At 40.2% G+C, this 215,045-nt stretch overlaps 3 protein-coding genes and 1 long non-coding RNA gene across 17 annotated transcripts; 2 read left to right on the forward strand and 2 right to left on the reverse strand.

The window, feature by feature from the left end:
• Window positions 1-7,991: 7,991 nt before the first annotated feature.
• NR1H4 (nuclear receptor subfamily 1 group H member 4) lies at window positions 7,992-118,977 on the forward strand. 8 transcript variants are annotated; one of them, XM_072773282.1, is made up of 15 exons: window positions 7,992-8,381; window positions 17,438-17,549; window positions 41,914-42,033; window positions 45,270-45,503; window positions 47,185-47,420; window positions 62,858-62,992; window positions 63,646-63,778; window positions 79,887-80,252; window positions 94,567-94,719; window positions 96,614-96,747; window positions 98,420-98,518; window positions 98,851-98,950; window positions 102,235-102,381; window positions 116,663-116,776; window positions 118,371-118,977. In XM_072773282.1, the coding sequence occupies exons 7-15, from the start codon at window positions 63,700-63,702 to the stop codon at window positions 118,607-118,609; spliced, it is 1,431 nt and encodes a 476-aa protein (XP_072629383.1). In that variant the 5' UTR covers window positions 7,992-8,381; window positions 17,438-17,549; window positions 41,914-42,033; window positions 45,270-45,503; window positions 47,185-47,420; window positions 62,858-62,992; window positions 63,646-63,699; the 3' UTR covers window positions 118,610-118,977. The 8 variants fall into 8 exon arrangements, with proteins under 8 accessions (XP_072629383.1, XP_072629385.1, XP_072629382.1 ...); XM_072773284.1 differs by having other exon boundaries at window positions 94,567-94,707; XM_072773281.1 differs by having other exon boundaries at window positions 7,994-8,381; window positions 47,179-47,420.
• LOC140602215 (uncharacterized) lies at window positions 18,593-28,223 on the reverse strand. The gene is made up of 4 exons (XR_012005189.1): window positions 27,977-28,223; window positions 23,494-24,030; window positions 20,384-20,442; window positions 18,593-18,726 (listed from the first exon to the last, which is right to left on the reverse strand). It is a non-coding gene; the product is annotated as an uncharacterized lncRNA (long non-coding RNA).
• LOC140602959 (uncharacterized) lies at window positions 101,815-125,941 on the reverse strand. Its single transcript, XM_072773285.1, has 4 exons — window positions 125,341-125,941; window positions 124,971-125,152; window positions 113,424-113,571; window positions 101,815-102,353 (listed from the first exon to the last, which is right to left on the reverse strand). The coding sequence occupies exons 1-4, from the start codon at window positions 125,659-125,661 to the stop codon at window positions 102,309-102,311; spliced, it is 696 nt and encodes a 231-aa protein (XP_072629386.1). The 5' UTR covers window positions 125,662-125,941; the 3' UTR covers window positions 101,815-102,308.
• Window positions 125,517-165,646, forward strand: GAS2L3 (growth arrest specific 2 like 3). 7 transcript variants are annotated; one of them, XR_012005973.1, is made up of 11 exons: window positions 126,365-127,070; window positions 140,402-140,448; window positions 145,925-146,093; window positions 147,401-147,516; window positions 149,540-149,681; window positions 153,513-153,576; window positions 154,371-154,509; window positions 159,390-159,497; window positions 161,084-162,419; window positions 164,046-164,107; window positions 165,529-165,646. XR_012005973.1 is itself a non-coding variant. In XM_072773274.1 (10 exons), exons 4-10 carry the CDS (start codon window positions 146,054-146,056, stop codon window positions 162,305-162,307), a joined length of 1,833 nt encoding a protein of 610 aa, XP_072629375.1. In that variant the 5' UTR covers window positions 126,043-126,122; window positions 140,402-140,448; window positions 142,324-142,409; window positions 145,925-146,053; the 3' UTR covers window positions 162,308-162,513. The 7 variants fall into 7 exon arrangements, 6 of the variants coding, with proteins under 6 accessions (XP_072629373.1, XP_072629371.1, XP_072629376.1 ...); XM_072773274.1 differs by lacking the exons at window positions 126,365-127,070; window positions 164,046-164,107; window positions 165,529-165,646 and adding exons at window positions 126,043-126,122; window positions 142,324-142,409 and having other exon boundaries at window positions 161,084-162,513; XM_072773272.1 differs by lacking the exons at window positions 126,365-127,070; window positions 164,046-164,107; window positions 165,529-165,646 and adding an exon at window positions 125,517-125,569 and having other exon boundaries at window positions 161,084-162,510.
• The last annotated feature ends 49,399 nt before the right edge of the window (window positions 165,647-215,045 follow it).

Genomic DNA, 215,045 nt, shown 5'->3' on the forward strand with positions numbered 1-215,045 from the left:
ACTGTTTCTTTTTCAGCCTCCTCCTGCCCTCCAATGCACCTGTTCTTCCTTCTCTGTTTCTTAGCTCTGCTAAACCCAGCGCTCTGCTGCTGGAGCGGGAAATCTCGGAGTCGTGTTTGACTTTTTAAAAAAGTAATCCTTTCTTTCTCTCTTCCCTGCCAAATCTATTTAATTTTATTCTCGATCTGTGGATCAATGTCTTACATTGGTTTTGGAAAAATTTCAGCTGTTATCTCTTCTGATACTGCTTTTGCTCCACTTTTGTGCAATTTCAGAGTCCACTTAAATCGATGCCAGACACTGTGTGGAACAGTCTCTGCTATATCTCTTCTACAGTGTTTATATTTTCCAGCCTTTTCCCTCTTTCTGCAATTCTGGAATTCTTCTTCTGATTTATTTTTAAGTTCTTTATTTCTTTCTTCAGCAAGGTCTAATCTGGTAAAAAAGAGAATCCATCCACTGTGTTGTTAATTTCAGTCATTGTATTTTCAGTTTGAGGACTTTTATTGATTCTTTTAAAATTCTGCTATCTCTTGTAAGAAATAGTTTTAGTTCCCTACTGAAATCTTCAATCCTGTATTTTATTTCCTGGAACACAGTAAGCTAATTATTTCAGAATCCGATCAGTGCCAATATCTGGAGACCATGTAATTCTGTTTCTATTTTCTGTGGGTTTTGCTGATTCTTGTTTACATTATCATATCTCGGTCTGTACTTGGTTTTCTCTGTATCCAAAATTGTATTTGAAAAATTGTTTGTAGAGGGATATCTGGGTGGCTCGGTTGGTTAGGGGGCTGACTCTTGGTTTCAGCTCAGGTCATGATCTCAGGGTCATGATGTCTCCCTCTGCCTGGTGGGCTCTGCACTCAGGGGGGAGTCTGGTTGAGATTCTCTCTCTCCCTCTCCCTCTGCCCTTCCCCCTGCTCATGCTCATGCTCTCTCTCTAAAATAAATAAATTAATCAATAAATAAATCTTAAAAAAAAGAAAAATTGTAGAAATGATTTTAGGTTTAAAATAATGCTCTCTCTCTCTCTCCAGAAAGGGTTTCTGTTTGCTTTTTCCAAGTGCCTACTTTCCAGTTGCAAAGTCTGAGATCTTCCGTGCCACCCAGATGACTCAAAGCTGGGCTACAGGAAGCAGGAAGGCTCTTTTTTTTTTTTTTTTTTTTTTTTTTTTAGAATTTATTTACTTATTCATGAGAGACGGAGAGAGAGAGAAGGAGAGAGAGAGGCAGAGACACAGAAGAGAAGCAGGCTCCATGCAGGGAGCCTGACTTGGGACTCGATCCCGGGTCTCCAGGATCACGCCCTGGGCTGAAGGCAGCACTAAACTGCTGAGCCGCCCAGGCTGCCCAGGAAGTCTGTTTTGCTTTCAATTCAACTTTATTCCTGGAGTCCAGCACTTCAGGGTCCCAACCCCCACTACTGTGCTTTACCAGCATCCAACTTTTGTTTTCCACCCAGCCATCAAACTGCTCAGCTATCAAACACTGCTTTGTTATAATTAACAAATGCTCCCAGGAGAAAAGTAGCCTCAAATGTCAGGCTCATGTCTCTGGATTTTTATGTTCACCCAGATGGCCAGATGGTAGCCAGGTAACTTTTCACTTCCAATGCTGTTGAGTAGACATAAAAAAATTTTTTTTATTGTTGTTCAGCTTTTCTAGTGTGAAGGTTCACCCGAATTATGTAGCCTGCCATTAATGGACAATGAAGTCCCTTTTAATTTTATCTTCACAAGTTCCCGTGAACGGATTTATATCCCTAGAGATAATGTGATAATAAACCTCAAATCTCAGTAGCTCAATACAACAAATGTTGATCTTTCTCTTATGTTACTGATCAAGTGTGGGTTTGGTTAGGTGGCCTGGAAGCTTGTTTCAGATGTCACCCAGTTATCTAGGATTTCTTTTTTTCTCTACTCACCATCTTGTAGTTCATTATTCAGAACATATGACCACTGATGTCACCATGCAAAGGGGAAGGAGGCACACTGGCCTTTCACTGCCTCACTTGGAAATGACGCTGTCATTTCTGCTTCTAGTCTACCAACCTACACTAGCCATATAATCCCAACCTGACTTCATAGGTGCCCAAGGAATGAAGGGGATGGATCCCTAGAATGAACACTAATTACATTTGCTACTCGGCTAGAGTCTAGATTCAGGGTCTCTTGAACTCTCACGTGGCATGTTGAATGAGTCCCCTAACCCCAAGTTGCCATAAGTGATGTGACTCTGCAATGTGGCATTCTGGAAGATCTGAACTAGGTTATAGGGAGCAAATTATGTCTGGGAGGGAGCTTTGAGCCCCCTCCAAGGAGAGACCACAAAAATATCCATTCATTAGAGTAGAATAGATTCTGGCCTGATTCAAACTTGAGTTAATAACCACATGAACCTCTTTCAAGGACCAGGAGAATTGAGCTTTTCTTAAGATTTCATGTATTACTATGTCCCAGACCTTATGAGAAGGTCTTTCCATACACGATTGTTTCATTTTTATGGCGACCCCATAAAGAAGGTTCAACTATTTATTCCCAAGCATTTATTAATAAATAAATGGTGTTTCTGAGCAGAAATTAAATGCAAGACTCTAGTGGCCATATATAATATATAATCTTAATTCTTAATTTTTAATCCGTTCTCCCCTGCTGCTTCTGGCTGTAGTAATTCTAGACAATGGTGATTCTCAAAGTCAGGAGAGTGTCCCAGTTATTGCAGCGAGGCATGAGCCAGCTGATGGAACGAGCCCTGGTAGATTAGTCTAGACCCATCCACAGGGATAGGTGAAACAGCAGATGAACAGGTGAGATTCCTCTTCTCACCAACTGCCAGACTAAAGGGAGATTAAGAACCAGAGGCCCTGGGCAGCCTGGGTGGCTCAGCGGTTTAGCACTGCCTTCAGTGTGATCCTGGAGACCTGGGATAGAGTCCCACGTCGGGCTCCCCGCATGGAGCCTGCTTCTCCCTCTGCCTGTGTCTTTGCCTCTCTCTCTCTCATGAATAAATAAAATCTTAAAAAAAAAAAAAAAAAAAAGAACCAGAGGCCCTTATCTTTCCCCTATTTCTCTGGCTACACAGAGTAACATGGAAAGGCTGAACCCATGCTGACTGGGCATATGTATCTTGGGGAGTGGGATGGGAGCAGGTTCCAGAAGACTGAATTTCTCCCAGGTACCCCAGGGATGGAAACAGAAACACAAAAGGAAGGAGGTGAAAATTGCATTTAGGAAGTTGAATGGGGTCATGTCTGTCTTTACTGACTTCAGCAGAAATGAGTGAAGAAAGGAGGAAGAAGCTGTTTTGAGTTATGGCACCCATGGAAGCTGATGAATTGAAGGCACCAGCTCCAGGTACCTCAGGAGGACAGAAGGAGGAGGGACAGTGACGTCAGAGGAGGGGAGCTGAACACACAAGGATCGGTGGAAAGTGAGAGTTGCCAGGTTTTCAACCCTGTTGGAAGTGCACATCAGGAGTCTGGCCCTGACCAGCTCAACCAAGAAACTGCATCCTCCCACACCTAGTGGGGAACAGGTTTATCTCCTGGACAGGGAATCTCTGGACTCAGGAACACCTGTCATAGCTCAGCATCAGCTCCAAACGGTAGAGGTTTTAGTCTCTTGTGGTCCCCTAAATATCTGAAGTACCTAGAACAGTGCCTGGCTTTAATAGTCACTTGGTTAATATTTATGGAATGGATGAATGAACCTTACTAAACAAACACAGGGAATTTTTTTTAATAGAAATGTTTTCATTTTTTTAAAAAAGATTTTACTCATGAGAGACAGAGAGAGACCCAGGCAGAGGGAGAAGTAGGCTCCATGCAGGGAGCAGGACTTGAGACTCGATCCGGGACTCCAGGATCATTCTCTGGGCCAAAGGCAGGTGCTAAACCGCTGAGCCACCCAGGGATCCTCCAAACGCAGGGAAATTACCAGCTGGCATACTGAATGCTGAAAACTTTCAGCTGCCTTCATGAGCTGGACTTCCAAAACACTGGGGGTCAGGTTTCTATCCCTGGGTAGGAGATTGGTGGGATCCCAGGGGAGGGGGTGGGACCCCATGAAGAGAAAGGCTTACAGCTGTTGACATTTGGGCATTTGTTTCCCCATCAAAACAGCGGCCCAATCACTCCCTGTGGAGGCCACCCACCAAGCCCTGGCGTGGGAATACAAATTCCACCATTCATTCATTCATTCATCCTGTAATTATTTAGCACTGATGATAAGCACCTCAATTATTGAGTACCTACAGTGGTCTAGGCACTAGGGATAGAAGAGAAGTTAACAAAACAAATCTCTGTTCCTATGGAGCTTACACTCTGGGGAGCAGACACGAAAAATAAGCAGGTAGATGAGTAAATTCAGTACCTAGAGTGTCAGAGGGTGATAAATGCTAAGAACAAACATAAAACAGGGTAAGGGGAATAGGGAGTGTGGGGGTTGGTGTGTTATACTGAGTGTTCAGGGAGAAAGTGAACTTTGAGCAGAGAAAGGAAGGCAGTGAGTGTGTAAGGCAGATGCCTATTTGGGCAAAGAGTTTGAGGACTAGGAAAAAGCAAGTACAAAGGCCCTGGTATGGGAACACCCTTGGCATATTCGAAGAACCCCAGTTCCTTGGAGTTCTGGACATATTTTGAAGGAAGATGGGACGTTTACTGAGAGGCAGAAGACTAGGGAGGATCAGGATTGGTGAGGAAGGGATCAGGAAGTTGGACATGTTTGATTTTGGAATTTCACTCGCCTGTTGCTATCTATGTGGCAGTATCAGGTGGACAGTGGAAATAGCCTGGGATTCAGGGCATAGGTCAGATCTGAAGCCGTGTCCTTGTGAGTCATCAGCATGTCACACAGTGGTAGTTAAAGCCACGACACCAGGTGAAATCATCAAGATTTGAACATGACTGAGCCCTGGGGATGCTCCAACATAGGAAAAGGAACAGGAACCAGCAGAAGACATGAGAAAGTGGGGGATGGAGGGGAGTTGAGGGGTGGCCTGGGGAACCTAGTGGCCAAGGGAAGAAAGCATGGCTCAAAGGGGGACGTAAGGTTAGGACACGATCTATGGTGTCAAGTGAGGGTCAGGAAGATGAGGACTGAGAATGGATGATTGAATTTAGCGACAGGAAAACCGTTCATGACCTTGACAAGAGCAGTTTCGATGTCGTGGTAAGGACAAAGTCCTGGATGGATGGGTTTGATAAAGGGTGGGCTTTTTATTGTCTACCCAGGGATGAGCATAAATCTTAATCTGAAAGGGAAGAAAAAAATGTTCTAAATGTACTAAAATAGAATTCTATTTTTTAAAAAGGAAGAAATATCCAGAGGAGCAGATTGGGCTAGATAAACTCTTGAGTCTGGGACATCAGTTAGGAGTCTGTTATAATAATTTAGGAAAGAGGGCAGAGCCAGGACTGTAGCAATGGAAACAGGGAGGAGAGGGCAGTTACGGAGCACTTAAAAAATGTTTATTTTTCTCCTAAGAAATGTAACACATGCTCCTTATAGAAAAAAAATTCAAAATTTAGAAAAATTAATTGAAAGGAATAAAAATTACCCTAATATTATAGCAGATTTAATTATTCTTGCCATCCAGCATGTGTGTCTCCAGTCTTTCCCCTCCACATATGTATTTTTGAAGAATTTGAGATATTGCAATACGCAGCTTTATGTCTTGCTCTTTGACTTAACCTTACATAATAAATTCCTGTGTCTTTAAATATGCTTTGCAAATATGATTTAAAATAATCACTAACTGGAGGGTATTATGCTGAATGAAATGAGTCAATCGGAGAAGGACAGGCATTATAGGTTCTCATTCACTTGGGGAATATAGGTAATAGTGAAAGGGAATAGAAGGGAAGGGAGAAGAAATGGGTAGCAAATATCAGAAAGGGAGACAGAACATGGGGACTCCTAACTCTGGGAAACAAACTAGGGGTGGTGGAAGGGGAGGAGGGCGGGGGGTGGGGGTGAATGGGTGACGGGCACTGAGGGGGGCACTTGACAGGATGAACACTGGGTGTTATTCTGTATGTTGGCAAATTGAACACCAATAAAAAATAAATTTATTATAAAAAAATAATCACTGAGATACAATTTACATGGCGTAAAATGTACAAATCTTAGATTTGCACATCGACAGATTTTTACTTACGTATACACACACCTGCATACCACCCCTACTGGTAATCACTGTTCTGATTTCTATTATTGTGAATTGATTTTGCCTGTTTTTTGAGCTCTGTATAAATGGAATCTTGAAGAATCAACTCTAGTAATCCTACTTCTTTCCCTAAGTATTGAAGTATGTTACTAAGCTCATCAGTAGTTCCTGTTTTAAAAAAAATGGTGTATAATATTATCTTGTGTGAATATAACAAAACTTATGGATCCATTCTCCTAGTGATGGCCATTCGGATTGTTTCCAATCTTGGGGGGAGGGGAGTACTGTGAATAAAGCTGCTATAAACATTTGTGTCTTTTTGTGAACATGTTTTTATCTCTCCAGAAGTGGGACTGCTGGGTCATAGGGCAGGTGTATAACTTTGCAAGAAGCTGCTAAATACTTTTCCACAGTGGCTGTTTCATTTTACTTTCCCATCATTATGAATATAAATTCCACTGCTCCACATCCTTGCAGATGAGAATATGAGTTTTTTTAAATGGTTGATTGGCATTATTTCATCTTATGTGCCTAGACCAGTTGTTAGACGTTTTATGCAATTTCTGAGTTTTCACTTTTTAAATAATAATTCTTGATTACAAATTGTCAACTTCATCTGTAAGAGATATTTTCAAGGGAAAATGAACCTGACTTTCTATTTCTATTTATCACTCAATACAACGAGTTAAGCTTATTGGCAGCAACAGAACGGATGCAAACATGTGGCTGTTTGGAAAGCAATTTCAAGGTGGCTTTGAAATGCATTTCTTTACTAGGTATATTGGAAGAGACTTGCTACCTAAAGACCTGAAAGTACTTCAAACACAGGAATAATTGGGAGCAATAGTGTTTTTCTCTTCTCTCTCTCTTCCCTTCCCTTCTCCACCCCTCCTCTCCCTTCCCCTTTTTGTTTCTCCCATCAAATGACCAAACTAAACTATTTATTCACTTTTATTTTTAATTTTTAAAAAACTAAAACAGGGGCACCTGGGTGGCTCGGGTTGAGCATCTGCCTTTGGCACAGGTCATGGGTGTCCTGGGATCCAGTCCCACTATGGTCTCCCTGCAGGAGGCCTGCTTTTCCCTCTGCCTATGTCTCTGCCTCTCTGTGTCTCTCATGAATAAATAAATCAAGCAGGGGAACTGAGTGGGAAAAATTAGAGAGGGAGACAAACCATGAGAGACTCCTAACTCTGGGAAACAAAGGGTTGTGGAAGGGGAGGTGGGCGGGGGGATGGGGTGACTGGGTGACGGGCACTGAGGGGGGCACCTGAGGGGATGAGCACTGGGTGTCAGTCACACTGTATGTTGGCAAATGGAATTTAAATAAAAAGTAAAGAAATTAAAAAAAACCCCCCTGAAACTATATAGTGATGAGTTTAGTATCCTGCATTCCAGGGAAGACAAGCCCAGGATGGGTGAGTGGGGTGCCTCCCAAGCGGCGGGCCGCGTTCCCCAGGCGTTGGGGCACGCGGAGTTCGAGCGCTGCGGGGCCCAGCCAAGCAGGGCACGGTGGGCGGAGGCGGGGGATTTTCTTCCAAGGTGAGCAAGTCTCACTTCCTAGGGTCGGGCAAGGGCCCCACGCCGAGCGGCAGGCCTGTGACGGTGTCTCAGGTTTCCCGGCCGACGCTGTGTGTGCGCGAGCAGCCCGGCTGCGGCCCGGCCCGCGGGCGCACGCGGCGCCTCCTGGGAGCTGCCTCACGGGCCTCGCGGGCCTCGCGGGCCTCGCGGGCCTCACGGGCCTCACGGGCCTCGCGGGCCTCGCGGGCCTCACGGGCCTCACGGGCCTCACGGGCCTCACGGGCCTCACCGCCGTCCCGCGCGCGCACGGCCGCCCGCCGGCGCCCGGAGCGGGCCGAGTCACCCCCGTCAGCCCCCCAACCCTTCCGGCCACCTGCGTGGGAACATCTGCAGACTGGCTTGAGGGCTGCTGCCAGGCGACTCCACTTCCTTCCGCGCACGTCTCCGTCCAGGGTGGAGGGCACTGCCCTCAGCCCCCGCAAACGAGGGCGGGCGGCCCAGTGCGTCCGCGAGCGCCCCTTGCTCGCCGCCATCCCCGCGGAGGGCGAGCCCCACCGGGGAAGGGCGAGGCCGCCGCTGGGCCGCGAAGCCGGTGACGCCCCCGCGGCTCTTGCTGGGAGACCTCGAGACTTCCCAGTTTGCGGTGGGACCCCCCACTTCACAGAACACCCCCATAAAATAGGAAGGAGACGGTAAGTTCGCTTCGGCCAGAAGGAGGGTCTCCGCCATTCCCAGCTACCGTCGTGCTCGCCAGCTTGCGCACGAGGAGCTGCAGGTGCGGAGCTGCAGGCGCCCAGGAGTCCGCCACACCCACACCCACACCCACACCCACACCCACACCCACACCCACACCCACACCCACACGGCGGCTCTAGCTCACGGGCCGCTCCTGAAGCCTCACGCTCCGGCTCACCCGCCTGGCCTCGTCTCTTCTTCTTTCTCCTCATCTAGCCTCCTTTGTCTACCCTCTATCATATTTTCCCTAGTTCTTGCCTTCATTTGGATGCCCTTTCCTTCCTTCTTTGTTTCTACACTCCCTTTCTCCTCTCTCTGCTGTCTCGGACTCAGCCGGAGGAGCTTGGCTTGGGGTGGTGGGTGGTCAGGTGGGTGAGAACTTCTCTAATTTATTTCTCTCCCATCCTTTCTTTCCTTTTAAAGATTTTATTTATTTATTCATGAGAGAGGCAGAGACACAGGCAGAGGGAGAAGTAGGCTCCCTGCGGGGAGCCTCATGTGGAACTCAATCACAAGACCCTGGGGTCATGACCTGAGCGGAAGGCAGAAGACCCCTGAGCCACCCAGGTGCCCCTCTCTCCCCCCCTTCCCCACTCTTCCTATATAAGCTATGATTATAAGACATCGGGATTAAATAGAGAAACTCATTTTGAAGGACTCTACATAGTTTTCTCTTAAGCCATCTACCACCTGACCGTAATATGTGATCAAACATAATGATGAACACCCCAGGAAGATAATGTTGGCATCCTTGAGAAATTAATGGAAAATACTATGAGGTACTGTGAATAAATAGCCACGAAGCTTGGTTAAATAGTATCACTTAAAGAACCATTTACAAAATAATGCTATTTATATAACAAAAGTGAATCCCATTTCTCTGCAGATCAAATAATTATGCACAGCAAGAGCAAGCACCTTGGCTTTTACTAATTACAGAATTTTTCCACAAAATAGCTTTTTGTATTTTAAGAGTGCTCATTGTTTTAAAGTTGTTTCCAAGATTGTATGTTTAAGATCATCTTTTAATCTTTCACATTTTTAAGTATGATGTAATGCTTCCTTGATTATTTCAGCATAGGATAGAATCAAAACTCCAGTTTAGGGTTCACAGATACTTCGTTTTTAATTTTCTTTAGAAACACATTTCATAATGAATTCTGGTCTAAAATGCTATCCTGATCTGCATCAGGATTTTTCTCATACTATTCTTAGCTGAAATAGGGTAAAGAGTCAAATGACTTTTGCGTCCTTTTTGTCTACTGTTTGTGGTTTCACATGGTTTTATTAATATGCTTGAGGATAAGATTTTATTTTCAAGAGAAGGGTTTAAGGCCACTGTGGTCCCTAAACCTGTAAGCTGCACTCTCTCTACTGAAGGCCATAATATTTTTTATTTTTAAGAAAGATTGAAGAGCATGGTTTATTTTTTAAATTTGTTTTTATTTTTATTTATTTTTAGAGAGAGAGGAAGAAAAGAGTGTATGTGTATGAGCGAGGTGGGGAGGAGCAGAAGGAGAGGGAGAAAATCTTAAGCAGACTTCATGCGGAGCACAGAGCCCATGCAGGGCTTGATGCAGGGCTCCATCCCACATTCCTAAGATCATGACCTGAGTCAAAATAAAAGAATGGGACTCTTAACTGACTGAGCCATGCGGGGGCCCCAAAGACCTTGGTTTTTATGGATGGATTTATCAGTATACTTGGGATAAAATTGGTTTTTAAACCATAAAAAGTTGATTTTACTCCTTATTTAAAACTCCAGAAATTTCTTTAGTGCTTGTCTATCACTGCAGAACAAATCACCACTAAATTTTTATTTAGTGTTTTTGAAACACAAAACTACGTAATGGCCCCAGTTCTGTGGGTCGGCAATTTGGGTTGAGCTTAAGCATGTGGCTCTTCTAGTCTCTGCTGGGGTCACTCGTGTGGCTTCAGCCCTCTTGTGTCTGATGCTGTTTGGATGGTCTAGGGGGCCTCGGTGGCAGTTGGTGCCAGCTGTTTACCGTGGGTGCCCTAGTTCGCCTCCACATGGCCTCTCATTTTCCAGCTGGCTGGTCTGGACTTCTTTACATGGTGGACTCAAGGCGGTGTTCTAAGGAGGAGAGTATGGAAGCTGCAACACCGCTTGAGGTCATGTCTCGGATGTCCCACAATGTCACTTTTGTCACATTGGTTCCAGGGCTAGCCCCCTCAGTTCAAGGAGAGGGAGAATGGACTATACCTCTTGATGAAAGGCGTCTCAAAATCATTTTGCAAGGGAGCGTCCACATAGGATGCAAGAATTATAGTGGTAATCTTTGCACATAATCTACCACAGCTGCTTATCACATTTAAAATAAGAACCAAAATTTTACCATGACCTACAAGTTTCTTCATCTTCTGCCTTCCTTTTCAATCTTATATTTTTCCATGCTTCCCTTTGTTCATTGCCTTCTTTTCTGTCACTCAAACCATCCCACCTTGTTCTTCTCTCTTTTCTGAATTTCTTCTTCATCCTATTTGGGCTCCTCTCATCATTCAGGTCTCAGTCAAATGTCACTGAAAATCATCTTTTCTGTTTAAAACTGCTTTATTGAGGTATGTAAAAAGCTGTATATATTTAATGTGGGAATAGGTATACATCTGTGAAAATAGCACCTCGGTAGGAGCAAAGACACGTCCATCATCTCCAAAAATTTCCTCACACCCCTTATTGTTATTAATATTAGTGCATGGAACACTTAACATAAGACATACTTAAAACATAAATTTTAAGTATACAATATAGTAATGTTAGCTGTAGGCACTGTGCTGTAATCTTCAGAACTTATTCATGCTACATAACTAAAACTTTGTACCCTTTGATCATCACCTGCTAGTGTTCCCTGCCCTCACCCCCAGCCCCAGTAACCACCATCCTACTCTTTGCTTCTGTGAGTCTGATTATTTTAGACTTCACTTGTGAGAATTCTCATATATTTAAAGTTACTCTGTCTAAATTTGCCCCTTCCACTTTCGTAGCTACTTTTTTAAATTATATTACCTGTATACTTCTGTCTGTTTTTAAAATGACTCTTTGAAATTGCCTTACTTAAAATATGCTTGTTTTGCTCCTCCAGTGTGAGTTCTATGGGAGTTAAAGCTTTGTCTGTCTTTCTTATTCCTACATGTACCAGGATAAAAACATGCCTGGTGTAATGGTTTTCAACCCTGACCACACTTGAAATCCATCCAGAGGGTGTGGATTAATGCCCAGACTACACTCCAGGTAACTAGTAAGGCCAGCAGATCCCAAAAAACAGCCAAAGTAAAGAACCACTGGCCTAGCCTTCACAGAGGAGCAGGACCCCAGGGTTGGGTCTTAAAAAGAAGGCAAGATTTGGAGCAGGGGAGGAAGAAGTCCTCCGTATTAGAGCAGACACAGGAGGAGCAAGGGAGAAAGGAAATGGATATTGCAGTGTGAATAATGCCAGGCTGGCAAACTTGATTCAATAAGCATTTGATACATCAACCATTCTTCTGAATTTTCCAAGCTAGATCTGATTTGAAGTATTTCAAATACAATATTGTATTCCATTTTCCATGTAAAGCAGCAAAACATCTTTTAACATTTTAGCATCCAAACTCCATTTCTGAGGCATAAGCAATATAAGAATCATAGTTAAATGATGTATTTTTTTCATTTTCTTTAGGAAATACATTCTCTGGCATGAGATATGCCTTGAGTAAGCAACTTTAGACTCTTAAGTGGGGCACAGGAGTGATAAAAGTGGGATGTTATGATTGTTCTGTTAGAACAGATTGGAGATTAGAGATAGGAAGAGAAAAGAGGTGAGTACACCAGCCAGGCTAATGCCTTCATCCCTGTGAAGGGGGTAAGAGTCATGGCGATGGGGACATATAGTCAAGGGTAGATGTGAGAGGCACTTGGAAGAAAGAAGCAAGTCACAGTCCATGATGAGAGATCAGTAGTATCACAGCTAGAAGAGAAGGGTATCTTTACTGTCTTGGATTAACTTATTCTTGCTGAGCATTGACCAGTTTCGCAGAATTGACTTCGCTTAGTGCTGTGTGTTACCCGAGGTGAGAAGAGTGACTGCTCAGAGAGCAGAGAGAAGAAGTAATTTTCTTGGCATTGCTTTCCGAGAGATAAAATCTTTTCTTTAAAAAATTGAGATTAATTTACATATCATAAGACTCACTCTCTTAAAATGCAAAAATCAGTAGCTTTTAGTATAGTCACAAAATTATACAACCAGCATCATTATCTAATCTGGAACATTTCTTGTTACCCAAAAAGAACCCCATGCCCATAAGCAGGTACCCCTTATTTCTTCTTTCTCCATCTCTTGGCAAATACTAATCTACTTTTTATCTCTGCTGATTTGCCTGTTATGAACACTTCATACACATGGCCTTATGTATCATATATGGCTTTATGTGCCGGACTTTCATTGAGCATAATGTTTTTAAGTTTCATCTGTGTGGTGGCATGTTTTAGTGCTTCATTCCTTTTTATGGCTGAATAATATTCCATTATATGATGGATAGACCACATTTGTTGATCTTTATCAATCGATGGACGTTTGAGTTGTTTCCACTTTTTGGCTATTCTTAATAATGCGTAAGCTCTGCATTTTTGAGATAGCCTTTCCTACTTCCATGAGCCCTTTTAATTTTTTTAACAAAGCAATTTTAGAAAAATTTTTTTGAGAGATTTTATTTTTAAGTAATCTCTACTACAAACATGGAGCATGGACTCACAACCCTGAAATCACAAGTCACATGCTCAACTGCCTGAACCAGCCGAGTGCTCCTCATGAGCCCTTTTTAATATTTCAAGGGTACTATGAAAACATCCCATTGTCTCATATAGCTATTAGAATGATGCCATTAAAATGGAAGATCAAGGCATTGCTTTTCTCAAAACCCCTCAGTGGCTCCCATCTCACTAATAGTGAACACTGATTCTGAGCACAAATTCCAAGGCTTTTTTGATCTATTCTCCTAACTGTGTCTCAAGGGATCACTCTGTAACCTCCTACAGCCCTTCTCAGTCAGAGCTTTTCTAACCTCATCATTAAAAAGAAAAATCCTGCACCCCTACCATGTTTTGAGCATCCAATTTTGCTTCCTGCTTTATGTTTCCCTTTGAACTTGTGCTATCTATATATTTTGTTTTTCTTCTTTATTGTCTATCTTCATTAGAATGTAAATTCCATGGGGATAGGAATTTTTGTGCATTTTGTTCACTGCTTTATTGCAGCACCTGGAATAGTGTCTGGCAGATAATAGATGTTCATTAAATATATGTTGAATGAATGACTATACTTGCAGTTAGGTTGCTCAGGCTGTGTAAAATATCACATTCTCTGTTTGTGGCTCAAAGGATAACCATGCAATAAGAAAGTTTATCTCCCTTACTTTGATTGGAAGGCCCAATGAGCATAAGTCTTTGACTATACTCATTAGTTTAACTAATGTAGAATCCAGGAATATCACTTGATACATCAATTTATTTAGTAGAAAGAACTTTGGAGACCTGGGCTTATGTGAGGGAGGCTGTGGGGAAAATAAAAGGGATGTCTAGTGGTAAGAAGTTTGGGAATGACTACCGTAAACAGCTGTCTTAGGAGGGTTTTGGTGATTGAAGTTGGTTAATTTTAGAAATTGAGTGGGAAAAAAACTGCATTCTAAACAAGTTTATCAGCATGTGCCATTTGACTGGTCTCCTGTTCAAAGGTTCCTGTTGCAACTCCTTTTGCATCACTTGCATAAAACTGAGGCAGCAGTAAGTGACAAAGGTTTTATTTATCTCCTGTTATTATCTGTTGACTTTTAAAGGGCTGGGTAATGAACAGACGCAGATTAGCTAACCCACTGGAAAGGATGAAGCAATGTCTTGTGAGGCCCAAGGTTCCCACCAGTCCCCTTGGAACCCTCTAAGCCCTGGTCATGGGCTCCTACTGAGAGTACATCACAAGGAACTCTTTCATTACATAGCTTTGTGGACTGAGGCTCTAAAAGGGGAAGAAATGTGTTCAGAGCCATGTGTTAAGTAAGAATCTGGCCAAAGTAAAACAAAACTGCTAATTGAGTACTAGTTTGAGAGAGTCAATATTGATTGTGCTCAGGTTGTACCACCAGGCACTTGCTCCGTATCATATCACTGAATCAGTACTGCAACCTTGTGAGCTAAGTGTTAGTTTTCCCATTTTATATTCAAGGAGACTTGAAACTCATAGACGCCAAGCAACTGGCCAAAGGCCCCAAGTAAATGGCAGAGCTAGGATCCAAATCTAATTATCTTTGACTATGAAAAATTTTCATCTCCTTTTCTGAAGCCTAGTGTCTCCAAGTGAGAAAATCTCTTTCTTTAAAGGTCTTATAGCTCCTGCTCCTTGCCATTCACAAATAATAGTAATAATAATAATTATTATAATGATTATGCATGCTGGGTGCCTATAATATGCCAGGCCTTGTTCTAGGTTCTGGGAATACACAAGTAAATGAAAGGAAGAGATATTCCTGACTTTGTGGAAGGAGAAAGACAATGAACACATATAGAAACAGTTTATATAATTTTTTGGAAGGTAGTGAGACATGGAAAATAAAGAGAGCACGGTAAGGGGGATTGGAATATCTGAGTGTGGCAGGTTCAAATACAGCACTCAGGGTGGCCTTCACTAAGATCATACAAATCATACTTGAGCAAAGACTCGAAGAGGCAATTATCTGGGGGGGAAACTTTGAGGCAGAGAGAAGAGCTGATGCAAAGGCCCTGAGGCAGACACATGCCCTGTGGGTTTGAGAAACAGTGAGAAGGTCCGTGTGATGAGACACCAAAAGTCAAAGAGGAGAACAAAGGAGATGAGTTCAGGTGAAATGGGGGCCAGGTTGTGCAGAGCCTTGTTGGCTACTGTAAGGATGCTGGCTGGCTTTTACTCTCCGTGAAATGGGGGAGTCTTTGTAGGGTTTTGGGCAGAGAAGTGACAAGATCCAACTTATATGTTGAAAGGATCCCTCTGGCTGTTGTGGAGGGGAATGAAGAGGAAGAAGGACGGTAGACACCTCAGGGCTTATGTCAGAGGGTAGCAATGTACACAGAGGGAGGGGACTGGGTTCTGGGCAAGATTTGCTGAGGGATTTGAGAGAGAAAGAGCAGAATCAAGGGTGCCTACAGTTTTCCCACTGGGAGTCTCCCCATTGAGTCCTCTAAGCCACATGGCTCCAAGGAAATGGAGGGTTCAACCTTCACACTGTGTATGTGACACATGGCAAAAGAGTCTACAGTCTGAGGGGAAACCAAACCACTATAAACTACTTCATTTCTCTATATAAGTTGGCATGTTTTAAATTCCAAGTAGCAAGACTTAGGACCTAGTGCCATTATCTCTAACATAATCAGAGTCTCTTAAGCTCTCTGAGCCTCAACTCCTTTTTCTGTGAAGTGGGGATTACTGGCCTGCCATCTTGGTTGTGAGGTGAAGTGAACTCCATGGAGCCGTGACGGTGTTTGGTGGTGCCCAGTGCACAATAAGTGCTCAAGACATACTTGTTGAGCCACTAAACGAGAGAGAATGTACTCAAAAGACCTTTAGGAAAAATGTACAAATCTCCGTTAGGTTTGTTGTTAGTGAACAAAGACAACTGCCGAGGCCAGCAGCTTTGGGGGAGACCTGAAATAACAGCTTAATTACTTTGCTTTGACTTAGCCTGTCAATTCTACTTGTTCATATAATGAAATAATGAGGACACCCCCTCAGCATTTCTAGCCTCTGGTGCTTGTAGGCATCTTCATAAGCCAACAGCACCTGGCCAACTTACATAAGAACAGCTCTGATGAGCAGCCTCTTTAATTAAGGACATCTACTTTTTAAAATCAGTCTCATTAGAGAGTTCTCTGTACCATGATCTGATCATTGGTGAAGCTGGTAATGAAGATATACAAAGTACATGAAGCCAGGAGGAGTTGAATTCTAATCTTGAGCCAATGAGTTAATACATGGAAGTGCTTTGTAAATGCTCCAGAAGCACTAGCTGTTCTTATCATCTGTAAATCCACTTGTTCTTTTTTCCTCCTTCCCCCTGCTTGCTATCATCTTCTCTCCTTCCTCTCATCTTCCCTTCTTCCCTCCCTTCCTTCTTCCTTCCTAATCCACTAATCCACTCATTTTATGACTGTTTTCTGACACCTGTTTTGCGGCAGGCCCTGTGGTAGATGCCAGGCATATGAAGATGAATGAGGCTCATGAGATATTCACGTGAAGCCAATTAGGAAGCAATGTGGAAATAACATCTGTGCAACCCCTTTTTCCCACTGATACTATGTTAAAGTAACATAATTGCCTGAGTGCATATACTTAAGTTCTCCAGACTTTTTTTTTTTTTTTTTTTTTTTAAGATTTATTTGTCTTAGAATCTTAGACTGCACTGAGCACAGAGCCCAGCTTGAGGCTTGATCTCACATCCCTGAGATCATGACCTGAGCCAAAACTAACTCAGACGCTTAACTGACTGAGCCTCCCAGGTGCACTACATTCTCCAGACTTTTGAGGTCCCTTTTCTCTTCATGTGGGAATAAATTAGCTCCAACCTCCATCACATGCACCGTGGGACATTCAGTGCCCTACTTCAGTGCTTTCTGAAGATTCCTAGCAGTCACTTCTTACTCTGGTTTCTTTCCTGCTCTTCATTTGTCATCTTATCTCCTACTTTCTCTCTGCTAGATCTGAATGGATTTATCACAAGCAACCCAAACCACCACTAACTCAAGGTTACTACGGATAAGAGATTTTCACTGTGTGTTTTGAGTGGCTAATGGGGGATAGGGTGTGTAATTTAAGCACAGAGTAGGAGCATAACTTAATATGGAATGTCAGGCTCTAGTACTCCTTGAAATGTATCAGGCTTTCCTAAAATTCCCCCACTACAAATGCTCCTCTTTCGACTCTGGCCTGTTGCTCTGTAAATGGGGCCCCATTTTGCTCCCCATAATTTTCTCTCAAAACCCCTCCTCTGGTCTTTCTAGACATGGACGTGGAAGGGAGCAGCAAGTGTGGAAACCAAAAGACCAGAAAGAAGGCTGTGGCGGAAATCTAGGTGCCAGATGACTGTGATTTGGACCATCATAAGGGGAGGCAGTAAGTGGGCAAATAGATTTACAGCTCTTTTGAAGGTAGAGTTGACAGGTTTGCTGATGAAGTGGAGTCGGGATCTTAGAGAAAAAAAGTTGGGATAGCTCCAAGATTCTTGGCTTGAGCAACTGGAAAAATAAAATTATCAAAAGTAACTCGTGTTTAATGCAGAATACCTGGAAAACATCTAAAATATAATAAGAAAACAATCATTACCCAAAGTTTCTATTACCTAAATATAAACATTGTTAACATTTTGATGTTCCCATCTAGTCATTTTTCCTGTTCCTTGTTAATTGTTCTAGGCTTTTTCCTGTATGTATGTAATATTTATACTAACATAATATATAAAGCAGTATATATATATACACACATATATACATATATATACATATATACATATATATACACACACACACATTTATCCTGCTTTTTAAAGAAAACATAATGAAAATACCTCTGAGCTGTTGATACCCAACATTTTTCTGCCAGCAGGTAGCATTATGCAGGCAAACTTCCCTGTAGCATTATTTTATTTATAATATTGTATTTCCCCATGTCATTAGATGGTTTTGGAAAACACTTCATTTTTCTTATTTTTTGGAAAACATTTTAAATATATATATAATATACCACAGTATAAATGTAACATAATGTCCTGAGCCATTTCTCTATTGTTGGATATCTAGGTACCTTCCATTATTGTCCTATGAAAAATAATACTGCAATCTTTGAAACACTTGGGTGTGTCTCTGATGATTTCCTCATGAGAAATCATTGTGAAATTAGCAGGTCAATATTTTTAAAGACAAGAAAAAGACTTCTGGATTATTTATTATTTCTCAGCATTATACCTAACGCATCATGATAAGGTCCCCAACAGTGAGTCATTTAAGCACTCACTTACTCAGCATCTCACCAGGCTTTTAAAATCTGTGCCTACTTCTCTTCCAGTTTTGATTAAACTAAAAAGGCTAACTATAATTAATCTTTGTTAATGAGCATGAAGAACATTCTAAAGTCATGAAGAAAGTGATGATTATGAAATCTTTTCATCCAACATCATGCCCTTTATTTTATAAAAGAAGAATTTCCTTTTCCACCAACCCCATGCCAATCAATGGCTTTCATTCTCAGCCGCCTATCTGGCAGGGCATGGTCCAGATCTCAATAGCAGGTATTTCTGGAAAAAAAAAAAAAAAAAAAAAGAGATGAATCTAAAAATAATAAATGTTTTCTTAAACAACGATGGCTTCTTCAGATGCTAAGGTTGTCGCTATGACAAATAACTGAAACCCAATAAAACAGAGGACTCCATATGTGCAGGCATGGAAAAGAATAACAAAGTTAGGTCTCTGGCTATGAGGCAGTTTCAGGCTTGCATAGTGGGTCCTTGCTGTATGGTTTGGACTCTGATACGACTTTGCAGAGGTGCAGCAAGTGTGGCTGTGTTATTCACATGTAAAACAGGTTCACATGAACATCCCAATTTTGGGTCCTCCTCTTGCCGTCCTCTCCTCTCTGCACACACTCATCCTAGTTCATATTAATTGATTATTTCTCTTTTGGCATATGAAATCCGACCATGATTCTAAGAGTCAAGGCTATCCAAAAGGTATATTCAGTGAAGTGTCATTACCCTTCTCATCCCTACCAAGCCATTCCCCTTCTCCCATTCTTTCCATATCATTATCACCCTCTCTTCAAAGGTAGTAATATTATTTGTTTCTAGTTAGTCCTTCCTGCATTTCTTTTGTACAGATGAGCAGAAACATGTATTTTCTTATATACTTTTCTTTTTTAAAAAATATTTTTACTTATGAGAGAGAGAGACAGAGATGCAGGTAGAGGGAGAAGCAGGCTCCATGCAGGGAGCCCAACATGGGACTCGATTCCGGGTCTCTAGGATTGCACCCTGGGCTGAAGGCGGTGCTGAACTGCTGAGCCACCCGGGCTGCCCTACTTTTTTTTCTTATGGGAAAGATAGCATACTTTACACATCTTTGTATTTTCCTTTTTTCCCCCCTTGGCAATATCCTGGAGATTATTCTCGATCAGCTCATAGAAATCTTCCTCATTGTTATTTATAGTGGCATTATACTGTTGTGTGGTTGTATCATAGTTTATCCAACTAGTCCCCTATATATTTAAGTCATTCCATATATTTGCAATTGTAAACAATGATGCAATGAACATATATATGTGTGTGTGTGTGTGTGTGTGTGTGTATATGATTGAAAATGTATCTTCAAGAAGTGAGATTGCTGGTTCCAAAGGTAAATGCGTATGTAGTTTTACAACATATAGTCAAATTTCCTTCCTGAAGAGTTTTGCCAGTTTATATTCCCACCAGCATGTATGAGGGTGTCTGTGCCTGTTTCCCCACAGTCTTGTCATACTTCTTAATTTTCATCCATCTGATAGCTGAGCAATCTCTAAAATCTGATTTCTATATCTTCAACTCAGCAAGATTGCCAAGTGATTTCTTTTGGCAGCATTTTCCCTGCATTATGGCCTGGAAACTGCTTCCCAACAGTAAGCTGAACCAATCCTAAGTCTCATCTCATTTCTTTCACTTTTTTCAGGGATGATAGTCCTAAATTCTATTATCTAATGTCTAATACCCATCATTTCCAACATTTTGTCCACTTTTTTAGTCGTTTAAGGCAAAAGCATAAATTTGGTCCCTGTTACCCTATCATGGGCAGGAGTAGAAGCTGGTCCAACATTCATCTGATAAGGTTACCAGATGGAGAAAGGAGATAATCAAGTATTACCAAAACAATAAAAAAAAATTATAAAACTGAATAGACATGTTACATTGAAATAGGCATTCTTACAGAGAATTACAAGCAGAAAAATTTTGGAAACAAAATCCATCTGATGAAAATTCTTCACTCTAAAAAAAAAAGAAAAAATTATTTTACAGGGGAAGAGAGAATAAAATAGGAAGGGAATCTTTCTCTGCAAAAGGGAGAATAGCTGAGTAGTAACAGACTTCTCATTGGCAGAATGCTAAAAGACAACATACCAAATTTTTGAAGGCCTGAAAGGACTTGATTTTGAATCTAAGTTTCTCTACCAAGACAAAATATAATAGGAGTGATAACTGAATTTTAAGAGGATACTGTGAACAGCTTAATGAAACGAATTTGAAAAGAAATGGTTGCTTTTCTTGGAAAATATAGATTATCAAAATTGACTCAAGAAGAAATAGAAAAATGGAATAGAATTGTATTTACAAAAGAAATTAAAAATTAGTTTCAATATATACCTTTTAAAATGCACCAGGCCTAGAGATATCTATAGGAGAGTTTTATTAACTTCAAGGAACAGATGAATAAAGGAAAACTTTCTGAATCATTCAAAGAGGCTATCAGACCCTTTTACCAAAGCCAGACAGGTTAGTGGACCAGTGAAGGTCCAGTCAGGAGAGAGAAAACTTGCCAGTTGTTGAAAAATGATAAAATAATGGAAAGAATTGATAACTAGATGTAAAATTATTACCCAGGTAACTGAAATGATAGAAAGAGAACTCTAAGGTTATCAGCATTGTAGCAACTGTAGAAAGCAGGTTCCACCCCAGGGCATGAAGAAATAAAGGGAAGAACTTAAATTCATTCAACTATATAGGTTAGAGGAGGGTCTCCATGTCTCCATGAACTGAAATTCAGATCTCTCAAGAGAGGCTGCTGTCCCACCTTGTGCTAGTGTCTGGAATGTGGTGAAGTGGGGATGTGGAACATGCTGAGGCTGGTTCTGGAAGTATCAGGGAAAAAAACCCACCAACTAGATTCAGCTGTTGCTATGGAAGGACCTGCTGCTGCCTGGGTGAATGAAGAAGCGTTGCTGGGATACTACACACAGGAAAAGGAGCAAACAGAAAGATCATAGCAAGCTGTCAGGAAGGAGTAAATCCCCTCTTCCTCTTCTAGCTTTGCAGTCTTTGTTAGAGCCTAATAAAAAGCCAGCTGGCAGAGCAGAAACATGGTTTGCAGAGTTCTAGCATCATGAATCAAAGTGCAGAAGGGTGGGTGGGCTTTGACCTGGGAGACAGTAACTCAACAAATATCACAGAGAACATACATACAAAGGAAAATTTACCCCCACCCATTGATAAGTGGATGAAAAAATTCTTAAATAAGCCATCAGCATATTAAATCCAGCCACATAGAAAAAATAATATTCCACAAAAAATAGGGTTTATCCCAGGAATACGAGGATGCTTCAACCTTTGAGAAGCTATTTACTAACAGGTGGAAGTAGATAGGTACTGAAAAGGTGTTTGATGAAACTCAGTGCATGTACCTAATCAAATTGCTCGGCAAAAGTTAGGTTGGGAGAAAATCGTTATACCTAATGGGGAAAATCAGAAAAATTCCTGCTACTGTCAGAAACAAGGCAGGGAAGCCCATTATCACTGCTACTATTCAACATTGTCTTGGAAGGCTGAAAATATACAATATAAGGAGAAAAAGAAGAAAGTATAAATATTCGATTGGCAGAGATAAAATTGTCACTTCTTGTAAAAATCTGGTGTTCTTTTTTAAAGAGTCAAGGAAACCAATGGAAAAACTAATCAGACTAATATGGAGACTCAAGATCACACATGTTCACACAAGAAGCTGGAGACCATAGCTTTCCCATGTATCCCAGTGAGGACCAATTAGAAAGTATAAAATAAAATTCCTGCTCATCTTAGTGCTAAAACTGTAAAATGGGCATCATAAAACCTAAGAAGAATTGTACTTATAACTCAAAAACTATACAATATAGATATGAATAAACCTAACAAGAAATGTGCAGACAGCTCTTTTAAAGAACACAAAAGACATTTTGAATAGATCTGGATGGGAAGACTGAATTTCATAAACATATCAATTCAATCCAATCTCAGTATATTTACAGCTGGATTTTTTTTTGAAAGAAAACTAATAAACTGATTCCAAAGTTCATCTGATTGAAAAAAATGGTCTAGAATAAAATATGTTTTGAGAAAAAAGAATAACAAGGATCTTGCCCTACCAGATATTAAGCCATACTATACGGCAATATTAATGAAAACAATGCTTATGTGGACTTATATGGAAATAGATAAATTGATCAATGAAACAGAAGGCAAAGTTTAGAAAGGGAGGCATACATTTACAGACTTTAATCTATGGTAAGTTGTCATTTCAATAGAGAAAAGAGCATACTGGATATTGACTTGGTAAAAAAATATAAAGTTAGATCCTAATCTAACACAAAAACTCAAATGATTGCATTTATGTAACTAAGAAAGTATTAGGATAAAATAAAGGGCAACATATTTAAGTCTTAAAAATGAAAATGGCTTTCCTAAGCAACACATAAACACGGAGGCCATAAAGAGAAAACAGTGGACAGACAGGATGACATACAAATGGAGATTTTGTTTGCCCAAAGTAAAATACTATATACAAAGTTAAGAAATTGAAGGCTGCTTGGGGGAATGTTTTTGCAATGATGTTTAATAGATTATTAGCGTCTGGGGCACCTAGACGGCTGAGTCACTTAAGCTTCTGCTTTAGGCTCAAGTCATGATCTTGGGGTCCTGGGATTGAGCCTGGCCTAGGGCTCCCTGCTCAGCGGGGAGTCTGCTTCTCTCTGTTTCTGTCTCTGTCTCTGTCTGTGTGTCTCTTTCTGCCCCTCCCACCCCCCACTCATGCTCTTTTTCCCCCGAATAAATTTTAAAAATCTTTGAAAAAAATAGCCTTAATAATCTTTTCCAACATTAAAAACCAGCTGTAAATGTTTTGATTTAGGATTTTTTAGTTATTAAAATGGACTATAAGCCAGGCACTGTGCTAGCTCTTTCCAGACGTGCTTTAGTCCTCAGAACAACCCTAGGGAGTTGATATTATTATCTCTATCTGGCAGAGCAAAAACTGAGATTCAGAGAGTCTAAGCAACTTGCTTAGTTACTCACAGTTTCTGAGTGACGGGGCCGAAATTCAACAGCAGCTTTTGACTCCAGAACCTTTCCCAGGCCCTTTCTTCTTTCTAGTGCTAAATTAGTTTACCTTCAACATTTCTAAAATTGCACTATTATCTCCCACAAAGTATTCCCTGACCTCATCTTTCATAAAAATGCTATGGTCTAGCAGAGTATATTATCCCTTTAAGCCACCAATAACACGATGACAGAATAAATGCATTATATGGAGAGGGTAATGTCAGTGAGTGTACAAATATTTATTCTAAGTGAAGGGAGAGGGATAACCTTATCATGTCCATTCACAATTAAAAACTTGGCAAAAATAGTAGCTGGTCGAGAAATCTGAAGTTGGCCAGTTTGCTAATTTGGTGTGTGATGTTGTCAGAATTATTCATCAGCTTGGCTTCATGCTGACAAGCGATTTCTCCAGGGCCAAATGAATTTCATGAGCCAAACCCATAGGAAGCTCTTAAGCAAGGAATTTGAAGATGTTCTCTTTATCTGCCAATGAACGACTCCATGCTAATTCTTGATTGGGATAATGGGGTGGAAAAAAAAAGAATAAAGTTAACAGAATTAAAAAAAAAACCATGATGTTTATTTAGATAAAAACCTGTGGTTCCTGTTTTCCACCTTATCTTGGTCAAATATTTGAGCAGATTTGCAATTAAAGAGCTAAATCGACAGTTTCCAGTTATATTTCTTACTTGTGGTGCTGCTAGAGTGTAAGTACTGTTACCTTTGTTATTTGAGATTGTTAAGAACTGAGCTAGTCCTTCTAACACTCCTTGGTAGATTCCTTCCCTCCTGTCTGTCCTTTTAACAATGGCATTTTTCAGAATCCTACCCAAGGCCTTCTCTACTGGTTTCATATCCGCTCCAATGGCTCCAATTACTACGGGTGTGCAGATAATTAGCTGTGTTATTTAGGGAAACGTTGGCTGCAAATATCAGAATGCCCAATAATGGCTTAACAATGATGATATTTAAGTATTATCTCATAGAACAGGAAGACTGGAGATAGTATGTTCCCGGGTTGGTTCAGGGGCTCAGAGGTGTCATCAGGTACCAAGGCTCTTTCCACCACTCAGCTCTGCCATTTGCGAGGCCATCTCAGAATTTCAGGATGGCAGCTGCAGCTCCAAACCTCAGGTTCCCATGTAACACATTCCGAGTGAGAAGGAAGGGAGTTTTGAAAGCAAAAGAGAATTTTCTTCTTCTGCCACTCTGTTTTATCAGAGAGAAAGATCCCTCCTAGAAGTTTCCCAGTAGACGTCTCTGGCCTTCGAAATGGGTCATATATGCAAATTCAAAACTGTGTACTGGTTCTGATAAAAATTGTAAATTTTAGTTGCTGTTGGATAATACATGTTTGAAAAATTTAAGCAAGCTCTCTTAGTGTAGGATCCCTAGAAAAGAGAGTGTGAAGCAAAACTTTCATGCCAGTGTTTACTGGAGAAAAGGATGTAATCCTAAGAATGCAAGAGGGAGGGGGAAAAGGCAGAGAAGGAGGAAAGCAAGACAAGTCAGTAAGTTGCTAAGCTTAGGCACACCTTCTCTAGAAAACATTGCTGGCTGATGTGGGACATCTCCTGAGTGGCCACATGGATTCACTATTCACTGCTTCTTAGAACAGTTCACTGTGGAAGAAAAATAAAGGCATGACATTTATTTGCAAGCCTGTTTCCATCATCGCTTCGTTGGGGGAAAGCCTGCCCGAAGGGCACACTGAGTTTTCCTTGCTTCCCTGATGTTGCCCTTTTGGGCAACCAATGGCTAGGAAAATCAGATTGGGGCTGCACCCTGGACCTGCTGCAGTTCCCACACAGCTGGTGCAGAGAGGAATCCGTGGCCAAGCCAGTCTTCATCCCTGGGGAGGCTGAGAAAATTGGAGATGTTAGGATATGAGGTGATGGTGGCAGCAGCTGGGATGTGAGCCATATCTGGGATTGCTCCAGCCTGGGAAGAAAGGCAAGTGGCCAAGGCTGTAGGGTACATGAGGATGAGTAGATCCGGAGTGGGGCATAGACTTAGCTCAATACATTTGCTGAGGATCATATGTTGCATGAAAAATGGGTGAAAGAATCTGAAGAGTACTTTAAAAGTGACATTAAAAGAAAAAATACATATGGCAGAGTTCTTTTGGCTATTCTGATCTTTTTTCTGGATACTTTTGGATGTCATTACTATTTCACAAATCCTTTTCTTCCTTTTACCAGTCCTTCAATTTGTCATAAAAGCTATTATTTGGTTTTCTTAGACTTAAAAAATTTAAGTTTAAATTTTGATTTACTTCTCCATAGATTAAAGACCTCTATTTGAAAAGAAAAACTTTAAAATTATTAGAATAAAATATTGAAGAATATCTTTATATTTTCAGGTAGGAAGATATTTCTTAATCAGGACAAAAGTACAATTTATAGAGAAAAAGAATTGACATTACAATGTTCAAATTCTGTGTATCAGAGTTAAAAGCCCATAGGGAAAGAGAACATATTTGTAATGCATATAACTAGAACAATTCAAGATTCCAAATAATGTAAAGATTTAGCTACAAATCAATGAAAAATCCAAACAATCCAATAGTAATATGGGCAAAGAATATAAAGAGGCAAGTCACAGAATAGGAAAACTGATTGGCAAATAAACCTAACCAGTAATCAAGGAAATGCAAATTAAAATGAGATACCATTTTAATCCCATGATTTTGGCAAAAAAGTAAGAAAGCTGACAAGATATAGTAGTGAAACATAGAGAAATGAGATTATTGGTAGAGCGAGTTTGGAGAGCAATTTAGTAAAGTCTGTTAAAGTTGAAAATGTGCATACACTACAGTGTTACCAGTTTAATTCCAGGGATATACCCTAGAAACCACTTGAACCTGTGCCCCAGAGTTAGATGTGAGAATGTTCATTTCAGCATTGATTGGAATAGTGAAAAATTGAAAACAACCTTGCCATTCATCAATGGGAGGGCAGATACCTTGCAGAATAATTACAAAAGAATCCAAATGAATGAACTAGTGTGCATTTTTCATGAATGAAAAAGCAAACTTCAGAATAATATGCATAAAGTTTAAGTGAAGCAAGTATGACAAAACCTTAAAAGATTTCTTGAACACGATTCATTAGTAATTTCTCGAGGTTCTTAAAAAGATATTTTGTTTCTCTGTAGAGTGGAAAATTTCATACCAAAACATTCGTAGGAAAAAACCCTGAAGGAAATAAAAATTTCAGTTTACTGAAATTTAAATATTTAAATTTAATCTAAGTGTCAACTAAAGCTGAATTCAGAAGCAGGTCGTGTCAATTGGAAATGTTTGAAAAAAAATCTTGTTGCATACAAAATGCTAAACTTTTTATTTATAGCCCCAAACAATAGAGATCTGTTGACTTGATAAAAGTTGGCAGAATGATTCTACATGAACGAGGAAAACAAAACAAAAAAAGCGATAGAAAGGAAATGAGCAGGGCTTATTTTAATGGATAATCTGATTAGAATGCCTGTCACAGTATTTACTGATGCTGCTTACTTTTGCCAATATCTGTGTAAAGAGGTGTGTTAAGCAGGATATAGTTTTTTTTTTTTTTTTTTTCAGGATATAGTTTTAATGGCTGTCACAAAGAACCAAAATAAGAGTAGCTTAACCAAGGGAAGAGTCCATTTGTCCCTCCCGTAATAGTCTGTGGGTATGTGGCTCAGGACTGAAGTAGCAGCTGTGTGGTGGCAGGACACCAACTCCTTCAATCCTGTTGCTTTGTCATCCTCAACACACAATTTACTCGCATGATCTGAGAGGGTGCTCCAGCAGTCACCACCATGTTCACGTTTCATCCTGTCGAAGCAGATACAGAGGCCGTGGAGGATATGCTCTCTCCTTGTAAGGAGGCACATGCTCAGTTGCCCATGTTAGTTCCTCTCACATCTCATGACTATACCTGGCAGCCAGGGAGACTGGGAAAGTTTGCTCTGGGTGTCCATGTACCCAACTAAAATTCAGGAGTTCTGATTTTAAGCTTGTCAGAGGAGATTGGATATTGGGGAAACAATTGAGCGACTGTGCTCCCCGTGGGGGAAGTCGTTCTTTAACAGCTATTCCCAGATTCTTCTTATGGAGGGAAGTGCCCCGTCTAGGAGGAAATGTCTTCTTGAGCCGTTTGTGTGTGAAAATATAAGAATTAGGGCAAAGACGAGGAGAAGCAGGTGAAGTGAAAGGAGCTTGGATATTTCTTTGTGTTGGTCAGTGGAGGTATTGGGAAGAGGAGAAAGGGGAGGGGTACCAAGTAACTTGGTAATGAAGTTGAGGCTCCTCAGACTTTTGTCAGGCCTGCCACCCAAAGAAAGGCTCTGCGAGGTTGGGCTTTAGGTGTGAGTGGGAATCCAGGAAGGGGATGCATGTCATGTGCAGGTTGATATTGCACATGACGGGAAAGTGAACAGTTCCTGAGTGGAAGTACTTAGAAGCACCCCCTACCTTTCTATGGGCTTGGTGTCCTTGAGCCTGATTTTGGGAGAGTTATTTTCCAAGAATCTCTTGGGTGGTGAGTGAACCACTGGCAGGCCTCTTTCACGTCTTTTAGACATGAAGTGGACCTGTGTTCTAGGAGGAACACAAGTCAGGCCCTATCTGTGGGCCTTGCTAAACTCAGTCTGATTTAGGGGCAGGCCACTCACTCCTCTGTGTCTACGTTTCCCCTATCACTAAGGGATATGGTACAACACCAAGGCTCCACACCAGAACACTGTGAGAACTTCACAAGGTTTGTTTGAGAATTTTGATGAGAATAGTCACCAAGACATCCAAACTTGAGTGTTGATCATGGTTTCAAAAGTTCTCTAAACATTGACACTCTGGGATTCTAAGAAGTTATTATTTTGTGGCTTACTAAAAAAAGATCATACTTGAATCATCATTATTGAAAAAGTTCTTTGTATCTCAAGTGGACTCAGCTAAATGGTCATTCATTCATTCACTATGATAGGTACTATGGGAAGATGACACAATGCATTAGATATGGTCCTTGGCCTCACGTAGCTTTTCATTAATTGGTTAGTTTATTCATTGAGTCAGCAACTATTTAATTAGCACCTACTATGTGCCTGCCACTAGGCTAGGAAGTAAGATGAATAGGAATGAGAAATATGGCCAGCCTTTGAGAAGTTTCCTATGGGTGAGGCAGGCATGGAAATACACGGTAAGACAGCATGATTCATGTCATCAAAGAGGAAAGCATCAGGTGCTGTGCTTGTGGATAGAAAATATACAATGTGTAAAGCTAGAGTCTTTGGTGGGGTCTTTAAGATGAAAAAAGTTCAGACTGGGAGGGCCCTCCCAGTTTTCAAAGCATCTGCAATTTCTCTGGCATTGTTTATAGAACAGAGCCTGAGAAAATCTTTTCTGCTAACAAGCCAGAATTTAGTTTATAATTAGACAAGAGGGCTCAACAACCAGGGGTGATGGAACATTGCCGAGAATCTTGGAGAGGACCAAAGGGAAGCAGTTTAAAATTAATTTAAATTTTGAGGTTTTGAAAATGTCCATTTATTTTCCATGGAAACCAAGCTCACCCACCTCAGAAACTGGATATTTATAGGTGGAATTGTTTGTTGCATATTTACCTGCTTTATTCCCAAGGAGTGACTATAAAATACTGATGTGCCAGGCAGTGCCAGCTGCTTTATGTATATTATCTTATTTAATCTTTGTAAACATCTTGTATGGGAATTCTTGATCGCATTTTATGAAACAGAGGCTCAGAATGTGTCATTTGTCTTAGTTCATGCCATGAGTCAGGTAGGATCAAGATTTTAACCCAGAGTTTATAAGACTATAAGCCCTGTTATTACAGTGTATCCTGGATCCTATCATTTTTACAGTAAAACTGTTTTAGCTGTTTACATTTTATGCTCTCCTATCTCCAAAAATCCATGTAATAAAACACATTGTAATAAGCATATAAAAGTAAAGCAACTACAATAAAGATAAAAAAGAAATCAAAGCCCTTTAAGGCAGGGATAAAATAATCACACTCATAAGTAACCATTTTCCATAAATGTTTGTTGAATGAGCAAATGAATGGATTAAAGTAAGATTTGCGATTTTAAGCCTAGAAGTTCCTAGAAGCTAGAACAAAAAGAGAAGTGTGATGAATTATATACCTAACATAAGAAAGTCTGTAGACTTGGCAAAATAAGTGATTGTGTGGACTTTAATAACAGGGGTAAATATGAATGATGATATTTTCAACTACAGTATTTTAGAAGAAATAGAAGTGATCTCTATATAAGAGTTATTTTTAATTTTTTTTAAAGAGATGATAAATCCTTATGAAGCATTTCTACTAAGGCACTAAGCTAATAGGGTCTAGGTAGGTCTCTTTCTGTTATTCTAATACAATTCTGGCTCCTGGAGGAAAAGCCCTCTGCCCAGAGAAGATGTACCCGTACAGGGGAAGAGTGGAGTATTGAAAACTGACGGGTCTGGGGTCAAACCCCACCACTTGGACTTCCTAGCTGTTGGCTTTAAGCAAGCCCCAACTTTAGCTTCCTTAGCTGTAAAGAAGGTACTTGGAAAGTCTTTTTAGTATTAGGGTCATTATCTGCAGAAAATCAGGTCATGGCATAACAAGGATGATGATTATTATTTAGTTTTTTTTTAAATTATTTGCAGCTATGAATGTCTAAATTTGTTTCAGTTAGCTTTTATGTTTGTACTTTTTTTCCATGTTGTTTGTTTATATAAAGTAAATTTGGATTTTACTAGATAATATGCCTCATGAAGATAGGAAATGCATCATTCTTATGCATTGTGTGCCCAGTGACTGGCCCAGAGCAGAGGCTTGATAAATATGTATTGAATGAATGAATGAAGCAATGAACCAACGAATTAGGGGGAAGTGGGGAGTACTCGTGCTCATGACCACACTCCTCCTCATTACACCATGCATCAAGGATTCTGATTTGGAAAACATCCTTCTGACATCACATTGTGCCTGAGGAAGAAGGGTCTGAGCCTTCCCTGTGACCTCATGGGTCTGAGTGATATTCTTTTTTTTTTGGCTCCATGCAGGGAGCCTGATGTGGGACTTGATCCTGGGTCTCCTGGATCACACCCTGGGCCAAAGGCGGAGCCAAACCACTGAGCAACCCAGGGATCCCCCTGAGTGATATTCTTATGCTCTCTTTCCCACTACTGCTGATTGACTTTGTAATCACCTTCCCTGTCATACTTCCTTTTACATTTTAGGAGGGAGAAGAGGAACTACAGCTCTGATGATAACTTTAGATTTCATATGTGGTTGTTATAGACACATTTTGCTCATTTTTATCATATAGAGAGTAGCCTTGTTTTTTCAATATAGTGTACTCAGCAATTAAGCCCAGGGAAGCCCATATTTGTGGATAGATGGTTTAATATTATGCTATGAGAGCAATACCCTAACAAACCAACCCATTATCTTCGCTGAGGAGATGTTACCAAAGTGATTCATAGAGACTGAGGCTTAGAACTGGATTTTAAAAGTCAATTAAGAAAAAAATGTTAATAAACCCAGTACTTAATACTTTTAGATGGGGATTCATAAAATCAGAAAGGATAGAAGAAAAATCCAAGGATGTGTTTTAGAGGAAAAAAACTGAAAGAAGGTGGCATCTACAAAATTAAACCCAGTAATTAAATTCCAAAGAGCAATGATCTACTTTTCTTTATAAAATTATCCTGGGCCTTGTTCTGATGATAATCTGATTCTCTTTGATAAGTACAGTAGCAGAGAGGGACAACGCTTTGAAAATGGGCTTTGTTAAAATGACAAAGCGTTCACTCTTTTCGGCTACATCGGTGATATCTGATCCTGAAATCCGATAAGGGTACGCTCCCTTCCTCTCCCTACACACTAGAAAGAGGGGGATGGGTGACAACATCTGCTGTCTGAAACAGTTCATCATTTTGTAGTGGGATGTGTCTCCCCAGAGTGTCACCTTGTCTTATATCCTCTCAATATAATGAATGATGATGTATCATCGTAGTAGGATTATGGGTTTTTTTCTGGAATACAAAAACCCAGAGAGGGATCCCTGGGTGGCGCAGTGGTTTGACGCCTGCCTTTGGCCCAGGGCGCGATCCTGGAGACCTGGGATCGAATCCCACATCGGGCTCCCGGTGCATGGAGCCTGCTTCTCCCTCTGCCTGTGTCTCTGCCTCTCTCTCTCTCTCTCTCTCTGTGTGTGTGTGACTATCATAAATTAAAAAAAAAAAAAAACCAGAGATGGGTAATGGTATTCAATGCATCTTTTGCCTCTTGCTCCAGTCCTGCCTGTAAGACCCCAACCCAACCACGGATACCTAAGGTGTAAGGTCTGATTGGCTGAGTTAGACCAGGGAAGAAAATTGCCTGATGTGCTAGATGAAGTGTTCTCACAGGCCATGGGCTCCACTGTCCAGGAAGGGAGATTTTAGCCATATCTGCAGAGGCACCACCAGGGTGACAGGTCCAGGAGAGAGCAAGTTCAAATTTCTGGCCAGAAACTCAAGTGTATGAAAATAACCCTATTTTCCTAGTTCTGCCAAGCCGGAAGGAGGTACAATCGTGGTTATTACTGGGACGCTACCCCAATGTTGTGTCAAGCTCTTACATATAGTAAGACTTCATCAATCATGGGACACCATCCACAGGGTTCACCACTGGGCTGGCCATTGTCCCAGCTTGCAGGGGCCCTTGCTACGGCTCTCTGGCTTCTCATCATACTCAGGGTGCCTCAGTCTTTGGCAGGGCTTGGAACCCCTGGGCCTAGAGCCCAAACTTTCTAGAAACCCATTGAAGCCATTCTCTTGGAAGTCCCCCTACTAGCCAAGGCAGAGTGGGGGGTGGGGGGGTTCTTACTAACCTTCTACTTTCCAATCTTGGGAATATCTTTCCTTTCAAGCATTAAGGGTTAGATAAACCCAATGGAAGAATAAATAGTCAATTAGGGTACCAACAACATAGGGGATTAGGCACACACACACACAGAAACTTTTAAAATAGTTATTATTACAAAACATCATTTTATTGATCAAAAGAAATCTAAATGTAGCTGGATTTCTTTTTATAGATATTATAGGTTAGTATTGTTTTTGTTTTGATTTATGTTTGGAGAATGGTAATGTTGGCACCATATTCCTCTCAGGGTCTCTACAATTCTTAATCTTGCCCCCCAAAGCACTTCCCTTTCTTCTCTACTCTCACGTCATCATTTAAATCTCTTTGAAGAGGGCTTTCAGGAGTTTTCTGCTTTCTTCTCAGTTGGATGTGTGGGGGCTTGGGAGTGGGTAGGCAAAGAGAAGGAAGTGTGTGAGATCTGTCTCCCTGAGTAGAATGGTGGCTTTTCTGGAAGCACTGGAGAACAGAATGACAACACACAAATGATTATCCCATTAATATCTTGCTTCATTGGTCATGATAAGCTATAATCATGATAGGAGCAAAATTTGAGAACTGTGTGTATTTAGTTCTCTTGAGATCAAGGCAAGGAATTATAACCAGGTTAAAGGGGGCTGTGTTTACAGGTGAAATGCCCATCTGTTCTTTCTGCTAATTTATTTCAAATGATACTGATATTTAGTTTCATTTGTCTTAGTTGAAGTAAGAGCTCTTTCCATTAAATTTTTTCAGCACCCAAGATGTATTCTTTAAGAAACAAAATATTTATTTTTTTTGTATTTTTGCCACTTGAAACAGTTTTTTTTTTCCTAAAATATATTGTGCTCCACCCCACCCTACCTTTTAAATGGAAGAAAAGGACATAACTTACCCCTCTCTGTAGCTCTTGAACTCGTTCTCATCTGGGCTTTACTATTAAGCACAATTCTTTCACATTTTGGAGAACACATTAGTTTCTTGCATTGTAGCCACCTCTCACCTTGCTCTTATGTTCTTTTCAGGTTTGTTGATGAACATTTGTTATCAGAGGGTGAAACCAAGCACCTGGACTGGGGAGGATATCTACCAATAAAATGTGCTAAGACCTACGCCCAGCTTTAATTCAGAGCTTTAATTCATGGCAGCCATTTCATTTCATTTCATTTCATTTCATTTCATTTCATTTCATTTCATTTCATTTTTAAAAGAGTTTATTTATTTATTCATGAGAGACACACAGAGGCAGAGACACAGGCAGAGGGAGAAGCAGGCTCCCTGTGGGGAGCCCGATGTGGGACTCGATCCCTGGACCCTAGGATCACGACCTGAGCTGAAGGCAGATGCTCAACCACTGAGCCACCCAGGTGCTCCCATGACAGCATTTTAATGGCCATTTAATCAAATTTAATTGAGGAGGGTATATTAAATAAATGTTAGGCCCAGTGTTACTTGGTTACTTGATAATTTAATCTCCTTTTTACAGTTGTGCTAGTAGACTCCTGAGCAGTTCAGGAACCTGCCTAATGCTCTTAGACTTGACACAAGTTTTTTAAACCATGTGTCACAATCCATGGGTGGTCCTGAAATCAATCCCTAATGGGTCAAGATCAATGTTTTAAAAATTAGAATAAAAAATTATTGGAATAGAAAATATCAGAACAGATGACACATAGAGGCCTAAGCTTTTTTTTTTTTTTTTGCAAACTCTTATTTCAGTTACACATGTGTGAATGTGTGTGTACATTTGTATTGTGGTATGAAATGTATTTATTATCGTGGGTCCCAATCCAAAATATTTGAAAAACTCTCATCTATACTCCCCCAGAGAGTACGGTTGTTAGAAATGTGACTTCTGGGAACATCGTTGATATCAGAACTCCTTACAACCAGAGCAGATGAGATGAATGGTCTCCTATGTATTCCAGAAAAATGTAGGCTTTCCTTATAAATCTGTGGACATAAAACTATTGATGAAGCACTTGGGATATTTGCTTGAATTAAAAAGACCACCACTGACCATCCCAAGTAACCATGGAAATCACTGAAGACCCCCACAGTTAGCAGGCCCCGTCTACTTACCCTAAATGACACTAGCTGCTATTTTTTGGAATTTATTGTATAGTGAGCCCTGTTTTAAATGCTTTACACAAGGCTCTCTCTCTCTCTCTCTCTCTCTCTCTCTCTCTCTCTCTCTCTTTTTAAAGATTTTAAAAATTTATTCATGAAAGACATAGAGAGAGAGAGGCAGAGAGGGGCAGGCTCCCCATGGAGCAGGGACCCCAACGTGGGACTCCATCCCAAGACCCTGGGATCACAACCTGAGCCAAAGGCAGACGCTCAACCTCTGAGCCCCGCAGGCACCCCCACAGGCTCTCTTTTAACCATTATAACAACTTTATGAGGTTGGCGTTGTGGCTCACAGATGAGGTGAAGACCCCGGGGGCCACAAAGATGACTGCGTGCAGTGCAGCTTGGTGCCTCCGCCATCAGGCCCACCTCAGAGGTGGGGGTAGTGAGACCATATCTTCCTTCAGTGTCTGTTTCCTCAGTAATGAACAACTTCATTTTCTTGTGACGGAAAGACTTTCTCTGAGTGGAGTTGAGCTTGCTCGAAGCCCTCCCCAGCTTTATCTCCTGTGTGGTGACATAGAACAGCTGGTCACCGTCCTACTGACAACAATGTGCCATCAAGCAGGGGACAGTAATTGTCTCCTTTCAGAACTGACAATATCAGCTCCTTGAACCATTTCACTCGGCCCTATCTCCCACCAAGCCTTCAATTATCTCCTTGTTTCTTGGTTGCTCCTTGGAGAATGGCTGCGCAGCTGGACTCCTTCCCGTCCTGGGTGGACAGGGTGAGGCCTGGGCGCTTCGAGTTTATGTTCCTCCACACCCCCTAGGGTGGGCACCACGAGGCCTAACTGGGCTGCAACCCTGGGGGCCCCTCTCACAGCCTCCACACCCACAGCTGGGCTTCCCACCACGGATGCGCAGTCACTGGGGCCTACCTCTGGTGACCTTGACCTCACGGCGTGCTGACCCTTATCATGGTCTCCCTACCTCTGCCTCAGCCTGGGGTGCCCTCCCTGCCCTCCGGGTAGCCTCATAACCTCTCCCTTCTTTAAGGGCTCTCTCCTGCCTGAGGACCCCAAGGGCGGCCTCTCACCACCTCTGACCAGCCACACACCTTCTCTCTCAGGAGGCGCTTCTGACTTCCCACCTCAAGATCTGTGTGTAGACATCGTGCACTTAAAACGCTAATTTGCACTGAGGAGGGCACTCGATGGGATGAGCACTGGGTGTTATAGTACATACGGGCAAATTGAATTTAAATTTTAAAAAATGTAAAAAAATAAAAAATAAAACACTAATTTGTAGTTTGACAGAACATAGGTGCACATGATATGTAATTCAAGTGGTGCACAAGGTACAGACCGAAGACATTTTTTCCTAATACCTTGTCCCCCAGAAGTAGGCAACCAGCATTATCAGTTTCTTATATATCATTCCAGACACAGTCTACATATCCAATTTGTGATTTTATGAATGTGTGTGCATATACGCATACACGCATATGTACACAAACACACATGTGTATGTCTATAAATACATATGCACACGCGTGTGTGTGTCCACAGATTAGATAGCCACTACACACCTTTTTCAAAGGGTGCTTGAGCTCGGTTGCTATTCCATTCTGAGTTTGTAAAGAGCTTCCCTTCTTGGTGGCCCCTGGGGCTCCGGTCCATGGATATACCCTCATTAATGTCACCTGTCTCCATCCAAGCACATGTTGTTCTACGAGCACAGACTTTGACATCAGACTCCCTCGACAGAGGCTGAGCTCGTCGTTGATTAGCTACATGCTGTTGGGTAACTTATTTAACCTCTTTGTGCCTCAATTTTCCTGTCTGTGAAGTGGGGAATCACAATCGCATCTCCGTCCTGGGGCTGTGCCAAGGATTAAATATGAGAATCAGGTGTAAAGTGCTCAGAATGCGTGTGGCACGTCGTAAGCTCTCGATAACTGTTAGCTGTTGATTGCTCTGTGGCCCATGGTTTGCCATTGGATTCGGTGCCGCGGTGCACAGCCTTGAACGAGGAAGTGACCTCCAGATACCTAACAGCCCTTTCAGCACGAGCACCTATCGATGAGGACGAGGCTGGCCTCCACGTGGTGCCGTCCTGGCGGCCCTGTAGTACCAGGCGTGACCTCTTGAGGTGCCCCGGTGCCGCAAGGTCTGGGGGTTCGGGGGAATGGGCTGGATGACAGAGCAGCAGCAGGGTGTTGTGTGGGCTCGGTACACCTTATTGTTTACCAATAAATAAGGAAGCATTTCAGCATTTTCACAATCACTACAGAGCATGTGGAGCATACTGGAATTTCACTCTGTGTTCAAGGATCATTTCACACCCGTGCAAGTGTCTTTTAGGATCGATTCCTGGAAATGGAATTACTAGGTAAGGGTCATGCATACTTGCAATCTGTCCTCTTAGACATTGTACCAATTTACATCTCCACCAGCAGTATATGGAAGTGCTTGTGTCATTCATTCTATTTTTTTAAAGATGTATTTATTTATTTATTTATTCATGAGAGACATACAGGCAGAGGGGTAAGCAGGCTCCCTGTGGGGAGCCCAGTGTGGGACTCCATCCCGAAACTCCAGGATCATGACCTGAACTGAAGGCAGACGCTCAACCGCTGAGCCACCCAGGTGCCCCAGGAAGTGCTTGTTTCTTCATCCTCACTGGTACAATATATTAGCAGACTTCTTTGTATCTCTGCCCATCATAGGTGAAAAGTGGTGTTCCAATGTAGCTTGCATTTCTTTCATTATGACTGAGTGTGGATGTCTTTTTATGTGTTATTGGCCATTTATAGGTCTTTTTTTTTTTTTTGTCTTTTATTATGGTTCCTATTATGATTGAGTTTATGTGTCTTTTTATATGTTCAGGGGTCATATGTACATCTTTTCCTGTATATTATCTTTGCATGTGGTTTTACTCCTTTTTCTTTCGTGTTGATCATCTTCTTATTGATTTGCAGGAGCTCTTCATACATCACATGTAATTAATTCTTTTACTTAATTAACTATAGAGATTTTTTTAACTTGGTGCTGTGCTAGGACTGGAGATAGATTTAAAAAAAACATCACTACAGCACTTGCCTTCAAGAAGCTTACAAATTGGTGAAGGGCACAAATGAGGAAATAAACAGTTGCAATAATGAATAAAAAGTATGTTGAGAGGGGTGAACACGGCGTGCTTTGAGGGTATGGAGAAGAGATAACATTCATATGGACCATGCTGATTAGGGAATTCTGCAAAGGGTAAAGAAAGACTTTGAGTAGCAGATGTTTAATAAGTGATTGTTCTACGGTATAAAGACTGATGTTTTAAGTACTTGGTTGGCTCCCATGTTTCAGAATTTTCAGAATCATTTCTAAGGATACTGCATCACGATTTTCATCATATCTGATTCTGCTCCATTGTCACGGCCTATATTCAGCCCCTGAAACACAAGAGGACAGTATCATCACCACCGTAAAGCTCTGAAAATATGCCTTCTGGATGATAAGTAGCCCTGTCCCCACTGAAGACAGATAGCTTACCATTAAGCTATCAGCTGAATTTCCCAAACAGATGGGGGCCTTTTCAAATATAAAATGGGCCATGTCCCAAATGTGTTCTTTGTTCTATGTATTAATAATCTTTTTAGCAAGCTTTGCATTTAAAATGCAGGTTGGGCATAATGTAACACTCAGGCCCAACACCGACCCTCATCGTTCTATTATATCTTTTATTGAGAACCTGCTGTGAATGTTTCACATCCAATTAACCTGTATAGTAGCACATGGCATTAAATGGGTCATCCTATTTTAAGACTTTTTTTTTTTTTTTTTTTTTTTACAAGAGTTGAATGCAGTTTGGACAATCCACTCCAGCTGGGGCTGGAACAATTGAATGCAAGCCTTGAGCATAACAAAAGTTCTAAACAGCTTCTCTTATATGTTGTTCCTATTGCACAGTGGACTTTTGAAATGGTGTAGGTCATAAACCCTCGAAGCAGCTTGTCCTTTATTTACCAAGGTTGAGAGCCACTGCTTCAGCTCTCAGCAGTGCTGAGGAAAGAATGCCATGTTCATATCAGGAAGACTTTATGTTATTAAGTTAATAGACTGAACCGGCTACACAATTTGTGGGGCTCTGTGAAATGAAAATATGAGACCTTTTTTAAAAAGTTACCAAGAATTTTCAAAACCATAACAATAGAGCATCCATCCAAACATAGAGCCTTCTAAGTGAGAGACCCCTTGTGACCACAAATGTTGCATGCTCACAAACAGCCCTGTTGATGGACTCTAAGAATCTGCAGTGGATCAGCACAGCACGGACCCCTGGGACCACAGATATAGAAGGGGCTTGGCTGTCATGTGGTTGGACATCCTCATTTTGTAGGTGGTGAAACTGGGGCTTAGAGAAATAGATGAGTAGCCCCCAGATACCGGTAGGGAGAAGCAGAGGCAGATCTATAACTGTAGACATAATGTGCTGAAAATATGTGGAGAAGAGAGGTACAGATTACTTGTCACATCCTGAAATTTATAATTTAACCTACTATAAAACCATGACTTATGTTATATATTTTTAAGTAGCTAATTTTGTATACCACTGAGAGTTCCATCACATTTCCATCAAAAGCATTTTCCTACCAGGGAATATAAATAAGATGTGCGTCCTTTCTCTGTTCCTCTGGCTTCCTTCCCCACCAGATTAAGCCCTGAATCCAAGCCACAGCAGCCCAGATTCTATGATCTTTTGGCTAAGCAATCTTTTTTTTTTTTTTTAAATTTTTTTTATTTATTTATGATAGTCACAGAGAGAGAGAGAGAGGCAGAGACACAGGCAGAGGGAGAAGCAGGCTCCATGCACTGGGAGCCTGATGTGGGATTCGATCCCGGGTCTCCAGGATCACGCCCTGGGCCAAAGGCAGGCGCCGAACCGCTGCGCCACCCAGGGATCCCTTGGCTAAGCAATCTTGCCTAGATCTTACCATTGCTCAGTTAGATATCCGCTGTGATCTTACAACTGTGTTATATTGAACTCTAGGCCTCGTCAACACACACGTATGTCAATAAAACAAAAGCTCCACTAATTGGTATGTATCTTTCTACTTACAATGGAAATGTTAACTCTGCTATTTTAAAAAATACACTATTACACTGAAAATAAACAAAGGCTGTTTATGACCCACTAACTTGATTTTATGAACCACTAATGGGTCATGTCATGCAGTTCCAAAGACACTGCTTGGATGTCCATGTTGCTTCTGTACTGGGAGGGCTAATTGAAAACAGAAGGCATCTCATAGGACATTTCCTCTGGAAAAGAAAAGTACCAGCAAGGCCCTCACATGCTGGTGGAGGGCAAGAAATAGACACATTTAGATCCTATTGGGAAAATATAAAATGGCCCCATCTGTCTGAAAGCAGCCTGCTAAGTTTACTATAGAATCTTTTTTTAAAAAATTATTTATTTATTCATGAGAGACAGAGAGAGAGAAAGAAGCAGATATACAAGCAGAGAGAATAGCAGGCTCCATGCAGGGAGCCCGATGTGGGACTCGATCCGGGGACTCCAGGATCACACCCTGGGCCGAAGGCAGATGTTCAACCTCTGAGCCACCCCGGCGTCCCTTACTGTAGAATCTTAAAAATATGGTTGCCCCAACCCATTAATTCCACTCTAGAAAAACAGGCCAAGGAAATAATCTTAGATGTAGCCAAGGGTTTAGCTACAAAGAATGATCATTGTAGTATTATTTACAGTGGAGGAAAATTGGAAATAAGTCAAAGTTTCAGCAGTGGGCCATTGATCAATGAGGGCTTTATACCTATGAACTGAATATTATATAGCTATTAAATTATGTTATATATATAATGACATATATAGTCATTAGTGATGACTGTAAAGATTTAGTGTTATTAAAATTTTTATGATATAGTAAAAGAAGAAAGCAGAGTCAGAACAATATATTCTACATGACATTTTTTTTAAAGAAAAGAGATGTGATATATCTCTTTGTATTAAAAGTTAAGAAAATATATCAGTGTTAATATTCTATGGTAAGAATATGAGTACATTTTATTTCCTTATTTATGATTATCTGTATTTTCTATTTTTCTACACTGACCATTACTACTTAGGAATTAGAAGCAACAATAATAAAGGAATCCTCCAAAAAAAAAAGGGAGGGTCAGGGAAGATACAGGAAGCGAAGTACATTTGATCTAGGATAAGTGGAGAAACTAGCTTCCTAAGTGCAAATAGTAATGTCCTGTCTCATGAGTTACATGTTAAAACAGGTTGTAAATATACATATATTTTTTTATTTGAAGAACCAATATTTTTTCTCTTAGCTTTTCATTTAAATTCAATTCAGTTAATATATAGTGTATTATTAGTTTCAGAGGTAGAATTTCATAATTCACCAGTCCGTATAACACCCAGTGCTCATCACATCACTTGCCCTCCTTAATGCCCATCACCCAGTTACCCCATCTCCCCTCCCACTTCCCCTCCAGCAACCCTCAGTTTGTTTCCTAGAGTTAAGAGTCTCTTATGGTTTGCCACCCTCTGTCTTTTTCCCCCCTCTGTCTTTATTTTATTTTCCATCCCTTCCTCTGTATTCATCTGTTTTGTTTCATTTTTTTTCATAATTGAGTTTTTATTGTTTGTCCTGAGAATCAGTACCGACATTTCGATTTGTACACAATTCTTAATGTACATACCGAAAATCTAAAAAATCACATGGTTGTGATCCTTTTCTAAAAGTTATTCCAGTGATCTTCCAGCTTAAAATTTGGAAGCCAATTTTCCTTAATAGTATATCAAGTATCAATATCTTTGAATGTTGATAGGCTGTTACATGGTTAAGTCCCATTAATTCACAATTTAATACCATGATACACTACATTCTCAAATTTCCAATCCTACACAGCACATTACCATTCCTAGGAAAACTGGACTACCATGACCAAGATGTAACAGAGTACATGGGAATTCTGGTGGGGAAAGCCAAGATCTAGGAGTGGTTTTCTTGAAGAAACAATTGTACCAAAAACAACATGGGAATAGAAGTAATTTAAAATGTTCAAGTCCTATTAAATGCATGACTGACTCCAACTTGCCATTTAGTATGCTTGGTATTATAGGATATGGAAACTACCCCATCTATAGAATGTTGAACTGATACCCAAGACAATCAGAGCCTCCCACACTCAGTATCCTACTATTTTCTGGTTTGTACCAAAAAACAACCAGCAAATGATTTTGCTGCAAAAAAAAAAAAAAAAAAAAAAAGATTTTGCTGCAAAAAAAAAAAAACAACATTTACAGTTTAAAAATGGGTTGAGGTGGGATTCCCTCTTTCTTCAAAATGTTTCTGCAGCTACTAAAAAATCTTGCCTTTACAAAATAGTTGATGACAATATTCCTCTGGATTGTACAGGAAGGAGACAGGGACCACTGACAGGACATGGTATCTGATATGAGTCAGACTTGGCTTCTCTCTCTCCTGCTTTGGAGGAGGCTGGATTCTCCTCATTTTTAGTTTCTCCGTTTTCTGCAGGTAGGTCTTCTTTTGTTTCTTGGTTCTACTTCAACTTGTTTTCCCCTTTGTTTGCACTTTTTTTGTCTAAAGATTTATCCCTTCCTGCTGCCTTTTTGGGCTTCCTATCCACTTTTGCAGGAGCAGGTTTGGCTGACAACCTCCCCGACCTCCTATTGGGCTCCTCCTTCACTGCCCCTCAGCAGAGATGCTGACTTCACTCTTGGGCATCTCGGCAATGGGTCGGTGCCTGCCTGGGGCCTGCAGGCCTGGCCACTGCCCCTCCTCCCAATGCCCCCCTTTTGTTTCTTAAATTCCACATTTGAGTGAAATCATATGGCATTTATCTCTCTCTGATTGACTTCTTTTAGTTAATAGCTTAATACCCTCTAACTCCATCCACATCATTATAAATGGCAAGATTTCATTCTTTCTGATGGCGGAGTAATATTGTGAACATTTCATTTTTAAAAGGTTCTGATCATTAAGACTGGCTATCCAGGCTTAAATGAATGTCCAGCTATGTCCTTCACCATCTCTGGTACAGATATCTCTGCAATGCAGGCCCCGTGACTTTAATGAGTCACTTTCAGGTTGATTGTAAAGAGATGGGTCAGAATCTCATGATTTCTAGCTTCTAGGAGATCTCACATCTTATGGGGCTGCCAGTGCTTCTGTTTGCTCTTTTTACACCATGCATTTTCGTGTGATATTTCATGTTAATTTTCACAATAACCCTGTAAGGTGGGCACTGTTTTCCATTATCCTATTAGTTTGGGGAGAAAGAACTAAGACCCAGAGATTGACTTGCTCAAGGTCATAAGATAATACCAGAGTCAAGACTCAAGCCCAGGTCCCTGGCTCTAATACTCACCCTACCATGCTGTCCTAGGTCTTACAAATTTTCTCTGATTTTGAGAGTACAACTTCTTCAGGGTTGTGGTGCCTAACCAGAGAAAATAAGTTATTTAAGGCAGTAGAATAAAGACCACTGCAGACAAACTTCTGATGAGACTGATTCAGTGTTGGGAACAAGATTCACACTCATAGCCAGCACTGAGCCAACGGGGAGAGGCCAACTCAACTACCCATACTTTCTTTCCTGCCCTCCCTCTCTGCATTTTAGTGTTCTCATAGTCACTGCCCTGCGACGCTGAGTGTCCTGTCTCTGTTCTCTTACCATGGTGGTCACCCGCGCCTCCTGCTCTTAGGTTAGGTCACATCTTTGCTATACTAACATTCAAGGTTTACCTATTCTGCTTCCCATTTGCTTTGGGATCTTTTATTTAGTCTTTGACCTATGATGAACTCATTCATTAGGGTTGAGGGGAGGATTTTCAATTAAAAAAAAAGGAGGAATCCTGGAGAAGATAAAGAAGCCAAAGTATTAACCAAAAAATACCAATTTCTGTGAAAAGAGATCTTTGTTTTTGGCAGAGTGACTTTCATGCAACACATCTAATGCTAAAGCAGAGTTGATCACTAACAATATGTTCATAACTTCCTTCATCTCTATCCTAATTCAACAATTAATTAAAATATCCTAGTATTGATAAGCGTTTCATAAATATTTTGACCTCCTGTTTCCCGGCTTAATAGTGGAATAAAATATAGGAGAAACTATGTTAGCTTTGGGGAAAACAAACCTGAGTTTAAAGCCCTGCTTGATGGCTCTTGACAAGTTGCTGATCTCTAAATCTTGGTTTCCTCATTTGTAAAATGGAGATAATACTTCCTAGCTTCTAACTTATAAGGACTAAATATAAGAGGCCCTCATGCCCTCAGTAGGGTGCTGAGTTGGCTTGTTCTGGCTCACAAGAGCCATTTGTGAAGTTTTCAGGAATTTCTGAGCTGGTTGTTAAACATAGCCACATCAAAAATTAAAGTATATAAACTTCCAATTAAATACATTAAAAAAAGATGTAATAGATACTCAAAACTCATCACATCCTAGTTATTTTGCTATATTTTACAATTATCTATAGTCCTCTGGTTATTTATATCTATTGTATGTGTAAGGTGGAAATACTCAGGAATGGTACACCATCTCATGTTAGATACCATCCTGTTGATAGTTTGCTATGATGATGAGAATATTTACACTACAGAAATGGGCAAAACTATAAATCAGGATTGAATTATTGCTTGGTCAATTGTCTAAGGAAGGCAGGGCTAGCAGACAGAATTTGGCCCATGGATATCTTTGTACAGCCTGCAAACTAAGAAGAAATTTTGTATTATGAAAAGGCTGCAAGATATGACAGAGACCAGATGTGGCTGCAAAACCTAAAATATTTATTTTTTGGCCCTTTAAAGAAATGTCTGCTGTCTCTTGTGTAGGTGGAGAAAAATGTTAATCAGAAAGATTAAACTTCAAAGTGTGTCATGCTTGTAGCCTTACATTGTGAGGAGCACACACACACACAAATGAAGAAATGTTTTCCGCTGTTTGAAAACTACCGATTCAGCAAAGAAGCCGCTTGTGTTACTGATTAGTGAATGAATTTCCAATATACGTGTTGGGACTGAAAGAGGGTACAATTTAATAAATATAATTTGTGTGAGGGTAGTGGCTCAGTAGTATATCACGGATGTGATTTCATGACAACAAATGCATTGGGAAAAGCATTCATGGGCCAGAATGCAGTTCCATTGATCAAATCATAATTGGAAATCGGCTCAATATAAGAGTTTGGCGAAGCCCAGTGGAAGTCAATTGGCTACGTGGAATTTACAACACACAAAAACTTTGTGTTCTGTTATTATTTGTGAAAATGTTCTATATCTCTAAGATCTAAAAAGTTGAAACATGTGAGAGGGCTTCCGTGCACGTGTGTGCATGCGTGTGTGTATACACCCCTCTCTGAAAGCCAGTTGTCAAATGTTACCCAGAACACCACTGCACATACCCCCACAACCCTTATTTCTTCATACCTCCTCCAGGTTCTTAGTTGAAAAACATGGGCCCTCTTTACTTCATAGGATTATCCAAGCTACCTCCTGGCTCAGAGCCTTTGCTGTTGCCTTTTCTTTACCCTCCTCAATACCTTTCACTCCCCCTACCCGAGATCCTTCAGATCCAGTCTAGTTGGCCAGATATGATAGTGTGAAGTGCTCAGGGAAAACCAGTAGTAGCTAATGCTGACATAGTGTGTCTCTATATTACTCTAGTTGGACCAGCACTTTGCACATATTAACTGATTTAATCTTCATCGTAACACTGTGGAACAGGCAGTCATTATATGTCAATCTTACAGCTGAGGACACATAGAGATGTTAAGCTAAACCCTGAGGTCTACCATCATCCAGTTGATTTGTGGCAGAGCTGAGATTTGAACCCAAGTAAGAGATTTCAGAGTCTATGTCCTCAACCCTCACCTTCCACTGCTGCTGGGGAGAATGAAATCACAACACAGGCTCTCACCATCCAAGAAGAACTGGTCTAGGAGTCATGCAGGAGTCCTTTGGACAGCTCAGAGCTGCAGAGCAAGGTGAGTGTCATCATGGACCCTTCAAGTGGGAGGGGAGAACTTACGGGGCTGGGTTCCCCCTCTTCCTTGTGATGAGGGGTGTGTCTGGGTCATGCTTCCATATTTGGGAGCCCGTAGGCCTGTTGGACCTATGGATGCTAGTCAATTAGAGAAGTAGAATATAGCACTCCTGAGAGGTTTGAATGTACACCTTCCACTAACTTTACAATGGGAAACATGGGTATGTGCCTATATATGGGCAACACCCACAAACCCATGTGTGCTCACGCTATTTTGGAAAGTTGTCCTTTTCTCAGTTCACTCATTGATTTAGCTAACAAAGAGTTACACAATACTTTCTCCATGGGAGGCACTCTGCTAAAACCAGGGATGGATACAAAGACAAGTTGGCCACCATGCTTTCTTTCCAGAATTTTTTCTTGTATAAGCGGTAAGTAGGTCACTATAATATACAAGGTCAGAGGATTTGAGGGACAGTGAGAGAAGTACGAATAAAGGATGGGGGGGGGGTTGGTGGGCAGAGTAGGGGCAGAGGAGGAATGGGGTTGGCTTCAGGGAGAACTTAGCACTTGAGATGGCCTGGCAGACATGAGGATGTGAAAGGAAGGTGCTTTAGGTAAAAGAAGGAACTTGTGCAAATGCACAGAGCCAGGGCAGCTTGGCCAAGGTGGGCAAGATGTTAAAGTCTCTGAAGAGACAGGAGGTAAGAAAATACTAGAAAGATAGATTAGGGTGAGATTGTCAGAGGGTGGGAGGACTTCTAAATGTCAGACCAAAGCATTTTAAATGTATTTTTTTCAACAGTGGTAACCCCTCAGGGGATTTTGATTAGGAGAGCATCCAGCAAGGTGCTCACTAGGTATGTAGTATGCAGATGACCAGTCAATATTAATTCAATTGATAAAGCAGAGAAATAGTAATGGATGAAATTTATGGGGTGCTTGCTATAGGTCAGGCACTTTTCACACATTTCAAACCATGCATGTAATTCTCACCACAGCTCATGAGAAGCTCTACCTCTACCTCATAGAGGGGGAAAGTAAGACTCAGAGATGCTATGTGTCTTGTCCAGGGTTGTGACAAACAAGTAGGCATGTGACCAAGGCCTACACTTTACGTGGCTATGCCACTTGGAAAACAGAGACAAGAGAAGAAAAAGAAAGAAACAGAAAAGGAATATGAGGCCAATGTTGTTCTTCAGAAAGGAGGCTGTGGTAGGCCCAAATTAGCCAAGGAACAGAGTGGGTTGGAAATAAGAGGAATTCCAAAGATAGAATCCACATGGATCTGTTATTACTTGCTCTAGGAGGCCCAGGAGAGAAAAGGGTCAAAAAGGCTCAGTTGCAAAAAAAAAAAAAAAAAAAAAGGAAGGCTCAGTTGCTAACTTCAGCCCCCAGGAGGTGGGAGAGCTATTAAAAGAAATTGGGGGGTGGGGAGGGGGAGGATGGTTCAGTTCAGACCATGCCTGTGGAACCTGGGGACTCAGAACCCTCCAGGGGAGTCTGAGAAGAAGTGTTTTACAAGGCGAGCCTCAGGGCCCCTCATCCAGGTCCCATTCCCTACTCTGAGCTCTGGGAGTTTGTTCTGGGAATCTTGAGGCCCTCCCAAGTTTCCTTTCTATGTTTATATCATTTATCAGAGAAAGGATTGTTAATGACTAATCTGTGTTCATGAGGCACAGAGCCAAAGAAGAGATGTTGCTGCTGAGCTGGAAGGCTGCCTGTGATCATCCACAGCTTTTACTAGAGCTCCCTCCTCTTCCTCCTCCTGCTGCTCACCCCACTGTCTCCTGGACTCACCCCAATGCAAACCCAGGATCTGAGCGCTAGTAGCAAAATCGCTGTGGTTCGGAGAGGAGGCCTGGACTCAGAATCCTCCCAGGCCTTGAAGGTTCATCTCCAGCCTGAGACAACCCAAGTAAGTAACCTCATTCCTCAGGGGCCAGGTGTCTGTCTCAAGGTGACAGAGGGGAAGCTGTCATTCAGGATTTCTCTTTCACATTGAGAAGTTTGGTTGATGAATGAATTCTAAGTCAGTAGAGTTTGAGGTAAAGTCCTGAAAACAAGAAGGGGAAGAAAAAGATAGAAACTCTAAAAACAAACAAGAGGAAGCAGGAGTTCATGGGGTCTAACAGCTGCTTACCTTATTAACAATTTAGGACTATCGTTTAAACATTGTGGTCATCCGGGAAAATTACTGGAGACGGTGAATTTCAGGAATGTCTCTGTTGTGAGTCCATAGACAATCTGACCTGAACAGTGTGCTCGATTTGGGTGATTTGTCAAACCTTGCTGTGACTTTGGAAATCTTGCTAATGTCAAATGACTTGGGATCTGGGGACAGGATGACATTTAAGCCATGCTTAACCGAAGTAAAAGTTTTTCCTAGGAGAAGAGTGGCTCTGAAAAGCTTTCTCTTTTGATTTTGGTTGTAAACATGCTTTCCACTTATCATGTTACTACTGGATAGAAAAATTTTTAAAAGACAGAAAATGTTAGGAAGAACTTTGATATTAAAATTATCCAAGGTCCAGATCTACAGATAAGGCACCTGTCCGCTTACCGCCGCAGGGAGTTAGGCAACTAACTATAAGGGGAGCCTGAATCCTTTCTCTTAACCGAGTTTTTACTCAGAAGGGGGAGGTGATACACATGACTCACTTTGGATTCTTCCTCTGGGAAACTCACCTGAGTTTGTTTGATTGATTGATTGATTGATTGATTTAATTTTAATTTTAATTTTTTTTTAAAGATTTTATTTCTTTATTGAGACACACACACACACACAGAGAGAGAGAGAGAGAGAGAGAGAGAGAGAGACAGGCAGAGGGAGAAGCAGGCTCCATGCAGGGAACCTGACGTGGGACTCGATCCTGGATCTCCAGGATCACACCCCGGGCTGCAGGCAGTGCTAAACCACTGCGTCATGGGGGCTGCCCTCACCTGAGTTTTAAAGACGGCCGGGTTTGAAGGACCTCGGCAGTATCGACAAGAAATGCAGAGAAATAATCGTTTTGAAATAATGAGCCATCACTGGGTTTCTAGCTGTGATTTTCTGAAATACTGGACACTTTCATCTTTGAGCCACCCCCTCTTCCAAATTATGGACCTGTGCCATTTGCACTGTGGACCTTTCTGTTTTTCTCGGGGTGTTGCAATGTGGCTGATGCAACCTGCTGGGAGCTGATAGGTACCAGCCAGGGATGACACACTCTTGTCCTGGGACCCTCTCTCAGGCTGTGGTTTCCTGCAGGCTCCTCTGGTTTCTCCCCACAGCTGGAGAGGGCGAGGACTGTGGCCTGGCCTTCCCATACCTCCCCCACCTGGCCAGGCTCTAACAGAACCACCCAGCCCTTGGGAGGCCCCGGGGAGTTTGTAAGCAAAGGAAGGGAAGTTTGCGTAGCCGTGGATGTGTGAAGGAGCTAGCTGCCTGAGAGCGCCCACTGATGAGCTGGCTTCACCCCACCGCCTGTTTCCTTCTCACTATAAGCCTACTTGGAAGTTTTTTCTTACATTCATTGGATAGGTGAGCAAACAGGCTCAAAGAAGACAACTCATTTTTTTTCTTACTTTTTTTTGACTAACACGCTATCCCCCCAGCGTGGGGTTAGGCCTCACACCCTGAGATCAAGAGTCACATGTTCTACTGGCTGAGCCAGCCCACGTGCCCTCTGAGGGGACCCAGAGCCCATCCAGGGTTGCAGTTAGGAAGGAGCAGGTCCTGAGCACGAGGCAGGCCTTTGTGACCCTGTGGCCCTCTCCTTGCCACCCCCACATTGTGGGAAGCTGGCAAAACCTGAGACCTGGATGACGGGAGGCTGCGCAAAGCAGCTGGCGGATTTCAGGGGTGATGGGCGCAGGTGTGAAGAGTCCTAAAGCCCCGTGGGGTGTTTTGTAGGGGCCCTGCCATGAGCAGGGGCAAGAGGAGGCGCTCAACGCCAGCTTCAGCCTCGAGATTGGTCTGGGAGTACCGGTCGGGCCGTGAACCCCCAGTCGGGGTGTCCCAGAGCCACTAGGCACTGCTGTGGCTCAGAGCTGCAGGCTGGGAAAGCGGAGGTGGGGGGGACCCGCGTCCCCATCCCCGTGTGACCCACGAGAAAGGGCTGGCTGGTCCTTGGGTGGTGGGGTGGCCACAGGAAGGCAAAGGCACGAGGTTACGGTTCTTCGATGGGAGAAGTTCCCCTTGGTTGGGCTGCGAGCCTCCTCTCCCCTTTCATCCTAGTAACAGGAAGGGCTAAGAGAAACAGAAACAGTGTCCTTGTGTCCCTCCTCGGAGCCCCTCTTCCTTCAGGGGGACCGGTCCCCGCGGCGCAGGTGTCCTCCTTGCCGGACATGCCCACCGCCTCGCTCCCCTCCCTCCCACCCTCCTGCCCTGGCCCCTGTGCCCTCCCCCGGCAACTCTGTTCTTTCAGCTCGTCCCTTCCACATTTGGTGACAAGCGACTGTCAGCTATTCGTACTCCTTTTCCTTTATAAGTTTGTGTCAAAATGCTCCTGACATAACGCGACTTGATGGTGAAGGGAAATACCGCGCGGAAGTCACGCAGCTTTTTTCTTGCTTAGGTCTGAGCATTATAGCAGAGTTCCAGTGTCTACATTTGATATGTGTGAATATAACATCGTTTTGAATCATTGTTATTTTTCGAGATAAAATCCTAATAAAACTTGGAGATTTTACTTTCTGCTCTGAATACAATCAATGCTGCAGTCAACATCCTGTGCGCCTGTGCAAAGGACGATATTTAAGAGTCAGAATTGCATTTTATTTTAATATACACTGCTTGGGGGCCCGCCAGAAAGACTAAAATCGATGACACCACCAGCAGACTCTGAGAATACACATTGTCATGCAAGAAACTTTTTTTTTAATTTTATTTATTTATTTATTTTTTTTGCAAGAAACTTTTGATAGGTAGAAATGGTATCTCCTTATATTAATTTGTATTTTTCTGATTATTAATTAATTTCAGACGTTTTATAAAGTTTATTGGCCACTTTTATTTTCCTTTCAGTGAATTTTCCTCTTTATATCCTTTGCTAGTTTCTTTCATGGATTGTTTATCCTTTCTGTTTTTATTTATAGCAGTTGTTTTTATATTGTTTGTACTGATTTTTGGCTACTACTTATGCTGTAAACATTTCCTCCTGGTTTGTTCATGTATTTAGCTGTTCATGGTGTCTTGATCTGTCTTTTTGATTTTAATATAGTCGAATTTATTTTTTTCCATTTATTTCTTGTTTAAGAAATTCTTCACCCTTTCACTCACACAGGTCATGGATGTGTTTTCTTATATTTTCTTCCAATAATTTTATGATTTTAAAAATCTTTGATCCACCTGAGAATTATTTCAAGAATGACACAAGATAAAAATCTTTAATTTTTTTTCCCTCAAAGGAATAGTTCATTTTCTGGACGCTATTTCTTGAGTAGGTCATCTCCACTGTATGCCCTCTGCCTCATGTAATGCCTGCTCATGATTAAATTCAAAAGGCAGCCCACCACCCTCAGGAAGATTTCCTAGTCACATACATGCTTGACGCCCACCAATGATTCCTATTTAGGATAGAAAATTGAAACTCCTTACCATAGTCAACAAGGCCAAATGAAAGCTATCTTCTCTCAGACTTCATCTCTTATACTGTCCCTTTGCTCACCTGTCTCCAGCCTCATCAGGCTTTTGCTGTTCTTCCTGAATTCCAGGCCCACGCTCTTAGCACTTGCTGACCACTCTGCCTTTGGGCTTATTTCCCTCTTGCATGGCTTACTTCTTATCCTCCACTTCTCAGCTCACACGTCCACTCTTCAGGGAGCTCTTTCAGGTTCATTCTATCCAAAATAGTGTCTGATGGCATCGCTCTATACCTCATCCCCTTTATTTTCTTATTAACACCAGTGGAAATCTCACTTTTTATTTGCAAATTATCCATCTCTTCTGCTAGAATGTAAGCCTCTGAAGACAGGTGATTTTTTTTTTCTGTCTCATCTATCTTTCCAAAATCTAGATCAAACCCTGATACCTAGTGGGGAAATTAATGAATGTTGAATGAATGAATGTCTTTACTTGTGCTCCTGAAGGGACTTGTGCTTACCTTTGTCATAACAATCCCCAGACTATTTAATTGGGTTTTCCTTGCCTGATGTTTCCACTAAGCTTCTTGAAGGATCATGATTTTTTTTTTTTTTTTGGTCCTTATATGTCTGGTGCCTGACACAGAGTCAATAAATGTATACTGACTGAATAAATAAGTGAGCAAATGAATTCCTTCTGCATTGACACTGGAAACTGACATTGAGATGTCATTTGTAAAGAGTAAATACATTACTTAAATACTCACTTTCTTCAGATGCCAATAAGACAATGGCCAACATGCCATATTGTTTATTTAGGGGATTATAATCAATATCTAATACTATGTAACAAGCTACCCTAAAACTTAGTGGCTTAGAAAAATAATGATTATTTCTTATAATTCTATGGGTTGGCCAGGTGGTTTTCCCTGGGCTCGATCATGCTACTGATTTCAACTGGAGGATCAAGTAGATCTTATTCCCATGGCTAGGTCCTTGATGTTGGCTGTTGATTGGTATGCTTCGAATGGCTAAGTCTCTCCTGGAGTATTTCATTCTTGGTCTCTTTATGGAATCATGGTCTTAGGACATCATTCCAAGATGGTGAAGACAGAAGCCACAGGTCTGTTGAAGCTTAGCTTCAGAAGTAGAACAGTTCTATTGGTCACAGCAGGTCATAATAATAATAACTCATTAAAGGGGTGATGAAATAGACTTCACTGAATAATGGGAAAAATTGCCAAGTCAGTTTTTTGTTCAAGATGGCACTGGTCTCATTAAAGCAATTTGCATGACTCTTTATGGATTTATTATGAGCCTTTTTAGGACTCACTCTGTGCCAGAAAATGTATATCCATTATTTTTTGAGACAGACTCCTTTCTATTTTGAGCATATCAAACTACTATGGAATAATGCTATGAACTAATGCCTCTGACAATCTGAGAAGTCCTTTAACCCAGATGCGAATGTCTATTAGACACTTCCTTAAGTTTTTTTGAGCTCTTAGTAATGGATCTTATACCCATGATGTGATACCTGGGGCCATTTCTTATTTGAGAATTTTCTGCCCAATGGAAAGACCAAAAAATGCAAAACAGCCTTACGTTTTGACTTAGCATGTCTTGAACCTTTTGTAATTTGCTTTAAATTCTGCTTGCAAAATGAACAGCACCTTCCTCAATTCATCTCTTTCTTTATGAATCTTATCATGTGCAGCTAAATACACCAACTGGCACATTCATTATACTACTTGGAAATCTCCTTAATCATTGGTCCGCAAGTTCACTAGGAAACTTTCCACCTTTTGAGTTACCACAGGTGACAGTGTTGCCAATTGTTTCACGATTACAAAATATAACCCATCCCCTTTCCAGGTTCCTATAGTAATTTCTTCACTGTTCTTCCAATTTCTGGAGTAGTCTCCTTAGTGCCCTTCCAGGCTCTGCCCAATTCCCAATCTCCAAACCAAGGCCATATGTTTTAGCTCCCCCCCCCTTTTTTTAACATCCTCCCTCTTCCAGGTACTGCTTTCTGTATCCGTTATTTTTTTCTTTGTAACAACTACTCCAAAGCATAATGACTTAAAGGAGTAATGATTACTCATAATTAATTTCATAATCACTCATAATTAATTCTCATATTTCTATGAGTCAGCTGAGTAGTTCCTTTGCTAGTTGCGCATGGACTCATTCATGTGGCTTATTCAGATAGAAGATAAACTAGAATGGAAGGTCCAAGATTGTCTTACTAATATGTCTGAAGTCATGGTGTAGCTGTCAGCTGGGACATTTGGGGTGTTCTCTCTGTACAAGATGTCAAGATGTTTTGTATCTGGGGGCATCTGCACAGTGTGTCAGTCTTAAGACAACATTCCTTGATGAGGAGAAGAAGCTCCTAGGCCTCTTAAAGCCCCGACTCACATGTCTTGCATCCACCATTCTATTTGTCAAAGAAATTACCACATCAGCTCAGGTTCAAGGGCTGGAGAATAGATTTTATTCTAGGCCCAGACTCTTAGCACTTGCTGACCATATAGACTTTATCTATTGATGGGTAGTGGCAAGCTCACATTGCAAAAGGGCATGTAGAATGGAAGAATGTGTGGTGCCTACTTTTGCAAATAACAAATAATTTACATAAATAATAATCATAACATTTCAGGACCCCAACAAATTATTTGGGAAAAAAGATGATAGGTCAGTAAGCAGAGGTCTGGTTGACTGAAGTATTTTTGGTTCACGATACCTGAAGGTAATATGCTTTTAAATGAAGACTTTAGAAACACAAAAGAAGAAACAAAATAATGGGCAACCTTGTACAGGCTTAGTTAATTTGTGCAAATGAACACATTGACTGCCTTAGGCAGAAGTGACCTTGCAGAACTGCCAATTCACCCTCACTAGCAATCGGTAGGTGGTTAGTGACAGTCTTGGTAGGAGAGCTACATGAGAGAGCATGAATTTGGAGTTAGATGTGGGTTCACATCCCAGTTGTGCTTCTCACTAGCAGTGTGACCTTGAACCATTTGCTGAACCTCAATTTTCTCATCTATAAAATGCGTATATTAATACCTACTTGGCTTATTATAGATTAAATGAAATAACATAGCACTGATGCTGCCACATAGCAAGTACTCATAAAATGGTAGATATTATTTTATTCCATCTCCCCCAGAATATGTACTAGTTACTGTGATAGTAATAAATACTGTCTGGTTCCTATAAGGCACCACTCTCAGAGTAATGAGTTCCAATGACCATACTGTGTGACTGCTGGTTGGTACTGGCTAAACATTGTGTTATAAATCCCTCTGGACTTTGGGAAGAATCTGTTTACCTTAAATTTGTATTTTTGCCCTGAAAAGAATGACTTCAGTTTGAGTGCTTCTGGGAAGACCAAATCCCTGGAAAAGATAAATTTTTTTTTTTTTTTTTTTTAAGAGCTCCTTTCTCTCTTCTCTTAAGAACATTCTTCTGAACTTTGGACTGAATCCAGGGCTTCCCCTGGGCGTGAAATAATGGTAGCTACAAGAAGTCTACTTTTCTCCTGCTCTTTAAGAATGATTTACATAAAAAAGAATGATTCACACATTTAACTTTGCCTTCAACAACTGGGTTCATCTGAGAAAAATGTTACCAAGGATGGTGTCCTTGGGTGTGAAGAGTTTGTAGAGAACCAGCACGTTACTGGTTTTTATCTTCATCTTCTGAGAACTGAGATTCTTCTAAATTAGAGTCAAAGCTATTTAATTGAAACAGGGTCTTTCCAAGGTCTCTATTTGCAAATGGTTTATGCCTCATCAGAGGAGCTCCACATACCATGAACTTCCTGTGACACATAGTATCTAAACAAGTTAAAAATTGATAACCAGAAAGTGGAAGTCTAAGTTACGAGTCACTATGCATCTTATCACATTAAAAACAAACAGTGTGTACCATCTCTAAAACTATTCCCGGGCCCTTAAGTTAAGACTTAGCTTACAGCATTATACAAATAAACATAAAGTAAAATAAACATTTTGTTCCTGCTTCTACCAATACGCAAGTCTTAAACTTTGAATCATCGCTTCTTTCTTTCCTTCCTCCTTCCTTATGTCTGCTGTATTCAAGTCTCCTCTTTTCCATCTCTCCAGACACTGCCATGCTGAGCACCTGATCACCTCCCTTCAGCCATGAATTTCCTCCTTTCACTGCCTACCCTCCCTATCCCACCTTCTCACTAGAGTACTCTTGAACACAGATCTCATTATGGCACTCAGCATTTCTAGTAGTGCCTCAGGGACCACAGAGTTCCCAAACATTTTATAGAAAGGAATACTTTTGGGGCACCTGAGTGCCTGCCTTCAGCTCAGGTCATAATCCCAGGATCCTGGGATGGAGCTCCGCCTCGGGCTCCTTGCTCCGTGGGGATCTTACTTCTCCCTCACCCTCTTTGCTCTGCCCTCTGCTTGTGCTCTCTCTGTCTCTCTCTCTCAAATAAAATTCTTTTTTTTTTTTTTAAAGAAAGGAATACTTTCTCCTCAGAGCCTTAAGAATGTGTAAGAAACATAGAATTCTCTATGAACGTGCATAAGTTTACAGATGAGGAAGATTTTTACATATATAATTTCATTTGATCTTTTTCATTATGAAATATTTCCCATTTGCAAAAAAAAAAAAAAAGAGTAATATCATCACCCTCCCCCCTTGTATTTACCTCCAGCTTGATAAGGGAAGCTTGACAGATACTATGGAAATTCCCTGTGTACCCACCCAGTCATCCTGCAGCGCTCTTCTGACTGTGGGTTCAGCACTTTCATCAAGGACTCTATAGGTTGGAGCAGGAATTGCGAGTGCTTTCTATAAAGACCAGATAGTGAATATTTTAGGCTTTGGAGACTATGTGGACTGTGTCAAAACTACTTAATTCTGCAATAGTTGTGTGAAGATGGCCATAGCCACGTAAACAAAAGGGCAAATTTGGTCTTGGGGAGGCTGGATTTGGCTCATGAATCAGTTTAGGGACCCCTCATTCCAGCATTGATGGTAATACATTGTATTGTTCATGTATCTTTAAACTTACATACATTTTATCAAACTGCCTATATTTTTCCATAACCTGATTCTTTTGCCCAATATGACATTTTTAAAAAAGATTTTATTTATTTATTCCGAGAAACAGAGAGAGAGAGGCAGAGACACAGGCAGAGGGAGAAGCAGGCTCCATGCAGGGAGCCCGATGTGGGACCCGGCGCTCCAGGATCACGCCCTAGGCTGTAGGTGGCGCTAAACCACTGAGCCACTGGGGCTGCCCCCATATGACGTTTTTAATTTTATTCCCATGAATGCATATAGTCCTAGTTCATTCACTTTAATTGCTGCATGGCACTTATGAATATACTTACAGCATTATTCATATACTGTTTATTATAGTCATTGTCTTGTTGATGGGTTTTTTATGCTGTTTTCAGATTTTTGCTATTGGAAACAATGCAGTGAGCATTTTTGTCCATGTCACCTATACAGTTGTGTAGAAACTTAGGAAAAGTTATACCTTTTAATCTTTACAGCAACCCTACTACTTAGACTTTTAAACCAGCATTCGGCTGAAGCTCAGGGTGTAGTGTGGGGATGAGAGTGTTAAGTGATAGTTCCAGATCATACATGAAGCTATGAAAGGTGAACACAGGTCCCCATCCTAGCCTTCTCATATCCCATCCCCCATGACATTTCTGCTAGGCTGCAGGTGTCGTTTCTGTATATGGGTAGCACTGCTGGGTGTGATAGGGGAATTCAAAAGAAATATATGATATTTCATCATAGATAATTATGATTGCTATCTTCTTCAAATTTATGATCTGGTGCGATAGTGGGGAAGATGACAGATGTAGTGAAATCATTAATTAGCACACGAGGGAAAAGATAAATGACAGAGTATCCAGTGGGAAGTTGGGGCATACTTGGAAAAAAAAAATCTACAGAACTGAGAGCTCTAAGAGTACATCAGAGTGAATAGAGGCATACCTCGCCCATGAAAGGCATGTTATAAGCATATAAATCTTCCTACCTAAATATATAGGCTTGGTACCATCTCAAACTCCTAAAGTAACTTAAAAAAATGTGACATGAAATGTGATGATTTATTACAGAGATAAAGAGATGATAATATCTTAGGAAATACTGAAAAAGAATGAACAATAATAGGGAAGGATGATACTAGTATAAGTTAGAGCTGTATGATCAATGGGAAACTAAATTCAGTGTCAATAAAAGAAGGAGCATAAATCAGTGGAAAAACGTATGCAAAAAGCAATTCCAAGAAAACTCACCTTGTGCCATAAACTAAAATTAAAAAAACAATGAAAACAAGCTTTAAAAATTGAATATATTTAATTATATAAATGGAATATTTTTTCAGGTATAGATAATTAAAAGACAACTAAAAGTGTCTGTAGTAAATATTCCAGAATGCTAATACATTCAATATGCAACGAACTCTGCTAAGTCGATAAAAAAGATGAACACTTCCATAGAAAAGTGGCAGAGGACATAAACAGAAAGTGGAAAGAAACTATCATATATGGATGATAAAGATGTAAAAACAGTTAAACTTTATTAGTAATCAAAGAAATGCAAGTTAATACAGTGAGATAGGATTTGTCACCTATCAAATTAGAGAAGATTGTTGAAAGTAATGCTAATGAAGGTGTGGTGAGAAAGGCACCCTTATTGAATGCTGGTAGGAATGTAAATTGGAAAAAAATTATAGGGACACCTGGGTGGCTCAGTGGTTGAGCATCTGCCTTTGGCCCAGGGTGTGATCCTGGGGTCCCGGGATCGAGTCCCACGTTGGGCTCCCTGCATGGAGCCTGCTTCTCCCTCTGCCTGTGCCTCTGCCTCTCTCTCTGTGTCTCTCATGAATAAATAAATAAAATCTTAAAAAAAAAATATAGGATGCAACTTGGCATTCTGTAATGCTTTTTTGTATTGACTGAATTTACTGCAATTTTAAAGCTACTTCCATTTAAAATTAAATTTTAACAAAGTGAAATAAGCCAATCGAGGAAAGACAATTATATGGTTTCACTTATATGTGGATTTAAGAAATAGTGCAAAAAACCTTAAGGGAAGGAAGGGAAACTAAATGGAGAAAAATCAGAGAGGAAGACAAACCGTGAGAGACTCTTCACTCTGGGAAACAAACTGTGGGTTGAAGGAGGGGAGGCAGGTGGAGGGATGGGGTGATTGGGGGACCATCACTGAGGAGGGCACGTGATGGGATGAGCACTGGGTGTTACACTGTATGTTGATAAGTTGAAATTAACTTAAAAATTAAATTTTTACAAGTTTTCAGGAAAATAGGGAATGAAAGGCAGGGACGTCTGTGTGCACATTCATATATTTTTTTTCTCTTTGCTCTGATTCTAACCTTAATCCTTTATGTATTGGCACATGCGTGAGTTCATCTGAATAGAAATGATGGCTCTCTGTTATCTGGGCTTTTATTACTAACTCTGTAGAATTTTGGGGTTCTCTGTCTACAGCTTTTCAACGTTCAGTATTTAAACAGAGTGTTTTAACTGTATTTCTTAAGAGGTGTTCCCCTAGTCCAATGTACTCAGGCATCTCTGGCTGTGGCTGGTGCCTGGGGTGTGTGTGTGTGTGTGTGTGTGTGTGTGTGTGTGTGTGACTTCCTTCCCATGTGCATGCTCTCTCATCACTGTGCACCAATTTCTCTATGTGTGCTTGTGGAGGAGAATGGTCCATGCTATTCACAGAGAAAGCCTAAGGGGCAACGTGCAGTTTCGATGAAGTGGACACTGATAATAATTAGTAATACACTCAGTCCAGCGTATTTTTTATTGAAACATTAAAAATCTTAAACTCACTAGATTTTTTTAAGTCCAAATTTGTGTGCATGTTTTTAATTGCAGAAAAGTATGATAGGATGATCAATAATAGGCATTCAAGTAATAAAATGTGCTACATTAGAATAAAATTCTGCGGTGAAGTGGAATGAAATGTGAGCTCACAGAGGAATGGGAATGATAAAAATTTTTTCTAGATGTTGAAGAACATTTTCTGGTATTTCTTTGAAGGATGAGGGAGGCTATTAAATTGCTGTGGTATTTGAGTGATTGAATAGATTTAAGAGTAATGTAACAACGTCAATGTAAGATGTCAATTTTAATGATATGTCAGAAGTAGTTTTTTGCGACTTTTTAAAGTGAAAAACTACAGATATAAACCCAAAAACCTGTTGATGGAGTACATTGTTTTTCAAACTTTTTGTAGGGAGTAAATGAACAAAGCAGTTCAAAGGTGACCAGTGTAGAGAATACCCATTGCTTATGCTCAACCCTCAGAACTACTCCTTCTAAGGAAGGGAGGATGTGAGGGGAGAAAAAAAGCCTTCAGAACTAAGGTGTGGGATCTCTTGGGAGTCAGTCTTCCCATTGCAGTTCTTCCTCCAACAAGGGGGTGAAGAATATTAGAGAGAGGAAGATGTAGAAGTAACCCTAATTAAAGAAATAATCTATATGAAAACACTTGTTAAACTTAGGACATGATAGGTGCTCATTAAATGACAAGCCAGGTGAGGTCAAAGTCACCAATCCCAGTAAGGAGCTGCTGAGAAGTAAAGACCCTACTATGAGGTGGATGTAAGTGAGCTTACACGCCCAAGGCAATCATTACCTATATTCATAGATTGCCTATAGTATTACCTAGTTAAAAAAATTTTCTTCTTCTGTTATTTGTTTAAGGCAGGGGTTATCAAACTCTTTCTGCAAAGGGCTAGCTAGTAAAAGTTTTTGGCTTTGTGAGCCATACATTGTATGCACCAACTACTCGACTCTACCATTGTTGGAGGAGAAAAGCCATAGATATTCCGGAAACAAATGGGTGTGGCTGTGGGCCAGTTACACTTGACAAGCACGTTTGAATTTCATATAATTTTCATGTGTCATGAAATATCCTTCTTTTGATTTTTTTGCTACCTTTCAGAAGTGTAACACCATTGTTAGCTTGCAGGCTGTATGAAAACAGGTGGCTAGCCAGCTGTTCAAGGCCACATACAGTGTTCAAGGGCCCTTTGTACTAAGAGTGGCTGTAGTATCGGAAAGATACACAAGGAATCGGCCCTCGTAGTTGTATTTTGGGAAGGAAAATGGAAAACAGAACTGGAAGGAAGACTTATTTTTCAGGGTAGTGTTTGGTGTGCTCACCATGTGCTTCCATTACCATTCCAGAAATTAAAGAGTTTCCTTTTCTTTAAGCTTCCCCAGGAATCACAAGTCCATCAAACCCAGTTTGAATAGATCTGCCAACTGTTTTTGGATTCTGGAGGGCTTTCTTGTTAGCTAATCAGGGGCACCCACATTGTGGACTTCTAGCAAGGAGTAATGACCCAAATGCTACAGAAATTGAGGAATTGGGCTTTCATTTGGGTGAGAGATCAATAAATTATGTCCTTTGTGCTAATAGGAGAATCATATCCTTGTCTTGTGCCACTTCTCCAGGAAGAGCATGCCAAATGGCAGGGAATTGGGCAAAATGAAGCAGGTAAACAATGAATACAGATCATTTAATTAAGCCAACATTTCTTTTTTTGTCCACCTTTTTAAGAAAATATTTTTTTTGAGAGAGAGAGAGAGAGAATGAGCAGGAGGTAGAGAAAGAAATAGGCTCCCCATTGAGCAGGGAGCCTGATGTGGGGCTCGATCCCAGGATCCTGGGATCATGACCTGAGCCCAAAGCAGGTGCTCAACTGACTGAGCTACCCAGGTGCCCATGAGCCAACATTTCTTGAGGGCTTATTATGTGCCAGGCACTTTATGTAAACATATAAAGGAAAATATGAGAATCTAAAAATGAAGATGAGTTTGCATGGAAAAATATTACAGAGCTATCATATGATGTGGAAGTATGAAGGAGCTTGAGGAACACAACTAAAGATTTAAAAAGGCAGATGTGAGACAGAAGGAAACCCAAAGGAAGAGCCAAAGAACTGAAATCTCCTGTTTTTTGTTTGTTTGTTTTAAAGACCAGAGAAAATGGGTCTTATATTACAGAATACATATCCGGATTGAATATTAGGAAAAATTCTTGACTTTGTACATTGTGGATTTATGGAAATTATTATTATGGGAAACTATGGAATTTTCCATTCCAGAAGAGGAACTCTATCTCGAATAGTAATTGTCTGAATTTTGGGGAGGCTTTTCAACCCATTTATCATACAATATGCAGGCATGTATACACAATCATAATACATAACTAATTGATATATTAACATATACACAGTGAATATATACCTTCATAATTCTTTTACACATATTGAAAGTTGGATTTCCCTAGTCCGCAACCAGCTTGTGAGTGTGAATGAGGTCTCATTAACAGTGACAACTCAGCTTTTACTGGTTTATTCCTCAGGATCTTTAGCTTTCTGTCAAACTCTAAGTATTTCAGAAATGGCTTAGGGTCTTTCCTCATGTTTGTTCATGATCAGGTTTGTTCTAGCTGCTGCTTTTACTTTTTGTGTCCATGAGTAGAGCTGTACCCGACCAGTGGGCACAATTTCTCTGCTCCTCCATGGGTTATGGTGATACCCAACATGCTGCTACTATTACAAAATTGCCCCAGAAAGGCCATGGTTCTTTTGGGGCCAAAGTTTCACTGTGATAATGTGACAGCAAGGGTGGAGCTGAAATGAGTATTCTTTCCTACTCTTTGGAAGTAAGTCTGTTGGAAGTGTCTACCTCTACTTTATACATTGATGCTTCTAGATTTCCTTTTTATTTATAGCCTCTCCTCTCAACTTATGGTGACAAGAAGGCCTCTTGAATCTACTATAGATTGGTTGAACACTGTGCTACAAGAAGAATCACACATTTCTCAAATGATTAAGGTTTGCTTTAGGGGGAAGGTCATGGTTCTTGGCTCTGTCTGACTTTAGAATGGGTTTTCTCCCACAGGCCCCTTGGCTTCCTGGAGAATTCTGGTAGGGCTATGCCACTGGTTCACTAGATGGACCCAGATTTGTCTACAACCCTACAGTGGACATGGTTTGTATCCTATAGCAAGAGGTTCTCTCTCTTTTTTGTCTCTTCAATAGCCTTCTGGTATTTTCTCATCATATCTGATGTACCCTAGTCTTGACCATCTTTAAAAATTGCCCTTGAAACTACATTGTTCATCAGCTACTTCCCTATCTTGACTCCTTTTCACACCCAAACCTCTCTGTTAAAGCATCCTGATCTTAGGCTCTATCAACAGCTTTCATGATAATCTGTAATCATTTGTGTACATGTGTGATTATTTTTTTAATGTCTCTCTTCTTCATTAGGCTGGATGTCATAGATCATGGACACTTCTTTTTCCTTTTACAGTTTTATCTCCAAAGATCCAGTCCAGAGCTTAGGGCAGAATAAGTCCTTAATAAATGTTTTTTGAAAGCATGAATAAAGGAATGAATGCAGCAGCATAGTCTGGTAGACTACCTTACCAACAGCCCAGTATATCTGAAACTCACTTCTGCTTGAACTGGCACATTCTGCTGAGTGAAAGAGAAAGAAATAAAGACATATATAGTAGGCACATTCTAATGAAATACATATTTGTCCAACAGAAACCCTATATTCTCTTCCCAAATAGGAAATATAAATAATTATTTATTTGTAAACAAAATGATTTCTTGGTAGAAACAGGATAAAAAAGGTTTGAATATCATCCTTGGAAAATAGCCTCGGAAAAGAGATTCTAATAGCACAACTTCTCATTACTTGACCTTTCAAATTACTTCTTCAGGAAAGTAGGAGACATCTTGGAAGGAAGGAAGGAGGAAAAGAAGACCTAAAGATATAACCAAAAGTGGATATTGCTTCTCTTGGGCTCTTGGATTCATTCTGGACATTTCCTCAGGATGAAACTTCGGACACTTTGGTGAGATTTACTATTATTTTTCTTTTACCATAACTTTTTTTTAGCCCACATAAATATAAGACCATGGTAGACCCTGCGAGTGAAAATGTAAGCCCCTGAAATTTTCTCTAAAGACCAAAAATTAAGATCCTGAGATAACACCTTCTGAATTTTTAATTTGCTGACATAGTGCCTACTCAAGAAGATTCCAGCAGGAAGTGGTCTTAAATCCGCCTTTTTGTCTTTGTAAATACCTACTCAACTTTGGAGTAAGGTTTAAGATAATAAGTCATCAATTTATCCCTTTTTTAATCAATGCCTTTCTATTTTTCTTTTTACTTATAAAGCAAAAAGATATAACCAAAATGTCATCAAATCTTTCCCAAATTTCTCAAGTGCTAAAATTTAAATGAAAATATGTGATATTTTTCCAGATACATTAGAGAGTATCTCTTTTGAAAGCACATATCCTGGACATTTGTGAGACCAAATGAGATGTAAAAGTGGTAAATATTGAAAATAGATATGTACAGAAAGACTATGGCAAAATGTCTACAAAGGGATCTAATTGCTTTTTTGTGTATATGCTACTCCCTTCCTCCCTCTCTTAATGAACTATCTACACTGCCAATTAACTACACTGCCCTTCCTCAAACTACTTATTTGTCTTTCAGAGTTTTTTTGAAGACTACCATAGCGAAAGGGCATTCTCAAGTAGGACAATTTGGATGGGATCAAAAATGAATCTCATCGAACACTCCCACTTACCTGTCACCGAAGAATTTTCTCTTTCTGACAACTTATTTGGTAAGTCATTGAGTTTATTTGAATATAAGTAAAAACAAAGTGCAACTTGGAAATACAAGAGAGAAAAAAAGGCCTAGATGATGGATCCAACAGAACCTGGCAAATGTTTTTGTTCCTTCTAAGTACTCAATAAACATTAGCTACTATGCAGGGTTAGAGGTAGATCAGACCTTGGATTTATTGAACCTAATGGTCTTCTTTTTTATAGATGAGGACAGCAAGACTGAGAGCTTTGTGACTTGTCCAAGGCCACGAGGCTAGATAATTAACAGACCTGGGAGTAGAAACGGATTCCTGTTCCAGGCTAATTCTGATATTATTATAGCATGTACTAAAGTATGAAATCATGCTTCTTATGGTTTAATATTATACCTATAAAAGGCTGAGGTTACTTAGATTATGGTTTCCTTTCCACTATTCATCTCATGCTGGGGGATATATAGCACAGTGTCATGATTAGTCACTTAAATTGGATTGAGAACAAACTGTTCTCAGTTGTTTTCAGTAGATCTGTAACTAGATGAAACCATAAAATGATATATTGCTTCACTTTATACATTTATGAAAAAACTTTTCATTATAAAGAGTCTCAATTGGGAACATCAGCACAGACTCAACAGCAGCAGTATTTGAGATGGGGCAGGGAAGCCTTCTGCCACTCATAAAAATAATTCCCTTCTGGGAGGCTTGCATACTCCCAGTTTTCCACTCTACGTTAATGCCTGGACAGTGGTAGACTATGATAGTGAAATGCAAAGCAAGCATTTATAATTCCTCAGAATTCAATGTTTGAAGGCACGTGATCCCTTATTTGGTTATAGACACCTTTGAAAGAGATTAATTAATAGCTGATGCCATTACCTACTAGTCATTAGCATCTTAGTGTGTAATGGTTTTGTGGGTTATTTCCAAAAAGAGGTCATTATTTGTATTACCTATTTGCATATCTACCTGCCCTGTGCAGTATAAGAGCACTTAAGGGCAGTGACCATATTTTATTAACCCATTGCACTTGATAAATAAGAATCAAGTAATAAATAATAAAAGAGAAGGAGAAAGAGGTTTAGGGGAAAAAAGAGATATTTATCAGCAACTCCCAGAGCTACCAAAGGCAGTAGTAATTATTTATGAAATGCCAGTTCTCAAACATACTTGCTGCATCTTATTTCTTCCATTTGGCTTTTTTTCATTCTATGCATGCCTTCAAGGCCAACAGGCCCTGCCTCCATGTCCAGCTACCTAACCATTTGCTTCTGGTCCACCCTTCTATTAGTCCTTAAGATACTCAGTGCAGAGACATCTTCATAATTTTGTCCACTAATCAGAATTCACAGGATAATTAGAACTGTAAGTGCTTATCACAGACTAAGGAAAATTCCATGGAATTACAGGGAAAATTCCATGTAAGATTGTTTTTTCATCTCATTGTAATTTTATGATTGCAAGCAAGCATGTTAGCTTGAAGGCTGACCTCACCAGCCATGAGGTTAAAAAAAAAATGTGAGCAGGTAGAGAAAGAGTGGTGGGAGTGCTGTCAAGTTAGAAACATCTGGGAGTGATTGCTTAGGGAAGCCACAGTGACTCATGCTTTTGGTATTGCTCTTCCTTCAGCTCTCCTTTGCTAGACCACATTCCCATCTTGTTTTCTAACACTGCCACTTAAGATTTCTGAGAGTATAAGCTGCATGAGTTGCAAGTACAGCTGTTATTCCTGGCTAGAGCAGTGTCCTCAAATCTTCATGTAGTCTTTTCTCCTGGTAGACTAATATCTGGCATGGGCATTGGGATACTTTTTCCTTTTCTGCATTAAGTTCTAGAGCCAGCTCTATGCATTTTTATCACATCTCTTTCCTCCTGGGGCCTTGGTCTCACTCTACTCAACAAACCTGAGCTAAAGGTACACCAAAGGGGTGGATGAAGGCTTACATGTTCATTTCCTTATTCCTCCTCCCCATCTTCATTTGTGTCCTGATGACCCTGATGGATTCGTTGGACTTCTCACCCTGAGCTTAGGATGCAGGGCACCAAGGAAAACACTATGACCAATGGATGAGTAACTCACAATGCCAAACTCACCACTCCTGATCTCGAGATGTGCCAGAGACTCAGAAGTGTTAACCCATGGGCTCAACTAGCTGGAGAGTGGGATTCTTTTCCAGTGGTCCATATAATGAGTAACAGCTATCATGTTCTTACAACAAAGAGAAGTGAAGTTTACGGTATAGCCTATGAATAGCAATCATTTCTTTGACCCAAATATTGAGTACCAACTATATACTGGGCATTGAAATAAAGCAGAGAATAATAAAGGCAAGATCCTAGTGGAGGATAGACTCACACACACAAAAAAACAAATAAATAAATAGACAAAAAAACATCAGGTAGAGGTAAGAGCTATGAAACAATAAGACAGGGTGTTATAGTAACTGGAAAGATGGGGCTGCTCTAACTGGTGTGTCAGGGAGGGCCGCTGAGGATTTGACAACTGGGCTTGAGACTGAAAGGCAAGAAGTCAAGGAGAACATTCTAGGTGGAGGGAATAGGAAATGAAAAAGCTCAAAGTCTGGAATGGACTCAGAAGGGCCTTGTCTTTTCATTTTTATTTATGGCAGTTGAAAGAGTCTAGAGAACTGGCTCTGGACCTTGCATTCCCATTAACCAGCATGAGTAAAAGATTATTAGACCAAGAATTCTAGAACCACTCTCTAGTTTTAACATTTGGCCCACAAATTGCTACAGTTGTGCCAGAAAGTGGTGACTGGGACTCACTGGTATTCATCTGGCACATGGTATGACTTTCAAGGTGGCTTTGGGTATGGTCCTCCACCCTGCAGGTAACTGCATGGACCATAATGAAATCCCTACATTAGGACATTGAGAAGGTGGTATGACAATTATTCAGCAAATACTGATGAGCACTCAATAATGGGCACCAGAGACAGTGATGACCTTTCAGCATCTTCCACACATGGTTATGGACCCTCACTCTCTGAAGGCTTTGCTTAAGGTGAAAGGGAAGCAACTCCACATGTAGAAATGGTTACCCTGAAGGAGAAGAGCCAGATGCAAGGACTTGTATGCACACAGTTTATGTGAGAGGTGGTTGTGGGTTATGGAAGCAAAAGACCGGGGTCAGGAGAGAGGGAAAGAGGAAAACCAGCATAAGATAAGTTATGAGGGTCACTGCTGTGGACAGGGGAACTGGACTCTCCCAGGAGTAGCACAGAGAATTGTCTTCTGAGGGACCAGGGACTGGGGCAGTCACTAACAGGTTGAGGGAGAACTTCTGGAGCTCCCTGGCACTTCTGCACTGTGCTTTTATCACTCCTGGTGGAGTCAGGCCATGTGGTCTCTCTCCTGTGGTGTTGGGCAGAAAACAAAAGGATGTGTGGCATGCTCTGGAACTGACAAACTGAATACAAGGCGAGTCTGAGCTTACGTGTGATTATTTGCTGTGTCTGTGGCTGAAATGAGGGGTGGCCTGAAGGATGTGACACTGCTACCAGAGAGGGGTCTGCCATACGGTTTAAAAGTGATTTTTTCCTCCAAATCAGTTTAAATATTCAAGGGAAGGCTAAGAATTTGAGGCAGAGGATAGTGCAGATTTGCTCTGTTTTCCTAGGCTGGTCCTTGTAGAAAAGAAGGAGAGAAGCCCAGACAGGAGGAATTGTAGAGGTGAGGCTGGAATGACCTCGTGAGGTTCTTTAATTTATTCTGCTGCTACAATGTCCCTGACAAATCCAGATGGGAATCCAGCTCATTGGTAACTCAATCCACATGCAGGCCTTGGCATGGAGGGATGCAGTGACCCAAAAGAGAGAAGTCTCTTTTCTTTTGGGACATCCTGCAAGCCAGGAAACGTGGTCAAAGATTAATTTAGTGAATTGAGAAAGGCTTCAATCTTATGAGTGAAGAAGGCAGGGTCTTTATGCAATTAGTGTATAATAAAAGGTAATAATGGCAAAGTCCACAGCTTCCCGCAGTTTGGCATGATGAATGGGTTAGGAGATTCAATATAACTGATGTATTCTTCTGGCAAATTGTGCTTTAAGAACTGAAAAAAAAATTACAGAATTTCAGACTAATAGGAAAGTATTCTAACAACAGGACAGAATGAGCAAGAGAAGGTACCATCTTAGGCTCCCATATCGATTGTTCTCAGTGCAATGAGTCCTAGTTGTCCTAGCTTAGTGATATTAGGAAAAGTTCCCTGAATGTGAATGGAAATAAGCAATGAAATTGAAAGAAAATAGTCTTCGAGGCAATGGAGATATTCTGAAGTTTAGTTTTGTCCCCTGTGAACAGGGGTAATTATGACACATCACGGCTTGTTGGGAGATTTGAAGGGCTGTGTGGGAAAATGTTCTGTAAACCTGGTTTCACACCATGTAATTAATCTGGAGTTTGCAGTGTGGTGTCACTATTTGCTAAAGTGATAAATACCACTCTACTCACTAAGGGAAGGAAGTTCTATTTATCTTAACATTGTTGAATGCAAGGAATCTTCACGGAGGCAACAAAAACCAGCAGTATGGAAATAAATGTCTGGATGCCCTAAGGAATGAGACATGTTCTATCTCATCTTGGTGTGATAGCATTGCTAACAATAGCTGTGGAATCCACGTTTTTATTTTTGATTATGTTGTTATAATTAGTATCAATGGCAAATAATTGCAGACCACTTATGATGTGCCAGGTATTCTTCTGAGAACTTGATTAAATAAAGTAAGTCACTTGCATAAAGTTAAGGAATTTGCCTAAGACCACATACCAGTAAATGACAGAGATGGACCTGAATGTAGGAAGTCTGCTAAAAAATGAAAAATGTACTGAAGCATAGTATCTGACATGTAGAAAGCACTCAAGAAATAGTAACTCTGGGGTGCCTAAGTGGCTCAGTCTAAGCATCTCCCTTCAGCTCAGGTCATGATCTCAGGGTCCTGGGATCCAGCCCTGTATCCAGCTCCCTGCTCAGCAGGGAGTCTCCTTCTTCCTCTGCCCTTACCCCTGCTCATGTTTTCTCTCTCCTTCACAAATAAATAGATAAATAAATCTTTTTAAAAAGGAAATAGTAGCTTTTACCATGCTCACAATTTTTAAAATTTCTGTAGATGTACAGATTTGTAACCTGATTTTCCCTTTCTCAGCTTGGTTATTCTGAATGCCCTTGAGATCTGTTTCTTAGCCTGTGAGGCCCTGAATGGCCCACCAACTGGCTACTTCTCTACAAATCTTCATCTCACTGCATGCCTTTTCCAAACTATCCATGCCTTATCAAAAGAAAATGTAGTTTTAGAAAAAACAAATAGCACAAAGCAGTTGGACATCACTGAGAGAGAAACAGATCAGTCTTATGAAAGTATTCCAATCAGTCTTATGAAAACATCCTATGTGAATTTCACTCAGCAACAATTGTTTCCTGGATCAGCTCACTTGTACACTAATTTCCTTGTTAGTATAGCAGTTTCTGAGGACAAAAGGCCCATTTGTTTGACTTGAAAAAGTCAGTAGAGAATTATTTTTTTTAAAGATTTATTTATTTATTTTAGAGAGAGAATGTGTGAGAGTTTGGGGGAGGGGAGGGGTGGAAGGAGAGGGAGAAAGAGAATCTCAAGCAGACTCTATGCTGAGTGCAAAGCCCTACCCAAGCCCTGAGAATTCTTAAAACAGAAAATTCAGAGATAGTTTATCCTGGTGTATATCCTCTAGGGGTAGCTCTCCCATCCAGGCAAGGATAACTCTTGGGCTGTGAGGAGAAGAGAATGAGGTCAGAAGTAGACTAAGGATTGAGAACAGCTTTGCAAATGGTAAATCTTGATTTGGCAATCCAAGTGGAAACATAACCATGAACTATCACTCTTTTCCTTTTTCTTGGCAATGAGGGCAAGTATGCCTTTATGTTTCAACCACGGGGTTTGAGTCAGAAGACCTGGGTTAAAGTCCTAACTTAATCCCTTGCTAACTCCATGGCTTTAGACAAATCACTTAGCGTCACTGAGTTGCCTTGTAAGAGTCTATAAAATATGGTAGAAGATAGAGGGCATCATAAATAATACCTCCTCAGAGGATACAAGTAGGATCAAATGATTTCATGCATGTGGAACCACTTTGTAAATGTGTGAAGGCTGTAGAAATGTCTTGGCCATGATTACTGCACTTATATACATTTGCCTTTCAAACTGCTTTCATGTTTATTGTGTTTTTATCTTCACAACAAGTCTATGAAGGAAGTAGGGCAGGAATTATTATCTATGTTTTACCATCTGTGATGTAGACAAATGAGGCCCACAGAAGCTGAGAGACTGGCCTAAGGTTATACAGGGCGTCTGGTTGCATGAAGTGTGAGCTTAACCCTGGGCCTGCTGGATCCTATTCTAAAGTTTTATCTTCCAAAAAGTAACCAACAGTTACAAGCTTGCTATCTATAGTCAGCAGGTTCTGCTGCAGAAATTACTCCTACTCAGTAAGCAAGTCACCCTACAACTGGAGTCAAAAGCCAAATAATCATAACATCAGTGTAATTATGATGGGTAGCCACCCACTGTGCTAAGCATTTTATACAAATTATCTCATTTAATGCTCATGAGTTAACTCTATGAGGTTATATGGTTATCAGCCCCATTTTACAGATGAGGTAATGGAGGCAGAAGATGGTTCAGGAATTTGTCCATTTGTCCAAATCTGTAGAGCTAGTGAGTACCAAGGAAGTCCAAAATCAAATCCTGTTAGCAGGATTGATTCCTCCTGAGGACTGTGAGGGAAAGGTCTATTCCTGGCCCTCTCCTTGGCTTCTGGATGACTGTCTCTTCCCTGTGTCTTTTCATAGTGTCTTCTCTGTACGTCTATCTCAGTGTCTACATTTTCCATTTGTATAAGGACACCAGTATTATGGGATGAGGGACCATCCTCATGACCTTATTTTAACTTAATTTCCTCTATAAAAACCCTCTCTTCAAATACTGTCACATGCTGATATCTGGGGGTTAGAACTTCAACATACCAATTTGGGGAGGAGTGGACCCAATTCCACTAAATAACAGTGGAAATAAACCCAGATTAGTTGGCCTTGTGCTGTTAAGCATTAGGCTTTAATGCTTTCTGCCATTACAAAATTGTATTATTCTGTAGCCTTTTGATAGGAACAAATGTCAAGACATAGAGCATGGTACTTGACCCTAAATTCACTTTTAGAGCCACTGAACAGAAGCCTACTCTACATGTTAAATTCTAAAACTGGAAAGTGCTCCCCAAAAATGTTTAGCTGAGAGACTAGTTTCCAGCTTACTAGGCAACTTGGCATGGAGGACTTTTCTCATAAACATTTACAAATATTCTGCTCTGTAATGAAGTTAATCAGTAAACCACACAACCTCTGGCCTCTGTTGCTTCTTACCTGGTCTCATTTTCAGTTGCTGTGAATAAACTAAGAATGGTAATGCAGTTTCAGGGGTTAGAAAATCCAAATCAAAGTTGTCCTTGCCATAGGCACACATCAGAATTTGTCATGGAAATGATGAGCATGAAGCCTGCTAAAGGTAAGACACTGTTCACAGGTGCTCTTGGCCGAACTTTTGCAACTGGGTTGAGGGAGTGGGGGGACTTTTTGTTCGAGATGTTAGCAGCAGATCTCTGTCAAAGATGTCTCAGAATCAGAAGACTGGGTGAGAAGTTGGGGTGGGTGATTTTTGAGAGTTTGAACAGGTGAGGATCTCATTGAGATAAAATGTTAAGTATGTTTTCCCTAAAACTCTTCATTGAATATTATATAAGGTTAGCAAGATTTTTTGAGTTCAACACTAGGAAATTCTAACATTGATGCCTGTAGACACTTGAAAAAACACTTTGAAGTACATTATGTAGTGCAGTGTTTTAAAAATGGCATGTCTCAGATCCCAGTGGGTCATAAAGTCTATGTATGGCTTATGATCACCCTTAAAAACAGAATAGAATAGAATAGAATAGAATAGAATAGAATAGAATAGAATAGGAGTAGAGTAAATAGAAATGTCAGAGTTCACTTCAAGAAGTAAGAATATGTGTTATTTCATGGAAATTCTGTTTCAATTACTTCTACAGATGTTTAAATGTATATGGAGGTCATGATATAAGCTATATATCAAGCTATGTGTTGTGGTGAAAAAAATAAAACGAGATTGAGAAACACTGATTTACCAAACTAGTGTCATAGAAGATTTCTCCCAAATCTGTGGGGAATCAGATGAGTAAAAAGTTCAGCTTTAGGCTCAGGCTATTTCTTCTTTCTGAAGTAAAACATAGATTATAATGAAAACAAAGACCATATAATGTAATATTGTATATTTAATATTTTTCTCAAAAGATAATCTTACCTTTTAAATTTTCAGCCAAAAGGGTAACTCAAATCATTTTTACAATAATTATAATATTGAACATATTTTTTTTCTCATTAAACTTTTGTTTTAATGGGTCTCAAAATTCTGTGACAGATTTTTGGTCAAGTTGTTTCCATTAAAAAGTACTGATTTTATTATTATTTTTTTTAATTTTTATTTATTTATGATAGTCACACAGAGAGAGAGAGAGAGAGAGGCAGAGACACAGGCAGAGGGAGAAGCAGGCTCCATGCACCGGGAGCCCGATGTGGGATTCGATCCTGGGTCTCCAGGATCGCGCCCTGGGCCAAAGGCAGGCGCCAAACCGCTGCGCCACCCAGGGATCCCAAAAGTACTGATTTTAAAAACTAATAACTTAAAACTGCCACACACGCACAAACAAACAAAAACAAATGGTCCACAAAACATTCTCCTTTCCTTCTGAAGGTTTTATGATGCATTGTTATCATTAACCAGTCTTTTACTATTAAACTTAAATGGCCAATTGACACAAACAGTTCTGAGACCGTTCTTCCACCACTGATTAAGACTGGGGTGGCAGGTATTGGGGATAATATTCATTTAGCCTTCTGAGCTTTCTGGGCAGACTTGGTGACTTTGCCAGCTCCAGCTGCCTTCTTGTCCATTGCTTTGATGACACCCACAGCAACCGTCTGTCTCATGTCACGAACAGCAAAACGGCCCAGAGGAGGATAGTCAGAGAACCTCTCAACACACATAGGTTTGCCAGGAACCATATCAACAATGACAGCATCCCCAGATTTCAAGAACTTGGGACCATCTTCCAGCTTCTTTCCAGAATGACGATCTATCTTTTCCTTCAGCTCAGCAAACTTGCAAGCAATGTGAGCTGTGTGACAATCCAGCACAGGTGCATATCCAGCACTGATTTGGCCTGGATGGTTCAGGATAATCACCTGAGCTGTGATGCCAGCTGCTTCCATTGGTGGGTCATTTTTTCTGTCACCAGCCACGTTGCCATGATGAACATCTTTGACAGATACATTCTTGACATTGAAGCTCACATTGTCCCCAGGAAGAGCCTCACTCAAAGCTTCATGGTGCATTTCAACAGACTTTACTTCAGTTGTAACATTGACTGGAGCAAAGGTGACCACCATGCCAGGCTTAAGAACACCAGTCTCTACTCGACCCACTGGTACAGTACCAATACCACCAATTTTGTAGACGTCTTGGAGAGGCAGACACAAGGGCTTATCAGCTGGACGAGTTGGTGGCAGAATGCAATCCAGGGCTTCAAGCAGCGTGGTTCCTCTGGCATTCCCATCTTTACGGGTGACTTTCCATCCCTTGAACCAAGGCATGTTAGCACTTGGCTCCAGCATGTTGTCACCATTCCAACCAGAAATTGGCACAAATGCTACTGTGTCGGGGTTGTAGCCAATTTTCTTAATGTAGGTGCTGACTTCCTTAACGATTTCTTCGTATCTCTTCTGGCTGTAGGGTGGTTCAGTGGAATCCATTTTGTTAACACCAACAATTAGTTGTTTTACACCCAGTGTGTAAGCCAGAAGGGCATGCTCACGGGTCTGCCCATTCTTGGAGATACCTGCTTCAAATTCACCAACACCAGCAGCAACAATCAGGACAGCACAGTCAGCCTGAGATGTGCCTGTAATCATGTTTTTGATAAAGTCTCTGTGTCCTGGGGCATCAATGATGGTCACATAATACTTGCTGGTCTCGAATTTCCACAGGGAGATATCAATGGTGATAGCACGTTCACATTCAGCTTTCAGTTTATCCAAGACCCAGGCATACTTGAAGGAGCCTTTTCCCATCTCAGCAGCCTCCTTCTCAAATTTTTCAATAGTTCTTTTGTCGATCCCACCACGTTTGTAGATCAGATGGCCCGTAGTGGTAGACTTGCCCGAATCTACGTGTACAATGACGACGATGTTGATGTGAGTCTTTTCCTTTCCCATTTTGGTTTAGGTTTAGCAGTGGTTTTCATGACACCTGTGTTCTGGTGGCAAACCCATTGCAAAAAAGCTTGAACATATTTTTGGTCATAGATTTAGTAGCATACTGTTTTATTATTTAAATATAATGTTTGAAAGTGACTAACACTGTATTTAGGAAATTAGTTGGAAGGTGGGAGAAGCAAGTTTTTCCACTATTTGCATTTCACAGACATTTATTAAGCACACTGTGTCAGGCTTCGTGTACAGTGCCAAGAATGAAAAAAAAGTGGGGGGGAGATAGAATCTAATATATTCCCCCAAAAGTTCACAGACTAACCACAACAGTATTAAAGAAATTGTATTGAATGTTTATGCTGGGTTCAGCACTATGCAGTTTACATTCTCTGTCTTAGCTTATCTGTAGTATGACCTCTCACCCAGGTACTATATTATTCCACATTATAGAGGAAGGAAGAGAAGCTTAATGTCTTTGCCAAGTTTGTGCATCTAGCAAGTTGCAGGGGAATTGAATCTAGATTTGTCTATGCAGTAGGGTCCTTGTAACCAGTTGTACTACTTCAAGGTTAGCGTGGAAAGCAAGCCTGTAAACAAATCAAATGATTGTACATGCTTCAGTGTGCTACAGTGGAAGTGTGGACAGAGAGTAGGTAAGATTAATCCTTGGGGAGATTAACCAAGGCCTCACAAAGGAGGTGATCCACTGGCAAGCCAGAGAAAGTCACCAACATCACAAAGGCCAGGAATGGCAAGTAGCTTATAAATGAAGCTATATCAACTAGTTAAGTAACCATGGATTGGGAAATAAAGGAAGGCAGAGAAGGCAGTTTTTCCATTCATGAAACATTTACTATGGTCAGCATTGTGCCAGGGGTTAAAAAAAAATTGGATATAATGTGAACCATTACCAGGCTCATTGGAAACAAACTGTGAGATCATGAGAAAGTGCCTTCATTACTACCTGAACCTGGTTCTCCTATCTGGGTACACAGGGATTCTGATCACAGACTCCTTGGAGCTGTACTCTCTAGTATGGTAGTCACTAGCCACATGTGGCTGCATAGTTTTTAATTTTAATTATTTAAAATTGCATAAAACTTAAGACTCAGTTTCTCAAGATCACTAGCCACATATCAGATGTTCTTACATGGTTCGTGGCTACCATATTGGCTACATAGAACATTTCCATCACCTCGGGAAGTTCCCTTAGCTGGCACCCTTTTACAGAAACTATTGCATGCTAGAGACTCTCCACTGAGAAGCATTTTGCTTTCCTTTGCAGGTTTCAGACTCCCCAGGTGTCCGTTCATGTGTTCTCTTTTATTTTTTTTAAATTTATTTTTTTATTTTTATTTATTTATGATAGACACAGAGAGAGAGAGAGGCAGAGACACAGGCAGAGGAGAGGGAGAAGCAGGCTCCATGCCGGAGCCCGGCACGGGACTCGATCCCGGGACTCCAGGATCGCGCCCTGGGCCAAAGGCAGGCGCAAAACCGCTGAGCCACCCAGGGATCCCCTGTGTTCCCTTTTAAAAGCTCTTCCAATGGGTGCTTGGATGGCTCATTGGTTAAAAGTCCGACTCTTGGTTTCTGCTCAGGTCACGATATTAGGACCATATGACTGAGCCCTGTGTTGGGCTTTGCACTCAGCTGGGAGTCAGCTTGAGACTCTCTCTCTCTCTCTCTCTCTCATCCCCCTCTCTTCCTGTGCTCCTCCTCCACTCACACATGCTCACACACTCTCTCTAAAATAAATAAATAAATCTTAAAAAAAAAAGCTCTTCCTAAACTCTCAGGGAGCATTCCCTATAATAAGGGAATTTAAATTCCCTTATCCTTGATAGACTGGTTCCAGAAAAGCACTGATAAATCGAAATTTATATATATATATATATATATATATATATATATATATATATATATGCCAATATATGTATATATTGGCTTTAAATTGTATTAAAGTAGAAATAAACTTACCTTTTAATTTTTTTAGAAAGATTTTATTTATTTGCAAGAGACAGAATGCATGGAGAGGCAAAGGGAGAAGCAGACTCCTTGCTGCATGGGGACCCTCATGTGGGGCTCGATTCCAGGACCCTGGGATCATGATCTGAGCCGTAGGTACATGCTTAACCGACTGAGCCACCCAGGTGCCCAAATTTACCGTTTTTAGAAAGCATACTTTAAAGTTGACTTACCAAAAATAAAAAAATAAATAAAGTTGACTTACCTCCGCCCCTTCCACATCTGATGCTCTATCAAAAGGTTCTGTTATTTGTTTGCTTGTTTTTGTCCCAGCCCTTGACATCTCTACAGGCGCAAGCACGCACATGGACACACACGCACGCATGTATGTGCATAAGGACCGGGGCCTTTTGTATCTCTATTCTATCTGTCCTGTTCACTATCGAATCCTCAGAGTCTACCACAGTGTCTGGTAAAGAGCAAGTGTTCACTATATATTCATAAATGAAAGAAGCATCCGGTAACTTAGGTTATCAAAACAGACTAAGTCTCAATAATTACGCATTAACTATCAGTTAACTATTAAAATCAGGATCTTGCGAGGTTCTTTAAGAAACAAACATGCCTTATTATGGCATTCAACTTCTCAAGAAGAGAGAACTTCTCAACTATTTTATACTCACAACTACCTTAGAAGGTAGCAAGCCTGGGCTGTTAATAGTTCCCATTTTTAGAGAAGAAATTAAAACAGAAACATGTTAGGCAGTTGTTCAAAGTCTCACAGTCAGTTCATGATGGAAGTTGTTCTGATCCTCTGTTTTGGGTGGTGTTGACCATGCTGGGTTTTTAAAAAATTATTATTATAAGTTGCCCCATACTGTGGAGATTTGGCAGGGACACTGAAATACTAGAGGTAGATGTGCTTTGAGGATAGAAGCATCATTTAATAACATGTGCTGTTCTCATATTCTTACCATGTTTTATTGTCTTCACGTAATATCAATGTCTTTGTGAAAGCTTTCCATTTTGATTGAAATAATTCCAAAGACCGACACGCTCTTGTGACCATGATCTGACTGCAGTTGGGACTGCCTTGTGTCTTATTGATAACAGGAAGTCTAGTTTTATTGAAACAATGCTTTGAGGTCTTGGAATTGTCACTTGAGGAGAAAAAAATTACACATTTCCCTGGATTTTGTAAAACTCCAGATTCTGTCATTAATTGTTTGGCCTCAGGCAAGTTGCTTCACTTTGCTGGATCTGTAGGCAGAGAGATTCTGGGGCTGGGTGTGGGAACAGGTCATTGACAGGGAGGCTAAAAATCTAGCAAGAAGAGTAAGTAAAACAAATGTTTTTAATGCTTTTCCATTCTTTTCAAGCCTATTCACTCCACAAATTTTAGTCATATTTGGTTATGAAATAGATCAGGATTTTACTTATGTTTTATCTCTTCTTTTTGCTGTAATAATATCATATTTTCATATTCTTCCATTTTGTGTTTATAAGACAAAGGACTGTTGCAGAACTTTTTGTCTGTCAGATATACCGACTCAACACTGGTTTTATATGGAGAAGTCAGGCATGAAAGATAGGAGGTTAATTTTTGCCCAGATGGTGTATACTTTGTGGTTCAACAATCTTTTTCTGAATCAAGGCAGAAAGCATTCTTTTCAACAAACTTTTGATAGGCATATATTCCACTTCACCCTTGTGGAAGAGCCTGGAATTCTCATCCCATAGACAATTAGTCTTATACTTATGGAGATTTCAGATACAAAGAACAACTATAAGAGCACCCAGCATGATGTCTTTTCTTTCCAGGTGAACAAGGGAAGCCCAGGCAGGGTAGGTAAGTACCATGTAACTAGATTCATGATGCCCAGGGACCTAAAGTCCTAAAGTCAGGGAAAACTTCCTAAGAGAAGCTATACTCAAAAAGGATATTTGGAGATAGGTAAGTGGAGAAGAGTGAGATGAAGTTCTGTGAATGAATGGCTGTGCTGCAGAAGGTTCTAGCTCAGGAAGCAGCTGGGGACAGGGAAGGGAGGTCCTATGTCTGGAGGCAGCAATGCACATTCAAGGTTTAGAGAAGTCAAACATGAGAAATGGCCGGAAAAGAAAAGGTAGGATCACGGAGAGTCTTGTACACCTGGTTGCGGCTTACCTGCAAGCAGAGGCATGGAAGTACAGGGGGAGGAAGAGAAAACCATTCATCATCATGCTTTAAGGTATCACACATCTGAAATTGTCCTAGAGGAGTGGTTCAGCACGTGGCTTTGATGTCCGACTGTCACATCTCAGCTATTTAGGTAGGTAAGAGGAAAGTTGCCTAAATTCTCTGTGCCTCAGGCTACCCATTTGTAAGTGAGGATGACCATGTTACCCATCTCATAGGAATTTGTGAAAAAGTTGAAACTAGTCAAGTGCCTGGTGCTAAGATGGCATCTCTGAGACTTTCCTGATAGTAGTAGTAGCAATAATACCAACCCAAACCACCACCAGGTCTGGGGCACTGCAAAGAGTAGTAGTATCTATGCGTGTAGTATCTGTGTGTGTAGATACATAGATCCACAGTCCCTAACTGACAATTCTAAATTCCAAAAGCTCTAAAACCTGAATGTTTTATCCAAAGTTTGACACAAATTTCTCTGGCGGCAAAAGCTGACCTGAATGGATTTGAGGATACTGATGACCTTTATTTATTCTACTTAGTATGAATATCTGGACCTCTCATCGTGGGAAAGGCTGCTGCATTGTATTCAGAGCTCTGTCCTGGGCCATGCTGGGAGAAACAGCACTGTATGCTCTCCTAAAACACACAATTCTGAATCCCAAAGCACATGTGACCCCAAGGGTTTTAGATGAGGGACTGTGAATCTGTATTACCTCGTTCAATCCTCAGCATATCCCTCACTATAGATATTTTCATCCCAAGCTGGCTGCCTTGAAAAACAGGTTCATCAGTAGTTTCAGTCATGTGCCTGAAGTCCACTGTTCATTAGAGGTGGACTTGGAATGTCAGTCTGGGGTTGCCTGACTGTGCTTGAAGAATCAGACACATTTGTGTACTCTCCTATATCTTATTTATGTTTATTAAATTTTTTAGTATTTTGCATGATTTAAATATTTCTATTTCTGAAACAGCCATGGTTTGTGTCTCTTGGAAATAGAAGCATTTTCAGAACCTTATAGTTTTCCAATACCTATAGGTTTTATAGATAAAAGACTCATTTCGTAATAATAGCAGTAGGAATAATAATTATTATCACTATTTTATTATTTTTAAAAAGATTTTATTCATTTCTTCATGAGAGACACAGAGAGAGAGGCAGAGACACAGGCAGAGGGAGAAGCAGGCTCCATGCAGGGAGCCCGATGTGAGACTCAATCCTGGGTTTCCAGGATCATGCCCTGGGCTGAAGGCAGGTGCTAAACCGCTGAGCCACCCCGGCTACACTTATCAAGCAATTTTAATCTTTACTCATTTGAGGATGAATATGGTTATATTTTATATTGCAGTTTAATTTTAAATTTAGTTGTTGATAGTTGTTGATTAGTTTAAATTCAGTTTTTGTACATTTATAAAACACTTTGTATTTCTAAAAACTGTCCATTCATATCCTTTATCCTTTTTTCCATGGGGTTGTTGAATTTTTCTTATTGGTTTGCCAGTGCTCTTTACCTATTAACAATGAGTCTTTGATCTGTCTTTTATGTTGCAGATAGTTTTCTGAATCTGTATTCATTAAATCCTTTCACAGTGTTTTTTTTTAATATAGTTAAATTTTGGTCTTAGACATTAATTCTAATTTTGTTACTCTTGCTCAGGTGTCCTAACAGAACAAGCAGCAGGACCTCGGGGACAGAATCTAGATGTGGAACCATACTCCCAATACAACAATGTTCAATTTCCGCAAGTTCAACCACAGATTTCGTCATCATCCTATTATTCCAACCTGGGTTTCTACCCCCAGCATCCTGAGGAGTGGTATTCTTCTGGGATATATGAACTCAGGCGGATGCCAGCTGAGACTGTCTACCAGGGAGAGATTGAGGTAGCAGAGATCCCTGTAACAAAAAAGGCCCGAATGGGTGCATCAGCAGGGAGAATAAAAGGAGATGAATTATGTGTTGTTTGTGGAGATAGAGCATCTGGATACCATTATAATGCACTGACCTGTGAGGGGTGCAAAGGTAAGCATCTCTAGTTGGCCATTTTCTCCTTGAGGTTTTACTCTATTGGTTGTTGAAATCCTTTAGACTGGATTCTTCCCTTTTCCCAGGTAACTTCCCATTTTCTCTTCCTCCACTCTGAGCTGTTATACATCTTCAGGAAAAGTCTTTTAGTGCATTTAGCTTATGCATAAATGAATATAAGTGAACTATTTCCTGTTTACAACCCCACACATGGTTAAAAGAAATATATGGATTGTGGTGGTGGCGGGGTGGGGGTTGTTTTTTGGTTTTGTTTTCGAGAGAGAGAGAGAGAGAGAGAGAGCGAGCTCAACGGAAGGGCAGAGAGAGAGGGAGAGAGAGAGAAAGAACCTAAGTAAGTGCCATGCCCAGCACAGAGCCTGACATGGGGCTCAATCCCCCAACCCCGAGATCACAACCTGAGCTGAAATCAAGAATTGGGTACCCAACCATATGAGGCACCCAGGCACCCTGTTATTTTTTAAAAGAAAGAGAAACTGTTGAACTCATCTCTTTTAAAACTGAGATCAAGGAGAATAAGACTTTATTATGCAAGGTATTTATTACACCTAAATGGTAAACTTGTTAGTTCTAATACTTCATTTCCACTGTATAGATGAAGAAAGTGTAGCACAGGTGGTTGGTAAACTTACTCAAGGCTTCCATGGATTAGAGCAGGGAAGCTTCGAATCTATAGCTTATGGATCTAACTCTAGAGCGTCTGGTGTCAACCACTAGGCTACCATGTCTTTTAATCCTTGCCTACTGAGTGATCATTCTACTCTTGGAGCTATTTGCTCAAGACTACTATTCTATTGACTAAATCAACGGCCGAAGTGTTGTATTGTTTCGATCAAGGAATAAGCCCCTAAAGTCCATAATGTAGGCCAGTTCACCTCCTTATAGGTGGATACTTGGTGAAACCTGGTCCTCCTGAGAAGAATCTGGGGCATCCAGGGTGACTGGGGTGAAACCAGTGTGCCGAGGACAACCCCAGAAAGCACTGACTTTAACAGCAGGCAGGGGAAGAATAGCCCCTAAAGGATATAGAAGGAAGCCAGAGATGGGAGGGTACCAGGAAAGCACAGGGTCATAGGACACAAGGATCCAGAAACGTGGTCAAGAGACAACCCCATCCTTGGACGTGGGTTGGGGGGGTGGGGCAGGTTAGGAAGGAAAAGCTGGATCTGGATAGAGTTTTTAAGAGCAGAAAAAGGCAGAACTCTTTGGTTGATTCTGATTTGGGACTTTGCCCCCAGGGTGGGAGCAAAAGGACCAGAGGGTGGGGAAGAGATGAGATGGAGTCAGGAAGGGCCTGTGTCCTACATCGGGTTGGCAATGTTTTGTGTGTGTGTGTGTGTGTGTGTGTGTGTCTGTGTGTGTGTGTTTTGGTTTTTTTGGTTTTTTGTTTTTTTGTTTTTTCTGTAAAAAGAGAGTAAATATTTTAGGCTTTGCACCATAGTCGTCTCTGTTGCAATTACTCAACTCTGCAAACACACCCACCTAAAGAAGAGGCAGGCGGCCTGGGTGGCTCAGCGGTTTAGCACCACCTTCAGCCCAGGGCTTGATCCTGGAGACCTGGGATTGAGTCCCATGTCGGGCTTCCTGCATGGAGCCTGCTTCTCCCTCTGCCTGTGTCTCTGCCTCTCTCTCTGTGTCTCTCATGAATAAATAAATAAAATCCTTAAAAAAAAAAAAAAAGAAGAAGAAGAGGCATAGCTGTGGTTTTATTTAACCTACAAAAATAGGCAAGGAAATTTAAAAACAAAACAAAAAACCCCCAACCAGGCAGTAGGCTGAATTTGGCCCATAGGCCTATAGCTATAGTTTGATGACTGATTTTCTAGTCCAATGACTGGAGGGTGAGTGTGAGAACTAGCTGGAAACTGTGTAGTAAGAGACTATAGCACTCAGCATGGATACCAGAAATGTAAACTCATTTTGTATAACTGGATTGAATTCAATTTCAAGCCCTAGTGGAAACCATATTTTTTCTTCAATTCGGGATTATTTTACTCACTCCTGCTCCTGTGCTGCCCTGAGCCTGGGCAACACCAGGTGCCTCTCCAGGCTGTCTCCAGGAAGGTGCACAAGGATTTTTCTGTTCTAGGATTCCCGAATGACGTGGGGTTTTTATCATCTTTCAACACACACATCCTAGGATCAGTCCCGGCACAAAGGTGAGAGGGACGGAGCTCAGGGCCTTCTCATGCACTTCACATGTCTTGGCTCTCTTCACTTCCTCTTTATTGTCCTACCTTTCCCAACTCAGGGGAAATTTAGTCTCTGAGATCTTGAGGCTTAGGCTTTGGTGACAAAAAGCCAATAACAAGCTCCTTTGTCCATTGTATATATTCTTTTGAGGAAACAGATGAATACTATCCTGGCTTTGTGACTAGGGAGGAGGTTACAGCACAGGGTACAGTACAAAGGAAAGGACCAGAGTACCCCACACCAGGAAGGCCTAACAGCTCGGCCACCTTGGTCCCTGACTCCACACCCCTTCAGTATCTGTGCTCACCAGATACAAAATGAATCTTATTCCATAGCTTTCTATCAAAGGAAGTGTGTGGACTTGGGAGTTTCACAGGCATGCATTGAATCTAGACCATAAGCCTTGGCTGAATAAGCATGGTCCTTAATAATATCAGTCAGAGTTCAGTGAAATAAAACAGAAACCAAAATTTCAAGCAGTAGGAATTAATATGGGAGAAGTTGGAAAGGCAGAGGAGCAGGTTCTGTGCCAGGTCTCCGAGAGGATGCTCAGTGTCACACTGCGAAACTGGCCTGTCAGAGAAGTTGCTACGGTCATGGAAATGGGGAAATGGGAAGCTAACTCGGAAATGTTGGCTCCAGAAAGACCACCATAGCTGCCATCTAGGCATCTGGAAGCTGCCTCTTCCAGAGCTACGGCTTGCCGGGAAAATCTGTACACATACGTGATAAATGCCCTATGTTTTGCCTTTCAACGCCCTCGAAGCTAGCAACTGGAAGCCAAGATGTTGCCCCCACACAATTCCACAATCCTGCTTGCCAGCAGAGACGACAGTCTTGCAAGGGCATCTGTCCGACATAGCTTACATCATCTCCATAGTCTTAGTTGCAAGGGAGTCTGAGAAAGATTGTGTTCAATTCTGCTGCCTTTACGGTAGAGAGTGCACACTAGAATCGAAGCAGGAGCTGTGGACATCCAGCCAGCCAATCCTCAGCTTATAGATGTTGCTTCTCTGAGCCTCCAAGCTGCAAACAAAGGGTAATATCTGTTCCACAAGGTCTTTGTAGAGTTAACTTAATATTATGTGTAAAGATCCTGGCAGCTCTCTTGCTTCTGGCTTCCCAGGAGATCTGTCAGTGATGCTTGTGATGCTTACACACACACACACATACACCTACACACACCTGAGAAAATGCTTAAAAGCTTAAAAACAAAACAAAGACCATAGTTAAACATTCTGATTTCATTGGTCTCATATCTGTTTCTATTAGAAATATTTTAACCTTAATAATGAAGGCTTTATTGTCGACATTTATGGCATCCACGAGAGAAATTTCAATACGTTTTTAAAAGTAATAATTGTAAGAGCATAAGCATAGCACAGTGACAATGCCCACCGTTTGCTCAGCACTAGATTAAATCAAGAGCTTTCTCCCCTCTCCCCGCCCCCCTGTGATCAGCAGGGCTTATGAAATTTTGCTAATGTTTGGATGAATTTTGATTCACACTTGAAGTGTCAGCTGAACAAAGCTGATCTGCATCTGACTGGAAATTTCAAACGGCTACATTTCCAAATAGGTCAACGTCAGTCACATCCATCTCTAGGCTGGGAGAGTCTTCACTTATCAGCTAGAGAAAGGTAGAATTCGTAAAAGAAGTTTTGTGAGTAAATGGGTGACCTGTTGTCCTTTTGAACATATTCTTAGTCCTGACATTCTAGAAAAGACTCCATAGTTATTGCAACTGTTCTGGTGTGTAAAATAGATGTGGAGTGTTTCCAATGGGTCAGGGCTGAGGTAGGTGCCCTGACTCACACATGAACTTCCTGAAATCCGATTTGATTTTGAGGTCTGATTTTATAAAATCTGATAATGAACCTACTGATCTCTGTGGGTCAAATTATTTTAGAGTGGGATGCAAGGGGGTAGGGCTTAAACTATGTCACTGCATTGGAAGTAGTTTTTTTTTTTTTTAAGATTTTATCCATTTATTCATGAGAGATACACAGAGAGAGAGGTAGAGACAGAGGCAGAGGGAGAAGCAGGCTCCATGCAGAGAGCCTGGTGCAGGACTCGATCCCAGGACCTGGGGATCATGACCTGAGCCAAAGGCAGACACTCAACTGCTGAGCCACCCAGGTGCCCCCTGGACACCTTTTGTGATAAGTGTTATAAAATTCACAGGAGGAATCAGATTCTGACAGCAGACAACCCAGATTTCAACATCCCCTTCCCCCCACTGCTGATTTTCTTCCCAGCTGTTCCTAGTTAACTCAGTGTGTCTGGGCTTTAGACTTTTCTCCTAATAAATGAGGATAATTAATAAAGATGAGGAGAAGGAGGAGATGAGGAGAAGAAGGTTGAGGCTGAGATGAGGATAATGGTGATGCAGCTGGGAGATAAGATATATCAAATAATTATTATGTGCAAGCTTTATCTGGGGTTTTACCTGAATTAGTTTGTTTAATCTTCAGGACCACTCTTTGAAGTAGGTACCTAGGGGTCAGTGGGAAAATTAAACAAGATCATATGTATAAACCAATTAACATATGCCTTGCCTATGGTGAACCCTCAATAAATGTCCATTATTATTACTATTATCATTGAATTGTGAAGAAAAAAATGAGAGATTGTTTTTGAAATGTCCTGTTCTATACCTGGCACACTTAAATGCTCAGTGATCATTAGTAATTGCTGCTTTGTTGGTAAATTCTCATTATTTTATTTTTGTTACCCTTCTGCTCATCTAGCCTCCCAAACTTTGATCATACACGGTCTTCAAAACTATCTCTCTTCCTATTAACTAATTAAGTAAGCTTCTAGCTCCTGAGAGTTTGAATTCATTAATTCTGTTCTTTATTCAGCAACTATTATTAAGTACCAACCATATGCCAGGCATTATTCTAAGCATGGGAGATGCAGCAGTGTACAAAACAGACAAAATTCCAGCTCTCTTACTCACCATTGTAAAGCAAAGCAGGGGAAGTTTGTAGAACTGAGCTAAAATAGACAAAAAGAAAAAACAGTGAAACAAAAAAGTTAAAGATTACAAAATGTAAAAATAATGAAATAGTATCAAAAAGAACATACAGAAAAATCAAGTAATGAAAGGATGATTTCCAGTGGATAAAAATTGAAATTTCACATAAATATATAGCAATGATGCAAGACACACCTAAGACATAAAATTATATTTAAACAAGAAAAGGTATTTGAACTAAATATATAAGCAATATGTAAATATGAAAGTAATGACTGAAAAAAACCCTCCAGTTTGCTTAAGCCTCCAGCTCCTGGGAATTTGCCTATCTGGGAGTCTGAAAATGAGTGGGAAATATCAGAGAGGGAGACAGAACATGAGAGACTCCTAACTCTGGGAAATGAACAAGGAGTAGTGGAAAGGGAGGTGGGCAGGGGGAATGGAGGGACTGGGTGATGAGCACTGAGGCGGGCACTTGACGGGATGAGCCCTGGGCGATATGCTGTATGTTGGCAAATCGAACTCCAATAAAAAAAAAATTACAAAAAAAAAAAAAAAGACATGCAAAATCAAGCTCACGCAGAGCATTATTACCCCTCCCCTCATTTTCCCAATCTAAAAGTATTGACCCCCACCTCCATTGTATTTGAGATGATCCAGTATAACCCTTTCAATAAGCAGTAGAAAACAAAAGCTCTATGCATGATTTATCTTTTCTTAGAGATGGACAGCTTTAGCTTTTGTTTTATCAAGTGAACATAGAAAAATGGCTACCCTCTTGGGATGGGAAAGAACCCCCCCCCCCCAAATAAAAGGGAGGAGGAGGGAAGAAAAGAAGAAAAGGAAAAAAACACACCAAAAAACAATAGGAGAAAGAACAAAGCATGCATGAATTACTCAAGAAATTATCCTTTCATATTAACATTGCCGAAATTATTGAAAAAATAATTAATGGACTCAAACATTTGAGGAAGGTCATGACTCTGTGTTATGGGCTGGGCAGTTCCCACCGTAGACTGTTTATTTCATTAATCCTTATAATGGCTCCAGGAGATGGTATTGTCATCTCATTTTTGGAAATAAAGATACCAACACTCAGAAACTTGTCCAGGTCTCACAGCTGTGAAAGAATGGAGTAGAATTGGTAGTCAGATCCTCAGGATTCCTGAGCTATACTTTTTCTCTGTGTTGTCTTTCCTTGTAACCTGCTGTCAATGACTTTCCAAAGATAGCACTTTCCAAAGGCATATGCAAGGAAAATGAATGTTTTAAAAGTTGGTTTTGCATTTAGGAAAAAAAAAACACATGAATGAAGAGAAAAACAAACACGATCTAGGTGATGGTGAATCCAAAACCATTGGTTGTTTGACGAAATGGTTTCTTGGTGTTTGTTCTCCACCAACATGCTTGCTTGCTTGCTTTCTTTCTTTCTTTCTTACTTTCTTTCTTTCTTTCTTTCTTTTTTTTTGACCAACATGCTTTCTAAAAGCAGTCACAACTCTAAATTATTGAACAACACTCATTTGTGTGTAAAGAGACTATCTTCTTAATAAGAAAGTAGGGTTGTCAGCCCCTTTCACACATAGAAATGACAACCACTAGTCATATCACTTTTAAAAATAATGAAGCATCTAAGTATTTTCATTTCTAATTGTGATACACATGAGGATTAAAATATATAATTTCAGAATTGCCTTTGTGGGAGCTTACCTTGCAATGCCTTATACTTTGACCCTGTACCTTCTATTAATAAGTGAAGGTGAGAAAGTAGGAATAGACTGAGTTGCCTCCCAGGCAAACTCCCACAAAGGCAATTCTCATATGACTTCAGAAAGGAGAGTGGTTTCATTTAATGGCCTCTGAGATTTCCTGTTTGCTCCTGTAAGGCTACTGTTTGTGTTTATACAGCCTGCTTTTAGCAATCTGGAGGACGGACAAGATGTGTGGTTGGATAGAATGTTAGGGTCTTTATCTTCCAGGCATGGGGACTCCCCATTCTCCCTGGAGGTCCACCTCCCACTCTGGTTTATATTCCTTGCTTGAGATAGCATGCAAATACTACTGCAATCCATGGATTAGATGGAGGGCAAACTTTTTGTTAAGGGCCAGATAAGATAGTTAATATTTTAGGCTTTGTAGGTATTAAGGTCTCTGTCACAACTATTTGACTGTCACTGTAGTGTGAAAGCAGGCATGCATGTGAATGAACTTGGCGATGTTCTAGTAAAACTTTATTTATGGATGCTAAAATTTGAATGTCCTGTACAACTTTCACATACCACAAAATAATTTTCTTTTTGACTTTTTTTCACTCACTAAAAATCTAAAAGTCATACAGAAATAGGCAGGGGGTGGAATTTGTCCTGGATGCTGTAGTTTGCAAACTCCTGGCTTAGCACCATGCTCCCTCTGAGAGTTTGTAGGCCATCAGCATCTTGTATCTGAACTTGGAGTTTCCTCCATTGCTCCTAATCCTGCATTCTTCTGCAACTGTCTTGGGCAAGTTTTTTTTTTTTTTAATAAATTTACTTTGTGTCCTGGTTTTCAGAGATTCATCAACATTTTTGTTACACTGAGGGAGTTGTATTCTAACTCCTAGAGACTATGCAATTTCCATGAACATTTATTTTGTGGTATTTTTGACAGAAGGGGGTAGAGAAGTTTGACTTCTAAAGTTAGAAAGGGTATAGCTCTTTGACTACTAAGGGTATAGCCTTTAAAGTGTATAGCCCTTTGACTACTGTTTGTAGATTTGTCTACTTTTTAAAAGGATGTTAGGCAGCTTCCTAAAATTATTCAAAGTCAGTCCTTTTATTTTTATTTTATTTTATTTAAGTAAGTCCTTTTAAAATGTATTTAAGAAAAAAATCAATAGGGATTGTAGTTGGTAAAAGCAAGTGTTGGAAAAGTCAGGTTAAATTTGTTTGACTATCTGTGGCTTTCCAATAGATTAAAGGAAAAACTCAAAATTAATTATTAGCAGGTACTAAATAGTCAATCATAATTTTCATCACAAGAAATAACTGGTGTGGGTGAAGATGTGAAGAAAACAGAACCCTCTTGCAGTATTGGTGGGAATGCAAAGTAGGACAGCCATTGGTGGGAATGCAAAGTAGGGCAGTAGGGTAGGAAAACAGCATGAAATTTCCTTAAAAAGTTGAAAATAGAACTACTATATGATTCAGTAACCACACTACAGGGTATTTACCCAAAGACTACAAAAACACTAATTCAAAGGGATACACGCACCCGTATGTGTACAGCGGCATTATTTACAATAGTGAAGGTATGGAAGCAGCCCAAGTGTCCACTGATAGATGACTGGAAAAAGAAGATGTGGTGTACATATACAGTGGAATATTCAGCTATAAAAAGAATGAGATCTTACCATTTGCATGACATGTATGGAGCTAGAGAGTATAATGCTAAGTGAAATAAGTCAGAGAAAGCAAATACCATAGGATTTCACTCATATGTGGGGTTTAAGAAACAAAATAAATGATCAAAGAGAAAAGAGATAGGTAGATATCTAGATCGATAGAGAAACCAAGAAACAGACTCATAATTATAGAAAACAGACTGATGGTTATCAGAGGAGAAGTGGATGGGGAGATGGGTGAGATAGGTGATGGTGATGAAGGAGGGCACTTAATGCAGTGAGCACCGGGTGTTGTATGGAAGTGTTGAATCATTGTATTGTATACCTGAAACTAACATAACCCTGTATATTAACTCCAATTAAAATAAAAACTTAAAATATAATTTTCATCAACTTTATCTCAGAGGATTGAGGTTTGCTTTTTCGAAAATAACAGTCTGACACTGCTCCTGCTAGGTGATCAGGAGTCTATTACCAAGTTCTAAAAAGATTAATGTCTAAAGACCATTTTTAGCAATGTAAGCTCCTTTCTAGAAGGACAGCCTAACGTACGGGTCAAGAGCATCGAGTTTGGAACTGAGCCTGTTGGGGTTCAAATCCAAGCTCCACTATTTATTATCTGTAGGACCTTGAGCAAAATGCTTCTTCTCTGTGTATCCTGTCTCCTTAGCTGTAAGAGGGATATAATAACAGAATCAACTTCATAGGATTGTTATGAATATTAAATGAGTCACCATATGCAAAGTGTTTAGAACAGTGCCTGATACAAGTTATGTTCTACCCAAGTGGGTGGCTGAATCCTTTTTATTTGACAATGTGCTGAGACGGACCTAAAGGCTATATTTAGTCTGTATTGGATATAAAGATGGCTTTGTGCATTTGTTGCTGTTTAAGAAGTATGGAGAACCTGAAAGTTTTTTTTTTTTTTTTTTTTTTTAAAGATTGATTAGGGAGAAAGAGCAAGCAAGTAGTGGAGGGGCAGAAGGAGAGGGAGAGAATCTCAAGCAGACTCCCTGCTGAGCACAGAGCCAGACACAGGGCTTGATTTCAGGATCCTAAGATCATGACCTGAAATGAAGTCAGGAGTTGGACGCTTAACCCACGGAGCCACCCAGGCACCCTGAGACCTTGAAAGTTTTAAACAACCAAGATTTCATTGATTTTAAAGTAATGGGTCACCAGTGGTGTCTGATGTGTGCACATGCGTGTGTGCTTGCGTCTCTGCATGTGTGTGCACACACACATATGTCTATATGAGTTGGGAGTAGGGTATGTATGTGAGTTTTGTCTGTATAAACCAGCAGAGAAACAGAGAAATAGGCAATATTCTGTACACCTGAGGGACCCATTCTACTCTCCTACAGACATTCTCCTCCCCCGCAGGAGTTCCCCTGGTGCTACACCTTCTTCAGATGGCGATGCCAGCTCTGTCTACTTACCTTTCATTACCAGGGAGTCTCTGTTCCTCAGTGAATTTCCTTCCCTTTCATTTCCAAATGGAGTTTGTGGGCATTGTTGAATATGCACAAGATAGAGGCAGAAGTATGTGTATGGATGGATTTGCATCAGTATAAGTACTGTATAAGCCCCCAGGTTTAAGTGATGTAATGATAATATTGTGTTGCCACCTCAGAGTGAAAGGTAATTAATTCAGCTATTGAGATGATAATGATTTCTTTCTCAGTTAATACCAGAGTTAAAAAAAAAAACAAAAAAAACAACCCAACTCTGCAGAATTGTCCTAGTACTGTTTCTTTGATTCATCTTGGAATAAGGAGGTTTAATTCTGTTAACTAGTAAGCTACCAGTAACTACAATGGTTTTTAAATGGAATCATTCCTGGGGGAGGGGCTGAATATTCATGGGAAGATTGACTCAGGTTGACTAAGGAATGAGGAAAAACATTTCCTTCCTCCCTCCCTCTGTCCCTCCCCTTCCTTCCTTCCTTCTTCCCTCCCTCCCTCCCTCCTTCCTTCCTTTTTTCTTTCTTCTCTCCTTCGTTATTCTTCCTTCCAGCCTTCCTTTTTTTGCCTAGGGACTCTTTTAAAATGCATGCTTTGGTATTTGCACTCCCAGTATCAATGTTGATCTGAAGCACAAAGTCTTTTTTTAGACTTTGTGTGGTTGGATTTGACATTTAGGAAAATGGTAAGATCTTTCCTACTGAAAGTTACACCAGCTGACAGATTCACAGGCAAGTCTATGACTTTCTAAACCTTGCTATCTCTAACTTTTTCTTTAGCCTCTGGTTTTATGTTGAGTTTGTTACCAAATCCTGAGGTCCCCTGTCTCCTCTTCCCTGTTCTCATCATCCAGTGCAGGCACCAATCACCTCTCCGCTGTTCCACATTTTTCACTTTGCATCAAGGATTCTTCCCAAGAGGCAGTTTAGGTCACACCCTCTCTGCCAAAACCTTCTAATGGGCTTCTCTCTTTCTAGTTTTTACCACTCAACAGTGGTAAAAACTCAACTGCTTTTGCCTCATGTTGAAAGGCATTTATCATATTCTGTCCCATTACATACCTTGCCCACCTTCCCCTAATTCTCTCTATATGCTACTCTCCCACCAAAATAGATCATCCACCCTTCCTTGGCATATGCATAACTCTCTCATTTCCCAGAATATCTTTCCTCCCTCACAGTCCATGTTTTAAAGCTCTACTTAGTCTCTAATGCCTAGCTCAAATTCTACTTCCTTCATGATGTCCTCTCCAATTTCCCCTACTCAGATTAATCAGGGCCATTCCTAGGCCATACAATGCCTTTTCCTCAAGACTCTAAATTTCTAGCTATTAGGACATTGTCATGTTATACTTATTTTACTGGAACAATTTTTATTGCCTTCTGCTAGAAAAATTATCATAACAAATGTGCAAATCTCTATGTCTGTGATGGAATCACCTCCCCAAATGTGGCATAATATTCACAAGCATATAGGGTGACCCTGAAATGATCACTTTTTCATCTACATTCCAATAATTTATTACTTAATTGGCTATCCTATCACTCTACCGTATATTGGGCTGTAAATTTACTTCTTTGTCTTCTAAGTTGGAAGCTCTGAGGACAAGGAATGTTTTGTTTATCTGGGTGTCTCATAAGTCAGAGAACAAAAATGGTAGGTACTTAATATTAGTATTCTATCCTCTTAGGACCCAAAGGAGGTAATTATGGTATTGTGGTTAGGAGTGTGGGCTTTGTCACATCACTGCCTAGTTTTGAATCCTACTAATCTACTTATGAACCATATAATCATGGCCAAGATGCTTAATCTCTCTGTGCCTCTCTTCCATGTCTGTAATATGGGGACATACGATATTATCTTCATGATAAAGTTGTTTGAAGGTTAAATAACTAAATGGAGGTGAAGTGGTTAGAACAACAACTAGTGAGTGCTTAATAAATACTAACTATTATTCCAATAGGCTGTTAAAGTAGACTCTCAGAGTCTCAATTTCAGCATTCATGAAGACACTAGTTGCTACATCCAAAGTGAGCCCATCTTTCAGTGGGTAGTTAAGAAATAGTTAAAACCTGACCTACTTTGAGGGTATGAAGTGGACAGGAGTTGGACATTCTAGAGTAGTGTTTAAAGACTTTGGAGCATGTGACTAGTGTGCTATAAATCCTGTATCTCCATTGCAGGGGTTGGGGTTGTGAGATGCAGGTATCTGCTCTGGGGGCCACCACTGAAGGTATGGTACTTTTGTGAGGATTAGGAAAACAGGTCCCCTCCATTGCCAAGGTGTAATCTATACACTAAGGAGGCCCTGCTGCTCTGTGTGGAACAAAAGGGTCTGTAACAGGATCACTTGAAGGGCACCTGGGTGGCTCAGTTAGTTAAGCATCTCCCTTCAGCTCAGGTCCTGGGATGGAGCCCTGTATCCAGCTCCCTGCTCAGTGGGGAGCCTGCTTCTTCCTCTCCTCCCTGCTTGTGCTCTCTGTCACTATCTCTGCCTCTCACAAATAAATAAATAAAATCTTTTAAAAAAAACCCCACAAAAAACAGGATCACTTGAGGAGATTGATATGTATCCTCTACAGCTGAGGGACACAGGCATCTGACTTTCCCCTGAGAAGCTGAAAGGGCAAGAAGTATGATGGCTGTGTTATGGGTAAGTGGGAGAGATTTCTGCTCCTCACAATTTGCTAGACCAGAGAAAGCTGGCACGGGGTTATCTTAAGCTCCTGACAAGAAGGCCATGTGGAAGGACTACAGAGTAGGGAGGATGGTGGCATATTGCCAAATTCCTAGATGCAGAAGAAAGGAGTCCAAGTTGTGGGCTAGAATAGGGATGCATTTGCCCTCGTGGAGGAATTGCAAAGGAACATACCCCAGTGGTGGGCATCCTCCAAGGAAACTAACTCAAGAGAGAAGGAGCCAATTTCAGAAATGTGCTGGGAACAAGCTCTCTTCTAACAGTATCGGCAAGTCAGCACTTCCCAGTTGCTTCTTCTCCTTGCCTCCCACACTCCTGTCCTTATTCCCCATGTCATCTCCTCACCTCGACTCTGGAAAAGTCAGAAATGACAGCCAGGTAGGGGAGAGAGAGCAGAAGTGGCAAATGGAGGAAAAGACAAAGGAAGGCAGTTGTGTTTTCGTCTTGGCTGCAGCTTACCTGTCGCAGGCTGCAGTTGTGGCCACATCTTCTCAGGGGAGGTGTTTGCCTTTAAATCAAGGTTGGGGGATCCCTGGTTGGCGCAGCGGTTTGGCGCCTGCCTTTGGCCTAGGGCGCGATCCTGGAGACCCAGGATCGATTCCCAGATTCCCACGTCGGGCTCCCAGTGCACGGAGCCTGCTTCTCTCTGCCTGTGTCTCTGCCTCTCTTTCTCTCTCTGTGACTATCGTAAATAAATAAAAATTAAAAAAAATATTTAAAAAAAATAAAAAAATAAATCAAGGTTGGCAGGTGTATTAGCACGCTGGGCCGGCCCCGCTGGTCCCGCTGGTCCCGAATTGAAACCTTCAGCGTGACCTCTCCCAGTCTTCCCGGTAAATGGCAACTCCTTTTGCAAGGCTTAGCTCAACACTTCCAGGTCTGATCTCTTCACCCAGAGCTGACCGTTCTCCCTGCCTCCTCTACCTGGCACAGCCCAGGAACATTTAATTTCACTTGTTTGGTTGTTTGCGTGGCTTTGCCCTCAACCAGGCTGTGAACTCTGGAAGGACAGACACTCCTTACTCGCTTTTGTACCACTGGTACCTGGAGCTCACCGGCACGAAGTCCTCTCCCAATGAAAAGCAAGGGAAAGTAACTCTCCTTTCTTAAAACACAAGTTGCAGGGGGCCTGGGTGGTGCAGTCTGTTAAGTGCCGGATCCTTGATTTTGGCTCAGTTGGTGACCTGACATGAGCCCCACATCTGGCTCTGAGCTCAGCAGGGCCTCTGCTTGAGATTTTCTCCTTCTCCCTCTGCCCCTCTCCCTTTTCTCTCTTTGAGATAAATAAATCTTTAAAAAGGACCTCCTCCCCCCCAAAAAAACCCCAACAAAGTGAGATTTTATCCTAAGAGAGGTTATAATTCAAACATGTCTTTATCTTTGAGAGAGAAAGTCAAAACTGCAGCCTTCTGGATGACACAGGGAGGTCGAAATTACCTTTGTCAGCTGCACACTCAGGGATGCCTGGGGTCTCTCCCAGGGGTTCTTGAGAAGATGCTTCCGCATCCTTAATCCTAATGGGCTTTTCTGATTTGGAATTGTTAGGAGCCCTTTTACTCCTTTCTGTGTTTCTTCCACAGGTTTCTTCAGGAGAAGCATCACCAAAAATGCTGTGTACAAGTGTAAAAACGGGGGCAACTGTGTGATGGATATGTACATGCGGCGAAAGTGCCAAGAGTGTCGCCTAAGAAAATGCAAAGAGATGGGAATGTTGGCTGAATGTATGTATACAGGTATTCACATCAAACAATTAAATTCCACTAAAAATCTCTTAAGGAGGCAGACGGCAGGTAACTCGTATGATTAGAAGGGTACTTCACGTATTAAGAAGGGATTTACTAAGCCATCGAGGTTCTTGAAAAGGGTCGTGAACCACCGAAATGGTCCAAAGTGTCAGCTAAAGAGCATTTTATTCACCTGAGCGAAGCAGCTTTATGTTATTCATTGTTGCAAGGAATCACATGTGGAGGGAAGCGGCTTTAATCTACGGTGAAAATAACATGTTTTAGTAAGCTGAATGACGACAGCCTAAAAATTTTCTCCAACTTTGATTTAATATCTTTCTTATTGTTTAATTAGCATAATAATTCACAGTTGTGGGAAAGATTAAGAAGGTTTTAGAAGGTCTAACTGCCTCTGAATTGTCTAAATAGAGTTTTAAACCAAGTCATTTTATTAGAAGTCCTTCTTCTCTTAGTGCAGCGTTGAACCAATTTGTATAGGTTTACACAGGAAATTAACTACTGTGAATTTTAATATAATTTGGCCCTTTGATCTGATAAAGAGACACTGTATTAACTGCTGGTTTTGTGAAAAACCATAATCTTCATCAATTTGGAATGCATGCTAGTATATAACATACTAATTTTTCATTCTGCAAATTCTACAGACCATTCAGATTTTGAGATATGTCCTATTCCTCCTCAAAACACAAATGACAAACAAATGTCACCAAGGGGATGATAACATTCAGGGAGGGAATGTCACATGGAAGAAAAGCCTTTGGAAGGTGACTCCAAGACTATTGTTCCCAAACTGTACAGGTGACTGGGATGGACCCAGAGAAATAATGTGTGCAGGAGGGGGAAAAAAGGTCAGTGTAAATAATCCAGTCCTGGGTGGATGAAAGTTTTATAGTAGATGATCACTATCGCCTCTTGGCATATGAAACAAGAGACTGCAGTAGAGACCATTGCTGGAATCCAATCCTGCAATGGAAACGCTTTGATACTTTGGTTCATGTTGCTCATCACTTAAATATGAACTTGTTCCGACAGAAGTACTGAGAACATTTTTCATGATTCTGCCTCTAAGAGTCTATACTATTATTGATGCAAACTTGTCCAGTAACAGATGCAGAGCTTTCATCTGATCTCACAAAATAAATTCCCTGGACAAAGACATTGTTGAAACTTAGTTTCGTTGGCATTGAAAAATAAGGACATTAAATGGGAATATGGAAGATTGTTCTGCATTGGTTTTTATGGCTCTGTTTAAGTATAAACTAAATGGTGCTATTATATTATTATTCAAAAGGAAATTTCAAAGTCCCTTTGAGTGATTTTCATCTCTAATGATGCTCTAATAATTTATAGTCTAAAAATTAAAGAGATTTAAAATTTTCCCTAAATGATGTTGACGGGTTTTTTGCTCAGCATGTGTTTACTTATGTATGTTTAATGTGAAATTGAATACACTTTTTATGATACAGTTATGTAAATATGGATGAGAAATAATATTAATGTTACATTGTGAAACACAAACTTTCAGGATCTCCTAGGCCAGGAATAGGGAGCGTGTCATTCACTTTTTTATTGACTGAATACCTTACATTTGTACAATGCTTTGGTATTACAAATTCTTTACATAAAATATATTTTTAAAAAATCCAATTAATCTACATGAAACTCTTTGAGGTAGATATTTTTCCTGTTTTATAAATGAAGAAACTGAGATTCATAGAAGGATACATTTCTGGTTCAGGGCCACGTCTCAAAATTCAAAAGGGCTAGAATTAGCTTTGTGCCAAATTGCATAGATGTGAGCTGACTACACGTCCGTCAGCTGCCTCAGGACCACACGCCCAATAGGACTCTGTGGTGAGATCTTTGTGTTTTATTTTTTCAGGCTTGTTAACTGAAATTCAGTGTAAATCTAAACGACTAAGAAAAAACGTGAAGCAGCATGCAGATCAGACCATTAATGAAGACAGCGAAGGTCGGGATTTGCGACAAGTGACCTCGACAACCAAGTCATGCAGGGTAATAACATGTGATGGTGTCTGCTAAAGCCCACAGCAGCTGAGCTTCTAGGCATATAGTGATCTGGCTGGGAGGTTTTATTTAACATTAGAGCCACAGCTCTAAGCAGAATTTCATTTCAGTTGTGCATTAAGTGGGTTTCTTCTTTTTAATCAAGAAAGTAATATCTGCTTTGGTGTAGAAATTCAAATAATAGCAATGTAATAATGTAAAAAAGTGAATACTCTGTCTTCCTGGCTCCATTCCACTCCTACTACCAAGAGGTTGCCAGTAGACATGGTTCAGTGTAGAAAATGGATTTTTCAAGTGGATTTTTGATGACCATTTTCTTTTCTCTGTCACTGAGAAAGGAAGCATAAAATTGAAAGGATGTGGACTCAGTAGAGATTTGTGGATTAGTTCCTATCAATGGGTAAAATTGGGTGGTTATATATCTGTGGAACAATAGAGAAAAGTCTTTCCCATTGAGCTCACACATTATGCAAGAAATCCTTTGAACAACTTGAGACATAATAGAAGAACAGCATTTGGATGATTAGACACATTATGATAATCCACAGGATATATGGAAGAACTTTAATTTGCCATTAGTTAAGAAAACAAAAATCCATGATTGTTTAAGTCCCACTCTTCTTAATATTTATTGTACTACTAACAAGGAAAACTTCATCCACATTTAGTTTTCTAAGTATAATATTTTGCATTCATTTCAGAAAAAAATAATTTCATATCAAAGTCTTATCTTGCCATAGTACTTCATCAATAACACTTTGGTATAAGGAAGCAAAGGGTTGACACAAATATCCACACTCTTCAACGGATGCTAGTAAGGGAAAAAGTGTTCAGGGTTTGAATTGTCCAGATTGATGATTCTACTGCGGGGCTAGGCAAACACTTTCTTCTGTAAAGAGATATTTTAGGCTTTGGCCACAAAGTCTCTATGACAACTACTCAACTCTGCCATTTTAGTGCAGAAGCAGCATAAATAACACATAAACAAGTGAGTGTGCTTGTGTTCCAATAGAGTCACAAAACCAGGTAGATTTGGTTTATGGGCCATAGTTGGTCAACTCCTGCTCTATATGAATGCCTTTAAGTGTATGAACTTTTCCTTAGTGATTCAACCTTGAACTTTCACTGAACTTCTCTGTGAATGGGCTTAGTAGGCTTCATATCCAAACTATCATATATTCCTGAGAAATATATGAAATGGATATTTTGTTATCCCTATTTTACAGATATAAAAATGAACAACTGGGGACACATTTAGTGAAATGTAATATGGCTTGCCCAAGGACTCTGAGTAAGCAATTACAGTATACATTATATCAGAGTGCAGAGTTCCTGCCATACTTAGGGATTTTATCAAAAATTTCTGAGATTAGTTTACCCTAGATGAATGCACATATGCAAAAAATTTCTTAAAACCATCTTCCCTGGGATCCCTGGGTGGCGCAGTGGTTTAGCGCCTGCCTTTGGCCCAGGGCACGATCCTGGAGACCCGGGATCGAATCCCACGTCAGGCTCCCGGTGCATGGAGCCTGCTTCTCCCTCTGCCTGTGTCTCTGCCTCTCTCTCTCTCTCTCTCTCTGTGACTATCATAAATAAATAAAAAAATTAAAAAAAAAAAAAAACATCTTCCCTAACACTTTTTATTTTTTTGCCAGTGTAGGAGAAAACTGAACTCACCCCAGATCAACAGAATCTTCTGCATTATATTATGGATTCATACAGCAAACAGAGGATGCCTCAGGAAATAGCAAATAAAATTGTATGTACAAATATCTGAAAATACATGGGTTTAAAGTTATATTTTCTGGAGCTTTTGGTACTTTGGAGGTAGAATTTATGTATTAATTTGTTACTTTGAAATAATTAAAGCTGAGAATATAGGTTATACATTTAAACTTTTAGAAGGATTAAACAAAGAATAAGAAGTCTCATCTCTATCTAGGTGATGGTAATAACTGTCCAAAGATCTGAAAAATATGAGCTGTGATCTTAAATTTTATTTTCCACATTAGGTTCTTTAGTCTAAAGATTTTGTGTTGATTTATCCCTTTATCTACTTATTAATCATTTGCTTTTATCCTTAAAATTTAGTTAAAAGAAGAATTCAGTGCAGAAGAAAATTTTCTCATTTTAACTGAAATGGCGACTAGTCATGTACAGATTCTCGTTGAATTCACAAAAACATTGCCAGGTATTTTTACATATAGATACTTTTCTGTTATACTGTGCAATATTCTTGTGACATTGAGAGAGTCCATTCTGTTTATTGTAGAGATTATTTCACATCTGATTTAATGTGTCTAACTAATATAGACATGAAATGTTTAAGCCAGATATTTGAAATCATTTATAAAAATTCTTCTAAAGTGATAGACTAAAAATTGAGACTTTGCAAAGTTGTCATTCATCAATTTATTCATTTAATAAACACTTGATACTTATTTTATACTAAGTACCTAGCTATTACCTTCAAGGGGAGTGAGTAAAGAAAGACTATAATAAAAAAATTACAAAGTGCTGTTTGAACAGAGAAGTGGTTGCTAATTGTATCTGAGAAAGACAGGAAGATTTCAAAGAAAATTATATTTGAATTGGGTCTGAAAGATAAAGCAATTTTCCTGGTGGTAGGGAAGAGAAGGAAACTTCCAAGTCAAGATATCTGCTTGTGAAAATGTAAACTGTAAGGCGTAAACAAAAATAGGATTATTAGAGATGAGAGAAAAAAATCAATGTGGCTGCAGCAAAATGTGGTGGGCTCCTTGATTAGACATAAAGTAGTTGGTACCAGACTGATAAGGGCCCAACTAAAGAATTTAATCCCCATCCCCTGTACAGTAGAGAGTTTTTGGTGGTTCTTTGTTGTTGCTGTTTGTTTTGGCAGGGAAGTGATGGATTTATGTTATTCAGATATGACTTGATTAGTTTTTATAAGATGGATTTGAATGAGGAAGGACCAAGGAGGAGGGATCAGTTAGGATGCTACTGTGCAGGTCAAGGCAGAAGGCTTGAAATAAAACAACAGCATTATTGGGAGACTGAGGAGAAAACAAAATGAAGAGAGATTCACAAACTGATAGGATTTCGTGAACAATTATATTTGTGGATTGAGGGAGAGGCGCTTATTATAGTCATTTGGATGGTTCCAGTATAGAAACTGGAATTCAAGATTCTTATCTCCCAGCTTCCCAATTCTTCCAGCTATATTATCAATCCTATCAAACCCAATACACTTAAGTTGTTTCAGTGTTTTAAAAACATATTAGTACAATAGAATTCCATGATCTAGAAGAGTATAATACATACCATGTACAACAATGTAATACTAAATTATAGAAGGTAACTTCTGATGTAAGATTTTAATTAGGTTAATTTGTCTTCTTTGGCCAGCATTATGCTATTATTTTATTAAAGTGTCATGGATAGACATAAGCCTACATAAAACTCATAAAATGTGAGGAGAAAGTGCTCATTATCATTTTAACATTAATATTCTCTCATTTCTTTATTAACAATGAAAGGACTTAATTTGTTATATGCTAATTAAGGCAATCTTGATCAAAAACAAGATTGTACAAGAGTGAAACGTGTGGGAGAAAGAATAAAGAAAGGGAGAAATATGATGTTTTTGGTTGTTTGTGAAAAGGGAGTTTTTCAGTTCAAATGATCTGCTGGTCTTGAACCACAAAATAATTGAAGAAAAAAAATCTTATTTATAAAAGGTAGTTTATCTGAAGGCAATGGCAATAACTAACATACCTCTTTATTCCCAGTTGCTTAGACTAGGTCCTGAGGGGAGGAAAGAGTACAATTAATATATGTTTAATGAGTAAAGCAAAAGCACCTGGCTAGCTCACTTGAGACGGCGTGTGACTCTTAACCTTGGCATTGTGAGTTCAAGCCCCACATTAGGAGCAGAGATTACTTAAAAATAAGTAAATTTTTAAAAAATGAAGAAAGCAGAAGGGAAAAAAAGTAAAATACAGAAGGAAAGAAAAGATCCAAAACTCATGAAAAATAAATTTTAATAATGGTAACAATATAGTTAAATTAATATCTTAAAAATAATAATGGAAATATTATTATAAATAGTAATAATAATTTATTATTGATATTATTGATGGAATATCAATAATGAAAAGGTGTTTGTGAGAGATGAATCATTTCATTCTGCAGTTGGTGGAACATACGCAGTGCGAGGCACTGTCCAGGGTGCTGGAGACTCTGCAAGGAATGGCTCCTGCCCTCAAAGGAGCTCTTAGATTCACTAAGAATGATCCTTAATCCTCAGCATTACTCTCTTCTCTAAACTCCTCTTGTTACTTGATACTTTTCTAAGCCATTTGGACCCTGATGGTATTAGTTTATTCTTACATGTGTTGTGTGTGTGTGTGTGTAGATGTGCGTAGGAGCTTGTGTTTGTTTCCCATGTATTCAGTTATCCATTTATTCAACACTTAATGCTTGGATATCAATTATGTGCCAGGCACTGGGGATACAAAAGTGAACAAAATGGCAAAGTCTCTGCCCTCAAGAAGTTTGTACTCTATTAGAGGTGGCAGACAATTGACAAATATGCAAATAAATTTATTATGTCAGGTAGTGGTAAATTGTATGAATAAAAAATAAAGGAGGTAGGAACCAGTGAGTTCTGGGGTGTATTATTTTAGTCAGGTCATCTTGAAGCAGAGACCTGCATACAATGGGAGAATGAGACATGGGGATAGCTGGGGAAGAGTATACCCCTGAAGCAAAGCAAGCCTATATGTTCACAGCAGCACCAGAGGTCAGTGTGGCTAGAGCACAATGAGTGAGGGGAAGGAGGAGGAAGCAATCATGTCAGGGAGGCTTCTGGGACAAGATTATAAGCCAGGGAAAAGAATTTAGATTTTCCAAATGGGGTTATATTCCTTTAGGTTATCAATTTGTTCCCATATATCTCTGATATTTTCTACCCTGCATGGTACAGCAATGAGTTCAAAGCAGATATCTCAACATGACTTTGATTTTTTTTTTCAAATGCCCCCATTCTCCAAATTGACTAAAGAGTCAGCCAAGTAATGTCTGGATACATGTAAAGATTTTTATTCTTGTTTGTGGATGCTTCCATTCTATAGAGTTGACCCTGTGACATCAGATGTGACTAATATAATGGCTCAAAGAGAATCTGATTTCTTCTAATTTCTGAGGGTTGCTTCATCTGCATCAGCCTGTTCTGCCATGATATGTATTTTTGGTGTGGATCTGCCATTCTTTTTTAACCAACTTGTTCGACAAATCCTACTCATTAAAAATAAAAGTCAGCTTCTGTTTGGGAGAGAACAATAGATAATGACCCAGCCTGACTACCCAATTTTAAAACAATTATAAAATCACTTTATGGAAATGCTTTATCAATGGGGATGATAGCGATGATGAAATATTGCTATATGGCATTCACAATTTTTTGATATTGATTTGATTATCATCTTCATCCAGGATTTCAGACTTTGGACCACGAAGATCAGATTGCTTTGCTGAAAGGGTCTGCAGTTGAAGCTATGTTCCTCCGTTCAGCTGAGATTTTCAATAAAAAACTTCCAGCTGGACATGCTGACCTATTGGAAGAAAGAATTCGGAAGAGTGGTAAGTGATTTGGTTAGTGATAAAGAGTTTGCCACTCCAAGTTAGAATTTGTACATCCCATGAAGGCAGGCTTCTTGCCTATCCTATGCAAAGTTAAATGCCCATTGTGACTAGTATGGATGAATGGCTCTAAAAAGATATGTGTTAAATAGGTGGTGCTTTCAGAGGGTTGTATTAGCAAAATACTAAAAATACTCTTTGCCCTATATTAAGGACCAAAGGAGTAAATTTTTAAAAGTTTGGAAAACTAGTCTGATAAAAAAAAAACATAGCATACAGGAGCTGGGATTATCAGTCCAGAAGAAAGATTCATTTGTTCCAAAACCCTCATGTATGAATGACTATGGATCAAACTATTATCCATCTCTATTCAAAGCAAAATAAAAGAATTATTAGTAGCAATATTTATACATCCCTTACTAGGTTTTAGACACTGTTCTAAATACTTTACATATAGGATTTCATCAAATCCTTGCAAAGTCCTACGAAATAAGTACTATTATTGTTCAAATTTAATAGACAAGGAAACTGACACAGAGAATGGTTAATAACTTTCCCAGAGACTTACAGAAAACCTGATTTCGAGCCTTGTGTCTAAACCACTATGCTATACTGCCTCTCAAGAGACAAAATGAAATAATAGTATGAGTTGAACTTCTTGTGGAGGAATACTGTGACAGAAAGGGCTAAGAAAAAAAAAAAAGAAAGAAAAAGCTAAGAGACATTGGGATAAATTTCCAGGAACTCTGTGCAATTTATTTTAAAAGAGTCTTAAAATAGGGTAAGTTTTAATTTTTCTGAGATACTTTATATATGGATTGGGAAGGAAGGGATGAATGAGATGAAATGATGTCTCAAGATCCTTTCTTTCCAAAGTATTATCCTTTTACGAGTGACTAGAACAAGTGTAAGTACTTATAAAATCAGTTCTGCATTTGTGATATAAGAAAAATAATTGAAAAATTGGAAGTTATATTGTAAAAGCAGCCATCCTGTAGTCATTGTGTTTTCTTCTCCAACACTGAAAGCATAATTATCATCATTGGCAGATTTAAAGAATACACATTTTAAGAAGATGAATCATGCCTGTATATCCATTGATTTATTAGCTTAAAATATATTTAAGGGCAAGGTACTGTGGAGGCAGTGAAGCAAGGAACCAGGCATCTTCTTTCCCCTAGGCAGCTTACAGTCTATTAGGAAGACATGAACTATATATAGAGAGTTATAATAAAATGTAGAAGAGAATGAGATAGGAGTGACTTCTACTTGGTAGGGCTCTGGGAAGATTTCACTGGCAAGCTAAGCCTTGATGACACTACATGTGGATATTCAGGGTGGAGGTTCAAGAGGGAAGGACCAGCAGAAACAAAGGACTGAGGCAAGAAAGCTTAGGTTATACACATAGAAGAATGAATAGTTGAGTTTGATTGGATTAAGGGTTACATCAAAGGGAAATAGAAAACTTTTAAGAGTTAGAATCAAATAACTGAGGGTCTTGAATGTTAGGCTAAAGGCTTTATTCTTTATTTTCTAAGAAAGAGGAAGACATTGAAGAATTTTAAGCAGGGGAGGAAAAACATCAACCATGCTCTACAAATCTTTATTTTCCCAAGATACTTTATATATGGATTGGGAAGGGAGGGATGAATGAGAGAAGAAATGATGTCTCCAGATCCTTTCTTTCCAAAGTATTATCCTTTACAAGCGACTAGAACAAATGTAATGCAATGTTAGGATAGTTAGGGTGGGAAATACCTCTTAAGAGGCAGGAGGTTTCAAGAATGCGCTCCCAGAAGAAATGGAGAGAAGGGAAAGGATCTGAGAAACATATTGTTGGAGAATTTCACCCTTTGAAAGACAGTATATTATAAAGAGATAGGGATTCTGGTGCTGGGCAGATTTTATTTTACATGTGCTGGAATGTATACAGTGTGTGTGCATGCGCGTGTGTGTGTGTGTGTGTGTGTGTTTTAATCTGTTTGTCCAGCCATCCAGGAGGCTGGGGGTAAGAGAGAAGAAGGGTTGGCTCAGGTAACCTCTAAGGTACCTCCAGTTCTATAAGTCTCACTGCTTGTCTTCTCTTAACTAACCAATTTTTCTGACTGCTGGTTTAGCCAGTCATTTGGGCAACTACTTGAATATCTTGAATTTTTAAAAATTGTAATAAGAACACTTAATTAACATGAGATCTACCCTATTAGCAAAATTGTAAGTGTGTAATACAGTAGTGTTGCCTCTTGGTACAATGTAGTATAGCCAATATCATCTTGCTTAACTGAAAATGTATGCCCATTGCCTAAAAGGGAGAAATGAGTAATACTTTTTTACATTTTATTTATTTAATCATGAGAGACACACAGAGAGAGGCAGAGACACAGGCAGAGGGAGAAGCAGGCTCCCAGTGGGACCCAGGGATCATCACCTGAGCTGAAGTCAGTCGCTCAACCACTGAGCCACCCAGGCATCCCAAGAAATGAGTTATTAATCAATGGGCACAAATAAGGAGATCTTTCTATTCAACAAATATACACTGAATACGTGCTTTGTGCCTAACTGTGTATAATTATTGAGGGTATGGACATGAAGAAATATAGTCTTTGTCCTCTGGGGGCCTACAGACTAATGGGGAAGATGTATAAGCAAAGGATTCTAAAACAATATGCAGTGTAACTGCACGAGGGACGTGTATACAAAATGAAATTGAGGCAGAAAGATGCACTTGCCTTCCCTGAATCTCCTTGGTGAGTCAAAAAGACTTACAAAGTTGACAAGTGAATCATGGAGAATAGTTTAGAACTTGTCAAGCCACAAAAGTCTGAGAAAGGCATTCCAAGAGATATAGCCATTAAATTATAATAATATAGAAATTGCAAGTGCAAAGATATGGACGTGTGAAAAAGCACCCATGTATAAGGACTCACGAATACTTTGATATTGCTGAAAAATAGTATTTATGAAGGTGAAATGTGGTAACTGCTAGATTCTTAAGGACATTGAACACCACGAAAATAGTTTAATGTCATTCTTATATCATGAAGTGTCTTCATAATGTTTTGAACAGATGTAACACGACCACAGCAGCACTGTAGAAAGATCTTTCAAGCAGTAATATGAAGGAAGTTTTTGAGGGATTGAGACAGGAAGCAGGTCTCTATAAAGAGATCAATGCCCTAACTAGGTGAGAAATGGTGAGAGTCTTACAGATTAAAAATAGGCAATAAAAAAGAAAAAAAACCCCACCTTGCTTAATTAACAGATTTCAGAACTTGTGATTTTTCAAGTTTCAGAAAAGTTCAAGGATGAAGTTTTGTAGAATGTGAACTGTACAAATAAATATGCATGCCTCTAGTTCATAAATAGATTACTTTACCCAAACATCAACCACATATTGTGACAATGAAAACCATCCAAACTCGCATGCTGCTTCGTATTTTATTATCTATAATGATGCTTCTTCCATTTATTAATATTTATGAATTTGTTTCTCCCAGTGGATTTTCAGACCATTGCCTCTGCCACACACCACATAAAAACCTGAACTCACAAGATGACCTTTCAGAATAACTTTTTATTCTTATGCAAATATAACACACTCTTCTTTCGAGTTTACATTTAATTCTAGAGAAACGTTAACATCTCAGTTGCCCCGCCTATGCCTGCAGAACTCTTTAAAGAATATAATGTGAAATTTCCTTGCTTGTTCTTCAAATTCATACTCTTTTGTTTGCTATTATTAAATTCCAATTACATAAACAAAAGTACTATCTCCTGAGATACATTTACTTAATGAGGGTTATAGTGTTTATTTATGTTAATTGAGGCTTCAGAACATTTATATCTGACATAACCCATAGTCAGGTTGTTTCTATGTGATTCTAGTCCTTCAATTACATTATTCCTAAAGTAGTATTATGCAAACTAGGTTTTAAAGCTGAAATATTCATTAAAAATAGGAATAATCATATGATAAAATATGACAGGGCTGACATTGCTAACGTTGAATGAGTTTACATTTTAACATTAAGGAACTGAGCAGTAACTTTTCACAGAACAGTGCAACTTGTTCTATTAACTTCAAATATAAGTATCTCTGAAATTGATGGTATTCTTTGGCCATTTTTTAATTCCCATAACAGACATACATGAAATACTCAACTCATTTGTCTTTCTCAGGATGGCAATATGTCTTGCGATTTTGCAATGGTTTACTTTTGTACACCTCATCATGTCCGTATTCTCAGTGGTCCCTAAAGGTGGGTGTTAGGCTCCTATTATATAGATGAAGAAACAGGCTTAGAGAAGCTAACTGGCCTGCCCAGTGTCACACTGCTAATCAGCAGATTGCCAGGAGATGAAAGCAGGTGATCCAACTCAAAGCATAGTGCTCTTTCTGTATAGTGCACCCGTCACTCCCCAAGGTCTAATATTTGCTCTACCATAGGTTCATAGGAATGCAGACCTACCAAAACACGATTCCTGCCCTTTGGCTGAGAAAGAATGTGTAAGGAACAGGTAGGGACTTGAAGTTGGCTTTAAGTAAATGGTAAAGTGAGTGGAATCCGGGCGAAGGTGTCAGAGAAATGAGTGAACCTTATCAGCGTGATGGAGTTGTGGCTAGTTTATAGTCACATAGTAAAGTGTGCTCTGTGCAGGATACTGTGCCTGTTTTTCTGCTCTTTGAATACACATGATTTCATTGGTTTAGCTTTGGCAACAAATGAAAACAATTGTAAGAACTAACTTTTCTAAAGAAGCTGATGGAGGCTGATTATCAGTTAAGATACTAACCATGGAAAAAGGGTTGGAAATGTTAAGAACGAAAAAACCCAGAATATTTATAAGAAAAGTAAATGTCAAAATTTAGAGTTCTTAAACCTCATTTAGTTTTTCAAAGTGATTGTGTAGTAATTTTGGCATGGACAAATTTGGGGTTCAAAGTGTACAAAAAAAGCCTTTTTTAAAAAAATAAGAGAAAATAATAAATTAATATATGAGTTAGCATTTTCACTGGCTCTTAGCTCTATTCCCTAAGCCTTTTATACTTGTCCAGTATTGGACATTATGTGTTTATTTATGTATCTGCTTCTATTAATCTGTTTACTGCTAGAAGGTTATTCCCAACGTTATCACAGTGCCCGGCATACATGTGGTATACGAAAATTGGTGAATTGTGTTGGGATGAATCTGGAACTTGATGGTCCAAACCCTAAGCACCAGAGAGATCTAATTTAGCAGCTAACCTTTAGCCACTAGGACTAATGGGAAGCATGTTATTTATTAAATATTTCCAATTAAATATCTTATATTGAAAGTAGTTACTTTTTGAATTGTTAATTTGTTGGCCACTTTTTAATTAGGGCCCAATGTATGGCACAAATGCCTCGCTGGATAGAATTTAGCAGTTGAAATAGAGGTAGGGTCCAATCTCTTAACACCATGGGAATGATTCCATGGTCTTAATGGCATCCCTTGCCCCATCATGTCTCAGAACTATGTCACCTTCACTGCAAGGAACTAGCAAAACTGAATGTTGCCCAATTTAACAGACATTTGAGAATCTCTGCCATGCCATGGGCAGGATGCTAGTTACAGAGGATACAGAGATGAATGAGAAACCTCTATGGAGCACCCCTGAGTGGTCAGGCAGTGTGTCAGGCATTGGGAATACAGCATTGGTTCCTGTTCTCATAGAATTTTTTCTGACATTTCACACTCTATTGGGAAGGAGAGATTATGAATTGTGACGGATGCAATAGAAATGAACCTGGAGAAGAAAGCAACTGATTCTGCTTTACTATGACAGGGAAAGCTCTACAGAGGAAGCAAAATTTGAATGCCACCTTGAAACATGAGTGATGTGTCCCAGCCTCACAGGAATCCTGCCTTACATTTCAGGCAAAAAAGCATGAAGACATTAAAAATGTATCTTATTTGTCAGAGGAACTATCTGTTAGGATAGTCTTGGCTGATGATAACAGAAAATCCGATTTAACATGGCCTAAAAATAGTAAGGACATTAGTTCAAATGAGGAACCCAGAGGAACGGTGGCAGGGGAACTGGTTAATTAGGGAGCTCAACACTTTATCAGAAAGACAAATCTTTTTCAAATTTGGGCTGTACTATCCTTGATGTATTGGCTTTACCCTCCGGCTGATTGTCTTCCTGGCCAGCTCGTTTCCAGGCAGCAAAAAACGGCCAAGGGGAAAAGAAACTTAATAAGGAAACACAATGACCTCTTCGTGAATATAGGCCTCTTTCTTGAGAGCTCCGGGAGTAGACTCCACTTCGTCTCATTGGCTAGAATTGTACTGTTGCTGACTACCCCAACCTCTGACAAGGAAGATGAGGCCAACAGTGGCCGGGTCCTGGGCTGGAGCTTCAGTCTGCCTCTGCCATAGTACATGGCCGTGGGGGTGGGGTGGGGGTAGGAGAAGGTAGATGAGTGGTGTGGACAGTGATCCGAATCGGCTTCAGGAGCCAAGAGTTGCTGTTGTTAGCTCCTAAAGAAACTACTGGCATGGAGGGAGCTCAGTTAGAAAGGAAAGCAGAAGGCAAACATTGCTCTGTAGGCCATGTCAGAGACATAGACCATAACGTCCATGCTATGGGGTGCTGTCATTTCTAGAAAGTTGTCAAATTTACATGGTTTTGAGCAAAAAGCAACATTTTTATTTTAATTTTATTTTTTAAAAAGATTTTATTTATTTATTCATGAGAGACACAGAGAGAGAGGCAGAGACATAGGCAGAGGGAGAAGCAGTCTCTATGCAGGGATCCCAATGTGGGACTTGATCCCAGGACTCCGGGATCATGCCCTGAGCCAAAGGCAGACGGTCAACCTCTGAGCCACCCAGGCATTCCCAGAAAGCATCATTTTTAAATAAGATTCTTGGCCTCTCTTGATCCCATCAACTATAATACATCATATAGAGGTATTTAAAATTCCAGGAATTGTGTCTTTTACAATAGGTATTCTTGTATCACACACACATCCCTCTGCTTTATTTTTGTTCCCAAAAAACTTGGAAGTTCGTTAGAAGTAAGTGACATTTACATTCAAAATAACTTAAAATAGCATAAGAGTTTATTCTAGCAAATAATTTTTCTCCCAAAGAATATTTCTGATTATTGAACAATTAATGTATCAATTACATACCTCTTTTTTTAAAAAAGGAAAAACAGAGAAGTAGAAACATACTTTTTAAAAAGAACTTTGCCGCAGTCGTCTTTATTGTTAAGTTAGAAAATAGCCCCCCCGTGTGGCCAAAAGTCAGCTATTGGGCACAAGAGAAAAAAAGAAAAAGAAACTCAGCAATCTCCAGAAAGGAGGAGGCAAGAAAACAAGAAGAGATTGCCCCTTTGGAATGATATTATTGTTACATTTCTTAGGTTAGAAGTTGCTGGTCCATAAACACTTAAGACACTCTTTTGTTGACCGTTCTGTGGTTAATTCTCATTATTAACTCCAATTATAAAAGCAGATTTATATTTGATCCATGCTGTAGGAAATTCAAAAAATTTTTTTCAGTACCAATAAGTTTTTATTCATTGTATTTTTCCAAGGTAAAGAGAGAAGGGAGAAGGGTCAGCATGTGTGTTACAAGACAATAGCAAGTGAGAAAGGAAGTACCCAGCACAGCAACATCAACCATCAAATAAACACTCCCCAGAGATGGAGTCACTAAAGCCCAAGAGGGCTCAGTCTCTTGCAGTTTAGAAATGAGGGGAAGGAATCAGGTTAAGAATAGAGGTAAAGCTTTCCTACCACCCACCTCGACCCCAATAAGTTCAAGATTTCACACAAAGCTTTGGTTTCTAGCAGTAAATATGAGTTAACATTCATCCGTCTCCTATTAAACAATCTTGCGGCCACGTTGACAGAAGTTTCTTGCACCTGCATAAAAGTTCCTTAGTGACTTGGATATACATTCATCTTCCTTTCTTGGTCTCCTGACCCTACTTTCTACATTCAAGTCCCCTCTCATTGCTTCTGCTTCCCTCTCCCTCAGACTGGAGAGATTAAAATAGGTTTGTTCCATCCAAATACAAGTGTATTAGTATGAATCACATCAAAGAATGGTCTTGACACAGGAGATTGGGAACAAGGGAGGAAGTGTTCTTTGCTTCTTCAGAATGTGAAATTTGTATGTGTGGGGCCTTTTCTTGGGAGGGGGGATGGGAGAGAGGTAAAGTAGGAGTCAAGTTTTTAGGACAGAAGATCTGGCTCAAAAAAGGAAATACGGGAAGGGAACACAAAAGGATAGTCCAAGGCGGCCACACTTCAAGAGGGGTCACCAAGCTATGTTCCAGTGTCTTTTCCTGGTGCAGAACCTTTTGTCAAAGATGATTTGGCTATTTTTATCAATATAAAAAGAAGTTTGTAAACAATAAAACCCCAGAAGAACATGGAGAAGACCAACACATTATATGTACACAAACCAGGCCACCCAATCAGCTATTCATGAAGATCGACAAAACCCAGACAAGGGATCCCTGGGTGGCGCAGCGGTTTGGCGCCTGCCTTTGGCCCAGGGCGCGATCCCGGAGACCCGGGATCGAATCCCACATCGGGCTCCCGGTGCATGGAGCCTGCTTCTCCCTCTGCCTGTGTCTCTGCCTCTCTCTCTCTCTCTGTGACTATCATAAATAAATTAAAAAAAAAAAAAAACCCAGACAAATACAATCACTAGAGGGGGCAGCAAGCAGGGGAGACAAGAACCCAGGATCAGACGCATATCACTCAATGTGTTCTATTGCATCTGCCCCATTTCAACACAGTGAGGTAGGTTTGTGGTGATCTCACAGCATATTAAATAAAACCTTCTTTTATCCTTTAGCTACCATGACACTAATCACCACTGCAGCAGGGCAAGACACTGGCTCTAGGCACTGCCATGGCTTATGGTCTCCCTGGAAGCCAACAAGAAAAGCCCAGAATTTATAAAGGTTAAGAAAGTTAGCCTTTGCTTCATACACCCCATCTCTGGGCAGCTCAAGATGGGTTCTAGAGTTACTATTCTTTTTTTTTAATATTTTATTTATTTATTCATGAGAGGCTCAGAGAGAGAGAAGCAGAGACACAACACAGGCAGAAGGAGAAGCAGGCTCCATGCAGGGAGCCCGACATGGGACTCGATCCTGGGTCTCCAGGATCCCACCCTGGGCCGAAGGCAGTGCTAAACTGCTGAGCCACTGGGGCTGCCCTAGAGTTATTATTCTTAAACCTATCCTTACCAACTCATCTTTAAAACATGTGCGCACATGCACACACACACACACACACACACGCACACATGCACACCCTGTTGTGCATGGTATGCCTAGCCCAATCCAGCAAAGGATGGATCTGGTATGTAAAATGAGTCCAGTGCCCTGAGATTAGAAGTCTGGAACAGGAATCCTTTATTACACGTATAGACAACCCTCGACTAATCCTGGCTTCCCCTCCACACCTTTCAGCTGGTGTGGCCTCTCCTAATGTTACTTCCTATACCAGCTTTTCCTGTTCAGACCAATTTCCAATCTTCCAGTAGAAGGAGATCAAGTCATGGGGCAACTGAGTTAAAACCTCTTCTCCTATGGAACACTGAAGGTAGGGGTTTCAAGAGAACACTATGGCAGAAAAGCCAGCTCTAATTGGCAAAAATGAGGTAGTTCAATAGGCTATGCACTCCAGATAGTTGTTCTCCCTGGTGATAAAACAAAAAAGTGTTCCTGCTGTGAGACCTGGAGCTGCTGCTGACTTATCCCTGAGATTGCTCATGTACCTGAGAACACAGTGTAGGAATGAGGTCCTTAAGATTAAAATACACAAAAATACAAAAACCAGAATATTCATATTATGAAAGAAAAAAGTTAAAATGCACAAGATACATCATTTGCACACAGCTAGTACAGTTGGCATCCTGGAGAAAGTGGGGCCCAAGGTGCGGTTGTCTAAGGGAACAAATAAAATCCTATCGGCCCAGGATGGGGTGGGATTAAGCTTGGGAGCAGGAGGTCTGTCGCTATTCCCCCAACAATCCCTGTGGCTACTGTCACAACCCATTGCTTGGGACAGTCTTCAGTACCCTATCCCAAGAGTGGATTATGAGACAAGATGTGGGAAAACCCTGCCTTACCCCTTAGAGATTCCCTCTCCACAGAATATAGTGGTTTGTGGGTTGAGCCCATCAATCTGGTCTTATGCTTTATCTCTACACTCTGGCTTGGGAAAAATTATTATTACATGTCCTTTTTTGAAAGGAGAACAACTTCCCTATCCAGGCCACTTTCAAAAGCTGGAGATCTGAGGGTGGAGACTCAGGTAAAGCACATGGGGAGGGATTTTCTCCAGACCCTCACAGGCATTTGGATAGAGCATGGTTGTAGTTCATTTGCCTCACCCCTTCCCCTCTACCCTGCCAAGAGGGAAGTGGGGGTGATGCTGTGGGACCCCGGCCTGAGATACATGGCAGAGCCAGCTGCCCCCTACCCACCTTGTCCCCACTTTCTCCACTCTCTCCCCCAAACTTCCTGATCACAAAGGAATTGCCCCCACCCACTGTAGCTCAATTCTGGGCCTCTGGGAGTAGGGCAGGGCTATGGATCCCTTCTTCTTCTTCCTCCTGAAAGTAGGCTGGCTTTCCCCGCGAGCTGAGGGCCTGCTGGGCCTTCAGTGGACACGAGGCCACCATATGGCTGAAGCTCTGGCACAAGTGGCCTTTCTTGGGCTGGGGTGGCAGCTTGCGTTCCTTGGATGGTGGTCTAGACCTCCACAGTAGCACCTGTCTCCCTTTGATCTGCGCTTCTGCATGTTCCTCCCTTTGGACTGCCTCTCACTCCCAATACAAATACTGCAGCAGGCCCGGTGACCCAGATAGATTCTAAGCCTTCAGCAGACTCCTGAAGGTGAACTACACCGCCTCACCCTCCGGAAGCCCTCCATGTGCAGCTTGCTCTGGTGCACAAAGACATCCACCGGGAGGGTCAAGCACGTCCCCCTCGCGGGTGGTCATGGACAGGAAGCCGAACCCCATGCGCACGTTGAGCCACTTACAGATGCTGGCACCACACAGGAGCAGTGGCCTCCTCTGGTGCCTTGGCCCAGCCACCTGCAAACTGCTGGTTTGCCACAGAGCCCATGGTAATCAGCTGAACCCGTGGCCCCGGGCCCCTGGTGGGGTGGCTGCTGGCCCCAGAGAAGTCTGGAGGCAAAAGGAAGGAAATTCAAATTTTAGAAAAATGTCTGTGACTTAAAATTCTATGATTTTCCACATTTTCACTTTATTCACTGTCAGCTTGTACAACATGTACAACACGAACAATTGTAACAAATTTCTTTACCTCATTTTTTTCCTGTAATTAGATAGCTAACAGAGGTGACATTTTTGGAAGGTTAATGGGGATTTAGAAAGACAAGATAGGAAATTAGGTAGTCAAAGATGATTTATAAAAATTAAATATTTTCAAATCAACCACTTTTAGTATTATCACCAAATCTTTGTTTACCATTTTAAAAAATAGTGTAGTTGTGAGTTATTATTTCAGGTAGCCACAAATGACGGATGCCATTTTTCTTTTTTAAAGTAAAAAAGAGGGCAGCCCGGGTGGCTCAGTGGTTTAGCGCCGCCTTCACCCCAGGGCATGATCCTGGAGACCCAGGCTTGAGTCCCACGTCGGGCTCCCTCCATGGAGCCTGCTTCTTCCTCTGTCTGTGTCTCTGCCTCTCTCTCTCTCTCTCTCTCTCTGTGTGTGGCTCTCATGAATAAATAAATAAAATCTTTAAAAAAAATAAATTGAAAAATATTTCAATTTATATATAAAAAAATAAATTGAAAAATATTTCAATATATATATCTAAAATATAGATCTTAGTTTTAGCTTTAATACCTAGAAAAATCCTGAAGCAAATCACTGATCAACCAATTTGTATTCATCTCTGGGGAAGTGCAGAGGGTAAAAACAAAACAAAAATGTAGCTTTGTAAATACGCAAGTAAGTGACCTTAATCTAACTAAAATTAAAATGAACTGAGTTAAAAATGAACTCATGAACTAAAATTGATCCAATTTCCTGAATAACAATAATAGTATTTGTCCTAACATTTACTGAGAGTTTGCTATCAAACTCTATCATGGCATCATGCTAAGCACTCCGCAGATATCATATGATGCCATTGCTATAATTCACATTTCACAGATGAAGAAACCACGGTTCATGGAGTTTACGTTCGTCAAGTCATAGGTCAGGTTTCAAACTCAGAGCTGGCTCCCTAACTCTTAACCTCCCTGTTTTCTGGAAACCAGGACTGGTATTCCCAGGCTCACATACTTCAACCTTCGGCATTTTAAATTCATATCTAGTTTGGTCATGGGTATTCGGTTCAATCTGTGGAAGCTGGAATCTTCCATGTGACGTAATATCCAAGTTGCTTAACAAAGACGCCGTTGTGAAGAGAGCCCACTGGGGTCAATGGAAGAATCAAAAGTCAAAGGGGAAGAAAAATGTGATATTTAAACTAAAGAGAGGAAGGCCAGGGACTCGGTTTGGGAAAGCTCTTTAGACTATTCTAAATCTAAGGATTCAGACTTTCTGATTCTGTGAAGCACATTAGATGATAATCGTGCTCCTTAGTGTCCGGAATCCAACTGTATTCTAGTTTGGTTTGGCCAAAGCTGTCTGGCTCTAGGTCTGATTTGGAACGGAAGAGAACAGTCTATATATTGTGGACCAATTCTGGGAAATTCATGTTCATCTTAATTCATCCATAAGTCACATCATTGTCTTTTTCTTTTTTTCTTTTTTTCTTTTTATTTTTTTAATTCCCATGGTTTTTTTCTCCTCTTCCTCGTTCTCCTTTTTTTTCTCTGTAATTCCCCAGTCGAAGCTCTTCTGGATGGGAGCCATGCACAGAACAGGCACAAAATTAATACTTGTTGAATGAATGGAGGAAGTGACACAAAGGCATCTTCAATTATGAAGAGGTACAAGCTAGATCAAGGAGGCGGAGGACGTTCTAAGGAGAGACAATACAAAAACTGGGCAGTGTGGATTATTTAGGGAGCTCCCAGTAGCTGGACAAGGCTGTGTGATAGAAATGTCGTGCAGCCTAGTGACAGCCGGGAGCCAGGACTCTCGAGCCTGCTAGCTGTGGTTTGAATCCTGCCTCCATCTCTCACCAACTGTGTGTCTTGGGGCAAATTATATGACTTCTCAGTACCTACCTTATGGGGTATTAGGCTCGGAATTCTAGCATAATGGCTGGGAAATAGTGCCTAATACACGATGAGTGCTTAAAGCACGTGGATCCTACTATTACCATGTAGGTGAGTAGCAGGTGGTGGGATCGGCAGGGGACAGGGCCTGGAGTTTCCCATGTAAAAAGAGAACACTTATAACAAAAGCAACAGAGACTTTTTGAAAGTTTATAAGAACTGGGGGAAACAGGGTGTGATTTGAATTTTGTGATTCTGGGACTGAAGATAGAAGGATTGGCGGGCAGGCAGTTGCCAGAATCCAGATGAAAAGAAATAAGGATTTAAACTAAGTCAATTCCAGGTGTTGTGAAGAGGAGAGGGAGCACCCAATAAGGCAGCAGGTCAAGTCCTAGGACTTGGCACCTGCCTGAGTTAGAGAGACGGCCGAGTGTCAGGTGTCAGGCCAGGGCAGCTGGGTGAGGATATTAGTCACTGAGAAGGGGGAGACCAAGAAAGGGACGGATTTGGAAGAAGATGAGGAGTTTAGTTGTGTACGTGGTTATTTTTGATTTTGGACATAACAACTTTGAAGAGAAGGGCCAGGTACCAATGCCCTGGTAGGCAGCAGAACTGTGAGAGGAACCCTAGCTGATGTATTAAGTGGAGACATTTATACCTTTGCGCTTAACATCAATAACTTTTTGGTTGGTTGTTTAAAATGCTACCTCTACCTTGATTATAGATATTTATACTAAAAAGATTAACCAAACCCTATGTAAAGAATGGTGAAGTTGAGAGGGTTTTTGGGGGGCAATTTGAGAACAGTATCATTTATTATCAGGCCATAGTGACCCAACCAAAGGCACTGCTGAAATCAGGGATGCACAAGTCACTAAGGAGGTGATATTCTGAGGATTTTGTTAACTGACCTTCTTTGATATGACCTGCCTTTGACTAGACACATGATATATAGTAATTACCTGTTCATTTTGTGTAATCCTAACCCGTGTGTGTATGTACAGTGTGTTCGTAGCTTTACACTCTTTCGTCATCTGAAAATTGTCTTATGCCTCTGCAATTTGTCATCTCTTCCCCATAGGTATCTCAGATGAGTACATAACGCCCATGTTTAGTTTTTATAAAAGTGTTGCCGAACTGAAAATGACGCAAGAAGAGTATGCTCTGCTTACAGCAATCGTCATCCTCTCTCCAGGTAATTTCGTTGCCGTGTTTTAATTTTTATGCCATTCGTTTATTCTGCTTCCTCCCCAGTATGACAGTAATAACATTTCTTAGAGAAGATCTGAACGACAAAGATGCAGAAAGAAACTGGGAAACGGCCCTATAATCCCACCCCTCCTGGGAGATCATTGTTAAAATTTCAATGCAGTTCTTCTCAGCCCTTTTCCCTAAACATCGCACTCATGCACTGAATAATTGCGTTTTGAGTACCTACTATGCACTGAACATGGTTCCAGATGTTGGGGGAGACAGCAATAAAGAAATGGGCCGGAGATGGCTGCGTGGGGCTTGCATTCCACTGGGGTGAGAAAGGCAATAAATGAGGAAGCAAAAATACTTTTTCAGGAGGTGGTAATGCTAAAAAATATATATAAAGATGAGGATATAAGGAAAGAAAGTGGGGGCAGGGCTTTTTAAAAATATATCTTCTTTATTTATTCATGAGAAACACAGAGAGACAGAGACAAAGGCAGAGGGAGAAGCAGGCTCCCTGTGGGAAGCCCGATGTGGGACTCGATCCCAGGACCCCAGGATCATGCTCTGAGCCAAAGGCAGATGCTCAACTACTGAGCCACCCAGAGGCCCACAGAAAAGGCTTTTCTAAGGGATTGATATGTGAACAGGAAGTTAAGTGGAATCACATACTTTATAACATAATAGGGAACATACTATCTTTTTTTTTTTAGTTTATTTTTCTATGTCATTAAAAAATTATATCAGTAATGGGGGCACCTGGGTGGCTCTTTGGTTAAGCGTCAGACTCTTGATTCGGGCTCAGGCCACAATCTCAGGGTAGTGAGATGGAGCTCGCTGTGCCCATGTGCTCTCTCTTTCAAAATGAGATTATATTAGTGAAAGTTTGTAGAATCAGGTATGCATCATGTTGATGTACAATCCTTTACACGATGGTTACCGTTTTTGGCCGTATAGGATGTTTCCATTGTGTGTGTGTGTGTGTGTGTGTGTGTGTGTGTGGTTTTAAACAATGTCAAAATGAACATCTCTGCACATGTATTTTTGGATTATTTTAATTATCTGAGAGTAATGCCACGTGCGTGATTTGTAAAGCATAATTTCAACATTAGCTTTAAACCATTCTTACACATAATATCGAGGCAGAAGCTAGTGGTCATTTTGTTTGTTTTACCATAAAACAAATAATTAAAGAAAACCTTTTTGGTTCTGTATACTAAAGTCCACACATACCTACCCTGTGGCCTGGCAGTTCTGCTACTTAGAATGTACCCACTAGAAGTGATGCCTACACCCACCATATGGGTCACTTTTGGGGGCACAGACTGGAAGGAGAGTTTGGGGAGTAGTAAATGTTCTATATCTTGATCTAGTTGTGATTACATGAAAATATGTGTGTGTGTGTGTGTGAAAATTCAGCACGTTAAAACTCTTAATATATACATTTAAGAGCGCGCACTTATAAGTCGCATTGCAAGCAAGTTCTTGTTGCTATAATCATGACAAATTGATGCTCCTCAAAAACCCATTTTTTAACCCATTTAATTTTAATTCAATTTTAAAATGGAACTTTATTTTAATCCTCGACACAGACAGACAATACATCAAGGACAGGGAGGCGGTAGAGAAGCTTCAGGAACCCCTGCTCGATGTGCTACAAAAGTTGTGCAAGATTTATCAGCCTGAAAATCCTCAACATTTTGCCTGTCTCCTGGGTCGCCTGACTGAGTTGCGGACATTCAATCATCACCATGCAGAGATGCTGATGTCATGGAGAGTGAATGACCACAAGTTCACCCCGCTTCTCTGTGAAATCTGGGATGTGCAGTGAGGAGTCTGGCAGGGCAAGAGCATCCAGTGCTTCATTTTCCTCACAATATGTCTGATGTATGACTTTTTTTGTTTCATTTGTACCTGGTTTCACGCAAGAACTTTGGCGGATATTTATGCAGTGATTATGCGACTTCCAAAGTTGTAAATACTGAGCTAGATAACATTGCTTTCTCCGCATGGCATTTGACAAGGCTTCAGGGACTCTTTGGTCCAAACGGGCCGTCCTGCTCGCCTCGCTCCATTGATCATTCTGCACTTCCATCGGTTGAGATAGGGAAAACTTCATTTTGCTCTTATCTTACATCATCACGTATATTTTATCAAAGAGTTGTGTTCAATTTTGGCAATAAACTGAACATAATGGCAGTAGGCTTTTCTCTTGGAACAAAATCTGAAAAATACAGAAACTCGTTTCTTTAAATGGTGAATGACATCCTGTTGGGCTTGGCATGTGTGTGTGTGTGTGTGTGTGTGTGTGTGTGTGGTGGTGGTGGTGATGGGTAGTTTACAAAAAGATAAACTCTCACAACACAAATTTCTTTTTTTCTCATCCTAGAAGCAGCCCTGGTGAATATTCATTTATTTGTAATGGCCCTCAGATCATTTCATTTTCTTTGAAGTCAAAGAAGTAGCATTCAGAAAAGCTAATGATTCTCAAATAAAGTATTCCCTCAAGCAAACCCTTTCCAAAGTTAGGGTCTTGAAGCCGCGTTTACAAATGCAAATAACTCCAGTGATGGGATATTCCCTTTTGTCTCTTAAAAGCATTTAACTTTGGCTTCAGTGCATATAATTAATCTGTTTTTTTTTTTTTTTTGGTTTGTTTTGTTTTGCTTTTGGAAAACACTTCTACAGCTGGGTGCACAGCTGTTGTATACTTCCCCCAAACCAGGAATTAGTTCATTTCCTTCATTCATTGTTACACACTGCTGTATTCTTCTCCCCATCGTCCTTGGGTGAATACCATAAAACACCTCCTATGAGCAATGGCCTTATATATACCCCTTTCTGCTGAAGTCAGACACAATGGAGCTTGCTTAGCACACAAAAGGTTTTTCTGTATTAAAATATTAGAACAAAAAAAATTAAAAAAAATATTAGAACCATCCTGAAGTCCTAAACACGGTGGGAAAGGGAACAAGCGGGGCTAGCATTACTTGGATTCTACTTGCTACAACAACAAGACTTGAGTCCCCACTAAGTACAAGGTCCCTCAAGGGTCACAGTCCTGGCCTGGAGGGGTTTGCAAAGAGGTGCAGAGACAAGTTCTGTGGGCTCACTGGGCAAGTCTCCTGGAGGAGGAGGAGGTGGCATTTCCTCTGGGCTTGGAAGGCTATAGCCAGGACCTCCATAGAGGCTGTGAGAGGGAACGGGATGCAAGGGTGGCAGGAGCACAAGCAGGGGCTGGTGAGGTGCAGGTGTTAAAAAGCACAAGTAATCTGGGGAGAGACAACCCTTGGCAAAACCCTTCCCAAGCCTCCATTTCACCATCTGGAAATGTAGATACCAGCGCCTAAGATCTCTAGGAATTTAGCTAATGGGTGAAAAGTGGGAAGTTGCAGGCCCCTCAAGGGAGATAGGTGGTAAGGAAAGGACACATCAGACAGGGAAGCCGGCTTCTGAATGCCTGAAGGAGGAGATTCGGTTTAGGGAACAGAATGTGGTTTGGTGTTTCCCAGATCACAGGGCATTTGTAGGGAAAGTGATGGGGAATGAGCTGAATTAAGGGGCACACTACAGACTGAACTAGGAGTTAATCACGTAGGTATGGATTCATTCATGTAGGTAAGACTTTGTAATGGCAAATAATAATGCTTACAAAAATGAATTGTGATAAAATAATACATATAGGCCCTTTGTTCCCAGTTCCTGACACAGGGCTTTCTAAAACCCTTGGAATTTCCTGATGGGGTGAAAGGAGCACCTTATATTTGTAACGAGCTGCTTTCAACCAGACCTGAGTTTATGCTAACAAGATGATGGAAGGAGGGGCTCTAGGTGCTTTAGGAAGGGTGATGATTGCTAGAAGAACCAATCATGTGATTAGAAAGCTGGCTCTTTTGGCCCTATTCCCAGACTCCGCGATGGGGAGACAATCCCAGAGGTTGAGGTCAATCACCAATGGCCACGGATTTAATCAGTCATGCCTATGTAATGGGTTTTCCATAAAAATGCCTAAATGATGCATCTAGAGAACTTCTGGGTCCATGAACACACTGAGGTGAAGAGCATGGAACACACTAGAGAGAGCACAGAAGCTCCAGGTCCTCTCCTCTACTCCCATACCTTACCCTATGCCTCTTCCATTTGGCTATTACTTACCAAGTGGTACACTTTATAATAAACCAGTAAGTAAACTGTTTTCTTTAGGTCTGCAAACCATACTAGCAAATTATAAAAATTGAGGGGGGGAGCGGGTAATTGGTAAAGATCTTATTTCCAAATAAGGTCACCTTCTGAGATTCCAGATGGACATGAATTTTGGGGGATTTATAGGGGAAGGAACACTATTCCATCCACTACATAGATATAACATTTTAGCATTAATCACAGCTGTTGTTATAAAATTTGACCTCATTGAATTACTTTCACAAAATATTTGTTCATGTAAATCTGTAACATTTCTTTAAGCTTAGTATTGTTTTTAATGCAGTAGGCTCTCAATAGGCTATCTCCTGAATGAATAGTTAATTAGGAATAAATCAAACCTTCTATTGCCCCCAAATTTTACCCAGTACTTCACACAAGGTGTGTTCATCGATTGACACTCAATAGTGTCAGAGCATTAAATGCAACAGCAGCAGCAGCCACATGATGCAGAACAATAACTAATAAACGCATTAAAAGCAAACAAAACAAAACCCAACAAACAAAAAAACCTCTAACAACTATGTTTTTTTTTTTTTAATCCAGCATTACTTAACATACGGTGTTATATGAGTTTCAGGGGTGCAATGTGGTGATTGAACACTTCTGTACACTACTCAGTGCTCCCCAAGAACAGTGTACCCTTCACCCCCACCCCCTATGTCACCCATCCCACACTCTCTCCCCTCTGGTGACTGTCAGTTTGTTCTCTATCGTTAAGAGTCTATAGTTAAAAGAGTTTTTTTGGTTTGTCTCTTTTTCTCTTTGTTTCTTAAATTCCACAAATGAGTGAAATCATAGGGTATTTGTCTTTTCTCTGACTTATTTCACTTAGCATTATTATGCTCCCTAGCTCTATCCATATCCTTGAAAATGGCAAGATTTCATTCTTTCTTTATGCCTGAGTAATATCCCACTATACATGTATGTATGTGTGTGTGTGTATCTGCTGATAGACCCTTGGGCTGCTCCCGTATCTTGGCTGTTGTAAATAATGCTGTAATAGACTTAGGGGTGCATGTTTCTTTTTAAGTTAGTGGTTTTGTAGTCTTTGAGTAAATACCCAGCAGTGGAATTACTGGGTCATGTGGTAGTTCTATTTTTAACTTTTTGAGGAACCTCCACACTGTTTTCCACAGTAGCTGCACCAGTTTGCATCCCCACCAACCGTGCATGAGACTTCCTTTTTTCCACATCCTTGCCAACACTTGTTGCTTCTTGAATCTCTTGTGGTTCTTTCTGTATTTGACTACTTGACTTTAGCCTTTCTTTCTTTTTCTTTCTTCTTTCTTTTCTCTCTCTTTCTTTCTTTCTTTCTTCTTTCTTTCTTCTTTCTTTCTTCTTTCTTTCTTCTTTCTTTTTTCTTTCTTTTTCCTTCCTTCCTTCCTTCTTTCTTTCTTTCTTTCTTTCTTTCTTTCTTTCTTTCTTTCTTTCTTTCTTTCTTTCTTTCTTTCTTTCTTCTTTCTTTTCTTTCTTTCTTTCTTTGGTTATAGAGGAAGGAACTGAGGGAGAGGGAGAGGGAGAGGGAATCTTAAGCAGGCTCCATGCCCAGCAAAGAGATCATGACCTGAATTGAAATTGAGAGTGCTTAACCAACTGCACCCAGGTGCCCTGACTTAAGCTATTCTGACAGGTGTGTGGTGATATCTCTTTGTGGTCTTGCATTTCTCTGACGATTGGTGATGCTGAGCATCTTATCATGTTTCTGTTGGTCACCTGTACTTCTTCGGAGAAATGTCCATTCATGTCTTCTGCCCATTTTTAATCAGATTCTTTATTTTTTTGGTGTTGCATTGTAGAAGTTCTTTATATATTTTGGATACTAACCTTTATCAGACATGTCATTTACAAATATCTTCTCCCATTCTGTATGTTGCCTTTTAGTTTTGTTTCCTTTGAAGAAGCTTTTTATTTTGATGTAGTCCTAATAGTTTATTTTTGCTTTTGTTTCCCTCCCTCAGGAGACATATCTAGAAAAATGTTGGTATGGTTGATGTAAGGAAAACTACTGCCTGTGCTCTCTTCTAGAATTCTGATAGTTTCAGGTCTCACATTTAAGTCCTTAATCCACTTTTGTTTATTTTTGTCACTACAGTATGTTTTAAGCAATGCAGTTGCTTTAAAATGCAATGCAGTTTTAAGTAATTCTTTGCAGGGCTGTGAAAAAGCCAAATCATATCTCAACATCCAAGGCATATATGTTTCTGAGAGGCTCTTCTATTTGATTAGTCGGATCAATGATCATTCCAATGTAATAACTTAAAATTTAGATTTCCAAGCATGCATTTTCTTAAAGTGGGGGCACACCTTCACAATCCTGGCAAAGTCACATCTATTAGACTTTGTCACCTGATGAAAATGACGGGCAAGTCTTGCTCTGTATGTTGCAACCATGGTAATTTCCAGTAAAATAAGAACCTCTAAAGTATAGGTATTAGCCTAACCACCAATTAGAAAATCTACACATGAAAGTAGATTTCACCTCATTAGGTGGAACCCTCAATTACTAATTGTAGTGTTAAAATCAAGATAGGTAAGATGGTGAGTGCACTGAAGGAGAGGGGTACTGAGAGCTGATGTAGAAATGAGGTTCAGAAAGCAACACGAGTACTTCCTTCCTTCCTATACAGAAGGGAAAAGCAACAAGAATCAAATAATTGAGGTAGGAGTTCTCCGCCAACATACATCTCTAACCAGTCAGGGATATGGGCTTAAAGAGAGGAGATTTGTTTAGACTTTCTGATTGCAGATTAATTTTCCTCCTGTCATATCTTTATAAGGTACATAAGTTACCAAGACAAATCACATAGACAATGAGAATAAAAGGAAAGCAAGCATAAAATACCCTAAAATATGTCAAAGTTTCAGTAAATGGTTTAGAAATATTAAGTGGGATGGGGCGGTAGAGAAAGGACGCTCATGTACATATAGGAGTATAGCATACTTTCAATTTTTAATAAGTGGAATTTAAATGTTTATGCATGTAGTATGCATGTAGGAAAAAAATGTTAACTATTGGCTCATCAAACAACTCTTAAAGTTTTATAGAAAAGTGTACAGGTTCTGATATTGGTACTCAATAAATCCAATTGAAAGCTACAACTCCACTTTGAAATTTGGCTACATGAAGGAATATGACAAACTGTCCTTAGTTTTCAACAGAAATACTGTAAAACATACATTTATTTGAACAATCGGTGAAAATTGATCTATGGCAGATGGCGGGACCAAAGGGTTCTGGGAGCAACTTCAGTAAAAAAGAAGGAGCAACCATGAAAGGGTGTCAGGTTCAACTGCCAGGACATGCCAAGTTTTGGCTGACCCTCTTACAGCCTAGCCCAGAGTATAAGCTCTGTGAGAACAGGACCCTTCCTGCTGGGGCAGAGTCTGGTGCAGAGCAAGCACTCAACGATGTTTGTGAATTAACTTTTCAAATCTGTGTCTCCTGCCCCAACCAATTAAACCACTTCTGAACACCCACCCCTACCTGCATGCTCCTCTCACACTTGAGACTGAACACACCCCAAACCAAAATGCAGGTAAGTCAGCTTTCTTAGGTATCTCCAGAGACCTCTTTCTCTCCACCTCTTTTGAATTAGTTTAGGTAATTGTTGAATTTAGTTTTTGGAATTGTCACCAGTCTCATTCCATTCTTCAAAAATCCTTGAAAAAAATGTTTCCCTAAAACACACCATCCTACCACTCCTTTTTTTATAACCAATCCCAAATGATTGCAAGAAAAATTCTAAACTCTTCAGCATCTACCAGATCTTTCATCGGTGCCTACTCTTCCAGCTTGATCTATCTCTCAATCTCCAATCTTTAGTCTCTCAAAACTATTATTCCAGGAACATTTCAGGTGCTCTCATATCTCTGGAACTATGTGTTCTCTCTGCCTGGAAAGCACTCCTTATTCCCAATTATCCGTGCTCTTGTCAGATTCCTAATTATCCTTCAAAACTCTCGGTTCCTTTCAAACCTCTGACCATCACCTTTCAAGGCTGTCAGGTGTTCCTTCCTTTGCAGACCTCCATTGAGCCTTCAGGCTGCTGAGCACTTCGAAGGCAGGCACCGTCTTTTTCATTTTCGTGGAATCTTCTTCATTTTCGTTTCCACCGCAGAGCAGCAGCAGGACCCCCTCAGGGTTTTTAATGAACGAAGGAAGGAATAAACACTAGAGAGAGAACATCATTCCAGGTCAACAGAAGGTCGACCATTTTACAGATGAGAAACTGAGGCCCAGAGAGGTGAGGTGATTTCACAAAATCAAACTAAAAGGGGAAGGATCTGGGTGGGCCTTCAGGCTTTTGGCCACTGACACCCCCCCCCCCCCCGCCCCTTTACAAGTCACATTACACTTACAGTTATCAGGGACCTATGCACTTCTACATGGAGGTGCAGTTTCTGCTTTATCTCGGCCGTCTGGGCCAGTAAGTCTCCCTCATCAGGATGAGGTTGGTTTCTGTGTGTTTCCTGAAATCCGCGCCAGCGCCCCGTGTCCGCCCACAGCTGGGGCTGGCAGCTGCAGCCCTCCGCATCTTTCAACACCGACTCCAGGAAGAGACTTCCCTCGGGAAGGGACTCCTGTGGGGTGCGTTTGTCTCCGGAAACCGGGCGCCCCCCGACAGCCAGATCTCCGGGGCTCGGGGTCGGGTCGGGGCGTGGCGGGGGCTCCCAACACATCAGGGTGAGACTCAGGGCCGCACCCTCGACCTCCACCCTGCGAGTCTGCGGGGACAAATGTCCAGGCTGTGGCGGTCGCCGGGGGGCCAGCCGGGGGGCCTCGGTCCGTGACACCGAGGAGCTACCTTGCCTTTAGGTGGAGAACGGGGCTTGGCCCCCCGACGTGAGAGACTCCGGGCGGCGGCAGGCGGGCGCCCCCGGCCCAGTGAGGTGCGCGCGGGGCTCGGGCGCTCCCGGAGGCCCGGGGCGCGGGGGGAGAGGGAGACGCGGGACCTGCGGCCGCGCCCTCCCCCGCCCGGGGCGGAGCCTGCGGCCGCGCCCTCCCCCGCCTTCCCATTGGTCCTTTCGAACCAGGCGGCGGGCGGCGGCGGCGGCGGCGGCGGGTCAGAGGCGGGCGGGCTTCGCGGCCGGAACCGAGATGTCGCCCCGCGGGGAGAAGTGACCATTCCGGGCCCGGGCGGGTGAGTCCTTCCCTGCTGGCCTTCTCTTCTCTCGCGAGCCTTTCCTCGCCGCCTTGGGGCTGCCGCGCCTTCGTCTGCGGCCTCGAGGGACCCCCGGCGCTGGCTCGGCGGGGTCCCCGGGACGCCCTGCGGTTGGCCTGCGGCGGCAGCCGCGCCCCCGGATTGGCCCCCGGGGCTGTCAGGGTGATGGTCCGCCCGCCCTCTCCCGCCGCCTCGGTGCGGCGCTGCGGCTGCAGGTGTGCTGGGCCGGGGGGCAGGTGCGGACCGCGTCGGCCGGAGCAGGCTTGGAGCCGTAACCGCTCTGCCTCAGAATCGGGGGGAGCGGAGCCTGACGCTGGTTGAAGGGCTCCGGGGCACCCTCACCCCCAGCGCCTGGCACGGTTAGGGCCGCTCGGCTTCTCGACTCACCCTCTGTAAGGATTAGTGAAGTCACTCACCTCGGAGGGAGCGGCGCTCCCCGACTTGGTGCCTCTGGCGAGGTTGACAGCGCCTTCCCCTCCGGGTCCGGCTGGGGCGGGGCTCTGCGCTCCGGCCGCACCCCTTAGTCTGGAGGGCTGCCCTGGGGGCTGAGCTGTAAACTAGAGGGAAGGCTTTGTAGTTCGCCCAGAAACCTGGAGAAACTTTCGGAAGGCGTCCTCCCTCACGCTGCCCACTCCTGGCTCCCAACGAATCTTTTCAAATGGAGTTTCCTGGATTTAAGAGTGCTTTGTGCTGTGCGTGGCTGAGTTGCTGATTCCGTCCTTAAGTGAAGCCCAGGCCGAGTCACACCTTGTGTTTTGTTCCGTGTGTACCAAGAGCGCTAATAACTGCTTTCTCCGAAGATAAGCAGTTGGTGAACCTGCTATATGACCATGTTTCTTGGCACTTAATTAAGGATTGGAATTCTCACAACCTCAGATTTCCTTTGGGAGCGGACTGGGATGGATTCGAGTGAAGAAGTGGAAACTGGTGAGAATCTACTAGCGTGGATTCTGATACAAGTTGTCTGATTTCATCTGTTTCAAAAATTCATTAACAGACACTGGATAGTCTATTTTGACATTATTGAATTAAAGGCAATATTTCTTTTTAGCATAGCAGAGTTGCTAAGCATGCAGGCTCTGAAGTCAGGCTTTACCACGTAATGTGACCGTAGGCAAGTTATTTAATCCTTCTAATCCTAAATTTCCTAATCTGTAAAAGAAGGTTAATAATAGTTCCTACCTTATCGATGGGAGGATTGTTGTGAGGATTAAGTGAAATAATCTACATAAATAGTTTAGTACAGTGCCTGACACATAGCTGTTATTATTTCGGTGCTGTTTAATTCTGATTAAAAGTTTCAAGCTATACCCAAAGGACTGAGAGGCCCAGAAGGTAAAGGTAGTACCAGAAGTAGTGATGAGTTCTCATTCACTGATTAATTTAATACCTTGTAAGCACTAAAAACAGTATCTGGCACATACTAAACACTGTTGCTGTTTATCAAACACACTATTACCTAGACGGTGCAAGTATGTGTTTTAGGTGCTTTACTTACATTATTGTGAAATCTCTTAGTGATCCTGTAATGTAGTTGGTGTTTACTGCTTGTTACAGGTGAGGAAACTGAAGCTCAGAGAAAGCAAATAACCTAAGTCCACCTGGAATTCAGTCCAACCCGCTTTGTTTGTGTGTCAGACTATCCTTTGTTTATACTTCTGGTGTCACATAACATCTCGCACAGAGTTGTTTGTGTGGCCCAGGTTCATTTCTGCCATGGGTATAGTTTTATTTTTGAATATTTCATTAATTAAAAAAATAGAAATAATTTGTGGTGGTAAATCAAAGTGTGTGATAAGAGAAGACTGTCAGCAACACACATGCTATTTTTTAATTTAATTTTTTTAGAAAAGATTTTATTTATTTATTCATGAGAGACACATAGAGAGAGGCAGAAGACACAGACACAGGGAGCCCAATGTGGGACTTGATCCCCGGACTCTGGGATCACACTCTGAGCCAGAGGCAGACGCTCAACCACTGAGCCACCCAGGCGTCCCAAAGTACGTGCTATTACAAAACACTAAGTGGATTCAGTGGTGTTTGGAGAATTGGCCAGTTCAGAAGTAATATTTCCTAATTTGTATTTTCCCATTTAGCTTTGGTGTATTCACTATGTTTTCACTATGCAACATTCTTCTATTATTTTTTTTCACCTGTCACCTGTGAATCTCAAGTTTGCAGTTAAGAAAGTTCAGTTGTTTTAGTAATTTTTTTCAAGCCAACTGTTGATGAGGCAAGTAAGGGATTAAGGCTAATATGTATTGTTATAGTTTTCTTTCAGTAACATGTCTGTGTGTATGTGTTTTACTCTCTTCTTATTACCTATTGCTTTGTGTACTTTGATTTGTGTACTTTGATATCAGATACATCTCGTACACCTCATACCTCAGGAACCTTGTGACGTACATAGAAGTTGAGAGAATAGGAAACTTGAGTCTGTCAGTGACTTTATCTCACTTCCAGTTTCCCTATTTTTAATTGAAATTTAACTGCCATAAAGAAATGCCTCAGAAGGCCTACTTACAAGATAAGGCAGTCTTTGCAATTGCATTTCATTAGTGTTTCTCCTTCTAGAAACACAGAATGTTTTCTTAAGTTACTACGTTGCTGCATAGTAGGTTGTCTTAACAGAAAGTTGCTGCTTATTTTATCAATGAATTACTAATTTCCAAAGAACTAGAATGTAATAAAATGTAGTGTATGCACTAAATGATAATTTCATCCTTGATGTCGAAACCATCTTAGGAATTTATAGTACTGTGACCATCAGTCACATGATAGGTATTGCTGAAGTGCTGACTTATAGAGATTTCGGCCTACTTTTAACACAACATAAACTCTTCTATAACAGTTTACTCTTAACTGTGGTTGAAGAGCTGCCTTTATATAGTGTTAAGCATAATGACTTTTAATTTCTCTCGATACATAACATTACTATTTTGGATTCTAAAAAATAAAATTGGCTGTTGAAAAACTTGTGTTTAGAAGTTTTTTTTTTTTTTAATATCCTTCCAGTTTGGAAAACATTGTGATCCCAATAATGTAATTAATTATACGTACTGTTCTGCAGATTGATTTTGGTCACATAACATCTTTTCATATCAGTAGATATAGCTCTTATTTTTTTCAAGATATAGCTCTTATTTTTTTCAAGTGACTGAATGAATCCACTATATAAATGTATGATAACTTATTTGAGCAGTTTCCTGTTAATAGACGCTTTATGTTGTCACATTTCTGTATATTAGTGTTTGTGTATGGGTGTGTTCTCCATAGTCTTTTAGCTTATCATGTATAAAAGCAAATTGATTTTAAGTTCTTTAAAAAATTTATGATATATGAATAGTTCTATTCAACATAAAGTTAAGTTATTCAAGTTGAATGTCTATGAAACATTGCAAGAGGAAAATTTCAAATAGAAAAACAAAGACTCCTAACAAATAATTTTTATAATTTTGTAACTAACATGTGATGTTTTTATGAAGCTGTAAGAATCTTATTTCTTTCTCTTAAAAGTCTTTATCTGCTTTAGAAGCTGCTTTTTCCTTAAATGAGCATACTGCAGATTTACTTCATTATTGTTTCTCAATCTCTTTAGTGGTAAATGCAACATTTATTGTGCTTAGGAGTAATTCTGGTACTAATTTTAGCAGTAATTTCTACATAGTAGTAGAGGAAATGGAGAATGTTACCTCCATATGGTTCTTATTTTAGAAAGTATAGAGTAAAATAAAAGCATGTATTGCTGTGTAACCTAAATTAGGGAGGGAGTTTGGGAGATTTTTTAGAGGAATTAAATCCGAAGATAGATAGGACTGAGTCTGGAAGAAAGGAAGAGAAAATGATGTAGATAGATTATCAGGTACAAAGTCCCAGAGATGAGAGATCATACTCAAAGGGTCTAAAAGAAGTTAACATGGCTGGAGTGTGAGGGCCAAGAGACGAGGCTGGAGGGGATCTATCACTCTTTGTTGGCTTTGTTGAGGAGTTAGGGCTTTATTCTGTAGGCATTGGAGGGTCATCAGGGATTTTAAGCAGGGGAGTAGAAAGGCATCCTCAGATGAGGGTTTGTGATGAATCAGTCTGGCTGCAGTATGTGAAGAGCAGGGTGAAGCTTGCAGGAATGGAGAAACGGTGACTGAGTGGAATCGGTCGGTTTCAATAAACCTAGAGAGAGGGGTGATGGTGGCGTGAACTAGAGGGGTGGCCCTAGATGCCAAAGAAAAAGTTTAGAGGCAGAAGCAACAAGGTATGATCACTGATTGTTTTGACTGAGGGATCCACTGAGACAGTGGAGGCCTGGGAGAGGGAGGAGTCATGGCTGACCTGTTTAACTTGGTGAATGTTGGTGCTGCTCCCTGAAATAGTAAATGCAGGAAGCCTTTGTAAATATTTAAATGAGTGAGTAAAGGAATAAATGATCTCAGTGATACAAAGGCAGGGCAGGGCCTTTGATGATGATGATGGTGGTGGTGATGGTGGTGGTGGTGGTGGTGGTGATGATGATGATGGTGATGGTGGTGGTGGTGGTAATGATGGTGGTGGTGTTGGTGATGTTGGTTGTGGTGTTGGTGTTGGTGATGGTGGTGGTGGTGGTGGTGGTGATGATGATGGTGATGTTGGTGGTGGTGGTAATGATGGTGGTGGTGTTGGTGATGTTGGTTGTGGTGTTGGTGTTGGTGATGGTGGTGGTGGTGGTGGTGGTGGTGATGATGATAGAGAACACATATAGCACAATGGATTTTACCTATACATTTTGCATGTGTTTTTTTTGTTTGGTTGGTTTTATTTATATTTCAGCCTCTGTATACATCTGGTGTGTTTTTCTCATTGTTTCAACATGCTGGCTGGGCTCACTCTATCTTCCAGTCATGTTCTGGATGTATATTGCTTTCTTGGGGCCAAATGTCTTGACCCTCTGGGTCCAGCCTCCTTTCTCCACTTAAGATGTATATTACTTTCCTATTACTGCTAGAGCAAATTACCACAAACTTAGTGGTTGAAAACAACACAAATTTATTATCTTATGGTTTGGGAGGTCACAAATCTGTAATGAGCTTAAAAAAAAAAAAAAAAAAAAAGACGTTGTCAGGGCTTCCTTCTTTCTGGAGTCTCCAGAGGAACATCCATTTCCTTCCCTTTTCTAGCCTTGAGAGTGCACCTATGTTCTCTTCAAGGCCGGAAGTGGTGCAGCTCAAATCTGTTTCTTTCTCTACTTCTCATATCATTCTCTGACTTTTCTTTATTCCTCTTTTTAAAAGAATGTATTTAGGGCAGCCCCAGTGGCGCAGCGGTTTAGCGCTGCCTGCAGCCCAGGGCATGATCCTGGAGACCTTGGATCGAGTCCCACATCAGGCTCTCTGTATGATGCCTGCTTCTCCCTCTGCCTGTGTCTCTGCCTCTCTCTCTCTCTCTGTCTCTATGAATAAAAAAAAAAAAAAGAATGTATTTATTTCTATTGAGATACAATTGACATATCGCATTATATTAGTTTCAGATGTACAAAGGACACGATTGGTATTTGTATATATTGTAAAATGATCATCATGATAAATCTAGCTAGCACCCATCACCATACATAGTTTTAATTTTATGATGAGGACCTTTAAGATCTACTCTATTAGCAGCTTTCAAATGTGCAGTCCAGTGTTATTAACTATAGTCTCCATGCTCTACATTACATCCCCATGACTTATAAATTGTAGGTTTGTACCCCCTGAACCCCTTCACTCATTTTGCCTACCCCCTAATCCCTGCCACTGGGGTCCACACCATCAATCTGTCTCTTTATCAAGAATCTTGGTTTGTTTAGATTCCACAGATAAGTGAGATCATACAGTATTTGTCTTTATTTATCTGACTTATTTCACTTAGCATGGTGCCCTTCAGGTACATCTATGTTGTCACAAGTGGCAAGATTTCATTCTTTTTTTTTTTTTATGGCTGAGTAATATTCTCTTGTATTTATATACCAGCTCTTTATCCATGCATCCATCAGTGGACACTTAGGTTGTTTCTGTATCTTGGCTGTTGAAAACAATGCTGTAGTCATTGTGGGGCCATATAGCTTTTTGAATCAGTTTTTTCATTTTTTGAGGAACTTCCGTACTGTTTCCCACAGTGGCTGCACCAATTTACATTCCCACTAATAGTGCATGAGGTTTCCCTTTTCTCCACATCCTCACTAACACTCATTATTTCTTGTCTTTTTGATAATAGTCATTCTTACAGGTGTAAGGTGATATCTCCTTGTGGTTTTGATTTGCATGTCCTTGATGATGAGTGATGTTGAGCATCTTTTCATGTGTCTGTTGGCCGTCTGTAGGTCTTCTTTGGACAAATGTGTATTCAGGTCCTCTGCCCATTTTTTAATCAGATTGTTTGTTTTGCAACTGAGTTGAATTGAATATTATCTCCTTATCAGATATATGACATGCAGATATTTTCTCCCATTCTGTAGGTTGTCTTTTCATTTTGTTGATAATTTCTTTGCTGTGCATCAGCTTTTTAGTTTGAGGTAGTCGTCCCACTTATTTATTTTGGCTTTTTTTTGCCTTTGCCTTGGGTGTCAGATCAAAAAAATCATCTCCAAGACTCACGTCAAGGAGCTTACCACCTATGTTTTCTTCTAGGAGTTTTATAATTTCAGGTCTTACATTCAAATTCAAGTCTTTAATCCATTTTGAGTTAATTTTTGTGTATGGTATAAGATAGTGGTCTAGTTTCATTTTTTTTTCATGTGGTTGTCCAGTTTTCTCAACACCATTTATTGAAGAGACTGTCCATTCACTATAATGTATTTTAGGCTCCTTTGTTATAAAGTGGCCATAAATGTGTGGGCTTATTTCTGGGTTCTCTGATTGCATTGAATCTGTAGGTTGCTTTGGACAATATGGACATTTTAATGATATTAATTTTTCCAGTTTAAGAGATGGAATATCTTTTCATATATTTGTGTCTTCTTCAGTTTCTTTTGTCAGTGTCTTATAACTTTCAGGTCTTTTACCTCCTTGGTTAAGTTTATTCCCAGATATTTTATTCTTTTTGTTGCAACTGTAAATGGGATTATTTTCTTAATTTCTATTTCTGATAATTTGTTATTTGTGTATAGAAATAACAGATTTCTATGTATTGATTTTTGTATCTTGCAACTTTACTGAATTCATTTATTAGAGTTTTTTGGTGGTCTTGAGGGTGTTTTGTATAGAATATCATGTAATGAGCAAATAGTGACAGTTTTACTTCTTCCTTTGCAATTTGGATACATTTCTTTTTCTTCTCTGATTGGTTTGACTATGGCTGCCAAATACTATGTTGCATAAAAGTGCTGAGAGTAGGCATCCGTGTGTTGTTACTGATCTTTGAGGAAAGATATTTAGCTTTTGACCATATCATGTTAGCAAAGGGCTTGTTATGGCCTTTATTATGTTATGTTTTCTCTATACCTACTCTGTTGAGAATTTTTTTCATAAGTTCATGTTGAATTTTGTTAAATGCTATTTCTATATCGAGAAGATCATATAATTTTTATTTTGTTAACGTGGTATGTTATGTTGATTGATTTACAGGTGTTGAACCATCCTTGCATTCCTGAAGTAAATCCCACTTGATCATGGTATACAATCCCTTTAATGTATTGTTGAATTCAGTTTGCTAATACTTTGTTGAGGATTTTCACGTCTATGTTCATCAAGGATTTTAGCATCTGCCTGCTTCTTATATAAAGAGTCTTGTGATCACATTTCACCTAGCAAGATCATCTTTCATCCCAGAGTCTTTAATTTACTCAATCTGCAGTGCCCATTTTGCCCATAAAGGTAGCATATTTACAGGTTCTGGGGATTAGGATGTAAACATTTTGGGGAACTATTATTCTTTCTACCACAAATGGAGTTTATTTAAGATGTGATAAAAATGTTCTTGTGCACTGAGGCACATAAATTCCTAAGTAGCACATTGTTTCCAGAACCTATGCCCTTTGGCACAGCTATTCCATCCTTTTTACTTGGACCCTCTCCTGTACACCATTCTTAGTCATTTTTTTTTCTTAGTGATTCCTTTGATCTGTCAGGCATCTCACTTGACCTGCTGGTACCTTGACCAGTAACCACTGTACAAATACCACGTTGGACATGCTGGGTGAGAGGCAAAATCATTTATCAACTCAACTCGGGTCACATAATAAAAATAATAAAGAATACAAAAAAAAAAAAAAAAAAAGATCTCCCGGTAGGTGCTTGTCTACTATGTAGCTGCTTCCAAGTTTATGTCACATTTTGTTCCACAGCAGAAATGTTGTGGAGAAGGAGGACAACCCAAGTTTCCCTAGAAATTCTGATATTCTACCAAAAGTGTTTCCTAAACTTTAGGCTTGAATACTTCTTTCAGTCCTGCTTCCAGTGGCAGTCCAGGAACTTAAAATTGGCAAAGCAGTGTGCAGAAATAACACAAAATGGTGTGAAGCACTGTAAAAGCATGTGATTGGGGAAATTCTATGTGAATTCAAGAACTAAAGATAAAATCAGAAGTAATTCCAGCTAGTCAGAAAGGGCTACTGGAAGGAAGTAAACCAAACAAATTATAAGCCTGGGTTCGTTGAGATGATGGAAAATCTTTTCAACTATTCTTTCTCTATCTCCTTTGCTAAATCCTTCTCTCATGTCAAAATGTTGGATTTTCTCAGGACTCATTCTTTGGCCTTTATCCCTGCTTTGTCCATTTCTTTCTCAAGATGATCTCATTCTTCTCAGTGGTGTTACCTCCCAGGTATTTGCTGACAATTTCTACGTCCTCTTGAACTTTCTTCTCAGCTCCAGATTAGTATTTACAGCTGCCAGACAGACACTTCCCTTGGATATCTATAAAGGCTTCTCAAATTAAACGTGACCCAAACAGAGCACTTTTGACCTATCAGTACGTGTTCCCTGCCGTTATTGGTTTAGACTCTCGTCATCCTCACCTCAATAACTGCTCCCACCATGTGTTTGCTCTGCTGTTCCAGCCAGAAGCCGGGGAGTCACCCTTGCCAAGTCATTGTGCCCCTCAGCCCTCCCTCCCAGCCCTCCGTCTTTGTTAGCAGGACATGGTTCTCACTGACCTGGATATAAATCCCATTCACTTCTCTTGAGTGGAGGACGTTGTCCGTGTTCTAGCTCAGTCACCATTGTTGGTCACCAAACCATTGCCATCCTTCAGGTTTCCTGTCTTCCTTTGCCAGCCTCGTCTCCATCTCTTCTCCTGTATGCACCCATTTCCTGTGTGGCCTCACTGTTTCTGTCCTTTCTGTGTCTCCTTCCTTCGTTGTCCTGTTCCTCCCTCCCCCCAGGGAGCTCTTTTGGAATCATGAATTAGATTGGCTCTCCCTTGGTTGGAGCTCTTCCATGGCTTCCCACCATCACTGGAATAAAGTCAAATTTCCTCAGCAGGCCTTGTGTGATGGGGCTGCTGCCTGGCCTCGCAGCCCCCTGAGGCTGCCCGTTGTCCGTGCAGCCTCTAGGGGTGTGCCATGTTCTCTCCTCAGAGTTTTCACAGAAATGATTCTCTACACTTGGAACTCTCCTTCTCCTTTCTTGACTGATGCCTTCTGTTCTTAAAATTCATGTTTTCCCTCCAGCGAAACCATTTCTAACCATTCAGTCTAAGTCTAAAGTAGGCGCCTGCTGTTTCCTTTCCTGTTCTTTCCTTCCCTATTATTATGATAATAATAAAATTACCATGATTTAACACCACATATTCATTTGTGGTTGCTTTTTAAAGTTTTCTCAACTTGGTTCCATATGGGCAGGTCACACATCTGTTACAGTCATCACTGTGTCTCTGAGAGGCTTTGGTGCTGGTTCATGAAAGAGAGAGAGTGAGTGCTTGTTGAGTAAGTGAATGAGCATATACCACATGGAGAAGCACACAGTGGGAACCGTGATGTAGCCACAGAAGTGAACAAAACTGGGGTGCCTGGGGGGTGTCTGCCTTGGGCTCAGGTCATGACCCCGGGGTCCTGGGATCGATTCCCATATTGGGCTCCCCGCAGGGAGCCTGCATCTCCCTTGGCCTGAGTCTCTACCTCTCTCTGTGTCTCTTGTGAATAAATGAGTAAAATCTCCTAAAAAAAAAAAAAAGAAAGAAAGAAATGAACAAAACTGAGGGAGGACAACAAGGAGACAGGTTGAGTGGATCCAAGGGCCTATGTTAGATAAGTTCCTGAAAACTTTTATTCTGGGAAAGAGAATTGAGAGTCAAAACTCTTATCTGAGTAACTTCCCAATTATGACATGGCTGTTTTAAAGCTTTTACTTTTGGTTATAACTATATTTATCTGTTAGCAAAAGAAGCTTTCCATATTATGTTGAATTCTGGGCAGTTTACAACCTTCTTTCTTTTAAATTTGGTAAGTTGGATTAAATGAACTATAAGTATATCATCATAGTATTAATCATACCAACTCATTTGTTAAGTGGTAGTTATGTGTCAGGTCCTTTATGTGTATCATCTCCTTTAATCTTTATAATAACCATATGAAGGTGGGCATCTACGGTGGCTCAGCGGTTTAGCACCACCTTCAGCCCAGGATGTGATCCTGGAGACCCGGGATCGAGTCCCGAGTCGGGCTCCCTATATGGAGCCTGCTTCTCCCTTTGCCTGTGTCTCTGCCTCTCTCGTAAATAAATAAATAAAATCTTAAAAAAAAATAACCATATGAAGGAGCTGATGGTATCCCATTTTATAGAGGAGAAAAGTTAAGTACCCCAAGGTACGCATATAGCTAATATGCTAGGCCTGGAATTCAAACCAGATGTGTCTGCTACTTTCTGCTACCATAGTAGGTGCCTTTATGGTGAGTTATTTTAGTACACATTGAAAAAAACCGAAATATGTTTGGTATGGCTATATAGCACTTCTATTTTCCCTATTAGGCAATTAGGAAATATTTAACTCAAAATTTTGAAGCTAAGAAAGTGCTCCCCCGCCCCCAACAAATCAGAGAGGATACCTTCTTCAGTTGTTTTTCTAAATGAAACATTAAAAAATGATGAAATGGTTTTGACATCCAGAAAGGCATGCGGACTAGTATAATACCTGTATTTTTACCACTTATCTTGACATAAAGTCTTACTAGCACAGTTAAAAGGCTTCTGTGCATTCCTCCCCAGTCTCATCTCCCTTTTCCTCCTCAGCAGTAAACATTATCCCACTATCCCAACTTTGACATTTATTGTATCCCTGAAGCCTATGTATTTAAAAATGGCAATAATCTGGTGTTTGAGTACTGTATGTCATACAGCAGCAGGTAGTGTCAATATTTTTCTGAAAAAAAACTTGTTTCTTTGCCATTCTTTTCCAAGTGTCCTCCCTGATTTGTACCAAGAATGCACTATGCCCCCTTTTGCTCCCCATCATATCTTATAATGTGGGTGAGGAATTACTCAGTTTCAAAGCCTACAGCTGTGGGACAAAGGATCTGTTCAACTAGTTGACATTTTTTCCCCCATCATGATCTGAAATCAAATGAGTATGAAGAGGCTCATCATAAATGATCTTGAGGACCTCATAATTGAACCTGTTTCTAAGATGAGTGGGTCAGGTCCAAATCCTGTTCAGGTTTCAGGTGGGTGAGTGAGTGCCTTCTGTGTTTCTGTTTTCCCCAGATTTTAAAAGTTAAGTACAGTACTCTTCCTTTAAGATCTGTTTAAACTCCTGGTCTCATGAATGATTCCCAGCAGGATTACAGTATAGTTTGGACTTGGTCACTTGAGAGTTCTTTTTTTGCCCAAATCTAAGGGAAAAGACTTCCTTGAGTTGGCAAAGAGTTGAAATAGGCTCCTCCCAAAAGACAGAAAGACAAAAGCAAAACAAAATAAAGGCAACAATTTGCTGATCAAGATGCTGGTGGGGGGTGGGATCACTGGGTGATGGATGTTAAGGAGGGTACGTGATGTAAAGAGCATTGGGTGTTATATAAGACTGACGAATTACTGACCTCTACCTCTGAATCCAATAATACACTATAGGTTAATTTTTGGATTTAAATAAAATTTTTTTCAAAAGGAAAAAAAATATAAGGAAGAATTGTGGTTGTGATGCAGACTAGGGTCAGGGTAACTGTAGAATAGATGCTACTCTTGGGATTAAATGCCTGAGGACACAAAGATGGTTTAGAAAGAGAATAGTAAATAACTAGAAAATATCAATAACTGGTTCTCAGGATCAGGGACATGATGAGTACTTGTTAATTCATTGATGATTCACTGATACAATCTCATCAGTTTATAGAAGTTTCCCAATAAAAGCATATATTTGCATACATGATAGTTTTTCATACATGAAGACACATTATAGCTTCTCTGAGTAAGATTTCATTAAAGAGTTTCTCTTTTTTTTTTTTTAAGATTTATTTATTTATTCATGAGAGACCCAGAGAGAGAGACCAGAGACACAGGCAGAGGGAGAAGCAGGCTCCATGCAGGGAGCCCGATGTGGGACTTGATCCTGGGTCTCCAGGATCACATCTTGGGCTGAAGGTGGCGCTAAACTGCTGAGCCACCCAGGCTGCCCAAAGAGTTTCTTTTTAAAGGCAATATGGATAGTTATATTTTTGTCATCTTAAAAGTAGTTCTTTGCATTACACAAGAATAATGCTTTGAAAAATATGTATCTAAAAAGACTCTTCTGCTAAAGTTCAAGCGACTGAAGGTTGCGCACAAATTCATTTCTTTCATGAAACTAATTTTGTTGGATTTTCCATAAAAAGTGCAACTACCAAACATTCTTGTGCTAGCTTCTTTGTGAATATGTCACTGTTCTTGATTTGCACACGCCTTATAATTTAGGCCCTCTTTTGTTTTGGGTTGACAGTTCCAACTGTTAAAGCTCTTATCTGATTTTTTGGGACTCCTTATTTTAATGGGAGCAGCTTCTCTGCTGCATTTTTAAAAAATGGTCTCGGAAGCATCTTACTGTGGACCATTGTTGAGGACAAAGGATTATTTATGCTAAAGGAAAATGTACTCCCCACTGAATTAGCTCGTGGGAAGCATAACAAGCTCATTAGTAATGCTCAATTGTACTTTGGCCTTTTGCTATGGTAGAGAGAAGGAAAAATGACATCAAAAAGGACATTCTGCTGTCCTTTGCTTTCCCCAAAGAAAGTGTGATGTAACATCAGACTTTTCAGTTAGATTTAGCTCAAGTTCAACTTTGGTACTAGAAGAAATGTTCCTGAAAGGAAAGTGGTATGTGTAATTGATACTGTGCAGGAGGTATGTTTGGTATAACTTAGAGGCGAAAGTAACTTTTCCTTGGAAATTGATAGCATTATAGCTTTATAGCATTTTAATTTTTTTTGTACAGTGTTTTAATTATGGTTTATAATAACAAAGAGACTAGTATATTATGTTGCTACAAGCAATCAAAAATCCTAAATTTTATATAGTCTGTGTTATTCTGTTTTTATGCTCTTCACCTTTTTTCCCTTCTGAAAATACATTAAATAATTGTATTTACCTAATTAATTAAAATCATACTTTTTTCCGTATAGACTTCAAAGTAGATTTCCTATAGATTTTGGAGTTAAATTTGCTGTTTCTTTTTCTTCCTTCCTTCCTTCCTTCCTTTCTTTCTTTCTTTCTTTCTTTCTTTCTTTCTTTCTTTCTTTCTTCTTTCTTTCCTTTTCTTTAGCACCTTATGGAGAAAATAGCTTATGAAAAATTATTATAGAAAGGCATTGAGTATTGTTTAACAGTTAAAATTGATGCCAGTCTTTATTACCTTGCTGTCTGGCAGAAGCAGCTGATGGTTAAGCTTGTTAATTTCTACAAAGTCCAGATGAGTTTACACGATCTCTTTAAAAAAATCAGATGAGAGTTCTTGACTTCAGCATCAGCCATTGTATTGTTGCTGTTTGCATTGTACAAGTTCATGTTAGGTTTACAGGGAAAATTAGGGTAGACTTCTTCATGTGCGAAGTTTCATTGTCAGTTGTATTTTTCTAGCCAGATGCTGCGCGAATTACTTTGGTATTAGTGCCAGAAAGTGCATATAAAGTGTATTTCAGGTTTGCCTCTTTAATACGAGTACTTTCATAAGTGAGAAGCTAGGAGTGATTGTTGAATTCTCTCCCACAGTCACGCTATTCCAAATAAAAGAAAAAGTTTTAGGTTTTCAGTTAAATAGGAGACTAAAGCAGATTCTTTGTAATTTGGGGGCTGGGGGAGTAGGAAAGCTACTGTTATTTGCATATTAATGTTTTGTTCTGTTTTCAGAAAAGAACTTCATTTCAATACAGATGACCATGCAACCTGCAATTCAAGTATGTGTTTTCCCTGGAAAAATATGTTTTTAAAATTATGAGATAATAATTATATGAGATTATATAAAGTTACAATAATTAGTAGAATACTAAAATCATCCCAAAACGTTTTTACTGTACTAGTTCTTTTAAGCATCAAATTTTAATAACAGGAATTACTGTACTTTAACTTTCTAGTTCTGAAAAGATTTTAATTTTAAGCATTCATTTCTACTCATTATTTGCAAGAGTCAATAATTCCTTAGAATTGGTTAAGTCCATCTTTCTTATACTCCCTTGGGAAGAGAATTGGAACATTTTTGTAGTTTTTCTCTCCTTACAATTTACTATGTATTTGTAATTAAAAGAGCTTTCAATGAAAACAATTATAAATTATTTATTTTAGATAATTGTGCCTGTGCCCTATCATGCCTATAAATAACCAGGCATTAAAACTTAAAATTTCAAGTGTTTTTTTTTTTTTTTTTTTTTTGTTTGTTTGTTTGTTTGCTTTTTGGTGAGAGGAGGCAAGCTGGAGATAATCAGACAAACCAGAATAACCTTACACTTGAATGTTGGTATTTGCTGTATCATTCTTATATTCTTTTGAAAGTTTTCTTTTGGTATGAATAGAATATGCTTGAATCTCAATTTAAAGATAAAAATCAGATTGAAATTCTACTTATTAAGATGTGAGCAGCAGATAATAAAATTTCCCTTGCAAAGTGAGAACTTTAAAAGTAATCATTTGTGGTTCTGGTTCTGCCAATTCTGGTGACTTATTTGACCTCTGCTTCCGCACCTCCAAGTTGAGGATAATAGCATTTATTTTTCAGGGTGTTTGTTGAGGAAATCAATGGGATCAATGTGAGAACATGAGCAAAGTGCCTACTACATTGTGTGTTACGTAGTAGACACTTCAGAAGCTTGGTTGTATCATTGATACAGCAAAATTTACCACATATAAAACTGGAGATTATACCGGTGTCATGAAAGTCTCCCTCCCTCCCTCCTTCCCTTTCTTCCTCTCTCTCTCTCTCTCTTTCTCTCTCGTTCATTCATCTGTTCTTTCTTTTTCTTGAAAGAAGGCTTATCAAGATGACAGTGGTTGAAGACAAAAGATGATGTATTTATCAAATGTTAACAACAGTTCTGAATATGATCCTGCTTATACTCTCTCCTATGTGTGCTGTGCAGCTATATCCTCTACTCTATTAATAAAGAGTTCTATTATACTCTTTTCCTTTTGGGACCTAAAGGTCTAATTCTTGCTCTTTGGATCCTCTCAAATCCACATTGAGTATGCTCAAAACTCCTTTGTTACTCAAAACCGTGTTTTATACCATTTTTTAAAATCAGATTATTTCTATTTGTCCTCTTTTTATTTAAGTCTCAGAAATGTCATCAGTTTCATGTTAATTATATTTTCTTGGTTCATCATAGGGTGCTTTTGATAATTGCCACATTGACCATGTTCTTCTCATTCTACCCTAATGCTATTAATATTTTCTTAACTTGCTGATTTTCTTCATGGTTTTGTTTTATAGTTCCATGAAACCTTCTCTGGTCTAGATTCTGCAGATATATCTTTATTAAATCTTCTCCAAGAGTCCTCTTACCATCTGTCATGGACGTTTTTGCTTCCCTCCTTGATGAGTGTGAAAACTTTGTAGGATTTTCACCTCTTTCTCTGCTAATTATATTAGACAGTTATGTAGTTAACCATGAATGCCTTATAGAGAGGAGACATCCAGTAGATAGCTTATCAGTTGATTTCTTATTAATTTAATACATTAAGATCTTCCTTGCCCTTCTTTTTTTTATGTCATTCATTCTGATTAGTAAATAAACATACAGTCTAAAAATTGATGAACAGTAGTTCCTGATCTCTTTTAGGTCATACATAGTCTCCTTTGAGAATCTGATAAGCTATGAACTGAAAAAAGGCCCGTTTGTCTACAGGCATAAGATTTTGCCTAAATGTAAGTAAAGTTTGTGTATGTACTCAGGTTCATTTGTAGACTGCCTGTGGATTAAGAATCTTTGCATATGACAGCTTTCACATGTTTGAGAACAACCCTTATCCATGCAGTTTTTGCTGTTAACATCTAACTTCTAACAACATTAATATGCTATTGACTAGCCCAGGTTATTATAGAATCTTTTGTTGGCAAGAGTAGGAAAACCAAAATGTTCATTTAATTAATGTGACAAGAAATTAGAATGACTCCTGTTAATGTTAGCTTCTCCATTTTCACACTTTTTTTTTTTTTTTTTTGAAAACCACCCTTCTAACTAGTGTACATCTTTCCTTGACAAATATTTGCAACTGGTCTGCCTTTTTTTTCAGTTCAACCAAATGATTAAAAGACAAATAACATTCTATTGGCTCTAAAATACTCCACCCATAAGATGCATCTTGATTTTGATGGTGCAAAGAGTCATTTGCTAACATCCTCAATTATTCAACAAATATTTAACTGAATACCATGTGCTAAATAAATATTATACTGAGTTCTGGGATTACAAACAGAAATAAGACATGCTTAGGAAAAAGGAAGATTTAGATAGTAATTTTTGCTCTAGTCCATTTGAAATAATTTTAAGAGAACTCAGAGAAATAAATAAGAAAGATATCTTGTCTTTTTCCTGAAACTTTCTAAGATCTCTATATATTTAGGGGTTCATTCCTCAGTCTCTACCCTTAGCTCCTGAAATAATGGCCCTCAAATAAGTTATGTGTTGTTGTTGTTGTTTTCTAAACTTTGGAGACTTTTTTTTTTTTAAGATTTTATTTATTTATTCATGAGAGACAGAGAGAGAGAGAGGCAGAGACACAGGCAGAGGGAGAAGCAGGTTCCATGCAGTGAGCCCGACATGGGACTCGATCCCAGGTCTCCAGGATCACATTCTGGGCCGAAGGCGGCGCTAAACTGCTGAAACTAAAACTGCTGAGCCACCCAGGCTTCCCAAGTTTGGATATTTTTATTGAGTTTCACTATTCCTTCTTGCCTCTTGTGGTGTATTCGTGTTCTTTCTTTGCCTTGGTATTTGTAAAATGTGTTTGTTTCTCATCAGAAAACGTGAAAGCAGCACCTTCTTCCGTTTTTTTTTTTCTTCAGAGTTTGCCTAATTTAACAATGGTATTATGGATTTTGATTTGGTGTTGTAAGACTTGCCTTCAGTATACCTCAGTATGTATAATAGATTTTAGAGGGAAAATGATCTACATTTAAAATCAAGAAGGAACTAGATTCACTTGGTATTACCTATCCTCATATCTCTTTTTTAAAAAAAATCCTTTATTTTAGGGAATCCCTGGGTGGCTCAGCGGTTTAGCGCCTGCCTTTGGCCCAGGGCATGATCCTGGAGTCCCGGGATCGAGTCCCACGTCGGGCTCCTGGCATGGAGCCTGCTTATCCCTCTGCCTGTGTCTTTGCCTCTCTCTCTCTCTCTCTCTCTCTCTCTCTCAATCTCTCTCTCTCTATCATAAATAAATAAAAAATCTTTTTAAAAAAATCCTGTATTTTAAAGTAATCACAAGAACAGACATATTTGTTTCCTGAACCATTTGAGAGTAAGTTGCCAGTCTAATGCCCCATTACCTCTGAATACTTTAGTGTGTATTTCTCACAAATAAGGACTTCATCTTACACAACTGCAATGAAATCATTGGAACTGGATATTAACATTGCTACAGCACTACCACCTAATACTCAGACCACATTCAAGTGTCGTCAATTGCTCCATAATGTCCAGTTCCGAATTACATGCTGCATTTAGTTGTCCTGTCCCTTAGTCTGTCTAGAATGGTGTCTTTGCTCTCTTTAGTGACCTTGACACTTTTGAATTGTATAGACTAATTATTTTGTAGGATGTCCCTCAGTTTGGATTTACCTGTGTGTTCTCATGGTTAGATTCAGGTTATGCATCTTTGGTAGGAATATCACAGAGGGATACTGTGTTTTCTCACTGCATCCTTGCAGATGGAATGTGATTTTGATTTGTCTCATTATTGATGGTGTTTACCTTTGTCACTCATTAAGTTGCTGTCTGTCAGGTTATTTTACTGTAAAGTTTTTCTTTCTTCTCTTTGTATTTTGTGGGGAAGCACTTTGAAACTACATAAAAATCTCATTTCTCCTCAAAATCCCAGTTTCTTCATGTATTTATGTCTATATGCATTAATAGTTTTCTATTCAATGGGTTATAATCCATTTACATTATTGTTTGATGCTCAAGTTGCTCTTGATTTAGCCAGTAGAAGTCCCTTCATGCTTACTTCTCTGTCCTTTTGGTTGATCCCTATCATTCTTTGAGCCCTTCCTTGCTTTCTGGTAAAAGATATTTCAAGTCACTCTAGAATTCATTCTAGTTTTCTCTTATTCCACTTCTTTGGCAGTGAGAAATCTGGCTCCCTTTTGATAAATCCCTGCAAATACAACCTGTCTCCCATTGTTGCTGCCACACCTTCCCTGAGTTGATGGCTTTCTCAGCTGACTTGGGCTCTGATGCCCAGCACTGGGATCTTTCCCCATCTTCCTCTGTGAATACCCTCTGTGAATACGGTACACAGGGCTATCACCATGTGTGGACACTCTCTCATCTCACTCACGCTCTGACCTCCATTTCAGGCTTGTCTCCTGTGAGAATCCCTGATCACTTGGGCTTGAATATTCAGGAAGTGTCCTGAATTGAGATGTGAAAAGTCTTTTCTCTCAATAACCTTATATTAAAGCATGTCTAATTGTATTTCAAAATTTTGCAAAATTTTTGGTTTGATAGTATGTTTCTGTCAATTTTTATTCTTACCCAGAGATTTGCCAGGTAGTAAATATTTAGCTTTGCAGGTCAGTACGCAAAACTGATGCTATTATTTAGGTATTTAGATGACAACCATTTTATAATGCAAAAACCATTCTTAGATTGTGGGCCATGCAAAAATCAAATGACATACCAAATTATTTAGAATAGAATTTAAGAGAACACGGTTATTATGTTCAAAAGTTATAAAATCCCACTTATGCATTTGTTCATTTATTTATCTATTATACAACAATTGTTACTAGGCCCAATGCTAGATGCTACAAAGATGTATCTTATAAGGCAGGTGACAATGACCCATTTTATAGCTGAGAGGCTGAAGCTGTGGTTCACATAACTTATTAAACTTAGCTAGCAAGTGAAGCAAAAATATTATTTGTTGACCTTTATCCTGTGGTTTGATAGTAGAATCCATTCATTTTTTTTTTTTTTTTTTTTTTTAGAATCCATTCATTGATTAAGGATTCATTTGTATTTACCGCAGTTTTGGATACTGAAAATATCTCAAGTATCTAGATTAATAGTTTGTTTCTACTTTATAAACTTTCTGTAACCTGCTATAGTTTTATGCATGTGTATATTATATGTTGTCTATAATTCATCATTTAAATGTAAGTATAGGTTATACTAACTTTTAAGAAGGTCTCATCCATTCGTTTGGTGTTTTCTCTAGGTGTGGTTTGGAGAAGACCTGCCTCTAAGTCCACGGAGTCCTTTAACCCCCAGACACGGGCCAGGTTTGGCTGATGTTTGTCAGTATGATGAGTGGATAGCTGTGAGGCATGAAGCCACCCTGTTGCCCATGCAAGAAGATCTGTCAATCTGGCTATCCGGTTTATTAGGTAAGACTTGGAAAGATACTTAAAACTGTATATTTTTTTGTTTAGTAAATATTTATTGAGAATCTTTCTTTCTGTCAAGGAGTGATTGTTCCAGAGGCTGAGGATACTCCAGTGAATGGAATATTTGATTATTTGATATCCTTGTTCTCACAAGCTTGCATTCTAGTTGGGGAGATACTCCAATTCACCTCGAACTTTAGGGCTTGGATAGTAAGGAAGTTTGAGGCTTAACACAAGAAGTCAGTGGTAATCTTTGAATAATCAACGTTTTCATTGTGAATGTTAAAACTTTTTTTTTAAGTATATAGGTCTGATTTGGGATCTCTATTACTGATGCACTGCCTCCCATAGTCTCATATAAGGCATGAGATTCTGAGTGAAATATATATTGTAGTGGAAATGATTGCTATTTCTGAGGCATTGAGGGACAAAGGTATGTGAAGCCCAGGAGGAACTGTCAGGTTGGAGAATATCTGGCTTGATATTTCTTTTTTTTTTTAATTTTTTTTTCATTTATTTATGATAGTCACAGAGAGAGGGAGAGAAAGAGAGACAGGCAGAGGGAGAAGCAGGCTCCATGCACCGGGAGCCCGATGTGGGATTCGATCCCGGGTCTCCAGGATCGCGCCCTGGGCCAAAGGCAGGCGCCAAACCGCTGTGCCACCCAGGGATCCCTGGCTTGATATTTCTTTACTCAGTTAGAGACTAGGAGTGCTCTCAACTTTCTCCCCAGAAAAACACTGTCTTTCAAATACAGAATTTCATCTATGGTCTTTCCAAGATAGTTAAAAACACTGCACACTCTAATTCATATCAGTTTGATGATTTAGATAATTTTTTAGAAGTTTATTATGTAATTATTAAGGGTTCTAAGGAAAGGATTTTGGAGGTGAAAAGTTGGTATTCTCCAGGTGTTTGTTATGCTGTTATCTTTAATTTTAAGATCATAACAAAGTTCATCTTACTTATGGTGAATCTTTCTGGTGCAGGCAGTAGGAATATGCAGTGAATCAAAACGTAACCTGAACAGTTAATAGTGAAATATAAAGCACTCTGGTTTTTAAGAAATGAGATAAAATATCATTTTATTTTTTTCTTCTACATCACAGATATTTTTGTTTCAGTTGTCTTTCACTTAATTTGGCATTATCTGTTTAGACTATTGCTTCCAGGAATGAATACTTGGAGTCTGATCTAACATTTGTCTCATGTTTCAGCTATAATCGAATTACGTTTAATTAAATTTTAACCATATTGTTTGAATTTACCATTTCTAGTAGAATCTTACCTTTGAAATATGTTTTTAGGTACTGAGGTTAAGGCGGAAAGATTATTGGAAGAACTTGATAATGGAGTGCTGTTGTGCCAACTGATTGATGTTCTTCAAAACATGGTGAAAGCATGCAACTCTGAGGAACTTGAGGTAAGAACATGTTTGACAGTAAGTGGTTTTAAAGAATTTATTTATTTATTTATTTATTTATTTATTTATTTATTTATTTATTTATTTATTTATTTGAGAGAGAATGGGCAGGGGGTAGAGGGAGAGAGAATCTGAAGGAGACTCCACACTGAACATGGAACCTGACATGGGGCTCGATTTCATGATCTTGATGAAAGTTTTTCAGGTCAAAACCAAGAGTCAGACACTTAACTGACTGAGCCACCTGGTGCCCTGACAGTAGGTGATATTATACCTTGGTTCGTGTTAATTTGTTAATAATATACATTTCTTATCATATCTGAAAGGTTGCAAGCTTCCATCCAACTATGTATATAAGACCTTAGATAATTTACCTAATCTTGCAGAATGGGAGTATTAATATCTACATTGCCAGACTTATTTGTGAGGATTTAGTGAAATTAAATGAATTTCAGATAGTATTAAATGTACAGATAGTATTTAGCTTAGTGTCTGGTGTAAGTAAATGTCTAGTAAGTAGTTAGCTCTTCTTGAGAATAATACTCTCACTTGTGAAAGTTAAATGAGAAAAGAGCTTGTGATGGTTCCTGGCACATAGTTATCATTTTTACTGCTATTATTATTATTACCATCATCATCACCATCCTTAGATTCCCTGTATTTTGTCTTGGTGGCAAATTCTATAATTTGATTGCATGAATAATAATTTTTTAGACAATTTTCCTCTATTAACCCTTAAGTCATAATTTGAAGTAGATGCAGTTTCCTGTCTTCACATCAAACATGGGTCACTGATGAGATTTGGGGTCTGTGAGCGTGGCACCTGGATACTCATGTAGTGTTGGTAGAAATAGGAATGGTATCATCTTTCTGGGAGACAGTGGGTGATACATATCACATTGAAAGTAAAGCACATATTTCTATACATAACATAATTCTCCTAGGGATTTATTCTAAAAAGATAACCACAATTTCACAAATACCATTGTGCAGGAAAATTTAAGAACAATTTAAATGCTTCTCAATAAACAAGTCATTAAAAATTAATTATGGCACCTAAACTGAGTGGAATGCATTATCCATTCACTAGAAATGACTGCTTTAATTTGTTATTTTTTCACCCCAAAAGACACCTATAGACTGTTAAGACACATACACACATAGATCAGATTGTGGGCTAGCGTGTTTGTGCAGCGTTCTGTGGATGCCCTTGTGTGTAGAAATGGTTACTAACATGTGAGTGAGAAGATTTCGGTTGACAATTAGAAAAACTCACAAGGCTATTTTAATCCTGGAAAATACAGCAACAGGAAGGGTACATAATGAACTGGTAATAGCGGTTATCTCTAGGAAGAGAGAGGAACTGAGTGATAGAGGAGGGAGAAAGACGTATACCCTGTTGTGCCTATTGCATTTTTTAAAATCTTATGCATGAATTGCTTTTTCAAGTAGAAATTTAAAATATAACTAAAACCTCTCTGCCTCAGCAGGTTAACTATTCTTGGTCTAGATAAAAAATTAGGATTGTCTAAAAAGACTGTCAGTTTTCAAAGAACTTGAATTAAGAATGGACTACTACTTGTTTGACAGTATCCTCAAGAAACTCAGAACCACATTTATGAACCTACAAATAAGAAAGTGAACAAAAATGAGTGTGTCCATTAACCTTTAGCGTAGCAGTAATTTTGTGTTTGTATTGAACTGTGTGTAGAGAGACATGTAGAGGTGTGCTTTAGAATTATTAAACTGTCATTTTTTATTTAAGACTCATGTTATTTTAAGCAGAAAGAGGTTAGAGATGTTTGATCTTGACTAGATTTTGACTAGATTGATTTCCTAGGAATCATTTTTTGGAATATACTTAAAGTAAATAAAATAATTTTGAAGATATCTTTTCCTCTTAATGTTGTATGTTTGTAGTTACATTCAAGGCACCAAACATTTATTTAGTAATATTAAAAAGGATATCTAATGAAAATATCTTCAATAGGCATTTTTAAAATTATCCTTTCATCTTTTCCAGAATTTTCCAATGAGAAAAGTGCCCTGTAAGAAAGATGCTGCTTCAGGTTCATTCTTTGCTAGAGACAATACTGCGAACTTCCTTCACTGGTGCAGGCACATTGGGGTTGATGAGACTTACCTCTTTGAATCTGAAGGTTTAGGTAAGTGTTGTCATCATTGTGTTTAATGTTTGTTAGGGTATTTTTGTATGTCTCACATCTAATTTTTTTCCCCAAATAAGGATTCAAATGCCGTATCTCATTTTCCTAGAAAAATTGATACTTTATATATAAAACAATTGGAGAATCAGATTCTAAACCATATATATTAAGCTTTTCATTTACAGTTAAAGGTCTTACATATTTGGAATGCCTTAGAAACAGTTTAATTCCTAAATGAGTTGGCCAGGGAAAGGCTCTGGACTAATGCTTTGAGAATTAATGTTTTCATCAAGAATTACTCTACCAAAGTCTAAATTACTAGTAATTTCTTTTTAACTGGATAATTCTAGAAATAACAGAAGGTCAAATGAGGTATGCTCATGGATTTAGATTTACCTTGTACACAGCAGCTGCCAAGTTGATTATCTAAATGGATACATGTTTTTGACAATTCATTTTAAAAAGTCATGCTCTACTGAAGAATTATTGACATATTGTCTTATTTACTTTAAGTCAATAGAAGCATCTGTGCAGTGACTAAAGTGGAAACTAGCTGTGTTCAATTACTATATATGTGTGTGTATAAATATTTCCTTAAAGCATTTATGTATGTATATACATACACACACAGAACTTAACAATGTTTTGATATGAGCACTAGCCTACCAGGAGTGGGCAGAGATCATGGGGGTCATAGTGTACCCTGCTACAGAGAAGTATTTTATCACTAACATTGTTTAGAATTGCTAGTTCAAGATGATAATAAAAAACAAACGAATTTTGGGGTGGTTTTATTATTGTTTTAAAATTCTCTGAATTAAAAAAAAAGGAATAACTAGTTTGCTGCCTTAAGTGGAGATTCAGGGTATTAGGTAACCATCTGTTCATAGTTCCATATCTAACATCAACTGAGAAAATAAACTAAAAACAGAACAAAATAAAATAAAATTCTCTGTGCACACCCTTGTTGCCTGCACATAGGGTAGGCCGCTGCTCCCCTGCTACGCATTTGATATGCCTCCGGGTATTCCTATCCCGTATACAATAAAAAAAAAATGTAATGGGTTACTGTTTGATTCCCCATCTTGCACTCTGCTTTAATCCAGGTGTGTTGATTGTTATTGACAATGAAGTGACTTAATTGCATATACAGGTTGTAGGGATCAAAGGAAAGAGGAAATGCTTTGAATTCCCTAGTTTCCAGTTTATTGTTTCTGAAAGGATATAAAATTGTTGTATATTTCTCGTTGTCAGTAGAAGGCATCTCTGACTGTCCTGAAGGTCAGTATAGATCTAGATAAAGCACTGCCAATAACCGTGATTTCTAGGCATTGAACCGATGAGCTAATGTTTTAATTTTCTAAAGATTTCAGAGATAAGCCTCTAAATTTTTACATTTTGCTAGGAAATCAAAGCAATTAAAAAAAACAAATGCTATGCTCTAAGTATGCTTAAAAGCTAGTTTTAGAGAAATAGGTTTAATAAAAATTACAAGACAGATTCCTTTTGGTGTGAATTTTAAAGTCAAATATAGGCCTTTTTATTGCTTTAGAGAAGAGTATATACTTTGTGCTTGGGATATATAATAGATGATATTCATAAATCAATCCTTTGGGAGAGTCAGTGTGCATGCTGTTCATCACACATAGCATTATTCTGTTAGGGTGGAAGTTTCCTAGAGCTTTTAACTCTAAGGAAGGAACAGAAAGGTAAATGATTCACACCTACTATATGGTAGGTTCCACGTTTAAGATCTTTGTTTGAATCCTTAGATTAGCATTTGGGTTCCTTTAAAAAAAATTAAACAATTTTCAAATGTGCTAGAGTATACAGGACACAACCTACCAACTTAACCATGTTAAGCATATTAGATTTTGTTGTATTTATAGCATTTTTAAAAATTGAGTTATACTTTGGGGCACCTGGATGGCTCAGTTAAGCATCCAACTCTTGACTTTGGCTTGGGTTATGATCTTGGGGTTGTGGGGTCAAGCCTGCATCAGTGTTCCAAGCTCAGCGTGGAGTCCACTTGTCCCTCTCCCTCTGCTTTTCTCCCTGCTTGAGCGCAAGTGTTCTCTCTCTCTCTCAAGTAAATAAATAAATGAAATTTTTATTTTATGTGTTTATTTAAAAAGATTATTTATTTATTTATTCATGAAAGACAGAGAGAGGGGCAGAGACACAGGCAGAGGGAAAAGCAGTCTCCCTGTGGGGAGCCCGATGTGGGACTCAATCCCAGGACCCCGGGATCACCACCTGAGCCCAAGGCAGATGCTCAACTACTGAGCCACCCAGGTGCCTCAATAAATGAAATGAAAACACAAGATGTCTTTCCACTTATCTGTCTCTTCCTTAATTTCATTCAACAATATTTTGTAGTTTTCAGGATACAAGTCATAAAATTCTTTGATTAAATTTATTCCTAAGTACTTTATTCTTCTTGAAGCATTGTAAATTGAATTATTTTTTAAATTACATTTCAGATTGTTTATTGCTGGTGTGTAAAGTGAAATGATTTTTGTATATTGATCTTATATCCTGCAACTTTGCCGAAACTGCTTGTTTGTTCTAATATATATATATATTTTTTGTCGATTCCTTAGGGGTTTTTTTTTTTTTAATTTATTTTTTATTGGTGTTCAATTTAGTAACATACAGAATAACCCCCAGTGCCTGTCACCCATTCACTCCCACCCCCCGCCTTCCTCCCCTTCTACCACCCCTAGTTCGTTTCCCAGAGTTAGCAGTCTTTACGTTCTTTCTCCCTTTCTGATATTTCCCACACATTTCTTCTCCCTTCCCTTATATTCCCTTTCACTATTATTTATATTCCTTAGGGGTTTTTTATGGAAAGGACAGTGTCATCTGAATGGAGATAGTTTTTGTTCCTCCTTTCCAATCTGGATACCTTTTATTTGTTTTTCTTGCCTAAATGCTCTGCCTAGAACCTCCAGTACAGTTTTGAATAGAAGAGGTGAGGGTGGACATCCTTGTCCTCTCCCTAGTCTTAGGAAGAAGATTCTCAACCTTTCACCATTAAGAATGGTGTTAACTATGGATTTTTCATAGATATCCATTTTCAGATTTATAAATTTCCTTCTATGCCTAGTTTGTTGATTCTTCCTTTTTTTTTTTACACGAAAAGGATATTTGATTTTGTTAAATGCTTTTTTCTGTATCTACTAAGATAATTGTAAGTTTCTTTTCCTTTATTCTATTAATTTAGCATATTATTTGATTGATTTTAATATGTTGAACCAACCTTCCATTCTTGGGATAAATCTCACTTGCTGTTGGATTCAGTTTGCAAGTATAACATTGAAGATTTTTACATCTATATTCATAAAGGATATTAATTAATCTTTAGTTTATTTGTGATATATTTGTTTGGCTTTGGTGTCAGGGTAATATTGACCTCATAGAATGTGTTAAGAATGCCCCTCCTTTTCTCTTTTTGAAAAGTTTGAGAAGGCCATTAACACAAAGTCCTAAGCTAAAGATAGTGTAGAATAAAATTGAGGTGATATATCTCTTCAAACAATATCTCCTGTTGAGAGGTCTGAAATAGAATAATTTAATGTTTCTAAGCCCTTAGTTTTTTAGACTTAAAATGCTACAAATTAGGGTACATGGTAAGTTTTCATCCTCTTACTAGCTAGTTTTTTAAAAATTTATAGATGGTGATAATATGTAGAGAAAATGTCTTTTCTAAGTCTCCAAACAAGTAAACCTACCATCTTCATTATTCTTTCCTTTTACTTCTTCCATGCCAGAAATATATTTCCCTATTTAATTTTGCTCTTTAAAATATGTGATCTTATTTTTTCACAGTTTTACACAAAGACCCAAGACAGGTGTATCTTTGTCTTCTTGAAATTGGTCGAATTGTGTCGAGGTGTGTATTCCATGTTATGTCAGAATTTCAATGTCATTAATTTTTTAAAAGCTACCTTATTTTATTTTATTTTATTTTATATATATTTTTTTTTATTGAAGTTCAATTTGCCAACATATAGTATAACATCCAGTGCTCATCCCATCAAGTGCCCTCCTCAGTGAAAAGCTACCTTGTTTTAGATAGAACACTATTTTCTATAAATAAAATAATTCTTGGTTGAAATAAAATAACTTAATTTCCTATTTTTTCTTTCTTTTTGTTTTTTTTTTTATTAAATTTGTTCTGTTTGTGTGAGCTGTGTCATGTCAACATCTGCTCACCCACATACCTTGCCTTCATTTAGTATTAAACTGTAAAAAGTGGTTAGTTAAATTTTTTAGACTAAGAATAGGGTAAGAGCATATAAAACTCTTAGCAGTTTAAAGCAAGGCAAATCTTCTGAACCCAAAGAGGATTTGATAAGAAGGTTGAGGCATAGCGTCCCCCATACCTGGCTCAGCCCCATCTTTACTCTCAAGCTGACTTTAAAGGTGACTTACTTTCAGGATTCCTGGTTGAATATTGGGAGCTTCTAATGATCGCAATATATGATATAATGTGAAGATTATATCCTGAATTTTTGGTAGGCTGTGGGACGTTAAAAAGCATTTCCAGATGTTCCAGTGAAACAATTGGTAGAGGGGAGTCATATAGACTCCACTTTTTAAATAAGATATAACCTATCATGATATGCATGGGAGTGAATGGGTCATACTTTTCTTGAATAATGAAATCTCCTGATTGGTTTTCAGATATGGGGTTGAGCCACCAGTATTAGTAAAACTTGAGAAAGAAATTGAACTGGAAGAGACCTTACTTAATACTTCTGGGCCTGAAGATTCCATCAGCATTCCGAAATCATGCTGTCAACATGAAGAGTTACATGAGGCCGTAAGTAATCGCTCTATTTTCTATCAACTGGGATGTGTCAGTCTTTTGTTTGCCACAGGTGATGTTATGTTTAAAAGAAAGTGTTTCTTATTTAGAACATACACCAATACTAATTTCTACTCCCTGGTGAGTTTAGGACACGATATATTAAAGATGATTTGTTGTTTGTATATGATGAGAAATGGATATGTAGTTGGGGAGTGGGGAGGCAAACAGGCTGGAATCCATCATGAAGGGTACTGTAGGCCATAAGAATTCATTGATTCTTTTTTAAAACATGGTAGTGTTATAATCTGATCTGCAAATTATAAGGATTACTTTCATGGTCATGTAGAGGTTATATTGGTTTTATTGTAATAATCCAGGTGTAAGATTCCGAGAACCTGCACTCAAGCGGCAGTGGTGAAGGTGAAGCAAAAGGAACAAAAATAGGACATATTTCAGAGGTAGAATTGAAGAATCCTGATTCTGAAAGGGAGGGAGAAAACCTAGGGTGGTTTTCAAGGTTTCTAAGTAAATGGTACACTGACACTTGGAGAATATACCAGGAGGAAAAGTTGTAAGAGCAAATTGATGGGGTTTTTTGTGAATATTCCCCTGACGGGAATGCAGACTTTAGATGATGGGTCTGAACTGGAAAGTCTTTTCACTTTACCTGTTCATCATTAGGTAGAGGTTAGTAGAGTTGTGGTTGCTCAGGCTGTGTCTTCTGTGGTGACTACAATCCAATAAGTGATGAAGGTGAACTAAGTAGTATATGTTTTCTTCTTCCACTGCTGCTTACAATTATGGTCTTTTTTCAGACTGTTGTATTTTATGAAAGTGCTTAATGTATAAAATTATTTAAGAAATAACAAGAAGTCAGGGGCACTTGGGTGGCTCAGTGTTTGAGCATCTGCCTTCGGCTCAGGTTGTGATCCTGGGGTCTTAGATTGAGTCCTGCATCGGGATCCTGCAGGGCGCCTGCTTCTCTCTCTGCCTGTGTCTCTGCTTCTCTATGTGTCTCTCATGAATAAATAAATAAAATCTTTAAAAAAAAAAAGAAATAACAAATCTGGGATCAAGTCCCGCATCAGGCTCCCTGCGAGGAGCCTGCTTCTCCCTCTGCCTATGTCTCTGCCTCTCTCTCTGTGTCTCTCGTGAATAAATAAATGAATCTTTAAAAAAAAATTAAAAAATAATTAAAAAAGAAATAAGTCATTACTGTTAAATATTTAGAAAGTATTGCTTTGATTGTTTAACATAATAAAAGTCTATATAGTAAAAGATTTGGATATCCTTGCAAGACAGATTAAAATGTCAGCTTGAATATTCTTTACCAGGCCAAAATATATTTACCTACATTATATTATTGATTTATATAATGACTGTCAGTGTCAGTATGTGACACAGTGAAAAAGAAAAAATTTAAAATAAAACTTAATTTTAAATCTCATGTAACTTAAAATAATGATAATTAAGAAGAAAACATTGGTAAAATATTTTTTATTGAATAGAAAATACATTGTATTAATTTCTCTGTTATATAAAGATCATACACAGTTTGGTTAGAAAAGCATTTCCAGAAGGTAAACGCGCAAGGATTGTTATTCACATAAGAGGAAAACATACTGTTGAGACTTGCTGAGAACTAAGGAATTAAGAATACAATTTTCCTCATTAGTAAAAAATTTTTTTTAATTATGAAACCTGGGCAGCCCAGGTGGCTCAGTGGTTTGGTGCAGCCTTCAGCCCAGGGCCTGATCCTGGAGACCCAGGATCGAGTCCCATGTTGGGCTCCCTGTGTGATGCCTGCTTCTCCCTCTTCCTGTGTCTCTTCCTCTCTCTCTTTCTCTGTGTCTCTCATGAACAAATAAATAAAATCTTTAAAAAATAAATAAATAAATTATGAAACCTGGTGGTGGTAGATTCTGGTAAAACTGTACTTAGGGATTGCTGTCTGTGATGGAAAATGCTGTAACCTTTTGAAAAACAGGTTAACAAATAGATATCAATAATCACAAAAATGTTCCTCTTTCATTTTTTATCATAATTGAAGGGGGATAAAAAAGTAGAGTGAATGAAAGTATTTATTGGGCTATTATAAATGGTGAAAAATTGGAAGCAATGTAAATACCCTCAAATAGAGCATGTCTAGGTGAATTAGGATCCATTATCTTAACAGAATAATCACTATATGTGATCATTATGAAGACTATATGGCAACAAGAAAAATATTTTATTAAAAGTATGTGTATATAGATGAGCTATAAGAAAAAGGAGAATGAAAATAATTGATTGTAGGGGAATGCCTTTTTAGATGATTTTTATTTCTTTAAGCTATTTCCTTTAGTATTTTAATGTTAAGTATGTGGTAAATAAAACCAGAAGAGGATACTTTTTATCCATAGCTTTTATTTCTTTTAGGCTTACCCCTTTATTTAGATTGTGGGTCAATGCTAATTTTTACTGCTGAATGTAAGTGGTGTCTGGATATTTTAAACAAAGAAAACAAGTGACTTCATGTCTTCATTCTCATGAACATTCAAAAGGAACACATTTCTTTAGACACATATGTGCTACATGAATCATTCAGTGTCCAGCTACACGTATGTGATCTACAGAGATCTTGGGGTCATGTTTAGAGTAAGGAACAATTATCAACTGATTCACTACTTAGAGTGTTGTATTCAGCTATACTTCTGTATGTTACAAAACTTCCATTGATTGAAAGTAGTGACTGAGGGGCCCCTGAGTGGCTCAGGCCGTTAAGCGTCTGCCTTCAGCTCAGGTCAGGATCCTGGAGTCCTGAGATTGAGCCCCGTGTCCGGCTCCCTGCTTAGCAGAGAGTCTGCGCCTCCCTCTTGCTCTGCCTGCCGCTCTGCCTGCTTGTGCATGCGCTCTCTCTCTGTCAAATAACTAGATAGATACATAAGTAAATTTTAAAAATCTTTAAAAGAGGGATCCCTGGGTGGCGCAGCGGTTTAGTGCCTGCCTTTGGCCCAGGGCGCGATCCTGGAGACCCGGGATCGAGTCCCACGTCGGGCTCCCGGTGCATGGAGCCTGCTTCTCCCTCTGCCTATGTCTCTGCCTCTCTCTCTGTGTGTGACTATCATAAATTTAAGAAAAAAAAAAAATCTTTAAAAGAAAGTAGTGACTAAAAAAAATACCTCCTTTCAGGTTACTCTGGTAATGTGTAATTGGTTCTAAAAATTGTAAATTCTTTACTCACAGTTAATTTTTAGCCATTTTATGCAGGTGCCATATGTGTGCATGAATACCAGGTTATGAACGAGCTAAACTTAATTCAATGGCTTATGAAAATCAGTCTATTTATGATTGTATTATTTTGTTAAATGAATGAGGGAGATAAATTGTGCACCCTTGTGATCAGACCGTTGTGACTCCATCTGTGGCTCTTCATTTTGGGTAGATAATGAAGACGATCATACATTTCTGTTAGTGGTCAACTAGATTGGGCCTATCTGAAGATACTTTGGTTGAACGTCATGGCTAAGTTCAATGAAGTGAGTTTATTTAGGTATACTCTGTGTGACAGATAATTGAGGAAGATATTCATGGCCTGGCTTTTTCAAAAATTTAATTTTAGGAAAACAAAATATTTAGCATGGTGACTGATATCAAACTTTTTTTTCAATCAAATCTCAACAAATATTTTTATTTTTTAAATCAATTTATTATAATTTCCATGTTTTAAATACAGAATTCCTGAATTGTTTTTTACACTCCAGTTTTCAGATATTTACTGCATTTAAAAATTCTCTTAAGCTCCTCGAGAGTTAGAAGTAGGGATTTCTCCCCGATTCTCATCAAATATTTTTATTTTTTAAATCAATTTATTATAATTTCCATGTTTTAAATACAGAATTCCTGAGTTGTTTTTTACACGCCAGTTTTCAGATATTTACTGCATTTAAAAATTCTCTTAAGCTCCTCGAGGGTTAGAAGTAGGGATTTCTCCCCGATTCTCATCTCCTTAGCAGACTGTTGAAAAAAGCGATCACTTTTAGAAAAGTGCCTCTTGAATCGAATTCTTTAGAATTTCACCCAGTCTTGGATGAATAGATATATATACACATCTGCTTATTTTAACAGTAATCTTGGAACAATCTAGACATTCCCCTCCAATGTTAGTTTAGCATCGTGTTAAGGGACAAGTGAGATTCCTACTTAAGCTTTATCCAACTGGCCTATCTTTGATTTGACACAGGTATTTTAATCCAGGGCATAAAACAATTCAAGCTGACTGACTAGTGAACTCACGAGCTTCCTATGACTTACTGAGTGTGTTGTGAATCGACTTCACTGTTGTACACATTCCAGACCTCCAGCAGTCAGTGAATACGCTAGGATCTGATTGCACTTAGGCAGAGAGACAAGGAGGAGAGAGAGAGGTCAGGCAGAGAAGGAGAGAGGGAATCTCAAGATTTCATCACTGGGGCACCCGGCTGGCTCAGTCAGTAGAGCATGTGGCTCTTGATCTCAGGGTCCTGAGTTTGAGCCCTATGTCGGATGTGGAGCCTACTTTTAAAAAGGAAAAAAAAAACCGACTTTGTCACTGGCAGCTTTCGTCAGATTAGTTCATGTCTAATCTCAGTATCTGTCAAGGAGCCTGACTGGCTCAGTCCGTGGAGCATGTGACTTTTGATCTTAGTGTCATGAGTTCAAGCCCCATATTGGGTGTAGAGATTACTTAAAAAAACAAAAAAAAAATCCTAATCTCAATATTTGTCAACAGGTAAAGGAAATAAATGGTCCAAGTGTCTTTACATTTTTATCTTTGAGTTTGATTTTCCCATCTATCAAATGACCTTGCATTTTAACATTAAATAAAATATTTTTTGTCACAAGCACTAAATTTTGTTTACTTTTAATCTTAGGTTAAACATATTGCTGAAGACCCTCCTTGTAGCTGTTCCCATCGATTCTCTATTGAGTACTTATCTGAAGGGCGGTACCGACTTGGGGATAAAATACTCTTTATAAGAGTAAGTCCATCATTTACATCCTATTTACATACAGATCTTATTTTGAAATTGGATTTCTTGTTTTACCAAATTCCCTTTTGCTTCTCCTTTGATTTTTAAAAAATTGGAATAGTGTTATTAATGGAAGCATTTTACTGCACAGGAAAAATATGGAATACTTGCTTTCAGGAGTAGATAATGAGCTTGGGCAGACCCCTTTAACACAATAGACTACTAACTATGGGATAGGATAGCTAAGACTATTCAGACATTGAATATAATTGTGGGGGAATGAAAATCTTTATATACCTCAGGTAATTTATTCCATTTTTCAAATTTTCTAAAAAGGCATAATTTTCCATCACAAGAAGTGATGGAAATAAATGGTCCAACTGTCTTGCAAAAAGGACAAGCCTTTCAAAAAGGAGTTTCTAATGAAAGCATAAGATGAAATATCAGTAATAAGAAAAGGAGGTAGAAACATTGCAGTTTATAATAATATATAGATTGGGTCTTAAGCATAAAACCTTTTTTTCATTGACACAGCATCAGTGAATATTCCAGTATCCCGTTGTGCATATTCATTTCCTTCCTGTGTCCCATCTGCGACCTGCAGTTGATTGTCCCCTTTATTGGTGGAGAGACTGAAGTTTCACCTGTTCGGCATTCTATCCACGTCTGATACAAGAGCCCTTTCGTTCTCAATTTGGGAATATAACCTAAAGATTTTTAAAAGTGTAATTTCACCATCCTGTGTTTTTTAATTTAATATATTATCATTACCTCCCCACACTTCACTCAACTCACATAGAAACACTTTCAAGCACTTTGTTTTTTTAATTAGCTTTCTCTTTTTTTAAGGCAGTCTGATATAAGGATGGTGCACAGAGCATGGGATTCAGAGTTAAAATTTGCAAGGCAATCTCATACGATGGTTCAGATTTGCCTACCGAATGGTTAGCTGAAACTGTGTGGGCAGACCGAGGATGTGTCCTGTCTGCACAAAAGCACCATTTGGGTTGGGCGGCCCTGTCTGTTCCAGGCCAGGCCAAAGCTATATGATCTGACACAAATATCCTCCATCTCACAGAGCCATAGTTTTCTTGTCTGCAGAGAAGAACTAAACCATAAATCATATCAAGGTTTTTTGAAAGGGTAAACTGCTAAAGTATATATGAAAGTAATTTATTAAGTTGTAAAGTGCAAGTTTTAGTTGTTTTATCTTCCGTTAATTGTTTTTTGTTTATTATGAGGCATATTTTCTGTAAGTCCTCATTTTCCTTCTCCTCTTCCCTCTGTCTTTCCTCCCTCCTTATTGAACAATACAACCCTTGCAGTTTTGTATATTTGTAATTTGGATTTTTAGGATGCGGCTTAATGTGCAAAAATTTTCCTTACAAATTAGAGGACCTGTATTTAGTTGCATGATTCAATGAATTCAATTGATTATTTTAATAATATAAGAAACAGACTGTCAACTTATAGTGAAGCTTCTGGTAAATTCTCTGAATTTCATAGATCATCATCGACATCACAAATTGTGACTGCCAATGAATTGCAATTGTGAACCTTACAATTTTTTTTTCTACTTTCTTTTGGGGGAAAAGATGCTCCACGGAAAACATGTTATGGTCCGTGTTGGTGGTGGCTGGGATACTCTGCAAGGATTTTTGCTTAAATATGATCCCTGTCGAATATTACAGTTTGCTACACTAGAACAAAAAATCCTAGCCTTTCAAAAAGGAGTTTCTAATGAAAGCGTACCCGATTCGTCAGCCAGAACACCTCAGCCACCTGACATGAATCCTTTGTCGGCAGTCAGCTTGTTTCAGAAACAAAAATCAAAGCCCGGCCCGCCAGTTGGTGTTGCAAGGAGCAAAGAGAAGCAGGTGCGTCCGCCAGGTGGGTTGCTGCCCGCGGCTCCCCTGAACGGAGGGGATCTGGGCTCTTCTCATCTTAAGCTCAAATCTTCGAAAGGCGCAGCAAAGAAACCACAGGCTCCTTCCGGCAGTGCGGCGGGTGCAAGCACTTCTGCAGCCGCTGCCCCCGAGGGCTCAGCGCGTGAACCTCGGCCACTGAGAAGAGGGGCCCCCCCCAGCGCCCCCGAGGCCCGGCTCCTTCCCGCCCCGAGGCCCGCCCGCCCGCCGGCCGCGGCGCTGCTGCCCAGCCAGCCTGCGGGCAAAACCGAACCGAAGCCTTTGAAACCCGCTGCGGTCCGCGCCCGGGTGGGTCCCGAGTCTCCGGCAGCTGCACCCTCAGCCTCGTGCGAGCGTCCAGAGCCGCGGAGAGCAAATACGCACCTAAGGCCGAGGCCTTCCCCCGCTCTCCGCCCCCCTGCAAAAATGACAAAATCCGGCCCCAAAAGCACAGCGCCCCGTCCAGGGCCGCGGTGCCCGCCCCCCGCCGGAGCCGCCCGCGCCGCTCCCTCTCCCTCGGCCGCGGCCGCAGCCGCCAAAGCCGCGCAGGACTCAGAGGGCAAGGCCGTGGTTCCAGGGGCCAAAAAACAGCCTCCCGGCCAAAGCACGTCCCCGAAGAGAGGCCCCGGCCCGCCCCGGCCCCCCGGCCGCGCCCCGCTGTCCCTCGTGAGCCTTCCCCAGGCGTCGGCCCAGAGCCCCACGGCGCGGGGGGCGGCGCGGGGGGAGGCCCGGGGGGCGGCCGGGGGCCAGCCTCCTGCCCCAAGACCTCCAGGACGGGGAGGAGGCCCGGCGGCAACCCGGGCACCGCCCGCACCCCGCAAGGAAGCCGCCAGCGCGGGTAAGAAACCTACTGCAAAGAAGGAAGTCGACGACCATTATTTTGTCATGACTGGAAGCAAGAAGCCTAGAAAGTAAATGCTGCGTGTGTCATTTTAAGAACCCAGGAGAGGAAGAGCGTGGAATGGTAGCTCACATCCTAAAACTTTCTCCTGTTGGTGTTTGACCAAATCCGTTCAGACTTAAGGCAGTAAGAGGGGGATTGGGGCTGGGGCTGGGCCTGGGCCTGGGCCCCAGCTGGCTGTGACAGGGATGGGGATGGGGCTGGAGCTGGGGATGGAGCTGGGGATGGGGCCTGACTGGCCTGGCCAGGAATGGGGATGGGACTGGGGCTGGACTGGGGATGGAGCTGGGGATGGGACTGGGGATGGGACTGGGGATGGGACTGGGGCTGGCTGGCTGTGACAGGGATGGGGATGGGGGTGGGATTGGGGCTGGGACTGGGGCTGGGCTGGGGATGGAGCTGGGGATGGAGCTGGTTAATGGGACTGGGGCTGGCTGGCTGTGACAGGGATGGGGATGGGGGTGGGACTGGGGCTGAAGCTGGGGATGGAGCTGGGGATGGGACTGGGGCTGGCTGGCTGGCTGTGACAGGGATCGGGATGGTGGTGGGACTGGGGATGGGGCTGGAGCTGGGCTGGGGATGGAGCTGGGGATGGGGCCTGGCTGGTCTGGCCAGGGATGGAGATGGGACTGGGGCTGGGCTGGGGATGGAGCTGGGGAGCTGGGGGACTGGGGACTGGAGATGGGGCTAGGGCAGGGATGGGGATGGGGATGGGGCAGGGCTGCGGATGAGGATGGGGCTGGGGCTGGGGTTGGGGGTCCAGGGCACATCGGAGTGCACGTTCCTGAATTCAGCAGACTTACCCTTTTGCAGTGGACAGTTGTAAAATCGCCATGAGGTTCTTATTAATAGTAGACATTTGTATGATTCTCAATATCTAGCATCTTGGTTAACAGCTGCCCTGTGAGGGAAGTGTAGACTTCACTAACACTACTGGTTTTAGGATTACAGGTGCTATATTTTTGAATACTTATTAAACATGGAGGTTACATACCGGCTCATAGCAACAGTGGTGTTCTTAATATTGGTTATTGCATTTTAGTAAAATGGCAACGGTTTGGCACTCATCTGACAAAAGGCACCTAATTTAATATTTGGATCAGGATCCTCTGATTGAACAATACTAAGTACCAGTGGCTGCTGCTCATTAGCTCGATGTTACTCTAGGGTGGATAGAATCCTGCTGCTTAAAATTTTTTAAACTTTCCAAATCAGAGGGAACTGATTTTCGACTGGCTTATATTAACATTGGTAATATTTTGTTATATTTTTGGTAAAAAAAATTATAATATTTTTGGTAAAAAAAAAGTGCAAGATATTGAAATATAAACTGAAATTTGGTTAAAAAATGAGACTTTTTATATATTATTATATCTCTATATAAGAATGTACATCTTATATTTTAGATGGATGCTGTGCAATGTGAAAGGGAAAACTGACCCAGTAACTTTTAACATATTGCAAATATTTTTAATATTGTTTTCCTATGAGTGCAGATATGAATTTTTAACTGAAAAAATGTGTTAGCATCAGAATTATGTGTTAACAATCTTAAAATTAAGGTCTTATTAAAGACTTGTGGCGGTGCTATATAAAAATTCCATCATGTGATTGTTATTTTTCTTTAGATAGCACAATGCCAGTTTTAATTAGATCCTTCCAATCACATTAATTTTCTTTAATAAAGTCATGCTGCCTTCAGTTTTTCAAAGGCAAGTGGACAGTATATATCTAGTGTTTTCTGCTCCATAGGCAGGTTCTCCAAGGAACATACCCACATCATGTAATGACTGCATAGGCTCCTCTGCTCCAAGGTATTTGTAAATAATTTGTTTTTTTAAGGGATTGTGGCTATTTAAGAAATTATTAATGTACTTTCAGAAGTCTTAGGGGTGTGTTTAATAACTTCACAGTATTATCAGTTATCATAGGTTATTATATTCAATATTAAACTTTGTGTTTCCCTATTTTGAACTAAAATGTATTTTCTAAAGAAAAATAATGGTGTACACAAATGTGCAATTATAAGATAAGCATCTTAAGGTGACTACTAACATTCTATAGATTATAAAGCAAGAAAACTTTGAATAAAATGAAATGCTCTTTTGTCAGAGGAATACAGTTAAAATCAGATATATGCAGGCTAGTTTTTGGAATAGTAGATTCTTTTCTTACAAGAGACAGTCACCAACTATTTGGTTTAGTTCTACGGCTCTGGGCATTGAGAGAAAACCTACATCTTTGGAAAGTGAAATCATTCAAGAAGTGCTCTAAGTTTTACGTTTTTAGTGATCAGAAATATGTAATGCATCTTTCAAAGAGGACAAATCTGACCTTCAAGAAGGAATTTCTTCCTTCCTAATGATCAAACACTGCTTCTGTTACCAGTAATTTCTAGAACTTAAAAAACATATTTCCAATCTATGAAATGAAGTAGATTTTACAATGTGTAAACAGTAACTTTTGTGTTGAGAGTAATCATGAGTAAAAGTATCCCACAGGCATCTGGCACAAATTCCAAGCATTGGTTTTTTGTTTCTGTTTCTGTTTTTTTTTTTAATTGGAAGTTAATTTATAGATGGCCCTATTCTTCATCAGAAAGGAATTACCTTGAATTATATTCATGTTGAATGAATTTTTTCTTATGGGTAGCTTACCCTTCCAAGATAAAGATTTTTTAAAATAAACAACAGCTTCAAAGACACTTTCTTCAAATATATTTTGAAATGCTCTTAAGAGCTGGTGTTTCTAATCATTTTCACAATTTTTAAAATACACCATTGATGTTGGAGAGAAGTTTCCATTTCTTCTTAGAGTGCAAGGTTTAAAAGATTTTTCATGTTTTATATTTAACAAAATGAATATGAAGCTTAAATGACTAAAGCAGAAGAAATAACATGTATTTTCAAAAAAGAAGGGGATGAGTTTTTATTTTTCCTTTCTGTAATTTGTGACCATGACTGGTAAACCAAACTGACCTTCGGAGGAAAATGAAATGCTGATTATTTTTAGATTGTTTGGGCTTCCAGCAGGTGTTCAAGACTTGTGTCTTCAAAATACCTATCTCTAACTTTCCTCTCCACATAGAGTTTACAATTCTTAATGGATGAGGGAAATGTTTTGAGAGAAAATTACTGTTCCTTCTGTAACCTATTAACCTTCACTTGATTTAAAAATCTATTACTTCTTTAAAAGTCTTCAATGACAGGTTGTTTTGATACATTTGTGCTTCCAGGTTCACATACTGACTCCATTGGAATCCAAATCTGTGTGTATTCTTTTCTTGTGCTGCAGTGTTTGTATCAGATTTTAGCTTATATTTTCTCAAGTATTAAAACAAACATATGCACCAAGTTCTCAGTGTGCTTTTTTTGTGTGTGTTGTGAATGCATTCTGATCCCTCGGTTCGTGTGAGAAATTACATATATAAAGCATTCATAATTTGAGAATAGTTTTAATTTTATTGTTAAACTACCCTTTTCATCTTTGTGGAATTCCCTTTCCTGCTCCCAGGAGATTATAAGACTCTGCCATTAAATAGCAATATTTGTTTCCTAAGTTGTTGTAGCTGCTAGAAGTTTGTCTCAGTCAGACCCATATTTAAGAATTGGTGAGATAATAGAAATAATTTATCAGTTACTGAAGCACAGTTCTGGGGTGCCTGGGGGCTCAGTCAGTTAAGTGTCTGCCTTTGGCTCAGGTCATGACCTGCACACGGTCCAGGATCCAGTCCTGCATCAGGCTCCCTGCTCAGTGTGGAGCCTGCTTCTCTCTCTGCCTGTGTCTCTGCCTCTCTCTGTGTCAGATAAGTAAAACCTTTAAAAAAAAAAAAAATGAATAAAGCACAGTTCTATAAATGACACCAGTCTTGGGTTCATGGGAGGCTCCCAACAGTAAGAATTTCTAGTTCCTGTAATTCTATTTTGATTTCACACTGAGACACAGTGAGAAGAGTCTTGAAATACTCACATTTTTGTATATTCATAATCTGAGCAATTATAAAGAATTATAAAGTTATAAAGCAGTTCAATATGTATTTCCTGTGATGTTTCAAAAAAGAAAACAGAAAAATGCCACTTAGGCAGAATTTTTATTTTGTTTTCCTAACTATTTGTGGGGAACATGTGTGTGTAAAATTTTAAATTCATGAGTTGGTGAAATTTGGGGGAATATTAGGAAAACATCAAAAAAAATTGCCAGTAAATCTGAAAATAGACACATTTTATTAAATTTAAGCTGTTTTCCTATAGATAGATAGTGTTTTTCTTGTAGAAAAACCCAAGACTTGATCTTGAAGAAATAATAATACAAAGATTTAGCGAGCAATAAGTTTGTTAACTATAGCACATACTAATATTGGTATAACCATAAAAGAGAATACCATGTAGTCATTAAAAATGATGCAGACATTGATTTATCTTTAAGTATGTATGGTGGTAAAGTGGTTTGTGAGGCTGCTGTGATGAAGCATTACTATATAGTATTTCTTAATTTTTGGCATTCATCCAGGGATAGCACAATTCTTGGTGCACGGTATGTGATACCTTGGTTAATATAATTAATCTCTTGTGAATAGTCCCTTAGGGTTTCATAGAATACATTTTATTTAAGATAACCACTTTTCTTAAGTTACTTTTGGGAAATTACACTGGAGTGAATGAATATAATAAATAGAATGGATCTGTGTTGGGGTTGACCGTGGAGGACCTCTTGTGGTCACAAGGGGTAGTGTTGATGCCTTTGTGACTACTCAGATCACCATTTATTAGAACCTACCAGGTGGTGGAGATAGAACGAAGAAAACAGTCTCCCATTTAAGAGCCTTGGGTTTACAAAGCACTTTGCAACTTACAGGATGCTTAATTACATTAATAGCCAATCTTCCCAACAATATTCATGAGAATATTAACACTGACTGTGAAGACAGGAGTTGTGTCTGTTTTGTTTCCCACTGTCTTCCAAAGCCTAAACTAGTGCCTGGCACACAGTAGGCCTTCAGTACATATTTGTTAATAATGAGTGAACCGGGGTGCCTGGGGGGCTTGGTGAAGCATCTGCCTTTGGCTCGGGTCATGATCTGAGGGTCCTGGGGTCAGTCTCCCTGCTCAGCAAGGAGTCTGCTTCTCCCTCTCGTCTGCTGTTCCCCCCACTTGTGCTCTCTGGCTCTGTCAAATAAATAAAATCTTTTAAAAAATGAGTGAACCCTCTTAAATGAGTGACCCCTCTTTGCAGATGAGGAAACCAAGGCTTAAGAAAACTGACAGTAAATATAAAACTACTAGAGTCGATTAACTGCACCTTAACTGTCCTTACTTAAAGGACAGATTTATTTTTATCTATGTATACTTTTCCACAGATTCGATTGGTTCTTTATGTTACTTTGATAAAGTAGGCCTTAGGTGGCAGCTCTTTAAAAACCCGCTGAAATATAACATCCTGCATTTTTATTTCTTAGAAAAAATCTTGATTTCACTGTTTTTGGATTACTCCATTTTAAGTATTCTAAGCTTGGATAGATTTAGAGATTAGTATATTTTTTATGTCTTTAATATTTATAAAGTTCTCAAATATGTTCAGAGCAGTGGCTGTAGGACAATGTGATGAAGTAGAGGAGCTCTGTAAAGGTTTGCTGGATGAATGAATAAAAGAGAAGTAAGTTAAATCCAGTACAAAATACTAAAGTTAGCAATTAACATCAATTTCCTGACAGTGCATTGGAAATAGATATTGGTAAAAGAAACTACATTGTAGATGGCCCTAGAACCTCCATTAAAAAACAAAAAGCAAAAACAAAAACTTTTGAAAATAAGTAATTGTTCTCTGAATGAGCAGGTTTCATATGCTTCTTCCAAAATGATAATTTGACCTCTCTCTCACAGCCCTGCAAAAGTGATACAGTGTTGTTCGTGTATATCTCTCTAGTAGTTCATTGCACTGTGTTTCGTGCTCTGGAACCCAATAAATACCTGTGGAAGAACAGGCCAACCTGTGGTGTTTATTGGAGGGGGGTGGAATGTGACATTTTAAATTTTAATCCCAAGCACTGAGGTAAAATGAAGGCAAGTGCCTTTATTTTTATTTTATTATTTTATTTTTAGTATTTTATTTTATCTTATTTCCAATGTAGTTAACATAACAGGGTTATATTCGCTTCAGGTATACAGTATGGTGATTCAACAATTTTGTGCACTACTCAATGCTTGTCAAGGTGAGTGCGCCCTTAATCCCCTTCGCTTATCTCTCTCACCTCCCCTCTGGTAACCATACATTGTCTATAGTTAAGAGTCTGATATTTGTTGTCTCTTTTTTTCCCCTTTGTTTGTTCTTAAATTCCACATATGAGTGAAATCATGTGATACTTATCTTTCTCTGACTGACTTATTTCACTCAGCATTATACTCTCTAGATCCATCCATGTCATTGCAAATGGCAATATTTCGTTTTTCTATGGCTGAATGATATTCCATTGTGTATATATCACATCTTCTTTATTCGTGGGCTACGTCCGTGATTTGGCTGTTGTGAATAATACCGCAGTAAACACAGGCGAGCACGTGTCCCTTTGAATGAGTGTTTTTGTATTCGTGGGTTAAGTACCCAGTAGTGTGATTACTGGTCACAGGGCAGTTCTAGTTCTAATTCTCTGAAGAACCCCCCCCCCCCCATATTATTTTCCAGAGTGACTGCACCAGGGTTCCTGTTTCTACACACCCTCCAAAGGCAAGGGCCTTGAAGCAGCAACAGGCCTTAGTTTCCATTTCCCTCAGCCATCACCAAAGACAGTTTTGAAGTCCATGGAGTCCCAGGTCTCTGCCAAGGTCAAAAATAAGTCAACCTCCTGAAAATTACAGCCTTTGAGGTCATTGAGGCTCAGAGGACAAGGTAAGAAGGGAGCATAGTTGGGTGTCTTCAGAGATGGGAGGTGCTGTTCTTTCGACTCCCCACCCTTCCCTCACCACCCCTTCACCTGGCTCACAGTTAACATTCAGGTCACAGCATAAGCATCTCTCACTTAGAACCCCAGACCCTCCAAGCTGGGTTGGATGCCTCCAGCGTACTCTCTTCCCAAATTACATTTTTCCTGTCATTATGTTGCACCAAACCTCACCCTCCCATCTACGTATCTGAGTCCTTGGCCAAACCCAGGATGGGAACTCTGGCTCTCACCGGTTCATAGTTGCATCTCCTGCTTTTAGTGTCTGTACTTAATGTCTAGATGTTTGTGGAAGAAGGAAGTAGGGAAGGAAATACCCTTTTCCTGAGGGAAACAAGCACTGGTGTGTGTGAAGGGCACCTCTCACTCAATGTTGTGGACCTACCTACTGTGAAAGGATTTATTCCAGTAGAAAAAATGTCAGGGTCGAGTTTGAAGAAGTCTGCAGACATGACCTACTCGTTTTGGGAGAGGAGAGGAGGGGACTTGAAGTTATGGATTTCTTTCATTGCGTTAATGACAGAGATTGCTACAGTTTCACAGCACAAAAAGTTAAAAACTTCCCAGCTTTACCATCCATGTTTTTGTTTAAAAATACGTATTTTCAGGGATGTGAGAGAATCCTCAGAGTGTAACAGAGACTAACAAGGGTCCCGCTGCTGACTACTTCAGTCCTCACACAATAGATGGGAAAACTCAGGCCAGGGAGTTGGTCATTGGTGGAGCCTGTAAAGCCACCCGCTGCGCAGCACGGTGGAGTCAAATGTTGGAGGTAGTTGTCCCTCGGGTCTGAATTCCCCCAGTTCAATGGCTTCTTCGATGGGTCCTAAATGCATTGGGTCCAGTGCCATAGATTCCTCGTATTACCTGTAACTGTGATTGTTTGAAGCAATCTATGCAACCACAGTGCAGTACAACACTCATTCATTCATTTGTTCATCTAGCAAACAGTTGTTCTGAGCGCCTACACTGCGTCAGACACTAAGCTATATGCTAGGGATGCAGTGACCAGCCTGGCCACAGCTCTCCAGGGGATGACAATCTTTGTTCCATGGGCTTTTAAAAAAAAAAAAAAGTTATTTAAAAAAAAATTTTATTTATTATTTTACTGTAGTCCACTCAGTTCTTTCCTTGTGATTTATTTTACCCAGGGGATAAAACACCTAGATGAGAACCACTTGTCTTCCTCTGTTGCTTCAGACCAGGAGCCCACAGAAGAAAATGGAATATTGGTATTTGTATCGGAGCCTCAAGAACGAGGGTCCTTTCCCATTGATTGTTCCTCAGCAAATAGAGTAGTAAGAATCAAGTCCTAGACAAGGGATCAGAAGCAGAAAGGGACCTAAGCTGTTCCTGGGCAAGCCTTCACTCAAAATCAAGAAACACGCATCTCTAACCCAAGGCTGCTTCTCTTACTCCATGAAATATTTCCTGTGTTTGGTTTCTAACTACCGCCTCCACTAAGCTCCACCCCAGTCTTACGAATGCCCCAGAACAAAGATGAGTTCTCAAGGCAGTAGCTACATGTGGGAAGGCTGGGCTTCCTCCAGCCACCTCTGTCATGCCCAGGGAGCACAGCTCTGAGACGCTTCCTGTGGTTGGACAGCCCAGTGCCTTGCCCCAGCAGATGACAGAGGGAACTTGCTCTTGCTGTAAATTGCAGAACAACCACCTTATGGGCCTTGCCAGCATCTTCCCAGCTGGCCTATAGCTCCACAAGACCCATAGGCATCCTGGGAAGACCTGATGTGTTGGCTCTGTACCCCGCAAGCCCAGTCTGTGGTGTGCTGGTGTGCACAGGGATGGCACAGCCCTTGACCTTCCCCTAGGGCCAAGACCAACAAGTCTACCCTCTCTTGAATCTTCAATTTCTTTTACCAGTTTTCCCCCTAGTCCTACAAACATGCTATGGCCCCTGATTATGCTTTTTCTCCCCCATTCCCTCATCCCCAAGTGGCAACCATGTGTTTGTTAGGACAGACTGGGCTTTGCTGCAAAAAAAAAAAAAAAAAAAAAAAAACAAACAAACAAAAACAAAACAAAACAAAAAACACTATTCTTGGCTTTTAGCAATAAGGTTACTTCTCGCTCATGCTTGATGTCCATCCAGGTCATCTGGGGCTCTGCTCATCACTGTTGCTCAGGGACCCAGGCTGATGGAAGCTTCATCTTTGACACACTTTCCATTTTATTTTATTATTTTTTTTTAGAGAGAGAGAGAAAGATAAGGAGAGGGGGGGCTGAGGGAGAAGAAAAATCTCAAGCAGGCTCCAAGCCCAGTGAGTAGCCTGACATGGGCTTGATCTCACAACCTTGAGATCATGGCTTATGCTGAAATCAAGCGTTGAACGCTTAACTGACGGAGCCACCGGGTGCCCCTTGACAAACACTTCAGCAATGACTGTGGAGGGAGAAGGGAGTGTGGGAATGGCCAGTCCCTCCTTTCTGAAACTCATCCTTGGTCCCCCTGACATGGTTCTGAGTTTTCTCACGATTCTCTGGTTCTTCACTCGTCCATCCAGTTTTCTGACCCATGTTCCCCCTCTGCCCTTTCCATGGAGCTACTCCCTAAGGAACATTCCTTGGATACTCTAACACATATTTTCTCTCTTGGCAATTCCTTCCAAACTGTGCTTTCCAGGACCATCCCCATGTGGATGACTTCCAGATCCCTATTCTCAGCACTACTTCCCTGCACCCCAGTTGCATTGTCAGAGGCCATCAGCCTCGTCCCATGACTGCCTTGAAATCTCTTGTCTGAAAAGAAACTTTCCATCTCCACCGAGTCTACTCTTCTTCCCAAGTTCCCTATTTCTGTTGGCACCTCTGCCTTCCTCCACATTGAAACTTTCAAATTATTTTAGAATGTGTCTTAAATCCACCCCCTGCCTTATAATACTACCCAAGTCCCTTGCACCTCTGTCCTGGAGGAAAGAAGCTCTTTGACCATATTTTTAGTTTCTCTCCATAGTTCAAGGCTGCACATGGTACAACTCCAGGGAGCACCGCCATTCTGGGTGAATGACGCCCCTGGAGTTGTGCAGCGCGGTTGCTCTGCAGGCCCACACTGTGCGCATAGGAATCTGCCTGTACAATGTAGCTGAAATCATGGCAAGCCACTGTTCAAAAACCCTCCCTGGCTTCCCGTTTCAACCTGGGTGCCTTGGCTCTACTACCCACGGATCACTGTCCCTCTTCTGAGCTCTCCCATTTTTCCTACTCCAAGTAGTATTCTCTACCCTGCATCACAGTGATTTAAGAATAGTCTTTCTCTTATGTACTTGATAAGTCATTCTCAACTTGAGGGATTAAACTAATAAACACCTTTTGTTGCTTCTGGTGAAAAAACCCAAGTCAAAACGGCTTACATTTTAAAAGAGAGTATATTGGCTGACATGAATGAGAACTGCCAGGGTTATATTCTATTGTTTCAGGCGTAGCTGAATGCAGGGATTGAGGGAGATCCTTGGGATTCCTTTCCTCTCTTTCCACCCAGGAAGCTGAAATCACAGTAGACCTGTCTGGCGGTAGCTGGAGCTAAGGAGGAGATGCAGCTCCTGCCAGAGATGCTACCCAAGGCAGCTAGAGAGAAGAAACACTCCAGCTCTTTCTCTTCCTGTCCTCTGGTGGCCCACTGGGACCTCCCTATGGTGACCCCAGTGTCAACCAATAGGACTCAGAGAGGAGCGGGGGAAGAGCAAGGGGTGTGTCTGAGAGCAAACAGGCAAACTACCAGCACAAATAACTCACTCAAAGTCCTGCAACAGTAAGCAGTGGAGCCTGTGTTGGCCCAAAGATGAAGCTCTGAATCCTGCCACCCTATGCTGTGGGCAGCTTGAAGGAACATTCCAGGTGAAGCATCTGTGTGAGCGAAGACTGGGGTGAGAAATTCTAGACCATGAATGGAAATAGCAGAGAGTTCCCTAGCGCCATAGTGTAAGGTGGGCATACAGAGGAACTGTGGGGAATAGGATGCCCACTATAAAGCCTTAAGTCCTGCCTCAAGAATTTGGCCTTTGTCTGGAAAGCAAAAGGGAAGTTACTGAAGGAAAAGAAAGAGTTAAGGTAATTTATTTGCAGCTATTAAAATGTCAGAAACAAGAAGGAAATGCTTGGACTCTTCAAACAAAAGCAAGGTTCAAGGGAAACAATCCTTGAGAATACAGATGAGTATAGTAGAGTTGTTTTTTTTCCTAATTTTTGCCTGGTTGCCGTCATTGGTACTGATCAGAGTATGGAAATTAGTGCTCATTCATTCACGTGGGGACCTGTGCTGAGCTGGCCCTTGTGCTAGGGGTTCAGAGGGTGCCACCCGACTGGTTGGGTGGGCTGTTCTAATATTTCCCTTCTGGAGTTTCAGGATCGCACTCCTTGTAGTGACATTTGGTCTGAAAAGAGATGTGTGGTGTCCAGAAAGTGCATAAAAATGATTGTCCACTTTGAACTCGTGGGTGGTTTTAAGTCTCAATGTCATGGGCTCTGGCTTTCTTTGAAGTTAAACAGTTTGAGCTTATTTATTTTCAACTGACATTGGCAGACCATGAATGATTATAAAGTGTGGGCTATAAAGGAAAATGTCTCTTGGGGAAAGGGAGATTGTGCATTTTTGTGGGGTGAGATTGAATTAGTTATTAACCCCATTGACACTTCCATATTTTTAATCGCAACCTGAAGATACTTGCTATTTAATAATAAGTTTGTTGTTGCCATCTTCAGCAACAGACATGTCCCAACTAAATGCCTGATTGTGAGCCATATGACACGAGGCATGTCACCAAGGAGACCTCCTATCAGTACAAATTGACTTTCTACAGTTGGCTAGCTTTACAATTTTTAATCAACACGCAGCACATAAAAAAGTATGACTTCCTAGGTATTTGGAAAATTTAGTCCAATTTCCATCCCATAGCACTTGCAACTCATGCATTCAATGTTTAATAACTACTTTCTATCCTCCATGAGTTCAACAAAGACTGATTACTTGTCTATATGTATTCGCCTTTGGATAATGTGAACAAAATAGATATGGGAGGGCTCCTCGTGGAGCATGAGTCTAATGGGAGTAATTTGTATCATGGTTTGGCACAGATTTGTGCTGTCTAGAAGTTCCCTCTTTAGCAGAGAAGACAAACCTATAACTGCAAACACAATGTGTTGAGTGGATGAAGGTGTTCGTTGGTAATGAGTGTCCAGGGAAGGCTCCTCTAAGAAGCTAATGCAGTAGCTGGAACTGGAAAGGAGACCAAGAGTTTCCAAACATTTGGGGAAACATGTTTTGAGTAGGAAGAGCGCCAGGATGCTGAGTCATGGAAACGTGAAGCATCCATTCAGAGTTTGTAATGCAGAGCTCTGAGGGCATGGGAACAGGTGTGCAAAGCTAGGTCATGTGGGACCTTGTGGACCATGTGTTGGAGCTTGGACTGTATTGTATGGTGTTTGGAGGCAATTGATGGATGGGAACCAGCAGTGACATAATGGCATTTGCCTTTTAGGGACACAATCCAGTAGCATGGCAACTCCAGAAGCTGCTAAAGAGACAGGACTGAAAAAGCCCTGGCTACTCCCTGGATGCATGTGTGTGTGTGCGTGGGAGTCGGGGGCATGTGGAGAGTCTAGAAGGCTCCCAGGTTTCTGGCTTTTTGTAGCAGCCTGATTCAGTCCCCAGGCTCCAGACTTTTCACACAAAACATATCCTGTTGTTGTAGGGACAACCAGACCTAGCTTCCCTGAACACATCTTTTGCCGTGTTGCTTCTTTGCTCCAAAACTTTGAGTCAGTGTTTTTTACTCCTCCACAAATTGGAATTTTATTTCCTTTCCATAGGGGGATTTTGTGGGTTAGAGAGCATTCTGGCACATGGTTTTGTTGTTCCCACCAAGTGAATCATTCAAGGAGGACAGGTGATGCCATCTGAGGAGAGTTGTAGCACTCTGGGGAAAAAAAAATAAAAGTCTAAAACAATATATAATGAATCGTGGATAATAAATACTCAATAGAGAAGAAAATCCATGAGCTAACGCAATGTGGTCGGGCTGAGACCACGCACACAGGATGCAAGTGAGTGAGAAAGAGACTGACCATCTCAAAGCAGTCCTCTTCTATGAGCTTCGCAAATGTTGAGGAAAGATCCATCATTCCATCTGGCACTGTGACCTAAAAAGTGCCAAGAGCACAGGCTGCCTCACCTGTCAGCACAGTCCTCTTCCCAGCCCCCATACCTCCTCCCACCCCTACTGCAGAAGGACACATGGCCAAAGTACCTCCTGTGGTCCCCAATCTACCTGGTGCTATCTCCGGTCTTCTAGCCATGTTCCCGGGGACAGACACTGCTCTTTCAATTCTACTGCCAGGAAAGGGCCCTGGAAGCTAGAGTTAAATCACAGCGCAACCACTTAGCTGTGTGAACTTGTTCATCTTAGTTTCCTCAACTATAAAATGAAAATACAGGGCATCTGGGGGGCTCAGTCTGTGAGGCGTCTGCCTTCAGCTCACGTGGTGATTCCGGGGTCCTGGGATCAAGCCCCACGTCGTGCTCTCTGTTCAGCAGAGTCTGCTTCTCCCTCTGCCCCTCCTCTCTTTCTCACGCTCTCTCAAATAAATGAATAAAATCTTAAAAAAAAAAAATTAGAATAACACTAGCAAGGTAGATGTGAGGATCAAGCCAGAGAAGGTTTCCAAAGCACTGAACGCAATGCTTAGAACACATATAGAGGGTTTAATAAATGGTCGATTCGTTGAATTTTAAAAATTGGAAAAAAATGATTCTAAGAAGGCGCAGGAACAAAATACATATTTCAATACTATGCAAATTATTTAAAACTGACTGTGATGTAGGATTAAAATAAATCTAGTGAGGAAAGAAGAGAGGAATAAACTTCACATTCTTCCCAACCCATCTGTAGGAATGTTAAAATTAGAGCATTCTTAGGACAGAGAATTGTCATGACAGTTGAACTAAATTGCGAGGGAGGAAGAAATGGCCAGGTTCTGTGTAATGTAACAATTCCTCTGAGAGTAATTAAAATCTGAAGTTCTGTTTCTTTTTTTAGAAGTGATGTTTGCCTGAAATGAGCTCTAATTGTCCCTATTGACATCCCGACAGCAGAGCGCTTGTCCTGCTGCAGGCATCTCTGTAATTAGCTCCATTCAAGAACAAAGCAGTGACCATCTTTCAGCTGCTTTCTGGCTTTTGAGCTTAGGAGGCAAAGGAGAGTTTTTGGCAGACTTGCAAAATAGAATTTAGATCTGCCACAAAGCAGTCAGTTGTAAGGGTGATAATTGCACCGTTTGTTACAATCAATTTAGACCCTCTCCGGGAAAGAATGATCTTCCAGCTAAAATTATCCACTGAATAACAGTAATATGTGAAATTCTTCCTCCTTGGAATTTTTAATGGCTGTATTTAGAATAACATGGTGACGTCGATCTATTTCTCCAAGAGTGAGCAAACCAGCTGATATTTGGGGGTGTCCCTTGATTGTTCTCACAGATACCACCTTTTTGAAAATTCATTCTGATGTGCTTTACACTCAGTATTGTGCACTTTTCAGATGAACTGTCAATGAAATTAAAAATGTGATTACCCGAATTACACCTTGGTTAAAAAAAAATAGGCAAAAGTTAAAATTGTGTTACGGGGCCTGCAATACTTTCAAGTGCCACCAAAATCTTTTATAAGGAGCCTACAGACTGAATTATCATCCCCTCCTCCCTTCGCAACACACACACACACACACACACACACAGCATAGACATACACATATACACACTCAGCTTGGGGGAAATGGAAGGCTTCCACTTGGGTGTGTCGCATGCAAGTGTCATGTTTTGCTTGTTCTAGTCAATCTGGGAGTTTCTTTATTCTGTGAATTTCATCTGTCTACATTATTGGGATTGCTGAGGTATTTGGACTATCTCTGCTATTTTCCTCTGAGTTTCTATTTTCATACTTTCTCTTCTATTCTTTTTTCTCCTTTCCTGTTCTTCTGTTCTATTTTCCCTCTTCTGTTTTGTACCAGTTTGCAAACATTCTGGTTCTATTCTTTTAATGGTTACATTAGATATTTGAACACAGGGGCAAAATATGACTCTCAAAGAAAACGAGGAATTAGCTATGTTTGTTTTCCCTCCAATTCCCTCCCATCATTATTTTTCATGTTATTATCTAGAATGTTAGGCTCCATCTTGTCTCTAAATAAGAGAAAATAATTATTACTTCTATTTTTGCTGCCAATAACTATTTCTATTTTATAATCAACAATTGCATTTCTCACCTTACTTGTGGATTTATTACTCAGGACTTTTCTTGATTTTTTTTTTTTTTTTTTAGTAGTTTTGTCAGGGAAGATCTTTGGATAATAAACCAGTTTAGTCTTCACCTGAAAAAACCTATTCCATTTTCTCTTTAAAACATTTTTATTATATTACTTTGGGGAATAAGGAATGCTTTCGCATGATATAAAATTCAAGTAAGCTACATGTTGTTTTAGTTGGGTATAGAATTCTAGATTAGGATTGCTTGTCCTTGGCATTCTGGAGACATAGCTCCATTTATGGTAGGTATCTAATAAACTGGAGCTTCCCATATCACTACTATTATCAACTGACACTGTCATCATGGAAACCATGTTGATTTGGGAAGACAAACAGGTAAAAAAAAAAACTTAAATACACAAATGCTTCTAAAACATAAAGAAGAAACTGGTCAACTGTGCTTCGAAAGGCCAGGAAGCCTTTGAAGAGAATACACATGAACAGGGTCTTGAAGACTGAGCAGGTGTTTACAAGTAGAAACATTGGAAAAAGTGGCAAACCGTGCAAACGTGAAATGACAAATTACATTCTGGAAACTGAAAACACTTGGGACAAGTGGAGGATGCAAGGTGAGCAGAGTCAGAGGACATATATTTGAAGAGGTGAGTGGAGGCCAGCGAAAGATGGCAGGGCCTTTCAGTTGCAAGCTGCAACCATCTGGAGGAGAGATGACAAAGACTCCAATTTAACAAAGATAGTTGGAGGGAAGATATGGGAATAGATCTTGGAAAACAGGAGAACACATATGCAGGACCTGGCAACTGAGAGAAGGTGGAAGTTCAAATGCCCTTAAGACCACTTACTGGCCGTGGGATTAGCAGAAGTTGTTTTACCTCCTGGGCCTTCACTGCCTCACCTAGGAAATGAGGAGAAAAGTCGGGGCCCATCTCATGGGACTGTACTGAGTATTGAAAGAGATGTGGCACTTAAAGCATCTACAAGAGCACCTAATCCACAGCATCATGCGTGGTAACGATTATTTTCATGTGGGAAGTGGAGGGTGCTGGAGGAGCCAGCGATGAAGCCCAGATTTTCCTGGTTCAGCAACTGAAGAGTTGGCGCTGCCACTCCTGGAGCCTGTGACATTGGGGGGGAACAGATTGGCTGGGGATGTCCTGCCCATGATGAAAAGGAGTCAGGCCCATGTGAAGGATGAGGTATAACAGGCCTCCGAGGCGCTAGTCATTTGCTTCATCAGGGAAGCAGTGCAAAGCTTCTGCCTGCCCTCAGCTGTGGGAAGGCTGAGTGCTAACCCAGGAAAGGGGGTGACATGGGGGCAGGCCTGAGGCAGAAATGCCCTGGAGGTCCCTGGGGAATCTCTTGGGGCCTCAGAGTTATAATGAGAAACACACAGGAGGAAGGGGAAGACAACTGGGGATCATTTTAAGGAACAAATCTATACATAGTTGTGTGAAGCCTGAAGGTTGAGAGAAAGACCATCCACTAAGAGCTCAAACTCTTAAGCCTGTGATTTTCAGTTAGGAATTGGTGTCAGTTTTTCTCTGCCTGATATACATTCGTGCCAAGAGTCTCTTATGTTGCATGACTACGTCCTCTCATAAAACTTTGAAGGATGAGAAGGTGTTACTCCTTCCTGCAGGTGAAAAAACATGCTCAGGGAGATGCTATTTGCTCAAGTCCCCACAGCTGGAAAACTGGCAAAATCAGGTCCAATGCCAAATATTTTGATTTCCTGTTACTGCTTCTGAATACATACCTTTTTTAGTGAGGTCCTCTTTTTTCTCATCTCCTGATGTTTCTTTCCCATGAAAGGCACTCAGTCATTTCACACCTGGCCTCTCTCCCTTTCCCACCCCACCCTGGGGGGGGGGGAGCAACATAGCTGATTGGAGTATTTAGGAAGAATTCTCCCCTCATTCCTTTTGGGAGGGAGCCTGCCTTCCAGAGCAAAGTTCTCTGCATGGCAATTGCAGGAGCTCCAGGGTAGGCAGGGTGATGGGGATGGTGGAGGTTTTTTCCTGGTTCATTTCTGCCTGGAGTTTAGTGCTTGAAATCATCTAATCCAGGCTGTGGGCCCTCTCCGTGAATACCATAAATGTTACCCTCCCATTGAGCTTCTAGTATGAAGAATGTCAATATTTTGGTTTTTTATCTTTGCTCATTGTTTTATTTCCCAACTTGCTGAGAGCTTGGTCATAGAATAAGGTCACTATTTACTGGCAGCCCCCTACCTATCTGCAACACTCTAGAGAGTTTGGAAATAAGAATGAAACCATCATGACAAAGCACTACAATAACCACAGGAGTATTGAGGGACTCAGAAAATACATGAGATGTCAACAGAAGTCATTGCGGAGAATCCACTGATGGTACCAGCAGCAATTAATAGATGGAAATGCTGAAAATGAAACCCATTCTCTTAGGACAAAAATCAATGGACCAGATAACAAATTAACCTCTATTCACTGCTTAAGTCTCTCGGAGCAAAAATTAAATCAATATGTACCGAGTATGCAGTAGTTCTAAGAAATAGCATCAGAAATGAAAACTAAGGCGAAGCATTAGGTTTTTGGGAAAAAAGCAATTTGTATAAGACAGGCTTATCCATGACCCTTTTTTACTTACAAATCAACTTAAATTTCATTTCTTCAGTGCAGCTTGCCCGGGTTAACCATACCCACCTTTTTTTTTTTTTTTTAAGTGCTTACTATATTCTAGACACCTCCTGACACATCAAAAAAAAGTTCACAAATACACAGGTAAGGGCAGAATGTGGTTCCTTACTGAGGAAAGGAGTTTAGCAAACCTCTCAACTGGAAATGAAGAAGAGTTTTCAAGAGAAAGAAGACTTTATGTACTTTGGACCAGGGCTGGTGAGACCCTCGGATGTGTATTTGTAGAACCTGGTTCTTGTAGATTCAAATGTTAGAGCACCAAGCACATTCCTACTCGGGGCAGAGTAGACACCGTGAAGCGAAGCCCAGAAGGAGCAGCTTGGTGTGTCTCTGGATCTTACTGCCTCTCCTGCTTCTCGACTGGAAGGGTCAGGAGTGTTAGGCCCATGGCTCATCCTTGGCTCACTACCTCTGAGAAGCCTCTGAGAAGAACATTCACCTCAGGATGCTTATTTACAAAGAATTTCTCCTGAGTTTCTGTTGCATTTTTACTTATTAACAAAATAATATGAGACTGGCACTACATCATTCTAGAAATTTGCTTTGAAAACTATGTGATCAGCCTACACAGGAGATATTTCAAAAAGAGATGTTACAAAAACACTTGGTACTTCTAATAGGGATTTCTTCTTTTCTACTTCGGATTTTTGCTCAAATGCTCCGAAACCTGACTTTTGTGTTCTTCTCCTAGGCTCTCCACTTCCTGGGGGGCACAAACTGGGTCATATTAATCTATGTAGCCCTCCTAGCAGTGTGCCTACAGTTGGTGCTCAATAAATATTTGCTAGGTGAAAGATGGGTCACATTATAGAGGAGGAAGCACTCTAAGCCACCCTGAGGTTTACTTCTTACTTTAACTTGCCATCAGGCCTACAGTCCTTCTGAGAATGTACTCATCTGGAGAATAAAGATGTCTCGCTGTGGGCCACAGAAGTACTGGCAGCAGGAATTTGTTTCTAGCCCCCTAAAAGTTTGCACATCAACTTTATTTTTTTTTTAAGATTTTATTTACTTATTCATGAGAGAGAGAGAGGCAGAGACACAGGCAGAGGGAGAAGCAGGCTCCAAGCAAGGAGCCTGATGTGGGACTTGATCCAGGGTCTCCAGGATCACATCCTGGGCTGAAGGCGGCGCTAAAACCACTGAGCCAGGCTGCCCCTGCACATCAACTTTAAAGCATATACCAGTGGCTGCAAACAAATTAGGAATTCTTTAGTGCAACTAATCTAAAAACAAAACAACAACAACAAAAAACCAAAACAAAAAAAAAAAAACAATTTTGTTAGGATTACTGGCCAACATTAAACAAATGTTTTTATACTTCTTGATAAATATCGCCAACTGTTTTCAAAACCAGTTTTCTTGGTTTCTAATGCTCTTAGGGGTAATAATATCCTCTTCCGTAACTCTGAGTAGTAATCTTTTTTCCCTTAAAATTTTACTCATTTAATAAATGAAAAATACAAAGTTTGTTATTCTTTTCATTCTCATGTCTTTTGAGGCGGAGCAATTTCTCCTTTTTTTTTTTTTTTTTTTAAGATTTTACTTATTTTGAGAGAGAGAGAGAGAGTACTCACCACCCTGAGATCATAACTTGAGCTGAAATCAAGAGTCAGATGCTTAACTGACCAGGCCACCCAGGCACCCCAGACTTTCTCCTACTGATGTCCTCTGCTTGTTTTTATCCTTAGCCATCTTAGTGCTCTTCTTGCTACTTTGCTTAAACTTTATTACATAAAGGTAAAAAATATTAACCCCTGCCTTGGTGCTTGTCATATATGTAGTTTGTCTAGTTGTATTATCTTTTGCTTGGTCATATTTTTTATGTGAAGACATTTTATGTGCACTGGAATGCCGCACTCTTGTGATTCCTTCAATTGCTCCCAAGTTTGGATTGCCCACCCCACCCCCCACCAGAAGTCTGATGAATATTGGCTTTATTTTCTTCTGCTTTTAAAAAAATTGTCCGAGTTTTATATGTAAAGGCTGAATCCATTTGAAATTCATTAGGATGCATGTATGAGATAAAGATCTAAATAAGAATTTTTCTGCCAAATTGCTAGCCAACTATTGCAACTTGCACTAATTGAATTATTGTTTTCTTCCGCATTATTTGGTGATGCCTTTGTGAAAAATCACATATTAAATCCTTAGGTATAATAGGATCTACATCTTTAAGTTTATCCAGTCCAATCATCTGCCTGGTTTTGAAAGAGCACCACACTTTTTCAAATACTGCTTTAGAATCTTCTACTGTGTAGGACTCTTCACTACTGCATGTCTACCCCACTAACATTACTACCACTCTTTGGAAGTTATTTTGTATTTTATATTCACCTTTGTTTACTGCTTCACATGAACTTGGAAATGTTTTTGTCTTCCTTCCCACCCTGCCCCTAAAAACAGACCTGTTGGATTTTTGTCATTGATCTATAAATTAATTTGTGAAGAATTGACCTCTTATGCTGTTTACTTTTTCAATATGCTATACCTTTCCATTAATCAAGTAGTTCAACTCTCAGTAAAATTTTGGAATTTCTTTATAGAGGGCATACTCTATAAAAATAGACTCCCATAAAAATTACTCCCAAGTATTTTATCTTCTTCTTCTTCTTCTTTTTTTTTTTTTTTTTTTTGGCTACTGCAACTGGGATTTATTTCTCATTATATTTTCTAATAGCTTCTCAGTGGTATGTAGAAATGCTACTGATTTCACAAATCACATTTAGCTCTTAACCTGCCTTTTTAATCCACGGGCTCTGTTTTTTTTTTATTATTTTTTTAGATTTTTAAAATTTATTTATGCATGAGAGAGAGAGAGGCAGAGACACAGACACAGGCAAAGGGAGAAGCAGGCTCCACGCAGGGAGCCCGACGAGGGACTCGATCCAGGTCTCCAGGATCAGGCCCTGGGCTGAAGGTGGCGCTAAGCCACTAGGCCACTGGGGCTGCCCGGGCTCTGTCTTTTGCAGAGCAATCTAGGGGAAGCATTCATAAGAAGAACGTTTCTGTGTCATTTGCAAAACCCAGAGTCACCATGTGACTCTGCCCCTCATATGAAAGATGAACTAGGTTTCTTTTGGGGCAAAGAGATATATTTATGTCCTTTGCACCCTGGGTCCTCGAAATACTGCTTTCCTTCTCACCCCATGGCCACTCCTGAAATTCCAGCTGCAGCCATCAGCTGTTACACAGGGATGCTCTTTTTGTCTCCTTGGTTTCTGTTTGGGGCCTCTAGGCATGGTTGGCCTGATCAGAATGCTCTTGTGGCTTGTAGAGTGTGGGCCTCTCTCCCATGTCCTCACGATGCCACCCTTCTTGCTTTGATGTCTCTAGCTGCTGCCACTGAACAACTCTTTGTTTCCACTCATCCTGCTCCCTTGGGAGTCCTTCAGGCCAGATTACACCCTGGTGAGGATCCAAGAGCAATAGCCTATCTTGTTTCCTTTTGTTGCTAAACTTGTGATGGTTTCACTTACCTCATGCTCATCTCTTCTTCTGATGTTTTTTTAATCTTATAATTTTTTTCATTGTCTTGCTTTATAGAGGATATGGCATCATGAACCACAATCAAATCATTTTCTAAAAAACAGGCAAGATATAAATCATTAGTAAATAGACTATTCAATACATTGTACCATATATACTATACTATATATACCATACATATACTATATATGTACTATGTACAAATACACTGTTGGTATTTGTACCAACAACATTTAAAAAAAAGAAGATGAAAGAGTAAGGGATCTGGTTCATAAACATGTTACCACATGTAACAATAGCAACCCGTACACATGCCTCACTTTCCATTCAGAAAATGTGCATGTGTACTCATATGTATGCATGTGCATGGGTTGCTATTTAAACTCACATGTGTGCATAGGTGACATGAAAAATATGATTATTGGCACCTGGAACTGCATCATTCTGTTGAATTCCCTTGAAAACAGTTTTTAAAAGATTCCAGCAGCTCTACTGTAACCACCTAATGTTTGTTCTGGAATGAAAACCCCTAATCATGGCATCCAACTTTTCCAAATACTTCCCTCATTGACCTGATGGACATCAGGTTCCTGAACCCAGGAATTCTGTTAGGGACAGAGAGCCCCCAAGCCTGCCACTCTGTGTCCCAGGAGGAGGCCTCTGGATGCCAGTGCTCCCTACATAGACTAGACCCTGGTCACCTTTATCCCCACCTGCAATTCTGCTTGGGAAGTAGGAGAAGGAAGGGTGGGTCTCCTCATGCCCAGAATACACCTGGCCAACCTCCTGGTGTGGGGCAAGGAAATCAAGTCTCCCTCCCTAAGCTTCCTGGCATCATTCCCAAGAGGACCCAGGGCACCACCACCCTACTTGAAGCTGGAGCGATGACTACTGCCAGGTGTGCCACCCACAAGTCCCAGAGGAACGAGCTGAACAGATCCTGCATCTCTGTTAATAAACTTTTATTTTTTTGAAAATTTGTTTTCTGTTAAATTCTTAAAAACTCGCCCATTTAACTAACCCGCCAATAACAACCCCTTATTTACATGACTAATTTTTTTTTTTTTTACTTCTCATTCTGTATTATGAGAAGGAGAGTTGAAGTTTAGATGACTACGAGACTATACCTTAATTTTCCCCCTTCCCATCAATATTGTACTTGGGAAAATTTGAAACCTAGAGAAAAATTAGAAGGATAGTGTCGTGTGTAACGAACACCCATATACCTTCCACCTAGATTCACTAATTCTTAGCATTTGGCCACAGTTTCATTCTCTCTCCCCAGATCTACGTGTACTCCCCGCCCCCAACCCGAACCACGTGAAAATGACTTTCATCATCTTGACTTTTCATCAACTAAATACTTTAGCAAATCGTTTCCTAAGAATGAGGACATTCTTCTACACAACAGGCACGTTCAGAAAATGGGGTATTGTACAATATTATCATCACATATATAGATCTTTGTATTGAATTTCTTAAATCATCCCAGTAATGCCACTTAGAATTTTTTTTTTTAAATCCAGGATCTAATCAAAGATCACATGCTATATTTAGTTGTCATGACTCTTGGGTCTCCTTACTCTGATCCGGCATGGCCGCTCAGCCTTCTCTTTGGCGGGGAGGGGATCTTTTATGAAATTACCATTTTTTAAAGAGTCCAAGTCAATTTTTTTTTTTTTTGCATTTGTCTGATTCTTTTTTCTTTCATGATTAAATTTGGGTTAAGCATTTTTGGCAAGAACACTGCAAGGTGATGCTGCCTTCTCTTAAAAACAGTTTTTAAAAGATTCCAGCAGCTCTATTTTAACCACAAACTTTGTTCTAGAAAGAAAACTGCTAACTTACATTAATTTTTAAACACACACACGTTATTGATGCTTCCAAGTTTGTCGCCACATCCCACTTCTGCACATATATCACAAATTATGGAGAGTGTGTAAAACAAAAGGAAATCCAACACCATGAAAATTGGTAGACCCACATTCAGAAGGGATTGCATCTAAATTAAGTCCTGACTAGTTCTCTTGGACCCTGTTTCTGATGGATACCTGCATTGTTTGGCCAGCAACCTTCCTTTCAAAGAGCCACTACTCCCCACTCCACGTGGCCCTGGTTGGCTGTCCATCATGGGACTCAACTTCCCTACTGTGGGGTTTGGTTCAAGGGTAAGTAGGATATGACCTGAACAGCACCATGGTCTTCCCTGAGAAATTGTGGATTCTGGAAAAGAACATCTCTTTCTTCTCCTGGGATCATGAGATAAAGCATAACCCTGGCTAGACCCATTTGTGGTCCTCTTTCTGATATAAAGGGGCAGATTTTACAGCAGAAGAGAATAGCATTCCCACATGCAAGGTGAAGCAGTGGCAAGCTGCTGGGATAAACAGGTTGAGAGAGAGAGGGAGTTAATCCATGTGACATTATTTTAGTCCATGGACCTAGCCATGTCTGAAATTGGTTAGATCCTCTAAGGGTTCCTCCCTGCCCCTCTCAACCCCAAGCTAGTTTGAGCTGGGTTTGTCTCCCACAATTGAGTTTTGACTAATGCACACGTGATTTAAGGACGTGGTTAGAAGAACCTCAGGGATATTTTTCTTTGTGACTGTGAGAACCCTGCCAAGTCAGTGAGGAGGCCCCAGTTCTTGGGCCATACATGAGGGATGATAATCCCCACAGCAGGGTCGTGCGGATTAAGGAGGGAACTCAGCGAGTCTGTCATAGTGCCTGCCTCATGTTAGGAGGTGTACGAAAGCCCAGGGCATCTGCCAGCCTGCTGCCATTTGCTCTGTGTCCTTGACCACTCTCCCCCTCTGCCCAGACTGAGTCAGACTCTGCTGAGAACAGTGCTTGGTCAGGTAGTAGTCATTGCTCACTGTCATCATCGTGGTTGTATTCTCTTCATTTGTCCTATAAATGCAGCAACACCAACAGAACATTGAATATGTCGTGAGGGTACTCAGCGTTGGTTAGGTCATTACTGTTCCGGGTGGGAGAGCAGCCATGGGTGAGGCTAAGTGCAACTTCACTGCACTGATGTTTTTGGCTGCAGGCACTTCCAGCTTGAGCTAAACCTGAAGCTGGGTGGTTAGGCAGAAGGGGGAGGGGCAGGAAGAAAAAAATGTTGGGGTTGATATTTTTTAAATTTTTTTTGCTACCATTTGCATTTGTTTTTGGTCTCATTTGTCCTCTTTCTGCAATGATTTCCAGAAGGAAGTTTGCTGTGTCAGAATCCACAAAAGCCGTGTGTATCTGTTGCTGTCAAAGGGACCAGGGTTCAAATAGTCTTTCAGAAAAGTAAAGTTCCCAGAGAAGAAATCATGGAGGTTCCTTAAGCACCTTGACAACTCAGGCCTATAACAGGGATCCAGGGATCACAAAGGCCTGCACAACTGCAGCACTGTCTTGGCTTTTGCTCTACTCACCCTAGCCACTGCTAAGCAGGGCCCCCCCCAGACAGGAGAAAACAGATGTCCTGGCTTACCTCACACCTGAAAGATGAGTAGAGGTGACACAGCATTGCTGGCTGGGCAGGCTGTCCTTGGCATGAATTCGTACCCATTCTGTGGTGTGTCTGAAGTAGGGAGTGAGGGTGCAGCTCAGACCTCTCCTGCCCGAGCAATCTCCCTCGTGTGGAAAGAATCTGCCCAGTGTGTCTTGTGGAAGCCAATCAATGCAGTTTCCCAACTTCCTGGGTATTTGGGGGTTGAGTGATTGTAAGCTCAGGGTTGGAGGCAGGTGTTTTGATCATACCTCGGTTTCAAGGGTCCTGATGGAAGAGTAATCTTTTTTTTTTTTTTTTTTTTCTACTTGAATTTACTTGCAGAGGAGAAAGACCAGTGGCATGAGGCTGGCGGAACCTATTCCCTTGAGGAGGTATTAGATGTCCCCAGGATGGAGTTGGTGCTAAGGTCAGAGGTCCAGCACACGAATTCTGCCCCAAAACAATGACTGTCTCACTGGTCTGAGGCAGGAGTGGTTTGAATATGGTGCAGTTCACCTTCCAGGTGCTCCCAAGAGTCCTTCTCCCAAGGAGAAGCTACAAATAAAAACCCGAGAGCTGTTCTCACACCTCTCTGTGAGCGTCTGGAACAGTCAGCAAGGCTTGAGCCATGATTGGGGAAAGACCCAAGTGCACAGCAAGAACAGTTGCTCTTTGCAGCAGAGTCATTGTGGGCCTCACTGTGAGACATCAGGGGTCGATGCAGGGAGCATGAAGGGTGGTGGCCGCCACCATAGCCGCCTGGAGGGACCTGAGGACAGCTTTTGTGGGTCCCCAGGTCTCCGTGAGCCCAGGTGGTCAATGGCATGATGGAGACAGTGCTCCAGGGGCCCCAAAAGGAGTACTGCACCGGCCTTGGTGGCCAAGAGCTGGACAGAGATGGTCCATGATGCGCTGGGATGGTGGGGGCCAGAGGGAACATGGAATCCCGTATTGGTGAGCTCATAAGTGCTCTTGCCCCCCCGGGCTTCCCAGTAATAATCGGGACAGGAGAGTGGGACAGATGTAGAGCAATACGATTTATTACTGTAAATGTAACCCCAGTCTTCCCTTTTTTTCTCCCAGGAATGGAGGTGAAAGGGGATGTGTGGGTTCTGCCCATAATTTCAGGTTGACTTCTCCTGATAATAAACAGCTGGTGCTACCGAAGAGGAGAAAGGATAGAGGGTTGTTGCACTGAACTGGCTGGGAAGCAGAATCTGGAGGAAGCTGGAGCTGGTGCCCTGGTGCTCCAGACAGCATCAAGGAATCACAGGTGGTCTTAGGGAGATCAGTTTGTGGCTTTCCCTTAATTCCCCTGAGGACCCGGAGTCTAGAGGTAGGTTTGGAAATGTCCAGGGATTTGTAAGCAAAGCTTCAGGGGGAAGGTTCGAGGCCGAAGTAAGAGGCTAGTAAGAGGAATGGTCCTATGGGAATCAATGTCAGGTTTCAGGGCATTACCCACTAGTCTCATTCCCATAACTAACAACAAAGGGAATTAAAGGGGAGGGAGTAATACTCAGATGGCTCCAATACAGGCTTTTTGGAAACACTATTTGTTTCCAAATGGTGTCGGATCATCTGCAAACAATCTATTATTCCCTCGTGAGACTACTTTGTATGCAGGGGTGTAAATCCAGAACACGATTGCTAAAGCCATAAAAGCTAGTTTTCTGATTTTCCTTTTCTGATTTAGTTCTTGGGAGACCCAGTGTGGCCCAGTACAAAGGGCTTTTACATTGTAATCACACCCTGGTGAGCTCTCCATTTGCCAGCTTCTCTGCCCTTGAGGAGATCACAGGACACTGCTCAGCCTCAGTCCTGTGGCCCTGAGAAAACGTGGGCAATGACATTTGCTGAGTTCCTGTTAGTGTGTCAGACACAAACAATTCTAGGTTTGTGCAGGAGGACACAGCCCAGCAGCTCAAACCCCAATCACAGCGGTGACCAGTTTTAAATCGTTTGAGCCTTGGTTTATCTACTGAGCTAAGATGGCTCAATATCTCAGAGAAAAGCCACTCTGGTGCTCGGGTTAGACTTTAAGCTCTAGAAGATCATGGTTATGCCTCATCCCACATCCAGAAAACCCCAGAGCGGACGGGAAATGGAGCTGAGCTGTCGTGACACCGTCTCATTCTAGTTGGTACCCTCGATCACCCCTAGAGTCATCTGCATGGCTGCACCTTGTGGCCGAGGTTCTGCAACATCTGGTTTCACCCTGGAGTGGGATTATGCAGAGCCGCATGAGAAGGAGGTAAGATTTAACATGTAAGACTTAAAGGTGGAGGAGGGGGTTAGCGCCACAATGCAGGGAGAGCAGAGCAACAGCCCAGGCAAAGGGAAGAGCCAGTATGGGCAAATGGAGGGAGGAGAGTTACAGACTCTTTGCTTAGAAATAAAGGGATGTCCTCAGTGTGGCTGGAGCTTATGCCACATGATAGCTAACACTGACCCTTCTCCCACTGGAGCCATCGGAGTGGCTAAAGGCACATCCTGGGTAAGGCCCCAACCTGAATCCTGGCTGTGCTGGTTACTTATCACCTGTGTGATCTAGAACCAGTTATTTCCCGCAACTTGCCCGTCTCAATGAAAAAAGGAGGACATTAATAATCTACCTTGAAGACCTGAGAATTAAAATCCTGGAAGGCTGTTAGTGCAGCCCTCAGCAATGCAGCTTGTACCGGATAAATGTTCATTTTAACCACCATCATCGTCCTCAACAGGTAATATCCATTCAAGGATAAAGCAGTGAGTCATTGCAACAGGCACTCAAACCACGTTTAGCGGATGCCAAAGCAAGCAGTCATCTTAGAACCAGAGATTTCCAAGGCGATACAAAGGGATGCTATCTGTAGCTCTTCACTCGGCCCAAAGCTGTGACCTGGCCCGAGAGGTCAGAGCCTGGGTTGGGATGCCGGCCCCCAGCCCCAGCACAATGCATCCTATAGCATATGCCGGGTGCTGCAGATAAGCAGGAGGGTTCATCTGGAAGGAGGTTGTAGAGACTGTTGTCCTGCATAAGAGCCATTGTTCTGGATGGTAATGTTGACTCCGGAGCCTTCCTGCCCTGTGAACTTATCTCCTATTTCTTGTGTTTCTTCATCTTTAAAAGGAGATGCTCTACTTAAGTCTCAAGGTTGCTGTGCTCACCAGACAAATGACCCAAGGCAGCGGACACAGAATTGCTGCGATTAGTACTGGGGGCACCATTACCTAACGGCAGGCAATTCTTGGACGACCTGCTTTTCTCAGAGAGCAGAAGTGCCACCTGCCCATGATATAAATATCTCAGGGAAGCTGAATTATTTATTTATTATAGACTTGGGTTCACAGGGAAGGAAATTGGTTTCCTTAAAACGATCACATTGATTGGCTTAAATGCCAGGAACAGCACTCTCCTGTCCTTACTTTCAGACCCTGGGCCAAGTTCAGGCGTGAGGGGGCACATTAGAGATGTACCTTCCCACCTGCAGACCAATACGGGGGTCAGAAAGTCAATGAAATCATCCTAACCCGTGAGTGGCAGGGAACCTACTTCAGCTAAAACATTGATCTTGGTTCTGCGACATAAGAGGGCAAAGCTAAACAGGTGCGTGCTCTCCCAGGTAGTGGCATCACCCTGGCTTGTGTCCCAGCCTTGGGGGTATGCAACCAGGGGAAGGCACATGGAGCCCACGGACAGGAAAAGACAGGAAATGGATATTTATTCAGTGTCCTTGGGGCCAGACACCCCATCTGGCAATGTCACACAGACAGCTTGCCTGATGTCTTTTCATTTCTGTGGGGGTTAAGTTCCTTACTTCTTGTCTGCAGGTTCTTCAACTGCTCAGTGGCTATAGTTGCCAAAACTTGGATCTGACTCAAAGGACTGGCATCCTTAGTCATCCTCAACCTGACCAGTCAGTCAACAAACACCCATTGAACTGCTGGTATGTGCTGGGCAGGGAAGATGCAGAGACCCTCCAGGCAGATTCTCTGGCCCTCAGAGAGCTCACAGGGTACAAGGGACAGATGACCTACACATTACCCCGCAGGCTGCAGAGGATGTGGTCAGAGGGACATTCACATTCACTGTGAATCTTATCTCTAGGGCTTTAAGACTCCTTATTTTTGGGTGTCCCTTCTAAATACATACTGATCTTTTTTTTTTTTAATTTTTATTTATGATAGTCACAGAGAGAGAGAGAGAGGCAGAGACACAGGCAGAGGGAGAAGCAGGCTCCATTCACTGGGAGCCCGACGTGGGATTCGATCCCGGGTCTCCAGGATCACGCCCTGGGCCAAAGGCAGGCGCTAAACTGCTGCGCCACCCAGGCATACTGATCTTTATGCCTGAATCTGCATTCATAATTTTGTATTATTTTTCTTAAAGAGGGCACCCCCCCCACCCCGCCAACTTATATAAGATCAGAAGCCACTAAGCCTGGACTCGACCCCCTGGCAGGATGGAGTGTGAGCACCAAGGACATGGGGATAAAACAAGTGTAGGGGCCAGGAAAGTTCGCAGGAGCTGATGCATGAGATAACACTTGAGCAAGAGGAGCTCCACTACGCAGAGGAGGTCAGGTGTGTGGGGGGAAGGAGGACAGGTGAGAATATGTCCATTTCTCAGGAAGCCATGAGCTGGGTGGTTGTTGAGAAAGGCCTGTTGACTGTAGGGGTGGCCAGAGTGGAGCGGGGGAGGGGGGCGCTGCTGAGGGAGGGGTGGAGAGATGTTGACCAGAGAAGCAAAGGGCTTTTGTGCTGAATACTCTATAGAAATTTAACTTTCATCCTTTGAGCCGGAAGCAACTGTGGAAGGGTTTTTAGGACTCCTTTTTAAAGCATTTTTTACAAGCTTTCCACCGGTAACCAGATATAGGCTGGCCTGGAGTGATGGTGACTGACTGTTACCTGGGCCTCTGCATCCTGGAAAACCCTTCTGGCCCAGAGAAACCAGGACAGTTGGTCACCCTCCTGGAGGAGGAGGGGGGCCCAAGCAAGAGTTGGTGCCCTGAGTGCTGTCCCCTGAGCTCCAGAGTCTTCATGCTGACAGCTACCCACCTGAAGCTCCACTTGGATGTCCATTTGGCATCTCACAGTGTGTTTAACACCTCATGGCCTTTGTGCTTGCTGTTCCCTCTGCTAGAAATGCAGTTCCCCATCCCTCGTGGTTCATGCCTTCACCTCCTTCAGGTCTTCACTCAGCTTTACTCTCCCACTGAAGCCTGCCCTGAGCCCATGCCCCTGCTCTTCCCCAGATACCTCATGGTTCACCCCTGTACCTCCTTCAGGTCTTCACTCAGCTTTACTCTCCCATTGAAGCCTGTCCTTAGCCCACGCCCCTACTGTTTACCCAGATACCTCATGGTTCACCTCTGCACTTCCTTCAGGGCTTCACTCCCACTGAGGCCTGCCCTGAGCCCACACCCCTGCTGTTCTCTATCCCTATCCTTGTTTTGCATGTCACTCTGAGAGAGCATGGAAACCCTACATCCCCTTACCCATATTGGCTTGTCCTGAGTTACACCCTCTGACGAACCAGTGATCCAGGGAGATGGTCCTCTGAGTTCCATGAGCAAACCAACTGAGCCTGAAGAGGGGCTTGTCAAACCCTCTGACTCAGCCAGTTGGTCTGAGGCACAGATGACAACCAGGACTTGGCTGTTGGCATCTGAAGTGGAGCAGTCAGTTTCATAGGCCTGGTCCCCCTTAATCTGTGGACTCTGAGGCTACCTCCTGGTAGATAGTGTCAGAATTGAAGTGAATGGTAGGACACCCAGTTGGGTGGGATAAGTGGATGTTGAACGAAGCACCTGCACTAGAAAGGATGAGAATCTGAACTAGGAAGAGAGCACATCGAAAACCTACTCAGGAGGGTTCACGAGTGATAGAACTTGTTGGAAAGAAAAGACATCAAGAGTCCAGACCCATCACAAATACATTAACACAAATAAGTCAGTTTAGAATTAATAAGAGTTTACATTTCGTTTGTAAAAAATAGAGCCAGTGCTTTTTTGAAGCAATTTCCTTTCCCTCGGAGGAAGGGCAGACATTTGTGCGTGCTTGTCCTGTTAAAGGAGCCTCTTGCTCTCCCCGCGGGTAAGGATCGCCAGCAAGCTGGAAGCTTTGTTTCAGGAAAGCAGATCCTTCCCCCTCTGCCCCCTTTCCTGTCACAGTATAGAGCAGCCTTCAGGGAATGCAGGGTTTTGCAGTTCAAACCTCCCTGTTGACTCTCCAGAAGCAAACTTCTTGAAAGGCCTTTGTGGGCGGCCCTGTTTGCTGCTGGAATGTGTGGGGGCATATTGCTGTTTTCACAGGGTCTGTTTCATATGTTCAACTCATAAAGTTATTATTTTCCCCCTAGTACCACCTCCTAGTCTCCCTACGCAGTCCTCTTGGGCTTACACCTGCTCCCCTGCCCGGCCCTTGGGCCCCCACCCCGTGCGCTGGGCTCTCTGTCTCTCCTGCATGTGCAGCAGGCTGTGTGCATCATCCCGCTGGTTTCACAGCCGCTGCGTGAGGTGCACGTCCCCCCTCCTCCGGGGCAGGCTGATCCTGACAGGCTGAGCAGCTAACAGGTGCTGCCAGCACCCTGCCCCACGGCCCTCAGGGCTTCACCACTCTGGCAGGCCCTGGCTGGCTCCCCACAGCCACAGAGCTGGCCACGGCGCTGGGGAATCAGACTCATTCCCCTCCTGACCCCCCACTAGTTGTTAACTGCCATGGATGGGAGCCGGTGCATAAACACCCCGGCTTCCTTGCTCCTTGCTGGGGATAGGACTGAGCAGCATTCTTATGCTACCTCCCAGAGACTCTAGGAGGATTATGATCCTGTGGCCCAGAGGTAACTATTTTACTAACGTACTTTCTTTTTCTTTTTAAGTTTTTATTTAAATTCCAGTTAGTTAACATACAGTGTAGTATTGGTTTTGGGTACACAGTAGAGCAATTCAACAATTCCAGACATCGCCCAGTGCGCATCACAGGTGCCCTCCTTAATTCCCTTCATCTGTTTGATACCTTCCTCCCACCCCCAGGAACCATCAGTTTGTTCTCTGTAATGAAGAGTCTGGTTTTTGGGTTGTCTCTATTTCCCTTTGTTTGTTTTGTTTCTCAAATCCCACATATGAGTGACATTCATATGCTATTTGTCTTTCTCTGATTGACTTAATTTGCTTTGCGTAATACTCTCCAGCTCTATCCATGTCATTGCAAATGGAAAAATGGCAAGATTATGTTCTTTTTTTATAGTGGAATACTATTCCATATATATATATATATATATATATATATATAAAATAGTATTATATATATATATAATTCCATTATATATATATATATATATCTCACATCTCTATTCACTCATCAGCCAATGGACAACTGGGCTGTTTCCATAATTTGGCTGTTGTAGATGCTGCTGCTATAAACAGCTGGGTGCATGTATCCCTTTGAATTAGAATTTTTGTATTCTTTGGCTAAATACCTGGTAGTGTAATTGCAGGACCATAGTGTAGTTCTATTTGTAATTTTTGAGGAACCTCCATACTTTTTCCACAGTGGCTACGCCAGTTTGTATTCCCACCAACAATGTAAGAGGATTTCCTCTTTCTCCACATCCTTGCCAACACCTGTAATTTCTTGTGTTGTTGATTTCAGCCATTCTGACAGGTGTGAGGTGATATCTCATTGTAGTTTTGATTTGTATTTTCCTGATGGTGAGTGATGTCAAGCATCTTTTCATGTCTGTTGGTCATCTGGATGTCTTCCTTGGAAAAATGTCCATTCATGTCTTCTGCCCATTTTTAAATCAAATTATTCATTTTTAAGTTGTTGAATTATATGTTCTTTATGTATTTTGGATCCTAGCCCTTTATCACATTTGTCAATCGAAAATATCTTCTCCCATTCCATAACATTGCCTTTTAGTTTTGTTGTTTCCTTTGCTGTGCAGAAATGTTTTCTGTTTTTTGTTTTTGTTTTTCATGTAGGCCCAATAGTTTATTTTTGCTTTTCTTTCCCTTGCCTTAGGAGACCTATCTAGAAAAGAGTTGCTATGTCTGATGAAAAATTATTGCCTGTGCTCTCTTCAAGGACTTTTATGGTCTCACATTTCAAGTCTCACATTTAAGAATTCAATCCACTTTGAGTTCATTTTGCAAATGGTGAAAGAGAATGGTCTAGTATCATTCTTCTGCATGTGGCTGTTGGGTTTCCCCCACCATTTGTTGAAGAGACTGTCTTTTTCCCATTGGATATTCTTTCCTGCTTTGTCAAAGATTAATTGGCCATACAATTGTGGGTTCATTTCTGGGTTTTCTGTTCTATTGATGTATGTGTCTATTTTTGTGCTTTCATCATGCTGTTTTGATCACCGTGGCTTTATAATATAACCTGAAGTCCAGAGTTGTGCTGCCTCTAGCTTTGCTTTTCTTTTTCAAGATTGCTCTAGCTATTAATTTTTTTTTAATTTTTTGGTTCCATACAAATTATAGGATTGTTCTGGTTCTGTGAAGAATGCTATTGGTATTTTGATAAGAATTGCATTACATATGTAGATTGCTTTGGGTAGTATAGACATTTTAACAAAATTTGTTCTGGGATCCCTGGGTGGCGCAGCGGTTTGGCGCCTGCCTTTGGCCCAGGGCGTGATCCTGGAGACCTGGGATCGAATCCCACATCAGGCTCCCGGTGCATGGAGCCTGCTTCTCCCTCTGCCTATGTCTCTGCCTCTCTCTCTCTCTCTCTGTGACTATCATAAATAAATAAAAAAATAAAAATTAAAAAAAAACAAAAAAACAAAATCTGTTCTAATCCATGATCATGGAATGTTTTTCCATTGTTTTGTGCTGTCTTTGATTTCTTTCATCAGTGTTTTATAGTTTTCAGAGTATAGATTTTTCATTTCTTTGGTTAGGTTTATTCCTAGGTATCTTATTACTTTGGTGCAATTGTAAATGAGATTGATTCCTTAATTTCTCTTTCTGCTGCTTTGTTATTGGTGTATAGAAATGCAGATTTCTGTACATTGATTTTGTATCCTGCAACTTTACTGAATTTGTTTATCAGTTCTAGCAGTATTTTGGTGGAGTCTTTTGGGTTTTCTGTATATGGTGTCATGTCATGCGCAAATAGTGGACGTTTTACTTCTTGCTGATTTGGACTCCTTTTATTTCTTTATGTTGTCTGGTTGCTGTGGCTGAGACTTCTAGTATATGTTGAATAAAAGCAGTGAGAGTGAACATCCCTGTCTTGTTCTTGACCATAGAGGAAAAGCTCTCTGTTTATCCCCATTGAGGATGATGTTAGCTGTGGGTTTTTCATAGATGGCCTTTAGTAATGTTGAGGTTATGTTCCCTCTGAACCTACTTGGTTGAGGGTTTTTATTATGAATGGATGTTGTACTTGTCAATGTTTTTTTGCATCTATTGAAATGATTATATGGTTCTTATCCTTTCCTTTATTAATGTTCTGTATCAAGTTGATTGATTTGCAAATATTGAACTACCCTTGTAACCCAGGAATAAATCCCACTTGATGTGGTAAATGATTTTTTTTAATGCATGTTCAGTTTGGTAGAATTTTGTTGAGGATATTTTCATCTATATTTATCAGAGATATTAGCCATAGTTCTCTTTTTTTGTGGTGTCTTTATCTGATTTTGGCATCAGGGTAATGTTGGCCTCATAGAATGAATTTGGGAGTTTTCCTTCCTTTTCTAGTTTTTGAAGGACTTAAGAAGAAAAGGTATTAGCACTTCTTTAAATGTTTGGTAGAATTCAAGCCCTGGACTTTTGTTTGTTGGGAGTTTTTGGATTACTGATTCAATTTCTTTGCTGGTTATAGGTCTGTCCAAGTTTTCTATTTCTTCCAGTTCAATTTTCATAGATTATATGATTCTAGGAATTTATCCATTTCTTGTAAGTTGTCCAATTTGTTGGCATATAGTTTTTCATAATATTCTCTTATAATTGTTTGTATTTCTGTGGTATTAGCTATTATTTCTCCTCTCTCATTTGTGATTTTATTTATGTGAGTCCTTTCTCTTTTCTTTTGATCAATCTGGCTAGGTTTATCAATTTTATTAATTTTTTCAAAGAACTAGCTCCTGGTTTCATTGATCTGTTCTATTGTTTTTGTAGTTTCTATATCATCTATTTCTGCTCTAATCTTTATTATTTCCTTTCTTCTGCTGGCTTTAGGCTTAATTTATTATTCTTTTCCAGCTACTTTAGATGTAAGGTTTGGTTGTCTGAGATTTTTCTTGCTTCTTAAGGTAGGCCTGTATTGCTATAAACTTCCTTCTTAGAACCACTTTTCTGAATCCCAAAGGTTTTGAAACATTGTGTTTTCATTTTCATTTATTTCCATATAGTTTTTTTTTGTTTTTGTTTTTTGTTTTGTTTTTTTTTTTATCTCTGGGTTGACCCATTCATTGTTTAGTAACATGGTAACCTCCATATATTTGTTTTCTTTCCAATTTTTTTCTTGTGGTTAACTCCTGGTTTTGAAGCGAAAAGGTACATGGTATGACTCCAACCTTCATGAATTTGTTGAGGTCTGTTTTGCAGTCTAATATGTGATCTTTTCTGGAGAATGTTCTACCTGTACTTGAAAAAAAAAAAAAAACATGTATTCTGCTGTTTTAGGATGGAATGTTCTGAAAATATCTGTTAAATCCATCTGATCCAGTGTGTCATTCCAGGCCATTGTTTCTTTGTTGATTTTCTGTTTGGAAGATCTATTCATTGATTTAAGAGGGATGTTAAAGTCTCCAACTATTACTGTATTACTATAATTTGTTCTTTTATGTTTATTATTGGTTTATATGTATTCGAGTGCTCCTGTGTTGGGAACATAAATGTTTACAATTGCTATATGTTCTTGTTGGATTGTCCCTTTCATTATTAGATAGTGCCCTTCTCTGCCTCCTGTTACAGTCTTTGTTTTAAGTCTAGTTTGTCTGATATAAGTACTGCTACTCTGGCTTTCTTCTGACATCCAGTTGCATGATAAACATTTCTTTATCCTCTTACTTTCAATCTGCAGATGACTTTAGGTCTAAAATGAGTCTTTATAGGCAGCAAATAGATGGGTCTTTTTTTTTTTAATCCATTCTCATACCCTATGTCTTTTGATTGGAGTATTTAGTCCATTTACATTCAAAGTAATTATTGATAGGTATGTATTTATTACCATTTTATTACTTGTTTTGTGGTTGTTTCTGGAGATTTTCTCTGATACTTTCTTATCTTTTTCATGGTTTGCTGGTTTTCTTTCTTTTTTTTTCCTTTTTTTTTATTGGTGTTCAATTTACCAACATACAGAATAACCCCCAGTGCCCGTTACCCAATCACTCCCACCCCCCGCCCTCCTCCCCTTCTACCACCCCTAGTTCGTTTCCCAGAGTTAGCAGTCTTTACGTTATGTCTCCCTTTCTGATATTTCCCACACATTTCTTCTCCCTTCCCTTATATTCCCTTTCACTATTATTTATATTCCCCACATGAATGAGAACATATAATGTTTGTCCTTCTCCGACTGACTTACTTCACTCAGCATAATACCCTCCAGTTCCATCCACGTTGAAGCCAATGGTGGGTATTTGTCATTTCTAATAGCTGAGTAATATTCCATTGTATACATAAGCCACATCTTCTTTATCCACTCATCTTTCACTGGTTTTCTTTAGACTTGTGTTTAGATTTGTCTTTATTTTTTGCATGTTTGTTAGTAGTTTTTGATTTGTGGTTACCATTAGGTTTGTATATAACATCTGCTTAAAGCAGTCTATGTTAGTTGATGGTTGTTTAAGCTTGAGCATATTCTTTACTCCTGTCTTCCACACATTTTAGGTATATGCTGTCATATTTTACATCCTTTTATTTTGTGATTTCCTTCACTGATTTTTTAATAGAAATATTCATTTTACTGCATACTGTCACTTTTGGTCTTTCTTTTCCACTTGTAATATCCCCTTCAGTATTTCTTGCAAGGCTGGTTTAATGGTCATGAACTCCTTTAATTTTCATTTGTCTGCAAAGCTCTTTATTTTTCCTTCTATTTTGAATGTTAGCCTTGGTGGATAGAGTATTCTTGGCTGCAGATTCTTCCCATTCAGCATTTAGAATAGATCATTCCCATCCCTTCTGGCTTGGAGAGTTTCTGCTGAAAAATCTGCTAATAGCCTTATGGGTTTCCTCTTATAAGTATTTTTCCCTTAAGAATTTCCTTATCACCATATTTTGCCCATTTAATTACAATATGTCTTGGCATGGATCTGTTTCTGTTGATTTTGTTGGGGGTTCTCTGTGTCTCCTGGATCTGGATATCTGTTTCTTTCCTCAAATTAAGGAAGTTTTGAGGTATTATTTCTTCAAATGAATGTTCTACCCCCATTTCTCTCTTCTTCTTCTTCTGGGACTCCTATATGAATATTATTATGTTTAATGGAGTCACTGAGTTTCCTAAGTTTATTCTCATTTTGCATAATTATTTTCTCTCTTTTGTTCAGTTTCATTGCTTTTCATTACTTTGTCTTCTAGGTCATTAATCATTCCTCTGCTTCCTCCTGCCTGCTGTTCATTGCATCAAGAATGTTTCTACTCTCCATTTATTGCACTCTTCATCTCTGATTGATTCTTTCTTAAATCTTTTATCTCTGTGATAGAGGTCTCACTGATGTCTTTCATTCTTTTCTCAAGTCCAGTGAGTATCCTAACTCTATATACCAATGTAGTAGAATGGACGTGGGTAATCCCAGGTACCATCTGAGTCATACTTAATGCATTTATTTCATATCAGTGATGACTTCTATAGGTGTAACACTCATAACCTCTGGGATAAAGTATTACAATGATCATACCTATTGTTTTGACACCACTCTTTTGATAAGACATAAAAATCCCTGCCTTTAGAAAGTTATAGTAGCATATGATATGGACCAAAATTAAGTATAATAACAACATTTATATGGTACTTACTATGTACCAGCCTCTATTTCAAGTTCTGACAACAGCTTTATAAGAAGATAGATGCTATTATTATCTCCATCTACATCTGAGGAAACAGAGGCATAAAGGGGTTTACAACTTGCCCAGGCTCACACACAGAACACATGGCAGGCCTTCCCTCCAGGAAAAGATCCAGTTGAAGCTGATGGAGGGTGAGTCAAGAAAGGCACCTAGAAAATGTCTTAGCTGGATAGAAGGGAAAGAATGTGAGGGAAAGGTTTAATTTTATAGGAAAAAAAAGAGCAAAGATCCAGATTGTTTCATTTAAAAATTCAGGGCCAGCTTTTTTGCAAAATAAGGAATTAGGAGATATTTATAATTTGCACCTATGCACCTGTTTCTTTTTTTTAAAAATATTTTATTTATTTATGACAGATACAGAGAGAGAGAGAGAGGGGCAGAGACACAGGCAGAGGGAGAAGCAGGCTCCATGCACCGGGAGCCCGATGTGGGATTCGATCCCAGGTCTCCAGGATCACGCCCTGGGCCAAAGGCAGGCGCCAAACCACTGCGCCACCCAGGGATCCCTGTTTCTTTTTTTTTTTTTTAAAGATTTTATTTATTTATTCATGAGAGACAGAGAGAGAGACAGAGAGAATGAGAGAGAGAGAGAGAGAGAGAGAGAGAGAGAGAAGCAAAGACACAGGCAGAGGGAGAAGCAGGCTCCACGCAGGGAGCCCAATGTGGGACTCGATCCCAGGACCCCACGATCACGCCCTGGGCCAAAGGCAGGCGCTAAACCACTGAGCCACCTAGGGATCCCATGCACCTGTTTCAATGTCCAACCAGTACCCTCATGGCTCCCTTATATTCCAGTGCCCTCCATTTATTTACATCTTGGACAGTGTTTGTGCCAAACCTGTGGCTCTAGTCTCACACTTGACTGAAATGTCTCACTTCCTTCCCTGGTTCCCAGGGGGCCTAGAACACACAAGAGCAATGCATGCTAGCATATTAGTCACTTCTCCCTTTTAGAGATTGCCCCTTCCAAAGGGTGTTTGGATTTTAAACAGAGGAATTTAGAAAATAGGAATAAAAACCTTTAGCCAAAGGAATATTTTGGCTTCCAACTTCCCATATCATTATAGGCATAGAGATACAGAATAACCTAGATGCTTTGATAAAAAATACTTGTGGGGCGGGGGGATCCTTGGGTGGCTCAGCGATTTGGCACCTGCCTTTGGTCCAGGGCATGATCCTGGAGTCCTGGGACTGAGACCCATATCAGGCTCCTTGCATGGAGCCTGCTTCTCCCTCTGCCTGTGTCTCTGCCATTCTCTCTCTCTCTCTGTGTCTCATGAATAAATGAATAAAATCTTTTTTTTTAAAAAGGAAAATACTTGTGGGTAGTATTCACTAAATGTTTACTGTGAGCAAGTTGTGTCTAATGTTAATATGCTGTGGCAGAGACTATTACTTTCCTCCCAATACCTGTTATTTATTTCTTACATATTAAAAGAAATCTTGGTTTTTAGTTAGGTATATGGCTGACTGGAATAAAAAAAAAATTCCAGCTTCCTTTGCAGTTGGAATGGCCATATGGTCAAATTCTGGCCAATGGGATGTAAATATGTGTCACATGAAGTTGCTTGAGAAATGTCCTTACAGGAAGAAGGCATGCCCTTCTTTGTGCCTGCCTCTTTCCTGCTGGCTATAGTGTGTACCTGATAGGGATGCTGGATATTGTAATTCATAATAAGAAATATATATTTGGTCTTTGTTACTGTTTCTGGCACAAAGCTCCTAAAACCCTTAGAATTTCCTAAGGGATGAGAGTGATAAAGGTGTCTTTTGTTATCTTAATGAGTGATTTTTTAGAGCATCTAAGATAGGGGCTGGTTGCCAGGAGAACCAATCCTGTGATTAGAGGATTGGAACTTTTAGTGATACCCTCCTTGATCTCCAGGGAGGAGAGAGTGCCTGGAGGTTGAAGCAATGACCAATGACCCAGGATTAATCAATCATGCCTATGTAATTAAGCCTCTGTAAACCCCCAAAAGTACAGGGTTTAGAGAGCTTCTAGGTTGGTGAACACATGGAGATTTGGGAGAGAATGTCACTCTTTGAGAGAGCATAGAAACTCTATATCCCCTTGCCCATATCTGGCTGGTCTCGAGTTACATCCTCTGATAAACCAGTGATCTAGTAAGATGTTTCTCTGAGTTCTGTGAGCAAATTAATTGAACCTGAGAAGGGGTTTGTGGGACCCTCTGATTCACAGCCAGTTGATCAGAAGCACTTGGACTTGGCTGTTAGCATCTGAACTGGAGGAGGGGTCAGTCTCATAGGACTGGTCCCTTAACTTTTGTGTTCTGACAGTATCTCCTGGTAGATGGTGTCAGAATTGAACTGAATTGTAGGACACCCAGTTGGTGTCCAAGAATTGCTTAGTGGTATAGGGACTGCCCCTCACATACACACATACTGGAATTGGGTGCAGAACCCTTAAATGCTCAAGCAGCTATCCTGGCCCATGATGTTTGATGCCATGTGCTAGGATGGCAGAGTCACATGCTGAGATGCTTTTCCTAAATTCACCAATCACCTACATCACTCCTCCTCCTTTGAGGATCAGAGGAAAGCCAGGAATGTGAGTCTAATGGAAGTTCTCCAAAAGGAAACATGAGGAATGGGGAATTAGTGTTACACAGCATAGTACTTTTTTAAATCTTAATTTTATTCTGTGAAACTAAAGTAATATAGTAAGTGTAAAGCTAGGACTCTGGTTCAATTCAGCCTGATTCTAAAACCTGTGTGCTTAACCATGACGTAGACTGCATAGGTTACCATTGCTAATAGTAGTATGCTAGTAAACAGTTAACAATCAGCTGCAGGTGGAAGAGAGAACCATTATTTTTAGTGTTTGCCTGTTTCCTTGGAGTAAATAGTGCCACCATGTCAATTTTAAGTCACGAACAGTTCAACAACTGACTTGCAAAATTCCTGAAAAATTAACAGTCTGCCCTTGTATGCCCATATGAACCAGTTCTGGAACACCTCTGAAACATACTTAGCTGAGCCTAAGAGGAATGGCTCCAGGCAAACAGCAAGATATTTCCAGCTGTGCTTCTTAACACCCAGATTTTATGGTTTGGGGTCTAATTAAGGTAACAGCATTTCAGAGCAAGTAGAACACCTGGTGACCCCTCATGATGTTGGACAGGAAATTATTAGAGAGGCATGGCTTGACTTATGCCTCTGAGGAGCTATGTGGGAGTGTCCTAGCTTCCCTGTTTCTTTTTGATGGACAATCCATTTTCAGAGAGACCACAAGTAGCCAGTGATTCTTCTAGTCAAAAAAAATTTCAAGTATTCCTCTTGTTGACAAAATACTAAGAATAGTACCCTTTAAGAATGCCTTTGCTGGAGCTGAGGGATTTTAGTTCTGCAGAGAGAAGCAGGACCAGAGTGCTTGAAGAGGGGTGTGGAGAGCTATGTTGTCACAATTCACAGTTGACATCTTGTAGGGCATGTTGGAGGGATGCAATGCTTCCTCCAGTAATCAATGGAGGGCTGAAGCTCAATGAGGACTAGAATTTGAGCAAGTACTGAGAGGAAAGATTAAGACTCTTTTGTAAGGTGTCTGTGGTGACAAGGGCAATGCAGGGCGCACGGATGAGGATTTGGACAAAACCTGCCCAGGGAAAGTTCTTTTACCACATCCTTAGGAGGAAGGCTGGAAACTGTTATTGGAACCCACTGTACCTCCTCTGTAGTGTGTGGATGGTAAGTTTATGTCAGCGCTATAAATAGTGCTCCTAACAGAGTGGGCTCAATCACGCTCAATAAATCATTTTGTTTAACTACACAAACTCCTGAGTTGAAGAAGCTCTTAAGCCTCATTGAATACAGATTCTAGACGTAGAGGCTCCTGCTAAAGGTGAGAGGTTCTCCATGTGAACAAAACAAGGCCATCAGCCCCTCCCAGGATTCTAGCTCAACTGAAACCAAATCCTGTCTTTCTGGTTACATAAGCAGGACGTTTTGACCTAGCTCTGTTCTCCTTCACATCCCTCTGCTCCCTAAGAGACTCTGTTCCAAGGTCCCAATGTTTTTGATACAGCTCACTTGTTTTGAATCTGTTTTATTACTCCCAAGGTTGAACTGCAAATTTCAATTTTCTAGTGATGGTGTAGTGCTTGTCCAGTGACAGGATTGTAGACATTTTACATGGAGGTATTGGAGAGTGAGGGTCTTGTCCTCTGGTCCCACCAGGTCCCTATTCTTGAGGCAATAATACTTGCCTATTAATCCATGAACTAGCCTCAGAGGGACCATGAACTTCTAATTTGCATGGGTCATGTCACTATGTCTTTTTTTTTTTTTTTTAGGGTAGTGGGTCTATCAGATTCTAAAAGTATTTTGTGACCCCTCCATCACAAATTAAGATGTGCTGAAATTATTCTTACCTTTTGAAAAATGTGGGCATTTGACTTTGAATTACATCCTCTTTTTGACTCCCTTTCCATTGGCATTTCCTTAAACTTAGAAATGTGAGCTGTCATCTGCATTCTGTCTATGTGATCATCCTATCACTATCCTCCTCTTCCTCCTTATTAATTTTATTTTAGGGCTTTTCAGAGAAGACTCTTGAAAAGTAAGTAAACAGATAAAGAGATGACATCAAAAGTAGTATTTCTGATCTAAGTCATAGGGTATGTCATGTAAACAATATTTACGTTCTAATGAGAAGCCACATTGCACTCTGGAAATCAGAGCAAGCATTTGTGAGTGGTGACCATGTGCTGGTTTCATGCTAACCCTTGATGTGGATTATCTCATGAACATGGCAGTCCTTTGAAGTGGGTACTGTCATTAACCTCATTTTATAGTTGAGGAAAGTGAAGCTTACAGTGTATGAGAAACTTGCATAGGTCTTCAGCCTGGATCTGACTCCAAAGCCCAAGCATTTAACCACTGCCCTGATTACAGCTTTTTTCTGCATCTAAAGAGGATCCCTTTTCTTTTTCTACAGGCTATGAGGGTATGGATCACAAGAAGGAACCTTGAAACTAAGTAGGATTTTTTTCCTTGCCAACTTTGATTTTAAAATATTTCTAACTACGGAAAAGTTGTGAGAAGCATACAATGAACATCCACATATCCTTCATGTCAATTCACCAGTATGCACATTTTACCTATACAGATAGATCTTTTCTTAACCATACAAAAATATGTAGCAGATGTCATGACATCTCATTCCTAAATTCTTCAACATGCATTTCCTAAGAAGAAGGTTGTTCTACATTTACAATACTATGATCACATACAAGAAAATGAACAATTCTCTACTATGTTCCAATATATGGGCTATTTTTATATTTCTGTAGCTTTTCCTAAAAATACCTTTTATTCCTATTTTCATTTCTTTTTTTGTTTTTGACCCAGGATCTAATCAAGTTTTATGAATTGCATTTTCTTGTGATGAGTCTCTAGTCTGCTTAAATCAGAAAAGAACCTCTGCTTCACTCTGTTACCCATTATATTGACATTTGAAGAGTCTGAGCCAATTGTGTTGTAGTCTGCATCACACTGTGCATTTGCTTTGTTGTTTCCTCGTGATTAAATGCTTATTAAACATTTTTGGCTGGAAAGTGTCTAGGTGATGTTTTATTGCATCAAATTGGTAGGTACCTCATGCCAGGTTGTCCCACTATTTGTTGTATGAAGTTTGATCACTTGATTAGGCTGATGGTCACAGATCTTTTCATTGTTAAGGTTACTTTCCCCATGTAATGAATAACTTGTGATTATTTGAGATTTTGTGAATGTTCTGCTTCTCAACTGTCCTTCATCCAATGGTTTTAGTATCTATTGATGATTTGCTTTAATCAATTAATATATGGAAGGTGACAAACTATGGTTTTTTTTTTCCTATTCTTCTTACACTTTCTTTTTTTTTTCTGCTAACATTATTCTTTTAAAAAAGCTTCTCCTCCTCTTTTGAGTATCACTATGGGATCATAATTTCTTAAAATTAATTCAATGCTTCTTTATCCTTTTGACATTGCCCCATTAATCTTTGAGTACTTCTTTGACATCTGGCCCAAGATGTCTTGATATTACCTTTTATGTTCCCTGCCCCAGACCTGGAACCATGTCTATAAGAAATCCTAGTTTCCTTGAGTGGGAAATGGCATTTACAAAGAACTCTGTGAGGTATGCTCGTTACTATTTGAGTATCATTGCTTCTGGCCCTTTTAATAGATTAAGCTAGAAAAAAATTAAATGATGACTTCATAATGATTCCTCAATTAAAATAGAAATCAACCCAAAACCCTAATCCCCCATTCCACATATGTACTTTCCTTATCCCACAGTGAAAACCTTGGTTTTCAACATCAATAGATTTACTTGTTTATACTGTCATACAATAAGCACAATATGGTTTCAGAAACATAACCAATAACTCTGTCAATGATAAACCTATTAAGTTCAAGATGTGTTTGCAATTATTTTGGTCTTAAAATATATTCTATTATGAATATATAGTCTGGGGCACCTGGGTGGCTCAGTTGGTTAAACATACCTTTGGCTCAGGTCATGATCCCAGGGTCCTGGGATGGAGCCCTGCATCTGGCTCCTTGCACAGCAGGGAGCCTACTTCTCCCTTTCCCTCTGCCTGTCACTCACCTTGCTTGTGCTCTCTCTCTCTCTCTTTCTCTCTCAAATAAATAAATAAATAAATAAATAAATAAATAAATAAATAAATAAATAAATTTTAAAAATGTACAATCAGTATTATATTTAAAAGTTACTTGAATGAATTTATTATTCTATGTAGCTATCTTATTGTAGATTCACTTCTTTCTGTAGTCAATGTTAAGGTTTCCTTCTTATTTAATTTTATGATTTGGAGACACCTGGGTAGCTCAGTGGTTGTGTGTCTGCCTTTGCCTCAGGTTGTGATTCCAGGGTTCAGGATTGAGTCCGACAACGGGCTCCCTGCATGGAGCCTGCTTCTCCCTCTGCCTATGTTTTCTGCCGCTCTCTGTGTCTCTCATGAATAAAAGAATAAAATCTTTTAAAAAATTATGATTTGATTAAATAACATTTATACAGCTTAAAAATTAAGATTAGTAAGAACATTCTACTAAGAATAGTCTTTCTAGCACCCCTATTCCTTACACCCCACCAGCTGCCCCCATAGGGAGTTTTTTTTTATTTATCTTTCCTGACTTTCTTTTTGCAAAAATAAGGAAATAGATACACATACATTTAAATTTCTTCCTTCTTATAGAAAAGAACAAACTATGAACACTCTCGTACTTTGTTTTTTATCACTTGCCAGTATGTCCTGCAAATTATTTTATATCAGTTATAGAGATCTTCTTCATTCTTTTGGATGGCTGTGTAGTAATCCATCATGTAGCTGTACCATAATTTATTTATAATGCCCTGTAGATGGGTATTTCTATTGTCCTTAATGTTTTATTATTACAGATAATGTAATAATAAATAACTTGTACATATTTTTTGTATTTGTGAAGGTGTATTTTCCAAGGTAAGTTTCTAGCAGTGGAATTGGCAGGTCAGAGGATTAATGCATATGTAATTTTGTTAGAAGATGCAAAAGTCCCCCCAAGTGGACTGTACCATTTTTCTCTCTCACCATCAATATATGAAAGTTCTCTTTATTCCCCATAGTCTTGTCCTAAGTATATTTTCAAGTTTTGAATTTTTTGCCAATGAGATGGTTGAGAAATAGCATTCAGTGTAATTTTAATTTGTATCATTTTTATTATGGGTGAAGTTGAGCATTATTATATATTTAAAGGCCTCTTGTGTAAATTTTTCTGTGAACGGCCTGCTTACATCTTTTACTATCTGATGGGTTTTTAATGGATATTTCAGAAATCATCAAATTCTACTGATAACATTGGAGTTTACCAAAGATTTTTACAAGTCATCTTACTTGTGCCTAAAAGATTTTGAAAACCTTAGAATAAGGCCAACACTGGTGAAATAGAACAGGTTCAAAGACAGTCTTGTTAATATGGAAAATATGAGAGTCCCTGCAATTATACACAGGGCACATCTTGTCTGATGCTGATGGAGCCCTTGAGCAGAATGTTTCATGTAGAAGATTATTAATGCTGCCCAAGGGCAGCTTGTAACATCTGTATAATCATTTAATAAAACATCCTAAGACGTCCAAAGTGGTCACACAAAGCTCCAATTGTCTTCTGCTTACAGTGCACCTGGAAGGAAGAGAGGGATGGAAATGGGGGTTAGCAGAGCAGCAGCTACACCTATGAAACATTACAGTCTGGTGGGTCTGTTCACTTGGCTGATTTTGTGGTTTGTTTTTGAATTTTTCTTTTATCCTCCTTTTTATTCTGAAAGTACCTTGAACTCTCCTCAATGTCTGTACTGGTTGCTAGGTCCAGCCATTTTCCTTAAGAGGTTCCCTGGTGAAAACTTTCCATTTAGCAAACCGAACCACTAGAGGCAAGAGAGGTTGAATTATTGGAATTATTGTTTGGCCAAGGAAGAATGATCAGCCCTGACACACTGCGACCCTGGGAAAGATTTTTGGAAAATAAAAAATCATTTTCCTCTGTTAGAATAAAACTGCTCTGCAAAGAATCAAATTGGCTTTCTGTCAGCATGATCTTCTTAAGTAAAGTGAAAGACAAATGTGCTCTGTCCACAAATGAAGTTGGCCAAGCAAAGGGGAGGGGGGAGCCTCACTAGCTTTGCTATTGATCTGAAAATCACCTTCTCGAAAGAGTAAGGTTAGAGAGAAGATATCTCTAGTTTACAAACCACTTTCACTCATGGGCAGGAAGAAAGATATAATATAGTGTCTCCATTAGGCTTAGACTATCCTTAGAAATCATGCCAAAAATGAACACAGGCTTAGAAATGGAGGGAAATGAATGACTCAGGGTTTCTCACGAAGGATGCAAAACAGCTACCCACAGAGGCAGTCCCTTGACTGAAGCAGAGGTCAGAAATGACTAAACTGAGTTTCCATCTGAGGTCAAGCATCGGCCACAGGCAAGGAAGTACTTGAGGCTTCCATATTTCTATAGAATAGGTTTGAAGGTTACAAGGGCAAACACTTGGCCCTGTAATAAATATGAGAGACGAGATAGTGCAGGTAGATTATAGGAGATTAAGTGTTGGGTATGGGAGAATTCATATACTTTTAAACCAACTTGATTGAGGTATAACTTAAATGCAAACATTTCAAGTGTACAGTTTCAAGAGTTTTGACAAATGCATATACCCATACCAGCACCACTGTCAAGATACAGAGTGTTTCCATCACCCCAGAAGTTTCTCTTTTTTCCCCTCTCATTCCTGGACCCAAGCAACCACTGACCTGCCCTCTGTAACTATAGATTAAATTGAAATTTCCTGTGAGTTTCATGTAAATGGAATCATGTAGTATCGACATTTTTGTGTCATGTTTCTTTCACTCAACATAACACTTTGAGATCCATACATGTTGTTGCTTATACCAGCAGTTAGTTCCTTTTTATCTATCCATTGTATGGGTATACGACAACTTGCTTTTCCATTCACACACTGACATTTGAGCTGTTTACAGTTTGAGACTATTGTAGATAAAGTCACTGTGCACATTCACATACAAGTCTTTGTGTGGACTAATGTTTTTATTTTTCTTGGATAACTAGAAATGGGATTGCTGTGTCATATGGTAAGCATACGTTTAACTTTGTAAGAAACCACCAGACTTTTCTGAAGTGGCTATAGCAGTCTACATTCCACAAGCAATAAATACTCCACAACCTCACCAACACTTGATATTGTTACTCTTTTAATTTTAGACTTTCTAATGGTGTCTTGATTTGCATTTCCCTGTTAACTAATTATTTTAGCATCTTTTCATGTGCTTATTGCCTATTTATGTATGTTCTTCACATATTCTTTTGTCCATTTAAAAAAATGAGGGATTGTTTGCCTTATTGTGCAAGAGGTCTTTAGAGACATTTTTGATACAAATTCTTTGTTATCTACATATTATTGCTAATATTTTCTCCTAGCATAGAGTGCTATTGGTGGGTGAAAAAAGAAAAAAAGAACCGAAATGAGAGACAAGAAGAAATAATTACCATAAGAGGAGGTGACTTTTGAATTCAGACTTGAAAGAAGTAGTTACACTTGAAAGAAGTGAGCTCACCATGGTGGAGTTTTCTCAAAGGCATAAAAAAATGACCCAACCTTACATTGGTTCTTTCCCTTCTCATAGATAAAGCTCCAGTCTGGGCTGATTATGTCCAGGTGTGGATATCATTAAATTGATTCATACTAATACTTGAATCACTAATAAGGATGTTCCTCCAAAAAGGTATTTGAAACTAAAAACAACAATTTGCTTGCCAAATTACTTTCAACCCATTCTTTTTCATAAGTCTAAAACTGATGGAATTAGAAGGGGGAATTTTGGGAAAGGAAACTTCTGGTTTTGTCTGTAACTGTTTGCCAATAAGTGTGTGTCAATAAACTGAAGGATATGCCAAGACAACACTTAAGCCATTTCTTGCAACTTCGTTCATCACCATAGAAGTTGTGAAATAACCATCGTCTGTAAATGGCCATTGTCAAAGTACCAAAGCAATCTATCTATGAGTCACCTGGACAGACCATGGCCTTGGTGGTCAGTTGCTTCATTCCCTTTTTTGTAGTAGCAGCTGGAAATATTTATGAAGTGAAGAAACTCAATGGCTCCTAGTCACAGAAGCTGGGAGATAATAGTGATTGTTTCCTTAGTCTATATTTCCTATTGGTGTTTCCAGGAAGTGAGCCAGCCCTTTCCTTCTAAAATGATGGAAATTCTTGAGATAGATAATGGGTAAATAGGTGAATGATGGAGGAAAGAATGGTTGGATAAATAACTGGGTAACAAGAGGGAATTTTACTTGTCTGTGAGAATGATAAAGAAGTAGAAAGTGTATGCATTGAATACGAGGAAATGAAAGGAGAAATCAAGAGATAACGGACCACTGTGGTGCTAATCAAGAAAAGCAGAAATAAAAGTCCACAGAAGAAACTACTGGTAAGCAGAGGACCACATACACCTTACAATACACAAACTGGAGGAACTAGGAGGGTGTAAGAGCATTGAGAGCTGGTTCAGCAGCCAGCCTTGCTGTGCAGTTCATTGGAGGGTGATGGGTAAGGTTGTAAGGCAGAAGAAAGGAACACCTTTGCTGATTCCCTTTCCTCTATACTCCACTCTCCAATATTCCACTGTCTCCTGGTCAAATGAAAAAAGATGAGATCAACGTTATACTCAGTACAAGGTTTTGTTTTGTTTTATTCACATATTCACATAATATGAAATCAGCCCTTTCACAGTGTAGAAATTTCATGGTCTTTCATATTGTCAGAGACTTGTGCAAACATCACCACTATCAAATTCCGGTCTATTTTCATCGTCCTCAAAAGAAACCCCACCCCCATGAGTAGTCTCTCCCCTTCCTCTCCTCTTGCAACACTATCTACTTAATTTCTTTTAGAGCAGTTTTAGGTTTATAAAAACTTGACGGGAAGACACAGAGAATTCTTATACTTTCTGCTCTCACACAAGTGTAGTCTCCTACATTATCCACATCACTCACCAGAATGGAGCTTTTTCTTTTTTTTTTTTTTTTTTTTTTTTTTTTTTTACCAAGGATAAACCTATATTGACATATCATAATCACCCAAAGTTTACATTAGGATTCACTCTCAGGGTCGCACACTCTATGGATTTGGGCAAGTGTAGGATGACACATATCCATCATGACAAATATAGAGTATTTTCATTTCTCTAAAAATTCTCTGTGCACTCCTATTCATCTGCTCCCCACCCATCCCCCAATACACACTATCTGCCTACTCTCTGTTTCTATAGATTTGCCTATACTGAGAATTTCATATAAATGGAATTAAGCATATAGCATTTTGTATCTGGCTTCTTTCACTTAGCATAATGGTTTTTTTCTTTTATTAATAAATTTTATTTTTTAGAGCAGTTTTAGTGTACAGAAAAATTAAGCAGAAAATAGAGAATTCTTGTACCTTCTTTCACCACACCTCACACAGAATTTCCCCACTGCTTTTTTTTTTTTTTACCATCTTAACCATTTTTAAGTATATAGTTCAATAAAGTCAACTATACTCCAATTGTGCAAAGTAGTCTTTTTTTTTTTTTTTTGAGAGAGAGAGAGAGAGGGGGGAGGGAAGTAGGGGCAGAGAGAAAGGAAAGCGAGAATCTTTTTTTTTTTTTAAGATTTTATCCATTTATTCATGAGAGACACATACAGAGAGAGAGAGAGAGAGAGAGAGAGAGAGAGAATGGCAGAATCACAGGCAGAGGGAGAAGCAAGCTCCATGCAGGGAGCCTGATGTGGGACTTGATCCCGGGGCTCCAGGATCACACACTGGGCTGAAAGCAGGTGCGTTAAACCGCTGAGCCACCCAGGGATCTGGAAAGTGAGAATCTTAATCAGGCTCCACACCCAATGAGGAGTCCAATGCAGGGCTTGGACCTGAGATCTCTGACCCTGAGATCATGACCTGATCTGAAGTTAAGAGCTGGACGCTCAACCAACTGAGTTACCCAGAAGCCCTGGAAAGTAGACTTTTAAGCCAAGGAGAAAAAAGTTGTGCCCTCCCTAGAACTAAGAGCTCATGGCCTTTAATAAGACTCTCTTAGTATCATGTAGCACCCCAGAGGCAGCTCCCCTCTGGCTGGGGGCTCACTTCCATTTGCCAAGCTCTATGAAAGGCCTGAGGAGTAGTGGTAACTCTCCAAGTATGTGCAAGTTCCTCCCTGACCTTGTAGCATTGATTTGTTCTCCTCTACTTTAGTAAATATTTTAAGGCATTGAATCGGATTTTAAATATCAGAGGCTTATTTTTATCCTGAGTAAAACCTGACTGAATTCATATTGAAAGCACTAAATGATTCGACTTTAAAAACTTGTTGAGTGAGTCTTCCTAAAACTACTTCAATTGTTTATTTATAATATATTTGTGTCTTTGAACAGAGAGGCCATCTGACCTGGAATATTAATATTGATATTTACATAAGGTCTGGAATATTGATAATAGTATCTAACATTGGAGATTTTTGCATACATTTAGGAATAATTGCCATAGCACTGGATTACTTTTCTACAAATATCTATGAAAGGATAAATTGAAGAAAAAGTATAAGGACATAAAGATGCTCTCTGCATTTTCAGTTTATCTATATCCAGTGGAAAAAACACTGGATTGGAAATAATAATTGCTACCACTTGTTGAGGGATTAGTGTGTACCAGGTACTGTATTAAGCATTTTTACGTGTTTTCTGTTTTGAAGCTCACAACAGTCTTATGAGTTAGATGCTATTATCATTTTTTATTGAGATACATTTGACATATAACATTATGTAAATTTAAGTTGCACAGCATATTGGTTTGAGACATTATTGAAATATGATTGATTCTGCAGCATTAGTTAACACCTCTATCACATCAATAACTATCATTTCTTCTCATGGTGGGAATGATTAAAGTTCTGGTCTCTTACTAAGTTTAATGTTTATAATACAGTTTTGTTGTCTGTCACCCCTATCCTGTGTATTAGGGCTCCAGGACTTATTTATGTTCTACTTGCAAGGAAGTACCTTTAAACATCTATTTAGGAAGACTTAAGGTGAATTTAACTTCACAAAGTGTTCAAGCACTCTGCTGGCATGCAAATTGGATCAAGTAAATTCTCATCCGGATTAGGTGGCTCAGTGTAATTGGGCCTTATTTTCCTCATCTGTAAAATGGAGATATTGGATTATGTCCCTGGTCCTTAACCTGTGGTTGCCTTAGAAATGTGCTGAACCGTCCAGTGGGGAACATGGTTGACTTACAGCCCCCAGCTACTGCCCCTATGAACCTAAGGCTACACTTCTACTAGGCTGCTTCCAGCCAATGACTGAACATGGCAGGGGTACGGGGCCAATTCCGGCTTCCTCTGATGGGCAGGTTTAGCTCAGGGACTTACCATCAGCTGGGCAAGAGTTCCTTAGACTGCACTGCAGTCTGAGCCTCCTCCTACCCAATCCTTTCTACCCAACACCTCCTTCCCAGGTATTGGAACTGCATCATGATCTGAAGCCTCTCCAAGCCTACTCCTGCGCACATCCCGTTTATCCTTCACAGAAATATCGCTCGATAAATCTTATGTGCATCTAATCTGGTCTTGGTATCTGCTACTCAGAGGACCAACTTTCAACTTAGATAGGAAGGGTCAGGAAAATATTTCAAAGGATCCAGAAATTCCATCTTCAATAAGCAATGTCTTTAGACTCTATGAATTCTAGGTCTCACGTTTATATGAACTTCTACTCTCCAAATGAATATGGGTGACACATATAATGTAGAGTCATGTATGAGCACTATTGAACTCACAGCTACTTTTGTCACTATGAATGTATTCAACCTGTGAATTTTAAAGGAAAGGTAACAGGATCTTCATGCTTGAAAATATTGGGAGCCCCTGGACCAGATTCTTACTCAGGGTCTCTCAGGTCTGATGTCCTTTGATTCCCTGGCAGGGGTCGTACAGCACAGTGGTGGCAAAGCAGGGCTGAGAGCATACATGGGCTTTGGCACTGGAGAGACCTGGGTCTGAATCCTGACTCTGTTTCTTGCTAGCTGTGTAAGCTCAGGCAAACTGCCTAACTTCTCCAAGTCTTTATTTCCTCATTTGTAAAATAAAGATCTTAGTAGTGACTTCTACATGATATGGTTGTGTGGGTTAAATGAGAAAAAAAAAATGAACATAAAGTACTTTGCCTGTAGCAGAGTAAGTGCTTTGTAAGGGTCCACTGGAATTATTATCATTACTCATTCTTAGCTTCATTTTGTACATTCATCTTTGCTTCTAACCAAAAGACTGTTTATAGT

Source organism: Canis lupus, chromosome 13, assembly GCF_048164855.1.
Source record: "Canis lupus baileyi chromosome 13, mCanLup2.hap1, whole genome shotgun sequence".
Lineage (NCBI taxonomy): Eukaryota > Metazoa > Chordata > Mammalia > Carnivora > Canidae > Canis > Canis lupus.

Coding starts and splice junctions, on each gene's coding strand:
- NR1H4 (XM_072773276.1), top strand. CDS start 71,208: ATGGTAATGCAGTTTCAGGGGTTAGAAAATCCAAATCAAAGTTGTCCT. Junction 71,314..79,886: donor GAGCATGAAGCCTGCTAAAG/GTAAGACACTGT, acceptor ACTCTTGCTCAG/GTGTCCTAACAGAACAAGCA. Junction 98,951..102,234: donor ATTCACAAAAACATTGCCAG/GTATTTTTACAT, acceptor ATCTTCATCCAG/GATTTCAGACTTTGGACCAC.
- GAS2L3 (XM_072773269.1), top strand. CDS start 127,043: ATGGATTCGAGTGAAGAAGTGGAAACTG. Junction 146,094..147,400: donor CTGGCTATCCGGTTTATTAG/GTAAGACTTGGA, acceptor ATATGTTTTTAG/GTACTGAGGTTAAGGCGGAA. Junction 149,682..153,512: donor CTTTGAATCTGAAGGTTTAG/GTAAGTGTTGTC, acceptor ATTTTTTCACAG/TTTTACACAAAGACCCAAGA.
- LOC140602959 (XM_072773285.1), bottom strand. CDS start 125,661: ATGTGTTGGGAGCCCCCGCCACGCCCCGACCCGACCCCGAGCCCCGGA. Junction 125,153..125,340: donor TGCATAGGTCCCTGATAACT/GTAAGTGTAATG, acceptor TTCTCTCTCTAG/TGTTTATTCCTTCCTTCGTT. Junction 113,572..124,970: donor ACACCTGACAGCCTTGAAAG/GTGATGGTCAGA, acceptor TTTTGCCTCCAG/ACTTCTCTGGGGCCAGCAGC.